The 288358-nt window shown below is 39.6% G+C and overlaps 2 protein-coding genes and 1 long non-coding RNA gene across 4 annotated transcripts; 1 reads left to right on the top strand and 2 right to left on the bottom strand.

The window, feature by feature from the left end:
• Positions 1-107996: 107996 nt before the first annotated feature.
• LOC116154411 (uncharacterized) lies at positions 107997-270657 on the bottom strand. 2 transcript variants are annotated; one of them, XR_010381243.1, is made up of 4 exons: positions 270399-270657; positions 253404-253522; positions 241257-241366; positions 107997-108972 (listed from the first exon to the last, which is right to left on the bottom strand). It is a non-coding gene; the product is annotated as an uncharacterized LOC116154411 (long non-coding RNA). The 2 variants fall into 2 exon arrangements; XR_004138315.2 differs by lacking the exon at positions 253404-253522.
• Positions 251155-253010, bottom strand: LOC135321566 (large ribosomal subunit protein uL1-like). The gene is made up of 2 exons (XM_064487104.1): positions 252950-253010; positions 251155-251894 (listed from the first exon to the last, which is right to left on the bottom strand). The coding sequence occupies exons 1-2, from the start codon at positions 253008-253010 to the stop codon at positions 251383-251385; spliced, it is 573 nt and encodes a 190-aa protein (XP_064343174.1). The 3' UTR covers positions 251155-251382.
• A 462-nt stretch (positions 270658-271119) lies between the features above and the next one.
• On the top strand, positions 271120-284348 carry HEY2 (hes related family bHLH transcription factor with YRPW motif 2). The gene is made up of 6 exons (XM_064486716.1): positions 271120-271351; positions 273304-273382; positions 273511-273594; positions 275922-276003; positions 279918-280758; positions 280866-284348. Exons 1-5 carry the CDS (start codon positions 271269-271271, stop codon positions 280601-280603), a joined length of 1014 nt encoding a protein of 337 aa, XP_064342786.1. The 5' UTR covers positions 271120-271268; the 3' UTR covers positions 280604-280758; positions 280866-284348.
• Positions 284349-288358: the final 4010 nt, after the last annotated feature.

The following is a 288358-nucleotide window of genomic DNA, read 5'->3' as shown; positions in this document are numbered from 1 at the left end:
CAAAACGTTATACTCCAGTGTGAACTCACCAGGTTTTATGAAGGTTTTGTGTGCGAGGGAGGTGATGTGTTTCTTTAACTCATTTATACCAAACAATGTTGTTTAGTCTTTTTCGGTCATGGCAGGGTGTTGGAGCAGTCTGCAATGATTGTGCCGGTTGCTAGCTTAGACTTTCTTTGGTAGCTCAAAGACAATAATCCTAAGTAACCTTTGGATTTTTTTCTCTGAAATGTATTACCTTACAATCGCTCAGACTGAAATTTATTTGCTATATTTCTACTAATTACATACGTCTGTGAAATTTTTCTTGTGATTTTTCTCCTCAAACATGGACATTCATTTCCAAGAAGAATTTAACTTACCAACATGTTCCACCTCAACTCTATAACATTTAATTAATAAAGGTCAAGAAAGTCTGAATACTGATTTCTAATAAATATACATTTTGCACATTTTGTCCAGAAAATGCAACCATTTATTCCTATACCTTTCTTCAGCCTATAATCCAATTCCTAGTTCAAAACAATTTTTTTCACCCACTTCCAGTGTGAAACATAAATAAGGGTCAAAATTTGAAGAGGTCAGTCCAGGCTGCCAGGGTGTTTGTAAGTTACTAGCAAGTGATACCAACAGGATGCCCCAAGCAAAGCCCTGCTGGAATGGAAGACATGTATCTAAGAGGCAAGAAAACTATTGTGTCAATCATTAGACAAAGGTGTTATGATTGAGGTGGGAGCCACGGGTATGGTTGGGGATGGACGGAGTGGCGAATAAGATTTGATGGCAAAAAAAAAAAAAAAAAAAAAAAAGGAAATGGGAACAGGTGACCAATTATAACAGAGAAATGAATAAGAAAATCATGAGAAGCTAAGATAAATCCAGGAACCAGCGAACAGATGAAAAAATATTGAAAACTTAGTTAATTTGTCTAATGAGATGTAGAGCCAGTTAGATACAGGACCCATGAAAAATTCTGGAGCTGCGTTTGTCAGAAGAATCAGAGAAATTGGAATCTCCCTCATGAATTGTGTCTGATGCCTGGTTCACAAGGCATCGGCCCTTTGGGTCATGTGCCTGTCCTACAATGTTGGTAAGTCTTCACATGGTTTACAAGACCATGGAACAATCCAGGGCTTTATGCATCCCACTGACTGGTCATGAATGTAAGTATAGTTGCTTTCCTGGTTCTAACAGTCACCTAAAGATTGCTCTGTGTCCAATGACTATGAAGTTTTTCTTTTATAAAATAAGCAGTTATTTTCACCTTTGAGATGGTCCTTTCCCCAATCACAAGGCACCCAGCTCAACACGTGCTGTAAGTTTTCATTTTCCCCTAAATTATTCCTTGAAATATGAGGAAAAAGTCCAGTAGGAAGTGAGAAAATTAAAGCTCTCCCCTATACTACCCATTCTTGGAATATATTATTTTTAAAAACAATGAAAGCAAATTTCCCACCCTAATTACAAGTATTTCAATAAGCAAACATTTTTTCCCTTTCATTTTTCAAAGTCTTCATGGTGCAGGCTGTGTTGTGTCATAGGCCAGAGGCATTCCTGTGCCAGACACAAGTTTGGCACACATGGTTTTCAGCTGTCAACTTGTCCATAAGGAGATCCGGACACTCCTTGCTCCCATTCTAGGCTCGGTGTTATGCCAGCTGCCTCCCCTTATTGGAGAGCAAGCTTGGATGAAGCTTGGGAGATGTGGGATGCGTGGCTGGGGTTGACTCTCATAATAGCTCTCTGTCACTCAGCACAAGACCTCAAGAATCCAGACAGATAATCCCACTACAACATGTGACAAGTTACACGTAAGTCCATACACACACACATTCTTAGGTATATGTGACATTTCACATTCCTTAATTTGATAAAATACTTACAAAATAATTGTAAAAGCTTGTTAAAAAACCAAACAAGTAATCAGACATCAGTCTTGCTAAAGCTGCTGGGATTTCAGGGAAATAAATCACTATTTTATCACTATTCCTAAAAAGAGTTAATATTTTAAAAAAACAACTTCCACTATAGTTTTACTATTTCACGCACAGCAGTGGGATGGTCTCATGGAAAAGAAATGTGACCTGGTATTGGTAGTAAAATTAATAGGTCATGTTTTCCAGGTAAACCATCATACATTTTGGAGACAATATAATATAAAAGAAGAGGAGCCTTGTATGATGCAACCGATTATTGTACAGTTCAGGTTACATTCCTAAAACAGAATATCCATGTTCAATAGAAATTTGGAATAACACAGTTTCCCTGGGAAGTGGCTGGATTTCTGGCCCCATCAATGGTGTGCTGAAGATCTTTCACTGCCCCAGATCTGGCCACAACAAGAGACTGAACAGATGGTTGTCTATGAAATTTGTCCCAATCATCTCTTCAGATTCCTACCTACTCTCAGACACCTCTCTACCATATACCAGACACTAGAAGTACTACAATTAGAATGTTTTGTTTGCACAAAGGCATTAGCTCCCGACTAACAAAATCACAGAATCATGATATCAGAAGATATTGTCAAGAACCGTGAAGGGTCTCAGATTTTATCCTACTTGCATGATAACAAGTTAGCCAGTCACAGTTTTTTGGATGCTGGCAGAAGACAGGAGACTCTGGGGTCATAGACAAAAGACAGTTTATTACAGATGTAGCAGTAGCCAAAGTATCAGCATTTGTTCTATTCCCTGAGCCCCGGTTCCCACAAGGTAATGCAAACAAGGCCAGATGATACCTGCACATGCAGTAGATGCATTAGAGGAAAGGAACCCCAAACTTAGGGAACACTAATATTTTAAAGTGGGCAGTAAGCTTGTCTGCCCTTTTCTTGCTTTGTTATTGACCATTAAGCAAGCTTACCCTCTTGCTCTGGAGGGAGACACTATAACTTCCAAGGCTGATTTCTGTATAAACAAACCTGAAAAGATAGTCCTACGTAAAAGCAGTCTGTATTTACTATGTTTTGTAGTGTATGTAATTTAAAATCTTCAAGATGGTTGGCAGTTCCCGTAAGTAAACAGTTAGGGACCTGAGTTCCCCACACTCTTCACCCAGGTGTGAATTTGCAGGGGCATCACTTTTAACCAATCCCAGAGCATCCTTCCTTGCCTCACCTCCTCCTTCTTCTGGAAACCACAATAAAGGTGCTTGCCTATGTTCCACTCTTGCCCCGTCTCTGCCTCATAACTGACCCTGATGTTTACCCATATGGCCATGCCTGGCCTGCTGAATTTTCCCCTGGGAAACTGTGAATATCATAAATTTTCATGACTTCAAGTCCCCTTTCTCTTGATCTGTGTGTGACTTCACCAAACCTTAATTAACATTAAATTATAATTAAAACATAGTCAGTAGTTCTGCTTGCAAAATATGCACACATATGAGAGATTCTTGGAGAATCGTCTCCCATGAGATACTATCTTAAAGGTCATTGATTAAAATACCACCAAAGCCCAAATCCTTTACAAGAAGAAAACATCTTCCTTCCACAAAGCAACTCAGTATATCTTGTAAATATTTTTCTTTAAAAATTCTTACATAATTTGTGATATTTATCTACTGGGCTTTCTTTAACACCTTGGATCAAAAGAGAAGATATATATTCAAAAGCCACTGTCCTGAACATGCTTCTACTCCTTTCTTCACTCCTGGAAACTTTCTTTTTATAATTTAATTATCTCCAGTTTCTTTGACCATCCTGGTGGCACTCTGCTCAGTGTAGATTGATTTATCTTCTTTTAAAATATACTACTGGCTAAGGAAGTTGTGGTATATTTATACAATGGAATACTACTCAGCCATAAAAAAGAATAAAATAATGCCATCTGCAGCAACATGAATGGATGTAGAGATTGTCATTTTAAGTGAAGTAAGCCAGAAAGAGAAAGAAAAATACCATATGATATTACTCATATGTGGAATCTGAAAAAAAGAAAAAAGAGAACACTAATGAACTTACCTACAAAACAGAAACAGACTCGCAGACATAGTAAACAATTTTATGGTTACCGGGGGAAAGGAGGTGGGAAGGGATAAATTTAGGAGTTTGAGATTTGCAAATGTTAGCTACTGTATATTAAAATAGATTTAAAAAATATAAAAATAAACATTAAAAAATAAAAGAAAATATATTGCTCTGAAAATCTTTTAGGTGCAGTCTGAATGAACAGCCCAGGGTAGAGCAGAGTATAATAGAACTTGTAACTCCTTTGTTTGCATACTACATAGACATGATAACTTATTTAAAAGCCACATTCCACCTCTGATGATTAAGAATCAACTGTCAACTAAAGTTTCCAATTTATTAACTCTGCCACATCATAACTTGTCCATCCCATGCTTTGGTTTTTGCTTTCAAATACAGGTCTTCATTTTCATCTCTGTGAAATCCAATCTTAGATTCATTTCTTCTTTCAAGTCTCTGAAAATCTTTCAGATTCTGCAAACAAAATAAGTTATTCTTCTTAACCTCAAAAGATCTGAAAATTTGATATGCAAATTTTATATAACTCAATTCAAGTCCTTGATTAAAATGCAGAGCAGGATGCAACTTGAAAATTGGGTCCCAGGCACTCAATTGGATCCTCCCATCAGGTTTATCTTGAGGAATGCTCGTTGAGCATAACTGTTGAACACAAGAATCTATTTAACTGAACTTTCTTCCAGATCTTACTTGTTAAAAAAATCCTGTATGGAGATCTTTGGATTACTGTATTTTGGTATTCTGTCCTTCATCAACTTCGCTAATAAGGAAAAGAGGATAGTATGCTATAACTTGTTCTCACTGAGTCTAAAATGTTAACCTAAAATGTTAGCCACTATATATAAAAATAGATTTAAAAAGCTCCTGTATAGTACAGGGAACTATATTCAATATCTTGTAATGACCTTTAATGAAAAAGATTATGAAAACGAATATATATACGTATATGCATGACTGGGACATGTGCTATATAGTAGAAATTGACACATTGTAACTGACTATGCTTCAATAAAAATAAAAAATAAAAATAAATAAAAAATAAAATGGCAATCTAAAATTAGAGGTCACTACCTTGTTTTCATCATCTAGAAGCTTATTATTTCATAATATATTAAATTTAGTATATCTTATTACATATAAAATATATATTATATTATAAAATATTATATATAACATACATGACATTTATGTATGTAGCTCTCTCTCTATTTAATAACACTTAGGACAGATTAGATTATTCCCCCAAGTTATTTAGCTGCTAAATAATGCTTGGGAACTGAGTTTTTATCATCATCATCATCAACAAACATTAGTAAATACATATTTTATGTTGCTCTGTTCTATAATTTGCCTTGAAGGAATGATATAAAGAAAAGAAAATTTTAATAGAAAAAGAAATTCCAGGAAGCATGCAAAAACTAGCGACGACTGGGCAAATTAGTGTCAGCAGAAGTAAAAGCATCAGTAAGGGAAATGTGCCAAAGCAGAGAGAAGAAATTAAATGAGGAAGAACACATTGCATTTGATACTTCAAATTCAAATCTAACCTATGCTTTAAGAATTACCTTCTTCTTATTTTTCTGGCCACATTACTCTCTCTGCAAAAAAACAAAAAAAAACAAAAAAAAAACAAAAAAAAAACAAACCCTCCCTACTGTCATTTGTGTCCTCAATCTGAATCATTATTTTAACGTTTCTCATGGGGATGTCCTGTCTGGTGCATAATCCTGGAAGGCAGGGACCATATCTAATTCTTCATTGTTTTGAGCCCCTACAGCTCCAGGATATATTTGGCCCATCCTGTGTACTCAGTGATAATTTTGGAATTGAAAACTCCAATTTGAGGGTATTACAAAACGGAGACTCTTAAAGCTAGAAGGGGTCTCAGACACCGAGACCTGGAAAGACTGAGTGATTTGCCTAGAATCACACAAGTCTCTAAGTATTGATTCACAAAAGGGCTTCTCTCTAACCTCACTTCTAGAATTGTCCTTCTTGGGCATCCCAAACTGCTCTACCGTCTCTGTATGGGCCTCTTACAAGGCAGCAAAGCCTTGTTGTATCGGCTTGGCAGAACGAGATTACATGCTCCTTAAGGTACACTTTGATCCCAGAGTCTGGATAATTCCTTCTAAGATTGTGTGTAGGCTTTTGCATAGACACAGACATAAACAAATTCATCCCAGAGAGTCACTGGGAGTGTTTCTCAGATACTGGTGTATATTTAGGAGATGATGGTATATATTTAGAAGGGTCTGTTTCCTAATTCTTTTTATTAACAATTGAGATAGTGCCAAGAATCACAAACTGAAAGTCAGCATTTCATTAAAATGACCCAAAGAGCAAATCAAATTTTTCTGTAGCCCCAGGAAGAACTAGCTGTGATATATTTATAAACAGAGTTAACCAGAAGGCACAGCTTCTTTGACGATTGCACTGGTCTAAGCACACTAATCTGACTCATGGAAACAACCAGCAGTTATGACCATGGATTCACCAGCTGGGCTTAGAGTCCCAAGGATCTTATATGTCAACAGACCACAATCCTTCCCTGTCTTTCCACTTAACGGTCCTCAAGACCCAGTGGCTTCTGCATGCACACCTCGACCTGATTTATTTTAGAAATCATTCTTTATATATCATTGGGATGCTTTTATTAGTTTGTATATTTTTAGAAATTTTTGAGGGAGAAGGAATACCATAAAATCCAACCTTTGCCCATATCCCATTGGAAATCCTGGAAGTGCACAATTGAGGACTGTAAAATATCTTCTTTCTTTATGTTTACTATCCCAGTTTTTAATTTGTAAGAAGTATGAGGACACAGAGACTACAATTTTCCAGGCATTTTGTAATGGGATATAATATAGAGAAAAACATTCAAGCATCTCAGTCCAGCTCTTTAACTTTTCTCTCACAAAAATCCCTGGAGAGTCTTTTTCTGGAACTTTTCCTATTTGTAAACTTAATATTTGCCATTTATCTTTCCAAAAGCTATACAAACAAGAAGGTTTTAAAAATATATTTTGAGCTCTTTGGAGAAAATGATGCTGGAAAAGTATGTCATTTTGGAATTGACTGTTTTTCCTCTCAGGAGGAAGGGAGAAACCAGGCAATTCCAAGTATCTGAAAAAAACAAGTGGGACATGGGGAGTGGCTGAAATAGAAAGGGGAAGGAGACAGAGTCCTTATTCCATAGACAGAAGCTCCCCTTCCCTTGGGCCACATAAACATTAGGATGCCTGGGCTTAAGGCAGGTTGCAAGTGGCGAAGGTGTCTCATTGAGCTAGTGCTGCTCACTGCCTTTTGCTTCCCCCAGACCAGCATCTCCACGCAGTGTCCAGAAGGCTGAGTTTGGCTTCTGCCTCTGGAATTCTAGCTGCCGCAGTGACCAGACCATTCTCTAGGGCAGCCCAGATGGAAAGGGGAAAATTGAACCCAATTTTATTTTTGTTATTACAGAACTTCTGTTTTCTCCTCAAGTTTTGATAAAGATAGAACTAGATTTTACTTAAAATATAGGAAAACACCCCATACTGTGTGGTGACCTTTTCTATTTCGAGACAGAGCCTGGAGCTCATCTTCCAAACCATATTGTAAAGCCCAGAAACTGTAAGTTCATAATGACAATGAAATTGTAGGGGAGCTGGTGGGGATCTTAAAAATAATACGATGTTTAATGTTCATTCATTTGATTTAATGGATTAAAACAGAAAAATACCAGTAAAACATATCAGCTGAACTTGGTTAAGTTTTTACAAATCTCAGAAAATTTTCTTCTGTCTACTTTTTTTTTTGGTATTTGTTATAATTTTTTAAAATATATTTTTATTGAAGTATAGTCAGTTTACAATGTTATGTCAATTCTTTCATCTACTTTTATGAGTTTTCTCAACTTTTATTTATGTAATTTACTAATCTTCTAAGTGTTGCACTGTAAGCAAAACCATGTAGCGTTTGATGACAATTTCCATAATTTGGCGTTTGATCACTGGGGTCATTTGTCCCATGTTGACATGAAATGTTATACTTGAGTGGCACATCATAGGACAAAGCATGAATGGTCCTCAATTCATCATTCCTGAAACTAGGCAGGTTCTTTGCACAACACACAGTCAGTATAACAATAGTAATGCAAAGAGGCAATCTCGACTGGCTAATAAATCCTTCTACACTCTTACACCAAGCCTGTCCTACTCTGTTAACATGCCCTTGGCAACTTTTAATTCAATTATTAAATTCCAGTAGAAATAATTACCAATTCTAATTATCATTAAGTATTACTCATAGTTAATTATTGTATGATTGTTTTGTTTATAAATTTCTTTCATTTGCAAATCTAATTTGAACCCCACAAAATCTCTCTGAAATGTATTACCTTAATTCATATATATTAGTTAGTGTGGGCTGCCATAACAAAACACTGGGTGGCTTAAACAACAGAAATTTATTTTGTCACAGTTCTGGAGACTAGACGTCAAGGGGCCAGCAGGGTTGGTTCCTTGGTTCTCTTCCTGCTTGCAGATGGCTGCCTTCTCACCTTGTCCTGACGTGGTCTTTGCTCAGTGCACACGTGGAAAGAGAGAGAGTGCTCTACTGTCTTTTCCTCTACTTAGAAGAACACCAGTCTGATCAGATTAGGGCTCCAACTTTATGACTTTATTTAGCCTTCATTGCCTTCTTAAAGACCCTATTTCCAAATACGGTCACACTGGAGATTAGGGCTTCAATATATGAATTTGGGGTGGGAGACAAAATTCAAGTCCATGGTATCATATTTCACAGATAAGACAACAGATTGAAGACTAGAGCTCGAAGAAAAATTGCAGTGTCAGAGCCAGTGTTTGCTTCCAAAGTTTTGACTCTCCAGCCTTTGTTCTTGCTACAATTCACTTGTGATGAAAAACAATAATTTTATGTATGTCTGTTAAAAGAGCCCGTGGCTTTCCAGATACTGCAAAGATTATCTGTAAAAAACTGTAACTGTAAAAGCACTAGATTTTTAAAAATAATTATTATGTTTAATATTATTTAATAATAATTATTTAATAATTATTAAATTATTATTTAATGATACATATTAAAGACTTATTTAATAATAACAATCATTACTTTTAATACTGTGTTGAAATGCAGTGGAAGTCATGTTGCCCTGCTCTGAGCCACGGTGCTTTCATCCGCAGCAGTTATGCCAGCTCACCACGGACACAGGGGTGAGCCTGTTGAGACCCGAGGAACCATCCAGCTGAATCCAGCCCAAGTAGCCAGCCTACAGAAGTGTGAGCTAAAAAGCGGTTGTTATTCAAGCCCCTACATTTTGAGGTTGTTTGCTATGCAATAATAAGTAACTGAGGCACTAATTAATAATAGAGAGTCAAAAACAAAAGTACAAGGAGTCAGTGCAATGACTGTCGTGATACTTTGAATCTCATTTTCTTTTCTAGGTTTAATAATCAGTTACTCGGTAAATATTTGTTTTAAAAGCAAATGAATACATGGGATGAAAGTCGGTACCTATTTTCTCAAAACATATGTCCCTAGGCATGTAAATAAGACACCACAACCATGTGAGCCAGAATGTTCTTTCACAGTCATACTGATAGCTATAGATACCTATAACAATTTCATTATTCTCAAAAGGAATTCTCCGAGAGTGAAAATGTAAATAGCTTAGTCAGTAACATTAATTCAAGAGCAGGAATAGTATAATAACCTAGGGGATAAGGAAAAAAAAATACTTTAGATAAAGGTTGACCTTAAAATTCTTAAGAGCCAGCAAGAGTACCTAAACCAACTCTGATGCATAAGAACATATACACCTATGTATAACAAAATCAGAGTTTATGGAGTGATGTGCATGAGAGCCATGGTGGGGAGAGGAAGTCTGGTTAGAGTCACTGTATAAACATATTTTCTGACCAAAGTGAAGTTCTGAATGGACCTTATGGTGTGCCCACATTTATTGATATTTCCCCTACCTCTTCACCCCACTGCAATTAGATTGACTTGCCCTTTCAGATTCCCATATTTGTTGATTGAAACAATGTGAATTTTTCTACATAGCAAACATAGAGAATTCTCCCACAGGCAAAAAGGTATTAGGGTGTGATTAATAACTTTTCAGGCTACTGTTTGCTTTTCATTGCGTCCTCTGCCTGATTGCCCTATTCCACCTCTAAACAATGGAGATTAGGTCTGAGTTTGTGTTCTTGGCTACCAATAAATCATTCTCCCTTGTGTCCTTTTTATGAACCATCACACTTCTCCATGTTGGTGAGCATTCTGGGCAAATACGGCATTCTGGAGAGGAGATTACTGTTGCTTGCAAGCACTGTATTGTGGCTTTGCCCTTCAGAAAAGAAATGTTAAGAAGAGTATTGATAATTAGGTCTAGGCTAGATCTTAAGGGTGTATACTGAAAGGTTTGATGGATGCCCTTCTGCAACGTGGTTGCTTTCTGGAGAAATTTTGTGAGATGTCAAGTGATGTTATTCAGCACTATTTCCCTCTCCAGGTCAGAGGGCTGAGGTTTCCGCCACTGGCATCTCAGATCCCTGAGCAAAAGCCATTGGGCAAATAGTGTGCTAGCTGAGAAAGGATCTTGTTGCAGAATGCAAGACTGGTGTGGAAATAAGTACGCTGGAGTAATGTACTGCAATATTTCCAAACTAATCTGGAGTCTGTGAACTTGCTTTGGGAAGAAGTTAAACTTCAGAACATATTACCATTTTTTATGGTCCTTTCTCCCACCCCCCAATTTCCCTGCATATTTAGAATTTAAAAAATATAAACACCTCGAGAAGTCAATCTTAACATCTTGCAATGTTGCAATTAAAACAATCGCTCTAAACTTTTTCTCTCTTTATTGAACTATAGTTGATTTACAATGTTGTCTTAGTTTCTGGTGTACAGCATAGTGATTCAGAATATACATATATATTCTTTTTCATTATAGGTTATTACAAGATACTGAAGGTAGGTAGTTCCCTGAGCTATACAGTAGGACCTTGTTGTTTATCTATTTTATACATAGTAGTTTGTATCTGCTAATCCCAAACTCCTAATTTATCCCTGCCCCAGTTTTCTCTTTGGTAACTATAAGTTTATTTCCTATGTCTGTGAATCTGTTTCTGTTTTGTAATTAAGTTCATTTGTATTATTTTTTTAGACTCCACATATAAGTGACATCCTACAATATCCCTTTCTCTGTCTGACTTATGTCACTTAGTATGATAATTTCTAGGTCCATTCATGTTGCTGTTAATGGCATGATTTTCATTCTGTTTTATGGCTGAGTAGTATTCCACTGTGTTAGTATACCACATCTTCTTTATCCAGTCATCTGTTGATGGACATTTAGGTTGTTTCCATGTCTTGGCTACTGTAAATAGTGTAAATAGATGTAGTGCTGGACCAAGATTCAGGAAATCTGGCTTTGAGACCCAGTACTACTGCCCAGGAGACCCTGGGGAATTACTCACCCACTCTGAAATTCAGTCTGTCGTTTTGTGAAATGGAGACTGTAACCTTGACCTGAGATTGTGGCAGAAATGACATAATAGAAATGTAAACAGCTGGCACGTAGTATTGGCTCATCCCACGATACTTGTATATTTTCTAAAGGCATTAGGCCAAATGTAGAAGTGTCAGAAGACATCATCCCCTTCCTCAAGCAGTCTGTAATCCAGTTGGAAAGATTGTATGTGAACTTTCAATGATGTCTTACAAGAATTTAGAAAGAGGATTATCAAGAACAAGACTAACTGGGGAAGAATTCATGCAAAATATGGAATGTGAGGTGGGCCTTGAAGTTGGGAGGGTTTGCATTGTTGGAGTAGAGGAGGGAGCGTCCTAGCCAAGCGAAATAAGTTGAAGGAAAGCAGAGGTACAGAGACTTTAACAGCATGGACTTCCAGCAGGAAAGTATGATCATTTTCCCATAATCTTTAGCAGATAACTAAATAAATAACAATAAAAATGATCTTGCACACATCATGGCTCAAGTCATAATTCAGGAGGAACAAACTCGTTTCCTTTAAAGCTATCCTTTTCTTCCAAGTTTCCACAAAGGCAGATAGTCCGAGATAGCACTCAGTACATTTCCTCATTAAGCACAATGTGGAGAAATTTAGCTTGATGTCCTGAGCTCACAGTCATAGAGAGAGATTTTATGAGAAATCTTCAAAACATGGAAATCATCTAGACAAAACTTGCTAGTTTACAGCTTGAGAAAATTGGTACCAAGATCCAGTGAGTGACTTTTCCAAAGCTTTAGATACTTAAAGACCTAAGTCATACACATAAAGACCTAAAGTGAAGACCCAGATCATCTTGGCTCCCAAAATTTCTGTTCAGGAAGATTAAACTATAATTCAGTTATGAACTGATGAATATTCTTTCATTCATTCAGTTAATCTTGAGTGCAGGCTATGTGCCAGACACTCTCCTGAGTCCAAGGGATATTATGGCGTGGAAATAAATAAAGAAAATCCAAATGAAAACAGAGACCATTTGTTTAGAGTTTTCTATATCAAGGGAGTCAGCTACCATCACATATGTTTATTAGATGCCAAGGTAGGCAGGGGAGTGGTAAAGCATTATAGTGAAAGAAGAGAAGGCTTTGGGTGTGCTCTGGGGGAAGCTGTCATGGGGGAAGCTGGAGGTGGGATGGCTGGGAATGGGCATCCCACGTGATAGGTTTGAGGAGCATATTTTACTTTCTCTAATTGGTCCTGATTTGGATATGGGGACAAAATTAGAGAGGCTGGCAGTTATCAGCCAAGCCCTGACCATTCTCCCGATCATTCTGGACCAAGAGGTTGTAGTATGACTTCCAGAACTGGTTGCTGCAGAGGTTGAGGGACAGAGTTCTAGTGTCATATGTGGTCTGGCCGTTGTCCACTTATACATTCATTCCCTTTGGTGGAGAACCAGAGAAGCTGTGCCTCCTCCGTGGAGCTTACAGGCTATTAAAGAGGGCAGATCATGAATAATGGTTTAATCAGGCCTCAGACAATGCTAGAAAAGAAACTTTCTGGGTACAGAAGGAGCTTCTTAAGAGTGGACATCACGTATCTGGGGAGTCAGGGAGTTTACCTGAGCAACTGATGTCCACCTGGACCCCAAATGTTAAATGGAAGAAGTAAATGTAGTTAAATGTAGATGTAAAACATCAAAATGTCGCTACTAAGAGTATTCGTGAGGTTTATCAAATATATCTGCCAATAGTAGAATATGTTCTCACAGAAAGGCACCCATTCCCTTCTCCATCTCCAAGATGGAATCAAAGACCCAAGGCTGTATGCTGTTTTTGTTTCTCACACCATAGCAACAAAATCAGAAAGGCTCTCATCATCGCAAAGGCCTATTGTGACTTAAAACAAAACAACACAGAACTCAATGGAGCAGCATTTAACATGAAAATAGGATCCTTGCCCTCCTTGGTCTAAATGTTGTTAATCAAGTTTAAATTTAGCTCCCACACGGTCTCAAAAGAAAAGGAGACGGCCAGGCTCAGAGAGGAAAAACTTCAGAGGCCTCCCAGGCAAGGAAAACAAGGGTCGGGTCTACACCAGCAGCCTGTGAAAACAAACGGTGCTGATGAGAAGGCATGGCCACCAGACGGCTCATCAGCAATCAGACACAGCCCCGGGGCTGTCTCCCGGGTCGGGTCGGGAGCCAGCGCCACCACCACCACCACCTCCACCACCACCCAGCCTGTGACTCAGTGGCCCACCTGCTGCCGCCCTCTTGAGATGTGCCCTAGAGGGGCTTAGACAGGAAGGGGGGCTGGGCAGGAAGCCAAAAAACACCACAGGCAAAGTGAAGAAAGGCCAAGCTATCAGCTCTATCTACCCACTGCTAACCCCCAGTAATGAGGGATGCGGAGAGGAAGTCAACAGGATTTAATGTGAGGACTAGAGCTGGGGGCTTCCCTTTCGTTCCATCCCAAAGCTGTTCCCACTGTTTCGAAGTCGAAGGATCTCTTAACACCAACCTATTTTGTGGCCTTTTACATGAGTGGAGGTGTATTTTATTTTTAAAATAAATTTAAAAAATTTTTTTAAAGTGACCGTGAGTTCGGTAAACACTTTAAAAGAATTTGTATTTTCATTGCTCAACAGCAGCTGCACACATGGGAGAACAGCGGTGTAGTTTACAGAGAGTGGCACCATCCTTCCCATCTTCCCCACCCCTGCAGGCTCCCAGAAGGGAAACCTGATTTGAATCTATTTTGGCTCAAATAAAGTCTTAAAAAGTTTAATATGCTTCAGTTTATCTTTTAACATACTTAAATCAGCCCAACCTCACTGGGGGCATGTCAGGGGCCAGTTGTCTCTTTCAGGCACATTTATGAAGGATCTTGCACCTGGTGGGACTTCCTGTCCTGGGTGGGATACGGCAGTGATGAGTGACTGGAAGGAGATGGGGTTTCCTGGAGACAGAGGGTTCAGGATAGCCATGTGAACTGTAGATTGTAGGAACTTTGACTAAAAAGGCCCAGTAAGTGTTAAAACTATAAAGAGTTTGGTATATAATTCATAACCTCCCCAAAACATCTTAAATAGAGAAAAAGAATGAGTAATTATCATTTGGGCCACCATCTCCAAGAGTTTTTTATTTTCCCAATCTATTTTCTATTAGTCCCTGAAGATTAAAGAATCTTTTCAACCAGGGCAGTAGTATTCGGATGTGCTCAATTTCCTCCAAACCCTCAGGGCTCCCCTTGGAAAGCAGTGGCCATTGCTTGTTGGGAGTCCCGTCTCAGGCCAGAGACCCCAGCCCTGCCTTCACCAAAGGTGCTTCGTGTTGGTCTGTTTCACGCATTGGATTGACTTCACAGATTTTTTTTTTGAAGGAAATTATCTCTGCCTTAAAAAAAAAATAGTTTAAAACCAATGTACTAAATAAATTTAATGCCTGGCTGGTGAAAAGCCCTCAAAAAATGTTTGTTGGCCAAAGGTAGACTACTTGAACCACAACTGATTCTCCTGAAACAGTCATACTTAATTCTTATTTAAAATAACAACATGAGATAGTATTAGAAACATTCACATATTTTCACAGAAAATGAACCGTGACATTATTAATTTGGTTCAGGCTAGAAGATTAGGAAAACTGCTGCTGCTGCCTGACCCATAGTGGGGTTAAGGAGATCTCCTGGGGACCAGGGGAAACGTATGAGCTGTCGCCCTACTGAAGACACTTACTTAACTTACATTTTCAACTTTGGAGTTACTACTAAACCCATAGATTTTGTTTTTTCAATTAAAGACCTTGTGGTCACTTTCACTCTGAGAGAACAGGGATGTTGTGAGGCCTGTGGGAAGCCACCTTTACATTCGTCCTCCAAGAGCTTCCCATGCTATGCTGTGCTGCAGAAGTAGCTCTCTCAGACTTGTTGGTTGACTGTGATACAATGAGATACAGGACAGGTAAGATGCTCTGTGGGGCGAATATGGTGATGATGAGCAAAGAATGATGAGGTGGGCAGCACCTTTTCTCTCCCAGGAGAGAAAAGCACTAGCTACCATTTATTGGACCCTTACGAAGAACCAAGCATTCTATGACTCACTCCTAGGAAGTAGTTACCCTTAGCACTTTACTATGAGAGACTGTGGCCTGCTTAAAATGCTTGAATAGCTCTCCAATCTAATTACAAAAGGGGTGGGAGAGTATAGCTCAGGGGTAGAGTGTATGCTTAGCATGCCTGAGGTCCTGAGTTCAATCCCCAGTATTGCCACTTTGAAAAATAAGTAAATAAATCTCACTATCTCCCTGCCCCACAACAAAAAATAAAGCACGCATAATTAGAAAAGAATCTAAACTCTTTTTTACCGTGGTTCCAAAGCTCTGGGTAATCTATTTCATCCTTGTCTCTGACCTTATCTTTTTCTTTCCACTTTCCCTTTTGGTACCCTGCTTCTGTCTTACTGGTCTCCTTCCTGTCTCTTGGCTGTCCAAACTTATTTGGGGGCTTGCTGTCCTGCAGCCCTTCCCCTGCATCCTTGCATGGCTGGCTCCTTCACATCACTTGGGTCTCTGATCAACTGTCCATCCCTTCCTACAAGGTCTCACAAAAACCTGCCCCTCCTCTCCCCCCGCCCCCTCCGCCCCCTCCGCCCCCAGTCATTCTCCATCTCATTGTCCTGTTTTATTAATTTTTTTAGGTCTTGCTCACCAATCTCTGAAGTTTACTTATTGTTTCTTGGTCTTTATGTTTGTTTGACTCCTTCATTTAAAGTCAACTGCATAAGGGTTTGTTCAAGATTTTATGCCCAGGGCATAAATTATTGTTAAACAAATAAGTTAACAATTGAATGTTAAGTAGTTTATACTAGATCACACAGCTGGTGCACGGTTGAGCCAGGCCATAAACCTAGGTTTGTCTGTCTCTATTCTTAGGAAACCAAACTTACAAAAAAGGAGTGCTAAGGCTGTTGGAATTCAAGATAGGATGACGCCAAAAGGCAGAGCATTTCTTATTTTATAATTTAGCTGAAACTGGAGCTGCCTACTGTCTAAAGCAGTGTTTCTCAAAGACAGAGATCCAGCTCCCTGGTATGAGAATCTCCTGAGAAGATATTACTGAATATGTAGAGTATTGGACCCACCCTAGACCTACTGAATCAGACTCTGGAGGTATTATCACAGGTGCCAGCATTTTTAACAAAGTCTTCAGAGGTTTCTCGTTGCCTATAAGTTAAATAAGAATTAAATATGACTGTTTCAGAAGAATCATCTGTGGTTCAAGTAGTCTACCCTTGGCCAACAAATATTTTTAGATTTAACTAGCAGTTTGCTGACATGCTGGAGAGAATGGAATGTGTTAAATGACACAACTGGGGCACAATTCTACAAGGTGTTTTCCTAATAAAACACTTTGAATAACTAAAGAAAAGAGGAGAGGTAATCTACAGACTAAGAGAAACTTATAAAGCCTATCAACCAAATGAGTGTGTGGACCTGGCTTGATCCTGACTCGAACAAACCAACTGTGCAAAATTTTATGAAACAATCAGGCAAATTCGAATATTTTTGATGATGTTCAAGAGTTATTCCTTTGATCAGGGTATTTGTTTATGTTTTAAAAAGTGAAGGAGTAGATATGAAACAAGGTCGAACATGTGCTGATAATTGTTGATAGTGAAAGATGGATTCAGGGGGTGTCACTCTCTACACTTTGCAATCTCCCTATTTTTATATGTTTGGATTTTTCACCATGAAATATTAAGAAAATTTAAAATCCATGTACCTTTTCTGCTAAGAATTATACTTCTAAGAATTTTGTTTTAGAGATATACTTGCATGTGTGCTGAACAATATAAATACAGAAAGATTCATTGCAATAGTGCTGCAATACCAAAAGCCTAGAAGAGTGTCTAAATGTCCACCATGAAGGTACTGCTTACATAAATTAAGGTGTGTCTATACATTGGAGTACCATGCAGTCTTTAAAAAAGATGACTAGATATAAAATTAGGAATGCTCTCCAAGACATTATGTTAGGTGAAAAAAGTACGGGGAAAACATTTATATATCCATATATCATTGACTCTGGACATAAATCAGGGAGGACACATTGGAAGACATTTTGTCATCATGAGTAAAGCTGGTGTGATCACTAAACTGATGCCAGGGCAGAACTGACAGGATATTAAAGGCATGTGACTATTTTAAGTCAACTTGGTTTGGGTTTTCTGCACTTGCAATCCAACATAGCCTAATAAATGTATCATTTAAAGGGGTCGTCCTACATCACCAGGAGAAGATCACAGGAAGGACTGGGGCTGAGTGGTGGCAAAGACGTAAATCACCTTTTCCAAAAAGTGACAAGTCAAAGAGAGATATCAAAATTATAAAACTGATAGCTTAAACACACTTTAGAGCATTTTTTAAAACTCCTTTCAAAGGCCATAGCCCCTGAAACAAATCTATTATAGGTTATATTCAGATGAGATATCCAAAATCTGTATCTGATTTTCTGCCCTTAGATAGTCCTACTCACTCGAATGTCCAGGAGTGCATCCTGATGTCTGTCACACGTCGCATGCTGGGCAGGACTGTCAAAACTTTTTTTGAAACTTGAAATAAGCAAAAGTTTCCTGTCTGATTTTTGTCCTAAACACTAACCCGACCTGAGTGTGTGTGCATGATTTATAAACCACAAAGAATTCTGGGCCAAGTTTCAGGTGAAACTTCTCCCCCTCCACCCCCTGGTTTCAAGTTAGGCAAAAATCAATGTTTCAAGTCCATTAAAAGTGAAAGTTATTGAGGTCAACTGACAGGAATTCAGATATAATATTTCCCAACTCTGTGCTCTAAGCAGCGAGCTGCTTAGAAAAAAGCTCTTTTATTCAGGCCATTCCATTTGGTAGCCATGATTCTCCGCAGACAAAAGAGCTTTGCTTAGTTTTTGTTTGTATACTAAATGTTAAAGTAACAAATTAGGTCAGGTAACTCATCCAAAGCTAAGAAAGTTTAAGGCAAAAGGATCTCAGGATTAAATGATCAAAGCGAGCCTTTAGGGTGCTCATTTTAGGTAGTTTAAATGCAGTTATTATTTACAGAGTTCGCAGACTTCTGATTTGGTCTACTAAGGAATAAAAATGGCTCAAGTCTTTTATTTGGCTTATTAGGTCTCAACATCCACTCGAGGGTAATAAAGGACTCTCAAATAACATTTTTTCCAAAAGTTCATCCAGGCCTTTAAAGTCTCTGAATTGAAATTACTCTTTTATTAACCAGATTCACAGTCCCAAGAGGATGAGTTTCCATGCTGATCAGCAGAAGAGAGAGGTAAACACATTTATCGCTGATTGTAAAAGGCAAGGAGTAGAGGTTACAAAGGAGGAGACTGCATCACAGATGAAGGGCTCTGATTCCCAACCCAGGAGAGAGTCATCTTGTCTCTGCTCCAAAAGACTGAGTGGCACTGAGAAATAGGTGACTTCCAAGTCAGATAACTAACATATACGTATATGATCTACATACACATCATTTTATGTCTAAAGAAATAAGGTAGAGCAAATAAGCCAGGAGTAAATTTATTTTAAGCTCATGTTCTCCCAACATCGTGTATTGGAGATCGCTCTTAATTTTGTATCTCATGCAACCTCATTCTTTTTTGAAGACTGCATGGTACTCCAATGTATAGACACACCTTAATTTATGCAAGCAGTACCTTCATGGTGGACATTTAGACACTCTCTAGACTTTTGATATTGCAGCACTTCTGCAGTGAATATCCCTGTATACATGTTGTTCAGCACGAATGGAAGTATATCACCAAGACAAAATTCCTAGAGGTACAATTCTTAAAAGAAAAGGTACGTGGATTTTAAATTTTCTTAATATTTCATAATGAAAAAATTCAAACATATAAAAATAGGGAGATTACAAAGTGTAGAGAGTGACACCTGTGAACCCTTCCTCCACCACCAGCAATTACCAGGATGCGTTCAACCTTGTTTCATATCTACTCCTTCGATTTTTAAAATACCGAATATCCTGATCAAAGGAATAATTCTTGAACATCATCAAAAACATTCACATTTCCCTGATTGTTTCATAACATTTTGCACAGTTGGTTTGTTCAAATCAGGATCAAGCCAAGTCCATACACTCATTTGGCTGATAAGTTTTATAAGTTTCTCTTAGTCTGTAAATTACCTCCCTTCTTTTCTTTAGTTCTTTAAAGTGTTTCATTAGGAAAACACCCTGTAGAATTGTGCCCTAGTTGTGTCATTTACCGTGTGCCACTTTCTTCAGCATGTCAGCAAACTGGTAGTTAGATCTAGAGCTTGATTTGGTTCCAGTTCTATTTTTTTGGCAAAGACATTCTATAGATGATGCTCTATACTTCCTGTTACGTCCTATCAAGAGGTACATACTTCATGATTATCTCTCCTTTTGTTCTGTCATTATAATTGATCAGTTGATCAAGGATTGATATTGTCAGCCTGATCTATCTATTATAAATTGTTCATCAACTTTTATGAAAAGCAATATAGCTTTGATTTTTTTTCCATTCTTTTCCAGTTATTAAAATAATGGGCTGCTTCCCTAATATTGCTAATGTTATTCTGAATTCTTGGCATATAGACTATGTGATTTAAATACTATTTTCTTCCGAAAAAAGCCAGAGCTTGAAGAATGGGTGATTCCAGGTCTGGGGAAGGATGTACAAGATGAACCTGGAACTTGCCATAACAAAAAGCATAAACACTTTCTAAGACTGCTGGGACTGTATCTAAGGGACTCAGGAGCCAATTTGAAAAAAATGTTATTGGCCAAAGATGGAAAATTTTGAACATAAAAAAAGGAGAAAAACAGCAGTGGATGGATATACAAAATATGTTAAAAAATCAATGAGTTTACATATGTGGAATCTAAAAAAAGAAAAAAGAAGACACTAATGAGTTCATCTGCAAAACAGAAACAGACTTGCAGACACAGTAAACAATCTTATGGTTATTGGGGAAAGGGAGTGGGAAGGGCTAAATTTGAGAGTTTGAGATTTGCAAATGTTAGCCACTGTATGTAAAAATATATTTAAAAATTCTTCTGTATAGCAAAGGGAACTATATTTAATATCTTCTAATAACCTTTAATGAAAAAGAATATGAAAACAAATATATGTATGTATGGGACATTGTGCTGTACACCAGAAACTGACACATTATAACTGACTATACTTCAGTTAAAAAAAATTGCCAAACGGAACCCATTCAAAACATGCAAAATACTGCAGCAATACTGGAAAATGGTATGGAGATTTCTTAAAAAAAAAACTAAAAATAAACTTACAATATGATCCCTCAATCCCACTCCTGGGCATATATCTGGAGGGAACTCAAATTCAAAATGATACAGGCACCCCAATGTTCATAGCAGCACTATATACAATAGCCAAGACATGGAAACAACCTAAATGTCCATTGACAGATGACTGAATGAAGTTGTTATGGAATATATATGAATACCACTCAGCCATAAAAAAGAATAAAATAGTGCCATTTGCTGCAACATGGATGGACCTGGAAATCATCAGTCTAAGTGAAGTAAGCCAGAAAGAGAAAGAAAAATACCATATGATGTCACTCATATGTGGAATCTAAAAAATAAGACAAAAATGAACTTATTTACAAAACAGAAACAGACTCACAGACATAGAAAACAAACATGGTTACCAGCAGGGAAGGGGGTGAGAAGGGATAAATTGGGAGTTTGAGATTTGCATATACTATCTACTGCATATAAAATAGATAAACAGAAACTATATAGGTGTATAGCATAAGAAACTGTATTCAATATCTTGTAGTAACCTATAATGAAAAAGAATATGAAAAGGAATATGTATGTATATGCATGACTGGAACATTATGCTGTACACCAGAAATTGACACATTATAAACTTCAATTAAAAAAACATGCAAAATAATCAATGAGTTTATAAAGAATTATTGGTTAACTTTGAAGGATGCATTTTTTAATGTCCATAAATACAGTGTCCTAAATAAGATGACATTTATAACCATTGTCATTATAAAAATCTCAACAAAAGCAAGCAAATAAGTGGAGTTTTATAGAGGAGCCAAAGTATCATGAAGGTTAAATTAAACAGAATTGAAAGCTTTCTCAGCAGCCTATAAATTCCAAAATCCAAACTTCTCATCCTTCTATGATATGAATTCAGAATGTGGCAAATAATCTTGGAAGAGTTTCATTATAACAGATGGATTAATATATGTGATTGGTAGCTGATCACATGCTACTATATAAGAGAAATAGTAGATTTCTCTGTCATTAAAATTATTTTGTATTAGCAGTATTTTTTTTATTTTTTTAGGCTTAGGGGGAGTTATGATTAGCTTTGGAACTGTCCAACAATTTATAAGAATTCCCCATGAAGTACTGAAATAATTGAAAATATTTAAGCAGTCTTAATTTCTCTGAAGATTAATGTAGAAGGAAAGAAAAATTGGTGGGAAAATGTTCCACAATTTCTAAATTTCTTCCAAAATTTAAATCTATAATTCTTTAAGGATTAATATAATGACAGTAAGAATCTTTGTGTTTCTATCAATAGTTATAAAGTCTTTATTACGAATCATCTAGAAACAAGATGAATTTTTATCATTTTTGAATAGTTTAAATAAAATGTTATCTTCTAGGTACTTAAATATAAAGAACAAAATAATCTATTGAGATGCCTCTTGACTCTGAGAAGTATGACACATTAAGAAAAGAGTCATCCTCTTCTTTCTCCTAAATAAACCAGTTATTGATTTTGGAAGTGTTCTAATCTTCTGATGGAAAGAGGTTTCGTATTCATTTTATACAAATTAACTACAGAGAAATGTAATTAACACTTTCAATCACAGAAAAAGATGGAGAGTGAGGAGAGTAAAAAGTTGAAAATGGAAGAAAAGCGAAACAGACAGAGTTCTGGGTCCATAGAAGCCCATAAAAAGTGTGTTGTAAGGAAGGCGTGACCTCCAGTGAAGTGAAGGAGGGCTCAGAGAAGCAAAGGTAAAATATTTTCCTACAGATAGATCTTCATAAAATTTGTGGGGGAGGAATTATAAAAGATGTTTAAATGACTTAAAGAGATGACTGATTAGCCTTTCCGTGGACTGCTGGAGCGTATGGGGATCATCTAATTTTATAGAGTTGTGTGTCTTTGTCTCTCTTTGACTAAGCTTCTACAGTTCTGTAGAGAGCAGTTAGCTTGTGCAAAACTGCAGATGTTTCTGTCCAGATCTATGCAAATGATTCCTACACCAGGCAATGAGCATGGATTTCTCAGTGTGTTTTCTCAGTCAGGCCGCCAGTACAAAATAGTGTGTCCTGGGTAGCTTAAACAATATAAATTTATTTTCTCAAAGGCCCTGAGACTAGAAGTCTGAGATCAGAGTGCCAGCATGGTCCAGTTCTGGGCACAGCTCTCATCCTAACTTGCATATGGCTGCCTTCTTATTGTTTCCTCACACGGCAGGGAGACACCAGTCTCTGATATCTCGTGCTCTTTTATAAGGACACCAATTCTATCGAATCAAGGCTTTAGTCTTCTGTCCTCGTGAATACCTGAATCACTTCCTTAAAGGCCATATCTCCAAATAGTCAGGATTAGGGTTTTAACATATGAATTTGTGGGGGGAGGGACAGACAGAATTCAGTCCATAGCACTCAGGTAGATAATATAATATATTATCTCTGTATGTCGAACTATCATTTAAACCACTTGTAACACTGAGACAGGAGGGAAGGAACCAAGATGGTGGAAGATTTGACTTCCAGTAGACCCTGAGCGTCGTGACACACCCACAGGTGCCATGACAGTACCCAGGTTGACCATAAAAGGCCAAAAAGTGGGTGCGGGCCCAATTCCTGGAAATCCCTGCCCCCTCCCCAAAGTAGTTGGAATAACCCTCCTATTCACTAGCATATAAAATTACGGCGCCCGTAAAAACTAACAACTCTGCACCTGATTGTCACTTTCTCTCTTGCCTTTGGAGACAGCCCACACTCTGTGGAGTGCCTATCTACTTTTGCTTTAAGCTAAACCCCCCACACCTCTCAGCTTCTCTCCCTCTCGCCTTTTGATGTGGCCCACATTCTGCCTGTGGAGTGTATATCTCCTAAGCTGTTTTCCCTTCTGAGAGAGACAGACCCTACTCTGTCTATGGACTGTGTGTCTCTCTAAATAAACTTGCTTTCACCCTGCTATGCCGTGCTCTTGAATTCTTTTCTGCAAGAGGCAAGAACCTGTTCTCAGACAGCATCTTCCTGATTTCCTCATGAATGACTTAAGCAAAATCTTTGACATGTGTTTGTTTTATAGTTGTATGTGTCATAACTGTAACTCTCTTATAATTTATACTTTACCAAGAAAATCAGACTTCGCTCTTAGATGGCAGCTTCTAAATTTACTGAAAAGAGAGGAACATTTTAAGACCCTTTTATTCCCCAATTCATTAGAGTCACTTTTCTGGTTGAGAAAACTCACCCTGGCTTTCTTTATACAGCGTATGGATCAATTATTAACTAAAAAGCAGCTGGATAAAACAAGTAGACATTTTTCGGCCTAGACCCAGGTGGATTCTTACAAGTTACACAATTTGGTTAAAGTTACTTTAACTCTTGGCTTCAATTCCTCCATCAGTGTAATGAAGGGATGGGGAAAAATGTTCTCTGATGTCCCTTCCTGGTTTTAGAATGTATTGGGTTCCACGATTCATGCATATAAAGGGTGAGATAGAAGACACAAAACTTTCCCACTCATTTGGAAGAAAAATATTTTAATAAAATATCCACGTCTCAGTCATGCCTGCCTTCTCCACACCCTGACAGGTAAGACTGGGTTTCAGAAGATTGTCTTTCTCGTCTCCCCCCGAGTCCTCTATACAGCTGCTTCCTGTCCCCTCAAGAAGTCACTGACTCCCTTTGTGTTCAAGTTTCTCCATCTGTGAAATGCGAGGCTGAGTGCCCATCGCCTCCCAGGGGTATTCTGTGTCTGACTCCGTTACAGAGCATTCACTATGCTGGGCATTATCTACAGGCTAAGTCTGGCACTTCCTTCCTTTCCTTTCTTGATCATAATTTGATCCTAACTTCCTTGGGAGCCTCTTGTCTTTACAGTGTGTCAGTAGTTCTAATCCTGTTTCAGCATAATTTAGAGCTATGGTGATGCTAATGATGTCATTGATAATGCACTGGAGACTAGCAGGGAGCCTTTCAGAAAGCGTGTTCGAATGGTGAAAAAAAGAGTCCAAAAACAAACAAAAAAAGAAACAAACAACAACAACAACAAAACCCACGGTGGCAACATAGGAAAAAGCACCCATCTAAATAAAATAATTTACTCAAGATGGGGTTGCCAGATAAAATACAGGATACTCAGTTAAATCTGAATTTCAGAAAAACAGAGAATAAAAAAAAAAAAAACAGAATAAATTTTTAGTGTCCCATGCAACAGAAGTGTGCCTCATCTATACTAAAAATAGTTTTTGTTGTTTATCTGAAATTCAAATTTAACTGTCTGTCTTGTATTTTTACAGGCAATTTGAACAAGACATTAAAAACAGAGCTTCTGTCCAGCAACTTCTGTCTGAGATACACTGAGGTTCCAGTGTGGGGCTGGGCTTTTTTTAGTTTTTCAAATGTTAAACAGGGAAATACTCCAAAGTTGACGAGGGGAAGAGGTTGAAACTTCACCATAGTTTTACTGTTCAAAAGTATGTGGGAAAACTGTAGATGCCATCACTCTGAACTTTTAGTGTCCGTAGATACTTGCTTCTAGAAAGAACAACAACAACAACAAAATTGGTCATTCTATGAGAAGTTACTGTTCTCACACGTTTAGTAGAAACAATACAAGAATTTTCTAATGGCTATAAAAATCGTAGTGTTTAAGGGGTTCTGAAGGTAGTATTGATAAACAACTTGGGGAAGTCTTTGGTTTTAAAGAACTCGGTACCAAAGATAAGGCTGCACAGTAGTGGGTGCTGACTCAGTGATCACTCTATTGAGAGCCATGGAATCATGCAGCGAAAGGCTTGGGCAGTCTCTGTAGCACACGTGCTCACTCCCCACCTCACCTCAGAGCGCCAGCCGTGACATCTGTATCCTCTACAACCACTTCGAATATCAAGGATGCTCAACTCATTGACCAGAGTGGCAATTAGAAAATCAGATCCTTACTTGCTTTGCAAAAACAAAAAGGACTTTTCTCTAATGTTCTTTGGCAAAAAGCAAAATGATCAGGGAGAGATGCAAAATGATCAGGGAGAGATGCAAACTAATTGAGAGGTACGAACACCTCTGTCATCCGATCCAGCACTACTCAAAGTGTGGTCAGCTGGCTAGGGCTGGTTTGTGAGCTGTCACCATTCAATACCAGGAAAATTGCCGAAATTTAGATTAAGCATTTAGAAACCTTTACAGTTATCCCACAGAATAGCATCATATGTTAAATCGAATAATGAAAAATTGGGGCTTGCTTTTTGTATCTCTTCTTTTGTTAGTGCTGGCTTCATTCCTCTAGTAATTTGTTTATATAATATTTCACCAAAGTATCAGTCATTAAAGGACTATCATTGTAAAAAATGAAAGGTACACTAATTTTGATGCCCTTTAAAACAAATAACTCCTATCATGGCTTAAATGAAAATTATTAAATTTATCAATTCAGACTTTCAATAAATAGTAATTATAAACCAGGCACTTTGCTAGATTCTGTGGGTAAAGTGATGAGTAAGATCCATATAGTACTTGATGAACATATGGACAAGTACTGGATGATACCACAGGCAAATTAAAGCACTCACTAAGTGATGTGATATGGGACAACTTTTCTCTTGAATTTCAATTATGTTAGTTGGTTTGCATTAAGGTAACATTACAAATGTGGGATATTGAAATTTAAAAGTTCAGTTGGCAAGGCTAAAGATGTAACAGCTAGTACGGACTGGAGAAGTGAGGGGAAAGTAAAAGTCCCTGGAGGTGAGGCGATCAGAATACTAATCAGATACATTTGTGTGAGGCTTAATTCAAAACTGAGTTCAGAAGGTAGAGAAGGAGGACAGTAGGCATCCACTTTGCTGATGCACATTAAAGCAGGTAACATGGTTGTCCCAGCAACTTTTAGAATCTTGTGGCTTTTGTGCTTGAAGTAACTCCCTTGGCAGTTCAGTTCTGTTGTGACACTGAATTACTCCTGGGAGTTCAGCCTAGAATCTGATTCTTTAGCTGTTCCAAACATTCTGCAAACCATTTATACTTTGTTATGAAAAAAATCCCTTTTTTATTAAACTGGCCAGAGTGGGTTTTTTTTTTTTTTTTTTTTTTTTTGTAGCTGAATCCTGATAGATATTGCTACAGAATTATCTGGATTTTTTTCCCTAAAAAATATGTTAAATTAGTTCATCATAATCCATTGCCTTAGTTCAGACCCTTACCATTTCTTGTCTGGGCTATTGCAATGACCTTCTAATTGGAAAAAATTAATCGTATCTCCCTACATACTTAAACTTCTTCAAAGATACTTCATCCATTGGGGTTAAACCCCAAGGTCTTTATCATGGTGGGCAAATTCTTTATTTCCCAGCTGCTTTCCAACTATCCAGCCTCACTTCCCACCAAGCTTCCACACTCATTTCATGCCCTAACCATCAGGCTCCAAATACAACTCACTAGGCTGTGTCTCTGTAACACCTCCTCTGTGTTCCACCTTGTAGATACCTAAGTTGCCTTCAGGGTCCAACTCTAATGTCTCCTTTTCTGTTGAACCCTCCTTGACTCATCTTGACAGAGGCAGTCCTCCTCTTCTGTGTACTGCGCTGTTATTTATCTGCTTCCCTCTGTCTTCTTTAAGCCTCATTTAACTCAGGAGCCAGTATATTCATCTTCGTATTCCTGTGCCCATCCAGGATCTAGTCCACATGTAGATACGCCCTCAATAAATATCTGTGTAATGAAAATACCAGTCACAGAAAACAGAAGAAAGCAGGAGAGTAGAAGTTCAGTTGTTACTATCAACCAATATTTATCAAGTGCCTACTAAGTTAGATTCTAGGAATAAGATGGTGGCAAGGGCATTTTTTTTAGAGCTGCTAGTCTAGTTGGGGAGACAGGAAACAAATAAAAAAATATAAATAAAATAATGAGAATTGGAGGAATTATCATTGTTGACCCTGGAAGAAACAAACAAACTGAAAAAGAGCTGAAACCCTCGCATTACTAAAGAGAATTTCAGTTTAGGAGGGACAAAATTAAACTTGTATGTATCCCTTGGTCCAAAGAGAAAACTCACTAGAAATTAGATCCTTTATAAAGTTCCTTGCTGAATCCTTCAATCCTTGCCTTATTCCTCCACTCTTAGATTTGCTGTCCTCACAGAGGATGTATTTTCTCCAGTATTTTATCCCTTTTTGAATCAAGATCCTTCCCTGTTCCCCAAGCTTAACTACTCAGTCTAGAATAATGTCTTTCGGGGCTTCTGTAAGACAGACTAGCATGAGGGCGAGTTAGGTCCTGGCACTGCTGAGGTCTCCATATCCGTGTAGATCACACTTAACGCCCCTTGACTTTCTGGTTGCTAAGTTGACGTTTGTTACATCATTCTCCCATCTTCTCTCACACTTTATCTCACATAGACACACATACACACACATCTACCAAGGGTAAATGTTGATTCTTAGAGTTTAAACCATAATAAGGAAAATAATGCTTCTCAGTGTCCTACAGTTTGCAAGATTGTCTCTCGCACAGTAGAGCTAACACTTCCCATTGTTTCTGAGCATCTTCTATGTGCCAGGTATGTGCTTCAGGCTGGGGATACAGAAACAGATGTCAAATTGTCCCTACTTTCAAACACTGAGAGTCTCATCTGCCTCAGAAATCTCTCTTGCATCTCTAGCCTTCTGTCTCCATCTCCACTCCTTTGTCTGTCTTCATTGCTTACCTGGAACAGCTTCCTCTGGCTGCCCTAAGCTTGCAGCTCTGTCTCAACTTCTTTTCTAACACCTGCTACAATAGACCTTATTTTATTTTTAAAGTCTATTTCCCCATCTAGACTATAAGCTCTTTGAGGGAAAGGATCCAGTTTTGCTCACCTTTCCTGTACTTAACACAATGCTTAACAGATAATAGAGGCTTAATAAATGTTTTTGAATGAACATCTCTTCAGCTCAGAAAAGACTGTCCAAGTGACACTGAGTGACTTTAACAAATTCCTGTTAAATATATGAGACAGCTATGGACTATCCTTTTTACTGCAGGGGAAATTGAAGTTCTAACAAGGGAAGCATAGTAATCACTTACAATTGTATAGTCTTTTTCCTTTCAAAGCTCCTTCTGTGTAATTTCTTTGTTTACAAAAAAGAATTTTGCAAATAATCCAGTAAAGAATGATCTCTGTGTAAATAATTATCATGTTGTTATCCCTAAGATGTAGCTGCAGAGTAACTTGTGTTTTAAGTGTCCCCATTTCACAAATGCAGACGCTGAGATACACAAGGCAAGAGTGAATGACCTAGGGCCTAGCAGCCACTCAAGACCAGGGCTCAGTTCTTCAGCTGCAAACAAGCTTTCTAAGAACGTAGTACATTTCTTTTTAATTGCTAGTGATTTTCCTTAGGCTCCTTACCAATGGCCAACAGAGTGAAGAGGAAGAGCCAGATGACTTGGGGTTGAGACTTGACTCAAGTTCTGACTGGCTGGGTCAGCTCCCAAAAGCCATGACATTTGCTTTGGCAGCTTCTTGATCAAGTGAAATAATACACACCTAAATTCTACAGGCTATAAGAACTCTGTGTTTGGCATCATTTTTCGCCCTAGACTTGTGTGTCACTTGTGACAAGCACTGTGTCTTCTGGATTTACAACACCAAACTGAAATGATTAACTCAGTGCAAGGCATATATGAGGGCTAAATACATATTAAATTCACATATGTGTATCAATATATAAAATATACAAGACTAATAAAATAAAACGAAAAAGTATTTGAAAGTAGAATAAAAATACACAAAAGGGACAAGTGAGTCATCTATTCCAAGTGTCTTAACAGTAGAAAAAGAATCCAGCATTTTTAAAAAATTGAAGTATAGTTGATTTACAATGTTATGCTAGTTCCAGGTGTGCAGCATAGCAATTCAGTATTTCTGCTTATTAGACCCCTTTATAGGTTATTACAAGGTAATGGCTGTAATTCCCTGTGCTATAATATCCTTGTGGCTTATCTATTTTATACATAATGTCTGTATCTGTTAATCCCATACCCATAATTTGTCCCTCCCCCATCCTTCTCCCCTATGGTAACCACAGTGGGGTTTTGGTTTGGGTTTTTTTTTTTTTTTTTTGTACTTTCTGGCATTTTTGTAGCTTCCTTTCTTTTTATCACTCCAAACATAAAATAAATATAGAGCTCTAAATACATGGCTAAAGAAGGCCATTAAAACTTGACTCAAATGCATTTGTACCCAAAATAACCAAACCTTTTGGCTTTCTGTTATATAGATCTCGCTCTGTCAGTCCTTTCCTAAAACAAGAACTGTACATCAAATTGCTGACATTTGGGTGGTAGCTGGAGCCGATTTTGAATCTCATTTCATTTCCAGTTAAGATGCTTAATTATGTCTTAGTAAATTAATAACATCAAGTCAGTACTTTCTTGGAGATTTGAAATATCCCAGACACCACAGTCTTGAAGAAAAATCTCTTTACCCTAGTGCATCATTTCCCGTCCAGTCAGTGATGTTGACAGTCTTGCCCTTACTCAGAATCTCTTCTCCACAACTGTCCACAGAGGAGATTGCACTGAGGGTTAAGTTTTTAAGCCAAATGCAACAGAGTTTATTTGGGTAAAAGCCCAAGGAACTTTTCCCAAAGGGTAGTCACACATTCTGCTCTCCTCTTTGCCAGCACGATCACGCATAACCTGGTGAGTTCCCAAAGCATTCGGATCAGCCACAATTGCTCTGTGAGGCCAAGAGTCCCACTGCCCTGACGCACCACCAAACTCAAGGGCATGTCCCGAGGCAACGCCTGTGTCCTTCAGGCTGAAAGCTTTATTTGTCCTCAGTTCCACGGACACCCCAAAGACAGAGCCGCTTTGACCATCACCCGCTCTCCGAGGGGGTTGTCACCTGTTGCCTCGCCCAGGTCAAGGGAGGTCAGCTTCTCAACGGGAATTTTAAAAAAGGAGGCTGACACGGTCTGTCCATAAAAGGATCTCTTTGAGGTTGGTGAAAAAAAAAATGCATTTGTGTTCTCAGTTAGACCCTCTGGAACGAGGCCGCCTGAGAACAGGCCTGTGAACGGTTCTGGTTGGAGGACGGCCAGCAGAGGCGGCCCAGACGATTTTCACAGGACCTCTCGCTGCCACTGCTCACCCAGAGCAGCCTAAACTGGAGTCAGGGCGGCCACCTCCTGGCCCCACCGCCCACCCCCACCCCCAGCGGCTGCTGAGCAGCACCCCGCTTTACCCAAGCAGCTACCTCCAACAGGATCAAGTCATTCAGGGTCAAGGACAGGAAACCAGATGTGCACAGACAGGCCAGATGAAAAATTGACATTTGCTGATGATCATATGGAGCCTCAATCTTCTCTGTCTCTTTCCCTTGCAGTGAAAAATGCAAGAAATCCATCCCCCAGTCCATTTTCCACAGCAGGACCCTTGGACTCGTATACCTGTAAATGAGTATTCAGTCCCATGGTGACACAAGAGGTGGCCGACTGGCCCTGTGCAGCTCCTGAGGCTGTTTGTTACCCTCCTTGGCCTCCTTCCCTTCCCTCTGGGGACCTGGGGCGCGTTCAGAAGAATAGCCCAGTGTGCTGGGCTTGCACAGCATGGGAACTCAGGGCCAAGGGTCAGGCGTGGGCAGCACCCGGCAGCGGCCGGGGAAGGAGAAGGAGCCGCGTGGGCTGCAGCAGGCTCATTCCTACAGCGGACAGGCCGCCGGTCCCCCTCTCTCCCTCCCTCGGGGAGACACAACTCTCAACAGCCAGCTCCTGCCTTGCAGCCCCCTGGAAGCTGAGTGCCTCCTCTCACCTCTCTCCCACCTCCCCCCACCCAACTATGACAACTGTGTATTTTAAAAGAAGTAGAATTTGAGAGAACCTGAGAGTTCAGAAACCAATAAAAGTAAGAAATGTGAAATCAGAAAGAGCTTAGGGCCAGACTCTCGGGGCCATCTGCCCCTCTTGCTCCCAAAGAGCTAAACTTTTCCTCCTATCTCAATGTTGTCTGGAAAAGAATTTTCTTTACTGCACTGTCTGAAGTTTGTCATGAAGTCTTCATTTTTATTACAAAAAAATTTGCCGACATCTAGAGAACCTGCCTGTACCACAGGGCTCCATGGCTCGGGCTCTGTCTGCACAGGGCAGCAGTGTTGGCTTGCTTCTCCCCAGACCCAGCTCAGACGTCCCCTTCCCTGTGAAGCCTTCTGAATGCCTGAAGTCGTTGCCTCCTTCCCACACGCTGTAGGCACAACTGCTCCATCCTCTACACCACCGAGTATGACTGCACACAACTACAATGTAGTTTTAAGGAAGTTCTTCGGCTACTACCAGAGAAGCAGAGGCTTTAAGGCCCTTCTCTCGGCACTGCTTTATGGAAACCTTGTCAACACCCTTAACTCGATGCCCCTGTGGCCAAGCCCAGGCCTCTGTGGGGCAGCTGGAGGGACTAAACCCAGCGATTCTGTGGGCTGGAGCTTTGGCCCCATCGGAACAGAAACCTAAAGAGCCCCTGAGTTGCCCGGCCCCCAGCCCTTAGCTACCGGGAGGCGGCATGCTCAGAGGTGAATCAACTCATTGTCATGGGGAGTGTGGATTTGGGACCATGGTTTCCAGAGACAGAGACAAGAAAATCCCAGAGGAGATCAGCTCCAGCATCATCCACTCACACAGCCTTTTGTGGCACCAAGTCTTTATTAGATTTGGTGTGTGTTCTCTTGGAATCTGCACATATTCTTATTGTTGTTTGTTTAAGCCTGAAGCGGTCTTGTCTCTCCCAGCTCCCTCGCTCATCAGAGGCTGATGGATGCCAGTTACTGTTTAGTTGCTGGTAGGATGCTATTTGAGCGAACCACATCTGAGGACGCTGGTGCTGGAAAAGCATCTTTTTAGTTGAATAATGCGAGACAGTACATTTGGGGAGGTGGAAGGCATGCAGTGGTAGTTCAGAAGGAAGACAAAGGGGAAACAGACCGCTGACTCTGGTGGGAACCAGGGTGGTATGTGGCGTCCCTCACATGGAGACAAAGATCCCAGCAAATTACCACAATGCCAAACAGAGGGCTGTGGCAGACATAATGGAACCACATCCCTCCTTTGTGCGACAGTTAAGAGAAAAATCACAGTATATGCATTCATCGAGAACTAAAAGACTTCCTTGGTTTTCCTTTAAAATGCATTTCAAAATTCCTCAGGTGAAGAGATCAGGGGGATGCATATGTCCATAGAGCTGCGGCCACTATCTCAAGCTGCTGGGCTATTTCCTTTTGGGGCCTGATTACTTCCCACGCAACTCTTACTGGTTAATTCCCCCAGCATTTGAAAGGCAACCTGGAAATCTCCAAGTTGCTCATCTGGCTCTTCCTCCTTTAAATTCCAGTTTTTCCTCAGGAAGCCTGTGTGCAGCACAAGGGGCCTCCCGTGCAGATCTTTGGAGCTCGCCGACCCTGCTTCTGGGGGGTTGTTCAAGGGATGGATTATGGCCTCCCTCTCTGCTGATTCACTTGCTCGCATGAAGCTGCATGAAATCAGCAAAGGAAATGTGTGCTTTATGTGTATGGTTTTGTGCAGAGTCCTTCATTTTTGTTGCTTGTTGCTGTTGTCATGGAGAAATAGGGAAGGAAGGGAAAGATATACCTGGGTTTTTCTGTGCTGCAAAGCTGTCAGATAGTTTACAAAAATGCATTGTACATGCTGAGGACCTTTTAAGCTATTGAATACATTGTAAGAATATCCTGAGCTTATTCTAAATCTCCCCTTCTCTCTTCTTCTCCCTGAGATTTCTCAGTTCTGAACTTGAGATCAGGCTGAAGAAACATCAAGGAGCTTCAAAGTTCCTTAGACAAAACGCATACGAGGTTCTTAGGCTCTGCTGTAGGAAATGGTGTTCTTTTAACCTTATAAGTAAAAAGCTCATGAAAACGTTTTGGGAATAAAAGGATGTCTTTTATTATAACATCTTATAATAATGACACATCACCTTTGGAAAAAATTCAAGGCATGGCTTTGACAAAAAGCACAAAATATGTACTTTGGACCTATAATGCCTCACTGGTAAGCCACAGGAGGGGCTGGATACATGAAGATCCACATGGATGCGGGCCTCCTCTCAAATGCTGGAAATGGAAAACTGCATACGATTTCTCAAAACAAAGCCTTGTGTCGTAAAACTCTGGGGGTAAAACTCTGGGGTGGTCTTCCTCAAAACAGTCCCCAAAAGGCCCAAGATGACTCTGGGACATAGTAAAACCTAAAAGAAAGGAAACCAAATAAAATGTGCAGAATCATTACATGGTAGGGAAGCAATTTAAGGCTGAGAATTTAAGAGCTGTGACCTCTTGGCCATCCCTGATTCCATCCTCTGTCCTTGAGACCCTGAGCCTTGTTCTATGTAACATTCCATTTCTGAGGTGCCTGGGTGAGACTCATTCACTTATGTATTTAATTTATTCAAGAAATGCTGATGTGAGAAGCCACTATTTGAGTGCTCTGTGCTACGTGTTGTTGGATTTACAAAGGATAATAATCATTGCTAAGATTTGAGTTCCTACTAATCACTGTGGTGTTTACTTGCATCTCTCACTGATTCCTCACAATCTCACCCTAGAAAGTAGGTTTTATTATTGTTGTTGTTGCTATTATCATTATTTCAACTTACAGATGAAAAACTAGGACTCGGATTGGCTGACTTGCCTAAGGACACAAATCTATTCAGGGATTTGTATGGGATACAGATCCAGGTGATGTGACCCCAAGCCCATGTTTTAACCACCACATGACATTAAACAGGGACTTCTACTCTAGTGGAGGAGATGAAACACATGCACGTGTGGACACACTACAAGGCCTTGTGCTTGGAGGTTCACGCAGCTGGGCCATGAGGGTGACATCGCTAGTGGCGGAGGTACCTGTAGGGAGCCTGAGACGGAGGTGGGATTTGAGCTGAGCCTTGACAATAGGTAAGATTTTATAACTGTATCATTTTCTCAACTCAAACCTGAATAAAACAGAATAATTTGTGATTGTCCTGCTCGTCCTTATGCCCCAGTCAATGTCATTTCTCAGCTCATCACTGCCCTTCACCAAGTCCCTGGCCGAAACATTTGAAAAGACACCTGCATTTATCTCCTATTCTGTTCTTACAAGCGCCAGGTTGAGTCAGAGCCTGGTGAACGCCTACCTGAGAAGCATCTGCACTAGGATGCTGCCTCCTCCCTTCAACACTCCTCCCTGTTGGGCAGGACAGCAGGGACTATGCCTGCCTTCCTACCCACCACTGGGTTCCAAGGATTAGAAGCGTGCCTTGCCAGGCCAGTACTGAAGTTCACATGATGCACTGGGGCATTGACTCTCAAGCCAGGGTTTGGGGCCTCAGAAGTATTTGGAGCAGAAAAAGAGCCAGGTGACATCTTCACATGACTGCACTGTCGTTGAAGCCAAAGCACAGTCCATGATGAAACAAGGGCTTTTAGAAGCTGAATGAGTGGCACATGTTATAACTGGAAGAGTTGTTCTGAAGAGAGAGGTGCCACTCACAGCTCCAGTGGTCCATTCCCAGAAATTTGGGTTTTAGAAAGAACTTGAAAATGATCAAGATTTAAACAGGTGGACAGAAGTATAAAAGATATTTTAAGGAAGAGATTAACATTTATTCCAGCATTTCTCAAGATGGTGTCAATAACTATGACATTAAAAAAGAGGTAGAAGGAGTTTAAGTGTTCAAGGGATTAAACACGGAAGTGAATCAATATTTTTCCCACAGGATCTCTGAGAAATACTAAATTATAATATGTCTAGTAGGGAAGAAATAGTATGCAATACTTCTGTACCTTGGAAACTAATGTTACATTAAACATTAAATGTTCTGTTTCTATTATATATGAATATGATAAATAATAACAGTAACTAAAATGTATATCACATGTAACAAAGTCCAGAGGGAGAGATGGCACTTCAGCATTGGTTGATTCAGTAATTCAACCGTCCAGCTTTCCTTAAGATCATGAATTGGCCATCAGCACCAATAGGACCAAAGCTTCCCTGCTCATATTCAGCAGGATGGACATAAACTTGGTTCTCTTGCCCAGAAAGTTCAAGTAAGCCTCATCTGTGTCTCACTGGTCCAGACAGGCTTATATTGGCTTGTCTTCAAATTGATCACTGGCAAAGGGATGGATAATCATAATTAGCTCAACAATGTGAAATACTCACACTTTGGAAACAGAGAACTTCATTCATTCATTTTTTTCAACCTTTCATCTCTTCTTCCAAAGTGCACTTCCTGAGCACTGACTATGCTCCCAGTTTACTAGTCCCTTCCCTTGGGAAGCTCACGATCTGGCAAGGGGTGAAGATAACACAGCACTGCAATTAGCGTGTGAAGGGCACTGTGGAATCCAGGTTAGGGGGTCTAATGAGGACTTCACAGAAGGGGTAACTACTCTGCCTGGGAGAGAGGAGCAAACTGAAGAGTCTTCCGAGCAGAAGTTTTATTTAGGCAGTCTTGGGGAAAACATACAATTCCATGAAAGGAGATAAATAGAGGAGACACTGAGATAGAACACTGTAGGAGTAGGAGTGTAACAAAAATAACACAGTGTTTGTACTCTCGTTCTTGTGTGACTGAAGCATTACGCTGCACACCAGAAACTGACACAACATTGTAAACTGACTATACTTCAATAAAAATATGCATATAAAAAAATGCAGTGCTGAGGAGATTAAAAAAAAAATGTTTCAAGAAAGAAATGCCGTGCCTAACATAGCAGAAAGGTAAGCACAAAGAACAGCAGTAACAACTTATGAAATGTCTAGCACAACAAATGTTAAACCTCTAAGCAGATGAGGAGGCTGGGGCTCGAGGACCCTCCTCCAGAGCAGGGTGAGTGGGAAGGGACTGTTAAGGGCTGCATGCCTGTGTCTCCCTCAAAGTTCACACGTTGAAACCTAAAAACGCACATGTTGAGGTTACCAAGGGATGTGATAGTACTTGGAGATGGGGCCTTTGGGAGGTTAATTCATGAGGGTGGAGCCCTTGTGATGAGATTAATACCCTTAATAAGAAGAGGCACGATAGAATTCACTCTTTCTTCATCTCTGCTCTCTGGCAGGTGAGAACACGGCAGGAACGGCCATCTGCAAACCAGTGAAAGAGCCCTCCCCAGAACCCGACCTTGCTGGCTCCCTGATCTTGGACTTTCCAGCCTCCAGAACTGTGAGAAATTCATTTCTTTTGTCTAATCCACCCAGTCTATGGTATTTGTAATTGCAGCTCAAATTGACTAAGAAAGGGACTGAGTCCAGATTTGAAGCCAGGGAAGGCTACCTCCAAAACACACACTTCTAACATATTATTCTGTCTTCCAGTAAAAATGGTGAATGCATTTTGAAAATAAGAAATGCTATGTCAGTAAAGAAGGAGGTGAAAAAGAGAGTGAGTGAGGAGCAGACCCCTGGGCCGAGGAACCAGAAGCCTGAAGAAAGGAGTGACACACACGTGCCCCAATAGCACCAGCCCTACTGTTAGTCTGTCTTTCACCACTGTCTTTAAAATTTTGTTAGCAGCTGCTGCTGAGGGTCTTTTTTCTTTTCTGATGCAAGTTTCACTCCTTCCCTGCAACTCTTCAGCTAATCCTAGGCTTGACTGCTTGGTTATTGGTGCTTATTTCTTCTTTAGCTACATCCTCTTCAGACGGTCTCCCTTGCTCCTGTATCCTCACATTCACACACCTACGCATCATGCCCTTTGCTCCTTATTGTTTTATTCTGTGGACTTTCTGAAACAGAGTCAACAATCTAGCAGGAGACACTTAGTCACTGAGCTCAGAGTTTGTGGCTCCTAGCCCAGTGGGTTGTAACTTTGGCTGCATATTTGAATCAATGAGGAGGAATCTTTTAAAAAATTCACATTCCTGGTTCCCACTCCAGACCTCCTGAACAGGAGTCTCTGGAAATGGAGTCCAGATATTCCTGTTTTTCCAAAGTTGCTCAGGTAAACCCTTGCAGCCAGCCTGGCACTTGTCCAAGTTCAGCTGTTGAGTCATCCTTCAATTATTTAGTCTCTGCTGTTTTCTGGATTTGAAAGGAAAGCGTAATCACTCTTGACCATGGATATCTTATTACTGTTTCTCTCCTGAACCTCCCATAGCTTGGAGACATTGTGGAAAATTATCTTAGGTTGACCCTACAGCTACTGAAATTTTAAAATCATATCATAATTATATCCTATCTGTCTCCTATACTTCCCTTATCTGGAACCCAAATCTCTTTTCACTAAACTGCTCATATCTTGTCTTAATCCAGAAAGGAGTCATTTAAAACTTGTCATTTAAAACCAAAGTCATCTATCTTTATCTTTATTCATTTGATATTCACCATCTTTCTTGCATTCCAGATTCACACTCTTGACCTAACTGGTTGTCATGGCCCACTGTTTATCTCTAAATTTAAATCTTTCCCTCATCTGAGCTGTATACCACCTGCACTATCTTTACCAGGGATACAGGCTGGGGGCCTACAGGGTGCAGGTGTAAGACTGAACTTAGGGATGGTGGAAATCTGGTAGGTAAGAATGGCAATCAGAATCACCACATGATCCTGGGGAGCCTAGAACTTTTAATTACTTTCTAATGAGAGTTCTTATTTGATGTAAATGATACTTTGTGGGTGAGAGATTGGGTCTCTCCTTGCAGATCTCCGGGTAGGGAGCTAGAGGCTGGGGTAGCTTCCTAGGGGCTGAACTGGAGCTGTGGGAGCCTCACTGTGCCTGATGTTCCTAGGTAATGGAGCCTGGACTGAATTCTGTGACCTCTGGGCATCTGGGACAGATCAATAAAACAACTAGAACCGGGAGTGCTAAGGAAAGAGGGAACTGATATTGTAGGGAGGACTGTGATCTGATAGAAGACAGGGATCCAGGCAAAAGTTTAGAGGCCATTGGCACTTCTAGAACACCCAAATTTCAATTCCCAGTGAATGTGGTACTGGAGGAGTTTAGCATTTGTATAGCTCTTGTGTGTTGAGGGCTTATGATGATGGGGAGGGACCAAGCGAAGATAGTGAACATTCTAGGTAGGCGTCTGCAGAGTGTGGGCAGAGGAGCCAGGAGGACCTAAAGGATTTCGAGGGTCTTCAGTTCTTGAAGTTACCTTTGAACAGTTCTTAGCATTTATGAATACAATGGTTAATCAGCCCTTGTTCAGTTACCCTATTACTAATTCCCAATCATGAATTTCTGTTTCAATAGTTGTGATCTCTGTCTGCCTTTTTGAAGTTATAGAAGAATCGTGTATGAGTCCTTTTGGTTATGAGAACCATAGGACACTTGTTTTTTCCATGTTTGCATGTTATATATTATCCCTTTATGAAAACTCCTTTGGTGACCACACCATACACAACAGATGTCATTTTAGCTTCATTTTTACTTCTGGAATAGTTTTTTTTTTCACTCTCTTTGATTTAAATATAATACTAATTTTGATGTACAAGATATATAATGTCATACAACCAAAATAATATTAATAAAGAGTGATGGTATTTGCCTGATAATGCAAAAAGATTATCATGTGCTAGATCAGAATTTCTGCACAAATAAAATACCCTTAAAAATATATTTCCAAACTCCCACCTCCAAACTCATGAGACCAGATGCTAGAAATAATTCTTGGTTTTAGCACATCAGTGGTCTTAAGATCAAATAAAGTGTGGCTGAAAAATTGAAAAGTTAAATATCTAAAATGAAAATATTTCCCATTTCCCTTTTAAGAAAATGCTTTGTTTAATGCATTCAAATGGGACAGGGAATTCCTATACTCAACCACCACAATGCTTCTAATTTGTTAAAGATGTTTCATCTTATGATGGAGAATCATTAGGTCCAAGAAAGTCAAAACTAACCTAGGATTTAATATAAAAATAAGAATTGCCCAATGACTTCCCATTTCCTCTCCTTTTGGTTTCTTTATGAATGAACTCTTTGGGGAGGAATGTTACAATAATGCTTTCAGATCTCTTGATAATATGGAACCAAACCACAGAATTAAAGTGTTCTCTAGTTCATAGTCATTTTCCTCTTGGAATCTTAAAATTTTAGAACAAAACAATGGATCTTTTGCATTTATTTAATAAAAGACGAAAAAGTCTTAGTTTACAATTTATTAGGAGAATTTAATTTTTACAAAGATTTTTTTTTTTTTAGCAATGGCAACACTTAGGTCATTTTCAATTAAGGAGAAAAACAGATTCAACACAGCTTTACAGAGATGTAGCAATTTGTGCAACTCAGTTGTTCAAACGCAATGTAAATTCATGCAACCGAAGATAAATTTTCTGGGGTACTCAGTGATAAAAGTGAGGTTTCCATTATCACAGTCACAATTTCTGAAGAGAAGCATTTGTGGACATAAAGTGAATTTTATGACCTTCATCAAGCTCTTTCCCCTTTAGTTAGTCAACTTCTAGCAATCTTTCAAGTGGATTTTAGTAACCTTATATCAATAGCAAGGAACTCATAGTAGTGACTAATTACGGTATGTTTTCATCGACCACATATTCAGTAATTTGAAAATAGAAGGTTTAATCAAATGATTAAATCGTATAACTGACGGGCATGATCAGTAAATAGTACTAGCATAATCAGTGGATGGTTTAATTGCTATTGGTTCAACTACACTTAACATCTAAAAATACCAGATAAAATTATTCTGCTTTCGGCCTCATGTGAAAAATAGGACATGAGCAAAGGGTACAATACATCTACCTAGCCAGGAATATAAGCCTCAATATGGCAAACCTCCTGTTGTTGATTCTTCTGCGCCAACAGGAAGATTTATGGTGAAAGGATCGGCCCTCGCTAATTAGCATCTGCTTCCATATCCCGCAGAAGTTCTTCAGTGTTAACACAGGGTTACACCCACTTGTATCTGGGACTACACTAACTCGATGTTTAGGGACATATTTAACAGCACCTGACATCTGCATGGTGCTTCTCCCTTTTCCTGTAGCCTTCTTCAACACCCTTACTCTCTTCTCATTACATTTCTGTGAGGTAGACAGCTATGCATGTAACAGGATACTCTCCGCTGGCACGCTGGTAATTGTGAGCAACAAAAGATGTTACAAAGAATTTTTCTAAAAAGAAGCTAAAACGCGGTTCTATTAGGTTATTCCGAACAGACTACATGCCCAGCACTAATGGAAGCTAGGATGGATAAGACAGAGCTCCCATCCTCAAGTAGTTCACCACATGGAAGTGCAGGTCCTTGTGTAATGTGTGAGAAACATTAAAATAGTTTTAAGGTCCTGTCTTAGTTTTATGAGAAGATAATGGAAAAGACAGTTTACTCCATTTAGCAAGGGCAATAAGAGTATTTGGTTAAATTTCACGAAGGAGGGGATATCTCCTAGCTTTTCAGGATTGAAAGGAAGGTCATCTAGTACAGAGGTAACCGTGGAGCCAATCTCATAGAATCAGAGAGTTTTTTTTTAAAAAGCAGGAGACATTCATCAGCTTGTCCATATTTATTTTGCTAAGAGTGAATATTAAAAGAAATAATCAGGCAATTGGCTAGGATCTGTTGTCACTGTCTGCTTTCATTATCTACTTCTACGTAACAAACTACCCTAAAACTTAATGGCTCACAACAAGAGCAATTTATTATTTCTTACAATTTTGTAGCTTGTCTAAGAATGCATGCCTCACATGGTTTCACCTGGGATGGCTGGAAAAGCAGCCTCACTCACATGTCAGCTTGCCAATTAGCTGGCGCTGTCAGCCCAGGACATCGCTTCTCCTCCATGTGGACCTCTGCACCTGGCCTCGTGGGCTTCCTCACTAGCGGGCAGCTCAGTTCCGAGAGGAAGCATTCTGTGAAATGAGATCAGAAGCTGCCGAACTCTTGAATCCAAGTCTCAGAAGTCAAACAGCATCACTTCTGCTGTGTTTTATTTCTGAATATAGGTGATAGGGCCAGTCCAGATTCAAGGGGAGGGAAAATAGATTCTACACAAAGTCACACAGAAAAAGGTCATGTGGAGTGGGTATTATTGTTGTGGCCATGTTAGGAAATGCTATTTATCACTCCTCATTTCTGAAAAGGTAGGACATTTTAACAGTGATATAATTAAAAGGACATGATCTCAGACTTAAAGATGATCATTTAAATTGAAAAAATCTAGCTTAATGAAAAACCTACTGTATTGCTTATATTTTTCTCTATTCATTAAATACCAGAGATAACTTTATCAAGAACTAACACTGGTTCAAAGATCAGTCAAGGTTTGGAGACCAGTTATTTAGGCCAGCAACTTCCATACTTAATAACTCACAAGAAATACACTTTTCACAACCCAGGGAGCACATGCACATGTATCAGACAAATCCAAAGTTTCACACATGTTGTATTTAAATAATTTCTCTTCTACTTTTTCTATTTCATTTAAAAAATTATACTGTTAACATCCTACTGAATTAATTTCACCATCTAATAATTGGGAAATACCCATGGTTTGAAAAAACCCATTCCCTCCACATTCTCTTTTTTAACACCTTGAGTAATGACAATAAAACTGTCTTTCAAGGCAGTCCTTATTGGCATGAGCAGTTCTTTTTGTTGGAAAATCGTTCTTTTCATTTAGGGGAAACGTACTTCCTTAAGGTTTCACACATTCTTCTTTAGGCCCAAGTTCAGTCCTTCTTTCCACCTGGGAGAACTTCAGTATTTGGGGACAGTTGTCACATCCCTCAAGTCAGCTTGTCCGTGAGCCAGTTTACTCCTTGCTCATTCATCTTATCTTCAGAGACCAGCATCCTAAGTTCCACAGGGAAGTGGGTAAGAGAGTGAGCCCTACAGTCAGTCTGCTGAGATTTGAATCCTGGCTTCGTCTCTTATTAGTTGTGTGGCTTTGTGGAAGTTACTCAACTTTCCAAAGCCTTGAGCTCCTCATGGGTAAACTGGAGGCTGATTATAATGCCCTGATTATCGGTGACTAGGAGGGTTAAATTAAAAAATGTAAGTACTTGGCATGCATTAAACGCTCAAAGATGATTAGATGTAATTTTTTTACTTGTCACTCTTTAGTTTGTCTATATCCCATTTAAGATGAGACTTCAAAATAGAACACCATATACTATGCATTTACATTATATATCATATGTCTATATGAACTGAATAACGGATACATAGCATTCAGTGCTTTCAGCATCATCTGTTAAATGTAGTATGAAAAAAGCATAGCCCTTTCTCTAATAAGCATACTCTCCTTCTGTTAGAGCAGATATAAGTGGCCTAACTTTAACGTAGCCACTTTTTGTTTTCACTCAAATTGAACTAACTGGTGTCTATAATCCTTTAATTGTTTTTCACACATGTTTCTGCTAAGACAATCTCCACCCACCTGTACTTGAGCATTTGTCTTTTGAGGCCCTGTTGCATTTAGTCTTGTTAGATTCAGACTACTGCTAACATTTGTTAAATAATATTATATTCTAATCCTGCTGTGCAGTGAATTACAAAACATGTTGTCTCCCTGTCATCAGTGGAGACTGTGAGGTTATCCTCTGTATTTCCATCTAAGACATGGATAAATATGTTAAGAGGAACAGGATGCATGCAGATCCCTCACAACATGGCACCAGAAACACCCTCCAAGACACCATACGGTCAATCAGGATTCTTTATATCCAGGATTTTGACCAGTTGCTGACATCTAAACTTTGGGCAAAGTCCAATAGAGTTCCCTTTTTTCAGAGACTATTCTTTGATCATTTAACATGTGTCTAAATGCTAGCTAGACACTCCCACTTTTATGTCTAAGAAGCAGGCATCTCAATATTTATGTTTCTGTACTAGGTTAATTCTAGGTGGAGGAGAAAGAAGAGGAAGGGAAGAATAAGAAGAAACCCAAAACATCAGTGGCTTAACGCAACAGAATTTGATGGCTGGTTCAAGTAACTGTCTAATGCACGTGTTTCTGGGTTGCTGGGGAGTTTTATTCCACGTAGTAGTTCAAGGAACCAAGATCATTACTGCTTGTGGCTCATTATTCCCTAGGGCCTCAGTGTCCTCTGTATCCAGCTGAGGAAATGGAAAGAGAGCATGGAGAAGGCAGATCTATTTCTCAAAAGCCTTGACCAATAAGAGATACAATCATTTGTACTTACGGTGTGTTGGCGAGACTGGCCACGTGGCTATACTGAGGTGCTCAGGGGATTGTGAAAGGCGGGCGGCTGCTTTCCTAACACAGCTCTGTTCTACGGAAGGAGGACAGATCTTGTGGACAGTGAGCTGTCTCTGCCACAGCGTTAAAACAGACTCCTCTTTGGACCCTCAAACCTACTCTTTCTCCATTATTCCCACCTAAGTAAATGGTACTTTCATTTCCCCCAGTTGCTCTGGCAAAACCCCTTGGAAATATCCTTGACTCTGCTCTCCCTCTCACTCTGCAGATCAAATCTACCATCAAACCCTGCTGACCACAGTGTCATGTCATATCCAGAATCTGAGCATCTTTCACTCTTTCTGCTGTTAAACTCCCACCCTGAGCCAATATAGGTACATTATTACTAAGCTCCATGCTTTATTTACATTTTGTTAATTTTCCCCTAATGTCGTTTTTCTGTTCCAGGATCCCATTCAGGACACCACATTACCTTTGGTTATGTTTCTTTAAGTTGCCCTGGACTGACAATTTCTCAGACTTTCCTTGTTTATGATAGTCTGAGGACTGCTGGTCATGTTACTTTGTAGAATATCACTCAGTTGGGATGTGTTGAGTGTTTTTCTTATAATTAGACTGGGAGAAAGGCCAGAGAGGTAAGATGTTGTTCTCAACAAATCATACTACGGACATGTGTTATCAACATGACTTGTCACTGATGATATCAATCTTGATAACCTGGCTAAAGCGGTGTTTACTATTACTAGGTTCTCTTTACTTTAGTCTTTAGCAGCAAGTCACTAAGTATAGTCTACAATTAGGAGTGTTGGGGTTTTTTGTGGCGGTACTCGGGATTGAACCCAGGACCTCATGCATGCTAAGCATGTGCTCTACCACTGAGCTATACCCACCCCTCTGTAGTCCACATTTAAAGAGTGGGGTGTTAAGCTCCATGGCCTTGAGAGCGGAGTATCTGCAACAATTATTTGGAATTCTTCTGTACAGATTTGTCTCTCCCTGGACCCCACCCCAGTTTATTTATTCAATTATGTATTTAGACTCTGGGCTGGTGGATATTTAGTTTATATTTTGCCCTGTAGTCCAATGCTACTTTATTGATTTTGATCCATAAATTGTGCCATCTTTGGCCTTTGCATTCTCTTTCTGTGGACTCCCACGCCCCTTTAACATACTCACATCATTTTGTTTGAGCACTTCCTCATTTTCTGGTAACATAAGATGATCAAGTTTATCTTGTGTAGTCCCTAACCAAGCTTTAGGACCTGTCCTTTTCCCAAAGATCACTGATCCACTTTATTAGAGAAACGTATTAAAAACCAAGATCTGGGTCGGGGTTTACGCATTGATAGTGGCGTACAACTGCTTCTGGCTCCTCTTAGCAGACAGACCTGGGAAGTAAATGCATGTACACTTACCATTTATACACACATTTCTATAATAATTTCTCTGTGGATCCATCAGTGTCTATATTAAGCTAACCATAAGTTCATAATCGTGTCTCCAATTTTCATCCAGTTCCTCATTGTTGATTCTAGCCTGAAAGTGGTATTTTTTTTAACATTTTTTTATTGAGTTGTAGTCATTTTACAATGTTGTGTCAAAAGTGGTATTTTTTAAAGCTTAAACTGTTACAATTGTGTGAGACTGCTGATAAGAGAAAAACTGGAGGCTAGTTAGGGGCCTCCCTAGCCCAGATGAGAGACTTTGGGGTACTCTTTTGAGCAGTCTCTGGAGATGCCATGAGAGGAGCCGATGCCAAAGTGGGATGACTTACTGACTGCATCTAATGTGGCAGTGGCAGACATTAAATGCCCACTGTGTGCGCTGGCATGAAACAAAGAGCTAGGATAGATCCATCATTATCGACCTTCCCTTCCCTCCTGTTTACTTATTGAACAGATATCTGTTGACAGCCCGCTGCGGAGTAGTGCTCTGCGGAGCTCTGGGCCTGCAGTGGTGAACAGAGAAGCTGTGCGCCTTGCCCTTGAGCTGCTAGACCGTAAATGAGGACAGAGAGAGACAGTAACCAAATAAATACATGTGTAACTATGTGATTGCAAACCATGCTGTGGGCTATGAAGAAAGAGAATAATAAGAGTGAGATTAAAGGAGGAACCTAATTTGAACCTGCAATCTGGTTTCATGTTCTTTGTTTCCCCTGAGAACAGGGGAAAAGGCTTCAATTTTAACAAAAAGATTTGGATTGGGGCATTTCTAACGATAGAGGTTGCTAAGTGGTGGCATGCTTTACTGAGGAGAAGGAGGATACTTTCTACTCTGCCTTTTGGAGGAGGGCTAATTGGCAGAGACGTGTTCCTTCATTAATCCTTTTACTGCAAGTCGTTTTCAGTTCTGCTTTTCCAGGACAGGGAAGGGGCCCAGATGCCACTCTGGTGCCTGGGTTCTTCATGTGGTTTGTCTCAAGAGAACTAAAAAACAAGTTCTTTATCCCTAGCATTTCCAGGAATCTCAAACTGGGTTACATAAAAGGAACGATTTATTTGCATGCAGCAACGCAGGAATAGAAATGGCAGTCCTGTTTGCTGACAGGAAAACTGCCTAATGTCACTTATTACAAACAAAATGCCTTTTGTAAACTCCCCAGCACACTTATTAAATATATATCTCCGTGTTTTGAGAAAGCCTGGGAAGTGGTTTGATAATTACAGCCCAGAGTTAACTGAGTTTACCCCCACTTACTCAGTTCTAGTTTTCAGATTCCCACTGCTTTGCTGGGACCCCTGTGGACCATCCTGACCACATCTTTGCCTGCTTGATACTCATCTATGAAACCTAGCAATTATCAACCAAGTCTTCACTACCACCATAGTGGTCAGAACCTCCTGACCCTAAGGACTTGCCAGGACTCAGCTTTAAACAGCCTCTGCTTCTTCGTACTGTGTGGTTGACAGCTGTGTCCCCCGTGTTAGGATTATGCAAACCACATTCCAAAGAACGCTCTCTCTTGAGCTGAGTGCAGCATGTACTTATTCATGGTTTATTTACTGTATCCTGTCCTCTGTATTGCCCTTTTCTTCCTTGTCCTATATCAAATTCAGAATTTTTTACCCACCTTGTCTTTCCAAAGCGCCTTTTTCTGCACTCTGTTTCTAAGCATTCTGTTTACTTTTCCTGCGATCAGATTTGAGATGCCATTTTCTCCTTTGCCTACGCTGTATCTCAATCCCAGAGTTATTTCTGCTCTGATTTTGCTGGAAGGCAGTTTGGTGTAGTAACTAAGGGCATGAGTTTGGGGGACAGACGTCCTTCGATGGAATCCTGACGTGCACTTAGCAGTTATGAAACCTGAACAAGATTTGCCTTCTTTGAGCCTCAGTGTTCTCATCTGTACAGTGATGACAATCATAATGAGGATTGAATCAGTTACTATATGTAAAGTGCTTACAGTAGTAGGCATATAGGAAGCCCTACAGAGATGGTGGCTACCATAATTATCATAATTCTACACTTCCTAAGAGAAATGCAACTTAGTAGCTATGAAAACTCATTCAGAGTCAGACTTCCCGGACTTGAACTCCAGTAGCATCAACTCATTGATGGCATTTTCACCTTCTTCTAGCCTCTGTTTCCCTTCTCTGAAATATAGATACTAACAGCATCTTCCTCACAGGATATTCTTCACAGGGTATTCATGAGGGTTCAGATGAGATAATGAATATAAAGCACATGGCATGGAGCCTGCCACAAGGTTGAAAGAAAAAAAAGACCCAGATAGAAATCCTACAACTGAACAATAAAATTATAATAACTAAGCACTACTTAGATGGGCTTAATGGAAAATTAGATACAGCAGAAAAAAGATTTTTTTAAACTGGCGTATAAGTTATTAAAACATACCCAGATTGAAACACAAGAAGAAAGGATGGTGTATGCAGAAAAGAGAATTAAAGGCAGATGAGATATAGGGAAAAAGTCTAACAGACACTTTATTGGACTCTCTAATTTGAGGGGAAAGATGATAAGGCAGGTGTAATATTTGGATATTCATCAAATATTGCACATTTAAATATCCATCACTTTCCAAAACTGATGAAATGGATCCAATCACTTCAAGAAGCTCCAGAAATTCCAAGAAAGGTAAATATAAGAGACTCATACCTGAGCATCAGAGTAAAACCATGGAATATCAAAGACAGAGAGAAATTCCAGTGAGCAGCCAGAGAGCAGAGACATATTACCTCTAAAGGAACAACAATAAAATCTCCACCTGCCTTTTCAACAGAAATTATAGAAGTCAAGAGAATGTCATTGTATCTTTAAAATGCAGTGCCAACCTGAAATTCTATACTTGGAAAAATATTTATCAGGATTGAAGAGAAGATAGAGTTGTTTTCAGAGAATGTGTTACCAGCATATCCACACCAAACATATAGTAATGGGAATTCTTCAGACAGAAAGAAAGTTGTCTCACACATGAAATCTCAGGTAGAACGGGATATGAAGATTTACTTTAAAGTTACAGTAATTCAGACACTGTTGTTATGACATAAGAATAGACAAATAGTCCCATGGAAAAAAATTAGAAAGCCCAGGAAAAGAACAGAAAGTCCAAAACAGGCCCATACATGTACAATCACTTGATTTATGACAAAAAAATGCCTGCTATGGGCTGAATTGTGTCCCCCCCCCCAAAATATTTATTAAAGTCCTAACCCCTGGCTCATATTCTGCCTATGGAATGTGTATCTCTTAGGCCACTTAGCTGTTCTCTTGCCTTTTGAGACGGCCCGCACTCTGTCTAAGGAGTGTGTATCTCTCTGCATAAATCTACTTTTACTCAACCGTGGCTCACTCTTGAATTCTCTCCTGTGCGAAGCCAAGGACCCTGACTTGGCAGGGCACATCCCGGGGACTCAACTGGGACCTGGGACAAGGCCATTCTCTCACACCCTGTATTTTTTCTTGTATCATATTCATTAGAAGCAAGTCATTTGGTTCAGCTTACATACATGGGGAGGTAATTACTCAAAGGCATGAATACTAGAGCACTGAGAGCCATTTTAGAGGTCCGCCTGCCACAGCATGTTACTGGTTGTGGTGAAGAACAACAGCAAAATGTATACAAATATGTATGACCCTACACTTCCCTATGCACTTCCTAGTACACAGGATGAGGTCAACCAGACAGAACTCTGTGTTCACTGGAAAAAATTCTTTATTCCTGTTTCACTTCGGTTGTGTAGATGGAGTGATTGTGACTTTTAACTGACCACTGGTCTTCTCCCAAAAGAAATTAAATTAAATTTTACAGAGGAAAAAAATATCTGCACAAAAAGAATGAGCAGAATACTTCATTTTAATAAGTTTTGAAGAGACTCTGCCCCAGTAACAAATGTTCTTAGTTATCCCACCACCCACTTGAAAAGCAACTAGCTTTAGAGGGGAGAACAGAGTTGTCTGGCCCATTGCAGGAAGCCTCATTTAACTGGAATGCAAGAATGACTGCAGAACAAGGAAGAAGAGAAACAAAGTGGGGAAGTGGCCACCACAACTGCTTTTAATGGGAATGGCATGATGGCCCCTCACCCTCTTCTTCATGGTTTTAAGTCAGTGATCCACAGAGAACATATCTGAGGCTGCAAATGAAAAGATTTCATTTGAGAAAGACTGTCTGCAAGTTCTCTCTTCTTTGATGCCCAAGTGAGAGGGAATGTTTCCATTGTGTGTGGGTTTTTGATATGTAGCTTTGAAAAGAATACTAAATCCTTCCACGAAAACGTTGAATATTGTGCTCTTTGCTGAGTAAAGAGAGTTGTTGTTTTGGAGTAAGACCGAAATCCCACTCGAAGTTTCCATTGTACATGATCTGCTGTTTTCTCAGGGGGTGCATCAATGTTTCCTTTCTTTAATTTTTTAATTTATTTTTCTTTTCCGTGGAGGACACAGCCTTTCTAGTGTTTAATGGGAATGGAAATAGCAAATTGAAAGGGGAAAAGACAAGGAAATTCAGGTAACATTTTTTTAAGGTTGAGAAAAATATATGAGGTAGTGATGTGTCCCCTCTTAGACTAAAGACGTGATGCACTGAAGCTGCAGATGTTAGAGGCTGGAGTCTGCAAAGACTGCTCCATGCCAAAATCTCACACTCCATAGGAAATTAAAAAAAATATGCAGTGGAAAGTACAGAACTCTGTGAACCCACAGAAATCGAGTTAACTGGACCTTTCAAATAACTGGAAGTTTTGGGTGCTCAGTGTGGCTAGGAAAACAATAAGAAAGCAAATGAGAGCTGGAGTTTGTTTAAACAGCACACTGCACACCACACCCCAGGAAAAGGACACTGTGGTTTTGTGCCTCCCGAAGTTAGCCAAAAATCAAAATTTCCCTGCAAACAGTTTCCAGTGTAGATTTCTATGGCTTCATCCAAATCTACTGAATCAGAATCTCTAGGGGTAAGGTGTGAGCAGCTTGACTGTGAAGAAAGCCATTCCAGTGAGAGGAGTTTGGGTCAGTTTTTTTTTTTTTTTTCAGGGAATACAAACAGATTGTCATATGGTTATATTTACCCATACAAAGCAAACAGAGACTTCCAGATTAGGGTGATGATCTAGGTTCAGAGACCTTCCGTCTCAGAGCTCCAGTAATTGAGGTGAAGTAAAATTTTCAATTATGCAGCTAATTGCCTGAACCCCCCATTAATTTTCTGTGTGCAAGGTCCAGAGGAAATAGGGCCGGCCTTGCTACTAATCTTTTGCTGGTAATTTCTTACATAAATATTTCTATGCCACATATTCTGTTATGTTAAAAACTCCCTGTTTTCTACTTTTTATAAAATATCTTTTAGTATTTGAACTGTCTATTGTAGGGACCATTAAACTCTGCCTAATTGCACTCTCCACAGTGTTGTCATCTCTCAGTCTCCCGTTTTCCAAATGAGGTGGATCTGTCTCTCTCAGTCATCCTCATGTGCCAGGCAACTGGAAACAGGAAAATCTTAACTTTCCCAGAAACACTGACTTTTCAGCCTTTAGACTTCAATCGCCAGTCCTCAGAGTAATAATACTTTGCTGTATCCAGGCTTGTGTCTGCAGGGCAGGGCTGGAAGACACTCACTCCTCTCTTTTCTCAAGGGCTGGAGAGCTAAAAATACTCTGAGAAACCTGTCCTGGAAGTCCCTCCTTAAAGCTCATCAGAAAGATCTCCCTTCTGTCACAACTGCACTGAGGAAAGCCATCTCCTCTGGATCCGCCAAATGATGCCCTTTTTCAGGAAATGCACACAAATCGTTCAAACATAAGGCAGCAGTGTTGCATCTGCTTCCTCAGAGTCCTCATCCATGGTCATTCATCATCAGATTTCTTTCTACTAGCAGAATATATCCTCAATCAGTCTGAACAAAACTGTGTCCTGAATCCCTATTAATCCAAACACAGAGCCATTTCACACATCAGGCACTGACATAGATGGTGCTTCCACACCAAGCACACACTCCAAATTCCAGATCAGTATCTCAAATTCAGCAGCTGAACCAACCCAAAAGTTATTGGTTACTTTGGTGTAGCTGAGAAACAGAGAGCAGGTGTAGGTAACAAGCTCTATGCTCACAATGCATTTAGGTCCATGTGCCTGGTGTGATTGGAAAAGACCTAGAAGTTGGGAGTTTCTCAGATGCTTTTGAAGTCCTCGCTTCCACCTTTCTTGCCGTGTGACCAAGTGAAGTAACTTTATCTGGCTAAACTTCATTTTCATCATTTTTAAAATCAGGATAATACACCCAACAACTGATTTTCTGTGTTGTCGTGAGGATTTGGTTAGAAGATGAATGTGAAAGAGTCATATAGAGTGTCCGGGGTTAACAAAGTGTATTGAGGTATAATTGGCCACGTGTTTGGTTTCCAAACCATGTTATTCTATATCTAGTGCTGGTGAACACATTATTTCATCTGGTATACTTACTTTTCATGATTTCCTTAGCAAACTTTTCATGATTTCCTTAGCAAACTTTTCATGGATTGAGTGATAGGATGGGGACCCAGAGACATGGAAGTAAAAAAATCATCTACCACTTAATAGATATTTCTTTATTTTACAGTATGTCCTCATTGTGAATCTGCCCTTGATTGATTATATTCATTCAATGAATATTGAACTTGAACTATATGCCAGGCACTGTCCTAATTTATGGGAAGGGTCAACAATTTTAAATTTAAATGGTAAATGTTGATAAATGCAAAAAGATAGCATGTGTCCAATGTTATTTCACTCAGAGCAGCTATGGAAGTCCTCTCTGATAATGTGGTATTTGAGCAGATGACAGAAGAAAAGTTCCACAAAACTATCAGCTGGAAGAGTGTTTAAAGCAGAGGGAACAGCAAGTGCAAATGTCTGAGGCAGAGGTGTGGTTGGCATGTTTGAGGAATTGTGAGGATGCCTGAGGCTGGAGCTCAGTGAGGGGAGGAGAGCAGGAGGAGGGGAGGTTGGAGAAGTAGCAGAAGCCAAATTGTGTAGCACCAGAGAGAACTTTGTAAGGACTTTGTTTTTTTCTCTGATGAGATGAGAAACCACTAGAGGATTCTGAGCAGAAGAAGGGTATGCTCTGACTCAACTTGTAAAAACAACCTTGTTGCTGTGTGAAGGGTGTTTGGAGGCTAGAAGCTTAATCAGGAGCCATTGTAGTAATCTAGGCAAGAGATGATCGTGGCTTAGGGGTGGCAGTGGAGTTAATGGGTAGGTGTCAGATTCTGGATGTCTTTGGAAGAACTGACAGGATTTGCTGACAGTCAATATACAGGTGAGAGAAAGAGAGCAGTCAAGGACAACATCCGTGATCTTAGCCTGAGAACTGAAAGTTTGAATCTACAATTGTACTAAGATGGGAAGACCGCGAGCAGGTCTATGAGACTGAGGGAAGCCGAGAGTCCCAGTTTGGACATGTTTAGTGGGAGATGCCTATCTATACCCACATCATGCAGAGTAGGCAGTTGGATAGATAAACCTGGAGCTCAGAAGAGGGGTCTGGATTGAATACAGGAATGTGGGGTCTTCAGCATTTGGACACATTTAAAGCCACAGGAGTTAAAGACCTGGGGAGTGAGTCGAGAGGAGAGAAGTCATCCAAGCATTTTCTCATTTCTGTTTCTAGGAGTCCACTTAGTTTTTAATCGGAAAACTTCAGGGTACCTTTACCATGTATTTGGAGACTCGTCCATCCAGTATAAGACTTTCACCACATTGGCACAACCCAGGTTCCCAGCATTATGCCTCCTTCCTGGCTAGAGTATCCTCCAAACAGCTGGCTCGATGTTACTGCACTTTCCTGCCTCTGCACCTTCGCTTGTTTTATTTCTTCCTCTGTGACTGGCCACCCACATACCTGCCTACTGAGATGCTGCTGTTCTCTGAAGGCCCAGTTCAAATCTTATGTCCTTGGTTGATGGAGTGATTAGTGTTGTCCCACAGCCAAATCTGACCTCTTATTCTTTCTTAGCAACCATTGTATTCATTTGGACCTGCGGCTCACATGGCAGGTTAGATCACATCACACTCATCCTAGCCCTCTTCTGGACTGCCTTTTTATGCTGAAGAAGCTGGACAACTAAAATACCACTAACTCCAGACTCCTCCTCAGCAAGAGCTTCTGCCTATGATCTGGGTTACCAAGAGACTTGGAGGCCGGAAGTCATCACTGAGAGGCAGCTGCTACGCTCAGGGAGATATTTCCCTCTTCTGAGGCAGCTGTGTAGGGTCCCCCAGGGTGGGTCATATAGGTCCTGAGTAGAAGACAGCAAAGGCCACATCAATGAGATTTTCACTGAGCAGTTTTGCAGTAAGTTGGACAACTCTCTTGGCTGTGTAGCATCCAACTTTATCCCTTGACCTTTCTAGAAATTCTATGTGCAACCTAATACACTTTAATAAATCCTTTTTTGCTCAAAGTAGTCTGAGTGGATTCTGTTTTCTGCAATTAAACATCTTAACCAATAAAATACCTTTCTTATTATAGCATACCATCTTGCTTTGCTGTATAACATGCTTTACCGTACTTTAACGTTTTCTTTGCTAGATTATTTAGACAGGAGGTAACTATGTCAAACAACCCCTTGTGCGCAGTACAGAACCTAGCGGTGCTATGAGGGACCCAGGGTGCCAGGGCAAACTCACAGTGTTGCTGCAGGGTATTTTAACTCAGTGACATGTCCGTTTTGGTCACCGTTTTTATCTACTACTATTAAGTTGTTTGCATCTTTCTACTTAATAAATGGAATTATTTTTTTTCACACCATTAAAAAAGTTACCAAGACACTAAGGGGATCATGAACCAAGAAAGGTTGATAACCTCCACACTGGATGGTGAATGGAAGTAAATGCTGTGTCTCATCTGCACTTGGACAAGACGCAGGGAGTTCAGTCCTTCTCAGTTCAGGAATGAAGGGAAATATGGTCTATGTGGGAACCAGTCAAAGCAGGGAGGCTGGCAAATAGAAATTAACTTAAATGGGTAGCATCTCAAATATGGTTCTTTAATTCTGGTTGAAAATCGTGGGAAATGCTCCAATGCTGACAGCGGGCAGAGAACCCACTGCACACCTCTGCATCACTGAAGCTATTACGGAAGCTCTCCTGGAGTCCTCTTGTCAACTCACTCTTTACCTTTAATGCCGCTGCATCGCAGCAGTCTATTGGCTAAAATGAAGCCTATGAGCCGAGCAAGGAAGTCAAATATAAGCAGACAGCCTAGTGGAGGCTATGATGGAGATGAAAGGCTGTGTTTTAATTGTTGGCATGCCAGCTTATATCTTCTGCCAAGTGATATTTATACAGCTGAGAGGGGTGTGTTCGTTTCATGTTCCTTCTGCATGGGAGTCAGAGCCATTCTCAAGAGAAGGGTCTTAAATGGAATGCATATGTTTTACAATATCCAAATGAGCTTCCCATCCTCAGATCCTTGAGCCCCTAAATGCCGCTGCTTTGGCTAAGCTGGCAGGCTCCTTTCTGGCCAGAGCTCTGATTAGAATCTCAACTTTAGATGATTATACTCCTGAATCAGGATTGAACATTTTTGGGGTTTTGGAGTGTGTGAATTCAATTCACTATGGTTACTGAGGGTTAGGATTCATCTGAGGGAGCTAGAATTAGTGTGAGGAGGTATTTTATCAGACAGTCTTCAACCTAGCCAGATTTTCCTGAGAGCTTAGAAACTGCGGCCAAAGCCGGGATCTTAGCCACCCAAAGCAGCAATTAGGTGGCTGAAAGGCAACCCGCTAAGTCCACTTGGATTTACCTAATGGAAATGTGAGTCAGCCTTCTCTGGGAAGCAGTAGCCAGGCCTGTGGGCCAAGAGGATATAGACTGAGAATGTAAGGCATTGACAGGCAATTTCCATTTTATGCAAAGAAATAAGGTTACAAGCAAGTTGTTCTACCCTTCAGGGGTCCCCAAAGGTAAGAATGTGGCAACTCTTAAAACAATCATTTTAGAGCATGCGCTCTCTCTCTCTCTCTCTCTCTTTTTCTTCCTTTGTGTTTTTCAATACTTAATGTAAGCTCCATTTAAAACAGACTAGTGCCTGGGAATAGAGCTACAGAGAAGAGAGGAGGATAGGGAACACCACAAACAGATTTTTAGTTAGTTGGAAAGAAATATGTGTAACCTTATAGTTGCTCCCTGTCTTCAACTTTTGCAGAACAGTGTAGAGCAATGATGGCTAAAAACACTGTATTACACAGTAAAGAAAATATTGGCTTTTTTCCCCTTCCCCTTGAGAACCAAATTGGGCTTGCTGTCAGAGAGAGAAAATACCCTGCTTATATGTATGCCTATCTGTGGGAGAGGAAGAACATTGGTGACTCCTGATAATCTGTTTAGCAGCTTTTTTCCAGCTAAGAATGTGGCTAGGACAGAATCCCAATGAAAAGCAAAACCAAAACATGTAAATATTTGCTTGGCAATTTTTTCACTAAGACAGATTTAATACTTGTGTTGGTGATATTTGCTGTTTCACCCATGAAAGTGAAGTTTTACCTTAAAGCACTGAAAGTAGCCTGACCTAAAAATCATAAATTAAAAATTGGAACTACCCCCTAAGACCTTTGAAAGGTCAGTGCTGACTCTAACTTCAACGATTTTGCACTTATTTTAATTTCGGGTCTTTTGGGGATTTTCTCTTCTAGGGGATCACTCATTTGTTAAAGCAGGCTGTTTGGGGGTGGAGAGAATTCTAGATGTGGCATCACTACACAGGTGGCTTTGCTGCTTTTGTCACTCATCAGGGTGTGCCTGCGGGCAGCTCATTCAAATCTCTGGTGCACAGCTCACTCATCAGCAGTGGGACAGGACAGAATTAAAATGCTTTCTAAGATCTTTTCCAACTTGAGCAACTTCTTCTGGGAGGTGGTGAGAGGGGAGGAGGTAATTAGGTTTACTTATTTAGTATTACTATTATGTTTTTTATTTAGCAGAGGCACTGGGGATTGAACCCATGACCTCGTGCATGCTAAGCTACCACTGAGCTATACTCTGCCCACCCTGCCCCAACTTGAGCAACTTCTGATTTGAAGAATTTAAGAATTCACTCTGTCATCCTTTGGGCCACTGGACCAGCCTCTTTCCATCTATCCTCCCACATTTTAGTATTGTTCCCTCAACACAGAGCCACACAGTAGGTTCTGTATATTCTTGTTTAAGAGCCAAGTCAGTAAGTCCTGGGGATGTCATGTACGTCATGGTGACCACAGTTAACAATATTGTATTGTATACTGAAAGTTGGTACAAGAGTAGATCTTAGAAGTTCCCATCTCAAAAAAAAAAAAAGTGTGTAACAATGTGAGGTGGTATATGTTAACTAAATTTATTGTGGTAATCACTTTGCAACCTATACATACATCAAATTGTTATATTGTACATCTTAAACTAATATAATGTTACATGTCAATGGTATCTCAATTAAACTGGAAAAAATAAAGAAGAGCAAAAAAAAGCCAAATCAAACTCTCTGATGTAGTATCCATAAATAATTTATCTAATTGCTGTTTGAGTCTAAGAGATATCTTTGGGTTTTGGGGTTTTTTTACACCACCAAAAAAATAATTATCCAATTTTGCAAACTGAATCAAAGATGTCATTTGAAGGAACAAAGCAATCAAACCATTGAGGGAACTGGTTATTGGATTGATTTGATTAATCAATTTAGTGATAATGGTCAACTAGTCTCCCATGCAGATGCCTTGTGTCAGAGTGGAAGGGTTGGGAGAGGAGGCCATGTAGGGGTGGGCCCAGATGTGATCTGTACTGTACTGTTTAGCAGCTGTATGACCTTGTGGAAGTTTTACAGCACCTTGCTGCAGTGTCCTCATGTGTAAGACAAAGATGGTATTCCATAACTTACCGGGCTGCTTACATGAAATGATGAGTATCAAGTACCTGGCATGATGCCAACTCATTTCCTCTCTCCCTCTTACCTTTTGCAAGGCTAAGAGTTCCTTTTACAGCAACCCTGGCAAGTAGGCATGGAAATTCTGGGAAAAATTTTCCAGGGTAGGAGAACTCATTACTAGAGAGACAAGCAGATGAAGCTTAAACAGAAAAAAAAAAAAAAAAAAAAGTCATTTGGATTCAAAATAGCAATTGTAAAAATTTTAGGATAAAGAGATGTCCATTATCATAAACAAACAAACAAACTCCTTTAGTTGCTCTCATCTTGTTTCAACAATGGAATTTTAGAATTACATATATATGCTCTTCAACATCTATGAAATCTGTCAATCAACATGCTTCTGGAAACTGAGAACTCAGTACGTTCCAGTAAAGCTCATCCACATTCCTTATTCAACATTAGCACTACACTCTCCCTTACTCCCAATTTACCCCTGATGCCCTAACTCTTCCCTTTGGAGCAACTTAGAATATTTATCCCTTAGCCACATGCAGCTTATCACATGCTGGAAGAAGAATCTCAAAGCTTCCAAAATCTACGCTTTTCCGAATAAAACCTACCTTAATTTTTCCCTGTAAGACATTGCAATCTAGTACTCTTCCCTGGGAGAGTGGAGGGTCTCTGAGTAAATGTGAGGGATTTGTGTGAAGGAACAGTGGATGTTTGCTTAATTGTTTAAGCAGTGAGATCCTAGGATAAGTTTGACATATGTTACAGTTTTACTCCTTTACATTTAAAGGTATTCAGGTTGAAATAAACATAAATAAAATATTTTGATTCTTCCTTAATTAATTCATCCAAATCTGACTATGGATTTTCATACGTATCTTTCATTTCATGGTGCACACACACGCACATACACACAGAAACACACGTACATCAAATACTGAAAACTGACTTGGTGCCTTTTTGCTGGGGACAGAACTCTTGAGCTCTTTCAGACCAAAACAGTAACAGACAACCAAATGTCCACTGCAGTCACTTCTCTTGCAGCGCATTTTAAGTGGCTCTCAAAGATCAGTTACAGAGAAGAAAAACGACATCACTTAGCAAAGCGGTATCAAGTTAGAGGCTAAGAACAGATCCGAAGAATCTCACGAACCTGTAAGCACTGCACGTTTGCTGAGAGCCTTTCAGAAACATGCGGCCTAAGACCTGAAGTCCAGATGTGTTCGCCTGGCACATAATATGTGGCAGTGGCTGATCATGAGGAGAGACGGGACAGCACTTCTGAACGCCTCCCCAAGCAGCAAAGCCGGGCGGACACAGTCGCCCTGACAAGCGGCCTGCTCTCTGGCTGTAGACTTGCCTGCTGCCTGGCAATTTGTCTAGAGACAAAGCAGCAAACTTCCTCAGGCTGCAGATCCCCAGACGCCCGCGGTAAACACGCCGGATGGAACGAGGAGTGGCTATGCCCCTGGAACCCCTCAGTGTTCCCATCACCTCAGCACAGGGAGTCTGTTCACCCCCTCTCAGCCTGTCCTCTTCACCTTTGCAGAAACACCCCCCTTGCAGTTTTTATTCTGGGTTCATACCATTTTGTGGCTACATTCACTAATGTTCAATTTTTTACCTTTTTTAAAAAATACAGTTTTGAAAATAAACTAGACATTTCACTTCAAGGAAATCTGAAGGAAAAAAAAATGCAGTGGTAATTTGCATCTTGGAATATGCGGTTCCTGACGCTGACGCTGTTGTGCTGAAATCTCCTCCTCTTGCCCTCTGACCCGTCCAAGGACCTGACTAAAGGCTTTCTAGGAGAGCAAAAGCTAGTAACCACCTAGGACGAGATACCTAAGATTGTAAATTGTCATCAGGAAATACAATCAGTCTTTTCCCGTTTTCCTCCCACACACAGACCAGAATAAACCTCCCAAGTCTCCTGCTGAACACAATGTTCTGAATGTCAGCCGAAAGAAAAATCACACTTCTATTCCTGAAAGTAATGGTTTACAGGATCCAACATTAATTCCAAAAATGTTTATTGAGCACCTCTTAGGTACCAAGCATTGTTCTAAGTGCCGGAGACACAGCAGTGAACAGAACAGAGAAAAATATGAATGTTCGATCGTGAGGACTGAGGAGGAAAAAGCAGGGGGGTTTGAAGGGCTGGTGGAGAGTAAATTTACTCATGGAAAGGACATACTGAGAAGATGGCTTTGGAAGAAATATCTGAAGGGCATGAGGGCTCTATCTGAGCAGGGCAGGAAATCTGAAGCACAGGGAAGAGCAAATATAAAGGGTTTGAGGCAACAGTGTGCCGGGAGGTCAAGCAGCGGTGGGGGAGGGGGTCGGGGGGAGAAGGCTGGTGTGGCTGGTGCAGAGTGAGCCAGGGAGGTGGGAAGAAATGTGGTCGGAGAGGGCCACATGATGCGGGGCTTGTGGCTCATAGGAAAGACTTTGGCTTTTATTCTGAATGAGATGCAACACTTAGGCAGGTTTCAAGCAGAGGGGCAACAGGAACTGACATGTTTTAACAGGATCACTCTGGCTTCTGTGTCAGAAACACACTGAAGCTGGCAGTTACGGGAGCTCCAGGTAGAAGGCAACGGGAATGATCCAGGCAAGATATAGCGATGACTTAGAGCAAGGAAGACAGCTGGGGGGTTAGTGGGAAGGGGTTGAATCCTGAGTAGGAGGCTCAAAGATGACATCAAGGATTCCAGCCTGAGTAATTAGAAGAAAGGAGTTGCCACTAACTGAGGCAGGGAAAAGGGGCAGGAGGTTTGAAGCTAAAAGATGCTAGAAGTTTAGTTTTAGACATATTAAGGGTAAAAATCCCTTAAATCTATAACTATTTTTCCTGCTTTCTGACATAGAAGCCCCCTTTCTTTATACACACACACACACACACTCACGTATGTATGTGCTATTTTCTACCACCCAGATTCAAGTCTTGGGAGGCCCTTGATTCCTGAAGGAATTACTTTCTGGTTGAATGGGTCAGTTCCGGGAGGTCCATTTGTGGTGGTACCATTGTCCTTGAGGATGGAGATTTCTAAGTCTCAAGGCCAAATGAGAATGGACTGGAATTTCTTTAACACTCTGCAGAAACACTTCCTAGTTGCTCCCCCCCCCCCTTTTACTTACTAGCAGTCAAAGAACTACAGTGTCAAACCACAGAAGACCAAACGAGCCCTGGTGAAAATGATAAATTTCTAACCATAAACTTTGGATTGTTTGTGATTCCCTGAAAACTGCAGCAGTGTCACAGATGGAAGGGATGGAGACAGTAGGAAACGTGTATGGATAACAATTATTGGCAGGGAGTCATCAGCAATTATGGTAAGAGAATATCATTTTTAATTCAGTTTTTCTGTATTCACCTAATCAAGTATTCAGTCGACACATACTTTTGGAGAATTTTCCACGTGGCCGGTACTGGAACACAAAATGAATATTGTGGCCAGGTCTTTCCTTCAAGGAGCTCTAGCCAGTTGGGAAGATACGATGCACCCTAACCATATGATGTGTGGTTAGAGAAGGATGTGAAACAGTGATGGTGATAGGGAGGCAAGAAGGACAGTTCTGCCTGGGCTGAGAGAGGAAGGGTTGCTTGACCCAAGCTGTAAAGACAGAGTGGGTGGTCCCCCGGCAGGCTGAGGGGAAAGGAAGCAAGGGAGAGCGCGTTTCTCTCAGGTAGAATGACTTGAGCAAAGAGTGAAGCTGTGGGCACATTGCAAGCCTACAGACTTGTCCTCAGGAATGTGGCACAGCGGGCAACAGGGCAGACAGGGAGGGAGGAGGCGGCTCTCAAAGGGTCTGGTTTGCAGGTAGTTTGGATTTATTCTGTATGCCAAGGGGGATCATTAGTTGGGAAATTGCATGATTAGATTTGCCTTTTGAAAAAATCACTCTGGAGGAAGGACAAGGAAATGCACAGGAAACCTGACAGCGTATAAGACCTTCAGGACTTCTGGAAGAATTCCACGGATGTTAAAGTAAAAATTTCAAAAGGGTTTCTGTTTGTTTGCTTATCTGTTCTCAAACATACTGTAGGTTAATTACGATCGTTCTGCTTGCAAATTGACCCACAGGGACGCTTACAGAGTTGCCTTTGCCTAACAGTACTTGACTGTTGTCTCTTTTCACGGTCACTGAGCCAAACTTGAATGAAAAACTTTACATGTTTGTCTATTCCTCTAAATGAAGTGAATATGAAAGACAAAGACATATTTTGTAAGTTCAGTCTCTCAAAATGCTTCTTTGATTCTAGAAGCTATTCAATATAACTCATCTACTTCTACATTGCCTAAATGCCTTTCAGGGAATTTATACTTAGGAAAGGTTTATATTATTAATGAAAACAAAAATAAAGATTAATTCCAGTTCCCAATGAATGTCCTGTGCATATTTTTGAGGTATAGAAAGATGATTAAGAAGCCTGTGTCTTAGAATAACTCATTTGGAAACTACCAGGCGAATGTATAGTAAAGCATTTCAAAGAAATGAAAAAAAAAAAAAAAGAGTTCACTCATTCTAAAGGTCATGGGAAGATTTTAGATATGTCAGAAATTTTGCTAAAAATAGTAATAAATGTTCAGTGGTCGTTCTAGAATAGATGTAAATAAATAACTAACAAATAAGCAAGCAAAGCTGTTTCGATACAGAACTTCCACAGTCCCTAAATTAATGGTTTTCTCACAAACGAAGCACTGAGCCTGCAAAGGCATCATGGTGCTGGGTTCTGCCTTCCATGGGTCCTGTCAGCCGCCTGTGGTGGGATTCAGATAATTGTGAGCAAGTTTCTCACTGGAGAAACGAGAAACTAATCCAGCCATCAGGATCATCTCTTTTTCATTGGCCAGCACTGAATCTAACTTGCTCTCCCAACTAGAATATCCTACACCCTTTGAAACAAGCTCCCCAACCCCTCCTCACCGATGTGGAAATGCCAGTGAAAAGCTCAGGCATCTTACAGACCTTTCCCACAGCTCCCTATTAAAAAATGGAAAAAAAAAAAAAAAGCATACAAACCCCAAATGCTCATTTATGACAAAGATCCCGCAGCCTTGCACCACTGTTTCTGCTCTGATACACCGCTCATTTGCATTTCTACAACGTTGGCCCGAGGATGAATTCCAAGCCCCATCTCTTATCTCTATTCAGTGAGGTGCCTCTGTGGTGTCATCATTCCTGCTTTTACAAGAATTCTGAGACCATGTGTGGGTAAACTTGGACTAGAAAAGGAGAGAGGGACTCCAGGCAGGAGGGCGTCAATTCTGAGCGTCACTACTGACCAGGACGTACAAGGGAGAGAGGCCATCCAGCCTCCTCCGTCCTGCCTCTATTCTCTGCTCACAGAAGTCAGGTTTGAGGAGGTGCAGGGTCTGAAGAAGCAAAGAAATTGTTCTCTTATTCTCATTCTACCTGGCTCACGTGAACTGGAATCTCTTTAAAGAGAATGTACGGACCATTCAGACAAAGCACTAGGAAGAAAGAGTTTGCTGAGTAAATTATAAATATAATCAAGATTACAGGAAGAAAGAAATTAAGTGCTTTTGAAGCATCTTTTCAAAAAGCAAGCTCAAATATTAATATTAGCTATATATTTTTTGAATATTTATTATTTGCTCAACACATACACATTAAGGGCTTGGTTTACAGTATCTCACCGAATCCTCAGTACTGATTTGGGAGAGGACACGCACACTCTGAAGGGTGAAGGACTTGTCCAGGAACATACAGTTTTCACATGGCAAACTGGGACTTAAACGTAGGTCTTTCTGTGCTCCATCGAATATATGGCCTCCTGACTGTGACGGTAATATTGTAGGTCTCCTTGAACAAGTATTGTTAATACTTTGTAAATGGTTCATATCATTACACATTCTTGAAAGTGGCACAACTGTTTCCATTTTTAAATGGATGTAACCTGGCACTTTCACCACCTCAGACTATTCTATTTAATTATTTAGGATTTGTATGACTCTACCATAAAATTCACATGTGCTAGCCAAAACCCAGAAAGAAAAATAAATGAATACCACACAAGCAGTCCAAAAATTAGTATTATCTTGTTTTTCTTTAAATTGTATTCCATGGGTTCAAATAGTTGAATAGGATTCAGTTGCCCAGATACACACAGAGCAGCTCAACACATTTCAACAGGAAGTAAAGCAGACAGGGTTCCCGCTCCCTAGATGTTTGAAATCTAAAATTCATACAGGCACACAACAATGTGAGGGACCTAACCACCCGCCCCGCCATATAAGAAGAAAGGGCATGGGATCGTCAATACACCAGCAAGCACACAAGCGATCACTAAGTTTAACATCTTCTCTGAGGGTTTTATTGCCAGAAGCACTGTACAAAAAAAGAAATTATCACTCAGATCAGGGAGGAGGAACTGAGAATAAATGAACGTAAGGAAAGGACTTTTCCCAGTAGAGAGATTGCTGGCAGAAGCCTGGGAATAGCTTAGATGAAAAAGTGGGGTCTGTTCAGCCGAACAAGAAGAAGTGAATGCTGAGGAGATAGGTTTGGGCAAAGTGACAGGAGCGTGAAGGAAGGGAAGATTCGTTACAGACCCCAGGGATCAGATAAAGAGCCCGTGAAAGGTCCGGGGTGGCCTGGCCTACATAGAGGGAACAAAGGGAAGCACAGCAGATTTCAAAGGGTACGGTAACCTGGTGCAGGTGGAGAAGGCACTGGCCTCGCTCCACCCTGGATCGCCAGGAAGAAAGAGATCCAGTGAGAAGGAAGTGGCCACAGTCAAGTCTGGAAGCTTCTTATTTGGAAGATAAATCCCTTTATCCACACAATGCCATGTCTTCAGGTGAAAAGGACAGAATTCAAATCTACACGAAGACCCCATTCTCATTTCAGACAGTAATTCAGCACAAAGTAGGGCAAAAGTAGGGAGTGTGGTTAGGGAGGAAGGAAGACTAGATAATAAAGGGATGAGGTTTAGAGGTAGAAACTGTCATAAAATATACATCCCTAGTCCCTCAGTGCCTGCAGGGGATTGGTTCCAGGACGTGCAGGGGATACCCAAGTCCCCACAAGCTCAAATCCCATAGTCAGTCCTCTGCATCCATGGTTCTGCATCCATGGATTCAATCGACCGCCTATCTTGTGTTAAATTTGCAATCCCTGATTGGTTGAATTCTCAGATGTGGACCTGAGGATACAGAGCACCAAATGTGTTTTTTGAAAAAAAAAAAAGGAAAAATCCTCTTATGAGTGGACCCATGCAGTTTAAACCCATGTTGTTTAAGGTTCAACGGTACTCATTATATAGTCTCCTCACTGTGTTCCTTGGTAAAATCCTATGTCCACTCTAATCAATGAAAAATATTCAGACTTTATCTCCAAAGCATCATTATTAACAAACTCTATTTCTTTATTCTGTGTCTTCATAAAAGCTCACAGGGTCAGTCTGCACCATATGTGCACTTGTCTCTGTATTTCTTGGTAGAGAGTATTAAAGCCACTGGCAGTGGCTCGGAGGTAAGGATGCGGGGGCCAGACACACCTCAGTTCAAATTCCAGCTCAGCTGTTTACTAGCAATGGGATGTTGGGAAGGTACTTCATGTCGCTAAGTTTCAATGTCCTTAACTGTGATAATGATAATATCTACCTACGTGATTGTTTAAGGATTAAATAAAACAGTGCATGTAATGCAGTTAATATAATGCTGGCAAACAGCAAATGCTCAAAGAATATTAAACATTATAGTTATTTTTCTGTGTGCTTTCTCTCCAGATAAATTTCAAGCTTCTAAAAAGTTCAAAATTTATATGCTATATCACATACCCCAGCAAAATATGAAGCCCTGTCTTCCACAAACAGTGAGCAGTGGAGAAATAAAAAAACATCGTGCTGGTGACTACGACTGTACACTTAACAGTGTCCAGGCAGAAGGTGGGTAACTGCTCAGCATCCATACAGCAACAGCACCCAGCTGCACGTTTGACCGCATAGATTGTTGGCTTCTGAAAGAAGAGATTTAGAAACGACTATGGATTCATAAGTTTACAGGAATTGGGTCTCTTGGGAAACCGGCAGAGGTGTGGTGTTTGATGCTCAGTGATTCATCACTGATAGTTTTTTTTCTTCTTCTTATACTTCATGGTAGCAACGGTCTATTTTATCATCTGAGTGCATGACCTGCTATAATTTTGAGCATTTTCCTCTCAAGACACTCAATTTTTAATTATAGTGTCCTATTTTGAATATACATCATTGGAATCTCACTCCTGGCGCATAATGAATCCCTCTCTGTGTCCCGCTTAGGGCTCTATTAAATCTTTGTGAACCTCACCACAATGGTTCAGTTCAGTATCCCCCCACCATCGAATACATTAAAACCAAAACAAAACGCTGTCATACGTGGAAGAGTTCATAAAATCCAGCCTGTGAAAGACAGTCCGCAGTCTGTCCAAGTCACGTCCTAGACTTTTTGTTTTACAGACTTTCCCAGAATATGGGCTCAATGTTAATAGGGAAACTGTACATAAAACTCAGAAAGGAAGGGGTTGGTTAGTCTATGGGGGACCAGGCCCAGAATGCTGCCCACACCTCCACGAAACACCGAGTCTGCTAAATCTGCTACTGTCAGCTAGCAATGACTGGTAAAGATCACAGGACTCTAAAGCATGCATACTCAGCCCTCTGGGGGTTATATCTAAATAGGCCTATAAAGGTACTCTTTTGCTTTTTCCATGAACTGCAGATGCAAAGACAATAGAAAGCAGTTATTTGTGAACACATTTTATTTTTCTTTCAGGCCATGCATTTTTTTTTAAACTAAAATGACAGAATTTGAAGTTCTATGTAAGAATAGTCATCCTCATTTACCCTTCCTTTTTTTTTTTTTAAGATCTTTCATATTTAGTGTTATTAACTGTGTTTTTGAAGTAAAATGATACAGCTTCAGAACTAAAAAGTTCTTAATAAAGGAAATCGATGTTCGGAGAATTTTAAATATTCTGCTTCAAGTCCCACAGCCAATGAGGGGTAGATCTGGGCTTAGGGTCCTGTTCTCCTGTTTCCAAACACAGTGTTGATATCCTGCCAAGCGGCCCCACTTCAAACAGCAGAGGAATTTGTTTCCCACATGTTCTGAACTCTCAGACACCCCAAACCTGGAAAAACTCCCCCTTGCCCTTCTTTGAAGTGTTCCCCAGCTTTACTTAGACCACCTCATGTTCAAAGGTAATCAGATGGAATTCAAGCAGAATTTCATCAATACAGCTAAAAACAGGACTTCTTACACAACTGCAGTGTCTATGAGCCGTTGGCAAATTATACAATCCCCTGACCTTCAGTGTCCTTACCTGAAAATGAATCTATCAATGTTACTACCCCAAAAACTGTTGTGAGGTTTAAACTAACACAGATGTGTAACATTCTTATGAAAGCATCAGGCACCTAGTAGATATTCCATAAATTTCAGCTATGATGTTGTTGATAGCAATGGAACAGTATGTTCAGAGGTAAAAAGGTAAAAAGACTCAGAGGTAAAATTACATAGCGTATTCATAAATGTTCCAACTGGTAGGAACACAGAGGATACATGTAATTAAAATGAACTGTGCTCACCTCTCCCAGCTGTGGTGCAAGCCAGAAATTGTACATCACACTGACTGAGTAATAGAGCAGAAATACCCAGGAAAGCCTGTTTGCCCCTAGAAGAGCTGATGGTGGGTTTACAGCAGCATTGATTAGAAGGCATGTGTGAGTTTAGGGTAGCCAGCCTAGTGGAGTAAAAAGATTTAAGTGCTAAGAGAAAGATAAAGTGGAGCTCAGGGCATGGCAGGGATGGGTAGCCAGGGCTGGATTTGAGATAACTGGCCCCATACCTGGGGGTAGTCTTATAGTAGGTCTCTGGCCCCCAAAGTTCCAGGAGCACTGGCCCACAGAACTTCCTCCAGGAAACCATTTAAAGGATCTGAAGATGTAGGGCTCAGAAAACTAACTGTAGCTTTTGGCCTGAGGATGACCCCCCTGGATGGGCTGTCCACCAGGTGAATGAGACTTTTAGTCCTGCCTGTGTCAGGCCTGGGGGCCATCCCATGTGTTGGATCTTTGGTCCAGAGGGGCCTCTAGTCCTGGAATGCCAATGAAGGGGCTGTTAAATGGAACTGAGAATAATTAAGTGTGGCACAGGTGTGTCCATATATTAACAAGATCCAGTTTTGCTTCTAACACAGAGAAATAAATAGTTAATAAATAAAGGTGAAATGACTTTTTCCAGGTGTCAGGGCAAGCCTCAGGCAGAATTTGGCCTAGAAGGCAAACATTTTACCCTCAAAGATCTCAGAGCCTTGGGGCTTATCCTTTGGCAACAGAGAATGTCCAATCCAAATTACTTACATAAGCATCTTCTTTAAAATCAAGATTCCTAAGTGCTGAAAAAACTATTGGCTTTAGAGTGAATTTATGCCCCCCCAAGTTCTTATGCTAGAACTTAATCCTCAATGTGATGGTATTTGGAGGCTGGTCCTTTGGGAGGTAATTAGGTCATGAGGGTGGAGCCCTCATGAATGGGATTAGTGCCCTTATAAGAGACCCCGGAGTGTTCTCTTACCCTCTTTCTGCCGTGTGAGGACACAGTGAGGAGAGCCACCTATGAAGCAAGAAGTGGACACTCGTCAGACATCAGATCTGCTGCTTTCTTGATCTTGAACCTCTCAGCCTCCAGAAGTGTGAGAAATAAACATTTGTTGTTTAAGCTACCAAGTCTGTCACATTTTTGTTACAGTGGCCCAAACCCACTAACATACTCTGCATGTTAGAAACACCAAAGCAGAATGTGACTGGGGTGCTCTTATATCCTTTCTGAATGCACCGGAACCACTCAGGAATCTGTGGACCCCAGGCAGAGCACTTCCACTGCTGTCACTCCAGGCAGATGGGAATTTAGAAACACCCTCCCTTTTCTGCTTCCCTCTGTGCCTCATCTTTGCCACATCTCTTATAAGGTTGTCTGGACTTCCCAATCTTGCTTTATCTTAAGCTTAAAACAGACTCCCCACCTCTGCTTGCCCCTGTGGAAGAATTTCATGCTACCTGGCCTGCAGGTATCATGTTGAGTCATTTTCCCTTAACAGGCAGGATGTGCTCACACAGCAATCCAGCACATTATATAAAAGCCTTTATTAATCATTCCACGGTGCCATAAAATGACAGGCACTTGGTTCCCGAAAGTAAGCACTGCAAATCAAGAAACTTAATACAGAGGTGGATCTAAATTATAATAGCCAAGTGGCAAGTCCTTGGTGCATTTAGAAAATTGCACTAGGATAAAGAGAGCTTCTGGTGCCTCTCTAACTGTTTTTAAATTTTTATTTATGGTCATATTAAGCAATTCTCTGAGAGCTCAAGCCATTTAAATTATGGTGATTCCTTCTAAAGGCTTTTAACTGTAAGGAAATTGGGAATTATTCCCGTTCCTGAGGAGACACAGGTGCCTGAGTATTCCTTAACAGGCAGTGTTCGTTCAAACTTGCTGTGTGGATGAGTTATCAATGGTTGAAAACCTTCAGAATTTCCTGATGAACTTAATAAACTCAGATTGCTGGGCCCCAATCCTAGCACTCTTGATTCAGGAGATCCAAGGCGGGGCCTGAAAATCTACATCTCTAACAAGTTCCCAGACTGATGCTGAAGTCTTGGGGATCATACTTTGAGAGCCACTGGTATAGAATACATTTTGAGCTAAAGGCAGTAGGCCATCTGTCATTGTTAGATAGGGTGTAGAAGGATGTGGTCCTCCAAGAAGCACCCCAGTCCCTCCATTCTCTTTATCCCAGTAAGAAGGGGGCACTCTACCCTCACACGACACTCTTCTCATTGCCTGCAGATTAGGTACTGCTTACAGTAAAAAAATATATATATATATGTGTGTGTGTGTATATATATGTATGTATGTGTGTGTGTATATATATATGTATGTATGTATGTGTGTGTATATATATATATACACATATATATATATATATATATATATCTCAGATATCTGTTCCCAGTGGTTACCATGGAGAAACATCTAATACATATATGGGACTGAACCAAGTAACTGCATGATGGTGTGAATCCAGCAACATCTTTCCTGGGTCACACAAGAAAATTAGAAACTAATTGCACTTAATTTTTGAGCAAGTCCAGTGATTTTATTTTTGTCCAGTAAGTCCACACCTCAATATATCCCATCTTAGAATGAGTAAGGAATAACCATATATAATTTTACCAATGAAGTTGCAATAAATGAGATTTGCTTTATGCCTAAACTCCAACAAACTCTGACATCTCTTGATTTCATTTCAGCTTGTTTTTCTTTATCAATAGATTATGATTCTTCCCCAAAGAAATGTTATTAAATATGAGTATTTCTAATATATCACCTTAGGTTGTTCTCTTATGATGGTTTCTTTTACACTCGTTAATCTCAGTCTTAGGTCATTGATTTAGGTTAATATCCTATGCTGTTTGTACTGAAATTCATTAATTTTTTTTAACCTTTTATTTTGAAATAATTTCAAATATACAAAAATTTGCAGGAATGATGTGAAGAAGTCTCATGTAACTAACATGCAGATTGGCTAGCTGTTTACATTTTATCTCATTCTCTCTCTCTTGCTCGTACTCTCTATATATATGTATACATAAATATATATAGCATATGCCACATATGAGTAAAACTACATACGTATACATCTAATATCACATTAATTACTCTATATAAAATACATACTTTTTCTGAACCATTCAGGAGTAAGTAGCAGACATAACACCCCATTACCCCTCAAGATATCAGTGTTTATTTCCTAAAAATCAGGACATTCTCCTACCTAGGCATAAAACAGCCATCAGCATCAGAAAATCAACACGCTGGTAGATGACCACCATCCGATTCACAGACTCCATTCAAATGTTACTGATTATTACAATAATACACTTTATAAATTGAGGATCCAGTCTAGAATTGCTTGTGTTTAGTTGCCATGTCTCTTTAGTTCCTTTACCTTGGAAAACATTTTTTGGTCTTTCCTTGTGTTTTATGTACTTGATATTTTTTAAGAGTATAAGACTGTTTCAACTGGTCTTCAACCTGAGGATTTTTATTTTTCCTTATGCTTAGATTCAGGGTATGCTTTGTGACAGGAATACATAGCAGTGATGCTGTGTGTGTTCTTCTTGGAGGATCATGTGAGGAAGTACGTGATATCAATTAGTCCCATTATGGGTTCTGTTAACTTTTACCATTTGGTTACAATGATAACTGCCAGTTTTTTGTGCTATCTATAAATAAGTGATTAACAAGTATTCTGATAGGCTATATATCAACACTATATGCATCCTGATGCTCGTCAGAATATCATCAGCTAGTTTTGGCATCCATCAATGATTTTTCTGTGCCTAAATTGATTGTTATTAATTGTACTTGCCAAGTGTTAATTTCCCAATTCCACCATTCTTTGTACTTTAAGGCAGGGCTTTTCCTTTGGTCCTTTTATCTACCTAACATCTATATATTTATAGAGATATTAATAGATAGATAGTTTCCTATTTTATCCAATGAATTATAATCCATTACTTTTATCATTATTTTGACACTTAAATTATACCAGATTTGGCAAGTGGGACCTCATTAATGTTGGCTTTTGTGTCATCATTTGAACACTTTCTTACTATCTGGCTTAGTAAGGTATTCCAGCCTCATCTTGAATTTTATTTGTCTAAGCTCTGGAATCAGCCATTTCTCTAAAGAATCCTGGTTCTTTTTAGTTGAACCAAGATCTGGATTCTAGGCACGTATATTTATATAAATATATTGGTGTTATGGACCAAATCACCATGTGCTCCCAAATTCTTATGTTAAACCCTAATTTCCACTGTAGCATTATTTGGAGATGGGGCCTAGAAGGAGATAGTTAAAATTAAATGAGGTTTTAAGTGTGAGACCCTAATCCAGTAGGATTAGCGTCTTTATAAGAGGAGACAGAAAGGCCTCTCACTTTCTTCTGTGTATGCACTGAGGCCACCTGAGGACATATTGCAAAGGCAGTTGTCTGCAAGCCAGGAAAAGCGCTCCCGCCAGAATCTGACCATAATCACACTGATCTTGGGCCTCCAGCCTCCAGAACTGAGAGAAAATAAGTTTTTGTTGTTTAAATGACTCAGTCTGTGGCATTTTGTATGGTAACCCAAGCAGACTAATATAATTGGTATCTTACCTATGTCTATGTCTACATCTATATCTACTTCTATTTGTACCAAATAGAGCAACTCATGAGTTTCCATAAATATTGCAAATTCCAGTCCCGGATTTATTCTCACCTTATTTCTTTCCATATTTGTAGCTTTAATCTCCAGCAGTGAGAAGCCTGGCTCTCATTATCCTCCATGTTCTTAGTTACTTGCTCAGTCCGCTGTGTGCAACCAATCCCCCCAACCACACAGGCTAAGTCCTCAGTGCTGGCTCTTCCAACCACAGCTAGATGGGTTACCTCCTTGTCCCTGGGCTAACCAACAACGTCAACTGACTCCTCACTCCCAGACGGAGTCTTCATTAAAGATTTAAAAGTTAAAACTTGAATTGAAAGAATTTAAAGAATTTGGCTAGTTTTACAGTTTAAGTTCATTTCATTTTTTTTTCTAATCCTCTCAATTTAGTATAATATGTAAATTTCAGCAGTTATACTTTTTATCCAATATGAGATAATTCAGCATTATATTTTTCATTGTGAGGAATCATGCTAATAAGATCAGTTTGAGGAAATGGCAGTGATGATTGGAAATACATGGGAAATAGTTTTAATCTCCTGTAAAATATCTACATTTAATAATTTTAGTCTGACACTGAACACTGATTTTTACAAATTAAGTAAAAACTAAAAATAAATTTGAATACATGAAAATAGGAGAGTATCCACAGTCAGAAGAAATGGCAAATGGTGAAAGAAATAGTGGATCAAATGATGAAAGAGTAACAGTGCTTTCTTTCAAGGCAGCTACCAAAACTCTCTTCCCAGGCACAGAAAAATTACGCCTTCTTTTTAACAGTGGAGCCATTGTGAAATCGGATAATATCTCACTCTGAACAAGTGGCATATTTGGTCAACGGGGCTGTAAAAAACCCATTTTACACAACGGGTTTATGTTAATGATATAATTAGTTTATTCTATGTACCTGAGAGTATATGGTAATAAAATAGTGTGAATTTAAAACCCATGTGCTTGGGCACATTGGATTTGTTCTAATAGTCATTTTGTCCATCTCCAAAATTTTCTATGCCATATATGTAATGAAACACGTAAGTGTCATTATACATACTGCCCTTTTTAGACTTGGTCCCAAGACCTAAAATGCGTAATATAAATATGCATTTCACAATTCAGCTTGCCATTCTTACCAAACTTCAGTTTATTTTTAACATTTGCCTCTCCTGTAATTTTCACACATAATGTATAGATGTGTGTGTATGATGATTCAATTTATTCAATTAAAATTCATGGGTTTCATGGAAAATAAGAGCTAGAAAATGAATCTAAAACAATGATTAGCCCTTAAATTGACAGTCTAATTGGGAAAGTAATAAATAGATATGAAATAGAAAACGAACTATATGATGAAGTATCAGGCTGGTGGTGAACTGAAGTTCTTAGCTGTTAAAGAGAAGTGTTGCTTGGAAGGGTAGTTTGGATTTCAAACTGGATAGGACATGAAGAAGATTCAGGCTTGGAAGGGGAGACAGGGGCTGGGGCAAAAGGAAAGCACTGTTAGAGCAGAGGTTTTTGTTAGGGAGTCTGCGGAAATAAGAGTAAAAATTTATGAAACCGAAAACCCATTTCACAGATTTTCAGGAATCTGTGCTTTTGACATATGATTAAAATCAAATAGGAAAGCTTATTTGGAAATATTAAGTCCTATAGAAGTTTCCAATCTTTTAACAATCAAGAATCCATTCTATTATCTCTTTTGCAAATTTCTACAATGTTATGGTTGATTATAATTTCTCATCTGCATGAAAACTAATGTTATTGTTCAAAAATGACTTTTCTTAGTCCTGCAAAAGCAAAGCATTTTGACAGTTTAGTTAGTCTGAGCACCTTTATCATGGTACAAACTCCAATTTTACTGGGCTTTTTGAAATATTAAAAATGGTTTCAGAAGCCTCCTTGCTCATGGACTGTTAGATGTTGGAAACACCTGACGTGCTGTAATAATTGCATTTTATAGATAAGGAAACATGAGGCCGCAAGAGGTTAAGTAACTTGGGCAAGATCACACAGTCCATCCAGAACAAGATCACAGTCTTAACTTGAATCCAGAGCCCTCCTGTTATCTTTCTTCTTAACTGAGAGCTTTATTATATTCTAACTTGTATTATTTCTTTGGCATCAATCTTTCCCCCCAAAGGATTTTAAACTCTTTGAGAAAAGAGATGCCATTTATTTTTCTGAATAGTAATAATAATAACAGCAATATGTGTGAATAATTCCTAAACTACAGACTCAGTACTGAAAGCTTTGCAGACATTGCTCATTCAATCCTTCTCACAACTCTGTGAAGACAGATATTATCAGTCTCACTATATAGATATGGAATCTGGGCCTGATTAAATTTAAGTAATTTGCCTTAAAATCATTCAATTAGTAAAGAGCACAACAGAGATTCAACCCTAGGCCTGGCTTTCTCCAAAGCCTTTGTTCTGTCCATCTCGCTAGGCTGCCTCTGAAGGAAGTCACTGGACAAGTTCTACATTCCCTAACTTAGCCAGAGAGCCAAGTGTAATGGTTTTTTTAGGTCCCTGACTACGCTCAGCTTTTAGAGAGACATAATAGGTGAAAAAATCATGGGCATTTGTTTTTTGAAGTCAATAAGGTACTACAAAGTTTACAAAATTTATTACAGGGAATGTATGGAAGTCTATTTTATTTAGTTGCAAATTGGAGATTGCTCACATTTCATAAAATGTGCAGCATTCATTTTATTGTTCACGTCTTCTCAATGATTTTGTCCTTTATGGGCACTTTTTCCAGCAGCAGCCGTAATACCCTGATGCACCCAGGATGCTTCTGTTCATCTGCAAAGCCTGAGGGGTAATACTGGACATCTTTAAAGAACACATAACTTCTCTCGTGGTTTTGAATGGTCACCAGTCAGGAGCAAGGGTGGGGCCACAGGAAGGTAGAAGATCTTGCAGAGATGCCTCATCCTTACTGCTAGGCAGCTCTGTAATCTAAGTTGTCACCAGAATGTTGGCAAATGTTGGGCTTGACAGAAGAGGTGACACCAAAGCTGTGTGGGAAGGAGAGAAAGCCATTTGCAAATGCAGGGTTGTTTAGCCGGAGGAACACCAATTGAGAAATTAATGGTGCCCACACGTATTGAATTGAACACGGGGAATTTAATCCTGCGACATCTTGAGTTGGAGCTCACTCTCCTGTTTCCTGTCGGATTTGGCAGTGCCTTGTTCTGCTATTGAGACATGCCCTGGGAAGAGGGGTGCTTCAGGGTAGGGGGGCACCTCTGCCCTTACTTTTAGGAGTTGCCATTAGCAAGACAGAGGCCAGACTCCCAGTTCCAAAAGCCTTCCTCACAGTTACGATGCGTCTTCCCAGACAGGCTTTTTCCTGGTTTTCCTTTCCTTTCTATTTTTTCACTTTTGTTTTTAACATTTGCTTTAGATATGCTACACTGTGTAGTGGCTTTATCCCTAGTCATGCATTACAATCAGTCTTCAGCATTGTTGGACTGTATAACCACATGAATTTATTATTTTTAAAAAAATCACTCCAGGGCCCAGAAATTTTAATTTAATTGGTCTGGAATGGGGTCCGGGCACCAGTATTTTTTTTTTTAAGTTCCTCAGTTGGTCCTAATGTGCAGTGTAATGTGATTCTCAGCCTGGGACCTGCAGGCATCCACAGGAGCTACTTTGAATATTTCAAACAGCCTAAGGCCAGTCATATATCCACTCATGATAAACTTCCTCGGGGTTAACACTGAGTCTCTTTGCCCTTGGCTGCAACTGAACCAACACTTTGCGGTAACAGCTGATCATTTTTTGTTAAGAAACTCTAAGCAAAGTTTCTAAAATAAAATAAAAATGAAAAATGAATTATTAGTTTATAATTGTTTCAAAATAGATAAAAAATTTTCAAAACCTAGTCAATCATGGGAGAAAATAAATAAGAGGATACTTTCAGGGGAAATAGTTGCGAATGATCTGATGAGGCTATATTTAAAGCTGGTATTAAAATTAGCCTTTAAACACACAACAACAAATTAACGGCAGGGATGCCAGCTAGGGGATTTTATATCTGCCCTGGATAATGTGCACTCGGATATGCAAAGGATGACGGGGGTGATTTTGTCTCTGAAGTCACTTGAGTTCTCTGACTGTAGGCAATAAGTAGCCCAGCATTGCCCCATCACCCCATCTTGCTCCTATCAATCCCGTTAGGACCAGACCCTTCAAGACCTGTCTGAGAAAAATCACAGAGGGAAGTACTAGAGATTATTTCTATTGTCTGCCAAGTCGGTCTCTTGCTATCATCCGGAAATGTTTAACATAAGTGAATCTTTAATTAACTTCAAAAAGTGCCCGTGCTTGGTCTCAGGTATGTAAACATGGCAGGACAAAAGTCACTAATGTTTGGCAACGGGAGTTTTCAAAACATCAATTAGAAAGAGTTGGTATGCCCGATGAACACCCACCTCGACAGTAGAAAAGAAATTAGTGCTAATTATGAGTATCCTTCTCACTTCACCAGGCATTTGTTCATGATTATACACCAGGGAGGTGAAACCAAACACACTTTTTTTCTTCTGCTACATTTTATTTGTTTGTACATTCGATAACTATGTCATGGAAATATACTCTTTGCCAGACACTGCTCTAGGCACTAAAATTTCTTATCCTCACAAAGCTTAGGTCCTAAAGGAACTGTAATGCTTAAAAGTCGCTGCTAGACAGGAAAAGGGAATGGCAAAGTGCCTGTCACTTGAAGCCATATTAAAACATTTGTAATTCAGACTTCTAAACAAAATATGTCTCCTTTGGTTATAGAAAACTTAAGTATTCTTATTAACATTTCATAAGAATATTTTTAATTCACAGCTTCCCAGTCTCTGAATTGATTACATCGAAGCCTAACTAAAAGAGAGAAACATAACTTTATGTTCTGTGTTGTCCATCCTCAACAGCTTACCATTCTACATTTACCAGCCAGGTGCTTGGGTCATTCAAGAAGGGCATACTTCTTTAGAGATGATAAGCAAGACAATGCATGGTGTTTATGGACTTAGAGGTGAGAAGAGAAAGAAAAGCAATCTTGGGAAATTTGAAAAGGAGTTTGAAGACCAGTAGAGTACTTTTGAGAACCTTGACATTCAAATCAGATGCTCCCATGTAATAAATATTTGCTGAATATTTCGCTGGGCAGCTAGATTCCCTCGATAGGGTGACATTGTGTCAGTCAGACGTTAGTGCTTCGTCTGTACAATTGTGCTGTATAGGATACATTTCAGCTCTCATTTCCAGCTGGTAATCCCTTGGGAAAAAAAGCTCGAATAATGTGTCTATGGCTGAGTGTAAGATTATCTTGGGCAGAGCTTCTGTGAAAGTATTGAAGCAAATGCTAATTGTGCCACCTTCTTGGCTTGAGTGTTTTTTGAGAAACAGTTATAAAGCCTTTAAGGCAGAGAAAGTGGTTGAGAGTCACAAAGTATTCTAAGCAGCCGAAACCCTACTCTCAAGATAAGAGAAACCTTGCCTAAAATACAGTGAATGGCAGCCTTGGGACAAAGAATTAATGCGAAGAGGCGCAACGAACACGTCTTCTGAAAGCCCTACACCATTGCCACATTGTTCTCCGTATTTATAAAAAGTTTTCCAAGAGTACAGACTTTTCAGGGAAACTTAAATGTTCACTTTATAATGGGGACTCTGTGAAGAATTATTAAGGAATTGAGAATGCTTTTTCTTAAACAAGATTCCCTCCATTTAAAATTTTATGTTAAAGTAAATAAAAGTATATCAATTTTTATGCTTTAGGAACTAATGATTAAATCATAAAATTTTAGTCAAATAATAATGGAGGCTTAGCAAATTTGGTTAAGAAAAGAGAGAGAGAGATAGCTTTTAAGTGTCTACACACAGAAATGTCAAGCAAATGTAGCAATAAATTTTACCTGGATGCTTTAAAAATGCTTACTTTCATTGTTCGCATGTCAAATTCAGTAAACAAATAACTAAGCTAGGTGTCCTAAAGAAAAACAAATATATAGTCTAGGATCCCTTACCTAGATGAAAAAAAGTCACACTGATCATGTTAAATCATGAAAGAAAGGATTGCCAGAGAAAATACAGAACACCAAATATTGTGTGGGACCTCTGAAAGTTTTTTTGCTGTTTATCTGAAATTCAAATATAACTGGACATTCTGTATTTTTACTTGCTAAATGTGGCAACCCTAGAAGAGCACATTCAAATTTATAAGAAAATTAATAAAACCTTAAATGTTTTGAAACTTTGAAGAAGATATTCAACCAGACTCTCCTTAAATGCTCCCAAAGTGCTATGGGCTGAATTTTGTCCCCTGCCCCCAGATTTATATGTTGAAGCCTTAACTTCTGATGTGACTGTATTTGAATATAAGGCTTTTAGGAGGTAAGTTTAAATGAGGTCATATGGATGGGGTCCTAACCCTATAGAATTGGTGGCCTTATAATAGAAGGAAGAGAGGCGATCTCTTTCTTCAAGCACACATGCTGAGGAAAGGCTGTGTGAGCACTGACTAAGGGGCTGTCTACAAGCCAGAAGGAAATCACTCCCCAGAACCTGCCCACCCTGGCCCCCGATCTCAGGCTCCCAGCCTCCAGACTGTGAGAAAATACATTTCTGTTGTTTAAGCCACCGACTCTATGGTATTTTGTTATGACAACTGAGCTGACTAACACTTCCCCTCTGTAATAGTCATCACACTTGTAAATGTAATAATTTCAGGATTTTCTTTCCTAGCAGCTCAAAATCTCCACGATGGCAGAAAGGGCAGAGAGTGGCCTGGCTTGTCTTTGGCTGTGTGCTTAGCTGATTGCACAGTGCCTTTGGCTTGTAACAAGGACTAAGTCAGTATCTGTTGACTAAATGAATACTAAATGAATTAAGTGACTAGAAAGGTAGACCAAAAACTGTGTTTGCTGCCGTGTTGTTCACTACAGTGTTATTTATAGTAACAATAAAACATTAACAAAAATCTAAATGTCCAAAAATTGGGAAACTATTAAATCAATTAGTTAAACTAATAACAGTATAGTCATGTGACAATACATCATGTAGTCATTAAGAAGGGCCTTACACATATTATTTTTAATGGTATTATAAAATTGACCCAAAAAAATCACATTAAGTGAAAAATAGGATATATATGTATAGATGTACAAACACACACAAAGAGGGGAATGTTTGGAAGTGAGTGCCATTGTTAACAGTGGTTGTCTTCAGGTAGCAAGGTTTGATTATTTTTCCACTATATTTTTCTTTACTTTTCAAGTTTGCTACAAGAATCATGGATGCTTTTTAATCAGAAAGAAAATTAGCAGTCATTTGGCATAAGTCTGTATAGATTGAAAGGATAATCTTTGCAAAATTTCTATTGAAAGGAAAGCACAGCTAAGTTGGTCAAAGTCATTATCAGTGCAGGGTTCAGAAAAAACATACAGATTCCATCAGGAAAACACCTCAGTCTTGAGATGAAACTCATTAACACCAAGAAGAAAGCCTTGTGTGTACAGTAATTTCCTTTTCTGAAGTCCCAAGTCTCCCAAAGTCTTTTTGTCAGTATCACACATATGCATGACAGCCTACTCTGTCCTTCGGTTTGCCTGGGTGTCTTGATCACCACCCTGTCACTCTTCCACCAAGCAATTCTCTCCTACTTCATTTGACTCTCAAAAAATAATTTCTAGATTCTGTGGCTTGAGGGGCACTTGTCCAAGGATTAAATGGAGTACCCTAGACCTTAGGGAGTTTCCAATTTTACTTTTGGAATGTTAATACCTTTGAGAGACTTGGAGAGAATCAAAAGATATGAGGATTATTGATACATTTCTATCATATCAAAAATACTATACTATTTGGAGGGTATTGCTTGACAAGAGTCCTAGAGTTGTATTTGTATTTATTGGAATGAAAGGATTTATAAATATGAAACAAGTACATTCTGCAATGGAAATAACTTGCACCTTAGTTTTGTATGTAGTTTGTTTTATTCTTTGTTTTGGGATTTGTTACTGTTTTGAATGCACCTAACTGGCTTTCAGCCCCCAAAAGATAAAGTGCTGTATGCATCCATTATAGTCTTGCCTCATCCATTATTTTATTGCTTTATCATTATTGGTGACCGTTCAAATCTTTGTCTTCTGTTATAGCCTTTGTTTTAAAGTCTATTTTGTCTGATACGAATATTGCTCCATCTCCCAATCCCCACTTCCCTGTTGTTTCCCTTTGCATGAAATATCTTTTTCTATCCCCTCACTTTCAGTGTGTGTCTTTAGCCCTAAAGTGGGTCTCTTGTAGGCAGCATATTGAAGAGTCTTTTTTTATCCAACCAGCCACCCTATGTCTTTTGATCAGAATATTTAGTCCATTGACATTTGAAGTAATTATTGATAGGTATGTACTAATTGCCATTTTATTACTTGTTTTTCAGTTGTTTTTATAGTTCTTCTCTGTTCCTTTCTTCTTTTTGTTCCTTCCCTTGTGGTTTGATTATTATTTTTTTTTTAGTAGTATGCTTGTGTTCCTTTCTTTTCAGTTTTTGCATATCTACTGTAGGTTTTTGATTTGTAGTTACCATGGGATTCATATATATTGACCTGTAATTAAATCTACTTGTTTCAAACACATTCTAAAAGATCTACATTTTTTATTCCCCTCTCCTTTTGCCAAAATTTCTCTAAAATCCTCAAATTTAATCTCAGTGCCTCTCTACCTTCATCATTAGGGCATAAGTGAGACACCGAGCATTATACCTGATACATGTATATTTTCACTACCAACATCATATTTAAAACAGAGTTCAATCTAATTATTCAAAGAGCAGGTTTTTGGTCTAAATATGATTCAGGAAAAGGGAATATAGCCACACAGAAGTAAAAGAGACAAACTAGGCCAAGATAAATACTAATAGTATTATTTTGGAGTGCATGTAACCAAGTCATAATAAGAAAACTAACTATAGTTTTGAGAATCAAGAGTTGTTTTTGGTTTTTTTGTTTTTTCCAAAATGGGGCCAGAGTGTGGTATAAAGGGTTACACTAGGAGTTGTATGAAACCAGGTGGGACTTCTTTTTCTATTATTTAGTAGTCCCATTACCCTGGAAAAATGGCATAGCTCTCAGCTTCAACAAAATGGAAGTTGTCATAATACCTACCTTGTAAAGTCATTGTTAGGATAAGATGAGATAGCGCATGTAAAGTGCTTAGCATGATGTCTGCCGCAAACTTGGCACACCCTGCAGGTCGCCCTTCTTTCTTTCTCCCTCTAACGTGTGACACCATCACTTCTGTTGGGCCTTGTCCACCCATTCTGCTGTCCTTCATCCACGCTGCCATCCAGTTGTCTTCTTCTCTTCTTCTGGGCCCCCTAGTCTCTTGAATAAAACACCAATTACTGAAATCACCATATGTTTTGTAATTGGGCTTGTTCCTATTAAATAAAATAACGTATTTATATAAAATGCCTAGTGAAATAAAGGAACAGCTTCATCACTAGCTTTTCAACACTTGTACTTTCCTCACTTGTCCACTAGGATTGCCAGTGAACAGTTGATTCAAATTTACTTTATTGGACTCAGTGTCCATGTTTATTTTTCAGTGTTTATCTTTATTCCCAATTATTCTAACCCACAGAAAGAAAGCAATGCCCTCAATAAAATAGAGCATGAAGTTTCCATTTTCACATGAGTCACACTTGTGAATAGTGCGTTCTTTTGTCTTAGGCTCAGCACATGCTGCAAATCAAAAAAGGATGGAAGAGTTTTGTGCATGTAAACAGCTGGAGCACAGTGTTAAGTTGATAGTATGGAAGAATCTGAAGCTTTTTTTTTAGTCTGTGTAGGGAATAAAACTAGGAAGAATCATTTTACACCCAGGGAAGGATTTACTGGTTTATAAATATGATAAACCTTCTTAATACCAGTGCTTTGAACTTCCTGAGCGCCTTTCAGCAGTGGATTCCAAAGCACTTCACTGACAGTAAACCCCAGGACCCTCGGGATGGAGGCATTATTTCCATTTCACAGTCAGGGAAATGGATGCAAGGAGTGACTTGCTGGAGAACACAGAATAAGCCCCCGTTAGGCTTATATCTCAGGGACTCAGACCAAAGCTAACCTCTAGGCTGCTCTTGCCCCCACACATTTATTATGTAAAAGCAAAACAATGATTTCAAATGTATACCCAGTTAAGGATAAGGATACATCCCTTTCCACCTGTTTTAACACGTTTTTGAAGTTGTGCTTGTTTTTACATTGGCAGGATTTTCAGATGATTAGCTTTGAGTGTCTTTTGTTTAAAGTGTCTCGTGTAGGGGATGAGAGAGATCGGATGATCAAGAATCTTTCCACTGCTCAGTCACTAGTTCTTGTTCAGCCCAGTTGGGTGGTGATCTATAGGGCCTTTTTCAATCCTGAGAGAGGTAAATATACTGATCATCTTAATCTGATCATGGGGTGGGGAGAGTGGTTCCAAACTGAAAAATGAAAAAAAAAGAAAGAAAGAAAGAAAGAAGGAAAGAAAGAAGGAAGGAAGGAAGGAAGGAAAGAAAGAAAGAAAGAAAGAAAGAAAGAAAGAAAGAAAGAAAGAAAGAAAGAAAGAAAGAAAGAAAGAAAGAAAGAAAGAAAGAAAGAAAGAAAGAAAGAAAGAAAGAAAGAAAGATAGCAGAATTTAGGTCAGGTTGTATAGATTAAGGTTTGGATTCTAAGCAAAAGAATTTCACAAATACCTACAAACATTGGCAGAAAATTACAGGAGGGAAAAATTTTAGAAACAGAAAATAATCTTCCTTTCAGAAAACAAACAAAAATATAGGGCAAGTCCACTGGAAGAAGGGGCAATAGAGGAAGTAGAGATTGAGAAATAAAAAGTGGCATCAGCAAGGCTAATACTACCAGTGCTAATCTGCACACAGATTTTTAGGACAGGTATGTAACCTCTCTGGATCAGGAGGACCAAAGGGAGTAGCAAACCAGGTGACCGTAAGTTGCTGGGAAAGCAATTGTATCGCATCAATGTCCTAGAATATAAGATAAAATATATCTCTAGTTTCTAAATGGGAATTTGCCTTTGTTTAATTGTCTACTATAGGTGCAACAGATCAAAAGTAACTGTAAATCATCATTAATATAAAGGTTAACATTTAAACTATAAATAGACTGATAATTTAACATCATTACTCACACAGAGCACTGCATTAATAAAGGATTTTCTAACGCTCCCACCCAACGCCACCCACAAACGCACAAAAACTTTTTGAAACAACACATAGCCTCCGTCCAGTCTTCATCATCTAAGGGAAACATCAGCTTCAGACACTGGGGTCGCTCCCTCTTTCTCCTTTCCTTCCATTCAGTTTGTGGGATCTGGGAAAAGGAAGTGATATTTATGCCTTGGAGTTTAGAACAATGATAGACATGGAGGACGCGCTCGCTCTAAATGTTGACCGCAGCAAGGAGACATTCCCACAGGAACACTTACAAAACTGATGCTTTCAGTTTTGGACATCGAAGTGATTTTTCTCGTGATTTTTAAAGAATGTAGGATGAATTGGCATTTGGGTTAAAGGAGAAATAAGCCCCCAGAACTGGAAGACTCCACGTGACCCTTGTCCAGATACATACGTGGTTTTGAGCCTGGAGGAAGTGAGCATGGGGAAGACAATTCGATAATGCTTTTACATAAAGGACCTTGTGCATAAGATGAGTAAAACATGATCATCTCAAGAAGGCTGCAGTTCTACACAATATCCAATTGTGTCGTAGAACACTTGTGTTGGTGTTTTCATACAACCTACATGTTTGGGGTTTACCTTTCCATTTTATCCAGAAAAAGGAAAACAGGGCTGTCCTAAACAGACCTTCTATAACAGTTTGGCTGTTCTCTTGTCCATGATCTTCTTTTTGGAGAAAGTCATGCATAGAGCTATGGTTTCTACACTTGTTTAATAGGATTTGATGCCCCAGCATATAAACAGACAAAACATTATTTTATTAATGCACTTCTTTTATAGAATTAATTTATAATATTGAGTTACTAGTAAATCAATCATTGTGCGCAACCAGTATTTTGCTTTAAAAGAGTTTGATATCAGCCTCAGTATTTCACTTTTTTGCTGTATTTTGTTTTGGCTACATAGTACTGAGAAAAATCCTATTCCAACCACACAAGTCATTACAAATGATGAAACTTGAGCACAGCTTCCCTTATAGTGTTAATGTTCTCTTCAAAATAGTGAGGAGCATTTCCTTTTAAAAACTGAATCACCAACCATATGTAACAACTGCTCGTTCTTTCTCAGAAATACAGAAGTCAGATGAGAAGCACTCAAGATTTACAGTTAGGGGTCCCAAACTGTACTGAACAAAGTAGCTTGTTATTTATTTTTGCACAATTGTGCTATTATCCTGGAAACAGAGCATGTTCTGAGCCGATCCTCAGACCTGACTTGGAATTTGACATTGGTACACCCATTTAACATGGAACGCCCAACATTCACATAACGCTGTCAGGTACTCGCACAGCCTTCCGTGAGCACACTTGAGCAAGTCTGAATTTGTAAAGGAACATTGAGCACCATGACATTCCTCATCGAAGGCACATTTAGGAGAAGGAAAAATATTTTCAGAGAAGGCAGAAGAAGCTGTACTTTGAATTGACACAAAAATGAGTTAACCTGAGAATGCAAGTTAAAGCATCTGTGTTATTGAAAGAGTTAAAATTTAGTATCTAGCATATTGAACGTGCATGCCCTTTCTATTCCTTATTCAAATAGTTAAAATATATGTCTAAAATGCTGGAGAGGCTGTGGAGAAAAGGGTACCCTCCTACACTGCTGGTGGGAATGCAGTTTTGTACAGCCACTGTGGAAAACAGTATGGAGATTCCTCAAAAGACTAGGAATAGACATACCATATGACCCAGGAATCCCACTCCTGGGCATGTATCCAGAAGGAATCCTACTTCAAAAAGACACCTGCACCCCAATGTTCACAGCAGCAGTATTTACAATAGCCAAGACATGGAAACAGCCTAAATGTTCATCAACAGATGACTGGATAAAGAAGAGGTGGTATATTTATACAATGGAATACTATTCAGCCATAAAAACTGACAACATAATGCCATTTGTAGCAACATGGATGTCCCTGGAGAATGTCATTCTAAGTGAAGTAAGCCAAAAGGAGAAAGAAAAATACCATATGAGATCGCTCATATGTGGAATCTAAAAAAAAAAAAAAAAAAAAATTAAGAACATAAATACAAAACAGACTCATAGACATAGAATACAAACTTGTGGTTGCCAAGGGGGCAGGGGGTGGGAAGCGACTGACTGGGATTTCAGAATTTGTAGATACTGACAGGCATAGGCAGAATAAATAAACAAGATTATACTGTATAGCATAGGGAAATATATATAAGATCTTGTGGTAGCTCACAGCGAAAAAAATGTGACAAATGTATAACTGAAAAATTGTGCTCTATACTGGAATTTGACACAACATTGTAAAATGATTATAACTCAATAAAAAATGTTAAAAAATAAAATAAATAAAATATAGGTCTAGAATAAAATTCAAATCAAACATTTGTGGCTCCTTGAAGCACGTTGCAGAATCCTTCTGGTATCTGGCACTATGCCTGGGACAGAATGAGCAATAAATATCTGTTGACTGGTAATGGATTCTAGTTTGAAAATTCACTGGCATAATGTAGCAAAGACTTCTCAGAATTCCCTCGGCCTCTCACAGGGAGGTGGACTAGCAAACTAAGTCATTCCAAAGTTACCTACCTTTGGTACTTAACCACCTGGAAAGTTTATGCTTGATGACTATTTTACAATAGAAGTTTTTTACAAGTGCAATTGCAGATCCATAAGGGAGTTATTATTATCCCACTATTGCAGCTCAAAAATAAAAACAAAATAATACTTATTAGAGTCTATTAATGAGTAAAGTGTGGAATTAAGATTCTGAACCTGGGCCGTGGGGCCCCCAAACCCACGTCTCCCCTCGTCCACCTTTTTGTCTTTGGCGTTCTCCACCTCTCACTCCACCTCCCACCTCCACCACAAGCTGAAAGCATCATATACCATTTACCTATTTGGATTTGGGGATTAGAAAAAGTCATCATGTCTAGAACTTGTACTTGTCCACATATTAAAAAATTGAAATAATGTATATTATATATACCTATATATATATATATTATGTAATTGTACTAAAAAATACAAATATAGAACGTACTTTATCTACACAGCATGTGTACAGAATACATTTCTTAAAGCTTGGCATCAAGTATGATTCTCATCATATCAGAGCATTTCACACTGAGAGGCTTTTCCCATTCAGAAATGAGCATTATATTTTTCCCTCTGTAAGTTTTTGTTTGAAGAAATTTGCTTGAACGTTTTCTTCCCTTAGAAAATGGAGAATGTGCTAAGCAAATCAACGTAGAGTATTAAAATTGCCCTGCTGATAATTTTGCTAAGCCTCTGAAAAATCATCTCTGTTGCATAAATAGGATGGAGACAATAGTCAAGGATCAGGGTTTCTCTGCACACAAAGTAGGCTTTGTCCAGGGGATGTTTTCTTTGGCTTTTTTTTCTCCTCGATAGAGTGGTAACAAAAGTATAGCTTTCCCACTTTGTCCCGGAGATGGGGGTTTAAAGTCTATCGAGGGTACCTTTGTGCCTTATCTAAGCCTTTCATGATGGGTCACTGAGGAGGGAAAGCCCCGCTTCGTTGGTCTCTGGACAGGAAAGAGGGGCCACCGTGGGGACAAGGAGCAGTTCTCTGCTTAAAGGGGATCTGGCAGCTTTGCATAAAGGAAGATGTTTATCCCTGTTTATGGCATATCCCTTCTGCCTTATAATTCCCGTAGTTGATGTTACTTTTTATAGCAGGTCTGAGAAGGAGCCATGTTGCTCCACGTCTTAGAAAGCAAAAGGGAAAGGTGAGAAACCTCCAGTAGTGCCACCTGCAGAAGGGTTTCTGGCTCCTAGAGAGCACAAAGCAGATGAGCTTTGTGTGTGTGTGTGTGTGTGTGCACTCAAGCACATATATGGGGGATATGGGATGCAGATGTTTTTCAAATGGATAATTTAATCAAAGAATCAAAAAGTTTTTTCTTTATATACTCCTTAACTTCTTTGATCTATTGAATACATTGCCAAATGAGTGTTGATTATTAATCAGTTGATTCAAAATTATATTCTAATGTCATTTTTGTGGTATAATTAATGGGTCAGATCTCACTGTCTTTGAGTTTTAAAAATACCTATAGAAAACATCAAAATTCCTGTGATCCACTTTTAATTTTACCATTGAGACTATGATTTTAGTAAGAAAAGAAAGAAACTTTCATGCAGAGTTTAATTTTAAAGAGGATGCAGGGTATCTTTTAGAAAGATTTTCTTAATCATCTGGATTAATCCTGACTTTCAACTCCAGATAAGAAATAGGATATCCCATAAGGAGGATTTGCAGCATGCAGGGAAGTTTTTTGCCAACTAGGAAAGGCTCCCAGGGTCTAAGTTATTAAAGTTAAATTTATTGGTAATTATGTCTATTTCCTGTATAAAATGGAAACTTCAAAACAAACACTCGAAAAAGTCAAGAGAAGTCAACTAAATGGCATGGTCTTTATAAATGTAAAAGAAGTGGCCATTTTCAAAGGGCCTCTTAGCTTGGCAAACTGAATAAAATGAACGTGAGAGCTTAAGGTTAAACCCTAACAAATGCTGACACAGTTGTACACATACACACACACACACACACACACACACACACACACAGAGTTCTCAAGAAATAATAGACAAACTGCCTGGAGAGACACAGCTTTAATCCCATCAAGGGCTCTTGTGACATTGTAAACCAAGAAAATAGAGTTTGAGTAGTTGAGGCTGTCCCTGGACCTTCTGGATGGGATTAATTCCATGTAATTCTCAACAGCCTTTCTAATTGGTTAAAATGTGTGAGATGCCATGCATAACAGAATCACTTAGCCATCTGCATCTCACAAGCCACTTCAATGGAAAAAAAAAATTCTCTTAAGAGAAGCAGCCAGCAATTGGCTCTACCTTACAGGAATATATTACTTACCCTTCTTCTGGACACTATGACAAAACAAAGCAGCGAGCACCAATGCTGCTACATTAGCAATCCCACCTCTGGCCAAAAGGGCAATTATACTGTAAAGAAACCAGGATACAGCAGAGCCGGGCACCTCAGTCTGTACGTGGTGTTTTAAGTTTTCAGAAAAATAAACACCAAGCCTCGCACAAGTACACACACTGGTTTCTTTTATAAAATCAATCTTCATGAAGGTAAGCTGTAAGAAAAATAACATACACCAGATGGAATACTTAATCCAAATCTGCACCTGCTATCCAACAAAATACTCATTCGTTTTGTTGGCATTAGAAAATAAATCATTGGCTCAACAAGAACGTAGTCTGTTGAATTTTTCCACTTTTCAGTTTGTTTGTCACGGCACTGTATAAACACAACTTGAACCCACAAGTCATTACAATAGGAAAACTCAAACAAAAGGATGCCCCAATATTACATAATGCCCATGGTACACACGTAATGCTCATTCCTTATTCAAACCGAATAGACCTGAATGAGCACTGGTCACCAACAAGCAGCTGAGAGCAGGCACGTATCCGTGTGTCTCAAATCAGCGAGCCTGCACATGTTTGTAGCACTCAGGGACTCAGCATCCTCCTGGCAGCTTAGAGGACAAAGTCATGGAAGTCTATGTTTTTGAAGAAACTAAGTGAATTGAATTATCTGTGTGCTTGGGGTTGTTTGTTTGCTTATTTATGTAGCGATTAGAAAAGGTGTGGCGGAAAAGGGTGATTTTCTTAGTAAATAGGATTGGAGATTACAAAAAGAAAAGTATGTGCACATAATGAGACAGATGCAGGATGATAAAGCCTGTTTATTTTTTTAATAGTTAACTATAAGAGGGCCGCGTTACTCATAAAAATTAAGACTTCTGGAATGAATGTATTTAAGAGCAGTGTTATTTTCAAGTATGTCTTTATACCTTTATACCTTTATGTCTTTATACCCTTATGTCTTTATACCTCCATCTGAATCATCTAGTGTCCTTATTAAAAATGACCCCCACCCTCAAAGGCTTTTTCCTCCTCCATCCTTCTTGCCTGATTGACTCCAGGTAATCCTAGGAGCGATCCTTCTCTGTTATGTGTGGAGCTTTCCTCTAAACTCAGAACTGCTTTGGGATGGAGACTGTACTTCATTGTTATCTCCAGAACTTAGCAGAGTCTAGCAGATATTCATGTTGAATGAATTAATGCTGATTTTAAGACCATGGAATTTCATATGATTTCACAACTAATTCTGAAAGAGTCAATATTGTGTGTTCACATGTCAGGTGGGTCTGGGAACAGCGTGTTGCTCCACAGCCAGTACACCTGGGCCGGTGCTCATGCCTTGTCCGTAGATAAGGGAGAGGAAGCTGGCGTACATCAGGCACTAACTGTGTGCCAGGAATGATGGAGGGTGCCTCACTCAGTGTCTCATTTAAGCCTTGCAATACCACTAGGAGGAAGAAATTGCAAACCACTATACAGCCATAGTAGAAGCTCAAGGAGGTTAGGCTACTTACCCATCAATTTCTCATACCTAAGAAGCAGCTGAAGAAAGATGAACTATATCTAAGGGGTCTTCTGTCCCCTGTTGCAAGTTTGGATCAAATGGATTTTACCCATGCCGGAAATATCTGATTTATCCTGGACCTGCCCCAGAAATTAAGAAAAAGTCCTGATACAGGGAAGTTGGTTCAATAGCACATCCCATAGGTTTTCTGATTAGGTCAGGCAGGCTATTCAAAAGTAGCCATTTCCAGACCTAAACAAGCATTTCTCCAATGAAGACATACAAATGGCCAATAGACATATGAAAAAATGCTAAATATCACTAATCATCAGAGAAATACAAATCAAACTTACAATGAGGTATCATCTCACACCAGTCAGAATGGCCGTGATTCAAAAGTACATAAACAATAAATGCTGGAGAGAGTATGGAGTAAAGGGAACCCTCCTACACTGCCAGTGGAAATGCAGTTTGGTACATCCATTATGGAAAACAGTATGGAGATTCCTCAAAAAACTAAAAATAGATTTAGCATATGATCCAGCAATCCCACTCCTGGGCATATATCCGGAGGGAACTCTAATATGAAAAGATACCCCAATGTTCATAACAGCACTATTTACAATATCCAAGACATGGAAACAACCTAAATGTCCATTGACAGATGACCAGATAAAAAAAGTTGTGGTATATTTACACAACGAAATACTACTTTGCCATAAAAAAGAAAATAATGCCATTTGCAGCAATGTGGATGGACCTAGAGATCGTCATTCTAGTGAAGTAGGCCAGAAAGAGTAAGAAAAATACCATATGATATCACTCATATCTGGAATCTGAAAAAAACAAAACACAAGGACACTATGAACTCATCCGCAAAACAGAAACAGACTTGCAGACTTAACAAGCAATCTTATGGTTATTGGGGAAAGGGGGTGGGAAGGGATAAATTTGGGAGTTTGAGATTTACAAATGTTATCCACTATATATAAAAATAGATTTTAAGAAAGTTTATTTTGTATAGCACAGGGAACTATGTTTAATATCTTGTAATAACCTTTAATGGAAAAAATATGAAAATGAATATATGTATATGCATGACTGGGACGTTGTGCTGTACACCAGAGATGAACACACTATAATTGACTACACTTCAATTAAAAAAAAAAAGTAGCCATTTTCAAAGCAATACTCTTAGGGCAGATGGGACAAGTTCCCTCTTCCCCAGCCCTCATTAGCCCCACTGGCCAGCAGCTAGGATCCAGCCAAGACACCAAAGGGCCACAGGGTCCAGAGTTCCAGTATTCAGGTAGGTATCTCCTCAAGTCTAGGCAGAACCCAAATCCCTCACTCAGGCTAGAGTTCATGGTCTAAGTTCTGTTGCTCTGTAAAAGAACAAAGAGACCATTAAAGCAGCCCTAGGCCATTTCCCAAGAGATTTGGAGAAAAAAGAAAAAGATTAGTGGTCATGACTAGAGGAAAAATAAAAGCTATATTTTCTAGAGATTTATGTATGTATGCAAATTATGTGTGTATATATGTACATATGTGTACACATTTAATTCCAGGCACCTAGTACAGAACAAAATTAAGTCTCTTCAGAATAGGTCTCCTTCTCTAGTTTAAAACTCCTTCTTTGATGAGCACGTAGTTGAATAATCCATTATACTTGAACGTTCTGATATCCCCTTTAAATTAAATTTTCCTTTATTATTTCCTGAAACTGAAACAAAAATATTTTTAAATGGCTGATACCAGTTATAAGAGGAATCACTCTCAACCTTAATTAATATTGACTGTGGCTCTTGAATTATGTCTAAATTTTTCTTTAAAAATTAGAATTTTTTAAAAAAAAAATTTATCCCCCAGGAAATGATTACATCTATGGTTCAACTTTCTCAGTTTTAGGAGCACACTCTATACCAAAATATGAAACTCATTCCACTTACCAATTTTTCCATGCACATTCTTTTTTTTTATCACACATGCTATTTTGAACTTTTCCAACTATATTTACATAGGCTTGGGGAAGCAACAGGCAATTGCAGGGCAGGGAGAAATATACCAAATTTTGTTTCAACAGAGACTTCACCTGCCAAAGAAAACTCTGACATTCATGAGTTGTTTACTAGTAACTTGCTGGCTTTCAAGCAGGTAAGAAAGATGTGATCTTCCCTTATACCTCAAAGGAGAAACGTTTTTTGTATTAGTGAGGAACTGAGTTATAGGAAGGCCTTCCTCATCCATAACAATTCAACACCCTTTTAAACTTTCATGGTCTCCTTCCAAAACCACCTTCACTGTCACAGAAAAATTCTAAACCACAACATTTTCCTAATCCAGATTACTCACCAAAATCAGGGCCTACGAAGATATTTTGGGTAAATTTTTTTTGCCTTCATCCTAAGAAGGCTATACTGAGTGTTTTGTTTGGAGGAACAGCAAATTATGCTTAGAAACTGAGATGTCTTTGCCAATATTTTATTTAACACAGGTTCATTGGGGGAAATTACCGAAATTTCACAAGCCAATAGCATACAGGATAATGTCTCTTATTAAGCCAATAAAGAAATAACACACTCCAAACCCGTGACAGATTAATTACACTATTATTCTAGGCAAGAGGACATGAAGGAATAAAATCCAGATTGAGTTTGAGGTGTACCTTTAGATGAGTTGGGGAAAACGAACGTCCCTTTTTGCTAGAGCATGTTGTGAAGGAACGAGGATGTTAGTTGGCAAGATGACTTTCCTGGGGCCTCTGCATGGCTTTTGCCACTGAGGGTCAAAGAGCAGCCTTTACCAAGGCGGGAGCTAATGCCCCAGGGTCTTCCAAGAGCTATTTAGATCAGCCCAGAATGAACATCCTCAGATAGTCCTCACAAACTCTGGGTATTTATAGACCAATCCCCTGGCATAGTTGCTTCTCTATATGTTCCTGTTGCTAAGCCCCCAGCAGCACTCTGGACTGCTGAGCTACTGAGTGCTCATCAGCAACCACAGACGTGGATGATGACATCCTGACACACGATTTCACTTTTGTATCAGAAGAATAACTTCACCCTGGAAACAACTTTGCTCTTATAAACAACTTCATTTTGTCACAAACAAGTGGGTTTGAAGTCATATTAAACCACGACGTAACACTAAATAACACAGGACTGGCCACCAAGGGGCAAAGCTCCTAAAGACAGTCAACAGCCTTTTAAAATGTATATTTAAGAGGTCAGGCATATAACATGGCTTTCCCTTACCCGCCACTTCACCTCCAGAGGGGAGATGTTTGTATCCATCATTAGTGAGTTTGACAAGGTCTCTCCTCCTTGCAACCACTACAGAATGGACTAAATTCCTTTTGCCTGGAATGCTTTCCCCTCACTTCTGCCCTGTTGCTGCCCAAATATCTTTCAGTTACCAGAGACACCTCCCCCGACCACTTACAGAAACTAGCCCACCCACACCATCTCCCTAACATCTTACTCACCGTTTTCCCTCATAACCAGGACTTGCTGCTTCTGTTTGTTGGCTGCGCTTCTCTAATCAGAATGTCAGCTCCTTGGGGGCGGGATTTTGCATTTTTCGTTTAACATGGCATTACGAAATCAATCAGTGAATGGTAAGAAGTCTTTGCCTAGAACTTCAGAAAAAGCCTAGGCCATTTATGGAACTTTTTACGGTGTGTGGCTCTCAAATTTTGTGTGTGTCCCAGAGGTAAGGCGTTACACCTTAGGATCTGGGGGACTTCCTTTGGGCTGTGGGCAAGTCTAGGGTTGGGAAGTGTTGGATGACTATCCCTCTCTGCAGCCTGATCACAGGTTCAAAGCTCTTACTCTGCCTTTGAAACACTCTGGACAATGGCTCCACTTTGCTTTCCAGTGTTCTCTCTTGGGGCAAACATATGCATTCTCAGCCAAAGTGAGCTGTTTTCTACTAGTGTTCATCCCTGCCACTCTGCCCTATTTGCAATATTTCATTTGCCCCCAAAATGTCCTTTCTACCTGCCCATTCTTCCTGGCCCCCCTTGCCCATCCCCACCTCACCACCCTTCAAGGCCTCCTCCAGGAACCATCCTTCCACAAGGCTCTTCACACGCCCACTGACACAATCTTCACCACCACCCTGGCTGGAAGGGACCTCACCTCTTCCTGCTCACCAATCAAGATCTCCATCTCCTTATTGCAATAACTCTCTTCACTGTGTATTTGGAGGTTTGGCTTGTTTTGGTCATTATTGTTTGCTTATTTGTTTTTGTAGAAGGCTTAGCCTCTCTATTAGACCAAGCAGCAGTTTCCCTTGTTTTTATTAATCTGCCTCCATCCAGTTCACATGCCTAGAGTGTTCCTAATTCACGGTGATTCTCAGCTGCAGGGCACACATCCCAGGGTGGGGAGGGTGGCGAGTGTCTCAGTCCATGGTTGAGGGGAATACATAGAGGCCTCTCCCTAGCCTCCCCCACCCTCGGCAATTTCTGACATCCCAAATCAACTCCCATGCTCAAGATTTTCTATAGTAGACTAGAAATGGCTTGTGCATTATTCACTATGGCATCCCTGACAGTGTCTAGCACAGAGCCTTGAACTTACTGGGTACAGAACAAATGTTTGATGAATGAATGAATGCATCCATGGGAAACCTTTCTGTGCCCTTGTGCCTTGCACCTCCTTGATCCCAGATTTGAAACACACATCCTTAAGGCAGGCTATAAGCCACCTTCATCTTTAATCCTTATCCCCTTCCATAGCCACCCACACCCTCTGACCAGGCATTTATCTCAGGGCACAGAGTGCCATTTGCCCGCTGATCAAAGGCACTGGGAATGGGCGGCATGAGCAGAATGGCAGCTGCACTCAGATCCTGCCCACACCCTTCCTGTTTGCAGCAGCCCACCCCGGGAGCTATTATGTTTTCAGCAGGCTAAGCAGAGCCCCTCCTCCAACACCTCCTTCCCTGGTCCTTGCAGACACTCTGTGTGGGTCTGAAGTGGCAGCCCCTTGCCCTTGGAGCCTGCTTTCAGCGTTTCATTGTCCCCAGGCAAGGTGCAGATAGCAGGCCAGACGCTCCTTTCCCCTTTCCTGGGACGCTGATAAGGCAATGAAAATAGTTCTCTATTTCCCCGCACAAAAGCTGACTTAGAAGAATGGGGTGGCGCATGAGTGATAACCAGCCAGAATTTGTTGCTTTTTGAAAAGAAATGTGGTGGGGAGGGAATGAGGGAAGACTGAAAGCTTTGAGGTTTTGCTCTGGGTTGTAAAAGTCAGGCACCTTCCAGTGACAATGCCCCCCTTCCAGCCATGGAGCCTCATTTTACTTCTGTAATGGAAAACGCTGCCCTCAGGTCAGAGGGCCACAGTGTCTCCTGCTGAGGTTGGCAGGGCCACCCGGGAGCCTCTCAGGGTGACCCACTTAACCAGAGTGCAGCTACTGGTCAGAATTCAGAGAGAAAGCGAAAGACAAGAATGCCTTTCTTGCATTTAGCTCATTCTGATTGGATTTCTTACCCTTTTGAACCCCTCAAATGGTCAGTTTGTTCTCAAGATGCATGTGCGTTAACATGGGGGGCTTCATCAACTCCGTGTGATCTCCGCTTATCCCAAGTGTCCCTGCTCAGGAGCCCTTAAGTAAGCAAAACAGTCTGGGGTTTCCAAGTCATTTTACAAGAGGAATCCTTCAGAGATGTAGCTGGTCGTTGGTGACTGCAGAGGTAAAGAAATGGGGTGAAAAAATGGAGGATCGCCATTTCCACCTGGAACTAAAAAAAAGAGGTCGAAGAGAGAAGTAGGACTTTTAAAAAGTGTTTCCTGGTGGTGTTACTGGGAAAAGGGAAATAAGAATTACCTTGGTTCTCAGTCACCTGAAAAAAAAAAGAATTCTTGACGAGAGACAGAAAGCGTGATATAAGCAAGATTTTTATTAGTGAAGTAAAAAAATAGTGAAAGCTAGTACCCTCCAGAGAACTGGGAGCGGGCCACTCCAAGAGAGGAAAGATGGTGCCGTTCCTTTGTTTTTCCTTGTTTTATATCCTGGTTTAGGGGCGTTTTCGTGATTGATTGATTGATTGATTGATTTGCGGCTCAGGTTCCTTGTGCTCAGGCTGATTGACAGCTCAGGTTCCCAGTGCTCTGGCACGCCCATCCCCTTTCAGGCAGGTTCATCGGGTCAGGTTATACCAGGTCCCCCTCCCATGCACAGCTGCAGTGCTTTGATTTTAACCGGCTTCTTTTACTGGCCCTCATTCAGAGAAAGTAAAAATTTCTGGAGTCCCTTTTCCTGAATGCAGACACACTGCCATTTTCTGGGTTGCTCCTTTCCCCCTCCCCTCCCTCTGCCCAGTGCTCATTTCTATCTAAGCTGCCTAACAGTGGAAGTACTTTGCCCTGAGGCTAGCGGTGCGGGTCTCACGTTGGAACCTGGTGCAATTAACAGAACCTGCAGGTCTCACTTTTTTTTTTTTTAATCAGAAAAATAAAGGTGTTTCTGTGAAACCAATTCAAGGAAATCAATGTTTACCATTTTTAAAGCAATCAAAATAGTTCTAATGTATAGTCAAGGTGGAGAATCAATGAGCAAGATAATGTCTAAGGCATCTGCTGGTTCTAAAATGTTATGTTTTTGTAGTTTAGGGTCCAAGTTTCTCTACTTTTTTAATTTAGATATAATTGACATAACAGTAATTTCAGGTGTACAAAATGATGATCCAATAGCTGTATTTATTACAAAATGATCACTAGAATAAGTCTTGTTAACATCCATCCCCAACAAGTTTTTCTATTAATCCTTCTCCCATTTACCTACAGACTTGATTCACAGCTCCTTCCTGGCCCCCATGTCTTTCTGAAATGGTGGAAAAAGAAATTCAGCAACTGGCCACTGCTACTTCCTGTCCCATTCAGAGACATAAGAGCAGGTGGTTGAATGTTTACTCAGTCACCCGGGGACCCAGTTTCACAAGGCATGTAAGCGTGGAGGGCACTGGAAGAATTAAGTCAGGGCCATATACATGAGCTGAACTTATTCAAGAAAAATGTAGAACGTCACTGAAACAGCAGCAGTGAGGAGACGAGGACACAGCAGTAGAGCAACGCTACTAGGCAATTCAGACTCCAGTCCATTTTCCGTCATGAACAAGGCTGGACTGACAAGTACAACTTCACTACTCACCAGCTGGGTTGTGCCTCCTCTGCTTTCCTTGAGAAAACACTTGATCATCTTTACAAATATCACTATCTTAGCTTTTTGGCTTCTTAAATTGCAATCTAAATCATTCTTCTGATTTCTCTGTACCCTTTCTGCCTCCTTGCATCCAGGTCCCTGGACTGAGTTTCTAGAAGCCACAGTCCTGTTAGCACTCCGGACTTGCTCATCTTCCCCTCTGGAGGCTCTTCCACCTGTAAGGAGTCTTGGGAGGGGCTCTTTGTGACAACTGTCCAAGACATTGCCATTAATTCTCAAGTGGTTTCAAATCAAGTATGCAGTTGCAGAAATAGAAAAGGAACAAGCTGTATAAAATTAAGTAAAATGTCAAAATCTTATATAAATGGCATAGGTAGACAATAAAAGCCAAAAATAAATATGATCATGTGAACTTAGATCTGTAGAATAAAATCTCAGGAACTGGAGAGGATTCTATTCACCACATAGGCCAACTCCCAAAGGATGCCCCCTTCAGCAACCTCACCATACAGCCACCTGGGGTCTGACTAAACATCCAATGATGGAGATCACTCTCCCACAGTTCTGATATATTTTCATTAAAATCCAACTGAAGTCAAATACCAAATTAGAAGCACTGTGAGTCACAGCACAGCCCCAAAGAAAACAGCCGTGGCTCAAGAAGAGGAAAAGCACAAACTGGGGAGGAAGGTTATAGAATGGGTAACAGTGGTCTGAGATAATTATAATTTTCCCTTAGAATCGCTTTAAAACCTGCACAGTCACATGGCTTTTGCATGTGCCCACTTAAAGTGAATATTCCAGGGGGACGGTATATAGCTCAGTGACCGAGTGCATGTTTAGTATTCGTGAGGTCCTGGGTTCAATCCCTAGTACCTCCGCTTAAAAAAGAAAAAAAAAAAAAAAGAGTATTCCTATTGAGCAGCTTATGCTGTTAGATTAAAAAATTGATGCAAATCTCTTCCTAAAGTGAGATTTTCTTTTTTTGTTTTAACCTAAGTAATTTGTTCTTTGAAGCTTCAACTAATTGGTAAAAATTACCTCATTCTTGGGTTCCAGTTATTTAAATGCTCTGCATAAGTAGGGAGTATTATGATTATCCCTGCTTCCCCAAATTCTGGACTGTAAGCAAACTGATAGAAATAGGTGTAGCAATTACACCAAAACCACTGGAGTCATGAAATATCATTTTCGATCTAACCCTTCAAAACAAAGTTTCCACCCAAGATACTTTCGGTAAATAATGTAGACAAATCAAGATAAGAACTTATTGAAGGATGAAACACAAGCAGTTTGCTCTCTGGAATTTATTACAGTCCTTAATGCATGGATTTACCTCCTTCAACATGAAAATATTGCTCTTGAGCTTGTTGTATTAACCAAAATAAAGATATTCCAGGCATGTACTGAGTTTTCAATCTAAACCAAGACAGGTATATTTTCAAGTGTAATTGGTAGTGCTCTGACATGACTGTATTTTTCAGCATGGGAAAGAAAATAATAGTAATAATAGGGGATATGTACTGAGCATTCATGATAGGCCTGGGATGGTATTAAGAGCTTTACATCTATTATTTCATCTAAAGAAATGGTCTTGATTTGCTTTGAAAGCACTCCCCCCATAGTGCTACAAAACTGAATCATCACCCACCTAGATTTCCAGACGCATTACATTTACGTGGTACTTTAAACTTCTCTGCGTTCTTCCTTATCTGTAATCTCTTGAAGATACGTGGTAGATAGGCAAGAGACGGATGAAACTAAGAAGATGATTGGGTGGAATTGACTAAAGACAACCCAGCAAGGAGTAGCTGAGCCAAAATTAGAAGCCAAGTCCTACTCTGTCTTCTACTTTTATTTATAAAATGAGAAAAACTTGCAGGTTGTTTTGAAATTCTGTTCTAGTTTCAAAATCCCCACCCTGTAAGTCTTTGTCCAAGACTAAGAGGTAATCAGCTTTATAACTTGCAGACCATTTGGGAAACAGGGCTGTGTGTATCAGCTTACACTCAAATCTACCTTCACAGATGTGGAGATGGGTCCTAACTTTAGAAATGAACTTTAATTCAACCCAGCGAGCATGGTTTTACATGCTCTGGGAGTCTGAGAGGGAAGTGGGGTGAAGTTCCCACGAATCCTAACTATTCTTTGGAAAGATGAAGGAGCGAGGTAATTCCAACTAGGAGAAACAGGGAAGTTGTTGACAAACCCTGTAAATATGAGCCACACATGCAGGGGCTGCTTTCCAGTGGGATGACTGAAAGTGATTTTGGCGGGGCTGAATTCCATGGGCAAGCTCTATGAGTTGTGGAAACTGGGGCAGCTTCATTTCTTTGTCGGCTCTGCATTTATTCTTGGTGTCCTTCTAGTGCTCAGCTCAGAGAGGAGAGTCAATGTGTTTTTGTGTGGCTTCTTTTTGTTTTGGGTTTTTTTTTTTTTAATGATCAAATGAACAACTAAATAAGATAATATTAAATCAAGAGTGTAATAAATGTATTTACTCCCCTGCTCAACAAATATTTATTAAATATAACTCTGGACCCAGTCGTGGCCCATGTAGAGTATATAATTTAACGAGAGGAGTTTGTAATTTAATACAATTAAACAACTAATTACAATTAATGTGTGATTCCAATAGTGGCTTTTTCCATTCACTCTGGGGTAACTTCCCTCTCTCTCACACCTGCTCTTACATCACCCAGTGGACCACTTCTCCATGAGCCAAGGGTTCCTTCCTGCCCACTGTAGGCCACCAGGCTGCTACTTCCCTAGGACCCCTGTAAAAAATTCTGCTTCTTCCTCAAAGGCCCCCGGGGAGGGCTGCAGAGTCCGAGGCAGGCCTCACCTCCACTCGCTGGTCCATCTCTTCCTTTCCCCTTAACCTCACCACACACAGTTTATGGCACCCAGATGTCACTTGACTAGTTGTGCAAGATTAAGAGGAATCACAAAATATGAAGGAAGAAATGTCAACTCTATGCTCAGTATGACATCATAGCTCAAGGGGCGATTACCCCCAGAAGGAAACCCTCTGTAAGGGACTCTGTTTGTTCTGAATGACATCCTCTGGGCTCAGCTGATCCTCCGTTTTGCTCTGAGAGCACCTTCTTTCAGTCTCCAGCTACCTTTCAGAGAACTCCAGCTTAGACTGGTAAAATACTTTTATTAATATCACATTTAGAAAACAGCAACAGTCATACCAAAAAGTAGTGCATATGAAGAACGCATCGCCTTTGTTCATGGTGGCTTAGGCAAGAGGGCAGTGGGACAGTGGAGCAGGTCTAGCCATCACCACCCTCCAGGCCACCCTCGGAGCTGCCCCTGGCTGGGTCTTTTCCACTGGGGCTGTGGGGGAACCCTTACAAGACTAATATTAAAGATGGCAGGAATCTCTAGACAGTGGTCTTACTTTAAACATGCTAAACCCAAAATAGGGAGTGGGCAGAAGGGTTTCTTATGGCTCTGTCAGAATACTCCCTGGTCCCTTTCTGTAAGCAAGTTCTGAAAGAAAAATGAATATTGCAAATGGCCAAGAGAGGTCACCAGGGAGGGGTCGGCATCAGGAGCCCAAGGACAGGAAGGTTCTACCTGGGAACAAGAGCACAGGCAGGAAGTTCAATTAACTTCATGTCAACCAGCCTTTCCGGAGCACCTGCTCACGCAGGCCTGTGCTGAGGTCATGAACCACAGAGGTGGCCGAGCAACAGGCAATGATGAGAAAACATGCAGGCTCTGGAAGAGTTTATGGGAATGCAGATGCAGGAGCAATGGAGGCAGCGATCCATCCCGGAGAAAGCAGCTCCCGAACCAGGAAGTTTAGAGCAAGGATGTAGCATCGGTTAGAGGGGCTAGGAATTCCACTTTTGCAAGAAGAGACCTACTGAGCAGGTGATGCCAGAGATCAGTGCCAACACCGGGGAAGGAGCCGTACACTGGGCAGGGCTTGTTTCCTGCTGCTCTGTGGGGAGGCAGGAGGAGAGGCAGGAAGAGGGAGGCAGCTTGCCCCTGACTCCCACAGGGACTCCAAACCCTGGGGCTTAGTGTGTTCTTAGGTTTCCTTCTTGGCCTCTCTGCTGCTTCAGACTTCAGGAGCCCCTGAAGACTTGGTCACCGAGTGAAATGTGTCACCGGCGCCGAGGTCCCTGGCTGCACTGCTTGGGGGGGACCCGAGCCTGAACCGCATGCTCCCCAGTGGCTGCTCTGTCCAGCTCGACTTTGTTTTCCTAGTCTGTTTCTCCCCGGGCTTGTTTGTGTAAGAAAACGTCTCTCCCTGTTTCCTGTGTCTCTGTCATTTCCTCCCATTGCCATTCTGCACCGTGGCACTGAGAGCCATTGTTTTTCTTTCTAACCATATTCTAGTCTCTGGGAATTGGCCAGTAGGTGCACGACAATGTGGAGGAAGGCAGGTCTGCCGGTGCTATTTCAGAACCACTCTCAAGCACCAGAATATCACAGTAAATGGGCGGGGTGAGTGGTGTTTGCTTGTCAGCTAGGGAAGGAAGAAACTCAGTATCAGGAGACAGCTTCTTGCCAATTAATCCTCAGACGCTATCTAAAAGAAGGCGTGTTCCCAGGAGCGGAGACTGGAGATGCCTGATAGCACTGATAACCATCTTTGCAAAAGGAAGCTGAGACAGTCCCATTTGCTCTCTGGTTTTTGTTGTTGTTGTTGTTGTTATTGTTTTGACATGTTCTTACAGCTTTTTAATTAACTAAAAAATTGACTGAGCTGTATTTAAAGGGGAACTAAACAGAGACCTGAAACCATACACAGGACACAAGGATGCAGAGTGAAACCCACTTAGGAATGGATTTCCTTTTGGTTCTGTTCAGGGCTCCAGCCTGCTGTCCTTTTTGATCAGCCTGCTATTCACCCAACCTGTATTGTGGTGTAAGGTAAACTACTTCATGTTTTCCTGGCAGAGTGTAAATCAGACAGGTTCTCACAGGAGCTCAGATCCTGGGCTGTGCTCCTGAGCACAGGAAGAGGGAACTGAGAAAGTAGTTGGCCCGAGGACAGAGAAATGTGATACCTTTTTATTTACCATGGAAATGCTGATGCTGGGTTTATGTGCTGATTTCCAGCTATAAATCAGAGGAACACTGTGGTCCATGTGCCACTGAAGGACTAAGCAACACACGGGCTTAGTTTTGTAAACCTGGACAGTTTTTTTAGTGCAATTCCGATCATGTGAACTGAGCAAGATTTGACATAGGACTTTAGCTTGGTTTTCATAAGAGATGTTTCAAAAAAACACCTTTATTTTGTTGACTGTCACCAAACAGAAGTATGTGGTTCTATTTTGGTAGCATTTGTTCCATAGAACCTTCACAGGTTTTGCCAGTTCCTCTCATGACACTTTTCCCACCAATTATGATACTAAGGGTCACTCATCAAAGAGATTTTGTTTATTTCAGGTTTTAAAGGGCAACATGGTTGCCAAGAACATTTAAACTTCCAGGTTTATGTTAGAAGAGTAGAAAATTGTAAAGCACAAAGGTAACAGAAACATCAAATTCTCTTATTTCAAATAAAGTTGTGTTTTTCATTAAAGGATTAAGGCATGCCCTGTGCCGCCCCCAGGCTGCAAAGCATGATCTTGGGACACATTTTTAAATATCCAACTAGTCTCCATTTACAATTCAAGGAAACAATGGTCCCTCCTACTTAAGACTAGGAGCATATTTTATAAGTTGCAAAATTTTTTCAGGGACCCCTCCCCCAAAAAATCAGATTAATAAAAGTCATTTTAGAGGAGACATTCTACTAAAAATAGAGGGGCATTCTTTTTTAAAAAATGGAGAGAGATTTCTTTTTCAAAGTCAAGTATTTTTCAAAGATTCTTTTATTGTTGGGATTCAGTCACTGCTCTATATTTGGGTTTAAAAGAAAACTCTAGAACATACTAAAATATTTAAGGATTAAATAAAATGATTTTTGAGCTGTGCTTCGAAGTAAAAAGAGAGGTGAATTGGGGAGGTTTATATGAGACAAGACTGAAGAGGAGTTAATGATGTCTGGGGGTGATGGGTAAAGAAGGGTCCGTTATAGTAAACTGTCTACTTTTGCATGTTTCAATTAATCTATAATAATAACGTACAAAATAAGAAAGAATTAACAGAGGCAAAAATAAATGTATTTTCCAGTATAGAAAATTAACTGCTATTATTTCTTGATTTAGTTTCTCTAATTAAGTAACACTTTATAAGCATGCTACTCTGATGAGTCTTCTAGAAGAGGTCAGACATGTTGGGACCATTGGAAGTCCAGAGACCTGAGTAGGTACACCAGTTTTCAGATGTCCAATGAAAGAAATGCAAATCACGTTAAGTGCGTGCAATGGCTTGACAATAACCCAGCTAATAATAATTGTTCGGTCTAAACAATTCCCAATTCAGACCCTCTATTTGTTCCTCCTTAGGCTTGGGGTGGCCTTTTCCTTCAAAGGTATTCCTTAGAAGTCTCTGGTGAAATTTTTTGAGGAGTCAATTATTTTTATCGTTGGATATATTTCTGGATAGAGTGAGCTTTATAAGGAAAATCTGAGACATAGCAAGCAGTATTAGTAAATAAATCTGAGAAATGGGCTTTTCCATCTCTGGCTCTAGAACAAGTAAACACACAGGAGCTTAGCAAGAAGTGGTCCAGAATGTGCTTCAGCTAGAGGAGGTCCTTATATGAAAAGATAAAGCTTCCTCAGCATGTGAAAGAGAAAGGGCCATTTTACTTCCATCAATAACAATTCTCGATCCACTCAAATCCGTATTTTCTAGGACTGCATTTCAGGCTCATGCCAGTGTTCCTTCTCGGTATGTCTGAGGACAGTCTGGTGTATTAAGATTTTTCCATCACAGTTTTGCCCATCAGTTATTACGACACCTCCTCCTGGGATATTTCATTTTCCTCAGTTTACCTATTTTACCCAAATTACATTTAGAGACACATAGGTAACCAAAGCATTAAGTAATAAATCACTGAGATAATTTTTTTCATTGTCGAGGTGGCCTGTGATGAGTTCCTTTAAACTTCCACAACCAGCAAATAGGCTACACTTGAAAGTCGGTTAGGATCCTGGCCCAGAGGTGGTTAATCCATTTCATTATGTGGCCTGGATGAGGAGCAGATAACACAGCCCAATATTTTTGTAACCAAACATTTATGGTATTTAGAGTTTGCCCTCCCAGAGGAGATTCGACGACCAGCCTTGGGCACTGCATGGGGAAATACTTCCCTTTGGCGTGCACAGTATTTGTATTTCAGGCCATTCGAGAGACAGGCTGTCCACTAAACTGAGCTGAAATGGAAAAGAATTCCTACCTCTGCGCAGGTTAAATAAAGATCACAGGTTACAACCGTCGGCCTCAAAGGGCTGAATGGGCCTCTCCCCAGACACTCATTCTCCTTATCTGGGGTCTTAATCCCAGTCTGCACCTTTTGATCTGGCAGCCCCCAGACCATGGATGACTTATCAAAGGGGCTGGAATTTGCACTGTGCCCCATACACCCCATCTTGCTGGGCACTTGTAGGCTGGATTATGGGACTAACACTTCAACACTCACAAGTGGAGGCCTGGGGGCGGCTCATGGTGTCCTTCGCAGGCGAGGTGCCACGAGTCAAGTGGGAGGTCAAGCAGAACATGCCAGAAGGCCTCCTGCAGCCTCCGTGGCTCTTCCCCACGCTCCGCGTTAACAGGAACATCCTTCCTCACCTCACAGCAGCAGGGCTCACTTTTCTTTGGAATGTAAGCTCGAAAGTCAGGTTCTGAGTCTTCCTTCCCTTCCGCACATCCTTTCCTTGTCAGGGTGGTCTCTGATCTTGCCTTGCTGTCTCACTGGCTTCCCATTTCACCCCAGGAGGTGGCTCCCACCTGTGCGACCAGACGGCAGAGTCTTTCGAATCTTCCCATCTGGTCTGGTCTGCCTGATTTCTGTTATCAGCCTCCAGGCCTGCTGTCTCCCAGGGTCCACTTGTAGGGACAGTAATAGTCCCCAGGCTTCAACTCATTTCCACGGTAAGCTGGACCACTACTAAGATTAATTAGTACTCTGCTCCCGGTTGGATTTTCCCATCACACGTGCCCCAAACCCGAATTCAGAGTCAACCTTAGCTAAAAATTATTACAAAGAGATATGTAAACCTTGGTGGCCCTTCTCTCTGCCTTGAACTAACTCCTGGAATTGCATGCAGATCACTCACTACGAACCCCCACCTTGTCCTGCCATCCTTGCATAGTTTCTCCTCCAAAACTTCCTTCTCCACCTTCCAGAGTATTTAGAAATTAAAATTAGTTTCCTTGCATTGCATTTCTTCCTATCTCATCCCAATGACTTGTCCCCTGAAGAACAAGTTTTGAACAAGTTAATTGGTATTAATTAGCACAGAGATGTTAATAGATAAACGGGGCTGAATGTGTGATACTGAAAGTATCTTAATCGTGACTTAAACAAAAGCAATGTTTTTAATGCCAGAATTTTCAAGTACCCAGAGAGATGACTGGCCCAAGAAATATTCATTTAGGGGGAAAGGGTTCTTATCTCTTTTGTCTCTTCTCATATAACACACCCAGCCCTTACTCTATAGGATTGACTATGAGTCGATTCCCATTAACCCTTCCCAAGCTGGAACTCACATAGATGGCTGTCATTAATGCTGCTGCTGGTCACTCAGGGTGGCAGATGCAATGGAGAGAGCCCCAGCTTTGGAATCAGACAGACTTGGCTTCCAGGCCAAGTCCACTGTCTGTTAGGCTGGTGACCTTGACAAGTTATTAACTTCCTTGATCCCTCGGTTTCCTCATCTGTAAAATGGGAATTTGTCACCTACTTCCAAGTTGCTCAGCAAACTGAGTGAGATGAGCTGTGTAATTGTAATTTTTCAGTGCAGCAAGTTGCCTTTAAAGCTAGTGACCGGTAGTTCTTTGAATCATGTTTTTTTAATTTGACAGTTTATAATGTCACTTAACTTTTTTTTAACTTGTATTTTTCTCTCTTTTTTCTATATTTTTTTTTCTTTTTGAAGCCCAGTACTTTATCCTTGGTTTTTTCTGGGGGGGTGGGAGAGGAAGGTAATTAAGTTTTTATTATTATTATTATTATATTATTATTGTTGTTGTTGTTGTTGTTGTTATTATTATTATTATTTTAATGGAAGTACTGGGGATTGAACCCAGGGCCTCGTGCATGCTAAGCAACAGTCTACCACTGAGCCATAGTCTTCCCTCCTGAATCTTGGTTTTTGACCATAAATGTAGTCTGACAACTGCGGTAAATATGGGTTAATTTCTTCATCACTTAACTTTTTATTTTTCACTAATAACTGCTTCATTCTATACAGCAGAACTAGCTAAGTAGCCTACCTGTTGACTTTAAATGCTAGAAAACTCAGGAAGATATTAAGGTCATTTGAAATACAATTTTTGGCTTACGTCTGGACTACTTAGTGACATATCAGGGGAGTTTAAAAATAAATGTGAAAAAAATGTGGAAAGTGAAAAAACTGAATGTTTTAATCCTGCTGCAGACAGGAAATGCCTTCACATTCAAATTTTGAATATAAAGGCTAATACAGCTTCTAAGTAGTACAAAATTTGGACTTTCCAACCTGTCCCTTGAGAAGAGTCATTATAAAATGATAAGTCTTACAGGGAAGAAGTCTTCCCAAATAACAAACCTAAAATGTCCCTGCTTTTTGACAATTCCAGAGGATCTTAAAATATCCAGGAATGCTTCATCTGGTGAAATGGCTTATATCTATATAAAAACAGTTTTCTAAGCACACCTTAGAAACAGAAAACATTTCTTGTTTCTTTAAGCCTCTCAGGAAGGGAAATGCATTTTATCGCAGTTACCACTTCCTTTTACACCAGGGATGCTCTCCCTTCATGGAGCCAGTCTCTCACAGCTTAATAGATTCCTCTTTTAGTTGATTTGTACTATTCATGTAAAAAGCTGAAACTTCCCTACGTCCTGGGCTGGGAAAGGAGATGCCAATATTTTCTTTATTTCACCCTGAATCACTGTTGTAACAAGTTCATTTTCTTGGTTAGAAAGTTTAAAATAACAATCAAAAGGTGGCAAATATTTATTGCCCCGACTCAGAGTCAAGGCTTCAAGTCTCCAGGAGATGCTGGATGTGCCTAAGGTCACCTAGACATTGGTGGCAGAATTGAGACTCCAGCATCCAATACCACATCCAATACCATTAAGTTTGTCAGCACAGACTGGCCGAGGGGAGCCAGTCAGCTTTGTGTCGTTCGCGTCACCTCAGCCCCAGCCACGTGTCCTTCCAGAGGGGGACTGGTGCCACAAGTGGTGCCAACAGGTGAAAGGGCGAGAGACGGAGCAGCACACACAGCCCCTGCCACAGTCGGTGCGCCGGAGGGCGCTTGCTCCAGGGGTGAGCCAGCTTGTCTGACTCTGTTTCTCTGTCCTTTCAGAACCCTAGTCCTTCCCTCCGTGCTTCAGTTGGAATAACTAACACGTCTAATTCAGAGTTTACCTTTCCCATGTATAATCTAAATAGGCTCCCCTCCAGGCTTTCGTCACCTTTGGTAAACCCTTCACTCCTCTTTCCTGTCACTCAAGAAATCAAGCAACTCTTCCTTTCAAACATTTCCACGATCCATTCCTTCATTTCTACTCCTGCTGCCTTCACCCTGGTCCTGTGTTCTATAGTTTCAAACCTAGGTTCTTGCAACAAGCTCTGAACTGCTTCCCAAGGCTCCAGAATCCCCCTACAACCACTCTCAACACACAGAGATAAACTCACAAACGTACCTCTCAGTCTACTTTCTATGGTATGTCCAGATTTATCAGCCTAACGTCCCGTCGATGTGGTGGAAATCCCTGCTTTTAGTACTGGCTCTGCCGCTGACAGATCTTTGGTTGAGTTATAGAAAAGGTTGACTTGAAGGCTGAACTAGATTAAGTGGTAAATGAAGTGAAGCAGGGGTCTCAGTTTCATATCAGAGTGGCTCAATCTGCCACTTACTTTCCCTGTGCCCCACTGCCTAAATCCAGGAGGCTGACACCTGTGGATGGTATTGTTGGACTCCCCTTCGGCTGTCTTCCTTTTGGCCAAAATCAGCAATTTTTAAATTGTCCCAGATGTTTCCAATAGGCACCAAGGTTGAGAACCTCTGCAGAACAGTTTCCTTAGCTAGTTAATTGAACCAGTAAATGAGGCTGAAATATCACAACTGCCCTTGGAAGAATAAGAACTCCAAAAGTTTAGAGAGGTGGGAGTGTTGAAGTAGATCCATTATATGCAAAGTGCCCAACACTTCTCCACCCCTGTTCTGCCTCACCCCTACTTTAGAAAACCTGTATGATGCTCCTCCATCTCAGAAATGCCGTGGTAGGAGAAAACTCTACTATAGGAGGCTCTGCAGGGATGCAGGGCTGTCTATCTGCCAGAGATGGGGGCTAGGGGATGCTGCTATGGAGCTGGGTTCTGATTTCAATGGCAGTAATGGAATCCTGCTGTGGAGACTAGGAGGGAGGAAGTACCATAGTAGGCTGCAGAGACAGGGAGAGGTGACCAGAGTGCAGACCTGAAGGAATGTGATGGTGACTTACTGATCACAGCACCCTTAGGAATAGGAAAGATGAGCGGGTTACCAGGGTATTGGTTGATTCACATATCTGAAAACAAAACAAAACAAAACAAAACTCTGCGTTTAATCAGCAGGAACCAGACTAGTTTACCTGGAGAAAACTCTAAACGTACAGATGCCATCCCTCCACATGGTCCCCATCAGATGTACAGAGTCTGCAAAGGGAGAGAAGTGGACATTTTTTTGAAAAAGTATCCAAGTGACACTATTATGTCCTGACCAATCCCACCTCCTCTAAGGCTGAGAATGAGTGAATTAAATAATTTTTATTGGAGTCATTCCTGGGTCTAAGACTTCATAGCTCTGTGACAAGGCTAATCTTGTGTCAATCAGAATCCTTCAGCAGTTCTTCCCTGTCCTCCAGGAAACACCAAATTCTTTACCCCGGCACTCACTTCCTTGCAGTAGGGCGTCATGCTACATTTCCCGTCTCATCTTCCGCTAGTCTTGGAGCAGTGCTTCCCAACCTTTGTTATTCATGGCACATCTTGAAAATGATAATATTTGCCTGGCACTTTAGGGTAGATGGTCAGAGCTGGTCACAGCTGGAGGTGGCTGCTCTCAGAGCTCCAGTCCCCTCCAGGTCATCCCAAAGGCTGAGGACATCAGTCTCACACACCTATTCCCAGCCAAGCCACATCCTTGTGCTTCACCCAGGATTGTCTATTCTTAGTGCTCTTAAAAAGTCTTACTCATTATCACCTCAGCATCTTTACTTTCCCATTTCCTACACCCCCAATCTATCCCTCTCTGTCTCTCCAAGCCCCAGCACACCCTCTGATAAGCGGTGGGAGTCTAAGTCTTCCACGGCGTCTCCCCCACAGTGGAATTCCCAGGGCTTGATCTCAGGAGCTCGAATGGGAACTTGACACCGGATGGTAGTCAAACCGGAATCATCACCACACTTCACATGCGACCGCATGTTGCAGGGCCATGGCTCCAGAGCTCAACGGTTTTGAGAAGGCACCGCCAGCACCGCTGCCTTTCGGGGCAATGGCAGTGAAAGAATTCACACCGGAGTAGCTGGAACAGGAGAAAAGAACAGTGAACACCAAGGAGTGGCAAGGGGACTCCCGCAGACTACCTGTGAGGCTCTCTGAGGGACTGCCACACGATCTGCCAGTCATGGGCTTCCAGAGAGAAGTGCTGAGGTGGAGCGGTGGTGGAGACACTGTTTCCAGCCCCAGTCGGGATGGCCTGGGAAACATGGGGTAGACCGGGGCCTGAGCTTCTCAAAATCAGAAAGCACAGCTCATATCTCAGGGAGTGTGCATGCAGTGAATATACAAGGACTCACTCAATCAATATTACTTAAAATTCACTAAAATTGATCTGGGAGAGAGCCTTTATCAATTAATATTTTCAGTGGCAAGAAACAAAAGCTATGACTCAAGCAAAAGAAAGAAGTTTTCTGAAAAACTGTGGGGCAGTTCACAGATTGGAAGGAAAGGCTAAACATCCAAGCCTGAGAAAGGGCAGCAAGGATGTTCTACACAGGAGCTGGTGGGCTCCCTCAGACACTGCTGCCATGCCAGTGGCCTTCATTACCTGGGTGTCTGTCTGCACATGGTCCCAGTTCCCAGGAGACAGAAACTGTCTGGTCTAGCCACAGTCACATGTCCCCGTCTGAGATCAAGGCAGGGGCACAGCATAGTCACATGGAATGGAGAAAGGGTATTTCCCCGAGGAGATGATTAACAGGACAGAAAAAGAGTAATAATTGACTCCACAACGCCCAATAGCCTTTTGTATCTGATTGACTTCTTGATTCACTGTCAACATTTCATCTAGCTTTACAGTTAACAAGACGATTTTCACATTTATTATCTAATCTCATTTTAAAAGTCCTGAGTTAAATTTTCTTTATATGCTGCTTTTAGAGATGAGGAAACTGGGTCTAAGAAAAGATGTTCCTTACACACAACGAAATCCAGGTCTTCCAAGTACAAACTCCAAGCTCTTCCCATTATATAACACTATGCCCTTTAAATAATTTTCTTTTCCAAAATATGACATTTTGGAATCAGGTCTCCACTGATTTGGACTCAGTGCATGCAGTATTTTTTTCCAAAATACAAAAGTTCTGTAACAATATGAGCAAAAAATAATTCCTGGATCCTACGTCTATATCCATTATAAGCATTTTACTCAATTAAAATAAATTCAATAAATTTACTTAAGCATATAGAATGTGTCCCAGATGCCAGGGAATCAAATATATATGAGATCCAGTCTCTGTGCTCATATAGTTCAAATTAGGTCATCAAAATAAATAAGTACAACAGAGATGTTCTGGGAACAGTGTATTGTAATTAGTCCCTGAACACCAGGCTTCTCGGAATCAGGGGCCCTGTCTTTTTTTGCATTCCTAGCACTAATCACAGAGTCTGGGATGGAACAGATCCTTGATAAATACTTAGAAAATAAATAAATAAATGAAATCATAAAAAAAAAAGATAAATGTAATGGAAACCTTTGAAAGAGACTGTTTTAATTTCTGTATGGAAAAGCTACATTTTGACAAATGGTAGGATGAGTTTGTAAGAATCCATGAAAACAATTCATCAGCAGGCTGGAATTTGCTGTGTAGGTGAGCATTCTTATGCTCATGACTGGAACAGTTGGAGCATAATCAGAGCATAATCATAATCCTTTGTCCTGTGCATTGAGTTGCATTGTTAGGTTGAAACAAATAGATCCTTCTGTTCCTACCAACAGATACTCCAAAAGCAGACTCGGTTTAGTTCCTTTAAGACCTGCTTCTAATCTTCTCACACCTGCTGCATTTAAATCTAACCCCTCTCCAAACACTTCTACAGTCTCAATTTTCTCGAGCTATCCATTTGTATCATGGAAATTGCCCATCTAGGCATTATTTTTTCATTGTTTTTCTCATATCATGTACACATTCCTTTATTTATTCAATAATCTACTAAGCATAAAGCCATCTACTGTCCATTCTGTGATTCTGGGACCTACATCCTTCCAGCTCAAACATAAAAACCTCCATCATTTCTCTCTAAGCTCATTCCTGCCTTCTGGAACTAACATGTTTTTCATCAGATATTCAGCAAAATGCTTGCCATCTGACAAACTTCACTGAAAGCATCTCCCTCCCAGATATTAGAACAAGGACCACTGTTGTCTTGGTTCGAGTCTAGCATCGACCCCAAATGATACATCCACTCCATTGCAGTTCAAGGGTCAAAGGGACAAAACCCAGGAAACCTACAGGGTGAATGAGAGTCACTTGAAATAATCTGGCACCTCCTGTCAGTTCAACAGTTGGAAAAATGGATTCTTGAAATACTTGGATCTACAAAGTTTAGGGAGTCCTGCCTAAGGGGACCCAAAAAGGAATGGTACAAAATTTAGTTGCCATTTTTGACCCACTTTGAAGGAAAGCATTTTTGGTGGCTGATTTAAATGTTAGTCTTCAATTCAGAGCTCATATTTGATCCTAGACCAAAATCTGTATCCCAAATTGCAAATGAAACTGTTAAAATACCCAGAATGGCCATGGTGGGGTAGTCTTCAGAAACAGCGCCAAAGGCACATGTACAAGCAAAGCCCTGGGCCGCTTTGCAAAACCTTTAACATATCAGCATCAACTCAAAACATCTGGCAGCTCAAAGGAGCCTTTCACTTCCCGGAGAGACGCCAGTCTTCTGTTGGTAGCACTGGAAGGTTCTGTCACAGGAGAGGCTTGTGGGGAAGATACAGTGGCCTGTGTGAAATACATTGGTGGGGGTCTGTCTCCTTTTTCATTGCCCCATATGCTAATGTACATGGTGCAAATTATCCTTTAAGTTGGCATGAAATGGTATTTTATGTTGCCTAGAGAAACTTGGAAACACTTTATCATCATCATTCAGATGTAGACCTTCTCACATAGGGGACTATGTGGAACCAAGTAAGAGCCACTAATTAAATAATTATTAATAAAAACGTAATTCCTTAAGTGAATAAACTTGCAGCCACAGAGTTGTAAGCCCCAGATTGTCCATAAAAGCAGGAGAATACAGTGTTCTATTAATTGGATCTTCTACGTACAGAGTTGTGTAGGTCCCATACATACATAGACCACCAGTTTCAAAACATTAGAAGACAGCATGCTTACCTAGTATTAAAACCATACTGAGCAAAACCATGCCTGATTCAGCAGTGCCTCAGAATGTTATGTGCCTCAGGGTCATCATTAAACATGTGGTTTTTAAAAGTTGGGGAAGAATAAACTCATTCCCCACAGACCTATCCTGGGATGGGCAGTGTTAAGCAAATTCTTCACACTAACTTAGTTTCTTTTGATTTCTTTCTTTCTCATAAAGTGGAGCTCAGTGTATGAAAAAAAAAAAAAAGAAATTCCATTGATTTGGATGTGGGAATCTGGATATAGGAACTCAGATTCCCACGTTCAGATAGAACCAGCCTTTTTTCTGTGCATGGTTTTACATGGCTGAGGTTATACCACATAGAAAAATTAACCTCTTCATTTCTCATTTAACAGTACCTTTACATGTCATGGAAATCTTTTATTACATATCTTAATTGCAATGTAATATTACCTCAAATCAATCACTTGTAATATATCACTTTCCAGTACTGGACATTTATTTAAACTGTCTATGATTTAGCTATTATAAATACTGTGATCATCTTAATGTGTTCATCTGTATCTGATCATCTGCTTAAAATAATTCCCTGGAAGTGAAATTATAATCCAAGTGTTTGGTTCTTGGGTGTTAATTAAACTTACTGTGTAATCATTTCACAATATATACATAAATCAAGTCATTATGTTGGACACTGTAAACTTATTACATACGAATGTCAATTATATCTCAATAAAACTGGGGGGGAAATCAAAGTGTTTGTTTCTTGATGTATGTATCTATATCTGTATCTACCTACCTATCTATCTACATATCTTGACATACAGAGTCTCCCCAATTTATTCTCTCTATATGTTACATATATAAATAAATATGATATCATATAAATAAACATATGGTACATAAATAATTTATATATAAATACATGTATATTAAACATACACATAATTGTAACTGACTATAATCATAAAATAAAATAAAATCAGTTGTAAGATAAATAGGTACTAGGGATGTAATGTATAACATGGTAAGTATAAATTAACACCGCTGTTCATTATATGCGAAAGTTGTTAAGAGAGTAAGTCCTTAGTTCTCATCACAAGAAAAAATATTTTTTCCAATTCTTTGATTTTTTTATCTAAATGAGATGAATGTTCACTAAACTTACTGTGATGATCATTTCATGATGTATGTGAGTCAAATCATTGTGCTGCACACCTTGCTGTATGTCATTAAGTGAATGTACTCAATGCCACAGAGCGATACACTGGAACATGGTTAAAATGGTAAATTTCATGTTGCGTATATTTTACCCACCACTACACCTCCCCCCACCCCAAAAAAAGGAAAAGCGGTGGAGGCTTTTCTATTTTTTTCTTGGCCTCTCTGAGCCCGCTGCTGTCCATGAATCTGCCACGGCTCGCTAGCTGCTGCCAGGGGCTTCAGATCATCCAAGGAAGCTAATTAACTCAGAAACCCCACCCCAGCTGTTCTTCCAAATTAGCAGCAATGTAAGTAGAGCTGTAAACATAAGATATTGGAGACAAGAATCCTGGAAGAGGAGCAGCTGCTGCTTCACTATTGCTGGGTGACTGGAGACAAGGTTTAGGATTGCCACCAGAGGCCCTGACCACAGGCAGCCTCACCGTAAGTGTTCCTCACATTCCACGATGGGCACATTTCTGGAAACACAGTATATACGTTGAAATTAATGAAATGAATCATTTTACACAGAGAGGAAAGTGGTAGTTGTAGTTCAGTTATATAAATAAAGCAGATGGTGCGAAACACTCTAAAATACGACGTCAACTCTTTAGAAATATAATTTAAACATAAAATTTTGCTTTGTTTATACAATGCACGCCCCTAAGAAGCCCATAAAATTCAACTTATTTCTTGGCTGAAATTAAACAGAAAGACAAGCAAGTCTAAATAAATGTTATAATAGCTATAAGAATATATTAAAGAAGTAATCATTTTAAATATATGAAAAATTTAAATAGTAAAAAAAAATTGTTGTTGTTGTTGTTTAAGACTTAAGAGCAGCTAAAGTGTGCGGAGCACGTCCTCTGAGCCAGGCCCTGTTCCAAGTGCTTACTTGTACTCACCCTTCATTCCTCCCACGGCGCTACTAGCTAAGCTGCTACTACTGCCCCATCTTACAGATAAGGAAACTGAGAGCCAGAGAGTTTGGCAGCTTGCCCAAGGCTTGCAGTTAGCTGCAATGCTCTTCACCTACACACACTGCTCTTCCAGACTATATCTAGAATCTTACCCTGTGCATAAGATGGCTATGATCTGAAAGAAGAGAAAAGCTGAAAAAAAAAAGCATCTGCTGACTTTTACAAGCCCTCCAAGCACCTCTTTGAAAAAATAATCCTAATTCGTATCTAAAGAAAATTTAATAGACAACGAGTTATGTTCTCCTGACTCTCACATTTAGTTAATTAAACTATTGCTATGCCTTCAGATTTTCCTCATGATTCAGATTGCTTCCTAGAGACATCAGCTGGAGCCTGACTGAGGACTGGTGAGGGGGAGCCTTCTTGACAGTAGATCCAGAGCGGCATCTTTCCCTGCACGCTGGGATCTTGGCACGATTACTTTCCATCACAGGAGTCTGCTGCTGGGATGACAGTGAGAATGAGTGTTGTTCAAACTGAAATTCATCCTTTTTAGACCCTGCTCATTAGAAAGTCCAGAACGCTTTGCCAGCCCTACTTCCTGTCTTGAAAGCCTTTGTTACTTGCCTCTACCCAACTCAACTCCCACCACCAGCCCCAGGCTTCCTGCCCCTGGTTATAGACCCAGAGAGAAATCAGTAAATCTTAAACATCTACTTACTGAATTCAACAATGGCAAGCCCAGGACTCAGGGCAGGAGAATAACTTCAAACTGGACCCATCTGCAAATGTTTGGAGGTTCTGATCACATCTGACTGGGGTTGGGGAAATGAGGGTTGGGTGGCTGATAATCTATCAGCACTCTGTGCTACTCAGTTAAACCAATGAGCATTCTCTGGGGAAGTGGCCAACAGCTACTCACTCACCTGACCTTGGACAGAAAGGAACTGACAAGTCCATCTTCCACAAAGCTGGGGGCTCAAGGGTTGCCATTAGTGACCAACTTATTTACTTATTTCCTGAGTTTTCATCTTTAGGACTACTTATCTATTCATAAAACAAAGATTATGCTATATTTATTTCCAAGATAATGTTCCAGTGTCAATATGGAAATTAGGACTCCAGCAGAGGACAGAGCATGGCCTCTACTACGGATTCTGGTTCTTTCTAAGGAGAAGCATTAGCACCAGAAATAACATGAGAGACTTCCAGGCCTCTCCTTTACTGTGTGACCAGAAGCAAATCATTAAGTAACCAGAGCTACAGGCTCTTGTTAGAAAATAGAGATAACACTCCTAGGTCTGCTTTTCACACCTGAATGGCGAGACGATCAAATTAAGCAATGTAAATAATCATGTTCATAATAATGTAACAATAATAAAAATGTTTGAGTGCTAAACTATTACCACGTTACCAAGGTGCTAAATGAGATGTTCCACCTATGAGCAAACTAAACAGTCACTTCTTAAAGGTGTTTCTAGATCTCATCTTCTGTAGTTTAGCAGATGGAAGTAAACTTTACTATTTAATTCTGTCAGATAATCACCTTCAATGAGTCCACGGTTGTTCAGTCCAGCCCACTGAGTTCACAACCCCTTCCAAACACTTTGTACATATTGTTTATATGATTCACTTGGAAATTAATTACATGCTGCTTAAGGGTGCTCTGTATTGTTATTTGCCTCTTTTTTAATGTTATTTTATGCACTCAAATATATGTCTCATCTCTCCAACTAGGTAGTAAATTGTTTCAGGACTATTTAATGAGCTTGCATGCATGTTTAAAGAAATTATATATATATATATATATCAAGGACCTAGTATAGTATTTAGCACATGGTAAGAGCTCAATAAACAGCAGTTTTAATTTTTTTCAAAGTATTTTATACAGACTTAGGTCCAGAGTATGTGCAAGTTATCAGTTAAGCATTGCATGTAGGAAACACCACACTGTGGGATATTGTTTGAAGACTTCCTTGAGCAATAATTACACAGGACTTGAAAAGAATACTCCAGGCCTGTATCAAATGACATTCCCAATTGAGCAACAATATTTAAGGGTTAAGAGGGGGCAGTGATGATGAACGCAGGCTTTGGAGTCTGGCAGACCCTGGTTTGAATGTCTACTCCAGCCCTTATTAGATGGGTAGACTTAGCCAAATTACATCACTCTGTCACTGCCAGATGAGAATGGTGACACCTGCTCCAGCAATGTGGTAAGAATTAAAGGAATCAATGTACGTGAAGAACTGACACAGAACCAAACAATATTAGTTACTCCTCTTATTAAGCCTCCAAAAATTTTATGTTCTAGGATTGAGTATAGGATAAAAATTAACATGTTCATAAGAGAGAGAAATGAGAACTTGGTCTGACAATCTCCTCGTCCACCAACCCAACCTTCACACTTTGAGAATTAAGTGGAATAGATAACATATATATGAACACATTTAACGTATATATATTTTCTGGGAAAAAAAGTTTGAAATTCTAGAAAATGTATTCTGGTTGTTGAAAAGCATGCCTTTCTGGTTTAGACTAAAATTGGATTAGTGGCCATCAGGGAAATGTAAATCAAAACCAAAAGTAAGATACCACTTCATACCCACTAAGATGACTATAATTAAAAAGACAGACAATAACAAATGTTGTTGAGGATATAAAGGAAATTTTTGGAACCCTCATTCACCACTGGTGGGAATGGAAAATGGAGCAGCCACTTTGGAAAAATAGACTGACAGTTCCTCAAAATTGTAAGAATTACCATTAGAGTTGGCATTAAAGTTACCATATGACCCAGCAATCCCACTTTTAGGAATAAACCCAAAAGAAATAAAAGCATGTCGACACAACAAATACTCATCTTAGCTGTATTAACAATGGACAAAAAGTGGAAATAATCCAAATGTCCATCAACTGATGAACAGCTAAACAAAATGTGATATATCCATACAATAATTATTCCGCAGTGAAAGGAATGAAGTGTTGATGAATACTGCAGCATAGGTGAATCTTGGAAATCCTGTATCAAGTGAGAGAAACCAGTCACAAAAGGCCACATTGTATATGATTCCATTTATAAGAAAAGTTCAGAATGGGCAAATTCACAGAGACATAAAGCAAATCAGTGATTGTCTAGGGCTAGGAAGAATGGGGGAAAACAAGGAGAGATTGCAAATGGGTACAGTTTCCTTTTTGGAGTGATGAAAGTGTTTTACAATTGATTATGGTAATAGTTGCCCAAGTCAGTGAATATACTAAAACCACTGAATCGTACACTTTAAATGAATGAATTGTATGGCTTGTGAATTATTTCACAATAAAAATGTTAATTTAAAAAGATTCCATTAGTGCTATATTAATTAGAAAGAACTCATTATCTCACAGAAAGTGAAAAAGAGCAAACCCCAAAAAACCCACTAACAGTAAAGATTAAAGAGTTTTTAAAATATATAACTCTATCACTAAAATGTAACTATATTTGACAGTTGAATTTTTAAATGTGCTACAATACATGCAAAAATTAAGTTAGACAATAATTAATAAGACTCCATATCAGTGACATGTTTTCATAAGCTACATAGCTATTAAATTTATGGTTATAGATTATATAACTATTTTGAATGAAAAGTAATTAATTTCAAATTGCGTTTTGTTTCTAATCTTTAGTTTATGTCATCAAAATCTTGATAGATTTGTATTTATAGAATTTGTAGACCTTTTCTAGTCAATCAATAGAAATTGTATAAATATTATGGAGAGCAAGGTGTTACCAATACACATAGTTAAGAAACTGAAAAGATAAAGCATGTGTACCAACCATAATTTGCTACCTAATATGTTGTTCTAAGAATTGCAATTGGATATTTAGTAATATAGTGATTGGTGTGTCTTTTTACCTTTTTGCTGAAAATAATAGTAACTTCATGGAGTTTTCCTTTGGAGGCGGATTCTTACACATGCTTTCATGACTTTCTATGTTGGTAATTATATTCGGGCTTTATAGCATCAATATTTGACATTTTAATTTGAAAATGGTTTTCCTTCTTAAGCTACCTTGAAGAGTCCTGTATTTTATAGTTAAATTACTTATAAATAGATAAAATATTGTTGCTTAAAATACATTCACTCTGTAAATGTATCTAGTATGCAAATAAAATATTTTCTTATGACTTCTAGGAAAATAAAAGTGCCAAATTTTAGAAAATTCTTTTAGAAAAGAAATAGATGTTGTGTAATAGATAATGCTATTTAATTCTAATATAAAAAGAAGACAATCTGTGGTAATTTAAAACTTTCAGGAAAGTATATCTGTAAGTTTTGCAGAAGAGAAACATAAATTTTTATTAAAGTATAGTTGATATACAATATTATATGAGTTTGGGGTATACAGCATAGTGATTTGATAATCAAATGCATTATGAAATAATCACCTCAATAAGCCTAGCCCATTTGTCACTATGAAAAATTCTTATAGTATTATTGTGACTATATTCCTTAGGCTGTATATTGCATCCCGGTGACTGACTTATTTTATACCTGAAAGCGTGTACCTCTTATTAATCCCCTTCACCTGTTTCACTTAGCCACCAGCCCCAGCCTGCCTCTAGCAACTACCAGTTTGCTTTCAGTGTCTGAATCTGTTTTGTTTTGTTTGCTCATTTGTTTTATGTTTTAGATTGCACATATAAGTAAGATCATACAGTATTTGTCTTTTCCTGACTGACATTTCATTTAGCATAATGCCCTCTAGGTCCATCTAAGTTGTGGCCATTCACAAGATGCCATTATTTTTCATGGCTGAGTAAACCACTTCTTTATTCATCCATCAGTGGACATTTACATTGCTTCCGTACCTTGGCTCTTGTAAATAATGCTACAATGAACGTAGGATGCATGTATCTTTTTGAATTAGTGCTTTTGTTTTCTTCAGGTGAGTATCCAGAAGCAGGACTGCTTGGTTGTATGGTAGTTCCATTTCTAATTTTTTGAAGAACACTTCATACTGTTTTTCACAGTGGCTGCACCAATTTATATTTCCACCAATAGTGCACAAGGGTTTCCTTTCCTCCCCATCCTAACCAGTTATTATCTCTTGTCTTTTTGATGATGGCCATTCTAACAGGTATGAGGTCACATCTCATCGTGGTTTTGATTAGCATTTTCCGGATGATTAGTGATATTGAGCATTTTTTCATGCATCTATTGGCCATTTGTACTTCTTCCTTGAAATGTCTATTCAGATCCTCTGTCCATTTTTTAACTGGGTTGTTTGGTTTTTTTGATATTGAGCTGTGTGACTTATGTAATTTGGATATTAATCCCTTAGTGGATGTATCATTTGCAAATGTCTTCTTTCATTCAGTAGGTTGCTTTTTTTGTTTTGTGAATGGTTTCCTTCACTGTGCAAAAGCTTTTTAGTTTGACATATTCTCATTTGTTTATTTTTGCTTTTGTTGCCCTTGCCTGAGAAGACAGGTCCAAAAACATATTGCTAAGACTGATGTCAAAGAGTGTAGTGCCTTTGTATTCTTCCAGGAGTTTTAGGGTTTCAGGTGTTACATTTAAGTCTTTAATTCATTTTGAGTATTTTTTGTATATGGTACAAGAAAAATATTCCGGTTTTATTATTTTGCAAGTAACCCTCTAGTTTTCTCAATACTATTTATTGAGGAGGCTGTCTTTTCCCCATTGTATAGTTTTGCCTTCTTTGTTGTAGATTAATTGACAATATATGTGAGGAATCTTCCTAACACTCACTCTGATTAAGGATCATGGATCACAGGGAACGCTAACATGGAATTACATGCATTTACATGTTAGCTTTAGAAAATAGCTCAACTTTCAAAGAAGTGATAATTATTAGATGAATCATAAAGAAAGTCTTTAAAAGTCAGTAAAAAGATAGAAATTTCAAATTTATTCCTCCCAGTACCATAATTTGACATACTTAAAACTATTCTTGTAGCCAGAAGTATATAGAAATCTGGAAGTCATTCTGATTTTAAAAGACAACATTTTCAGCAGCTTACAGTTCCCTTTTAAGTGAAAATTAAAAGCCATGGTTAATGTTTCATTTTAGTTGGATTTGTTACCCTGAACATTAACAAGATAAAGCTAATGGAAGTAACAAAATATATACTAGATATAACTTAATTTCAGATTACTGAATATGCATTGTATATGGTGAAAATACATTGAATATATGTAACATATTTAAAATTACTAAATGCTATCCACACATTTTTCAAAGGCAGAAAACCAACTTTTCAAAGATCTAACCGAAACCTCCTTATGTACATGCTTTTGAGAGAAATCAAATTGGAGTTCTCAAATTATTTAAATAAACTGATTTGTAATTGCCCAATGGAAATAAGTAAGTTTAGATTAATTTTATTTTAAATGTATAAAAAAGAGCCCAACGTGTGTGTGTGTGTAAATTTTAGCAATAAATTTAGGGCCAAGCAATGTCATTGGAATGAATTCCTTTAACAGATGTAAAGGTCTTGATGACAGTTATTTTCCAGGTCTAGGATCCCATAATCTCATCTCTGAAAGATTTTCGACATGAAGTGTTTGAAGAAGTGGTGGACGTGTCACTGATCTCTGTGGTCCATTCTGGGTCTCCTTTAAGGTGGAGGTGGGGCAAATAGGACAGAATAAAAGGTAATGCTGATAAGGGAATGTGAACCAAATGTTGTCGCATGCTAGAAATGATTAGATGCCCTTGTCAAGGAGCTGTTATAGAGGTCCAGGGTGAAAGAGGGAAACAAGAGGTCAAGTGTGGGCACATGAGCAAAAAAAAGTTTGTGCTGTATAGTACGGGAGAAAATGAATCCTTAATCTACTCCTAAATCTTCTCTCCTTTTCCTCTTTAAATGTTCTTTGGTCCTGGGATGGGAAGAATGGAGGTGGGTCTTGTTGCTATGTATTAACACATATCAGGTTTAGCTACACAATATGTTTGTAATTAAAATGAAAGCTTTAGCAAGAACATTCTGTGCCTTTCCCTTGAGGTTCACAGCACATGGGCTTGGGGCACAGCTACTGAACTGACCTTCGTTACTCAATGCCTATTTTTAAATGTCTATGTCTTATCACCCTGGTTACTTTCTGGCAGGAGACAAGTCTTACACATTCATTCAATAACTATGCATTGAGGACCAGCTAGGGGCCAGATCTTCTAGACAATGATCAGACACACCTAAATCTTTGGTCTCATGGAGTTTACATAATAGCATTCATTTTTAAATGATGGTGAGACGTATTGTATTTTATTTGGTGTTTTTTTTCTTTATAGAGGGCCATAAAGTAATAATACAAACCTTCAGTGACAGCATTTAGGGTTCAACAAAATACAGTAGACTATCAGAGAGTAATAAATACTTAAGAGAAGAATAGAGAGTGGAATATTGTCATTTTTAATAGTGTAGTCAGGGACAGCCTCACTGAGAAAGTGCTTTTGGAGGCCAGACTTAAAAGATTAGGGAACAAGCCACACAGAGCATTCTAAGCAGAAGAAACTGCAAATGCCAATACCCTGAGACAGGAGAGTGCCCATTTACGCTCCAGGAATACAAGTCCAGTGTAGCTGGAACTGAATGGTGGTGAGGACAGCAGTAGTAAAAGGTGACTTCAGAGAAGTAACAAGGGAGCCAGACTGTATAGGGCCTGGCAGATCATTGTAAGGACTTTGGCTTTTACTCTGTGTGAGATGGGGACACATAGGAGAGTTGTACCTGATATGATATGAATTATACACAAAAGGTAAAAAGTACCGCTAGCTGCCATGTTGAGAATGGCCAGACCAAAAGGGAGCAAAGTGGACAGAGAGACCGATTAAGAATCAGTTGCATTATTCCAAATAAAAGATGGTGGTGATCACCAGGCTGTACGCAGTAGAAGTGATGAGAGGTGGTAGGTGGTCAGATTCTGAATAGATCTGGACAATAAAACCAACAAGATCTGTTAATTTGGGATGTGGCGTTTGAGAGAGAGGTAAGTCATGGATGACCTCAAGGTTTTTGGCTTGAAAAACTGGAACTGGGTGTTACCATTAATTAGTCTGATTGTAAACCAGAGGTTCCTCATACCAAATCAACAAGATTCTAACTGAATAGGGACATGTGTATTCAAAATGGAAAATTTCAAACAGTAATGACCATGAGAGTTCTGGACTACAGTACCTGAGAACTGCTCAACAAAGGAAGGGAAAGACAGAGGAAAGGCAGGAGTGAAGGGGACTCACTTCATTGTAACCAATGGTTCAAGTACAGTATCTCATTTAATCCCAGCAACAACCACACAGGGTCAGTGTTACTCTCCCCATTTTACAAGTAAGGGATTTGGCCCTTAGGTTGGTTAAGTAACTTACCAAGGTCATATAGCTATGATTGTCCTTCAGGGCCCTCCCCTTGGAACTGGTTGCAATTCTTTAACCAGGTTTCCAAATCAAGTGCCCCATTCTCAGTTTTCTTACCTTTTCCAGCTGTTTGACTTCCTTCTCCCAGAGGATAGGAAGGATATATTTTTTCCTTGCTGGTCAGTGGAAGAATATTTCAGTTGGTACTACATTGCATTGTTCCAAAATACATCTTTCAGCCAATGTGTGTCAATGTCTCTTACATTTCATCAACCAGGATACCAGTTTTTATCCAACATTCAGCCCCCCTTACACACCCATTTACTATTTTTCCCAAGACTCTTCATCCTGGAAGTCAAACCACAGAACATACAAGTTTTCTAAATGCCTTTGCCCACATCATCATGTGGTGCATGGCAACGTACCCTCAAGCAGTGGTTACACAAGAGCTCCTCATGCTGTGATGCTTGCTGTTAAGTGGTGAGCCTTCCCCAAACAGGTTTATCGAATCCAGGGCAGCAATGAAGAGTGAGGGCTTGGGTGCCTGCTTAACCTTGGTTCAGAAATCTGAGTTTCTGACACTTTCCGGCTCCATGACCAATGGCAAGGTACCCAACTTTTTGAACTTCAATTTCTTTGTCACTAAAAAGCAGAAATTTGAAACAGTGTTGTGAGAATGAAATGTGACGGTGTTTGGGGAGCTCCTAGGGTCTGATACTAGGAAGTGCTTCCTAATGTACGCTGTTACTACTTCCTGGCTCCTGTCCTAAGCAATGCCAATAACAGAGGATGTGTAGTCCCTGCCCTGTGAGCTCCTGGGTTGCAATGGGAGCTCTCCGTTCAGAACCCCACATTAATTTTTCTAATCTGCTTTTTCTCCTAAATAGTCAAGGCTGCATGGTGTTCCCTGTATCTCTGGCTGCTCAGCTCAGCTGGTGAACTGTAACTAAGTTGAGGCAGGGTCATGAATGAGCAAATCAGCAGGGAATGTTGGAAAAGCTACCACTGCTGGAAAATAGAAGAAAAGCCTCACGCAGGGGCTGGCCACACAACCTCTTTGGCATCAGCCGTCTTACTCATGGGCTGGAAAAAAACTTTGAGAAGTGAGCTAGCTTTCTTTATGCTCCTAAAACTACTGCCAGTTACATCAACAGCTATTTTGTAGTTAGACTTAAAAAAAAAAAAAAGATTCTCTAGTCTCTTTCAATGTTGTTTTTCACGTGGTTGATTCATTTTTGTTGTTTCATGAAGATGATATTTTTGGAGTCAGTTCTCATTCCCTGCCTCCTGGGTAATTGGTACTAAACTAAGGACATGTGGAGAAGTGGTCCAGTATGGAGGCCTCCTCTCTGCCATGTCTGCGCTGACTCCCTGGAATGAACATTAATTATCATCTCTCTCTGCCAGAGGTCTTAGTTAACAAGATGTCTTATGGGCACTTTAGTCTCAGTTTGTCTAAAACAAACATCCCTCTTACTCCAACCTGCTCCTACTCCTGTGTTCCCAGCACTGATTGGAGATATGCTCATCCCAAAATTCTAAGCTATCACCGCAACAGATCAGGCTCTGAATCTTGTGGATTCAGACAATTCTCTTTAAAATATCCCTCCTTTCAAACTACTCTTTGGTCTTTGTCCTCACTGCCTAACCACCTCTCATCTGGCACGGTGTAACTGCCTTGCCCAAGTCTCCCCATGTCCAGTCTCTTCCATGTCCAACCACCCCAGTAACACAGGACTTATGATTCTAGCCCTGATTTTAGCCTGAACTCTCAACATCCATCACTCAGTTAAGACCTATTATACTCCAGAAATGTGCTGTCCAATATAGTAGCCACTAGCTACGTGTGGCTATTGAGCACTTGCAACATGGCTAGTCCAAACCAAGATATGCTAGAAGTGTAAAAGACACATCAAATTTCAAAGACTTGGTATGAAAACAAGAATATAAAATATTTTATAATTTTTTATGCTGACCATATCCTAAAATGATAATATGAGGGGACATTTGAAGTTAAATAAAATGTATCATTAAGATTAACTTCATTTGCTCTCTTTTACTTTCCCATTATGACTACTAGAAAAACTTAATTTACATATACAGTATGTAGCTTGTATCATAGTTCTATTTAACAATTTGCCCTGGTGCGAAGTCCTTCCTAATTCATAACCTTTGTACCGACTATTCTTTCCTTTTCCCTAAAACATCCTTCATCAAGCCAACCCCTACTTACCCAATATTTAATTAAAATATTACTTCCTCTGTGAAAACTTCTCTACCTCCCCTTTGTAAGTCCCTTTGGTACCTTTACCTGATTTAAGTATTTAGACATTTATTTCTTTAATTTTTATCTCACTCACTAGACTGCAAGGTCCACAAAGGAAGAGATGCAGCTTTGTCTTGAGTCTTTACTAATCTTATGCATTTTTTTTAATGTCTGGGAAACATTGATGTTCAATAAATTCTACTTAAATATTTGAACGAATGGGACATCTGATGTCCTTGCCAGGAAGTGTTGGTCAGGCTGAGCAGTAAGCTAATATTCCATTCCCTACCTGGCATCAATGAGTCAGAATGAAAAAGGGCAAAGTAAGGCTGGTCCACTCTCTGGTTCCTCATTTATCCCTCCATCAGTGGGTTCAGTGAAGAGCTGAGCCTCCACTCCAAACCAGCACCAGTGAAGTGGTAAGAGTTGTCAGGAGGCACCAGAAAGAAGGATGCAGGGGTGACGGGAGGAATGCTGTCTCCTCCTCCCCACTTACCCTGCATTCTCTTCTCTGGGTCAACAGGGCCCAGGGGAGATGAGTTTACACCTAGACTTAGAAACAATAGGACAATGCCCCTCTTTCTTCTGGAAAGTGTCAGTGGAACAAAGGAAAACTAAAGGGCCAAGCCTCCTATCTGCAGCAAGGCAATATGAATGAGTGCTCCACTCTGCTGGAATGACGTCAGTGAATTCCAGCATGAAGTTCAACATATACACTCACCCAGCCCTCAAGCTCTACATCTCAACTGAGACTTCCTGCTAAATAAAGAAATTAAATAGAATAGCGAGCTTCATAATATAATATCAAAAATTCTGTGATACCAAAAAGAAAAAAAAAAAAAAACCCAAAACCCTAACCCACTGGTCATACCAGAATGAGGAGAATCACAACTTGAATGAGAAAAAACACTCAATAGATGGCAATACAGAAAGGAATCAGATGCTGAAATTTTTTGACAAGGATTTTAAAGGAGCCATCATAAAAATGCTTCAACAAACAATTATTAATTCTATTGAAACATGAAAAATACACAAAATCTCAGCAAATAAATAGAAACTATAAAGAGTAAAAAAACCTAAAAATAACAGAAATAAAAAGCTTACTAAGTTCCATAGTACAGTAGAGATGACAGAGGATAAAAGCAGTTAATTTGAGGACAGATCAATATTACTGATCCATTCTAAACAATAGAGAGAGAACTGGAATGGGGTAGGAAAGTGAACAGCGTCTCAGGAACCTGTAGAACAATGAAAAAAGAGCTGAGTTATATCATCGAGTCCCAGAGGGAGAGGAGAGAGAAGGGCAGAAAACATATTCCAAGAAATAATGACTGAAATCTTCCCAAATTTGCAGAAAGACATAAACTTATACAATCAAGAGACTAAACCCCAAATAGAATAAACCCAAAGAAATCTACACAAGACATAACATAATTAAACTTCTGAAAACTGAGAAGAAGCCTTAAAGGAACCAGAAAAATAATGACATGTTAGTACTGGGAAAAAAAGAAAAAACCTGTCAACTGCAGATTCTATGTCCAGGGAAAATACTCTTCAATAACAAAGGGGAAACAAACATATTTTGAAGTGAAGAAAAACTAAGAAAATTTATTGCTTGCAAACTTACCTTTAAAAAGAATGGCTAAAGAAAGTTCTCTGTACAGAAAGGAAATGATAACAGAAGACTTGTAATTTCAGAAGGAAAAATAGAACACAGAAATGGGTAAAAGGTAAAATGGGTAAACACAATAGACTACCCTTCTCATCAGTTTTTTTATATTATATTTGATGTTTGAAGCAAAAATCATAAAACCATCTGATGTGAGGATCAATGCATGAAAATGAAATAAAGACAATTATATTTAAAAAGTAGGGAGGTAAAGTGACTAAAATAAAAGTAAGCTTTCTATACTTCACTTGAAGTAATAACATGTCAAGTGAAAAATAAGCTGATATCAGTGGACTCTGGTCAATTGCACATGCACACTGTAATACAGAAAGCAGCCACTGAGAAAAGCACACAAAGCGCGACACTCCCAAAAACGATACGTCCATCAGGATGAAGTGAATGAATGAAGAATGAATGGATGGAAATTAGTTCTCAGGAACTTTGTTTTTTAAATCTTGCTTTCAAAAAAAATTATTGCATAGAATTTTTTTAAACCATCACAATTACCTGTGACCACGATCAAAAGATTTTTGTAAAGTATTGGATTAGGTGATTAAAATGTTGAATCATGAAAAACTACAAAATAAGTATAAATGAAAAATGCAATCACTCTGACAAAAGCAGAAAGTGTGATCATTTCATCCTCAGGATCGTGTCCTGATCCCCTCATTTCATTCATGTTACTTCTGTTTGTTAATTTACTGCCTCTAACTTGATCCAAAGCAGCTGTTTTCCCACAAAAGAATCTTATCTTTTTCAGCAAGGGGAGTAAACTAGGGTTAAAATTGCAGCCAGAGACAGTCCCATCTCCGTGAAGCTTCAGGCTGGAACAGGCTATGAGCAGAGCCAGAAGCTCATAAAGTTGGTTTGAAGGTGGGATTATCTTGTTCTCTCAAGACCAGAGTCATTAGAACAAGGTGGAGGGCGGCGGCTCCCAGACAGCTCCACAGCCAGCAAACGCCAGACCTCTTTCCTCGTCCTTGGCTGCGATGAACTCTTCAAAGGAGACATGTGGGCCCCGGCCGAGGTCAGCTCTGCTGCTCCTCACCCAGTGACCTCTGGCCCAAGTGCACAGAAAAAGGGACACAGCCATTTAGGAGATCAAAGCCCCAGCTTTCCTCACTGCTCCTCTTGACTCTGCTCTGAGGAGGCTGAAGGGGCGGTTAATGAGGGAGGAGGTGGGAGAAAAAGACAGGGCATTTTAGCACAATGTGAATCATTGTGAATCAAGCAACACCTTGCTGAGGCCTCACTGGCCAGGTCGCTAAAACGTAACCAGCCATCTGCTTCTGTCACACCTGCTTTCAGAGACACCAGCCCCTGAGGAGAAGGCAGGGTTGCTACAGGTAATGAGGTGAGCAGAAATGAAGTCTGGAGAGTGGCTCTGACAGACAGAACTGCTCTCTAAGGTCTCTCCTTCCAGCAGAAGCCTCTGACTCACTTCATCACGGCTGTCAAATCGGAGGTCAGAAGGAGAAGGGGCACCTCAGGGCCAATCCCCCTTCTCAGAGTTTTGCTTTCTCCTGCACTGATATCTCACAGCAGGAGCTTCCAAGCCTCCAGGGTGCTGATGTTGGTCACACAGTCTTCGTTTTGTTGTAGGGTCACCAGCCAACCCGGGTTACCTGGGTTGCTCCTTCCTCTTGTTCTAGCACTGAAAACTCCACTGCCAGGAATTTGCACGCAGGGAAAACCGGGACAGTGGGCCAGCCTAGCTGTGGAACAGCAAGTTTGCACAGTTTACTGTGCTGTCTGAGGAAAGGTAACTATAGTGGTGTCCTCCCAGAAAGATACAGCCACACCCTAATCCCTCAAACCTATGAATGTGACCTTATTTGGGGAAAAAAAGGTCTTTGCAGATGTAATTAAACATCTTGAGATCATCCTGCAGCATCAGCCATCTTTATAAGAAACAGAAGAGGAGAGGACACAGAGACAACTTGGAGAAGGTGATGTAAAAGCAGAGGCAGACATTGGAGTGAGCTAACACGCACCAGAAACTGAGCAACAAAAAGAACAGAATCTACCCAGGAGGCTTTGGAGGGAGCACTGCCCTGCCAACACTTTGACTTTTAGACTACCAGTTTCCAGAACTGTGAGAATAAATTGCTGTTGCCTTAAGCCACTCAGTTTGTAGTAATTTGTTATAGCAACCAAGGAAACTAATATAGAGAGCCGGGTATTTGAGTGTCCCCTGAGACCTCGACAAATTAAGATTTTTTCTTATGCGAGGACACTGGATGGCTATAGGTAGAACAAAGAAAAGTATGCAGTCCATTAGGCTGAAAAAGAGGTTTAAGATGAATCCTTAGTAATCACCAATGAGTTTAGCCTATTGACTTTTTTCATAAACATTTGTTGAATACAAATTTGCCTCAGGGAGAAAATTCTGACCTCCCTCAGGTATATATATATATATATATATATATATATATATATATATATATCCCCTCAGAACAACACATCCATAGGGTCTCATATTTTTGCCCAGTGTAGATATAGGTTGACCTTTCATTTTTTAAATTTCTCTCATGAATTAAACTTTCCAAGATAATTTCCCAAGATTAGAAATTCTTTCTGTCTGTCATAGAAGATTCAAGTCTTCTAATAATGTGGCACATATGAAAGGGGGATTGACTGTGACATCCGATTCCTAATTCTGGCTCTGGTATTAAACATCTGGTGATCTTGTGCAAGTCACTGCCTCTCTGGTCCTCATTTTTATCACCTATAAAATCAGGAGATTCCACTAAATGATTTCAAAAACGTATTTTAGCACTCAAGAAATACGGGTCTAAAGTCAGATTTCAAATGTTAGAAGTATCTTATTTCCACATCCAAAAAAAAATCATCTTTTTATAGCAAGAATTGCATACGAACTTTTCTGGGTGAAATTACTTTTGTTTCAAGGTGAAGTCATCCCCTATTTTTGCTTCCTTTTATATATAAATAAATTTCGTTATGTATTTTTTTTAACAGACTGAGGAGGGCCAGAACATTTTATTCAGCAAAACGTTATGCCGAAGACATTACAGTTTATTTTTATTGAAATTCTTTAAAGGCTAAAAATGAGAAGGCAGAATTTTTAAAAAATAAATAAATAAAAAGAAAAGGGAGAAGGCAGAAAGTAAACCCATGAAATAAGTATGAAAGCAACACTAAAAGAGATAATGCAATTAGCATCTTAGCTCACTTAAAATGAATGGACTCACTACAGAGCACACCTCCAAACAACGCAACAAGTAGGTAAAACATCTATCAATATCCCCAGAGATATGGGAAAGGAGACTTACGTGTTCTAACTCTCCTTAGACCATGCCCACAAGGATTCGTCTTTAAAAAATTAATCAATTAATTAATTTTAAATTTTTTTTATTGAGGTATGGTCAGTTTACAATGTTGTGTTAATTTCTGGTACACAGCATAGTGTTTCAGTTATACACACGTGTGTGTATATATGTATTCCTTTTCATAGTCTTTTTCATTATAGGTTATTCCAAGATATTGAATACAGTTCCCTGTGCTATACGGTAGAACTTTGTTGTTTATCTATTGTATAAATAGTAGTTAGTATCTGTAAATCCCGAACTCCCAATGTAGCCCCTCCCACTCCCTTCCCCCTCTGTTAACTGTAAGTTTGTTTTCTATGGCTGTGAGTCTGTTTCTGTTTTGTAAATAAGTTCATTTGTCTCATTTTTTTAGATTCCACATATGAGTGATATCTGATGGTATTTTTCCTCCCCTTTCTGTCTCATGTCACTTAGTGTGACAATCTCCAGGTCCATCAATGTTGCTTCAAATGGCATTATTTTATTCTTTTTTATGGTTGAGTAGTATTCCATTTATATATATATACACACTGCAATTTCTTTATCCAGTCATCCGTTGATAGACATTTAGTTTGCTTCCACGTCTTGGCTATTGTGGATACTACTGCTCTGAACACTGGGGTGCATGTATCTTTTCAAATTAGAGTTTCCTCCAGATACATCCCCAGGAGTGGGATTGCTGGTATGTCTATTTTTAATTTTTTAAGGAATCACCATATGTTTTCCATATGGCTGCACCAAAATACATTCCCCACCAACAGTATAGTAGGGTTCCCTTTTCTCTACACCCTCTCCAGCATTTATCGTTTGTAGACTTTTTAACGATGGCCATTCTGACTGGTGTGAGGTGATACTTCATTGTAGTTTTGATTTCATTTCTCTGATAATTAGTTATATTGAGCATTTTTTCATGTGCCTATTGGCCATTTGTATGTCTTCATTGGAGAAATGCTCCCTTAGGTCTTCCGCCCATTTTTGGATTGGGTTATTTGGTTTTTTGTTATTGAGTTGTATGAGCTGCCAAGCAGTATCTTATTGATCTCAGTGAGTATCTGCTACAACCCAGTAAGAGAAGCTAATTACAATTTGTCCATTTACTCATCTTTCTTTTCCGTCATGTTGCCCATCTAGCCCCTAAAGTGTAGAGCATGTGCCCCTCCCACGTGTGCCAACGCACTCTCACTTCCCTCATTATTGTTTCTTATGGAGCTACCTTTTTCTCTCCCATAGACTGCAAGGTCCTGGGTGTCAGTGGTACCTCGGTCTTCTTAATCACTGTGTGCCCAGCATTTTATAACCTTGGCTGAACCTATCACAGTGCTTTGCCCCACTACATGCCAGGCCACTGAATTAAAACAAACCACACCAAATACTTTCTCTGTGGACTCTCCTGGATGCATCTAGGTGAATGTGATCACTACACAAGCCGGCTTCACATGAAAAAGCTTGCCACCTTGTCATTCACAAGGTACCTCAAGCGCCCCTACTTTTCCAGCCCACCTAAATATATACATAAATAATTGTCCTCTTCTCCTGAGCACCCTGAGAGATGGATGATGGGTGTCTTCAGAAAAGCATTTTTCAACAAGTGTATCTATTACCTGGGAGGGGGATTAAGGACTCTCAATAGGTGCCTCTACCCAGAAATTCCTAACCTCAACACTATTGATACTTGGGGCTGGATAATTCTTTGTTGTGCAGGTCTGTCCTATGCACTGAAGAATGTTTAGCATCATCTCCAGTCTCTAACCACTCAGTGCCAGTAGTGAGCTCGGTTGTAACAACAAAAAATGTCCCTGAATATTGTCAAATGTCCCGGGAGGTGGGGTCAAAACTGTGCCAGTTTGAGAATGACTACTCTAATCTTTTCTCATGAGCACCTTGGGGGAGGAAAAAAATAGTTTATTAAATTATTGTCACCTTGAAAGCTACCAAGAGTCCTCTCTGAAGTGCATAGGTTTCAATAGGACCAAGGTGAATGAAAGGTGCACAGTAGAACAAAAACCCCAAACGTTTCTCCCATTCAGCGAGCTCCACCTTGAACCTGTCTTCCCTCCCCTCCATGCGGCCCCACCCAGCTCCCAGGGCGAAGTGGAGCGATGGCTGGCCCACCTTTGTGCTCTGAGCTTCCTTTGACTGGACAGACTTTTCTGCCTCCGCAAAGTGGTATAATACCTTCCTCCAAGAGAAACAGCATGTTTTATGACTGGCAAGTTTTATTTCCAGCTCAAGCTGGTTCATTTTCCTTTCTGGACACCCCACTACAGATTATCAGTAGTAGCAACTGCCTTATATAAAGGAAACAATCTTTGTCCCGAATTCAGTTATGAAGAATTCTCAATACGCCATTATAAACCACTGCTCCCAACCAACTGTATTTATTAGAAGTAACAGACAATAGATCACTGAATTCCACCGCTAAAAGTAAAACCCAACTCTCGTCCTAAATTTCAGCATACTCTCTCCCACCACCATTAACCACAGAAATGAACAAACAACATGTGATTCTTTTTCCTTGTATCATTTCTCTTTCCACATGCCTTATCCTGATGAGTGTCGGAGAGTTCATCTATGAAAGGGCAAAACACAAATAGATAAATAAAAAGTTGAAAGGAGATGGGAGGTGAGGAAGAAGAGACATAAAGTGTCTGGATAATTTGCAAAGTAATTAGTCAGTCCTTGAGTAATCAAGAGCTAGAGATGCAGGAAGTGCCACACCGATGATGGGGAGGGGGGGAAATGAGCCAGTCACGATGGTGCTAACTGCAGAGGACAACAGATCCTCTGCAGGGGACCTTCTCAGCACCGCAGAACAACTGCCTCCCGTGTGTCCTGGCGTCTGAGAAACAAAGTCCACGTGAAGAAAGCAAATAGAGGCACAAGAAAGAATCCTTTCCTCAGGTAACTGGCTGTCCACAATTACAGTCATCACTGAAGACAGGAAATAAAACTGGAAATGACCACAGAAGTTGCCAAAACCTCAGCCAGAATAAAACAAAGTCAGACGGCATGGAAGCCTTACATGCCTGAATGAAAAATGACTAAATAAAACCAAATAAAATGGGTTTTATCCCACAATAAAAATGGGTAAAACTTTTACCAAATTAGAGAAACTCCATCGTGATCAAATATGAGCCACATAATTATTACATGGAACAGTAAACATTTTAATTATATAATTAGATACAAATGTAAGGTTTTTGTTTTCTTCTTTTGTGTGCTTGTATTTTTCTGCTTTCATGGTCAGCAGCCTAATGTAGTGATTTAATTACCTCAGAGTCAGTCAGTTAAGCTCGCTGTCTGAAAACTGCCTTTTCATAATGCCCCGAACTGACCTGAAGTGAAACTCAAACTCACTCTTTGTGTCCAGGGCTTTCCTGACAACAAAAGAGGTATTGGTTCCCCTTTCCCCAGATACCAGCCCTGGGCTCACTTCCCAGTCCTTTCTCCTACTCCCCAGGTCTCCTTCTCCACCAGTTCCTTGCCCTCACCCCACCCTCCAGCTCATTCCCCAACCCCACCCCCCAGCAATGGAAAGGAAGGCCCGATCCACCATCTTATCACAGGGACTGTCCTGTATCTCTGGGCACACAAAATCCCTCAGTCTCTAACTGCTCCGACCTTGGCTGCTACATCATGCAAGTGCTCCAGGAGCAGATCCTAAGATCCCACTTTGGAGTCACATGTAAGAAAAGGAATCAGAAACATCTCCTGGTGAAATGAGCTGGGCAGTCCCATGGCTGTTAGAAGAACCAGAATTAGGCCAGGTGTCTTCAGCTTCTGCTTTTCTGACTCAGGTCCTACTACACTAAGGAGAAATACCTTCTCCAGGAAAGGGCTTAAATGGATAGAGGTGGATTCTCTATCTAGTGTGTCTTCATTGGTTTTTTTCTCTGCAAACCGCACTGCATATGACACACACCAAGATTAGAGCGCATTTGAGAGATCCCTGATACTTTGAGGGTAAGAACAAAGCTCAGAACCTCCTGTCTCCATTTTTCACACAGAACACACCGCCTTGCCCTCATCTAACTCAAAGTTATTACGCTGGTTCGTTCAGAGGGAGGTGATCAGAAGTGAACATCATAATAAAGCAATCATCCAGTATGGACGGGTGTTCTTAAGCACAGAGAGAAGGGTGGTAGGAACAGACAGACACGGTATTCTTGTTACAAACGATGCAGATCGATACACTCAGTCTCTGTTAAGATCTGATAAAAAGAGGTAAGGGGCCTAAGCTTTGGGGAGAGGGCATAGCTCCATGGTAGAATATGTGCTTAGCATGCCTGAGTCCCTAGGTTCAATCCCCAGGACCTCCATTTTAAAAAGTTCAAAAAAAAAAAAAGAAAAAGAAAAAAGAATCTAAGCTTTGGCATAGCATAATTGGATGAAGTGAAACAAAAGCCTGTGTTTCTGTGGAGATTATTAAAGTGATTCATAAAGATGACAGACTCGATTTCTCTGTATTTTTTAGTGGATTCTTACCCCATTAATGTGGTTGTTGACAAATAAGAGCAGAATGAATTCCTAGGGACTCTTCCAACATAATTATTTGATTTCAGAAAGATGTTTTAACTGTTAAAGGTAGTTCAAGACTATATATTAAGATAATTTCAAACAAATACGGCTGCTTCCAATTGCTTTGGAAATTGTTATTGCTCTACTGCAGAACATTTATTTTGTACTTAATTGGTTATAAACTGCTGTTAAACTGCTTTTATTGGCCATTCAAGGCCATGCAATATGGCTCTCTGATAAGAACTTACTTGTACACACTTAGCTCTGAATATCCAAATATACGGCAACCCCTTTCTACCAAATGCTACTCAGCTTTTATCTATTTTCTCTGCTGTTTCAGTTAGAGGAAGTGTTGTAAGGATGTCTATGTCAGGTACAAGATGTGCATACTTCGGTGTGAAATCAGCTGAGATCAGGCACTGAACTGACCTAAGGAAATAGGATGGTGAATTTTAACTTTTAGGTCTTTGGCTACCTTTACCTTATAAAATAATTCAGCTTAAAGGAAATAGGGATTTTTTACAATTAGCATGCACTACTTTTGTAAAAACCAAGGAGTAAGTAAATAAATATGCAAAAAATAAATTCAAAATAGTACTGAAATGATCAGCAGTTAGACTCTACCGGCTCATTTACCTTTTCAGTCTCCCCTCCTTCCCTTCCACCCACACATACCCTCCCAGCCATTCTGGTCTTGCTGGTCTTCCCAGATCACCAGACACCTCATACCTGCTTAGCATTGCTCACACTGGCTCCGCTCCCTCAAGGACTGTCCCGTCCCTTTCCTGATGAAATTGCATTCATCCTCCAACACCCAGTTTAGCATCACATCCTCTATAAATAAATGTGCCCTTGACCTCTCCTGCAGCCGGCCAACCTGATACCATTAGAGCATGTCACCTTTTGTCCTGTGCCCCAGTTTCTGAGATCTTATTTCTGTTGTAGTACTTTCACCACGCCAGACTCCTTAAAGCTAAGTCCATTCCTCATTCCCATTTGTTTCTCAGGAACTCCCTTAGGGGCTAGGATGTGGAAGATCTCAAAAATATGGTTGAGATGGCTATAGCTAACACTGCTACCTGATACGTAGGAAAGTTGTTAAGACAGTAAATCCTAAGACTTCTCCTCAGAAGGAGGGTCCCCCCCTTTTTCTTCTTTTCTTTTTATTATATCTATATGAAAAGATGTATAGCTAAACCTACCATAATGATTTCACAGTATATGTAAATCAGACCATCATGCTGCATGCTTCAAGTTATATATTGGTGCATGTCAATTACTCCTCAATAAAACTAGGGGGAAAAGTAAATATAAAAATGTACTTATACGTGGAATACATATATATATATATATATATATATATATATATATATATGTATGTATGATATGAAAAAAGCACCTAGCTTACCTCTTTTAGTCATTACCTAGAAAAATATTGCTTTTCACAGTGTTGCCGTAAGTACCAAATCATTACTGCTGTTACTAAAATTTTAATGCTGTCTAATAATTTGAAATACTATAAATACATAGTCAAGAGTAGTAAAAACAACTATTTGATAATACTGAAAATAAAAACAAACAGAATTTTGAAAAAAACAAAAATATGAATGAGTAGCTAACCTGGCCTATAAGAAGTAAGTAAAATTTTCACCCCTTAAGTCAGCATGGCTAGGCTATGGTGCCCTGATGTTTGATCAAACCCCAAGCTAGATGTCCCTGTGAAGGTTTTTTTAAGATGAAATTAACATTTAAATCAGTGGACTTTGAGTAAAGCAGATTGCCCGATCAAATGAAGGCCTTAAGAGATAAGCACTAACTCCCAAGGAAGAGGGATTTCTGCCTTCACGTGGCCCCCAGACTTGAGCTGCAGCATCAGCCCTTTCCTGAGTTTCCAGCCTGCAGACTTTGAACTTGCCAGCCCTTCCAACTATGTGAGCCAATTCATCAATAAAAACCAGTAAGTCAGTCAATCCCTCCCTCTATTTTCTCTTTTATACATATACATATGAGACAGAGATGATGATGTATGTATGTATGTGTGTGTGTATATACACATATACTGCTTCTGTTTGGCTAGAGACCTTGATCCTGACAAACACACACCCTTAAAAACTATAAATTTTTGTATTTTTGTATTATACTAGTCTAAACACCTGGCTTTATAATTATGGATGTTGCCATTAGTGCTTACATATAGTAGACTCAAAAATGCAAGTTAATTTGAATTCAGTAGAATTGAAAGAAATAAATCATGCAGATTTGGTTATTTGATAACCTGATATTTCTGCCTCCTTGTACCCTAAGGGGCACAAACACAGCAAAATAAGCTCAGCTTTCTGACTGACATTATGGAGATCACTAATATCTGTGGTCATCAAACACTTCTCTTTAAAATGAAGACACTGGAATAGATTGATGGGTCTCCAACCATGAGTTTCTAAAATGGCCCTTACTGGGGAAGGATAATTAGAGCCTGGCCCAGACTTTCCAGACCCCTTGCTGCAAGGCAACCTTTGGCTGCCACAGGTATCTTTATTTTAATGTTGTTCTTATATTATATCTTCTTACCTGCAATAAACCAAAGATTCATCAACATCGTTATTTTGATCCTATGAATCTTCCTTAGCAATTGTTACTGTCCCTGTGACTGTCACCATTATCACACCTGGGGACCAAATTTTAACAGGAATTGAATCTGAAGATGGAAAACAAAATGTAGGACAACCTGAAACCATGTCACATATTGAAGAACTGAAAGAAACAGAGAGGTATCATCTAGAAAAAAAGATCTGAAGAATTGTAATATGTAATAGGATTTTGTCTATACATTTTTTCAACTTTAAGACTGCATTAATTTTTCATGTATTTCTAGAAGACAAAACAAAGCAGTAGAACGGTATTACCTGGAGGCCTTTAAATACGAGAATGACTTATCCAACCAGGTTGGGGCTATTTTAACTGGAATGGGCTTCTTTGTAAGGCTGAAGACTCCTTGTCTCTAGATGTTTATAAGAGACTAGCCGACAACATTTCAAGTATGTATAGATGGTGTTTCGTTATGAGATTACACATGGTAATTTTGATTTTCCCTTTCAGTGCTAATCCCTTAAAACACTAAGATTTTTGTGAATATAGACAAGAAGATTCCCTAGGACAATGACATCAAGATTCACTAACTTCGTTCATGGTGTCTGTGAAAAGTCTTCCTAATTCATATGTCTGAATTCATTATACACTGTGTATACCACACACCCCTTCCCACTCCTCAGCAAAAGTGAGCATCTAAGTTTCAACTTAAAGTCTAAAAAAACCCAAAGCTTCTTTTCTCACAAATTTGCTTGTGACTAAAACAAGAAGGCCAAAAGGGAAACTGCAACTGAGAATTAGCACCACCTCTGGGCTGGCTGTCAAGAGCTGGAACGATGCATCCAGGAAACAAATATAACTGAGGCGTGTTGGGCACACGCCAGGGGCACTTAGGGGAGGAACTGAGGTGGCTGCCAGAAAAGCCTACCCTTGTACTTCAAGCATCTAGGGCCTCAGGATAGCAGCTTGGTTCTGTGAGGTGCACACCAGGGGTAGATCGCCCGCGGGGACCAAGCACAGAATGAGGCTCAAAAACAGACAATGGTGCCGCAGAGAGCGAGGCTAACCTCGCTGCTGGCGCTGTGGTCTGAGCCGATGCTGATGGGGCAGCGGGGGGTGGAAGACGAGTCTGGGATCAGCCCGCAGAGGGCGGATCCGGAGCTTTCCAGGGTGGTAGGTGGAGAAGCAAACAGCCACCAGAGTCTGAGTCATCAGGAACTGAGGACATTTTGAAATGCTGATTCCAAAGGAGAGGCCAGAGAGGATGATGGGACCTAACCTAAGGCCAGGTTGGAAAGGAGAAGGCGCCTTGGCTGCAGCCGTGGGAGGGAGGGAAGGAAGGAGGGACAGAGGGAGGGAGGGCTCAGGTGCCAAGCGGTTCCAAAGGCGAACGCCCACGCTCCCACTCCCAGAGCAGTCCAGGAAAAGTCTTGGGCTTTTCTCCTCAGAACGACTTGTGAATAAAATGCAGTCGGTCCAGGAGGTTTCCATTTCATCCCCAAAGGCAGCATCCTATCCAGGGGAGTATTTGAAAAGCCTCTCGGCCCAAGCCCCCAGTGCAGGTAAAATGTCCGCAAAGGAAGCCTGGAAAGAGGTGGGCATTCCCCCCAACCCCTGACTCGGGCATCACGATCCATTGTGGTCTAGCACCTCATAAATTACCAAAGAGGAAAACTTTCCTCATCTCATTTGAAACAGTGAGGTGTATATGGCTTTAGCAGACTCAGGACACTTATCTCAAGCTGAGAGTGTAATTTCATGGTACTAATGTGTCTAAAGTGTTGCTGATTGCTTCCTATTTCTCCCCGTTAATGACTTTTGCACCTTTCCTCTGTTCCTTTTATATGGGCTGCTATGGCAGTTGCCCTGCAGGAGGCTGTTTAGACAGCACAGAGCCTTTCAACAGGCTGCTGGGAACTCTACTGGACACTCCAAAGATCTGGGCACCTCTTTCATATAGAGTCTTCATTTTTTTGGAAAAAAAAATGTCTTTTACCCTCCGTCAGTACATCGCTCCCTCATGATAACTACTTCTCTGGTAGTGGATAGATATTCAGGAAGCAAGTGAGCAAAGCTCATTTGCTGTTCATAAATTTCCTGGTGACTGAAACCAGCCTGAGAAAGGTGGTGAGGAGTGGCTCGATTTGAACGCATCAAAGAACACATCTTGGTTAGGCTTCAAGGCCAACGTGGAATGTCTTGGAAAGTGTGTTAGCAGTTGGAGGGTCATTTGAGAGCCTTTTCATCTTTACATTTTTAAAGCACCCTGTGCTTGCAAATTTTGGCAAAGTATTTTCTTCCCCTGTTGGCAAAGGTTTCAAATTTGAATGATGAAGTAGCTTTTTCCTTATTTTGTGGAGAAAAATAAACAGTGTGTTCCTCATGTCATCAGGGAGCATAATGTCTGAAAATGCCAGGCAGTGCGGGGCACACACAGAAAATGAACAACGCTGCTCTCCTCCACCCTCCCCACCAGCCTGCCTTCTCCTCTCTCAGTGTCAGCACGTCTGTTCTTTCCATTTATTCACCTTCTTCCAGCCATTGCTGTTCTCTGTTCCCTGCCCTTCTCAACGCACTTTAATTCTGGCAGAGGCAGGGCAGTCCTGGGATCGGAGAAGAGGCCAGACAGCACAAAAGCCTGGCCACTCAGCTTTGGGTTCCACTGAGCAAGTTCACCATTTCAGCCAAAGGTGAGTGTGAATGAGGAACGGGACAGAGATCCAAGATAGCACAAATGTGTCCGCACCGCTGTGACAGCCCAGGCTCCAGTCACGAGGTGCTTTAATCCCTCAATGGCAGACCCACCTAAGGAAAGGGATACCTGAAACTGGACCAGGAAATATTTGTGCAGGAGGCAGGGAACTTGATCCACCCCGCTTTTCTCAGTCACTCAGATTCTAATTAAAAACAAGGACAAGTCCTAACTTCCAAAACAGAGTGTTCTCACCCCCCAAGTCAGTCCTCCTGAAGTGTAACACAGGAGGAGTTTACCAGGCCTATCATTTCAAGATTCCTTTTTTGGTTCGCCTTCAGGAAAGTCTTCTCCTCAGGGTCCATGCTTTCCTGCTGCCACATCCTTTTTGTTAGGGAAGTAACTTCTGCAGCCTCAGTCTCTGGAGAAGTTAATCACCCCAGTTCATTTCATATTCATCAGACAATCAACTTCATCATGTATAGGTTTCATTCATTCTTCCAGTAAACATATATAAAGTGCCTACTGTGTGCCACACATTGTTGTAGGTGCTTGAGGTACATCAATGGTTCCTGCCTTCATGGAGCTTATATTCCAGTGGTGAGTGGGAGGGACCAGAAACACAGTGAGTAAGTAAATTACCTCATATGTTAAAAGGCAGTAAGTGCTATCAAACAACTGAATAAGGAAGGTCGATGGGGAAGTGGCAATAAAAATAGGGTGGTCACAGTGGATCTTATTGAAGAGAAGACATTTGAGCAAGTCTTAAAGAAGTGAGGGAGTTATCCGAGCAGACATCAAGGAGAAAGCATTAAGAAGCAAACACCCTATGACAAGAGCATGCATAATGTGATCCAGGAGCAACAAGGAAGCCCCTGGGGCAGGAGCTGAGTAAGAGGGGGAAGGTAGAAGACAGTGAGGTCAGAAAGGGAACATGGGTGTTTCAGGTCCCCGTATGGACTTGGAATTTTATTCAGAGCTAAGTGAAGAATCATCTGAAAGTTTTTGAATAGAGAAATTGAACGACCTGGCTTTCATTTTTTAAAGAATCTCTCTGGCTGCCCTGTTGAGAAGAGAGAGAGTGTGTGTGTGTGTGTGTGTGTGTGTGTGTGTGTGTGTGTGTGTGTGTGTGTGTTTTGGAGAGTGGGTGGGAGGGTGAAGGAGAGGAGTCAGGAGGCCACTTAATCCAAGTAAGAGATGTTGGCAGCTCCACCAGCGTGGTAGGAGCAGAGGTGGTGCAAAGGAGTCATATTCTGGAAAAATTCTGAAAGTAGAGCTGGCAGGATTTCCTGATGGATTGGTTGTGAGATGAAAGTGAAAGAAGAGTCAAGGATGACAGAAATGTTTGACCTAAGCAGCTGCAGAGGTGGGAGCTATCATCAGCAGAAATGGGGAAAGACAGTAGGTAGCAGAAGCTGGATTGTGGAAATCAGAAGTTAAGTTTAAAATATATTGAGTTTAAAAATAAAATAAAATATATTGAGTTTAATAGATTTCTATCATATAATAATTACTACCAATATTATAATACTACTGTATGCTATCTTATTAGTTGACAGATCGTGATAATTGAGATTTGCGCTTTGTGCACATCTAGAAAAGATAAAAAGTCACAATTAAGAAGAATAAAGCTGAAAGCAGCCTAAGATCTACAGACAGTGATTCTATGCATTAATAGTACCAGTAAGTTTAAAAAGTACACTGTCTTTTCTGGAGGAGACCACTGGATGTTAGACAAACTCCTTACTTGAGGACAGTGACCAGCTTCATTCCCTCTGTTCCCCTGCCAGGCTCACACAGGATTTCCTGTGCACAGAGCATGGCTCACAGCCTACAGAAGGTGCCAGACCCAGAACACAGATCAGAGAAATGGGGGCTTTACCCCCAAACTGATAGTTTCCATACCAAAATGGTCCATGCTTATGCTGGAAGTAGTAGCAGCAAAAACTCTTCACGTTAGATGAAACACAGAGTTTCTCGTGGCAGTCATATAGGAAGTGTCTGAAAGCTCAAGGAAAAACCTCTCTAGGGTTTGGTAGTTTGGTAGTTTGGGTGCTACAAGCAGGATGGAACAAAGAATATGTCTGGCTGTTCTGCCTCTTCAGCACACTAACCCAATCTTAACCAAACTGGAAATCAGGTCTGGGCTGGTGTTGCCCAGGCACTGAATTCACTGAAGAATCTGATGGTCCCTAGTGTGTGTTATTCCTGGAGCAAAGGACCTGTAGAGTACATTTTTTTCTCTTTTCTCTTTGGAACATTGGCTTCAGCAAAATAGATACTTGATTCTTGTCAAATAACTATGGAAATTAAACATAATTCCAGAGCTGCATTAGATCAAATAAGTGAATAAGTAGCTTTAAGAAGAGACCTAACAATCATGTGGCTCAAAGAGCAAAGAAATGTATTCCTCTCTTATCTAACAACTCCAGGGTCAGCATTTCAGGCAACAGGCAGCTCTGATCATTGTGGCCATTCCAGAACCCAGACTGATGGCAGCTCTGCCATCTTCCAAATTAAGGTGTCCAAGGTCACAATTCCTGGAGGAGGGAGGAAAGAATAGAAGTCGTCCACTTCATTTCTGCTCACATTCATTGGTAAGGACCAAGATACATGAGCAATCTTTGCTGCAAGGGGTGCTGGGAAATGCAGTCCTGACCCAGTGGTCACATGCTAGGTGTAGCTCTACCATTACGGAAGAAGACAGGAACCCAGTTTGGGAGGACAATTAGCTGTTTCCACTCCAACTGCATTCTTTACTGTGAGATGGACTGGAATGTATGCACAGAGCTACAAGGAAGGGAAGACATCTGTCTGAAGAGAACTTTGCTCTGTAAAACTGGTCTTATGACATCATTACCACCTCAGCTCTTCCTAACCAAGGTAGAGTTATGCAAAGAGTTAATCTGCCCTGAAATTCTCTAAGGAGAGATTTCAGGTTATCAGGGAGTTTAAGAACTTGATCTGAAATCAAGTTCATCTAATTCAAACACGTCACTTAAGACCCTAGGATCCTAGGATTCCAATTTATTTGGACACTTGACCAATATCAATGTGTACAGCTTGGGTAGCCAAAATCAGTTAGATATATCTGGAGAAACTACACACACACACACACAAAATAACCACACCAGCAATATCAAACATGTACTGACAGCTGGCTGAAAAACTTCCTTTTGTTATATTACTCACTCACACCAAAAGTCACTTGCCTGTGCACTGTGGACTAGAGGAGGCCTTAGTTTAACCAACAGTCTGAGATTAACCTACGCAGGGTAGCAAAACACTTGTACCCTTTACCAGAGAAAAGATTAGCTTATAATAATTGCTAATCTTTATTGAACGCCTGCAACATGCTCATTCTCTCATCCCAACCCTCAGAACTGTCCTGCAAAATCTTTATGAAGATATGGAAACTGATGGTCAGAGAAGTTAAGTTCCTTAGGCTCTTAGAAGTAAGGAGTGACTGAGCCAGAATTTGATCAGACTTTCTGACTGTAAGATCTATGCTCTTTCCTCTACACTACACTGCCTCCAACTGTGCTGGGAATAATTTGTGTATAAGTCACACGGGGAGACCAAGGAATATGTGATAAATTGGGATTATCTTGCAGAGCAGAGGTTAGATTATTCTGTGTGGTACTAGCAGAGCCAGATAAAATGGAAGGAAGGCACTGTAAAGTAGATTTATGTTGAGAAGAAATTAGAGCTTTCCAACAGTCCCAGCCATCTGATAGGAGTGTCAGCTTCACACATGGAAGTGAGTTCCACGCTACTGGGGGTATCCAGGCAAAGGCTTGGCAAACAGTCTCCTGAGTTCCTTGTAATGGAAAGTAAGTTCAGCGACTTCGGAGGTCCCTTCCAATTCTGTGGTTCCTCTGCTCTAACTTGTATATGATGTCATTTTATCTTTTTTGAAAACTTTTTACATACTTAGGATAATCACAATTTTACTTATAGAGACTTAGATAACTGATTATCTGCTTTCTGAACCCGTTTTAATTCCTGTCAATGATTGTAGAATATAACTGAGAAACAGTGGAGCATATAGGTTGAGAGTTCATTTTTGGAGTCAGATAGTGGGCCCAGTGATACCAAAGCTTACTAGCTGTGTCATTTAAGCTCTTTAGGCTTTGGTCTCCTCAACTGTAAATGAGAGTAATCAAATCTCTTTTACAGTGTTATTATATTACATGCCATATTATTTATAAAATCCCTGGCATAGAACTTTGGGCATGATAAGGACTCAATAAGTGATGACTTTTAATAAATAACAATAATATACAATTCAGAGAGCAATGAATAATCTTAATCACACCTCTAGTCCCAGAATTCTTACCCTTCTCTTGGTAGACAACTATCCGTAAATGTAACAGCTACACACACAACATACTACCATCCTCCGAGGTGCTTGATTAGTTGGTTGGTTCAAACCCAAAGTTCACTTGGGTGGCTTTACTGCCCTCTCCCCATGGGAAGAAGTGTGGCAGTGAGGATGGAAAGGGAGGAGGGTCGCCATCCTCCCTGCCACCAGTGAATATGTGAGAAGATCTTTCTCATTTATCACTTCTCTCAGGGATCAGATGTACAAAACCACCTGGCCTAGAGTGAATAGGACCTACAGCTCACTCCCCAGGTATACCTGGAATACGCCACAACCTTCAGAGCTCCACGCAGCCTGCTCTAGCTTTTGAGACAAGTTGATATAAATGTCAAGTAGAAATGTTTAAATGCTGAGAAAGACTAGTGGAACACTGCAATTTTGCTGAAAGTTTAAGAATATGTGTTTATATCTAAGCCTGTTTGAAAATTGCCATATACTATATTTTTTATTTTGTTTTGTTTGCTTAAGGTGTAGAATTTTATATGCATTCTAAGATACATAATTTATATGCTAAAAGTATTTGTCCTTTTGGTGTAGACACATTTGAATTATTGGAAACCTCAGAGGTACCATAACTGATGTGTGATATGTCTCTAACGATTGGTATAGAATAACACTTAACACTTATGAAGGATGTGGTATGTGTTAGGAACTATTTCAGTACTTTGTATGCATTGATTCATTTATTCCTCAAATAATTTATGAAGAAGATGCTCTTATAATCCATTTGATAGATGAGGAAGAATGCACAGGGAGTTAAATAATTCGCCCTGAGTCACACAGCTACAGTCAGAGAGAGGATGTGAACCCAGGCAGTCTAGCTCCAGAGCCTACATAATGATCATTATTTCTGGTTATCTGACTCTGACCAAGACCCAGGCCAGATTTGCAAGGGGCAGCTAGACAGAGGTCCCAGAGGACCACAGCTGCAGCCCTGGCTTTGCAGTTGGTTGACTTACAACATGCACTCACCATGCCTCATAGCACCTCATGGATGACTCTTGATAAATTGACTCTAGTGTTTATATGTTTAGTCTCCCCAAATACACGTCACAGTTGCTCATCTGTCAGTTACATTATTAGTATGTTCATAAATGTCAGCCTCCATTCCTCTACTGAGCTCTCCGCAGGCCTCTCTCCCTCCTCAGTAATGGTGCATTATAGCAGTGGGGGCCCTGGGTCCAAATCCTGTTTCCACAACTCATCATCTGTGTGACGTTGGCCAAGTGACCTAACCTCCTAGAGCAGCCACATCTGTAGACTGAAAGTGATGCTTACTGATAGGGTTGTGGAAGTTTAAGGTAATGCATGTAAAGCATACTGCCAGTTCCCTTTCCCCCAGGGCCTAACATTTAGGCTCTGTAATTCCTGGTTTCTGAACTGGATTTGCTTCTTGCCACATACGCATGTTGGAAAAACACAGAAAATGGCCATTTAATTTTACTTTCAACATTATTTCTTAATGTGGAAACATTAATATTCTTTGAAAATCATCAAATTTCAGGAAGGACATTCCATGATGATGCTAGGGTCTCTCCATGAAGCTCTGTTAAAAATCTCTCTCATATAAACTGACTTTATTAAAAATTGTAGTAAAATACACATAACCTAAAATTCACCATCTTCGCCATTTTTAAGTGTCCAGTTCAGTAGTTTAATACACTCACATTGCTGTGTACCCATCTCCAGAACTCTTTGTGTCTTGCAAAACTGAAACTCTATACCCACAGAACAACTTCCATTCTCCTCTTCCCCAGCTTCTGACAATACCTTCCTACTTTCATCTCTGTGAACGAGAGTACTTCACGTGAGTAATCAGACAGTGTTTGTTCTTCTGTGACTGGCTTATTAACTTAGCATAATGTCTTCCATGTTGTAGCATATGTCAGGATCTCCTTCCTGTTTAAGGCTAAGTAATACCTCATCGTGTACATACACCACTTTTTGTGTTTATTCATTCATTTGTCAATGAATACTTGTGTTACTTCCATTTTCAGCTATCATGAATAATTTTGCTATGAACATAGGTATAAAAATATCTCTTTCAGACCCTGCTTTCAATTCTTTTGGGTATACAACTGGAAATAGAATCACTGGTCATATGGCAATTCTATTTTTAATTTTTTGAGTAACTCCCATACTGTTTTCCATAGCAACTGCGCCATTTTGCATTCTCACCAACAGTTCACAAGGGTTCCAGTTTCTCCTCATCCTCACCAACACTTGTTTTTATTTTCCAGTTTTGTTGATAGTAGCCATGCTAATGTGAGATGGTACCTCACTGTGGTTTTAATTTGCATTTCCCTAATAATTAATGATGTCTTGAGCACCTTTTCATGTGCTTCTTGGCCATTTGTATATCTTCTTTGGGGAAATGTCTATTCAAGGCCTTCCTTTGTCCATTTTTAAATTAGATTGTTTGGGTTTCTTTTGTTGTTGAGTTGTATGAGTTCTTTATATATTTCTGATATTAACTGCTTATCAGATATATGGTTTGCAGACATTTTCTCCCAATCTGCAGATTGCCTTTTCACTGTTAATCGTGTCCTTTGACCCACAGTGCTTTTAACTTTGATGTAATCCAGTTTATCCGTTTTTCCTTCTATTGCCTATGCTTTTGTATATATATATAAACAGTTTTGTATAGGTATACAAAATTTTCTGCAGAGGGGTAATAAGGCAAGAATCACTGCCTCTTTCCAGACGGTCTGGGAATCCAAAACCTTTGCTTCAAACATTCCCAAGGGAGCCTTGCAGGGCTGTGAGTAAATAAACAGAGCAAACCCTGTTGCGGGAACACTACCAAGGCTACTAGGCATAAAATTGGAATCTCTTGTTTGTTTATTTGGCAGCCTGTGCGTAAAGCCAGAGGGCACTGAGATGCCAGGCTCATGCTTGAGAAGCGCCTGCAGTTCAGCCCAGCCTGCCGTCACCCACAGGACGGGCAGCCCGTGTGGAGGGTCATGTGTCAGTGACTAATTACTAAGAAAAGCAGCTCTCTGAAGGGCTGATCAACACGTCAGGGTCAAGATGCGTCACATGGACATGGAGATGCCTCTGCGTGTGTGTGCACTCATTTTAAGTACCTATTAAAATCTGTCAAACATGATCACGTGTCTTTAATTAAGTGCTTGGGCCAGTCTGTATGCACACATGTGCAACTGTTCATTTCTACCCACTGTAACTTGATAAACATTTTCTAGGGAATTTCATCTTAACTTACTTACCTAAGCAAAGAAATCAAACACACGTTGAAAGAATTTTTTCCTTTGCCCACTCTTGGTATTCCAGTAAACATTTTTCTATTTCATACACATAAAATTCTCTCCAACTATTTATGCAGCCAAAATAGGATTTAGACTCTAGAGGTGGGTGAACTGTCACTTAACTGTCAAAAATCTCTAGTGAACTTTGTTTGTTCCAAATGCTCTGACTAGCATTTTGAAACAATGCACTGTGTCTAGCACTACTTCTCTTAATTTTTAATTTCAAGGGGAATTTAATCCATCTGGTTCTGATTCACTTACTCAGCTCATCAAAGTAGTACTTTGTAATTGATGTTGGTTGTCCAGGATGCCTTGTGGGTTTTCAGGTCCTTAAAAAGATTTACCCCTGCCTGCCCGTCTGCCCCTCCGCAGCACTGGCCATATCAAGAAGTTATATTTTATTTACCTGACATAGTTTCAAATGACCAGAAGTGAGTATTTGACCAAACCTCAGTGCCTGCAGCCCTCCATAGTCCGATTCTGGAGTGTGATAAAGAGCAGTGCCCAGGGTGGCACATCTCTGGGGCTGTGCGTGCTCAGAGGGGCCCGAGTGCTCAGGGGGCAAGACCACACACTCTGTGCTGTCCCCTGGCTCAGGGTCGGTGACCACAGTGGATATCCCTAGGTGCTGGGAGCAGAGTTCTGAAACCTCTTTCATCCAGCACTCACACACAGCACCACAACCACTGCCACGCCCATAGCACATGCAGACATGAACGGCCCCGGGACAGGCTTTCTCATCATGCATGCAGTCTCTTTATGATTACTTCAAAATGAGCAATAAAGCCTGGCTGTATCAGGAAACTGATATGCTCTGCTGCTCAGACCTTCCACATCCTACCAATAGGAAACTTTCTACCATCTTCTCAAAGCTCAGCCTTTCTCACAGTCTTTCAAAGAAGATCACAGAATGCTCACATCTCTCTCATGATGAGAGGAAATTCGTCTATCATTTCCAAAAAACGCTGCAGAATTTTAGCACCGGAAGTGGTCTTTAGGATCACAGGATCTCGACCATCCATGTATCTGCAAATCAGAAATTGTCTGTTTTATTTCTGTATTTGTTCTTTCTTTTAAATATTAGTGACATATAGTTATGGCCTTAGTTGGTTTCTGCACCCAGTAAACCTTTGCTGAGCACCTCCCTTGTGTTGGACACCTGGGCAGGCCCTGAGGCTTCCAGAAGCCAGGCCTGTCCTTGCAAGAGCACTCCCCGCCCAGCAAAAGCTATCAGCTCAGAGTCCTTTCTCCACTGATGCTGCGTCCTTGTGAACCCACAAGAGATGTCAACTGCACATAAGCAGAGTTCCAGGGGTTGCCAGATTGTTACAGACGACTTCTGAGAACTCGGTTTCATTCCCAAGGCTACCATCAATAACGCTTGCCTGACAGCCCTCTTGTTTTGATTTGTGAACTGTAGCTCTATTCGTTTTCCTACCCGACCAAGTCTCTTTGGATGGCATTTTGGAATTCATGGGAAATAAAGAAAACCTATATTGATCTATGTCTGTCGATGAACTCTATTCAGCTCAAAAATGAGCATTCTGCCAGCCAGCCCAGACCCCCACCCTACAGAGAGCTGCAGAGAAACTTCACGGAGAGTGGAGGCAATGGTGAAACACTTCTTAAAAAGAGGTCAACTAGCCAGAAAAATTCTTTCTTCCTTTTATTTTTTTTCTTAAAGGGCTCTATATTTAAGCTTCTGAAAACTTAAGAGTCTGAACAGAAATAAAGAGTCAGTGTTAACATGCCAAAAAAAAAACAAAAATAAACCACATGAGGGCAAAGTAGATAAGAGGTAAAGGGCCACCAGCACATTACACACAAATGCTTCTTGCTTTCTCTTAAAAACAGTCTCTTCAGCTTAAAATCATTCGTCTTTTGCAACATCAAAGACCAAATGTATGAACATTTAATGTCATCTCTAGGACTCTGAATATCATAGTGCCTCATTGCATCTCGACAATCTGCATGTTGAAGATTTTACTGGTGCTTTTAGGTTGTAACGTGAATATGGAATTCTTAGACGTGAGAAGGTAATAAGCCATTACTGGCAACTTTGTCTTTGTGTTATTTACTTCAATCCGTTTATAGAAATAGAAAGCTTCTTTTCAAACCGACCTTTGCTCACTTTTCCCTTTCCTTAACTACTGCGTTTTACTATCATACCACAGAGGAAACGTTTTCAGGCTACTGATTCACACTGTAGTGAGGTCATCTGAATTTTTAGGACCTTAAATAGGAATCAGATTGTGAAAAGAAAGAGCCTAGCTCATACCAGACAAGCCGAGAGCTTATCTTACCAGGACATAGGCTCCCCAGTGGGTGGAGGAGATGGCCACTGCCGCCTTTCTTTCCTTCTCCACCGGAGTTAAGTAGATGTGGTTAGTCACCGTGTAAGGGAGCGTGTGGAAATCTAAGCATTCGAGTTTATGTGTGGTTTCCAGGTCTAAATCAGCCAGGCAGTCATTTCTCTGGGAGCCCCTGTAGGCACTAAATTTTGCACTCACCCACCAAATGGGTACACTTGCCCCTTAATCTGTCTTCCTGCAGGAGGGCTCCCCTGGCACCATCCTCCCTGAACCTGGGGCCAGCCTTTCCCTGCAGCCCCGTCCCATGAATTATGGCCTGCAGTGCAGGGGGCTGAATAGAAAACAGCCTCCAGAAACCCAACTGGAAGGGCTGACCGGAATTCAGCCTAATGTGGAGAATGGCAGGAAAGCTTCTATTATTCTGCTTCATTCTATCTGCTGTGGGGCAGCACGGCGCCTGGAGTCTGACGGAGCTTAACTCATTTCCCTGGATTTCCGAGTCACAGCCACAGTGCCTACTAAAGCCAAATATCTCACTCCTGAGGCTCACTACACTTCCTGATATAGGATGCACTTGCCTGTCTCTTGGTGACCTTAAACACTAATAAAGGAGTCATAATATGACCTAGACAAGACTTGGAAGCCAACCAGAATGCAAATGATTGACAGCACTGCTTTCAGCTATCTACTGTTTGTCCTGACACTTTGGCGTGGTTCTCTTTATTATGACTGTGGGAGTAGGAAGCTTAACAATACATTACAGGCATTGCTTTCCACTTTGGTGGAGGTTAATCCTAAGGCGTGGAAAAAGAAACTCCATGTTACAGACTGGAAACCCACAGGCACCAGCAACAATTTTTGCTCTCTCTTCCCGTGGCTTACTAGAAGGATGACGTGGCACTTTGGAAACAATTCTTGAATGTGAATTGTCTCCAATTCTGGGTACAGGGTAGATCCACAATTAAAATATTTGCTCCAATTACAGTCAGGACTGGGGAGATTATTGGAGTCATCTCTTAGGTTTGCTGGTTGTCATGTTTCAGTGTCTCTAAGCTCAAATTCCTCTTTTTTTGAGAAATTTTTTTTAAATATATTTCCCTATTCCTATCCCTATCTACTTAATATATTTAGATTCAGATGGCCAACTTATATCCAGCTGGACGGAGAGGTAGGCTGCCAAAATGTTGGTTGCCCTTTTGTATTTGGAAAGTATCGACTGGATAGTCAACTTGCAAGGTGTTCTTGTGAAACCTGCCCTGGCAGTTTCAGTCTGCCATCCTCAAAGACCAGTGACCTAAGGTGATCATCACAGCCATGACTAGGAATGGTCATCCTTCCTACCTGAGCAGAAAGAAATGGGATCAGATTCCTCCACCCAGGGTACCAGGGTCAGAATGGACCAGCACATTATTCTCCATGATAACAGCCCCCAGCAGGCAAGGGTATGCTATGAATATCATTTCTAATGTATTGCCTTAAAACTTACATTTCTGTGTTGAAGAATCCCTCCCCTTCTTTTTAATCGCTTCTATTAGATTCAGATTTAACTAATACTTTTGAGTTCCCACTATGTGCTGGGCATTGTGTTAAATTCTTTCTTATATGATAATATTAATAATAAATAACTTATATTTATTGAGCTTTGTGCATGCCGGGCACTGTTGAAACACCTTACATGGATTAACTCATTTAATTCTTGCAACAATCCTATGAGACGTTTTATTTCATTTACCAAGAATAACATTATGGGGGATGGGGAGTGGGAAGGGACACACTGGGATTTCAAAATGTACAACAGATAAACAAGATTGTACTGTGTAGCTCAGGGAAGTATATACAGGATCTTATGGTGGCTCACAGCGAAGGAGAATGTGACAGTGAATGTATGTATGGTCATGTACAACTGAAAAATTGTGCTCTACACTGGAATTTGACACAATATTATAAAATGACTATAATTCAATAAAAAATAAGTTTAAAAAAATTTTTAAAAAAGAATAACATTATGGATTTATATGGTGATTCTTACTATACAGATGATAATTCTAAGGTTCAGAGAATTTTTAGGACCTTGCTCAAGGCCGAGGACAAAGAACCAAGATTCACACCTGAAACATTACCTATGTACAGCATCCTCCAGCCATCTTGGCCATGTTGCATAAATCCATAAGAAACCAACTTTAATTCTAGTGGATGGGTGCTACATCTAACTAATACTTAGAGCCGGGTTGTTTCTGACATGTAATACAGATTTTTTTAAAGTAAATCTCTGAATTATTCTTCCACTGGTCTGTTGTAGACTGATACTACTAATACACAAAGAAGTTAACCTGATACAGCATCTGAACACAATAGAATTGTAGAAGAGCAGACTCAGCCATCAAATAGAAACCATGGTATAAACATACTTTAATTCTCACCTCCTACAAGGTTGCAAATTCCATGTCCTACACAAACAATTCACGCAAAACCGTTGTTAGCACCTCTGGAACTTACTTCAATTCATTTGCTGTGTTTGGTTACTCACACTTTGGTTATGGAAATGTTATAATACATTAGTGATCTTCTATTGAATGGATATTCCCCAGGAAATAAACTGAAGCAAGAAGCTAAAATGAGGTCTCTAAAATTATTTAAATATGTTCATGTTCAAAGGGCTTTTCCTTTTACTGTCCTTTATATTCAAACCTTTTTCCATAATCCTTTCTGCCAAAGATTATTCTCCATCTTTTCGTTCACCTTTGAAGATTCTCCAAGTTCTCTGTTTCTTCTCAAGTTGTGAAGCTCAGAAATGGACATAACTTGCCAACACTGAGTAAGACATGGAGTCTATTGAGAGATCCTTTCCCGCCCTTCTTATGTTTTAAATTCTACTCTAACACATTGCCTCTTTAGCACAAAAAATAATCTCCAGGTTTTTATTTATGTATTTATTTTTTGCAACCCAGATTAAAATATACATATATGTGGCCTGATTTTCTTCTTAAATTAACCACTTTGCCTTTCTCCCTTAATCTCAGACCTGGGTGGGCTTTGTTTTGGCCTGTCCCTCACTGTGGAGGTGTCTGCATCCTTTGTGTTTGCTCTGTTACCCTGTCCAAGACTTTAATTTTAAATATGATTCCAGGATCATAACCTGTACAATAAACTACTTCTCCAGGATGCTACAGTGACCCGGTAATAATGCCCCTCTTTGAGTATGTTGTACCCCAGTCCCCAAATGTAGCTGGTGCAAAATTTCATATAAAAATAACATCATCTGCAAAGTGCTGCGTCAATTGCTTTTTAAATCAGCAAGCTCCTAACATAAATTTGATCTCATTTCCAGATGAGAAAAACTGGGCTGGATGAAATTGACTGCTTCAGTGACGTAACCAATCCTGCCTCAACTCCACTCTAACTAGAGAGGGAAGCAGAGGCTTCATAAACACATGGGATTCCTCGTAGCTCACCGAGCCTGGGGCTATTGGTTTTAAGCAGGGCTGCTCTCCACTGCAGTATCTTGAATCTCCCAGAGTTGGCTTTTTCCAAGAGGCTGATTCAGACACAGAATCTAGTCTTTTTCTTCTTTTTTTTAAAATATGCATCAGGAAGAAAGCCCTAAGTTCTCTTGCAGAAATGTCACCAAAATGTTTCCTAGTGATTTCTCAGCAGCTATTTGTCCCTGACACAGATTTTTTTCACTAGCATTTCATTAATGGAAATGCTAAGCTAAATTTTTAGCCATCCTTGCATGCTTTGATAATTAATCAACCTACTTCCACTATTTCTGGTCTTGGTTATATGAATTATAGTGAGGAGGGACGATTAAACCATTATAAAGTACAATAATTTTTTTCAGTTTTTGCATAAAGATTATTCCAAGGGTAAATAGAGATTTCTTATGGATTTTAAATTATTTATAAACAATGAAATAACAATATCCTTTTTGATTTTCAAATACATTACTTAAGCCAAAATGGGGTCCCATTTTTAGTTTTTGTGGATGCTTGACTTTTGTTCCATTTGTTTCAGACGGTGATTCATGAAAAGGGTAAGTTTTTTTCGAAGTAGGGAGGGGGTTTGATTGCATTTTATTTCCTCCAAAGCTTATTAGTCTTGGGAATAAAAATTCTATACTTTCCCAGAAAAATCTAAGATGTTTGGCCTAAAAGAAGCTTCAGAGATGATCAATATCAGTATTGCTCAGAGGAGCCCTCGGGGCTCCTCAAACACACCTGAAGACAGGGGCAAGGGAAAAAGTCAGTGCAGGCGGGGATGGGGAGTGTGGAGATGGCTAGTATGGTCCCCACTTTTGATCTGTGTCACACATCGGACTTCTGTGCAAGGTTTCATGTGAAGAAAGCTACATGTGCTACCTGGAGTATTAATAATATTGCTAACAATGAAAAAGACTTGAAACCCAATAGTCAAATGCCTAAATTTTATAAGTGAGGAAACTGAAGTTCAGAGAGAATAAATGATTTGCTCAAACCAACATAGTTTGGAAAAAGTTGGCAGACTTAATGATTCTTAAAAATTAAAAGGTTATGTTCAGTTCCAGCAAAATTTATCAAAGGCCTACCAAGTGTAAGGTACTATGCTAGGCCCCCAAGGAATAAAGAAAGTAGCACAGAGCCCTAGCATAGAAACCTAGGGTAAAATGCTAAGGAGTACTAGAGATCATCCCATCCAACCTCTTTGTTTTAGAGTCAGCAGCTTTCGCAAAGCCACACCTCAAGTTAATGGCAGAATCAGGACATGAATCTAACTTTTTTACGCCCATTATGATGCACTTTCCACCATACCATGATGTCCCCAAACTTGGTTCATGGACACCCAGTCTCTCAGGATGATCCTCCACTTGAAAAATCCAACTGAACGTCTGCATTTTAAAAGTTCTGAAAAGTCCTAGAGTAAAGAACTGTGCTTAAACTGCAGTTCCAAAACTATTGCCCTGGAATTCTATTCATGTCCTCGGTATTTACATCCCAAAGTACACAATTGAGAGACTGCACCATGCCTCTCCTCTCTTAGGTTTTACTAGATTCAAAACTGAACTGTGGTAGGACATTCTTTTAAAAACCACATTTCAATGTTTTACATATAAATGGGGCTTGAGAGATGTACTCTCAGTGATGTATTAGACCAGAAATACTCTTTACTTACATATATTGTATTTGAATGTTACAGAAAATATTATGTACATATGTCCAAATAAGCATAAATTAAGTGCAATATACAAAATGCTAACAATGTATTGTTTTAGCCTTGATATCAGTGCACACCTGTTCATATCCACTATGAGATGCTCAATGCTATTTATTTTCTTCTTAAGTATAATGTATGCATTATAACTCACCAGAAATGGTGAAATAATTTTAGTAAGGTAAGAATCGGCAAATAACTTCTTGTCCAGTTTTCAGAGATAAAATGATTTTTCTGCAAAATGAAAATCAATTTGTTTTTCCTATAAAATACATATAACTTTGTTTTGGTCAGAATGTTTTGGTCAAAAATAGAAAAGGAATAAATAGCAAACTTTCCCCCAAAACCACCACGTAAGCTACACTAAACCAAAATAATACTGTAAATCTTGGGAGGGAACCTGTTCTTGCAAGATTTGCAGACCGATTTTTCAAGATCAAAAGTGTTTATATAAGCTCACAAAATCTTGGATCTTTTCCCAGACTAAATCTCCAATACTTCTGAGGTTGGCCCATCACTAATATTTACAATATTTTGACATTTCATAGGATGGACTCCTAGGCCTTTATGATAGGCAGGTTTCCTACCACGATGGAGTGCTGGAACAGCGCACTGTGTGTCAAAGGCGATCAGAGAGCATTGGCATTTTGCAACAGGAAGGAAATGATTTGTAGGTACAAGGAGCCTGCTGTATCTTGTCAGCTTTGTTAGCTGATAAAATCATGAGGGGGACTCATTACATAGGGGGCCATGCTGCCCATCTGACAAGCACTCCTTGCCAAGCGACTTGAGACCTGTGTTTAAGTGATGTTCCTTCCTGTAGCATTATGTTTCCATAGAGAAAACTTTTACAAGCAGAGTCTCAAGTGTGCTGATTCTCTTCACCCTTTTAAATTAGACCTAGAGTAATGCCTTACACTTAGTAGGACTTTATCATAAGAATTTTCAACAAATTCATGCATTTACCAAGTTGAAACATGTAAGGTAAAGTAAACCCTGTGCTCTCTGGTAACATATACCTCTAATGATCCATTTATCCATTGTGGCTTGTTATTTTTTTCCAGTTTGGTCATTTCTAATAATGCTTCTTTAAAAATTCCATGATTATCGTACTTTCGTTGTCAGCAACAATAATAGAAAAAAAAAGCTACAGGTGCTCTCTTATGCACCAAATTAGAATTCTCCTCAAAAATCATCATTACCTGGCCCCTTTTAAGTGATCCATTTCCCTTAGATTATGCGGGTTCACACCTGCAATATTTATGCTCAGGTCTCTCTAATCGCAATAGTTTTCATGTGCAATCAGGTGTAAGAAACTGTTAGGAAAGACAGAAATGGATGGGATGTCAGTCCTGCTCTCAGAGAGCTTCAGTCTCATTGTGGAATCAAGACAAACACAAATACAGGCAGTAACACTTCTGGTCACTAATTAGTGCTACTGGAGGAGTAAGGATGTGGATGCTTCCGTTGACAAAGCGGAGGATTGATGATTGCATATTTCCACCTGCCCTTTGGAGAATAAGGGATATAAACAAGACTATCCTCATTCATCATATGATTTAAAGCCCCAAATCGAAACTCAGCACTTGCCCTCCAGCTTCTTCCATCGCCAGCATCACTGCCATTCTTCCTGAAGTACGTGTGCTTTCTCCTCCATCTTCCCCCGGAGTGCCCAAGACCTTGGTCCTTTTCTTTCCTACCCTGGCCCAACCTCACTCTTTATAGGAGTTTGATCTTTCACTTTCAGAGCTCTACAGCAGGATGAGAGGGGCCAATCTAACAACGGAAAAGAAGTGAGCTCACCCGTAATGGTAATCCCAACTGGGTTCTCTTCTTCTAACCGGTCACCATATCTATCGCTGTAATTGATAATTTACAACTTGCAGTCCTGTAACATGGGCCAGGCTATTTGCAAGGCAGCTCCAGCAGTGAAATGTTTACAGTGGCAAGCAAAAGTGCCTGTCTGGGAGTCCAGCCCTAGTAGACTATGTCCTGTGAGGCAAGGCTGCCAGTTAAAGGGAATAATGACAAGAAGCTGTGTAACTACCATGGCAGCAGAAACCTAACCCAAGGTTTTCAGGTAACTGCCAGCCCTCGGCCTGGCTCCCTTCCACGGGTCCCACAGCCCACGGCCCCATGTGAAGTGGGTATTTTACAGCAAGTTACAGCAATGCAGCTGTTTGCACTGGAACTTAACCCAGGTATGCCAGACAGCTGTGCCAAAGCACGTCTTACTGTTTCATTAATTCAAAAGCAACCCACATGAAAAAAACCCCAAAAATCTATTTGACCCTGACTGTTAGTTTCAGTTCCTTGTCAAGAACTGGTTATTTAATTCAACTTAATAAAACATTTTTGTGGACCAGATATGTGTTTGACCCCTGGAAATGAAGAAGGTACAGGCCCTGACCCAAATACAAAAGCATCACCCCAACTGATGAGTAACACGTTATAATTCAATGATAGGTGCAAAAGTAGAAACAAATGTGAACTAAATGGTGATAGAGAAAAAAGAATGGTCCCTTCCGACTACTCCTGGTAGTCAGGAATGACTTCCCAAAGGTGATGCTGTTTGAACTGGAATTTGTAGGATAAATAAAAATTCTCTAGGCCAATAAAAGAGGGACAAGGCCTAATAGACAGGGGGATATAATGCACCAAAGTATAAAATGCAAAATCCGGTGGGCGCGAAAATAAGCAGATTAGATTTATTGAGGTTAATTCTTGAACAAATGAGCCTGGGTGAGGAGCTCCTGCTTATAGAGCCCTGGGTGCCACGCTTGGAATAGGAACCTATACGGCATACATGGGGGGTGGGGGGGCTTTAAAGGGTGTTATACAGGGTGTAACATGACCAGGTTTGCTTTTCAATGCTCACTCTGGCGGCCCCTGCCGGAGGCTACATTGGAGGAGGACACTCAAGGCAGCTGAGAGACGATTGCAACAGTTCAGGCAACAAAAACTGAGGGACTGGAATGAGGTGTTCACTGTGGTGACACTGAGGAAAGGGTAATTCTGCTGGATGAGCTCAGAGAAACTGCAACCATTTCCCCATTCCTTCTATAGCTGGACTTTGGGTTTTGTTGTACATCAGTTTGTTGGTGAGAAAGAAAGACCATCACGGTCTCAGAACTACTAGTGGAAGAATCCTGAAATGACAGAATTATAGAAGATTAAAACTGAAACTATCCAAAAAGGTCTATTACAACTCCCTCATTTACCTACAAGTTAGCTGGCTAATTAATGGCAAATTTCAGCCTGGCAGCCAGGTCCACCAGCCAGTGAGAAACTGGGTTGTTTTGTGGGGTATTGTTATGGGTTGAACTGTGTACCCAAAAAACATAGATTGAAGAAGTCCTAACGCCCAGTATCTATGAATGTGAGCTTATTTGGAAATAGAGTCTTTGCAGATGCGATCAAGATGAGATCACAGAGTGGGCCCTAATCCAATATGGCTGATGTCCTTATAAGAAGCATATAGCCATGTGATGTCACAGAGACACAGGCAGGTGTGAAGGTGGAAGCAGAGATGGTAGTCACCTAGCTGCAAGCCAAGGACTGACAGCCACCACCAGAAGTTAGGAAGAGGCAAGAAGGATTCTACCCAGAGTCTCAGAGGGAGCACAGCCCTGCCAACACCTTGATTTCAGACTTTAAGCCTTGACAACTATGCGAGAAAAAATTCCTGTTGTTTTAAGCTTCCTGTCTGTAGTACTTCTTATAGCAGCCTTAGGAAATTAATACAGATATGTTAAAGTTTAAATGGTGTGAGAGTGTGTGTGTGTGTGTGTGTGTGTATGTGTGAGAGAGAGAGAGAGAGACAGGGCTTAAATAGCTTTGAAGGTAATGCCACATGCAGGGCTACATTTAAAAAAAAAAGCAAGACTATAAATTTTACACACTGTAAACCAATTTGGTTCGATAGTAAATCTCATTTTCACAGTTTTCACACAATGAAAAGATAGTAGCAACTAAAATTGAGTATACTTTATAAAGCATTTTCATCCATTATCTCATATAATCCTCACACCAGTTCTGGGAGGTGGGAATCCTGAGAAACCTGTTGATTGTCCCAAAGTTACCCAGGGATGGAGTGAAAGTCAAATTATGAGACTTCTAGCTGCAAATCTTCCGCTGTTGCCACATTTTGCCCCATTGACTCTGATAGCTCATGTCTGCTGAGACTCTTTCAGGGTAAACTGAGGTTGTGGACGAGGAAGCTCTCTGCCCTGGAATCACTTAAGTACTACTCAAGAAGAGTGGACTTAAGCTATCAGTGCACGTGAGACAGAGGGGAAGGGGGCAGGGGACAACCAGTAAACAAATGACACAGCAATTAGCACCAAGATGGCAGAAGATTCAACTCCCAGTAGACCTTGAGCTTCATTATACACAGCTCACTGTAAATAACATGCTAAATGGCACTCCCACAGGCACCATGACAGTTGTGAGGCTGACCATAAAAGGTCAAAAAGTGGGTGATGGCCCAGTTCCTGGGAATCCCCACCCCTTCCCCAAAGTAGTTGGAATAATCCTCCCACTTGTTAGCATATGAAGTTACCCAGCCCATAAAACCTAACAGCCCCACACCTTGTGGGGTTGCTGTCTCTTGCCTTCTGAGACTCTGCCTATGGAGTGTGTGTCTCTCTGAATAAATCTGCCTTCCCTCAACTATGGCTCACTCTTGAATTCTTTCCTGCTCAAAGCCAAGCACCCTCCCTCCCTTGGTGGGGGCGCATCCTAGGGACTCATCTGAGACCTGAGACATGACCATCCTCTCACGCCCCATTTTCCTGTATCACAAGTGCCAGCAAGCAGTCCTACTTCCAGGAAAGAAACGTTGGTGATATAATGGAATAATGTAAATAGTCTAATTCATTCCACCAAACATTTATATTCAGAGATTTGGGGAGTGGAAGAAGAGAGTCTCTAAGATGACATGTTGTTGCATCTCCTTCCGAGTCTGAAAAAATAAGCTTTCTTTATAAAAAGGGGTATTTATAGCTTTGGAAACCAGAACCAACTCAGCTTCTCTTAAACAAGCTGGGTCTCCTCTTGCCTCATGCATCTTCCTATAATTTACCATCTCAGTTCTCGTGGTGGGATTTTTACGGTTGGTAAGGAAAACTAATGCCTCAGGCAAGTGACACAAATCAGGTTTTGTTGGTTTTGACTTGGAGTTTTTGTTTGTTTATGTACTTTTTTTTTTTTGAGGCATTAAAAAGCTCATGTAGGTAGTTGCAGGGAGACAGAATTGGCCAATAATTAGACAGAAGAGAAGGAATCAACTTCTTGAAATGATATGATATATGGCCCAAAATGCCATCTATCAGAAATCAGGTAGCAGTGTTGTGTTAATTACAGCTGTGCCATGCATCTGACCTGTGGAGGAAGGAGAGGGAGGGAGGAAAGAGGAAGAGGAAGAGGAAGGAAGCCCCTCCACTTGCGCAGATCAATGAACGACAGTACTTTCCCACTAGCCATCTTACTGGTCTTTATTAAAGTAGCAGGAGAGTGATATCCAGCCTCAACCAGGAGTCGCCCTCAGCACAGCAACAGCGAAGCACTACATTCCTAAGAAATAACAAAGCTCAGGGTCCTTCTCTATTTGTTTCATCTCCTAAAAGTCAGGGATGGTAACTCAGAGGGGAACTTGAGCCTTTCATCTTTCCTACTGGGCTGAAGGCAAATTCATTACTAGTCCTCCATCCAGGCCATAAATGTTCGTCATGTTTGGTCTCAGGACAGACACCAGGAACACAGCAAATAACCACATGTGAAATGTCCCCACATCTGCAGTTAAGATCTCCACTAGAGCTGTGACTGAGTGTGTGGAAGAGTTCTCCAGACTCATGGTATTTGTGCAGTCAGTGAAGAGTTTGAGTTGCTGCTTTGAATGTCCTGACACACGCTCACATAGCCGTCTCCACCCTTCATCCACTCACACCTTTAAAGTCAGGTCAGTTACGTGACAATATAATCCTTCACTGGAATGTCATGTATCCTCCATTATTTTATATAAAGAAGTCAAGAATCACATGCTGAAAGTTTTTTGTTTCTTTTCTTTCTTTCTTTCTTTCTTTCTTTCTTTCTTTCTTTCTTTCTTTCTTTCTTTCTTTCTTTCTTTCTTTCTTTCTTTCTTTCTATCTCTTTTATTTTTGGAGAGAAGAGGTAGCAGATCTTTCATTTTAATATTTATTATAAAAGGATTTGGATTTGCCCTATAGCTTTTAAAGTAATAATTTCCATCCCTCATCCACCCAGCATCCTTATATTCTTGCAAATGTGTACAAAGATTTTATTCAAAAGTTCCAAAGAAGCTTGAGAAGCATTTCCTATGGATAATTGAGACTCAACAACTAAACCCAGCAGATTAATGCAGATAGATTTTTGTGGATTAGAATTGAAACACCAGGACCCCCCCCCACCTCTTTATATCTGCCCCTACATTGCATAAGAGAAGCTGAGCACCTAGCCAACCCAGAGGCTACGAAGAGCCATCCAGGAATAGAAGCCCACAGCTGACCCAGGGCAGTACACACAGCTTTTGACTTTTCCCCTGTTTGTTCGTTACTCTTCCCAGATTTCCAAGAGGAGGACAAGCCTGCCTGCTCCCCCACTGCCCCAGGGCTGTGAGTGACCTCCCAGAAGCACAAAGGAACTCCGAGAGCAGTAGCTGTGAGGTCCGGGACTCCCCCAGCACTGAAGCAGTTAACTTGAAGGAAGACCCGGGGAAAGAAAAACAGACTAAGAACTGCCTTGTGCTGGGAGGAGGGCTAGAAAACGAGGCTGTTGCTGTTGTTTTCATTGTGTGCACTCTAATCAGGGAGAGTAAGAACAATGATGCATGTAATGCTGATTTTGGAACGTGTCCATGCAGCTTTTCCCAGGCTAGACAGCCTTGGGAACCACTGATAGAGTGGCACACCAGGAGCACAGCCTCAATCACCAAGCCCAGGGCAGGGCAGCCTTTTCTGTGGATAAAATATGTGAGGGATGACAAGAATCTTCCCAGCATGGGAAGTGGCAGTAACAAAAAAACACACACCAGGGGAAAACTGTGACGGCTTTGCCTCTCCCAGCCTGGCCACGGGGACGTGTTATTGGAAAGACAGGCGACTTCTCCTTCTGCCCACCCATCCCATTTCTCCTCTCTGTTTGTTTGTTTCCCTCTTTGCATTCAACTTGCCCTCCCTTCTCCCCCTCCCTGCCCCCCTCCCCCAGACCCCCTCCCCCAGACCCCACCACCACACTTTGAAGCCGAGATGAAAGCCCTGTGTTGTGGCTGCTGGCACCGCACGAGCAGGGGGACCGACCGCTGACGTGTGCTTTAGTTTAAGATGCTGCACTTTTCTCCCAAGGAAAAGGGAGGAAAATCAGCTTGAAACAATACATGGAGAGCATACTTTATGTATCTAGGCCTCAAACATGGTCCTAATTTTTCAAAGCTTTTTGTCTCCAAGGATAAGAAAAGAGCCTAAAATGTGGTGTGCGCCCTCAAAGTGAATGCCTGTGAACTACGAAGGGTTTGGGGCTGCTCTTTTTTTCCCTATGGTGATTTTTTTTCAGTTGAAGTATAGTCAGTTACAATTAGTCAACTTCTGGTGTACAGCACAGTATCCCCATCATGCATATATATACATATATTTATTTTCATAATCTTTTGCATTGAAGGTTATTACAAGATACTGAATATAGTCCCCTGTGCTATAACAGAAGAAATTTTTTTATTTATGTTTATAGATAGTGGTTATCATTTGCAAATCTCAAACTCCCAAATTTATCCCTTCCCACCCCCTTTCCTTGGGGGTGCTCTTGTTTATAAAAATGAAACAGGAAAGAGGCAAAAATCCAGCACAGGAGCTTTTTGGTACTGACAGAACAGCAGATCACAACTTCCTCAAGTGTTGTTGACACAGCTTCTTTATTTTGAAATAGCATATTCAAGCGATGCTATACTAAATGATTCTGAAGGAATGAGTTCCAGACATTTGCTTAATTATTCGGTTACCAGGTTTAGCAGATAAAAATTCAGGACACCCAATTAAATCCAAATTCCAGCTAAACAATGATAAATCTTTAGTGTATGTGCCCATATCTGGGATAAGCTCATGCTAAAAATTTACTTGCTAGCTGTGTGAAATTCAAATTTAACTAAGTGTCCTATAATATACGTGGCAACTGCTCTAGTTATGACAGTTTTTAAATCAATTTATCTTTTAAAAATTTATATTAAAACATTTTAAAGCCTTGTTATAATATGAATTTAATTGCCATTCATCAAATTTGAACATAGGAATAATTAATCTATCATTCTTACTACAACACAGGCTGCCTGTAGTAAGGCCTTTCGGTGCCCCTGTCAACCCATCCCCTAAACATACACACATATATACAGCCCCCCACACTATCCTCTATGTGCCCCCAGCACACATATCCCATAGGGGTTTAAAAGGATTCTATGTATGTAATTTTTCCATCAAAGAAAGGATTGGCTAATGTGTTGCTTCAAGCAATAGGTCAGTATTTATAATCAACTCCTACCATGGAAAGTGCATATAGTTCCCACTTGGCCATTTCTTAAAACTGCAGCTGCTTTGTCAAATAGCAATAGCTCATGAGATCTAAATGAAGCATAATTATTTTTGGTTAAAAAATTTTCCCCAATTTATCTACTTAATGCCCTGAAACCTGATTTTATTATCTTTTGTTTACTTAAAAAAAAAAGGTGCTTATAGACACAAAATCAACCCAAAGGAACCATTTGGAAAGCTCAGCTGATTTGGTTCTGAACGCCGCGTCTGCAGACCTCTCATGTCCACTCTAGCTCATGTGATCTTGTGTTCACTTGGAACTTGGGCAAAGTTGAAGGCCTGGTATTTTTGCCCCTAACCACCACCAATCATGGAGACTGAAGAGGGGGCTAAAAGAAAAACTAGGAAGGGAGAAGATGTCCGAGTGGTTTGGAAATCTCAATGTACATGAAATGCAAATGGTGCTCAGATAAGTGGTGCAAGCTGCATTTAAACCTGTGGCTGGAAGATCGTTGAGCATTGGCTAGAGAGTCGTGTCTCCCTTGATCAGCCATCTTCCTCCCTACCAATACTATTGCTTTTGATTATGCAAAACATTTCTGTGTTAGAAAAGTGGTTCTTATTAATCAGATTTTCAGTGTTAAGTTCACTTCTGCTTCCTCTTTAATCAGCACCAGAAAAGGAATTATTAGAAAATTTCTTGAACATCAATATACTTTCCAGGAGAACTAACAGGGTTTCAACTTGAGACTGACTTGAAACTAGATGGCTTTGACACAAACCTAGATAATGTTACATGATCTTAACTCTTCCAGTTTTCCAAACGTAGGCAAGCCAACCTTCTTAAGTGAGTTTTAAAATCTACCTTATTTGTGAAAAATAGAATGGAAGGAATATAGTTATTCACCTCCTTGTCCCACTATTCAAACACTCATCTGCACTCACCCTGTCTCCACTTCTCTGCTTGTACAGAACGAGAGCTTGTTTACCTCACAGATCCACGTATGTGTTTAGCTGGTGAAGTAGTGATGACTGAGTCTGGAGAATTTGGTCTAATTTCAACTTTGATGCTAATAACTATATAAACTTGGACAAGTCTACTCCTCATTTCTAGCCCAAAGGCTGAGAAATAATAATATGCTTGATTTTTTTGAAAATTGGAATGTAAACCAGATGCTCAAAAATTCTTAATCTGAAATTCTGTTTCTACACCAATTTCCATCAATAGGTCTTCTTTCTACTCTCAGTATCAAAACACAACATTGTATCAATTAATTTCACTCAATTCAACATTTTTTTATGGTAATGGATCATCTTTGGGAAAACTTACCCCCAAACAGAATTACAAAGAATTACATGTAAAGGACTGAAATTGTCAACCATGAGATCTATGAATCCTTTCCTTTGGGAAATTAGAACTTGTGAATATTGTTTTGGCCATTGAATTTTCAAATAAGGACAGCACATGGATATAAATAAGTTTCTATTCATTCAGAGGTGTGGGCATCACATATGTGGGCATCACAAATTCGAGGATTTTAGCTGCACTGGAGTACAGACAGACACCCAAGGAAAACACACAGTTTTCTTTTAAGAGAACAAATGACACCATCATTGCTTTCAGCAGTATAATCAAATATAAGAGGACTTGGATCAATTATAGGGTTGATACGGCATATGGCAAATGCTGTTCTTTTAGGAAAAAATGCAAAATATGGAGACTGGGAACCAGGAACCAATCAAGGGAATATCTGAAAAATGAAACAAACATCTAGTTTGCTGATCAGAACCAGGACCCAAGGATTATTGTGGAGAAATCATTGAAATCATCAATCGGGCCCAGGGAGAGTAAAAATGACAACCTGGATAAAGGGATCGAGGGAGAAACTGCACAACAAAAGCATCATGAGGGAGCTGTTAGAGTCCAGAGGTCCTTTCTTCAGAACTCCAGGTCTCTGGGGTCAGCTTTCTTCTCTCTGCTGCTCCCCAGCAAATGGAACAAGCCAGGTTCCTGTGCATTCTTCCCAGATTCAGACTTCAGCAATCTGGAGGCAGTCTCCAAAGAGGGAATTCATTGCTCTCTCTGTCCTTGTAGGTCTCCTTTTTCCCTTAACATACCATTCCAAAAGCTCTTTAATAATGAGATCACTTAAAAATGAATTCAAGATCTTGTAGTAGCTCACGGTGAAAAAGAATGTGAAAATGAATATATGTATATTCATGTATGACTGAAAAAGTGCGCTGTACACCAGACGTTGACACAATATTGTAAACTGACTGTAACACTATAAAAAATTTTTTAAAAAAAAGGAAAGAAAGAAATCACATACCAAGTTAGAATATTTGACTTCACTGCTGCCAGAACTTCTCTGTGATTAAAAGCTTTTACCTACCTAGGTATTTTACTTAAATATGTGTTTGGGGGGAAAAAAGGGGCTTTTCTATAGCACACATGGTCTTTTGTATGTTTGTTTTATTATTTTGTTCATTATTTTAAGAATGAATCATGTCCTTTAAAAAATAAATGTAAGCCAACATAAAGAGTCTCTTCAATGCAAAGTTTTCTGCACAGACAGCTAACACTACTTTGCACACATCCTTCTTTAACTGGGCCAAGTTATTATTCAAGTTGTCTTCCTATTGTGACCAACTATCTCTCAAGATACAGAAAATGCGCTCAATATTTCACCAAAGATGGGGATAAGAAGTCCACGCATGGAGCCCACTTCTCTACTGATTTGCATGCTCAACTTAGAACTCTGTTTCCTGTTTTTTAAAGGACGTGAAGAGGAGATCTGCATCAGCTTGCCCAGCACCTACCTTAGCTAGAAAGGAGGACAGGAGAAGAGAGGTGGCCCCATGGGAGTCTATTCCAGAGGAGCCTCACAGCCCCTCTTCTGAAAAGGGTCCTGAATATCCTGGGCTTGGGACATTGACTCCAACTCAGATGAAAGAAATCCCCATTTTTTCTGAGAAACTGAAAGCCTCATTCCTCATTCTGACCATAGCATGGACATTCTAGATGTTTTACCTCACCCTCCTTCTTCTACTTGCCAGCAAGAATTGGAAGGATGTGGCGATCCTTGGGGCCACATAAGCCACACAGCACTGTCCCCGTCCCCCTCGTGAAGCTGAGAGGCATACAGGTATCATGTCTAGCTTGCCTCCTTCTCAAACTGTAGTCCCAGGAGAGGAAGAATTTGTTCACTCATTTAACAATTATTTAACGAGTAATGTACTAGGAGCCGACGGTATGTGTCAGAAACCAGATGGGGCAGATGCAATGGTAAGCAAGAGAGATGTGGTTCAGGCAACCAAGAAGCTTGCAGTCCAGTGAGAGAGCTGACCATTAGTTGACTGATCACTCAAACATAGGAATGATTTAAAACTGGTAAGTGCTGTGAAGAGGTGTTATAGAATGTCAGGAGGATATAGGGATTTCTAAATACATTTTCACAAGTGCTCCTATACAGTGCTGTAGAACTGATTTTTGAGGGGTTGTGGGGTGCGGGAATGTGGAAGAGGGCATAACTTGAATGCTTAAAGCCTATCCATTCATCAAAAAAAGGTTCCTCAATACTATGCTCTTCTTGAATTTGGTAAAGCTTACATATTCACTGTTTATAAACTTCTATCATAACCCAGTAACACAATATTAATTTCTGTTATTTCTATGTGTGAGAGGAATTGATAAATTTTGTATGGTATCAATTTCTATCTAACCTGACCTTGCCAGCTCCTTCAAACAATGATGTCTACATTATAACAGCTTTACCTGTTCTGGAGTTCTGAAATACACTCCACTGGAAGGTTATCTTCTGTTTGTAGCCATTTGTCCTCTTCATTTGTATCTGAATGGAACGACTGTAGATCTTCTCAGTGGCCATTTTCCAAGACTTACACATGAAATAATACATGCTTGTGAAATTTGTAAACTAGCAAATTTTTTAAACTAATGTAAAAAAATTAAAGAATATTTATTCTATCCAGAATACAACAGATCTAAAGTATGTATGTACTAGTGTACGCCCATGTATGTAAGTAAACAAACCTTCCTCTCTTTACCAGGTGGAAAAATGGGCAATAATAAATGTCAAATACTTGATTCTTCAAGAGGTTTGTTGAAGCTTCCAATAACCTTAAAGCCCTTAATCTCCATTTCATGTCTTTTAAACATGTAAATGAATTCAGTTACACTACCTTCTTATGTGTATCACAAAACTTTTTCAAAATGTATTAATAATGGCAGTGTTTCCATCATGGTTTTTTTTTTTTTTTCCCAAATTCTAGCACAAAGCTTTAACAGCTAGAAAAAACATTGCTGCTACTGGTAATAACAATAACAAACTCTGCCACTTGCTGTCTGTGTAATCTGGGTCAAGCAACTTATTTTCCTCATCTGTAAAAGGAGTGAATTAAGACCTAGCTTACAAAATTATTGTTACGATTAAAGATAACATGTGAAAAGTGTCTGGGACTTATAAACACTCCACAAATTGCCATGGATGGTGCTGAGTATTATAAGATTCTGGTGGTTTAATTTAGCCTCCAAAGAATAGAAAACAAACATAGAATCCCATATGCAAATTATATTATGAAAATAAGAAAGCTTCAATAAGATAGTTCCTTTTCATAATGGGCTGAGCATTCAAAGTTAGCAAAGTTAACAAAGCTAAGCAAAGTTAACAAGTTCCTACATGAAGCTACACTGTTGAGGTAGAATGAAACAGCTGGGCTCTGAGAATGAGGCAAAGAAAAAAAAAAGAAAGAAAAGAAAAAGACCTAAAATTGCAACCAGAAAGATCTCTAGTTGTGAGACATCAGTTGGGGGATAAAACAAAACTGGCATCTCCTTGGGTGGTTTAGTAAGTGGAAGATCTGGCTTTGGTTAGCCAACAGCCCACCAGCAAAGTAAGTAAGGGCTAGGAAATCCATCAAGGTGCCAATGACCAACTGGAAATCGTTCATTACGTCTAAAAATGAAATCAAACTCAAATTAAAAGGACTAGTATTGCATGCCACAAGGCTGCATGTGGTATCACTTGACCCAATGAAATAATCTTTTCTCACAGCTTCTGGGAATTGCTGCTACCAACTTGTACATGATTGAGTCAACCAGAGAAGAGGGCAGAGCCATTATGATTGGTTTAATATATTATTCTTATTCACTTTTCAAATGGCATTTATCCCAAAGAATATTATGCTCTGCAAGACAGCTCAATTTGGGTTGCCAATGGGTCTGAACTTCTTAGTTATTTTCAGAAACCATGATTCTACCCTTTGGCAATACAACTGACTAACACATTCTACATTTGGTGAACAGACACTAGTTCCTGCAGAATTGTTTATTTATTACTTTAAATTAACTACAAAGACAGTCCACTGGAAATACTAAACTGGTATTTCAGGAAGATTGCTAATAATTTAGAATTAAATGCCTCCTGACTTAACCATTTGGGAGAAACTACCAAATTTTCATTCTCTAAAAAACTTTAAAAGTACTTCTGTTGCAATTTGTATAACATATGCTCTGCATACAGAGCTTTTTAAATAGGATTAGGTTAATCCACAGTCTTAACATTAAAAACTATTTGACTGTGTGTAGCATGGTCTCCAAATGTGTGAGAGACATGTGGACTGGTCCTCACTACCATGAAATTCTTAGGAAGAATCCCTCAAGCACTTGAATCTCAGCTGGATGCCATGAATTTACATATTATAATGTGTGTTCTGTACTTAAGTAACTCTCTTGTTTGGAGGAATTTACAAGTCAGCAAGAAGACAGCAAAACACAAATGTATGTGTGTGTGTGTGTGTGTATCTATCTATCTATCTATCTATCTATTTATCTATCTATCTATAGAGAGAGAATATGTATATAGAAGGTATATGTGTATGTGCATATCTGTCTCAAAACTCAATACTAAGAAAACAAACAACCCAATTTAAAGAGTGAGCAAACAATTGGAACAGACACTTCACCAAAAAATTATGAATAGCAAATAAGCACATGAAAAGATGTTTAACATCAATAGTCACTAGAGAAATGCAAATTAAAACCACAGTGAGATATCACTACACACCTATGAGAAGAACTAAAAGTAGAAAAACTGGCCATACCAAGTACTAGTGAGAATGTGGAGGAACTGAAACTCTCATACACTTGAGTTGGTAAGAATGTAAAATGGTACAACCGCTTTGGGAAACAGTATCTCTTGATAAATCTATGAGGGCGAGTCTGGGAGGCATACTACAGGGCAAAGGTATACAGTAGTGCACAGCAAACTTCAGCACTATTCACTTCACTGTTGTCTGTGTGCATAGTTTGCCCCCCCAGAGACATAAAAAGCATAATCTGGGTGGCCTTCTGTGGCAAATCCTACTAAGGAAGTTGGTTTTGAGGTGATGAATAGGATGTGGCTGGGGGTGGGGGCTGGCGAGACAATACATGTGAAAGCTGAGCAAGGAAGGCCATTCTTGAGGGGCAAGAAACCAGTTTTGCCTGCTGACTGCTGTATGAAAGTACTTGAAATGAGAAGAAGGGCATGTGTGATTCTGTAGGCAGGTCCCAGTGGTATGTGCCCCCAAAGCTGGTGACAAAGAATGAAAAACTCACTCAATACAAACCAGTATTGGCCTTTAAATAGAGGAAAATGAGGTCAATGAAGTGAAATTGCTATACTGGACAGTGTTTTTCTATTAAGCAGCACTGACTTCCGGAAGAAACCGAGAGCCACGTAAGAAAATGGCAAATATTTTGTAGGGCTGGAGAGAGGGCTGGTGCACACGGAGAGATATTGTTTCAGGTTTCTTAAAGAGAACTCAGGCAGGGAGGAGGATGAGGAGAAACTAAGATACTGAGCATCTGTCAGCTATATGTTGACTAACTGTAGCAGGAAAGCTAAGAATGAGTAAGAGTAAAGGTAGCTGCTACTCATTGATACTTCATTAAGTGCAAGGCTCCTTACTCAGATTAAACAGTCTTCATACATAATCCAGTCTAATCTTCACAACAACCAAATGAGACCCATATTATTGTCCCCATTTTATAGACGAGGACATCAAAGAACAGAGACTTAAGGAAATTGCCCATTTTCCTTGGAAGAGGAAAAGTTGGGACTTTGACTCAGATCTTACTTACTCTTTCATTTACCCAAAACTGAGACCAAGAATATAAAATACCATTCTGCAAAAACAGTAAATAGTATGATTCCAGAAACTTCTACGTAGTAATTAATGTCACTAGCTGATGAAAGAGACAGAGTGTGAGAGCAACAGAGGGAAGAGAGGGGAGGGTAGCAAGTGGGGAACACTTTGTCAGCAGTCACCACTTCATGACCCTTGTCCCACCTCGAAGGGTCTCCAGGGTCAGTCTAAGACCGCAGGGTAAATTATCATCTGTTTTAATCTGCCCTCCAAGAGGATTTGCAGTTCTTTCTAAATATGAAAGCAGCTTGTTTTCTTTTTAAACAAATTGCACTTCTAAAATGAAGTTTGATTTTTCCTAGAAATCCTGGGAATTTTGTGTGAATGAGAAGGAACAACAAAAACATAAATTTTTACTTTACAAAAAAAAAGTTTACTTTCCAATGCATCTTGACTCCGTGTCACATTAGAATCAGCGGAGATGCTGGTGCCCAGGGCCTCCGCTCAGACCAGTGAAGTCAGAACCTCTGTGGGGGAGGCCTGGGCATCAGGATATTCTTTCACACGGCTCCTCCATCAGGTATTTCTAATGAATAGCCAAGTTTGAACACAGAGTTTGGAACCTTCTGGGTCACAGCTAATTCATTTAACTAGGATCCTGCAAGTCACATGACATTAAAAGCTATGTGAAGACCTCACCCTTGTCTTTGAAAACTATGAAGTGCTTCATCCTGTGTGCTTCAGTGGCTCACTCAAGAGGAGATGAACGTCTACAGGTCTTGCACACAGCCCACCGGAAGATGAGAAGAGGATTTGGATCTCAGTTCAAGTTTTCTGTCACGGGTATGGATGACAGGGGCTGAGGCAGGAGTGAGAGTGGGTAGGCTCTGCCAAGAGCAGGCCAAGTGACAATCTCTCAGCTGTTTGGTTTTTACATTAATGTCTTTCGTAAAAGCTTAGGAAGGAAACATACATGTGTAATATCTATACCAACATAAAGTTCAGAATTTTTCAAGTTTTCAGAGGTAAAGTCAAAGCACTGAATGATCCTTCTACTTAGAGTTTATCAGGAAAGGAAAAAATACATCAGGAAACACTTGACATCATTCAACTGTAGAAATGACTTGAAGGCTTGTTTTCTCCATCTCTCGCACCCCAAGCACCTGCGTAGCATGCACTTCACAGGCAGTATTTGGGTGCAGGATTAGGTAACAATCAGAAAACTCTGGTCCAAATCCAGGTTTACCCGCTAGTAACTCTGTTATCAGGCGACTGACCATAATGACCTGTAGAATGGGGGAGAGACACTGTAACTGCTGCCTACCTCTGGATACCAAGTCAGAGAGGAGATAACACACATGAAAACATTTTGTATGGAAGCCCTGTATATATAAATTGTTTTCATTATTTTTTCATTTGCATTACATGAGATTTAGCACCCTGCCTCTAGGCAGGAATGAGGCTTAAACCTCTTGCTAACCTCAGACTAATTGGAACCAACATTTGACAGCTTCCCATTGGCCTGCTTCCATGTGCTGTGGAGTCCTCAGACTTGTCAGCCCCCAGGCCAGTGGAATGGCTAAAATAAAGGGTAGGTGATCTCGTCTTCCACCTGGTATATTCGATTGATTCAACATTTGCAATTATTGGGAAGCATCATGTCCTTGTATATATCAAAATCATTGTATATATCAAAATCATAATCATAAATTATTTTTTAAAGAAATCCTGTATCTCCCTTGCATTCTGCAGGCAGATATTCACAAACTCTTGCACACCCTAAGCAATGTTTGCAGGCCTCTCCATTATTATTCATATTGTTAAGCCCTTGAGGAGCAGATTTCTACCTACTGGTCAAAAACTGGGGACCTGAGACAATAAAAGAGAGAAATCACACTTTCTCTTCAATAAGCCAGATCACAAGTTAAATGATCTGACAAAAGTAGGCCATCTTCTGTACTGTCCAATAGGGTAGCCACTACCCACATGCGGGTATGGAGCATTTGAAAAGTGGCAAAACCAAACTGAAATTCACTGCATACCAGATTTCTAAGAGCTAGTTCCAAAAAGAAGGAAAACAAAATAGTTCAATCATTTTATATCGATTACCTGAAATGGTAAGATTTTGGATTTTTGGATTAAATGAAATAATTATTAAAATGAATTTCACATTTTTTTTCATTTTTTTATTGATTTATAATCATTTTACAATGTTGTGTCAAATTCCAGTGTTCAGCACAATTTTTCAGTCATTCATGGACATATACACACTCATTGTCACATTTTTTTCTCTGTGAGTTATCATAACATTTTGTGTATATTTCCCTGTGCTATACAGTGTAATCTTGTTTATCTATTCTACAATTTTGAAATCCCAGTCTATCCCTTCCCACCCTCCACCCTCCTGGCAACCACAAGTCTGTATTCTCTGCCTGTGAGTCTATTTCTGTCCTGTGTTTACGCTTTGTTTTTGTTTGTTGGTTTGTTTTTGTTTTTGTTTTTTAGATTCCACATATGAGCGATCTCATATGGTATTTTTCTTTCTCCTTCTGGCTTACTTCACTTAGAATGACATTCCCCAGGAGCATCCATGTTGCTGCAAATGGCATTATGTTGTCGGTTTTTATGGCTGAGTAGTATTCCATTGTATAAATATACCACCTCTTCTTTATCCAGTCACCTGTTGATGGACATTTAGGCTGTTTCCATGTTTTGGCTATTGTAAATAGTGCTGCTATGAACATTGGGGTGCAGGTGTCATTCTGAAGTAGATTTCCTTCTGGATACAAGCCCAGGAGTGGGATTCCTGGGTCATATGGTAAGTCTATTCCTAGTCTTTTGAGGAATCTCCACACTGTTTTCCATAGTGGCTGCATCAAACTGCATTCCCACCAGCAGTGTAGGAGGGTTCCCCTTTCTCCACAGCCTCTCCAGCATTTGTCATTTGTGGATTTTTGAATGACGGCCATTCTGACTGGTGTGAGGTGATACCTCATTGTAGTTTTGATTTGCATTTCTCTGATAATTAGTGATATTGAGCATTTTTTCATGTGCTTTTTGATCATTTGTATGTCTTCCTTGGAGAATTGCTTGTTTAGGTCTTCTGCCCATTTTTGGATTGGGTTGTTTATTTTTTTCTTATTGAGTCGTATGAGCTGCTTATATATTCTGGAGATCAAGCCTTTGTCGGTTTCACTTGCAAAAATTTTCTCCCATTCCGTAGGTTTTCTTCTTGTTTTACTTCTGGTTTCCTTTGCTGTGCAGAAGCTTGTAAGTTTCATTAGGTCCCATTTGTTTATTCTTGCTTTTATTTCTTCTAGGAGAAAATATTTTTTTTGAGAGTGCCTCCTGGAAAATTTAAATTACATATGCGGTTTGCACTGTATTCCTATTGTACAGAGCTGATCTAGATTCTTGTTTCACCCTCAGGAAGACTATTCATAGTTTTCTGGTTGTCTCTACAATGTCCATCTGGATAGAGCTACCACTCTTAAGGACACAAGCATAAACAATAAACTGAACAGGGAAATTAAGTAGTCTCTGGATGTGTGTGTGTGTGTCTACAAGTAGGACTAAGAAGAAAAGTCTGGCTCAGTTGTCCTTTGTGGTTCAAAATAAAAGCTACTCAACCCCTAGAGCAGTGGTGTGGGGTCGCCAGCAGCAGCTTCACCACCTGGGAATGTGTGACCAATGCCAAGTCTCCAGCCCCATCCTCAGCCCTAATGAGTCAGAGACTGAACGGAGGTGGGAGCCCAAAGTCTGTGCTTTGACAAGGCCTCCAGTGATTCCAATGTGTCCTGGATTTGAGAACAATTGCCCTGGACAAATTGAGGCCTGAGACAGGGATTTTCCAGATCTGTATGCTTGATTTTACCAAATTTTTCTAACATTTAACTTTGTAAACAGAGCATACAGCCCAGACTGACCAAATGATGACTTAAATTGAGATCATTAACTTTTATCTGTTTGGCAAATGATGATCATGTTGCTATTAAGTAGAGAGGTCACTTTGGGGGTCCAATTAGAAATGGTATCTTACACTCAAGATATATTTGATCATTTATTGACTTTCAAAATTTTCAGAGACATTTTATAACGTCTTTCTGGTGAGCACGGAAAGAACTGTATTCAAGGCAGGAGATGCTGTTGGTGACTCTCCCAGGTCACCTTTACCAGCCAGTGTGCCCATTCCTCCAGCTTCTGCCAGTGGTGAGCTAAAGGCTTACACCTGTCACATTTTCCAGAGCTTTGCCCGGGGCTGATTGGAGCCACTTCACTGGGGAGCCTTGGGAGGTTACACCACAACCATCACCATAACACCCATACTTCCCCATCCCCAGCAGGTAGCCAATGACTGATAGGAAGATACAAAGGATACAAAGCCTGGCCCCTTGGCCTCCAGGTGGGGCAAGTGAGATTTAAACTTCCCACAATCAGATCAAGGACCACACCCTTGCCCAGCTCCTTCCCCTTCCTTATCTTGCTTCCCTCCCTCCCTTACAAGGGTTTCCCAAGAAATGTCTGTCAATAAGTCACATAAAACTGAATCCCTGTCTAAAGATCTGCCTTTAGGCAACCTCACTAAGACAACTGCATTAGAGTTACCTCCTTTATGTTTTATCTACCGAACATTTTTCAACAGAGCCTTCGCCTCATTACCCAGGCATCTGCAGGATGCTCCTCCCTGTCATCTAGCCACTGATTAGAAAGGAATGCAAAATAACTTAATAATATCCCAACCAAAACATGTATAACAGGGTAAATCTGCACATATTCAGCATTCCTAAAACAGATGTCAATGTTAGCTAAGTAGACAGAGGGAGGGGACTAACAACACATCTTCCAAAGAACCTGAGGAGAGGTATGTTCATCTACTGAGGTTAGAGCAATGGTTTTTAATCATTTGGAATCCTGGCAGCTTCTAGGAATTTGATGAACGTTAAGGATCCTTCCCCTCAAATAGGCACAAAACCCCATATACACAGTATTTTCATGAATTTTCAGAAATTTTGTTAGACTTCTGAAATAAATTCTGGATCCCAAGGAAAGAATTTCTGCCTTAATGACCTCCATCATTTGAAGGATTGAAATGCAAGTTAGTGTTAATAATATTTTTAATTCCTATTTCATCTTCCATATTTAAGGTATAGGGCTAAATCTATTACCCCTCTACCCAAACGCAGGCTCCTCAGCCTCTCCCCCAGGCACTGTGGGCCCACCTCTCCTGCGAGGCTGCCTGCAGACTGTCCTGAAGCTGCAAGTTCGACACCAGGAGGCCAAGACATCAGATTCACAGCCATCTCAGCCCAGCCCAGCCCTGAACCAGGCTGACTCGAAAGCAATTAGGCTTAGATTTAACACTATAGAAAATTGATACCATCCCCTCCCTGGCATGCCTTGTTACCACCCAGAACATAACACCCCCCAGAAGTCTCTTCTCTTTAAACTCTCCTCTCCACATTGTCCTCTGCTTCCTCTTCTCTCCTCCACCTTCTCTCTGGCCTTCCAAGCCTTTCCTCTCTTCCCTCCGGATCCTCCATGCTAAGCTAAACAAAACTCTCTATACTCTTGACCTCTGTATTGAATGTTGATTTCCTTCACTCCTTGTGCCTTAATTAACACTGGGCTTTTCCTCCAGATGCAGATGGAGCAGATGCTTCTATCCGGTCTTCCATGCTCCACGGCCCAGGAAGGAGGGTCAGTAAGAGAACTGGACTATTCTGTTTGCCTAGAGCAGCACCACCCTCCTCTGCTGGCATGTTTCTCCCCCTACCAGATCCCCAACCTTATTCAAAAACAGGCTGTATTTTCCCTCATCTATTTCAGGAAATTTCATCATGTACCAATTTTTCAAGAAGAAGATTCAATTTTAAAATTTGCAAAACAGGTAACTTGAACATAGATGTATTAAGTTAGGCTTCCTAGAAGCAGATCCTGAATGGGGACTCAGTTATACCTGATTTATTGTGGGGACAGTCTCAGGAAACTCTTGTAAGGGAGGAAATAAAGCTGGCCGGGGAAAGGGGTGGAGCTGAACACGGATGGGGTCCTTGACTGCTTGTGGACAGACAAGCTCTAAGATTTAAATCTCACTGCAGAAGGGGCCAGGCTCCATTCAAGGCGCTGAATATACAGTGCTACACCAAACAGACAAAATCTCTACTCCCATGGGGCTGCCGTTCTCTTGGTGGAGGCAAGATAAACAAATATACGTCAGGAAGCAGCAAGTGTCATGAAGAAACAGGCAGGGGAGGCTAGAGATTAGAGGGTTGGGGGCATTTTTTTGGACACAGTGGTCAGGGAAGACCTCTCTGGGAGGTGATATGTGAATGAAGTGAGGAACTGAATCACACAGCATCCGGAGGGAAAGCACTTCTGGGAGACAGCAGAGACAGAGATCCTGACTCAGAAGCACATTTGATGTATTCAAGGAAGGGCTGGGAGACCTGTGTGGCAGGAATGGGGACATAGTTGAAGAGCTGACAGGGAATCTGATGGGTTAGATTGCACACATGGTAAGACCTTGGGCTTAATTCCGAAAACAGTCTTACAGGTCCCACCTCCCTAGGCAAAGTGATTGGTCTATGGCTGGACTCTTGATCCTAATTGGATTAATCATAGCCTCCCCACATTACCGGCCACAGTATCAGACCCAACAATGGCACCTAACTGGGCCAGAGTTCTCCCCACCAAATGTTCTCATTGGAGCTAAGAGAAGAGGGAGGGTTCTTCTCATGTGGCAAAGCTGAAAAAATACAAGAATAGAAGCCAAAAGGTGGAAAGATGCAAAATGAGTGGTAGAGAAAGACAGTGCCTTTGTGGGGGCTGGGCAGCCTTGATTCTGATCACCCAGGAGCAACTCCATCTACTCACACCTTCTCCTCAGTTTGGCCACATTTACCAGTAAATGCTCCTTAACCTGCACTAATGCGACTTGGATTTTCATCACTTGGAAGTCAGCATTCTCCTAACTCCTAGTGCTTCTTCAGACTTAATTCTTTCGCTCATTGGGAGGAAAAAAAGCCACTTGCTTGTGCCATCTCTTTATGGCACATACCATCTTTTCTTGTAACTGTCATTTAGCAACTTCCCAGGCACTCCCTTTCATTCATAGAAAATTGGCATGCATTTCAAAGCGTTCCCTCCTACCCCAGCTCCAGCGTCATCCTGAACATGTACTTGTCAGGACTCTTGACCCTGGCCTCACACTTCCTTGGCTTCCTCAGTTCACACTACTTCCATCTCTGCCTTACTTTAATTAACTATTTGCATGGCCAGACTCTGCAATATGTTATCCCTGAGAAGTGTTCCATATCAGAAATCTTGAATAAACTCCAGCATCTCAAACTCAATCTTATCCTTCCAAATAGAATGAAAGTCTGGATCTCCTGCTACCATGGGGGACCACCTGCTTTAGAACTAGGGCAACTCAGACAGGAGCAGATCCTGAAAGTTCCTAAGGACACTGTTTGATGTCTAATCATGTAGGCTAACATATATTCTCTTTTTTCTTAAGACTTGGTTGACTTTTCATCACTTGCAGCAGAAAGAGTTGCTGCAAATGACTAATTCAAGTTCTGGGTTAGTTGCCTGTTATTTTCCTTAGCAAATATTACACGTATGTTTTGTCCCATATCAATATATATTCACTATTCACTAGTCTCCTCAACCTTTCTCATATTTTAAGCATGCTCATATTTATAATTGTTGACCAACCACACTGTTTATCACTTCTTGAGAAAACTAAAGCACACACACTCGTGCATAAAATGCATCCATTTTAAAACTCAACTTCCTTCCTCTCTCTCATCTTTCCTCTAGTCTCAGAGAACATGCTCTCTCTCCTACATGCCAAAACTCCACCTTGTCTAGACCCAGTTCTCCATCCTGTCCCTACCATTTTTTCCTGAGAAATCCCATCTCAACCCTGACTCTTCACTTTCTCCATTCTCTAAGCAGACTCCTTTCCTCAGCTTAAAACCATGCTTATATTTCCACCGCCTAGAAGACTCCCTTTCCTTTATGCCGTGTCCTCCTCCAGCTAGCCTCTGTCTCCACAATTACAAACTCGGTCTGCTAACCTTCACAGGTAAACTCACCCACCTCTCACCTATACCTACCCAGCTATGGGCTGGTAACTGACAAATTTTTATCCAGCCCAAATCTCCCCCCATAGCTTCAGAATCCCAAGTCTAATACCTCCTGACATTTCAGCATCTCAGGGTACATGTCTGTAATTGAGTTCACCATCTCTCTCTCATTCTAAGCCTACTCTTTTTCCAACGTTCCTTACCTCACTTACCATCACTGCCATCCACCTACTCATCCAAGCTAACCAACCATTCTCCAGTCTTGAGCATCAACTTTCTAAATATTCCTCAAATCTCTGCCTGCCTTTCCACCTCATCACCTAGACCACTGCAGCTAAATCAGGCATCCCCCAGACCCATCCTCCACTGCTGCAACAACTTCCTATCCAAAATGCAGACATGACCATGTCACTCTGACAAAAATCTGTCACATTTTACAGATCTATCTGAAACTAAACAAATGTTTCTGGGAATATCGAGACTCATCAGTTCATAGAGGCACTAGTCATTCTTAAACCAAACTGGAAATTTTTTCTCCTTTCAGCCAGTTTGAATGATCCATGGCAACTCTACTCCTCATTAAAATGCCATCAAAAACTATGTCCAGCTTTCATCCATCATGTCAATTGTTTGTCCCTCTCTCCATAAAATCTGATGAGTAACATCAATGTAGAAATGAAGAAATGTGTTGGCACAGTAATGGAGTTCATAAGAATATAAGGTATGGGATTTAGATCAATATGAAATATTTGAGGGGTAAGCGGGTTCAGTATCCAGTATGCTTGGTCTTAGCCAAACACGGCTTCCCAAAAAAACACCCAAAATGCTTAAAAAGTTTCCATCAGATGGATTGAAAAGGCTCTGCAGACTTCAAAGTCTGTTTTAAATGTTTTGATGAGTTACGTGTAAATGAACATGCAGATTAAATTTGCATCTAAGTCCACATGCTCTTAAAATATTGAGGGAAAGTTGCTTTGCCAAACATGCTCGGGGTTGTTCTGAACTCAAATCAGCTTGCAATGTTCAACAAACCTAAATGTGGCAGCGCTCACCCATCTCTTCATCAGTCTCTTTACTACTTCAAAGCATAGTCACTAACCAGTAAGTGTCAATGGGAAAGGGGAATGTACGCAGAGGATTAAACTGAAGGGAAACTGACTTTCAGCTCAGCTAAAGGAGCAGATGACGGCTGTTGAGCTATGAAAGTTAGTTTCTTTCTCCAGATTCTAGCTGTCCAAAATCTGACTTGCTCAACAGATGGTGTATTTTTTGAGCACCTACTACATGCCAGGCCCCATAAAGGAATCAAAGAGTTACATGGATCTTCCCTTGGCTTTCCTGGGAGATAGAAAAATTACTTCCTTTACAAGCCTAAATACATCACTACTATCTGGAAGACAGTACCCAAATGCAAAAAAAGCCATGGGAAAAATGGAGTAGAAGGTATAGGAAATGTTCACACACATACACTCACCAGCCTACACAGCAAGAGACAGGCACACTGTGGTTTATGCAGTCCTAGGGTACTTGAAGGGCTAGAAAGCACATCCTCAGCCTCTTGTCCTCCTCAGCACTGGCTGGTCCTGTGTGTCCTGGATCTCAGCATCCCATCTTCCTGCCTGGAGCATCCAGATTGTCACTGGAGTTACGGAAAGCCCAGGTTTGCTAAACACTGTTGACTGTCCCAAACGGAGAACTATCTAGCTCAGAAATCACTTTGCCAGCATACAGCTTGGTGACAAAACCAAGAGATGCTTAATTTGGGGGTTTCTAGCTTAAAAAAAAAGTTACCAGCTCCCCCTTGCTGACTATGCTGGTCAAAATTCCCTGCAACCCAAGCTCTCAGTCCACAGAGACTGATTCTCTCTTGAGATTCCACCTGATTCAAAGTGGCTGCTGCTAATTAACATTTTTAAATTTTGTAAGTTCTTCCACATTTTCCTGATGAGAAATAAAATATGATTATCTTACTCCCCCCAAAAAAAAACTCACAAAAGGGAGAAGAGTTGAGGGACTACCTTTAAAATTTCCAAAACAGAAAGGAAAAACCTTACAGGATAAGGAGCCCTTTGATTACAGGCATTCTGAGAGCAGGGGCCTCACTTTTTTTTTTTTTCATTCTTCCCAATAATGCTTAATTCAAAAATCACCATCCATTAATTAACAAAAACCCCCAACACTAAAATCAAGGCTAAAAGAGGGAAGGGCAGGGTAGGGTAGGAGGAAAGTGGAGGAGATTAAGGAGCAAGGATCCCAGAGAAGAAGACTCTCTGGTGACAAACTACATCCTTTTCACCTTCTCCTGGTTTGTACTTTGTCAGTCATTTTCAGCTAGGTAAGACATGGGAACATTCCCCGCCTAAATGATGAGGCTCAATTGACTCCACATCTCTAACATTCTCCGGACAGACTGGAAACAAACACGGCAAGGGAATGAATGAAAGGACCGGGACCATGCTCCAGAAGTAAAGGAGGGTTTTGGTGTGGGTCGCCGCTGTCAGTCTTTTCCTCAGTAATCGTCTCACGGCGATTGAGTTACATTAGATATTGTGGGAATGAATTCTTATGCTGGCAGTGGCCTCGTGTTAGAGCAACTCTCCCCTAGATCAAGGGTTGCAAAACTGAACAAGAAAAATGCACACCCACAAAAAGTCTCCTCCGGAATGTGGAGGCTTTATTATTTCCATTTTGAGTGGTGTTGCATCCTTGCCACAAATTCCAAGGTCATGTGGAGAATTCTCAATTTTTGACCTGCTTCCGAGCTTCCCAAGAACAAAGACTCACCAAATCAGATTTTCCCAGTACATAAATTACATCCAGGGAGTAAATCAGGCACCTCTGGAAGCAGCACTGACTTTTTTAGGCCACCGGGACAACTATAACTGAATTACTGCTTCTGTGAAATAACTAGACCCTTGTCTTGATCTGAAAGAGCTAATTCAGGCTCTTAAAGGGCCGAATCTAGTATTTTTTAAATATTCTGGAAGACTGTGGGTTCAACAGCATGGGTTGGGATTACGTAGGTTCATGTCAGATCAAAGACGGATAGTCTGGTGGTCAGAGGATGTGATAAAGACCTGTAGCAGAGAGCCAAAGTCTTCACTGATGGATATACTCCTGAAAGATTAGTCTTGACTCTCTCCTCATGTCCATTTACTTATCCGTTAACCACAGTGGTCCTGGACGGGACAAGAAGCGGATAAGCAAGCCAGAAGTTGCCCAAACCTCCAGTCATCAAGCAGTAAGGCTACTACCTGTGGTAAAAACAGCAGGAGGAGACTGCTGATGGATGAGTCCAGGGCTAGAAGCTGTCTCTCCCTACCTTAGCCCCCCCTTGATCACAGCACTGTTGTGTGGTTAATTCACTGGCTGAATAAAAATTGTTAAATACCACACATGTGCTCAGCTGAATACTAAACAAATCAAGAAAGAGTGATTTCTATAAGTACGCATGTACTTATTAAGTAATTAGAGTTTTGGAGAAATTTTTTAATTTTGCTAATACTTTCAAATGAATGAACATCTTCAAACATCATCATTATGGAAAAGAATGTAAGAAGCAAGCAAATACACTAAATGATACAATTAAATCTGGGGGTAAGATTTACATGATGCAAGTGCTTAAACTATTTCAGGAATTATTTTAAGCACTTTATATTTTAAATTTTTTCTTTGTTCCTCATGTGGAAATACATATTCTCAGGATAATAAAACTTGAAAGTATCTAGTGAATATTTAACCTGATCCCTTTGTTTTTACCGGTTCGCTTCATGCTTTACTATATTTGTTAATGTTTTTACTTGAAAGTATGAAAAACAAAAAAGAGACATTCATAAGTCCACAACTTAATCACTGCCATGAAGAAGTTTATAAAGTAAGATATTAAAGTACACCTCTCCGATCACACTATCCAGGAGCAGTTTGGGGCCTTCTCTTTCTTTTTCCTGTATTTATCAAGATATTTCTACATTAGGAAAGAGAGAGAGAAAGAGAGGGCAGGAGGCATTTTTAAAAATCTTGTTCTAGCTTTTGATTTAGAAAATGCTTTTTCAGTCTACAATATATCAGTGACATTACTCGGGGTAAGCAAACAGAGATTCTACTGTTTTTAATGGTTGCATGGTATTTAATCACATTATGAACCATAGTCTAGTCAATCCTTCCTGTACTGATGAACAGTTAAATTCTTTTCTATTTTTTTCTATTACAACCTTAACTAAAATAAAGAATCTTGCATAAATATATATATATATTTTAAATTTTTCTAGGCTCTGGTGAAGTGTTGAAAGGGAAGATGCTAGATCAAAGACTCCCCTTTTTGCTCGCAGAGGAACTGATGCCCCAGCACAGGTCTGTGGAGATTAGCTTGATGTAAGCAGGGGGCTCAGCACCCGCAGAAGTGGATAAAGCAAAGTGAACAGAGGAAGCGTCAAGAAGAGAATTAGACATCAAGGATTCCCGTTTCACTCTGAGAGTTAGGTACCTACTTGAACAGTCATGTGCTGCTATCAGGGCCTCACTACAAAAGGGACTTTGGACAGAGTCCCCTAACCCAATGGAAGATCAGCCATGGTGGAAGCCGGGAGCCTGGACCTGCTGTTTGGTGGCAGCCCCTGAGGATAGAGGAGTGAGAAGGGACTGCAATTCGGACCAGGAACTGTAAGAAGAGGAGAACATGACTAGAGATCGAGGCAGAAGAGGCCCAGCCCCACAGCCACCGGTGGAGACCACAGACAAGAACACTCCCTGGGGGCTTCCAAGACATTGCCTGTTCTGTGATCACTCTCCTTTGTCCCCAGACCGTCCGTGGAAGCTGCTATACCCCAAAGCCTTATAGTACTAACACAACAAGCAAGAGAAAGGCTGTCCCAAGTTCCAGGAGGGGCAAAGGCAGCAGAGGCCAGGTTACGTGGGGAGATGGAGGCAACAGCAGAGAAGCAAGCTGATGCCTGGCCCGACTCCGAGCAGAAGAGACCAGACTCTTATCCGAATGTACCAGGGGAAGGTGGCCTGGAAGAGAGAGGCAGAGTCCAGATCCTTCTGTTTTACCCAAAAAAGGGTCTGCAGCAGACACGTGGGCCACAAATGTACAGCACTGTAATCTGAAATCTTTTTCATTCTGGCAAATGTACCAGAAACACATTCACCTCAAAAATCCAATAGCGGCTTCAAGAGGATTTTTTAAGTCACTCATTCCTTACCACACAGATTTTAAACTTCAGTTACCAAATCTCTGTGCCAGATCCAGCGATTTGCTTCCACTACCTCCAGCCTCTGCCAGCCCCTCACCCATGCCGCCTGCCTCCCGCTGGCCCTGAGCCACAGCTCTCTTGTTGCCGTTGCCGACTGCGCCAGGCTGCCAAGTGCTCCCAGTGGCGCACAGACACATTTGGCATGGAGGGGAGAAGGCCAGGACTTATTTTTCCCCTCTGCTGGCTCTCTCTTTCTTTCCCCTCCCTTTCCCATCCTTTCCTTCTCCTCCACTGCTCTCTCTCTCTCTTTCTCTGTCCCTGTCTGTTTCCCTCTGCAGTTTCTCGCCTGCTGTAAGTCACAAACCAAACCACACATTTCTCTCTAGATCCTCTGTTACCTCTCTAGCTATTACATATTACTCTAGGCACCTATTACTCAGGGACACATTGCACCTCGGACTTTGATGTAGTGAAAAGACAGAGAAGAAAAAAACTGGTGAATTCTCTAGGGAAGACCATGTCTGAAACTAAGATTCCTGCAGTTAATCCTTCCACATGTCCTTGCTAACAAATGTTGCAGTAAGTAATTACACCATCATTCCCGTTCAGCCAAAGAACCCAAAGAGTATGAACTCCAACCCCACCACCATCCCCCCAACCACCGCCACCAAAAAAGTGTTTGACTTTCCGACACCATGACCGACTTTATTAGAGTCGGAGTTTGGGAGGAAGCGCTCTGTCTCTTGCTTATCCTTTACACCTTGAGAGTTCAGGTTTAGGGCGCAGTACAGCATACCTTCTTTTTAGGACCATTATGCACTGTGGCACAGGAAATCTGGACTGCTCCCTGCAAGTAGGGATTTACTGGACAGTGACTTGCTGCCAGGAGAATACAATTATTTGTGAAATGAGAGGGCTTTGAGGAAGCAATGTGGCATACTAGAAAGTGGACAGATTCCACATGGCAAGACCCATACCCACCTTAGAGGAATAAATAGGTGATATGTGCAACATGAGTGGTAAAATCCCTCACCCAGGAAGGGTGCTCAGGACTGCGGTTGTCCTTTGCTTTGGCCTGTGGGACTCTGGGATGTGCGACAGCTTACCCTAGGCTCATCCTTCTCTCTTACCAGGATCCGTTGTTATGACTATTGGATAAATGTGTATATGATTATAGACAAGGGCTGTGGTTGTAAGTAAAAAATAAATGACTGAGGTAAAGAGATGAGTCTGACACTGGCTGGATGTCTCCTATGGACCAGCGTGGTGTTGGACCTTTGTGTATTATCTTCACTTGGGTTTCCTGGAAACAGATTTTGAGATGCAGAGTTGCATGCAGGTTTGTTGGGGAGTGTTCTCGGGAGATACACGTGTAAGGAAGAAAGGAGGCAAGGATCATGCAGAGAGAGAAGCTGATCCATGACAGTAACAGCTGAGACTTCAGCTTATCCCATGGGAAGCTTTGGAGCTGAAATGCCTTCACTGATATGCCAAATTGAGGCAAGAGGCTGGATTTTGGATGTCCACATAAGCCAGTCATTGACCAGAGACGATTCCCTTGGGAGGGAGTATAACCTTGGGTGAGGCAGTTCCATGCTGCTAGGGCAACTCCTATAGGGGCACGGATGTGTGTGAGCCCTCAGGAGCCAATATTCCCAGCTTTGGGTCGGGGGTAGGGGCGGCGCATCAACCCTAAAGAGGGGATCCAGGCAGAATGCCACAGCTTCCACTGCAGTCCATGCCTTGCACCGTTCAGGTCCACTTGCTTCTCCTATCTGGGAACAGCATCTCCAGATTCTAGCTTATCTTGTTTCTTGGGATGAACCAAGTCACCATAGCTGGAGCTGACCTCAAAGCCATAACAGATAGTCATCACTTCTCCTCCACCTTCCATTCTAGATACCTCTCACTCTCAACTAGCATCTCTGCTGGTCAAGGCAGCTTGCCTGGTATGGTGACCCAGGCCCTTCTTCCTGGCCACCATGCGTTTCCTAGGCCATGGCTGATATACTTGTCCATGTACCGTTACAACTGGGTGTGGGAGCACCAATCATATTCTTCCCTCTGCTCACTGTCTGGCAGCAGCCCTACCTTCTCTTGATGGTCAGGTCAATTGCTCCTGCCCGTATGGTGACTCTTTTTCTGTTGGCCTCTTAGCAAAAAGAAAACTGAGGTGACCAGATGATAACCAAGTTTGCGGCACTCCTACTGTTCCCTAGTGGACACATTCTCCCTCTGGGAACTAAGACCTCTTGACCCACAGAGCCTAAAGCTAAGATTGCATGCTATGTTTTGGAGGATGGTGCCCCACCCTCAGATAGTATTATTGTCATACTGGCATCTCACTTGTGTATTTAAAAGGCCACGACACCATTCAGGTCAGCAGCTTCTGTGTGTGATGGGACCAAGAAATCCATAATCGTGGGCCCAATGATGCATATCCTTTGCTGTAAAGTGGACCCAGTGGCCCAAGGCAACGTTATGCAGTATTCCATGTTGATGAATCAAACTCTCTGTAAGTGCTCAGATAGTGGTGCTGGGCAGAGTTTCTATGGGCAGGAAAGGCAAACTCATATCCCAGAATATGTGATGATTCCGGTAAGGATGAATATTGCCTTTTCCAGAGTAAAAGAGATCCAGAGTAATCAACTAAACCTACATCAGCATATCATAATCACCAAAATCCATAGTTTAACTTAGGGTTTACTCTTGGTAGTGTACATTCTACAGTTTTGCACAAAAGTATGACTTGTATCCATCATTATAGTATCATATAGAGTATTTTTACTACCGTAAAAATCTTCTGTGCTCTGCCTATTCATTCCAACTACCCCCCCTCACCAACCCCTGACGCCTGGCAGACAATGATCTTTTATTGTCTCCACGGTTTTGCCTTTTCCAGAATGTCATATAGTTGGAATCATACAGGATGTAGCCTTTTCAGACTGGCTTCTTTCAATTACTAATATGCATTTAAGGTTTCTCCAGGTCTTTTCATGGCTTGATAGCTCTTTCTTTTTAGCACTGAATAATAGTCTATTGTCTGGACGTACCGCCATTTATGTATATCCACTCACCTACTACAGGACATCTTGGTTTCTTCCTAGTTTTGCAATTATGAACAAAATTTCTACAAACATCCACAGACAAGTTTTTGTGGGAGCATAAGTTTTCAATTTCTTTGGGTAATTACCAAAGAGCATGATCGCTGGATTGTGTGGTAAGAGATTGACTGTCGTCATTTGTTTGCAAGGAAGGAAAGGGAAGGTAGATGTTGGGGGACAGGGGGAGCATTTCCCTCATTGCTGAGTCTCCTGCATGACCTTCAAGCAAAGCACAGCCACTATCTTCTAGTAAGGGAAGATGAGTCACTTCTGCAAGCTCAGCAGACTTAAGGGAATGGGAGCTTTCAAAGTTCGCGCCTGCATCTACCTAGATATCCTCAGCCCAAGTCTCAGATTCCACTCCTCTCCTGCTTAGGCCCTGACATTGGCCCAGGAGAACTGCCAGGATGTGAGTTCAAACTTCTCCGAAGCTCCAGTACTTTTGTGATTAAGTCCTGAACTTGGTCCTCCTCTTTGCCCTCCAGCTGTGAGAGATTAGGATTTCCCTGAATACTGCCGAAGAGGCCGTCTAATTTTCACAGTCTGTCTTGAATTGGTAATTAATCACCCTAAGCCTGTCATTATCCCTCTTTGATGAGTCAGTGGTGCTAAGCAACAGCCATCAAATTCCAAAGTCCCTAATGTTACCATTTCTGTATACTTCTCAGTACCAGCCAGTATAATGTACCAGCCAGCATACCTCCTTCCACCAACATCCCAATCCAACTTCCTACCAGTGAGAGTTTAACAGTTACACCAGGACAACATGGCAGGGACTGTATATATTCTACTTGCAAGTAGTGATGGGGTCCCCCTTGCCATCCAGACAGCAAATAATTCTTCTCTCAGAGTCTATTTCCTATGACCATTCCTGGTACCAAGTGTCTTCAATTGGGTTCCCTGGAAACACTCTCAGAATGGAACATTGTGCACAGAATATTTTTTGAGGAATGTTCTCAGAAGAGACAACTGTCAGGAAGCAAAAAAAGGTAGAACCCCACAGAGGGAGAAAGTGATCCATGTGAGGTTACAGGTGAACTTGGGCAGATTCTATGGTCAGCCCTAGAGCTGGATGGCCCTTCAGAGTTGCTCCAGATTGAAGCAGGGGGACAGACCCATGAATCCCCACAGAGGCCAAGCTCCAGTTTCAGGTCACCTTTTGGGAGGAGATGTGATCTCGGGTGAGACAGTTCTCTGCTAAGGAGGGCAAGTCCCAATGAGGAGGACAGCTCTGAGCCATCACTAGCCGTTTCCCCCAGGACCTGGGGTGGCAAACATCAGCCCAGAGGAGAGGATCCTGGAAGAGCTTTATAGGACACATTATTCATATTTTATCTACACTACAACCGTGTGCAACCAAGAGCTTCAACCCTGATTTTTTCCCTGCCTCTAGAAGGACAGTATTTTTTTCATGAACTAAGAGAAATTAGCTTCCCTGCCTGAGACTGAAAGAGTTAGTGAGGGACAGAGACAGCAGGATCAGGCAGACAAGCTGGGTGGATCACTATGAGCATGAGGACAGGGGTGGAGTCACAGTCTTCAGCTGAAGGATCTGAGCTACATCCAGGAAGTCTCTAGAAGAGCTTCAGTATTTGGAGTCCAAAAGTCTTATGAAGCTCATTGTCATAGCACCAGTAGGTGGGGTATGGCACAGGGTTCTCAGACATTGGCAAGAGGGCTTCTGCTTGCTTTGAAGGGGAAACAACTTAGGCCAAAGTACCCTACCCACCCTTCCAGAACAGACTTATGTCATTAAAAGGCTCCTGCTGGTCTCTGACTAGAACTCTCTCCACTGCCCATCTCCAGACAGTATCATCTTGCCTTGTGGCCTGCAAGTATACCAAGAGAGAGTGCCAAGTATCCAGCGATCTTGTCTAAGACTCCGCCTTGCTTTGTCATTTTCTCATCACCAGGCAGAATCATGGTCACTCTCAAAGTCAGTGACACCAACCACAGTTGCTTCTCTAAGAAAATGTGTTTGCAACAGTACTTCATCCTCCACCACTGCCGAGTGAGATGTTCTTGAGAGAAGATACACAACCATTGCCACAAACACTACCAGATACCCTTTCAAAGCATATAAAAATATGAATTCATCCCAAAGTTTGCCAGAGATCAAGTTCAATGGCTTCACTTCCAAATCATTGTTGTCACTTTATATAGTTGTTACTAATGAGCCTGAGAACCACTGATTTTGTTGCAAAGTGAGCCCTGTTCTGTGACCATAAGCCACACCTCCAAACACAGGCAGCTTGGTCCCAGATGCAGACTGGGTTACAGGGGAACAGACTGGGCATACGAATGGACCACAAGGGAAGATCACAGCCCGAAGGTCACCCTCCTGATAGCAGGCCAACTATCTTACCCTCCGGAGGGAAATGAAATCCCTGGAAGGGACTGTGAGTGCTGAACAGTTGTCTGTGAAATCAATGGACAAACTCCTTAAAGGAAGTAACTGTTCTCTGCATTTCACATGTCTGCCCGTGTCTTGCCATTTCCGTGGTGGAACTAGAAACTGATGCTGAGCAGACCTTTCCCTCCACCTCATCCACTGGCAGAAAACATATCATGTCTCAGCACACCAGGGGATGCCCGGTGACCTGCTGGGGAGCGTGAGCTGGAGCCGTTCCTACGACAGCATGTGCCACTTTGCCTTAATAAAAATCACCAAACTGAAAACAGATGACAGGCGCAGATGCTGAGAAACTGAAATGTATAAACAGTCTCCTCTCCTTGTTATAGTTTTTTCTCATTTGGTCAGGGTTTTTTTGGCCAACTGGGGGGTGTGTGTGTTTGTGCGTGTGTATGTGTGTGTGCGTGTGTGTGTGTGTCGCCCGTGTGTTAATGAAGACTGTGGGAGGTTCCTGGCCCAGTGCTGTGCACCAGGCTGTAGCCTGAAGACAAGGCTCCCCGGGACACTGACCAGACTTGATGAAATGGCAGGGTGGTCTGCTCTAGAAGAATCCACTTCACACAGGGGGTTTCCTTTGATTATTTCTACTTTTGTCATCAGAAAGAAACATGGGAGTTTGGTCTATTTTCCAGAATTTTGCTGTGTTGGACCAGCTCCCCTCATTTCACACTCTCTTTCCCCTTAAGGTCATCCTATCAGTCAACAATATTTATTAAAACCCTGTTGTAGGTAGAACAGTTTTTCCATAAAAAAACAAAGAAATAAGCAAAATGATCCCTGCCACTGAGGAGTATCTAGCTCAGTATTGGAGAAACCACACACAAGCATGAGGCCACATGACATTTTGTGAAAACAGCACACCACAGTGCAAAATGTTGTTATAAACTGTAAAGCAAAAAAGCACAAGTGAAAACAGAGTTAAGCAACATGTAAACAGGGCTCCTAGAAGATGTGAGTTTTGAGAAATATCATTGATAACACCTCCATCTACTGTATCCCAAGTTGCCAATAATTCAAATTATCAAGTTCCTTTGATTCCACCTTCAAGTCTTCTTTTGTGTTATTTTTCAAAACTGCTTTTCTTACTACCACCATGACTACAAGTACTTTGCTCCAATAACTGTTTTAACTGGCCTTCCTGTGTCTAGTCTCTCTTCCATTCCATCTCTTTAATATACAATTTTCAGATTTTCTTTGTTAAATGTAACAATTTCTATTGAATAATTGGCCTGCTCAAAAACCAATAATGGCCCCACACTGCTTCTCCAGAGAGAGTAGAGGGGTTACACGTATAGAATTCCAGTATAATCTACATATAAGTCAGCATGTAACAGCTAAACACTATGCAATAGTATTATTAAATTATTGTTATTATTATATAGGTAAATGTTTAGTAAATGGTATATACATAGAGTTGGTTTCATCATTCATGGAGAATTGAGTCCTGAATTAAGAGATGGCCTTCAAGCCATAAAACTACATCAAGTAGAAGTAAAAACAAAATTTAGAATCATTAGCCTAACGTTCAGAGTGGGAAAAAAGAAAGATATATGTTCAAATCTAGATATACCATCCTTTACCGAGATACTCACCACCTAGATGGTAAGTTGATGGGGCAACAAACAGGAAAAGTCTCAGGTTAAAAAGTGCTAACATTTAAATTAATATTATATTTCATAATTTCTCCAGCAAAGCAAGTGACAGCATCTTCCTGGAACCCTGGACATTTTTTCTCACTTAATACTTTTCAGAGATAAAGGTGAAGCCTCCCAAGAACTCCTAGTGTCAAATGAGCTAATCAAGTCAAGAAGAGTGGACCAAATAAGAAAAGTTGAAAACTTTTTTGAAAATTATAATGCATAAGAAAACTAAAATAACTAAAACAATATGGTGTGGGTTCCTAAACAGGCAATCAGATTAATGAAACAAAATGCGTAAGGTCAAAAATAGCTCTTCATTACCTAGGAGAAATTAACATGTATAACATTTTTAAGCAATGATGGAAAGACAGTACTCAGATGAATAGGTAGCCACCTTGGGAAAAATTACTTATTTTTCTGCTTCAACTCTGATTTCAAAACAAAATTTAGGATAAATATAAGACTTAAATATATTTTAAAAAGAAGCAATGAAACTCTGAAAAGAAAATATGCCAAAAATATTTTATAAAACATAATAGAGGGGTAGCTGTTTGGGAAATCAGTTTGTTAGTTCCTCAAAAAGTTAAACACAGCTACTATATGACCCAGCAATTCCACTCCTAGGGGAATATCCAAGAGAATTAAAAATATGTGTTCATACGAAAACATTCATGTATGTGAATGTTTATTCATAATAGCCAAAGGATGAAAACAATCTTGATATCCTTCAGCTAGCAAATATATAAACAAAATGTGTTCTGCTTGATTCTGCTGTGAACCTGAAACTGCTCTAAAAGAATAAAATCTATTAAAAATGTGGTATATCCATACGTAGGAATATTATTCAGTCATAAAAAATAATTAACTACAGATACATGTTACCACATGGATAAACCTTGAAAACAATATGCTAAGTGAAAGAAACCAGACACAAAAGAACACGCACATGCTGAATGATTCTATTCAAATGAACTATCCAGAACAGGCAAATCCATAGAGACAGAAGGTAGATCAGTGGTTGCCAGGGACTGAAAGGAGGTGGGGATGAGGAAGGGTTTTTTTGTTTTTTGTTTTTTTTTTTTTTTGGATGATGAAAATGGTCTCAGGTTAGATAGTGATGAGGGTAGCATAAACTTGTGAATACACCAAAAACCAATGAACCATACATTCTTAAAAAATTGAATGGGGACAGACCAAAGAAGACACCTCAAGGGAAATTTTGTTAAAAATGCATTCAACTGAGTGAAAATAAAGATGGAACATATCAAAATTTGTGGGACACAGTTAAAACAATGCTGAGAAGGACATTTATAGCTCTAAATAGTTAGAAAAGAGCAAAAATCTCAAATCAATCATCCAGGCTCTGACCTAAAGAATCTAGACAAAGAGAGCAAAATAAACCCTAAGTAAGCAGAAGGAAAGAAATAATAAAGATAAGCACAGAAATCAAAGAAATTAAAAACAGAAAAATAATGGAGAAAAATCAATCAAACAAAAAGCCGGTTCTTGAAAATCAGTAATAAATTTGACAAAACACTAACAAGACTGACAATGAGAGAGAGAGAAGGCACAAACTACCAACGTCAGGAGGGAACCAGGACATGCTACTACAGAACTTGCAGACATCAAAAAGATAAGAGAGCACTCTGAGCAGCTCTACACACATAAATTTGGCAACTTAGATATCTGAACCAATTCCCTGGAAAGCACAAACTTCTATTACTCACTCAATATGAAATAGATCATTTAAATCGCTTATAACTCTTAAGGAAATTGAGTTTATAATTTTAAAACTTTCAGAAAAGAAATCTCCAAGCCCATATGGTTTCACTGAACATTCTACCAAAGGTTTAAAGAAGAATTAACACCAATTCTACACATTCTCTCCCAGAAAATAGGAGAGAGAACACTTTCCAATTCATTTTATGAAGCTAGTATTACCCTGATATCAAAACCAGACAAAGACTGTATAAAAAAAGAAAAGTATAAACCATTTTCTCTCAAGAATATAGACACAAAAATCTTTAACTAAATATCATCAAATAGGGTTCAGCAATATCTGAAAAGAACTGTACACCATGACTGAGTGGATTTATTCCAGAGATGTAAGGAAGGCTTGCCCAGTATCTGAAAATCAGTCAATGTAATTCACTACAGGCAAAGAGTTTTTTTAAAAAAATCACATGGTCATATCTACTGATGGCAGAAAAGGCATTTGATAAAATTCAACAACCATTCATGGTAAAAATTCCCAGAAAGCTAGAAATAGAACTTCCTAAACATGATAAAGAATACCTACAAAAACCTACAGCTAATATTATAAGACTGAATTCTTTCCTCTTAAGGTACAAAACAAGGCAAGGATATCTACCCTTATTCAACATGGTACTCGAAGTTCAAGCCACTGAGTAAGACAAGAAAAGAAAATGAAAGGCATACAGATTGGAACAGAAGCAATAATACCATTCCTATTTATAGAAGATATGATTTTCTATGTACAAAGTTCCAAGATTTTTTTTAAAAAGTACTAAAACTAATAGGGACATAAGATAAACATATAAAATTAATTGTATTGCTATATACTAGCAGTAAACTTGTGGACACTGAAATTAAAAATACAATATTACCTATAATCACTCAGAAAAAAAATGTGATATTTAAGTGAAAAATCTAAAAAAAAAAAAAGTATAGAACTTGAATGCTTAAAATTACACCAAACCAACAAAAGAAACCAAAGATCTAAATAAAAGGAAAGCTATACATGTCCCCGGATTGACTCAATATAATAAAGATGTCAATTCTCCCCAAATTAATCTAAAGATTTAAAACAGTTTTTATCAAAAGCTCAGCAAGATTTTTTTTTGTAAATATAGATAAGATTATTCTAAAATGTATATGGAAAGGCAAAGGAGCTAGAATAGCTAAAAACAATTATGAAAAAGAAAAATAAGTGTGAGGAATCAGTCTGCCTGATTTTAGGATGATTATACAGCTAATCAAGACAGTGAAAATGTGCTCATTTTCATGTTCACATTAAAGTGATTGAACGTTTCTAAAATCCTAGCCAATATCAGAATGTTCTATTTTTGAATTAACCAGAACAAAATAAACTTTTTAAATGGAAATATAGAAGAATAGATTAATAGATTTAAATCTGGAAAGAAGTTAGAAACAATCTATCATTTTAGAGAGAGAAATCTAGCTGATCAAGGTCACTCAGAAAGTTCACAGCAGGATCAAAAGAAAAATTTTTATGTGCACTATTTCCTGCTGCAAGCTACTAAACAGTTTATGTTCCAAATGTGTATATATATTTGGGGATCATAACAGAAATAGCAGGAAACGCTTCACAGGGCAATAGCAAATCTCTTTCACACATCAGTTGAGTCTTAAAGAACAACTTCTGGATTTTGAGAAATATACTAAATATATTTTTGATTTTTCAATTTGTTTTAATTAATGTCACAATGTTAACTTCCTCTTTTAATTGTATGACTTTACAAGTATGTTATTTTAAGTAATCTGAAGTTATTTTTTATTGTACAATGAAACCAAAGCTATTTATCTACTCAAATATATCCTCTATTGGTAGTATCTGTGGGTTCCTGGCATCTTTGGGATCTAGAATAATCCATAGGAAAATACAATTTACATTGAAAAATGCATTTTATAGTCAACTCTTCAAGAAGCTGAAAGTGGCAAAGGGGGAAATACCTATAAATAAAAGTAAATCTACACACTAAACTACTGATTTTTTTTTAAAATCTATATAAATTCTATATGAATCTGTGTAAAGGATTTAATGGGAGCTCAAAAAACTAGATACAAATATTACAGTCCATAGTTCCTTTGATGAAACCCATATGACTATGTGGATTTCAAACGTCAGAGCTGAGCGATTTTACGAAGGTTATTACTGCTATCTACAGTTACTATTACTATGCTATCTACTGCTACTAGTCTATCTACTGCATGTTACATAACAGGTCAGCCAAGTCTGGCATCGTTCCCTGTAATCCAACACATTAACATTTCTGCAGCAAAAAGCACAAATATTCACACTCAGTGAAGTAAATAAGACTATAAATAAACTCACATCAGTTCAAGTCAGGTTTTCTACCAAATTTGCTCAGGTCAGCTGAAGTTTTACCATCAAATAAAGGTGGAGGAAAAAAACTAATTTTCTAAGACTCCTGTGTTTCAGAATTGTGTCTAAGGGATTATGGAACTAACATATTGCCATTTTAAAATAATTTTGTCTCGAGACTCTCCATATAATTAATTTACTAAGTAATTCTATCTTTTAGCATTTCTGAGTTTGGAAGGGGTTCTTTTTGATGTCTGGATTTTTTTGTTTGCTCAATCCGGAGGCTCTTCAACAAAAGATTACTTTATACTTCACTTTACACAGTAAATATGTTTGACAATCAAATCATACTTTCTCTGTGTGGCTGTGTAAAGTAACCTAGTCAAAGAAGTGATCATTCCAGAATTGATGTGTTTTGCACGTAGGGATTTTCGCAGATCAGCATTTCTTAGAGTGAGCCTATCAGGATCATGAGAATCAGTAAAAGGCAGACCAAAGTTTGTAATCTGTAACACAGAGAAGTAACTAGGAAGTAGCAGGCATGGTTTGTCAACTCTCTGATTTTAGAGGGAGAAGTAATCACATACACCCCACCCCCTCCGCTCCCCCCGCCACACACACACCCTCCAGTCTCAAGTTCTCGGAACGTCACTACTGTAATTATTGTTACCTCTCATGGGAGCTTCTGGCTCCTCTGACTTACTTGAATTTTTAAATTCCCTTCCTTTCTCTAGGGTGGTAATAACACACACCTCATTTTATTTGTGTTAGCATTATATTAATAGCTTATTCAATCATTGTAGATATGCCTTATAAATATCTCATATTCTGGCATTTAAAAAAACAATGTTGTTTTCAAATAGAATGACTCAGGGCTTGAATGCCAGCATGAGCTAAAAATAAGAATCCAAAGAGTTTTTCGCCTTCCAGAATAAAGATTACCAAACATTTTAAAAGACTGAACTTCTTTAACTTTAAAAATCTCAGAAATAATTCTTTATATTATATAAGACTAGCAGATTTTGAAAATTATTTCACATATATAACAAATTTTTAATGTCATCCCTGCTTGGGAGACTGAATTTTATAATGTTATTATTGAAAGTACAGCTCAGAGTTAGAAGGGAGTGTGATCAACCCCTCATTGCACAAATAAGAGAATGCAGATCAGTGAGGGCGGTGAACTTTCCTGAGGCCACACAGTTAATCAGGGACCACGCTGAGATCGCCAACTGCAGGACTAGTATTCTTCAACCCACCAATTTGGTCTCTGTTGCCTTAGGTGTGTTCATCTTGTACCCCCATTCGAACCACCAGCAACCTGACAGAGGAATCAGGCATTAATTTTCCCTTTTACTTCTCCTAAAATATATTCCTTACAAGAGATTTTTATTTCACGTGTGCGGAGCTATCATTATTCCAATAAATGCTTGAAATTACCACTAATCAATCTTTCACTGTGATTTTAACTCACAGCACAGCCGAGACACTGCTCTAATTTTTCCAGCCATTTGCACATCTTTTCAAAGAATTCCAACCCTGATGTAGACTTCCAGCTGCCTGTCTCTACACACAATGATATTAAAATAAGAGCTCAATGCACAGCAGCAAGTAGCAATGCTTATGCCAGGTGAAAATTGTTGATTTTACACTCATAACCCATCTTCCCAAAGGTGAGAAGATTGGGTAACTCAACCATCTTGGGAAACCCTCTTATCTAAATCTTCAGATGTGGGTTGGAATTGACACTAGAAGTTTGCTGTTGGAAAAGGTGGTGGAGGGGTTGTGGAGGGAGTTTGCGCCCCTGCCCGGCACAAACAACATCATGAGCTCAAGTGAAGGATATGGCTTCTTGTTTTCAGAGCTGTTACCACAACATTGTGTCCTATGGGGGAAGGGACACTCAAATGACTCATTTAACCTTTTTAACTCTATTGTCTGTAAAATAAGGACAATCCTTGTAACTGGTTTATGATGATCATGATATCACCATTAATGGTTCACTGGGCCTTGAAATGCCAGAGACTTGACATATTCCCCATTTTTTTTCCATGTTCCATGCCCAATTTAAGCTTAATATTGAATGCCAGAGTGCACTCATGTTAATAGGCATATCCCCTTGCCTACAGGCAGAGAAGAGACCTTTACCAGTGACTAGGTGTCAGGGGGCAAGGGTGGGGAGGAATACCTTCTAGACTGAACATCACTTCTAAAAATATCTCACATTTCAAGTAAAAAATTCCATTGTTACTTTTTAGAACTTTTATTTTGATCTAATTTTAAATACACAGAAAAGCTGTAAGAATTAGTAGGACAAGGAACCGCCATATACCCTTTACCCAGATATACTAATTGTTTATATTCTTCCCTATTCTTTGTCTCTCTCTTTTGCAACTATCTGAGAGTAAATTGAAGACATCATGTCCTTTTTACCCCTAAACTCCTCAGTGTACATTTCCAAAGAGCAAGGACATGATTACCACTTATCAAAATCAGGAAATTTAGCACTGATACCATGTATTAACTAATTGTAGTTACTTTTTCCCTTTTGTAAAAATTAATGTACAATGTTATATGTTACAGATGTACAATACAGTAATTCACAATTTGTAAAGATTATACTCTATTTATAGTTATTATAAACATTGGCTATATCCCATGTTATAGAATATATCCTTGTAGCTTATTTTACACACGATAGTTTGTATCTCTTAATCCTCTATCCCTATATTGCCCCTCTCTCTTTCCCTCTCCCAAATGGTAACCACTGGTTTATATAGTTTCTCTATATCTGTAAGACTGTTTTATTTTTTGTTATATTCACTAATTTGTTATATTTTTTAGATTCTACATGTAAGTAATATCATACAGTATTTGTCTTTCTCTGTCTGACTTATTTCATTTAGCATAATACCCTTCAAGTCCATCTGTGCTGTTGAAAATGTCAAAATTTCATTCTTTTTTATGGCTGAGTAGTATTCTGTTGTGTGTGTGTGTATCCATCCATCTATTGATGAACACTTAGGTTGCTTCCTATATCGTGGCTATTGTAAATGATGCTGCTATGAACACTGGGGTGCATATATCCTACAGCTGATATTATAGACCTCATCTTAGTGGGAAGAGTTGTACAATAATATGTAGGGCAAATCTTGTTAACTCCTTGGAGATCTGTTGCTATAATGAAACAGTTGACTTTCCTGCTCACATTATAAAAAGTAGGCAAAATTAAATAAGAGGAATGAAAGATAAATAAAATGCTTTATATCAGGGAGAGCTGATACCAACTAGTAAATTTCAACTTAGAAACTCAGTAATTCTCTTTATCAAATTCCAGCATTCATTGACTCCAGATTTTGGTTCTCCCACTACTGTTTCTGCATTTTCAATTATGCTGTTACCTGGGGTGCTCCATTATCAAATACTTTACCCGTCAAAATATTACTTAAAATATGCCTAGAATTAGGCATAAACATAATCCCAGAAGCAATATTTTTATTTATGTCCTACTTTATTTCAAAAAGAATTTATGAATGCTTAGATAAATACATAAAATACAACAAGAAAAAGATAAACTTCAAAATTATTGGATTAAGGAAATGAATGAGACCAAGTTAAGAGAGAACCAGAAGTGAAGTTAGGACACCACTGCAAGCTCCCTTCCCAGCCTCGCATTTAGCTTATAGCAGGTACTCAATAATTACTAATTGATAATAAAAGCAAAATTTTACTAAGTGTTTTTTTATGTACTAGGTCTGTCTCTAGGGGCATTAAAGGCATTATTTCATTTAATCCTCACAGTCACCAAGGGGTTAAATTCTCTTACTATCCCCATTGTACAGATGCTCACACTGAGCTTCAAAGAAGCTAACTCGTCAGTATGTGGCAAAGCTGGGCTACAAGCCCAGATCGTCCAGTTCTTGGAATTTTAACCACAGCACCATGTAGCCTCCAAAATCAATTCTCTAGAATCCATCCTCATGAAAAACTTGGTAGAAAAACAAAGACCATCTCAGCATCACCTCAGCTCTGTCAAATGAATGAAAGTATAAGTGAATGTGGTAGAGCACACGCGTTGTCCTAAGCTTTCTAACATCCTAAACAAAAAGGAAAACAAATTTTGATTCACAGCGTCTTTCAGAAAAAAAGAAAACCAATTTCTTGGGAAAAGCATAAACAGAAACTTATGTTAACTGGTGTACACAAAATCAGAAGACAAAATGGAAAGTCTGACAGTGGGAACACCAAGTGTATACAGAAATATAACCAATCATATATATTTTTTAAAGTATGGAGCATTTCAAACAGATAACATAGTGAACCCCCCTATACCCATCACCCAATTCAACCATTATCAACTCACAGCAAATCTTGTTTTTTCTGTACTTATCCCATCCCCTCACTTTCCACACCCACTATATAATTTGAAGTAAAAGTCAGATGTATCATTTCATTCATTAATATTTCACCATGGACTTCTTAAAAATAAGCTCTCTATTTTTCTCAACATAACCACACTACCTTGACCACATCTAAAAACATAATCACTCCTTAATATCTGTTCAGTATTTAAATTCACAATTATCTCTTGAATTTCACCATTTTTAAAAAATAGTTTGTTTGTACAAGAAACCAGATAAAGTCCACATACTAAAATTTTTAACCACTTCTTAACACACAGAAATGAATCGATTTCCCTGCAATTTATAAAGCATGTTGGTCCAGGGGTAAGAAGTCCTGTGATTACAGAGATGTGCACTCAGGTCCGGTTTTATCTGCTTGGCCTTAAGCAAGTCATGTTCCCTCTGTCTGTATAATGAAGAGGGTGGCAAAGTAACTTCCAGAGTTTCCTTCAATACAATAGTGACTGGTCAGACCATCCTACTCTACAAATGAGGGACTCAGGTTCAGAGAGTTAAGTGGATTACAGACAAATTTACAATAGGAAAATTAATAATTTGATAACATTCATCAACTCATTCAGAAATGACATCTCAAAAATCTTCAAGCAACACCCCTTGAGTTCCTTGGAGCCCTCCGATTTGCTTCTCTTCAATGACTAGTTCACCCATAGGTGAAAGCTCATTTCATCCTGTATCACCCTGATTATGATCAGAACCAAATTTAAAGAACACAATACTTTGATTATTCAATATACAAATAGTGTTCAGCTTCAGCCTTACCATCAGCCTCTTTCCTTGAAGTTAACCTATCCGGATGGTAAGGATGGGAGGGGGAGGAAATAGTGAGAAAAATATTTCTTGAGCCCCTGTCATGTGCCAGGCACTTTTTGAAAGTTGTCTTGTTTAATCCCCAGGGAGGTGAGATGAGATGGCAGAACAGGTATCTGAACCCAACATCACTCCTCCAAAACCCAGGCTCTGTTCTTGTTTAGAAAGTAGAAATACTAGTCTTCAATTCAAAACTACATTGTGAAGATTAAATGGGAAAAAAAAAAAAAGAAAGATCTTCTTTAAAAAGAACCTTGTTAACCATAAAGCACTGAGCCCACCTAGAGCAAAGAACATGGTCTCCTAAAGAATATTTTACTTATAACTTTTAAGATGTCCAGACTCAACATTATCCTACAGAACATATCCGGTTGCTTCTGTGGGCTCCCAAATAGAGCCCTGAAAAATATCCTGGGGCATCCTTGAATTTTCCCTTCCACACACATCTCCATCCACAAACAACTGTCCTGAATAACATCTTTCTTCTCCCTGCTTTCCCCAGGACTGCCCAGTGCTGTGGAGACAGAGGAGCCACATCAACTGTCACGCGCAGCCAGCTGAGCACATAGCATGAGACAGCCTGGAAGTACTTTTCAAGACATTTGATTGCATTAAAATCATCACCCTTCTCTTTCCCTATAAATTGAATTTCCTACACAAACAGCAAGAAGGCTGACATAAATTTTTAGATTCCATCTGGCAACCCCAGTATTATGCATGGATTTCTATACCATAAGTGAAGGGTATTGTCAGATTTGAACCTTCCCCAGAGAAACTGGGACACCCAGCACAATTGGAGACAGGAGCTGTGCATGCTGACCTGTGGCGTTCGTTCTAAATGGATGACACATGAACTTCAAAGGGCATTTTACAATGCACTGCATAAAGGAATCCAAGTCAGGGGTGGCTGGAATTGAAAGACAAAACAAACATTTCCATTTGCTAGGTAGGGAGTGAACCAGTTGCAGTGAGCCCCCCTCATTAAAATCAGGGCCTGGAGTAAAAAGCGCAGCGCACATGCAGAGCTCATTACTGTGCTTCCTAGTAAAGTGGACAAAAAGCATATTTCTGAAATGATGTTTATTACCATATCGTGTATTCTCTTAAGAGGCTGAGCAGCTGCTGTCTAACCACTGTCTTAATGGAAAGCAAATTTAGGACTTTGGAAGCTTTTGGTGGTGTTGGGGATTGGGGGCTGACAGGGAGAAAGCGTTTCCTTTCTTTCTTTCTCTCTCTTTTTCTTCCTTTCTTTCTCTCTCTCTTTCTCTCTTTCTCTCTTTCTTTCTTTCTTCCTTCCTTCCTCCCTTCCTTCCTTCCTTCCTTTCCTTTCCTTTCTTTCTTTCCTTTCTTCCTTCCTCTTTCTATAATTTTGCAAAGACTTTAATACTGGATTACTGGTTGAATTATTCAACTACATCAGTGAAAAAGCTTCAGCTACAGCAAGAATTAAAACAAAAACAAAAACAAAAAAACTAGAGTTTATGCAAAGATGAGGAATTTTACTTTGCCCAAATAACTAAATTACTCATTGCTCCAGTGACTGTCCTCAAGAGGAATGGTGTTATCACCCTAACAGAAAGTCAGGGGAACAGTGAGCACTGAGTTTACAGACACATTTTGTAAACTCACTGAAACATAAAGTCATTGCAAAGTAAAACTTCACGGTTTTATTTTTCCATCCCGTTCAATACATAAAGCTGTTCCGGCATGCCAGCCTGCCAAATTTTCAACACTGTCCAAAAACAACCTGCTCAGAGGTTCAGCAACCCAAGCCAAAAAGACACACACACAAAGTCTAATAATGTCACAACATGCAACAGGAGAGTGGTCGGGAGCCCAGTTTTGTAGCCAGGTGATTCTGGGCTGCCTTGGAGAAACAGCACAAAGTCTCTGAAAGGTTAACTGGCACATGTGGGGTCAGTAAAGAGCCCCCAGCTCCCTTCTGTGACACTACGCCACAGGGTCAAAACAGGGGGAAGGGGCAGCCCAGGCATCCTAAAAATATTATTTAAAGTACAGAATTTCAATTACATCTCAATAAAGCTGGAGACAATTTTTTTTTTAATTTTAAAGAAATTCTAGTCTACCAACATACACAAAAAATTTTAATTAAAAAAAAAAAGGCAAGCACAGATTTTCAATTTCCACTTCCAGCATTAAATGTGCAGTTTTTAAGCATGGAAACTGTAAGCCAAAAGATGAAAAGGCAAAGAAATAGAGCAAGGAATACATGAACTCAGTATTACCAAAAGAAGGATCTCAGGAAAAATAAGCACTTTAACCCAGAATAATTCTTCTTATTACTACAGATGACTGTGGTGGCTACCATCAAAGTGAGAACGCGTTTGAGACTAATTGGGCATTATTGTATACTTGTGGGATTGAGCCTCCCCACACCATGGAACTTTCAGATTCATCCCATTTCCTGCTGATTTCTGATGATTGGTTCTCATCATCCAACTCTGAAGATTTTGGACCATCCTAATTATATTTTGTAGCTACATAGGGCTGAGCACATCTGCAGCACAGCAGTGAGCACTGTAGACCTCAAAGGAAAGTCATCCACATGAGATCCATGGTGTGTGTTTCCAATGTCAAATGCAATTAATTTTTAAATGGATACTTGGGTTTTAGGAGCATTCAGCCAAGGCTTTCACTGGCGACTGCCTGAGTGATGATTTCAGTTCTGTGCATCAAGGGCGGCTAGCTGTCCTTCCATCTACTGACTCCTGGAACAACCTGACACCCATAGCAATCTGCTCAGCCCAAACAGACAAGCATATCAAGTCTATGCTTGTTCATGATCATTTCCCAAAATACGGTGTCAATGGGAGGCAGAGACCATGCTTGTGAGAAACATTCTCCATTACTTTACACCATGATTAATTTTTTAAATTCCACTTTGAGATGTACAGATTTAATGTATAACAGACTTCAGAGCATAGAGTTTAGGCTTCTCTGTATCTTTTATAATTGTTCATCTACTGTAACAACATGTGGTGTTTAACTGAGGTTTTTATTAAGTAGAAATTTCATTTATATGGAATGCGGAATTGTCCATTTTCTACTAATTAGTTCATCATCTGAAATTCAAAGATGATGTTGTTTCTTTCATTTCTATGCCCTCAAAGGGGTATCATTTCATTCATATGTGAATATTTTTAGATCATTGATATTACAGTTAAGTAGTTTTCCTTAATAGTAGTTATAAAGTGTATGTCCACTTGGGACCATGTAGTTAAGATCAGAGCTTGAGTCTAAGTGACATTCAGATATATTTGTGTATGTATGGCCAAGTGGTGGGGAAAGACTCTGATGTTCTGTAGGGGGTCTGCATTTTACCTGGAATAATTAGAGATATGATCAGTGAAACAGGTAATAGGAAAAAAAAATATGCTACTTAAAGTCACCTGATTTTGAAGGTTAGAATTCAGGATTGAGATTCAAAACAACCACATCAGCAATGATCCCACTACATTTATCTGGAACTCAGTTTCATTACATGCTGAGTGGGTAGACTGGTTATAGGTTTTTAGGGTGCTCTGTAGAAAAGGCCAGATAGAGGAATATAAATGTGAATGAATGATTTATGAAGGCGGCCTGTGCTCCAGGTGATCTTATGGTAAGTTTCTAGTTCTTCAGGGTATTTTAAGTTCACCCTGCAACTTATCTGTTGGCTCTCAAACTCCCACCTTTAAGTGACCAGGACAAGCCTACACTTTCATGAGTTGCTTCCAGGATCTGCTGCCTCAAGGCACACAGAAAGTATAGGTCCAGACAAGAAGCAATTTTATCCAAAATCTCTGCCTGAAATTAAGCATCTTAGGTGTGTGACTGGTGCTAAATAGATAAATTTAAAATGGTAAAATAATAATAATTGCCAAAAGGAAAAGGCATGAGATTGAGAATTTATTTACCAAAAAAAAAGAAGAATTATCTGGATTAAAGTATTATATGTAAATGGTGATCTTATGAATAAAGGAGTAGATCAGCTGATATTTAATCCACTGCTTCTAGAGTGAGAAAATTCGGTTTAACACGTGCCGAGTGCCATGTAAGAGCCCATGTCAGCCTGTGACTGCTCAAGTTTATGTTAGATATTTATGCTGGACAAAAAGAAGGGATTCCTGTGCATGTGTTCTATTAGACAGTGAAACTGACCATGAGGGGGAAAAATGATTATGGAGTATCTTTGGTGATTTTAAGGATAAGTATCCACCTGTCTATGGAATGAATCTATTTGGAAAGAGGATAATGTGCCATAACACCTCTCCTCTAATCTGTTACCTTTTTTAATTAATGCTTTTTTTGTTTGGGCCTCTCTGAATATGTTATAATTACAGCAACCTAAAACTTTAGATTTGCATAACATGTATGGTGTTCTATGGCCACTTCTGTCCCTTCATCAAAGAAAGGAAAGCAGATTCTAGAATGAAAGAGCTCTCTGACTACAGACAGTAGCAGAAGTAGCACTGGGCTTGGTGGCAGAGGGCCTGAATTAGAGTCCTGGCTCTGCCACTTACCAGCCAGGTGACTATAGACAATATATGTGTGTGTGTGTGTGTGTGTGTGTGTATATATATGTAAACATGTATATGTATATACATATGTACATAATGTATGTACATGTATATAAATATATATATAGACAGAGAGGGAGATGTTGTATAAAATTATAAAATTCTCCAAGTCTCATTTCCTTCACATATAAAATGCAGATATTGAAAATAACCATCTCCCAAAAGATTATTCTGAAGGTTAAATAGGTCCTGGAATGTAAGCTTCCAGCACCTAGTCCATGCCTGGCATATAATATGTTTTTAATAAATATTACTGAAATAAATGATTATATATTATATATGGGCATAATCACTAGCAAAAAATGGAAGATGACATAACCTCCTTGGTCCCACTGCCCTTCTGTAAATATGACATTTTGCTCCAGGAGCTTATAAGACTGTCTAGCAGGCAAACTTCGTACCGTAGCTGTGATCATAATGGTTCTTGTTGTTCCCATTACAAGTAGCATTTGTCGAGATTTACTAAGCACCAGGCACTGTGCAAGTGTTTCACAGGCTTATCACATATGATGCTCACAATAATGCCAGAGGCAAGATTATTTCCCCCATCCTACAGACAGGGGAGACGAAGCTAAAAGAGGCTAAGTAACTTTTGTGAAGCCTCACAGCTGGTTAGGGTGAAGCTCAGAATGAGAATGCAGACGTCTGAGTCCAGAGCCCAGACTCATGTGAAAGGGCAAGAGTTTGGAGCAAAGAAGCCTGGATTTGAGGACCTGCATGGCCCCTTCCAAATGTGAAAATATCGACACAAACAACTTCTCCCAGCCTAAATAATCATATCTGAGAAAATAAATCCTACCTCACAGGGTTATTGTGAGGACCAAATAAACTACTCTGGCTTACTTCCCTATGAACATTGTGAAAGTTGGACCATGTTCGACTAATATTTAAATCCTGAGTACTCAGCATATAGTAGACCTTGGGAAATTCTGTTAGATGAACAGAATTTGAGTAATTTAATTTAATAGGAAATTCTGTTGTATAAACAGAATTCTGTTGGATAAACAAAATTTTTGTCAGATAAATTAATATCCGTGAGTTGCTTTGTAACTATAAATCAATGAAATCTCAATTATCCTCATTATCAACAACTTTACCATGTATTGACCAAGAGCCTCCAGGTTGTAGAAGCTAAATGATTCCCAAACTTTTCCAATGAGCCAATACTCCATTATAATACAAAGGTGACTGTGAACACCACTGCCCATGAAATGCTGATCTAAGACTTATAACAGAAGACGAGTAGCTGGCCACCCTAATTACCAACAGATGATTCCAGAAATGGACCCCTTTTTTCAAGGAAGTAGTTGAAAAATCATTAGAAAAACATTCAAAATGTGGTCAACAGCAGGGACCCAGCGTGAGGCTTGAAGCAAACAGTGGAATCTTTAGAAGTCCCCTTTGTGTTCCCGAGGTCAGAGGAGCAGACACAAAGCATTCTGCAGCACCAAGCAGCTGCGGGAGCCAGAAGCGCTCCTTCAGACACCTTGAATTTAGCAGGAAAAAAGGATTATAATACAAAAAATAAAGAAAGCGATATTGCTCATAATATAAATATCACAACCATGGGCCATATCAGATATGGCATCTCAGCTACTCAAAATAACTCATTTCCAAAACCTAATTTGTCAAATGTCTCCTATTCTGAGATGAGAAAATGAAACTATGGTAAACTATAGCCTGGGGCAGGGGCCAGAAAAAGTGCAGGTCACCTACCCTGATGCTGTCATAAGTGCATCACGGAGTTTCGGTCTCCAGGAGCACGGAGACAATATTCTGGAGGCCTGGCAAAATCTGGAAAAGACCCAGCCCCTGACCATTCTGCTTATGTGAATAAATATACCAAACAAGATGAAGGCTGAAAAAACATCAGAAGGAGTTCAAATCTTAGCTCATGAGGTGAAATCTGACATATGGTTTCACTTGTAAATCCATCAGTATCAGTCAATTCTTTCACTTAAAAATCTTTTATGATATAACTCTGGACACAAAATAGGATAGACTGAGCTTGATCTGGGTCAGAAAGTTCCTTTTTACCTGAACCTGAAATATTACTTAAAGAAAAAGAAACAGGAAAAAAAAATAGATATTGAATTTACTTATAAATTCTCTCTTTCATGGAAATAATTTCAGTATTTGTCAGAGAATGTGTGTGCCTATGGTGGTAAAACGAACACCAACCTAGGAATCAGGGCTCTGAAGTTCTGTTCCAGGCTCGAAGTCAGCCTCTTTTGGTTTCTTCATCCAAGATCACCAACACACTATTCCACATTGGACATGTATTATGTTCCGTGCACTTTCGAACCAGCTACCTCATTTAATCCCCTCATTACTATTCCCACACTAGAGACAAATATATATATATATTCACAAGAAGCCAGCTGCCAGACGCAGAGAAAAGAGCATGGGATATGAAGTGAGAAGATGGGTTGGAGTCACTGTCCCACATCCCCCAGCTGTTTGGTCTCTAGTTTAACTTTTACCTAAGGTGTGTCCTGGCATACACCTATCCATACAGACTCTGCATCCTTCTTTCCCCATGCTCAAGAATGTGACTTTCCAGTGTCAAGGCTAGAATTCAAATTCAGATCTACTAATTTAAAAATCAATAAATAACCTCTCTTTATTCTGCAGAGGGGGTGGCAGAGTCTGCCTTGTGCAGAAGGTGACTCAGAGTGTTTCAAGAAAGAGAGCAGAGAGAGCTCAGAGGCCGGGGAGCCAGCAAGACCAAGGCCATGTAGGCCCCCCCTCCGATGAGTCGGGGAATAACAGCCTGCAAGACATGACTGATAAAGCACATCATCTGTCACCTCTCCTTTTTGCTGATTATAAAAAAGTACGTCTAGATGCTGAATATAAAGCAGCAGGGCTTAGGCTAAGGAGATTTCTCACTCTGAAATATATAAATCTTGAAGACATAAATTATATATATATAATATGGTTTCACAGAGACCATACCTCCCCAGACAATGAAACATTCCATCTCTGGAAATAGCAAAATAAAAATAATACCCACTAATAATAGAAAAAAATATCAGCTACAGTTATACCACCCTTAATGAGCTACTGTTAACATTTTGGTGCATTTACGTCCAGTCTTTTTTATGCATATATGTTGTGTATTTGCATAGAGTATAAAGGTATATAGATTAGATAGGTAGATAGATAGACATAAAAAAAATGAGATCATATGTTTGTACAGCTCTGTACTCTGCTCTTCTGGATTAACCTAAATTGTTAATGAAATTTTCCAGACTTCAGTCTTTCATTGTGGGTATGGTGGCTATTTCCAATTTTTTTAACCATTATAAACAATGCTACAAGCGCATCCTTATATAATTTGGCATATAATTTGGCAAAGCCTTTTTCAACTTTCAGAAACCTGCTCTAGGTAAATATAGAGCATGTTACGAGTGTTTACTATGTGCCAAACACTGTGCTTTGGTTTGCGAGCATTACCTCAGCCCCTGCCAAAATCTTATGAGATAATCTATAATTAATAGTTCCTTTTACAGCTAAGAAAACTGACTTTAAAGAGAGATTAAATATCTCACCCCAGTTCACAGAGAAGTAACAGAGCCAGGATTCAAATACATCCAGTTTGCCTCCAGAGCCTAGACTTTAAATAAGAGTGGTGCCAGACTTGCAAAGTCTTCTAGCATTCTCCCTCCCTGAAAGGGGATTTCCGTCCACATCAGATAAGTGTTCGGAACCTGTCCAATTAGACAGTCCACCTGAGATGGCCTGGGAAGACTCAGGAATCTGGAGTTGCCTTGGGGCTTCTGGGATCAAGGTGTCATTTACATGTAACCACCTGGTCTGTGAGGTGGTTGCACCAAATAGCCCCTGAGACTATGCTGCTAACAGCAAAAAGGACATTTACTTCAACGTCTCTGAAAACACACAACCTAATTAAGCCACACTGCAGATGATTCCGCAGGCTCTTTCCCTCAAGTTGACTTTTCATCTTGTTGCTTCAGAACACATCTTTCTTTTCTAAGTGTGTCTTCTCCCCATTTCGGCAGACACAAATTTGTCGTCATCCAGTACATAACAAACCTGACCTGTGAAGATTAAGCCTATTGAGGAAACACACAAGAGCTTTATAATTAGTTTTAGGGGGGAAATAAATTAGAATTACTAAAGTTACAAAAACAAGTTTTGAATAACACCCTACTTTTTCATGAAAATTAGACATCTGTTCCCGGCTCACCTATGAGGAAAGATACAAACAAGACACGGTAAAAGGAGTCCCAAAAGGCGACCTTGCCTTCCCGAACTGAGGGCAGCATATGTAAAGGAGAGTGCAGGACGTGAAAGGAAAGGGTTTTAATCGGTGCTGGCGCAAAGGTGGGAGACAGCGTGCAGCCACCGATAGGGAGGCTTGGTACGAAGGCAGCGCCTGGCGGTAATGCGACCCAGCTGAAGAAGGGAAAACTCGAGATGGGTATCAGAGAAGACTTCCTGGAGGGGAGAACTGCTGGATTAGAGAAAGACCCCCCCGGGGAAGGGCGGGGAGCTCCCTCACGCGGGACACTGGAAACCAGACGGCACTACAGTCCAGCCGCGCTGAAGGAGGAAAGCCTGTACGATCCGAGGATGAACCGGATAACCCGCGAGGCCTTCCGTTCCTGGAGTTCCTTTGATTACAGTCACACAGTCCTTCCGGGACGCAGGAGAGATGGGAGGGGCGGGGTGCTTTACATTTTCAAGTGAACTTAACTCTGATGGAAGGTGCTGGACTGACATCCTAAGAGACAAAAGCTCCCTATTCATCCGTACAACATTGGCAGAGATCCGTTTCCCCCCTGGGCTTTACCAAACGCGTCCCCAGCCCCAGCATTCAAGGAGAAGGAAAGCTATGTCCTTTCTCCCCTTGACTCCTGGCTTCTCCTCATCGCTTCACAACAAAAGCGTCGTTAGTTTGAAACACTGGCCCTTTAACACTGGATCTTCCCTTCCCCCCATCCCACTCCAACAGCTGAAATGCTACATTTTGAAGGCACCACGTAGAATCTTTTAAAGCTTCCATTTAAGAAGCATTAAAATAAGGAAACCACTGTCCTTTCAAGGGATGGTGTGTGACAGCAAGCCTTGGTCTCTGCTATTCTCCTTCCTACGTGGACAGATGTAAAGAAGGAAGGATGGGCAGATGGACTGGGACTTAATTCCTCTGCTTCTCAGTCTCCAACAGGAGCTTTCAATGCCGCTTCCTGCTCCCTTTCCATTCTTCTTCATCTTCCATCTCCTTCCACACCTCTCCCCCCAAAGAATAATTTTTGTCCTTCCTTAAATTCGTTTGGAACATGCCAGAATGACAGATCTCAGTTACACGGATTTGGAGTTGAGATCTCCACCCACCAGACACTGCGCCAATTAATTTATTTCAGATCTCTTGTCTCTTGTGCAGCTCTCCTGAGTTGCTCAATCCCTTACTTGAATTTTTGCAGAAGTAACCTCAAAGTGCTGGCAAAGATCTGCATGTAAACCAAACAGTAACATTTATCTGAGACCCGGCACTTCGATCTTCTTTGCAAAGTGCCTGTACATTTGGGTGTTGAGTTTTCCATATGTCTCTCTTCTGCCTGAGCCAGACATCACTGGCATGTCCACATAACTTGCCCACCTTCTTATTATATGAAGCCTTGGTCTCTCTATGTCCCAATGCAGATTTTTTTGTCTGCTTCTCTAGAAGGTGTGTGAGCAGAATGCATGCTGCCTTTATATTGTACATTGGGCTGTGTAGACCTGACCAGCCATGCCTCCTGTCCATGGGGATTCAAACCTCAGAGAGGCAAAAGCTTCAATTCAAGCAATGGTGCAGGAGGTGTGACAGCACTTGCCTTGGGTCCCAGTACTGATCTTAGGGATATTAGGCATAAAGAGAAAAATCCCATTTTGACTGCCCCTGTTTTGTGCAGTGATTATTAACAAAATTCCCTGCATGTTCTAACAATGAGCATATTCAATTACTAATTTCCTGTAGAAAGTTTCTCTTACACTTCAATGGACTTGGGTGAAAACAAGGCCTGACACGTGACCCCACAAGGGTGCGGATGATGTCCTGGCCGATGCTTGCCCGAAGGGGTTGGAACTTGTTCTTCCCCCTCGATGTTTAAGTAATCAAACGAACATCTACTCCATGACACAGACTGCTGAACTGGTCAGGAAGTAGCTGTTACCTTTGGTTTCCTGCTCCTTCATTGCAGACAAAAGCCTGCTCTATAGTTACCTCCAATTGGCGTATGGTGTACATTGCAGATCACAATGCAGGTGAGAAATGAATCCTGTGAGAATCCGAGTGACCTGACCCAAGACCCCACTCACAAGTGGGCAGACAACCTGGAGCCTGTAAACACCCTGCTTTTAAGTAACTGAAAAGCAATTTTAAAAAATTAAAAATAACAGAGCAATAGAACACAATGACTCTCCAATGAAGAGTGGTTATTTCCATGGCAAATAAGAGAGTGATTTCACACGTACAACACCCAAGGGTAAAGCATGATCAAGCATAAGAAATGCACCTCAGTGCATAATCACCTCCTTGTATACACTTACTGCCCCAAAGTCTCCTGCTTCAGGACTTGTGTCTCTCCACACCAAAACCAGCTAGCAAGGGAAAGTTTCCCTGAAAAAGTATCTAACATAAACTTGTAATACAGAAGGGCTGTGATAACCTCTCCGTAACGCCTGGAATAAACGAATCGCTCTATCTGCAGACACTCAGCCCACTGACTCCCTCAGACTTCTAACATTGCAGCTGAATTATCACTTAGTCCTTCAATCTCCAAACAGAAGTGCCACTGGCCAAGCATGCCTCTCCTGAGCTACAGGCCCACAGCCTTCCCAGGATGTAGCACCACTGGCTGTCAGTCAAAGAGACTAACCCACCTAGCAGGGGGGCCGTGGCCTTGCAGGCCGCTATCTAGTACACAGGCCACCCAGCACGGCTGAGGTTGTGCTGGGTCTTTTACACAAGGACCAAGTTCTTGACCAAAAGGATCTGATGCCTTTCTTTAGACTCAACCCTTTCCACATGGTTTTTACTTTCATTTTAACTCTCTTATAAGGAGACCTACCATTCAGCTGGGTCTCCTCTATAATAAAGAAGCTCTTATTCTGAACACATAAAGTAAGTCATAGGCTTACAAAGAGTTTGCCTCTTGCCCCAGAGCCCCTTTGCATCCATATACTCAACCCACATCAGTACAACCCCACTGGAATGCCAGGGCCAATTCTGGACATGCAGGAGCTAGGTTCTCTCAAAGCTTTCTTGATTTGAATTGACTAAGGGGATCCATGAAAGTTTATCTATAACTGTCCCAAGACACCACCTGCCTCATTTCTTATTTGAAATTTCTTCCTAGGGAAGCTCACGCATAACCAGAAGCTCATGGTTAAAATTGTAAAAGGAAACTAAGACCTATGTTAAGTTGGATTATGAAGTCCCACTCATGGATGATAAACCTGAGGCTCAGAAAAGTTTAGAGATCTGCCCAAGTTCACATAACCAGTATGTAATGGAGTTGAAACTTGAGCCCAGGTCTTCTGAAGCTTCGAGTTCTTTCAGTTCTACCAAAGTTTATCAGAATGCATTTACTCCTTGAATTCAAAGGTATAAAATAAAGAACAGATACTTCAATGGAAAGGAATACAGCATTAAGAAAAATGAGGTGCCAGGGTAGTGGAAACAGACATTAAAATAGAAATAGTTTACTGTAAAAATCACACCACCCACTCATGAGTTTTGCCTACAGCCAACAACCTTATTATATTTCCCAGAAATAGTAATCCAGAGGCTTTATCCCTGCAAATATATACAAAGGGTACTTTTCTTGTTTCCAGGGGAAAATATCAGTGATTCTAGCAGATAATTTCTAGCCTTGTGCTGCCCACTTCAACCCCCTTTTAATCCCTCACATCCTGCTTGCAGTTAATGGAATGCAGAATTCTATCTAGCTCTGTTCTGCAGATCTCCCAGCAGGACGTCATTGCTGTGTATCAGTTACTAGGTGTGGGTTTCCTTCTGCACCAGCTTGTCTGCCTTCCCAGGGATGAAATGAAGATTTCCCCACGGAGAGAACCCAACATCGTTGCCTCTTGCCTGGTCAGCTTCCCTGGACCGCCAGTGGCAGACTTCGCTTCCAACAACAGCAGGCTGTGTATCCATAACAAAGGCAGCAGGAGGCTGTGACCTGGCCGTCTTCAACTCTGTCATTTAGCCAAGATGGTTTCCTGAGCCTTACCCCAGAGCCCTACGCTTCTGGTCTTTGGTGGCCCTACCACCTGGCCTACACTAATGGGTCAGCAGACAAGATGAGTCTAGGTCCACCCCTCCTTGACTCACCAGAGCCCGGTGACTATGCTGAATAAAGGTTACTTCCTTTACTCAAATAGCCAGAGAACATCTGCCAAGAAAGCAAGTGACCTGATGCCATAACCATATATATCACTTGGAAAGGCAAAATACATAAATACTGGCCAGAATTACCACATTGTAATGCTATCCTGAAGCAAGAAATAAACAAGTGCTTTAAATTCTGTGATGACTTTATTTCAAATTATAAACTAAAATATGGTGTGTTCATTAAAGTACACTGCATTTATTAAAATATATATGCTGAAATTCTGGAGAGAAGTATGAGAATTTTGTCCTTGAATTAATTTAACTGTTCCTTCCTAGGGAAATATGCCTAGTAGGATCTGGTATAATAATAAAAGTAGCTCCAACTCTGCAAAGTATTTCACATTACTGTCACCAAAGCAGGGAGAGGCGAAAGGAGCACACACACAATGCTCACCTGTTTAAAATAATAAGAGTTTTAAAACATCAGTTGCATCCAATCCATTTTATTAACTTTGAAAAATATACAAGCTAAATGTAGTCATTATAAACATTAAGGAAAATAATCAAAAAAAGAGAAAAATAAAAATCAACTATAGTCATACAACCTTGACATAACTACTCTAAATGCCTTGGGATTTGTATCCCTCTAGACCTTTCCTGTGTGTGTGATCCTTGCAGTTTGTAATTTTCTAACTATAATTAATAGAGCATAAAGCTTATTCCATATCAGTAAACATACACCTGCACTTCAAAATTTCAGCCTACATTTTATTGAAAATGTGCCCTTTAATAAAGGCACTTACCAGTTAAGCCTGGCTTTGCCAATAATGCGGTTGTCTCATACCATGTGCCTCCTGATGCAATGCAGTAGGAGGTGCACACATCACCTATACAGTGTTCTTGCCTGGTGTGTTTAAGCTGAATTTAATCAAGAAGAAACAGATTAATCCTGAACATGGGGCATTCTGTCAGAAAGCTGGTCTGGACTTTTCAAAGGATTTGATGTCATTGAAAGACAGGGGAACAGCGTTCTAGACAGAGGGGTACTGAAGATACACAGTTGCCAATGCCATCAATGAAACTTCATTGGAATTTGGATCAGAAGAAAAGAATCTAGGGGAGGGTATAGCTCAGTGGAAGAGTGTGTGCTTGGCATGCACGAGGTCCTGTGTTCAATCCCTAGTACCTCCATTAATAAATAAATAAATCTAAGTAACTCCCTGATCACCACCCCCCCAAAAAAAAAAATGGACTTTGATCCATAAACCACATCAAAAAAAAATAATAATAAAGAATTTTTGGGTCAATTTAAATATGTTTGTGAATGATATTATTGAATTAATGATGATCTTCTCAGGTGTGGTAATGATGTGGTGAGAGAGGGTACTTTTACTCTTGGGAGAGGCCTAATGAATGAAGTACTAAGAGGCACAGTGTCATGATACTGATAGCCTGCTTTCAGTAGGGTTAGCAAAAGGAAAAGTGCATAAAGATATATATATATATAGAGAGAGAGAGGGAGAGAGAAAGAGAAGGTATGGCAAGTTGTTAACAGATACTCAGTGCACCATTCTTTCAACTTTGTGTGTTCGAAATGTTTCAAAGTAATATATATTTATACTTATATGTAAATATAAGATATATTTACATGTAAAATATATAATACACGTATTTCTAACCCATCACATTTAATGACTAAATATGATTCTATTATATGGATTTACAATAATCTATTTAACAATTTCCTAGTTTCAATAATTCATTTATTCCCATTTTTAATTAATAAGAAGTTTCAAGGGAAATTCTTAATTGTTTGCACAAATTTTTAGCAATTTATTTTGGAAAAACTCCTAGAAACAGTTGCTCAATCAAGTTCATGGACATTTTTTAAGTTTTTGGTACTACAACCTGTAACACAACTATTTGATTCAGCCCTGAAAATTTTCTGTGGCCCTCAATCCCCAGGACCTAATAATTCCCTTTAAAATGATTAGATTTGTCAAAGCTTCTAGTGCCAATATTCTATTTCCTGGGCTATTCATTAAAATCGTGCTCTTAGTTCTTGACAACACCTCATAACTTTATCTGCATAACCATGGACATGTCCATCTCTACCAAAAACTACTTTCACTGTAAACTGAAGTCCCCTTATGGAATTTAGGAATTTTCAGTTGCCTTTCCTGTCCTGTCCATCTGCTCTAAAAATATCTGTCTTAACTACTGGCAGCAAAGTATCTTTGGTCATTGTCCTCAATATATGTGGCACTACCCTGGCCCTACCAGAGGTTAAACCGAGCTGTGTGCCACAGCCAGCAACACTGTGTGAGACAACCTTTCTGCTGAAGACAGTCTGAATCCTGCCGTAGGGTATCACAGCCTGGACCACTGCTTCCAAGGATTCATCACCCAACATTCACTGTGTGATACACACATCATTAAAATGGACACTTATCAGGTAGCCCTTGCCAAACCTTAGCCAGTCTCAGAGCAGTTCTTCACAAGTCTGGTCTATTGAACAAGCCATGCTTATGGTTATAACACGGTCAGGTGCTGCTAATTCACTTGTGTTCTCTCTCTCTCTCTCTCTTTCCCTCTTAAACGCGCATGCACACACACACACACACACACACACACATTTTCCCCACACTTGAGCATGTGCAGAATATTTTCCAGGACCTGGAAAGTGACTAAGTGACCAAAAAGGAAAGGAAAGTTTAAAAAAGAAAAAAAAGACATAATCCTCTTATATAGCATATTTTCTGTCACTAGAAGTGAGATAGTTGACCCAAGAATCCAAGCAAACGTCATTTTAGCTGGATCCCTTTCAAATAATTACAATCAAGAAACCTTCAAGTAACTAGAATCAAGGTCACCACTTAAGGAATCATTGAGATAAATCCACGCCTGCTTCATGCTGCTCACAAGTTGCAGGATCGACAGTTTCTGTTATGGGTTCTAATGTGGTACGCAAGCCCAGATTACATTGACTAATAACAGAGTTCATCCAAAGAAAACAGATAATGAGTTCTATTGAAACTCTTAATGCCTTTCCAGAGAAATTATTTTTTTAGGAGCTCATGGGAGATCAGGGTTCCAATGATTTTCGCAGTGGTTTTTGGCTATACCTCTCGCATTGAAAACACATTGGCCCTGGTTCTTCCATTGACTCATATGGTAGAACACGTTACTTCCGAGATACCATGTAGCCATGGTAGAATGTTCCTTAGGGTGAGGCAGAATATAAGAAGCACATAGGATATGCATATCCCAGGAAGGTGTGCAGAAGGCCTGGACCACGTGCACGAACTGTGTAACCTCAGGCAAATCTCATAACCCTCCGGAACCAGAGATTCCACATTTATGTTCTGGCCACAATTTCTCAAACCCACAAAGCTTCTGCATAGAATGGGTGGAAAATTCTAAACGGCAAAAGTTCCACATTTATTATATTTATTATTTATTATGATATACATTCATTCAAGGGAAAGTACTTGGTACAAATACTGAGATGGTTTTCTGGTCTATTTTTAAGGAAAATATCAGCTAACATGAGACCTTAAAAGAAGAGTCTTATTTGAAGTTATCATTAAACCATAAGTAAAAAAGGAAAATTTTAGTGGCAAAGAAAATTGTTTGAAAATTTTATCAATAAACATAACTTTTAATAAAGTACATGTTCTTATCTTTATTATACAAATCAAAAGATACACATCAGATAACTTCAAAGAAACTCAGAGGCACATTTATTTTACTTCTTAGGTCAGTGTTCAATGGGAGACCATATTCTGCCCTTCTCTGCCAGGGATGATGTATTATCTGGCTGTGACCGTAGGTCTGGAGTCTGGTGGCCACAGGAACAGCTCCCAGCTATTCCACTTAGAAGCTATGTAACTTGGGCACTTACTTTACCACTCTGAGTCTTTTTCTTTATCTGCCCAATAGGGATAAAAATCCTTTCTCTGTACATCCTGTGACTGATTTTTATTCAGAACTGACATCCTCGCCCCAATCTGGGATAACTCTGAAAGACTACTCCAGCTCCAGAACTCCCAGTAGGAGTAGCCAAGGCTTTGATTGCAAAAGCATTATGATTCAGCTTCTTCTCTGTCTAATCCTGTTTTCCTTGCCCCTCAGTGGTGTTGTTGCCAAGAGCACTTCCCAACATATTTACTGTACATAAATCTCAGAGGCTGTATTTAGAGAATCCAAACTATGACACACCTCTTCCATAAACATGGAGGAAGTATCTGTGTCATAGAGGTTTGCAATGCTAAGTATACCTTCCAGAATACATCAAAACCAGGATAAACAACAAGGAAACCTTGGTGATCTGGTTTCTAGCTCCTTCAGCCCTTTCTGCTATGGAATCTTAATTAGAAACGACATAAGGAGCAACGACAGTGTCTATTATCAATTGGTGGTCCTCACTCCCAGAAGCAATTCCAGTGTTTACTTGTTTCTGTAAATTCACCTCCCATTCCCTCAGCATTTATTCTTGCTCTATCTTCCAAATATGCAAACCATGCATCTGATGGGATCTTGGTATAGCCTCAAAACTGACTCACTTTTGATCTGCAATTACACACCTGGCTCTGGCCACACTTGTTCTGATTTTATTTCTCACTCAAAGCTCTGTATGCCATAATCATTCCAATTTCATCTCCGCCTCTATCCTCAACTAAAGATCAGAGAACCACCAAACACAGAGAATGGGAAGACTTCAAGGCTGATATCAATTGGCTCAAGAGGCAAATGCCTCGAAACACTGAGAATGAGTTCCTTCTTCAAAAGAATGCCAAAGAACTCCCAAGTGGCATATAAAACCCTCTATCTAGAAATGAAGCCTTTAGGACTATATTTAGCTCAGGACATTATCTCTTCCCATTTTACTGCTAGTTTATGTCTATTCTCTCTGGAATCTGGTTCTATGAGCTATCCAAGAAAATTATGGAAACATCTCAGAGGTATTGCTAACATCCACCTTCACCGTTGCTTCTATATTCCTGAAGATTCCAAGTGCTTCAGTCAATTAGGTGACAGCAGATGGTGATCCTCTACCTTCAGCCCCAGCTACTGACTGGGGGTGGCCTAGCCATGGTTTTCCAGATGAAAGTGAAAATCAAGGCTAAAGCTAAAGACACCCCCTTGTCAGTGCCCACCTTGACAGAATAGAGCCTCAGAAACCCCAGTGTAGTCAACTAAACTCTCAGATTGTGAGGTTCCATAACAGCACAGACAAAACACCAGTAGAGTCAACTCGCTTCTAAAAGCGCTTAGAATATATAAACTTTTCAACATGTCTCTATGATATGAGCTTCACTTTTGAAGTGCCTCTGCGAATGCTGGTTTGTTTCCCCTTCTGTTGTTGCCACACCAAAAGGGAGTTGTCGGGTTGAACTCACTTCATGAGTGAGTCAGATCCATCCAAGAAGCAATGTTTTGAACAACGTAGTGGTAGTTATAAATGCATTATTGTGTGTTTTCCTTCACAAGTTTAAACAAAGAAATTCCAGTGTTTCCAGTATGGTTTTCTTCCTTTTTTAGAACATGGATTAGTGTCTCTTTCTCAACAAAATTTTTAGGAGGCCAACTTTTCTTTTTATGATTTCTAGTTAGTAACAACAAAAACTGTATTGAAATGAGTAAGACACACATTTTTATGTTGTGCACAGGTCATGGTACCTCTTCAATTAAATACTTTCTGCCTCTTTATGTGGCTATTTTCTTAATTTTCCAATGCTACATGATACTAAGTCATCAAGCAAAAAAATTACTTGAGTGTAGTTTGAATACGACTAAGGAGCCGTTATTACTGTTTAAAATCACCTCATGATCAAGAATCAAAGCTGACATATGATTCATTGCACTAAAAAGGTTTAACAAGATGAATTTTTATCACTGATGGGTGCAAACTGTATCTGGCTCTCCTAAATTTAGATGGAACCTAACTGAAAATGAACATTCCTGGAGGCTTCAAATAGATTTTGCTTCTAGTTTGGCCAGAAATGAGTATAAAACTTCCTTGAAAATCCTTTGTATGTAATTCATAAAGTATTAAAAATTAAACAAATGTTATACACTCCTGACTCTGATAAATGTGAGTTGATTACACTTATAAGATTTACATTTCCTATTCCTGCTAATATTTTTTAATGTTACATCTATATTTTGAAATAATAAACATTGTATTGTTGAATGGGATTTTGTCCCCTTAGGAAGAAATGAGAGGGAAAAAGTTTGAAATAATCTTTATCCTCCCAACCACTCCTATAATTGCATGTTTATAATTATGGGAAAATATTTTTAGAAACCAACTTGAGTAATCTTGGGGAGTTCTATAAACCTTTCACAACTTTTTGAAATGGAAACAATAATTAATTTACAGTAAATGTTTGTTTCTTCATGCCTGTGTTTGAAGTATTTCTCTGAGGGTAGAGCTTTAGGGAAAAAAAAAAAAAAACAGGTTAAGAAAGTTTAAAATAGCTATGGAGGTAATTTAGAAACCTTCTTTAAAAATGTTACCTGTAGCTAGAACTCAGTATAGTTTAATTCTGCATCTAGGATATAAGCTACCATGGTGGTGCCTAAGAGATGCAATGTGTTATATCAGAAAGCACAATAGAACAAGAGTTAGGGACAGGGGGCCATGACAAGGGACCCTGTCAGGAACAAGTTATGAAAGCCAGTTAAGTCCACTGGTCCTTGGTTTCCCATCATTACCAAGGGCTCCTCCTGCTCCAACATTCTACAATTCCTTATTCACCTGACAAACTTTACCGAGAGCCTATTAAATGCAAATTTGCTTTGAAAAGATAATTTGTTACATCACCCTCATTTAACACGATGCCAATGCCAAATATGGCATTCACTCTTCACATCATCTCTTTTAATCCTCAAAATAATCCTATTCAGATAGATAGATCACGCATCACCAAGCTCATTTTTGAACGAGTAAACTGAGCCATGGAACAACTAAGTGACTCGTCTAGCACCAGCACAGCTAGTAACAGAATTAGTTCAAGAATTCAGGTCTCCAGAGTCCAACAGAATAACCTCTCCACTTGAGCACTTCTTGCACAAATGAAAATACCTGGCTGTATTACTGCCTTCTTATTTCTTTCCCACAAGAATATCTTGCATTAGCTGTCCACATGTTTTACAGTTATTTGTACAGAATTTGAGATCAGGGCTGTGGCCTGGTTCCAACCTCTCCTCCAACATCTTAGGTGACCTTGGGCTAGTGATCCACCCACAGAATAAAGATCTACCCCCCTGGGGATACTCTTGGCACTAGGCTACGTTACTGCCTGGGTACAGTGTGAGAGAAAGTATCTGTTGAGTCCTTGAACTCAATAGGGAAGGGGAGATAAGAGCAATAAACTTTATAAATAGTTCCTACCAAAGTTTTTTCCAAAAGAAAAAAGTGAAGTTTCCAATCCTTGCTTTCTCAAAACCATTTTTGACTAACATCTCTTGGTTGTCAAGGATCCAATAAGGTCATAAAGACTGTTATCATGCTTGTTTCCATGTTATATTCTCCAAATGGCAGAGCTGGTGTCAGATTCCTGGAGATGTTGTGCGGAGGGGAATAATAGGGGACTTGCAAATGCTTATGGAGGTACTAAAATATGCTGTGCACTTTTCATTTATTGAAAACTTCAAAAAGTCAAACATTTTCTGCAGCGAAAGATTTCAACAGGGACTCTAAATTCAAGCTAAGATTTAATCCCCGGAACTCAACTTGTACTTTCAGCCTACTTCGATCATATTCTTTTTATGCCCCCTTCTTCAGCCCCTAGTGGGGAAACTGATCAAACACATTCTGCACATACCTCTGAGCCCACAGATTCAGCTTCCCAGCTGCAGCACCAGCCTCGCAAATTCAGAGACCATCTCCAGTTCCCAAAAGTGCAGTGGCTTTCTTAACAAGAGGAACACCTCAGACACACCCACTATTCTCAGCTTGCCTAAATTTTGCATCTCTGTCTTATCATTGGCACCATTTTTTGGTACAATCAGACTATTGGATAGAAAGGATTTCACCTTAATATTAATAGAAAGAACTTTCCTTCAATATCTTCTATCTCCCTCCCCACATCCCAATTTCATCTTCATGTTCAATACTGCATTACAACAGCTGCCTGATTTCTCTGTCAAGGTCCTGACAGTGATGAGGTAGGTGCCAGGGTTTCAGCTGGGAAAAAATGTGGCTTCATGTAGTCTGAATGTAAAGAGTCTGGCAGATGAAAATTCAGAAATGCTGCCAATGAGGAAAATGTGTAATCTCAGAGAAAGCCCTTCACACAAATGCAGTTGACGTAGAGGAAAGGAAATCACAAAACAACAGGGCAATAACGCTAAAGACTGGTTTTCACACACCAAAAGAAAAGGAAATTCAGAGCTGACTTCCATATCCCTTCTTATAATTCATCACAACAGGATGAAATATGCAGATGGTGTTTCCTCTAAGAGACTGGAAAAAGAGCACAAATTTCAAAATTAGATGAACACAAATGTAGCAAAATGTCTGGCTATTCTTTGCACTTTGATAGTTATCTTCCCTTTAATGTTCTTACAAAACTTTGCAACAATTAGTCTCCACACACTGTGGCTGAGAAAAGTGAGATCCAAGCCAAGAAAGTAATTCCTTCAAACACACAGAAAATCAGAGCCACAAATTGAGTTAACAACTTTCTTTTTTCATACCTGTTGTAAAGCTCACTTTCTTGGTAGCATGCTTTTCTCAAAAAGAAATTGACTTTTATTTTAAAAATTTATCAATCAAATAAATCTACTATAAGATAGATCATTGTAACAGTACTCTGAACGACACATGTTCTAGACCAAATTTTACTTCATTTGTAATAATTTGAAATTATTTGATGATACGTCTTTCCCCTTACCAACTCACCTTCCAGTTCCAATGAGTCAATAAATTCAAAAGGCATACTCATGTCTAATTTATTCTAAGAAAAAACTTTTACTTCTATATAGTGAGACTTAAAAATCATAAAACATTGTCCTCAACCTCTAATACAGGAAAATAGCTTAAATATTTCAGATAAAATTTATACTTATATAAACAAGGTTTTGTATGCATATGTTGGGAGTTTGACTTGATTTGTTCTAAGTAATGTTTAAATTTATACCTTGATAAATTGTGAGGGAGCTTCCCCCATTCACCCCAAGATCCTTTCTGTCCCTTTTTAAATTAAATGTGTCATCATCTGGAATCTGAATTTTTTAACCAACCCAAAGTTATACCCATAGAAACTGCACTGAAGTCACAGCTTCCAGGATCCAAGCCTGACTTGGAGAGAGATTTATCCACAGTGGCTAGATACAGCAGAGCTGGAAGAGAATTTGGCTAACAGTCAAAGAAGGAGTCAGGAGCCTTAGCCAAGAAACTGTGTCAAGCCTAGTCTGAAGGAGCAGAATAAGATCACCAGAAAGGAGAATGAGAAGTGAGGTCAAAAGGCATAAGGAAGAGAAGGACAAGAAAATGTAGAAGATCAGGAGGTAGACCCTCCACATGGAACAGGGCACGCTAGTGAAGAAGAGAGAATGAGAGTGGGAATGATGAAAAGATGCCGAAATTCCCATTTCAGTGGAGCCAGATGGCTGAATGTGACACAAAAGAGCCAGTCATGTGGGACCAAATAGGTCCAAACAAATGACATTGAAAAAACGAAAGTCAGGTGAAGGTCAATAAATGTCCACACGAAATTTTAAAAAAAATACTACTGATTCTCAATGCAGAATAAAGATAAAATAAAGACATTTTTAAACAGGAAGGAAAACCCCAAAAGAGCTACTAGCAGACATGCATCAAAGGAATTCTGAAGGGTGTTCTTTAGGCAAGAGGAAAATGGTCCCAGATGGAAAAATTAAGATATAAGAAAGAATAAAGAGCATCAAAAAATGGCATGTTGGTTAACCTAAATGATTATAAAAGAATGTAACAATAGTAGAGTTAAGCTCAAATCTCATAAAACACAGGATGCAGGGAATGGGATAAAATTGAAGGAATCTCAAGAAGGTTAGTGAAGGAAGATCCCAGGATGACAGCTATACTGGAAGGAGAGAGCAATTAGTTAAGATTGGAACAGTGTGACTCAAGATACAGACCCATGTTGAGGACTTGGCAATCACACCTCCTTTCATCGTGAGTTGAGAGTGCCTGGGTGAGCCACACCAAACTTTTATCTATACTTGGCTTCTCCTGACTACACTCTGAGTAGGTTACTGCTCTCCACTCCATGCCCTGCAGCCTGGATCAGCTGAAGATATTCCGTTCACTCTGCGTAAGTGTTCTGCTTGGATGCTCCTGAAAGCTGGAAGTAAGCTTAGAAGCTTAGAGCAGTGGTTAGCTGAGAAGCAAAAAATAAAGAACAACTCATTTCCCTACTATTTTCCTGCTAGACTTCTAGAACCTAGACCCCAAAACAATCCTGCTTACTGGCCCAACTCCAATATGCCAGCCCAACGTTTCCCAAGATTCACTCAAGATCTTAGCCAAAGACTTCTCCAGGTAAGGGGTCCTGTAAACATTCAGAAAAACTGAAGCCAGACTGTGACCATATAGTTCTGTTCACTCATCTTCTCCCAGAAGCCTTTCACAGTGGCAGTTTTATGCTTTCCCTACACAGATGGCTTTGTGCTTGCTACAAAGTTTTCCAAAACAAAGCAATATATTGTGTAGTTACACATATATTACTAGTAAATCTATAATGAAGCAAAAGATAATGACCAAAACAAGGTAGAACAATGGCTAACTCTGGGAAGCAGGAAAAAGATATAATTGGGAAGAGAATCACAAAGGCTTTTAAGGTACTGACATTATTTTTATTTCTCAGTCTAGGTGGTGAAGAGTCAGGTGTTCATTTTAGCATAAATCTTTACATTGTTCCTGTTAACTCTATAAACAATCAAAACTAACAGAAGTAAGAAAAGTCACTTAGCTGCTGTCCTCTTCCATTTCAAAAATGGATAGAGCAGCTAAAAAGAAGATTAGCAAGGAAACAGAAGGCTTGAATAACACTGTAGACCAACTCGACCCACCATATCTATAGAACATTTCATCCAACAATAGCAGAATGTCCATTCCTCTCAAATGCAAAAGGAACATTCCCCAGGATAGACCATGTATTAGGCCATAAAACAAGTTTTAATAAATGTAAAATGATTGAATCAACACAAAATATGTATTCCATTATGTATGACCACAATGGAAATAAATTAGAAATCAATTTCCTTTTGTCACACCCCAAATAACCAGTGAGTCAAAGAAGAAACCACAAAGGAAATTAGAGAATATTTTGAGATGAAACACACACACAAAGAAGCACAACATACAAAATGGGATGCAATGAAAGCAGTGCTCAGAATAAAATTTATAACTGTAAATGCTTACATTAAAAAAGAAGAAAAATGTCAAATCAGTAACCTACACTTTCACCTTAAGAAACTAGAAAAGAAAGAGTAAATTAAACCCAGAGTAAGAAAAATAAAAGAAATAATAAATATTTGATTGGAAGTAAATAAAATAGAAAATTTTAAAATAGAGAAAATCAACAGAACAAAAAGATGGTTCTTGGAAAAAGATCAATAAAATTGACAAGTCTTTAGGTAAGGTGACCAAGGGGAAAAAAAAGAAAAGACTCAAATCACTGAATCAGGAATGAAAGAGGTAATATTATTATTAGTCTTACAGAAATAAAAAGGATTATAAGGAAATACTATGAGAAATTACATACAGACAAATTAATAACCTAGATGAAATGGACAAACTCCTAAAAAGATGCAGTCTAACTAAACTGAGTCAAGAAGAAATAGAAACTCTGAACAGAAAAAACAAATCAACAAATTGAATGAATAATCAAAAAAGTTCCCACAAGGAAAAGCTCAGAACCAAGTGACTTCACAGGTGAATTCTACTGAAGGTTTAAAGAAGAGAATTAACATGAATCCTTCACAAACTCTTTCAAAATATATATAGAAGGGAACACTTCTGAAATTAGTCTATGAAACCAATATTAACCTGATACCAAAACCAGACAAAGATATCACATGAAAAGAAAACTATAGACCAGTATCTCATTCATAAATATAGATGCAAAAATTCTCAACAATCATTAACAAACTGAATTCAACATATAAAAATGATCATATATCATGACCAAGTGGGATTTATGTGAGGAATGTAAGATCAATTCAATGTATCAAAACAAACCAATGTAATACACTGTATTAATAGAATAAGGGACAAAAAAAATTTTTAAGTGATCACTCAAAAGACACAGAAAAGCATTTGACAAAATCCAACACCTTTTTTGAGATTAAAAAAAAAAAAAAAAAAAAAAAAAAGACACCCAGTAAGCTAGTACAAAGAAATTTCCTCAACCTGATAAAGGGCATCAATAAAAAATCCAGTTAATCTCATACGTAATTGTATAAGACTGAAAGCTTTTCCCCTTAAGTCAAGGTGTCCACTTTTGCCACTTGTATTTAACATTGTATTGGAGATTCTAACCAGGGCAATCAGACAAGAAAAAGAAATATGATGCACTGAGATTGAAAAGGAAGAAGTAAAACTATATGTATTTGCAGATTACATGCTCTTGTATATAGAAAATCCTAAGAAATCCACACACAAAAAAACTTATCAGAGCTAATAAATGAGTTCGGCAAGGTTGCAGGATATGAGATCAATACGCAAAAAGCAATTGTATTTCTATACATTTGCAATAAACAATCTGAAAATAAAATTAAGAAATCTTTCATTATAATGGTATCAGAAAGAATAAAATACTTAGGAATAAACATAACAAAAGAAGTGTAAGACATACACATTGAAAAATTTTAAAAAATCATTGAAAAAAATTAAAGAATACCTAAATAAATGGAAAGACATTCCATGTTTATGCACTGGAAGACTTAATGCTATTAAGATAGCAATACTCCCCAAATCAATTCAACACAATCCTTTCCAAAAATCTCAGCTACATTTTTTGCAGAAACTAACAAGCTGTTCCCAAGTTCATATGGAAATACAAAAGACTCATATTAACCAAAAAATCTGGAAAAAGTATAGCAAAGCTGGAGGACTCAAACTTCCCAATTTCAAAGCTACATTATTTGCCAGAAAGCTACAGTAATGAAGACTGTGTGTACTGGCATACGGATAAACAGATAGATCAATGCAATAGAGTAGAGAGCCCAGAAATAAACCTAAATACTTATGATCAATCAATTGATTTTTACAAGGGTGCCAATCATTCTTGGGGGAAAGAATAGACTTTTCAATAAATGATGTTTGGACAACTGGATATCCACATTCAAAAGAATGAAGTTGGACCCTATCTCATACCACATACAAATATTAACTCAAAATGAATCAAAGACCTAAATGTAAGAGCTAGACTATCAAAGTCTTAGAAGAAAGCATGGGACTAAATCTTAATGACTGTGGATTGATTAAGCAATGGTTTCCTAGATATGATACCAAAAGCACAAGCAACCCAAGAAAAAAATAGATAAACTGGACTTCATCAAAATTAAAATATTTTTACATCAAAGAACACAATCAAAAAGTGAAAAGGTAAACCACAAGATGGGAGACTATATTTACCAATCATATATCTGAAAAGGATTTAGTTTCCAAAATGTATAAAGAACTCTTATAATTCAATAATAAAAGATGATCCAATTAATAAATGAGCAAAGAATTTGAATAGACATTTCTCCAAAGAATATATACAAACAACCAATAAGCACATGAAAAAAATTTCAATATCTTTAGTGATTAGGGAGATGCAAATTAAAACCACAAAACCACTTCATAACCACTAGATGGTTATAATAAAAAAGCCAGACAATAACAAGCATTGCTGAGGATGTGGAGAAATTGGAACATTCATACACTGCTGATGGGAGTATAAAATGGTATGGCTACTTTAGAAAATAATTTGACAGTTCCTCAAAAAGTTAAACAAAGTTACCATATGACCCTGCAATTCTACTCCTAAGCAAGAAAACTGTAAACATATGTTCACACAAAAATCTGTACATGAATGTTCATAACAGCATTATTTACAATAGTCAAGAGGTGGAAACAACACAAATGTCCATCAAATGATGAAAGGTTAAACAACATCCATACAACGAATTATTATTCAGTCATAAAACGGAATAAAGTAACTGATATATTTCATGACACAAATTAACCTTGAAAGAAGCCAGTCACGAAAGGCCACAGATCATTTAATAATTCCATTTATATGAAATGTCCAGAACAGGCAAATCCACAGTGACAGATTAGTGGCTGTTTAGAGAGGGGAGGGGAAGTAGGGAGTAACTGCTAATGGGATGGTTTCTGGGCTCCTTTTTGGAGTAATGAAAATGTCCTGGAATTCAATAGTAATGATGGTTGGACAACCTTCTGAATATATTTAAAAACTACTGAATTGTACACCTTAAAAAGCTGAATTTCATGATATGTGAATTAAACCTCAAATTAAAGAAATCCGATTCTAGGGAGCAACAAGTTGTGTAAAATGGACTATATATTTTGGGGTTTACTTTGCTGTGTTATATGCACACAGTGAGGGTAAAGTGGAAGAAAACAGGGAGAGGTCTATTCCTTGAAAAATGAACAAAATCAATAATTTTTTCCTTCGGGCAGAAAAATTCTAATGCACCCATGACAAGGAGGTTAGTGACTACTTTTAGAACTGATGTAGGCTGTGAAAAACGAAGTGCCTAGTGCTTAGATATGCCATTTGTGGTTTTAAGACCAAGAAATGCAAGGTGTTTCTATTCCTAGATCACACTTTTTTATTAAGCAAACAAAAGTCAGAGCATAGTATGTTTAATTTTAAATCTGTACCCCTCCCTAATCAGGCCCTCTAGCCAAAGATGTGCTGTGATATTTTCCCCTGTCCTAGACAGTATGGTCTTTTGAGTTGAGAGAAAAAAGCATGTCACCCAAAAAAGAGAACATTAAAAAAAGACTTTGTATTTGAAAAGACTCTACTTTGATTTAAAAAAAAAAAAAAACTGTGACTAGTTGTGCACTTTTACTATGGTGAAAAGATATACCATTTCAGGATAGTAGTTACCTCCAGAGAGGTAGGGAGGAAGAAGCAATAAGGGGTGAGGAGAAATGGGGGGAGGTCACTGTCTTTAACATTACATTTTTATAAAGCTACACAGAGAGCTAAAGCATTTACTTTTGTTTAATTTTAGTGATAGATATATGGGCATCTGTTATTTTAGTTTCTGAACTTTTCAATATGTTTGAAATATTTCAAAATTTAAAAACTATTTTTAAATTATCTGGTATTAAAAATACTATGTATATGTCACTGTAATAATATTTTCTCAACATGAACACATTTTATGCTTTATTTTATTTTTAAAAAATTTTCTGGTTGTAGTTAATAATAACTAAGCACTGCTGTCAGCTGGGAGAAAGTCCTTAAAAACACATTCAGTCAGTCATGAAACATTTATTTAGGACCTACCATATCACCACATGCCAAGTGCTATAAAAGTTGCTCATGAGACAAAGATAATAAGACACAGTCTCTGTCCTCAGAAAGCTCTCATCCTGGTGGATAATTCAGATGGATGACGGTATAATCCCAACACAATTTAGTACGTGCTACAAGAGATATATGCACAGAAGGTATGGACTCAGAGAAGGGAGTGAAAAAACAAAATCAGTCATACATACTCCTGATTCTCCCTAATGCGTTAACAAACACCAGATACATCAACCCTGGGTGGGGGGTGAAGGGGGGCAGTGTGGGGAGACAACAGAAAAGTATTTATTTTATCTAGCATAATGACACAACCCACTGAATGTAGGCCACAAAACTGTAATTTTTCCCCCTATAATTTTTTAAAGCTTTAATTTTATATGTTTATTTTAATCAAATGCATTTAGCCAGCTACGAAATTTTGGCATACTTATACTAAGGAAACTTTTGTGGCTAACATGTATTTTTATACTACATGGAAGTCACCATGCATGGATTATTTCATTAAATCTTCATAACGTCTCTGGGAGATAGGCACTGTCAGTATCCGCATTTTACAGATAGGAAGACTGAGCCTCAGAGTACCTAGAAAACGTGTCCAAGTTTACAGTTCCAGTTAAACAGAGCCCATAACTATCTGTTCATGCTACATCAATGTCAGTTATATAAGGGAAAAATAAAAGATCTGTAGAACTTTCTATTCACATAGAGAATATACTCATCATGATGTCTGGAACTCCATCTAATTTTTAAAATGGTAAAAAGCCCTTGAATTTATTTGGCTTATTACATATTATTAACAGAATGCCTGTATCTTTAATCTTTAACTCTGTGGAGTGTGCAAAGGGAAATCAACCTAAAAGCATCCTTTTTTCTGGGATCAACAACTGGATTTGGTTCTGATCAATTAAAATCGTCTGTCCAGGACTCTCAACAGGATGGTGGTTGATGTTAAAAAAGAGTCCTTACTGAGACCTACAGACTACTCTACAATGAAAACCCACAAGGATACCATTGCTCTGTGGTGTTTAGAATAGGTGTTTAGAAATGGTGCCTAACATTGACAACAAGCAGAGTGTTTGAAACAGACAAAAGAAAAGGCATGTATTGTTTAATAGAGATCTGCTGATGAAGAGCATCTTATCAGAACCTCTTTGTTCCCAGGGCTGGGAAGATTTGCCAAGCTCACCAGACAAGAGCTCAAGCACATCACACTGAAGAAAAACACATCAGAAACTACCCAGGAGCCCGGGAGGCCAGGGAGATAGCCACCTCTGAGAGAGTGTGCAGAGGATGATTGTCCAAACAGCTCCCTAACTTCGTGAGATGCCAGGCTCCTGGGACAATAGGGGCCAAAGCTTCAGGGCTGCCAAGAGACACAGAGCTGTTGACATTTAGATGCAGCCTTAGAGAAAGGACCGAGCTGCTCTATTTGTATTGTTTTAATGAGTTTTAGTTCAGGTCTGGGCTAACTGAACTCCCTGTGTTTCTCAGTGACCAGCCACCTGACAGATGGCACACCCACAGGAACCCTTCCTATCCCATCATGTGTGAGAACAAATGTGGTTGATTCTCCTCCAGAGAGATCTTGGCCATCACGCAGCAGGTTGTGCCTCTCACGCAAAGGCATTTCCTTGTGTTCCAGTGACCTTTGCTTCCCACCTCTGCGTGCCTTCCTCCGGCACTGCGCTCCATATGACATTGCTTTGTGGGCTCTCACGACTTCTTCCGTTCTTTATTATTTGACTGAGGCTATGAGTCACAATTATGACAGCGACAGTCCTCAAAGAGGCCAGGCCAAGGCTGAGGGAACATCCAACTCCCTGACAGTTGGAAACAATGCATAAAACAGGAATTCTAACTGAATGTCCTGGATGTGAAGCTTACGTAGCTTCCCTCTTTTTAAGAACACAAGTTATTAAAATTCAGAAAGCCACACTCAAATGATGAATTACCTAAACAAAGTGAGATATTTATTCATAGGAACAGCTATGAAACTATGAAAAATGTAAAAGCATTCTATATGAAAATGCATACAGCATTGTGAGTTAAAAATTGAACTAAATATTTAGTTTACACTATCTATTTAAAATTCTGAAACTTACCAGAGATAACTAAGGTCAGAATCTGATGGTTCTTAGTTTGTCTGATAAGGACACAATTCAGAAAATGATGTTTTGTGTGCTCAGCAATCTCAGAGAAAACAGGGCCCCAAGTTTGGAGTTTCTTAAAAAGAGCGGTCTTCTGTAATGGCTTAGGGTTCCATGTGGTTGTGATCTTTCCAGAATGAAGGACTAAATAAATCCTGATGAAACTCTGAAAGATGCCACCAAGTCTAAATGTTTCAAAGCCAACACTTCAACTGCTAAATCATTCCCTCTGTTTTAAAGGAGTGATCATTTGATTGGCAATGGGGGTGGAGAGAAATCCTTCCCCAGTAATGCATATGGACACATCATCTCCATGATTAAATATGAAAGAGGATGGGATCTGGGGGAGACCTCCTGATTCATTCAGACACACGAATCATCCAGAGGAGGGGGGTACTCCATTTTCCCTTGAACTCTAGTAGGAAATTTCCCGTGCCATAATTGTATTTGTTATAGTGCAGTGATCAAAGTCTACAGATTCCTCCATCCATCCCCATTCAGAAAAGCCATATGGTATTACTAGCAGAGTCACATGTAAGGCTGGTTTGTCATATTCATGATTAAATGCCCACGGGGGAAGGGAACACAAAGGAGAGCCAAAGCATTTAAAGCAAGAGACTAAAAGCATGAACTCCAAGAGGCACTTGGATATATTTCCTACGCCTATAAGATCTAAAGTGGTGGGTCTATACAGAAAACATGCTGCAGTAGGATATGAAGGGAAAAGAGGAGAGATTCTTTAAAACAACAGGTGATTTCTCTCAGTAACTGTGCACATAGAGCTATTTAGGGCTTAATCAAAAATTCTAGGGGGTGGGAAGGGATAAATTTGGGAGTTTGAGATTTACAAACGCTAGCCACTATATATAAAAATAGATTTTTTAAAAAGTTTCTTCTGTATAGAACTATGTTCAATATCTTGTAATAACTCTTAATGAAAAAGAATATGAAAACGAATATGAAACATATATATATACATATATGCATGACTGGGACAATGTGTTGTATACCAGAAATTGACACATTGTAACTGACTGTACTTCAATTTTTAAAAAACTATAAAAAAAATTTAAAACAGAGAGATGACCAAACAAAAGTGTGCTTAGAAAAGAAGTAAAAAAAATTCTAGAAGGTAGATATGGTTATTCTGAAGTCTACTGATTATTAGACAGGCTTACGATCTTATGTTCTGGTTGCAAGGAAAATGATACTATTTAGTAAGAAACAAGCAGTAGCATTTTTCCCTTTGTAGATTGGTGAAGATTAAAAAAATCTGGTAATTCCCAGAATTTGTACAGATACCAGGAAATAAATATTCTTGGAGTGAGTGAGTAAGATTTTGGAAATGCTGGTCAAACATAACCATATTTATCAAATTTTTTATTTGCATAAACAATGGCCCCACAATTATATGGCTAGGCACAAGATACAAAAACATATACACACCTATGAGTATCCATTGTCGTATTTTTATTCTTGCATAACATGGAAGAAATCTGAATATCTAATAGTAGAAGAACAACTAAATGAATTAGAAAAATTCATTCAATAGAAGCATATGCAGCCAGTAAGAAGAAGGAATAAGGTAAATCTACCTATTTCTCTGTGCAAAAATTTTTATCATAAAATATGAGTCTGCTTGTGAAAAGAAAGAGAAAAGGAGAGACAGAAGAGAAAGAAAAAAAGAAAAAAGAAAAGAAAAAGAAAAATTTTAAAGTATAGGCACATCTGATAAATGTCTGTTTATAACAAACAGTAGAAATAACATAGAAAATTTCTGAAAATTGCCATAAGAAATTGTTTTTAGTAAAATGCCCCCAAGAGGTGGAAATTTGAAAAGGATTTTTACTCTTCATTTTATAGCATTTTGTTCTGTTTTATTTTTTCTTTTAAAAGAGCATGTAAACATAATTTTTAAAAGCTAACTTGTAAAACATCATCTATAGATCAGTGTTTCTGTTTCCTATACAACTTTTATTGAAGCACAACTTGTATACAATAAAATTCACTGATTTTGAATTATGAGTTATAACAAATGCATACAGTCACATACCACCATCATAATCACAATATAGAATATCTCCATCACCCCTAACATTTGCTCCTACAATTTTGTTACCAATCCCATAACCCTATCCCTATCCCTGGGTCCTAGAAACCACTGATCTGTTTTCTTTCACTAGTTTTGCTTTTTCTAGAATTTCATATACTGTAATCATATGAAATAAAATTTTGCTTCTGGCTTTTTTCAACTAGCATAATACTTTTAAGATTCATCTACATTGTTATATGTATCAGTAGTTTAATACTTCTACTGCTCAGTAATATCCATTGTGTGGATATACCATAATTAACCCATTCACCAAGTGATAGATATTTGAGTTCATTCCAACAGTTAACTATTATAAATAATCCTGCTGCTTTAAGTATTCACGTACAAGTTTTCTGTGGACATGTTTTTCTTTTTCCTCAATAAGTACTTAAGAGTGGAATTATTATGTAACATGTTAAGTTTCATTTATTTTTCTCTATTATCTTTCATTGATTTCTGCTTTAATCTTTATTATTTCCCTTCCTGTACTTTGCGTTTAATTTTCTCTTTTTTTCTAGTTTCTTAAAGTAGAAGCTTAACTCATGGATTTGAGAACTTTCTTATGTATCTAATAGAAATTAATGCTTCAAATTTTCATCTAAACATGCTTTCACTGCATCCCATATATTTTGATATATTGTTTTCAATCTTATTCAGTTCAAAATAATTTCTAATTTTATTTATGATTTCTTTCCTTGGCCCATGGTTTTTTAAAAACTGAGTTATCTCATTCTCAAATATTTGAAGATTCCTCAACTTTCTGTTCTTGATGTCTCATTTAAAGTCATTGTGATTAGAGAACATACTGCATATAATTTCAAATGTTTTAATTTTATTGAGGTTTGGTTTATGACCCAGAATATAATGGTCTACCTTGGTTTTTCTAGCTTTATAGTTAGACTTGAGGTTTGGTGGCATCAGTTCTCCAACTTTGTTCTTCTCTTTCAATGTGATATTGGCTATTTTGAGTATTTTGCCTCTCCATATAAATGTTAGACTCTGTTTGTAGTTATCCATAAAATAACCTGTTGGTATTTTGATTGGAATTGCTTTGAATCTATAGATCAAATTAAGAACTAACAACAGATTGACAACATTGAGTTTTCCTTTCCATGAACATAGAATATCTCTCCATTTACTTAGTTCTTCTTTGATTTGGCTCATTAGAATTTGTAGTTTTCCTCATACAGATCTTGTACATATTTTGTTAGTTTTATACCTAAATATTTATACCTGAGCATTGCATTTTGGGGGGTGCTAATATAAATGGTACTGTGTTTTTAAATTCCATTTGTTCATTGCTGGTATATAAGAAAGCAATTGACTTTTGTATCCTGCAACCTTTGATAATCAATTATTAGTTTCAGTTTTTTGTCCATTCTTTTGGGTTGTCTACACAGGCAATATGCCATCTGTAAACAAAGACAGTTTTATTTCTTTCTTCACATGCTGTATACATTTTCTTTTCTTTCCTATTGCATTAGCAAGGATCTCCAGTACCATGTTGAAAGTAAGTGGTGAGAGGAGACATCCTTGTCTTGTACCTGATCTTATTGAGGAAGCTTCTAGTTTCCCCCTATTAAGTATAATATTAGCTATAGGTTTTTTGGAGATAACCTTTATTAAGTTAAGAAAGTTTCCCTCTAGTTCTAGCTTACTGAGAGTTTTTATCATGAGTGGATTACTAAATCATGTTTACTTTCTTTTTGTCTCATCAGTTTTTTATTCTTTTCTTTGTCTTTTACTACATCCCTTTGAATTCACTGAAGATTATTTTATTTAATTTATCTTCATTATTGGTTATTAACTATACCTCTTTCTTTTATTTTTTTAGAACTCCTCTAGAGTTTGAAATATACATCTTTAATTTGCCACAATTTACCTTCAAATAATATTAATCCCTTAATGTATGCTGCAAGAAACTTACATCAGTATACTTCTATTTACCCCCTTCTTGACCATTGTATTATTGTTATACTTTTTACTTCTATATGTTAAAAATTCCACAATACATTATTATTTTGCTTTAAATAGCTTATTATCTTTTTTTAACAGTCTAATGTTTTAATATTCTTTTTTCAATATAATTCTACTTCTAGAAATCTCTCCTAAAGATTTCATTAAACAAGCATTCAAAACATATTCAATGAAACACCCTATTTATCAGAGTGAAAATATGGCAACAATCTAAATCGAATATTAGGGAGCTCTGTGAGTATTTTCAATGACATTTAAGGACACAGAAAATGTTCCTGGTCTAATGTTAAGTGGAAAAAACAGAGACCTGAAGATTCTCTACAGGGTCATAGAAACTGTTTATACTTGAGAGAGACAGACAGACAGAAACAGAGATGTAAAGAGAGGAAGGGGATGGAGAAAGAGAGAGACTGATGCAAGGATACACAAAATGTTTCTCTATAGGGGTTTAGGTAATGTTCAATTTTTTCCTAATCCATTTGTTTACAAAATTTTCTAATTGTATTATTGAATTAAGAAATTTTCTATCTACTGGCAAAAAAAAAGAGAAATTTTCTAATGAACTGTTGAAATAAGAAAATATCTTTTTCATCAAGGGTGCAGATAATATACTATCCAAAAACACTACTGAATTTTAATTCCATTATGTATTTTTTTCTGTGCAAAGTTTACTTTCTACATTGTTGTGTTTGCAGTTTTTCTGAGTTCTTAGCTCTCAGATAGATATTTGCTTGTTTATCAACTAGTCAAAAAAGTTCATTATCTTTAAAAAGATTTAAATAAAATTAAAATTGCCTTTTTTTTTCTTTTACTGACAGAGTGATGATTTCCAAAGCTCTTTATTCCTTTGTGTAGATCTAGATTTCTATATGGTATCACTTTGCCTTTGCCTGAAGGAAAATTTTAATTTTCTTTAATATTTCTTGTAATGTAGATCTTCTGTTAATAACTTTTTCTACATCTGTATGCCTGAAAAGGGTTTTATTTGTCTTTTGTTTTCAAATGATCTTTTCCTTGGGCAAAGAATCCTAGATTGACAAGTTTTTTTTCTCGCAAACAAGTTAAAAATGTTGCTCCACTGACTCTTGACTTGCATTGCTTCCAGTGACAAATTGGCTGTCACCCTTATCTTTTTTCCTTTGTATTTAAGAGATCTTTTCCCACTAACTGTTTTTAATAATTTCTTTTATTACTGGTTTTGAGTAATTTTAATGTTATTGTAATCTGTCCTGGTGTTGGTTTTCTTAATATTTCTTCTACTTGAAATTCACTGAGCTTCTTGGATCTATGGAGATATATATATATATATATATATAAAATTTAGAAAAATTTTAGTGATTATTACTTTAAATTTTTTTTTCCATTTTTAGGGAGTCCAATTACACCTACATTAGATGGCTTGATACTGTCTCACATTATGTCCTACATGTGACTATGTTCACTTTTTCTTAGTTGTTTTTCTTTCTGTGTTTCAATTTGGTTAGAATCTATTGTTATGTCTTTGAGTTCATTAGTCTTTTCTTCTGCAGTGTCTAATGTGGTGTTAATTACTTCCATTGTATTTTTATCTCAGACTTGTATTTTCAACTCTAGAACATTCACTTTTGTCTTTTCTATATCTTCTGTTTCCTCTCATCATTGTGCTCATGTTGTCCTTTATCTTTTTCAATATATAAGAATATATTTATAATTGCTATTTTACCATTTTTATCTGCTAAGTCTAACTTCTAGGTCATTTCTGAGTTTGTTTTCAGTGATTGGCCTTATTTAGTGATAACCTTTTGGGTCATATTTTCCTATTTGAATGTCTGATAATCTTTTTCTTTGTGTGACAGATTTAGCAAATATTATGTTTTTAGCTGCTGGAATTTTTGTATTCTTTTAATATTATGAAGCTTTTTTCTGGGACACGGTTTAGTTGCTTGAAATCAGTTTGATTCTATCAATGTTTGCTTTTAAAATGTGTTAGGGTAAGTCCAAAGGAGTCTTTAGTCTATAGCTTGGTCCTTTTTAAGGACTGTAGCTAATGCCTCATGTATTAGAATGTCTTTCTACTCTGGCTGGTGGAAACCTGAACAGAGGTGTGAGCAGGTAAAAGAAACAAACAAACAAACCCAACAAGGGATGGTGATACATCAAGGAACTAGTAGTCTGTCTAAACTCCAGGGATTATTCTACCTACTCCCTTACAATGGTTCTTTTCCCAGCCTGAACAGTTTCCTCATACGCATGTTTGTAAAAGTATTCACTCAAAGGCTTGAGGGAACCCCTCTGTAAATCTCTTTTAATTCTTTTTCGCCTTGTAGTCCTCTTCTTTCTGGCATTTTTCTCTGCAAATCCTAGCCTTGTTGGCCTCCCTGAACTGCAAATTCTGTCTTCTTAATTCAGAAAATTATACAGGCTCTCTTTGGGTTCCTGTCCCTAGGTTGCAGCCTGGAATCTCTTCCAAGCAGTAAGCTGTGGAAATGATAGAGTTCTCTTCATTGCTCCATTTCTCCTATGGATCACCCTCCTGTGCTGCCTTTATCATGTCTGAAAATCGCTGCTACATGTATTTTCTCTGGTTTTCTAGTTGTTTAAGGTAGGATGTATATCCAGGCCCTTACTTTACAATAGTCTACACAAAGATTTATAATTTGTAAGTAATAGGAATACAAAATACAAATAGCACCAAAACTACTTGAATAAATTCTACTTTTTATGAGATTTCAAAATCTTAGATTGCCTTCTGATCATATTTCTAAGAATCAGTTATCATATATTATAGTTCTGCAGAATGACATTGAGTATATATAAACTTCTGGGAGAGAATATTACATCTTTTCCCCAGCCCCCCATCTCACTGTGATCCTGGGTAAAGCCAATATCTATAGACAATTGCTGCAACTCTCTATTTTCACAGTACCTTAAAGTGTTGATTATCTTCATGCCTGTCAGATCCATCTTCTGAGCTTCTCTGCTTCTTTCTGCCTCCTGTTTAAATTTAACCACCAGGAGGCCCTGGCAGAAGATCCAAGGGTAGAAGGAGACAGTGATCCTATCTTCATACATCCTTTTCTAGCCAAAGTTTTGCCAATAGGTGCATTCATCTAGCTATGGCCAGAGCTCCTAGGAACAGCACCTCTCCCATGGCTACAACACTAGCCAGAGTTCAATAACACCACTTCCTCTTCTTGGTTCCTCAGGCCTAGGTATGAAAATGGCTTGGCTTTCTGTCACTGCTGGTTCTTTGATGTATCACTGTCCCTTATTGGGTTTGTTTGTTTGTTTGTTTGTTTGTTTGTTTGTTTGTTTTACCTGCTCACACCTCTGTAAATATTCCCTTTATTAGACTCTCTCCAGTTCATCCTTACAGGGTTATTTGTTTCCTGCTGAAGCTTCCACAACCCCAGGCCACACTATTAAAGCTTCACCTTTGAAATCATAAACTCAATATCCCAGTCTTTGACCACAACTTCTTATCCTTTCAGTTCTCTTCACCACTCTTTTCCTTTTATAGTGAATAGTGATATTATTTGTTAAAATATAGTAAGAATGGCATTCAAATAAATTATTGCAATATATAGAAATCACTTTTATTGAAAAAAAATATACAATCATCTAGCCAAGTTGAAAAATTAAGGCTAAGGTAAAATATTTCCATGACTCTTAATCTGGCTGTTCTTTCTCCTTTCCTGTGCCTGATCCCTCCCTTTCCTGCTTTTCCCCATCTTTTAGCCTTTTTTTAGATTTATTTCCTTCCCAGTCCAGCCTAGATACAATAGTCCTTCATTTCACCTACCCTTATTTTCCCCCATTATTATAGTTCTCTCCATTTCCAAGACTTCTGTTTCCCCAGCTTGGTGTTCGAGTCTCTCTTTGTCTACAAAATGATGAGTTGGATAACATATCTCTAAGTAGGATAATCATTGCCCCCAACCAGTTTGCTTTTGAGGGTAAAAAGAGAGCTATTAATTGTTACACCAGGACAACAAGACAGTCCCAACGAAACTGGGCCTGTGACCATCTATCTTGATTGCCTCTTTCAGTACTAATTATATGATTATATTACACATATTAAAACCAGAAAATAGATCTCAGATTTTTTTTTCTGGAATTATGAGCTTGCAGCTTACAATATGGCCTGCTTAGTGAATACAACAAAACATTTGGAAAAAATAAAGATAAGAATAAGAAATCAAAGGCATAGAGATTAGGGTTGTGAAGTGTGAAGACAGTGCAAGAAGAAAACATCCACAAACACATGTTTCCTTCCAGATCTCAGGCTTATCAGACAGTTATCCTCAGGGAAAGGCCCTGCTTTTTCTAATAAGCAAGTGGCAGGGAACCCACAGAATAATCTACCCATCTGGGTGTAAATCTAATGTCCTCTTGCCTACTTGTCTCTTCCCTTCCATTTTCAGTTGTCAGTTTCAAACCACACAGAGGCTGATGCTCTGCCCTGTGTGCTGCTTCCTATGCCACAACAAAAAGGCTCTTCTGACTGAATAGACATGGTCGCCATGGTAGCTGGGGGTCATAAACTCCCGAGCTGTGGGTCTTGGCACAATTCCATGCATTATCTGCATCCTGGTGCAAATCAGTCCCTTTATCTAATTAGTAGCCTTACAAATAGCCACCTGCCCCAGAGCTTACCCATTAAAGATGCAATATTGCTGAATAGCTTGAGACAAGGAATGAGGATAACAGAAAACTGAAAGCTGATCTTAGCAAGGCCCTTCTCTTCTGGTTACAGACACCTGCAAGCCCCAGCCCACCCACATAGCAGGAGTTCAAAAGGAGACCGAGAACAAATCGCTTCTGTCTTTTCACTGCTCACCTTGAGTGTCTCCTGATCTACTAGTCTCCCAGAATCTGGGCATGCTGACTTCTGCCTATAGGACCTGGTTGACCATTCCTGCTCAAGTGCCCAGTTGTTCCCTGCCTCAGAGCTCCCTACCTGTCTCTGTTTCTAGAACTTGGCCAACTGACCTGGTCTTCTGTAGTCCACGCCCTGGTCTGGACACTGCAGAGCTATCTCTTGATTCACTGGAAAGACTGGATCCTTTCTAATTTGTTTAAAGTATAAAAAGTCCCTTATGCTAATGAAACATACTTCAGATACATATTGTCCAGATATTTGTCAGGTTCATCTTTTTTTCTTCCAGTAAAAATGAAATTATTTTTATTCAGCATTTACTATATAGAAGCAAATATCTTCCTATAGTCATTCTATAATTAATAATAAATCTAAACTGTTAAAAAGTTGAAACCATTGTATTCTGGAGGTGGACAATGAAGTAAATCTGACATTTGCACCCTGGACTGAATTTCAGAAATGATTCCAAGGGCTTGGGATGGATGGGGGTACAAGGATGGCAGACAAGTCCACCTACGATTTTACATTTGATGCTGTGGTGCCATATTTGAGTGTTTCTATCTATTATGAAAGCAAAAGAGGACCCTAATGCAGTATATCCACCATGAGCTTCTGGAATTAGAGCAAACTGAAAACTCACCCAATAGTCTCTTTTATTCTGGGGAATATTTATTCCGTGTGTGCAGAGCAAGTATATGCCTCACTGTAATTTTACTTTTATGTAATGACTTCAAAATTTCTTGCTTTTTATTATTATGCTATGTGTTTATGAGAATATATATCCAACAAAAACCTAATAAAGTAGGAAATGATTATCTTTTCTGTGCTGGTGATGGTCAAGTATGAAAACCATGGCAAAAAGTGTAGAAGGGGAAAATCTTTACTAAGTCTTTTTATCTATTCTTTTCTTGTTGCAAGCTATGATTTCTTCTGTTTTACTATCAGATTAGTCAGTCCAGTTTGAAATGATATCAAGCAACAGGGTTTCTCTTCCTGAGACATGCTATTCCAGAGGCTAGCAGATCTGACTGATATGGGCTTCTTGATATTCAGATATAGTCTCTTTCCTTGAAGTTTCCATTGTTCTTACTTATTAATTTATATTTTCAAATAAAATATCTTCAAGATCTCTGAAAAGAAGTCAGTGTTTTGAATCTGTGCAAGTAAAAATGAAGCCAGGCCAACATTCTCTCCCTGCCCACTGTGAACCTCCCCTCCCCCCAGGCCATTCCAGGAACAACCAGATTAAATAGTTATGCTCTGAACCAAATCCTAAAGGCCATTATTTAGGTTTCTTTTGAGAAAGGAAAAAACTGCAAATTTGAAAACAAGCGCTCTCTTTGTGAGAATTTTCACTTTTATTCTCCAACCGTCTTAAGCAAGGGTTGCCAAGCAATCACCACTATATCCAACACAGATTGAAGTATTCTTATGCACATTTGTCTCTTTGACTGCTTCTAACTATCCTTACCTGGTGTTCAATTGTAATGTTAGTAAACAACAGCATTCAGTACTTACAGAGGTGATGTCTTCCTGGTACATAATTGCTGGTTCAAAGTTTGATTTCCCTCTAGCCTTTAAACTCCATGAGCGCTGGGACAGATCATTCCTGAATCACCATGCCATCCCTGTGAAAGGGTAACAGGGAGAAAGCGTGCAATGATCTCTTTATTGTTTAGAAAGTGTGAAAGAGTAAGTTAAAATTCTATGGCTTTGGAGAACTACAAAGTAGTATTTATATTCTTAGTAACCGTTTAATAATATAAACCAATTTATTGGCAAATTAATGAGCAAAAGCAGTGTCTGGACTTCAAAAAACAATGAAAATGATAAGTTTGCTGAACCTATGAATCCAAGAACTAAAGAAAAAAAAAGTCCCAAACAACTATTAATTTGAAAGGATACCCCATTTGAAACCTGTTGAGTTATTCAGAGGAAGTTATGTAAGCCTAAACTGCATTATTCAGAAACACCTGGGATAATCTGTAATTTCTCACTTATATGGTCTTTAGGATCTATCTTTTGACTTAAAGATGAACTTCCCAACCTGGAAAATTTATCATTATGATTCATAAATATGAAATCTTTTTTTTTCTTCTGTCTCATCCTCCTCTACAAATCTCACAGAGGACACAGCAGAGAGGGCAGGAATGCAAAGGAGGTCTGTGGTTTGGAATTGGCCCAAGCCAAACTGAATTTTTCTGAATATACATTAAACTGTCAGCAAAGAGCACCACGACCCAGAACCTGAACAAAGGAAAAACCCCACAGCCCTCTGAAGTCACTGGTCCTGTTATAAGAAGACACACAACCAGGAATTATTCACGTGTTTAAAACATGTCCATCCCAGATCCAATCAAACCCCCTTGTGAGCCAAAAACTGGAATCATTTCCCTTTCTCTTTCCCAGGTTAAGGGGGGATTCTGCTGAGCAGCTGCTTTGAGAACACTTGCTGGACCTATGGATTATCATATCTGCTCTGAGGCTTGCAATATAGGGTCCTGTCCTCATTTTAAAAGAAGGTCTTAGGAAATTGACATCTAAGGTCTGTGACAGCATGGTGCTCAGAACCTGAAGGTAAGCGAAGAGCCTCAATCTTCCCAAAGCATCGCCTGACAGAGAGAGCCAGCTAGCGGTGCGGGGTCCCCGGCAGAGGTGTACAAAGAGGGAACAAAGGAGAATAAAGATGAAGACAGCTTCCTGATGGGATGTGTGTCAGTGAACATTTGCTGTTCTTTTCTAGTCATCCTAGAGAAAATTATGAAAATATAGGTTGTTTCAATATGTAAGAATGTCTCCTGAGCTAAAATGTGCAAGCTCCTAGACATGAGCTGTAGCTGAGGAGTTTAAGTTGTAAGCTTAAAGACAGCAAGGACATATTATGAGCAGGGCGTGTAAAATGAACAGAAGTCAACGCACAAGAATCAGAGAGGTAAAGAGCTTTGAAATAATAGGAAGTGAGGACCCAGACATATTTGAGAAGATAAGTCATCATCAAAATGAAGGATGGAAAAGATAACTCAAGCCCACCATGACGGATATACAGAGAGGGCTGATGGTGGTGGCCATGAATCCAGTGAGGATGAGGAGGGTAGTTAATAACAGCTGCCACTTGTTGAGCACTTATGAAGTATTAGAACTCTTTGCTGGGAAGTTTATAAATACCTTGTCTGATACTACAACTGTCTCTAAAGGATGCTATGATACGATACTCATCATAAATGAAGACTCAGGAAAAGCGACTTCCCCATAGGCGAACCCAGGTCTGTCTGAGCTGTTTTCAACACACAATCACTGTTTGCCCATGAGCAGTGAAGCCCCTCATCTAGCCCCTTGGGCAATCAAGAATTATTAAGAAAAAAATGTAGTCAGAGGTAACCATTGATAGATCAGATGGAACTACTTCTCCTTGAGCAAAGAGACTGTGTCTTCTTTATCTACTTGTTCCCTGCACTTAGCCAGGTCTGGCACCCCGAGATAGACACAGAGATGTTCCACCCAGATGCCCCTTCAAGGAAAGGCTTGCTGGGAGAGTGGTTAGCCTCCAGTTGTCAGCTCCACCAAGGTTGGCCTCAGCTGTAGATAAATAATGGTCTCACCTGAAATCATGCCCTTTTTCGAAAGCTGCATCCAGCAACCAAGCAGGTGGAGGAGAGGCGTGCTGGAGGATAACAGCCTGAGCTAGTTTGAGACAACAGTGAAGGGCAGTCTGACTCCAGAGCTCCCTGCCAAACTGGCTGAGATCTTGTCAGCTCTGCTTTGCAGTTTGACTTCTCCCTTGGCCCAGTTCTGCTTCTGCCCCCTTCTTTTCAAAGGTGTTGATCCCTAATAAATATCTTGGACTCCATATGCTTCCAGGGGACACAACTTGCAATGCACCTATTATGTACCCAATAAATATTTGAGAAATAAATGGATGGATAAAGCGGTATGAGTTAAGGAGAATTTTTTAAGATTCCTCCCCCCTCCCCCACAAAAAATGTTCCCATTAGTTGGTGACTTAGAGTCTACAATCAATGGTTTATTCCTTTGTCTTCTGCTCTTATAAATACCCGCGAGGTAATTAGCATGTTAAATGTATTGGACACATATACCTCTAATGTAAAGAAAGTCCTGAAAGCACATTCTGACAGGAAGAGAGGGAGACAAGCATGAAAGCACCGATCAAAGAGCACCAAGGACTTATCTTCTGCAGCTCAGTCATTCAGAAGCTGAGCAAAGTGAAACCAACACAGAAGGGTAAGGGAACCAAGGAGGTCGTATAAAGGGAAGTATTATTGCCTTATTTATGCTCCATTGGTGCCGCTTGCACATGAATTTTCACTCTCAGATTTTTTTTTCACCCCTGTGGTGACAGAAAGATTCCATCATATCAGCAAAAAAGAAGCTCAAGCTTTCCAGTGAGTCTTTGTATGATCACCACCACCATCATCATCATCATCGTTGCTATAACAGGCAACAATTATATACCCACTTTAAGTCACCACAGTGCCATAGTCACCAATGCCATTCTCCAGGCTCACTTCTCCTTTGTATGTCATTGTTTTGAATATTTCTTTAAGAAAAAATGAAAATATCATGTCCACTTTTATATACAATGATTTGCAAACTCAACCTCTCCTTGGTCAACTGAAGGAAGGTATCTCCTACAATTGAATAGCTAAATAACATTGAGTTGCTTCAATATACTTTCAATCTCTCCTTATAAATACCTTGATCTATAGAAGCTTCTCACCTCTCCCTTTATGGCTCTCCTCTAAGTATGGCCTTAAAATCTGAAAACAGTTTTCCAAAATGCAGTGAATTTGTTTCTGCTCAGAAAATTCGATAGGCTTTACATTAGATTGTTTATCCACAGTATTTTTTAAATATATGTAAGTACCAAGGAGATGGAATTAGAAGGAAAAATCACTCTAAAGAATTTTGCACCCCCATAACTGCTTTGTTCTCCCTGTTGGAAAAGTGGCTGATGATGCTCTTGTCATCTTACTAATCCTTAAAATCCTGTCAAGCTCCCTGAATCCATCCCCCACCACAACCACACTTTCACGGCCCCCTACCTTGCCATTCCCTATCCACTCATTCTTTTCCACCAATGGACAGCTTTTCTCCTCCTTCTGACACCAGGCTTTGAAAGAAGAAAAAATAAATTATTTTCTAACTCTGTACTCTCATTTAAACTCGCTCCCCTCTTCCCCTTTTTCTCACCCACTTAGCACATCTCCAGCTCACCTCTGACCCCTACACCTCCCCAGCCATTCCATCACTAGCTTGGCCTGAGTCAGAGGGATGATTCATGGAATCATAAAACTCAGGGTGGAAGAGCTTTTAAAGGTCAGCTAATTCAACCACCCAAATAAGTGGAAAAACCAGCTCTTACTTTCATTCTTTCTTCCCCGACTTCCCAAACTCAACTGCAAACATCACAACAGTGTCTCTCGCTATTACAGAACTTCCTGCTTTTGATATCCTTTCAACCAAGGGAGATTCCGTCTCTCTGAGACAGCTTAGGTAGCTTTGTCAATGGTAGACACTGGATTACAGATGAGGAAACCTATAGTCCTCTGAATATAGAGCTGGTCACTCTCTCAAAAAGTGTTTAAAAGTAACCATATTTATTCTACTTACTCCATTTATTCCATGGGACAACTAACTATGGTCCCTGGAAAATATAGACAATTCATCAAAAAGAGATATACAAATGGTCCATAAACATATTAAAATATAATCAACTTCATTCATAATAAGTTAAATGCAAATTAAAATTACAGTGAGATGATATTTCTCATCTATCATATGGCAAAAATTTTAAACAGGCACTCTCATACATTGCCAGTGGGTATGCACAAAACCTTTATGGACAAGGATTTGCAATAGCTAACAAATCTATATATGTGTCTATGTTTTGACCCAGTAATACCACTTTCAGGAATTTACCCTGCAAATACACCTCGAAAAATATATCTGTACAGTATGATTCAGATTATTCATAACAGTGTTGTTTATAATTTTCAAATATCGGGAACAGCCTCAATGCCCATTTGTAGGAGAGGAGTTGAATAAACTACGGTGCATCCACACAATGGAGCACTAGGCAGCTGTAAGAAAGAATGAGTAAGATCCCTCTGGAACTAATATGGAGCTCTCTCCAGGATACGCTGTTAAATGGAAAAAAAAAAAAAAAGCGTATCTACAGTACATCACTTTTGTGTAAGTAAGAAGAGATATTTAGAAAATGAGATATATCTACTCATCTGTACATAAAGATACACAGGATAAAATAGAAATGAATGAGATTGGTGAAAAGCATAAAAGGAATGGTGGGAAATTACACCACCTTTTATACAACCCTGACTTGTAGAACCATGTGAATGCCTCATATACTCAAGAAAACAAGGATGGGGGACAGGGATACAAACAGAAACAAACAAATCAACCAAATTGGGGGACAGGGGAGAAAACTTAACTCCAGTAAATTTTCAGTGGAACAGCTGGACTATATACCTTCAGGGTAAAGACAAGAAGTGTTAACAATTATTGAAATCCAATTAATAGGGGTTTTTTTTCTCATAGACATATAGGCCTGAAACTATTTTCTGTATATTGTAGGATTTGGCAAATAAGTAAATATACGGTAATCAGCGGGAGCCTGATTCCACAATGACAATGAAGAGTTACAAATGTGCAAAGGAGGAAGGTCTAAATGATCCCTGTGGCTTTTCCTAGCTCTGCCTACTGAGAAGGCCAAGAAGCAGTGACACCTGTTCTCCACTTACAAAACATAGTAAGTCTGGAGAAGGAAAAGGATAATTTGAGTCTGGAAAATCATTTTTTTGTGGAGGAAATAAGGAAGTGCTCAAAGACTGATGGAGACATATCAAAAGGTCAAAGAAATCAGCATGAAAGGCTTCCCACTAGTCTAACCATGGAAATTTGAGCATCAAAATAATAATGGTATTAACTTATTATAACCCATTGAATAAAATCAGAATCCACGTGTTATTCATACATACATATGAAGAGAAAGTTCTTCCTTACAGTACAAAACAAACCAATAAACACAGAAGAAATAATGGGCTTGGGAAATCACCATTAGCACCTATCACTGAAATAACTGATTCAGGCAAGAAATCTCCTTTTTTTTTTTTTTTTTTTGAATGGAGGTACTGGGGATTGAACCCAGGACCTTATACTTACTGAATACAGGTTCTGCCGCTGAGCTATTAACTCCCACCCCTAGGCAAGAATCATTAATGGGTGCTAAACTTGTATGTGTGAATTTGATGAGTAACAGAAATGTCTACATAATCTTAAAGTTTCTCCCATAAGAAACTTATTAATTACAATGAAAAAAAGTAGTAACTTTTTGGTGGAGTAATCTGGCAGACATTTAACCAAATGATCAAATATTACCAGTAATGGTGCATATCAGCACTACATACCTCCTGGCATGATGCCCTGAGAAGGTCACAGCATGAATCCTGTGGAATTCCTGCCAAAAATGCATACCCCGAATCTAATCATGAAGAAATGTCTGACAAACTCAAACTGAGGAACAGTCTAAACTATAATTGACCACACTCTTCAAAAATGTCAGTATCATAAAATACGAAGCGAGATTGAATAATTGTTCCAGGTTAAAGGAGACTAAACTCAATGCAGTGTGAGATCTGGTAGGGGTTTTTGTTTGTTCAGAGTTTTTGTTGTTGTTGTTGTTGTTGCTGTTGTTGCTGTTGCGTTGTTTTATTTTTTTTTTTTTTTTGCTTGTTTGTTTTTCATAAACGTAATTACTTGGACAATTCAGAAAATCTGAATTTATATTATATATAAATATTATGCATCAACATTATGTACCAACATTACCTTCCTGATTTTGATGGTTACACTTGGTTATCTAAAATAATGTCGTTGATTTTGGGATATACACTTGAAATAATTAGGGGTAAGTGGCATCCTGTCTACAGGTTTCAGTTTTTATCTTTTTGAAACTCTAGGTGAAGGGTATAAGAGAATCCTTTGAAATTTTCTTGCAACTTTTCTGTCTGAAATTATGTCAAAATAAAAGCATGTAAGAAAAAAAGAACTATTTTCCTCATGTGGTTGATTCCTCAGTTATTTAATGAGCATTTACCACGTGTTGTCTACTCTACTTAGTTTTGTGTATTTGCATTCTATGGGGTCTTCCCCCCCACGCATCCTGGTAACAAAATGGAGAGTTTGGGTGGAGTGGGCAGCCCTTTGTTCTCCTAACTCTCAGATGTAAAAAGCAGACATATTTCCATTTTTGTTTAAAATGTACCCAATCCATCCTTCACACACAGTAGTGGTTGTTCTAGGTACATATGCTGCTCTCATTATGTCATCGACCGAAGGTGGCTGCAAGAATACGATGTGAGACATTTGGGTCAATTCCAATCCTTTTCTATAAATCTATTCTAAAGCAGGAACTGTTAGACACCTAGATAGTCAGTCTAAAGACGACTAAGGGAGACTAAAATAGGAACATGTGTACTTTTTTTAAAGTATCTTTATACTTGAAGAAGAGCTTATGTGCACTACATTTTAGTCATTGTGCAAATGTGTGTGACTCACTCATTCATTCACTCAGAAGGCCTTCATGGGAAAACTAGGACTCGCCAAGTTCTATAGGTAAGTTCTGCAGATTTTAAAGCTAAAATAAATGTTCCTCTTCTGGAACAGTATTTTCAGGAAAGAACAATGTGGTAAGGGCTATAATTGAATTATATGCTAAGCATTATGGAAACATGAAAGAAAGCATGATTAACCTCACCACAGCTGATATTCAGTCACAGAAGCCAGAGTCAAAAAAGCCGTAAGAGACACCTAAGCTACCTGTCTTTGCCAGACCAGCATCCTAAACCTTGTCAGTGGTAGTCCTGACCTGTGAGCACGGGAAGGGATGAGGTGTCATACCTACACCTTGCAACTGACTCCGAGGCAGGAGCGGGGAACAGGTGAGGTGCTGAGGTGCAGTTGATCAGAGCAGCAGATATCCTAGCCTCCTACCTCCACCCATGCAGCGGGCTTCCACTTCATAACTTTGAAATACAGACTCGCCACAAAATAATATTTCATTTGATAAAAAGATGTTGGTGCTAAAAAAAAAAAAACTAAGCATGAATTTTAGCACATGATTACTCATATTGATATGAGTGTGTGTGTGTGTGTACATGTGTGTGTGTGTTTCCAGCTGGAATGTAATTCTCTCAATACCTGGCATCTAGGTACACAAAAAAATTGTTCAAAAAGGCTGTGCTAACAATAATTTACACAAAAGGATAAATATTGTTGCAACATTCATAAGAGTGAAACACTGATACTACAACTTAACCATCCAGCAAATGGTTAGATAAACCATCCACTGAGCCATATTAGGAAGTCATTTTTTTAAGGAGGTTGATTAAGAAGATGCTCATTAAGAAGATTTTTCCAGATATAGTGTCAAGTATACATATAATTTTTATTAGCATTACAATGCTAAGGATGTATGAATCTCGATTTACAAACTCAGGTATGCAAGAAATGTAACTTTTTTTAAAAAATGAACTTATTTTCTGTTTTAACCTTATTTTTATGCTAATAGAAAATTAATTCCTGCTATTGCAGCTGAGTTCCAGGAAGGGTTATCTAGGGCCAAGATACAGGTAAGGAGACATCTGGTCCTTGATTTTTGTCCTCTATCACTACTGGCATCCTAGGATCCATTCTCGCCTCATCTGCTCACTCATCTTAGGATCATGCCAGTCATTTCTGCATCCTCCCCTTCACGGATCTGGATCTCTCTCAGCTACTTCCATGCCCTTCCCAAGAGTCATTCCATTCATGCTAGGCTGTAGGAAATTCTGAGAGACTGTCTAGAGTCCAATGGGTCTAAATACACCCTAGTGGCATTTCCCGGGGCCTTGCCAGCACCCCTGACTGAGGCTCTACCAGGACAACAGCAGGCACAACCTCTCTACCTTCAGATTTGCTAAACCTGCTTCTGTCCTGACTCTCCACTACCAAGTTAACCCGAGTTGGGGAGCCAGGGCAGAGAACTTTCCTTCCCAGGCACCCATAAGAAAGGATGTCATATGTGGTTGTGAGGTCTGAACACTGCACAAAGGTACTTGTCTGAGTACAGGTGGGGAGGAAATCTAGACAGTCAAGGCCCTAGGCATGGGACCAAGGCTGCTGGAAGAAAGAGGGGCTTTTGTGTTTGTTCAAAGGTGTTTTCAGCCACCTAAGCCACTGTCCCTGGGAAGGATTTGCTAAGCAAGTCACCTTATTGTAACTCATTCACCAAAATGTGGCCTTTTTCTTATTATCAGAACAAAGCAAGCTGCCAGATGTCTTTTCTTCCTCTCTAAATCTCTGTCTTCTCCCAAGAATTCATATCTTTTTTTATCTAGTCTTGAAAGCTCGAAGGCTTCTTCTGACTTACCATGTATTCTTCCAAATCTCTTTTTATTCCGTGTCATTTTCTATTCCCACAAAGGCTCAAAATGTTGAGACCCAAAAGTCATTGGCTTCCTTTTTTAAATGCATCCAGTTGGGTCATCTTTTCCCTGAGGCAGTGAATGCAGAAAGTGCTAGCTGATGGAACGGGTGAAAGGCCAGGACCACCAGGAAGTACAGTGGGAAAAAACCCTCTGTCAACATTTCAGTATGTCACCCTCCCATTGTGTGTGCATAGACTAGTTCTGGAAGGCTACACACTTGTCTAAGCAGTAATTCTGCTCAGGCAGGAGTAAAATTTGGAGACGAAACCTCCATTTTTTGCTATATAAAATTCTCCATTTGAATTGTTTTTATAAGGTGATTGTGTGACTTTTGCAAATTTTTTGGAAAAGAAAAACTTTTTTAAACTGAGGGGGAAAATGCTCCAGTGTACTTTTAGTGATGGTATCCAGAATGATAAAATGTTTATTCTCTCTTCTCACGAGTGTTTTCTGCTCCACCTACCTCTCTATGATAGAGTTAAACTATTTTTAAGTTCTTGCTCATTGTTTAAATGATGACATTAGTATGGAAATGGCAGTATTAACTGATGGAAACAATATGGATTAAAATGTACATAATTGGCATAATTTAATAGGATTTACCTTCCAGGGGGCCACAAAGGGTCCCAGAACCAAAATTCCAATTTCTCACTTCCCTTTGCAGATGAGGAAGGGCCACCACTTAACAGATAACGAGAGTAAATCCCAAAGGGGGACCCAAAGGGACAGAGCTGGGAGAGCTGGGACAAAGCTCGTGTCCTCCAGATTCCAGTCCAGTGTCCTTCCTGTCACAGAACATGCTTTCTCAGTTTGGGCTGCTTCCCTCCTTTAATGAATAGAGAGAGAATGATGAGCAGAGGTGGATTTAAGTGAATGAAGTTCAAGCTGTAAGCACCTAATTTGCATGTGCCCTTCCTAAGGTCCTGGGAGGGCCACAGTATTGGGTTCACATGGGCTCTTGATTTTGTAAAATGTGCACAATGATTTTTTTTTTAATAGCAATTGGATAAGGCCACTGTCACTTTCTGCTCCAGCTTCCCCTCCTACTAGGTGGCACTGGGTGGCCATATGCCTTTTTTTTTTTTTTTTTTTTTTTTTTTTTTTTTTTTTTTATGGTGGCAGTTGGTTTATTACGCTGTGCCTTAGTACAGGTGCTGGGGCTTGCCCATGGTGCTCTTAATGTACAAAGCCTGGACATTTTGCCAATTTTTCTTGAGCAACGACACCAGGAAATTGACAGCAAAGTGGATGTTGTACCCAAGCTCATCATCTCTCATCTTCACATGACCAACAGCCACTGCCAGACACAGCACCTTCTTCATCTGGAACTTGATCGTGGACTTCACTTCAGCTCTGGCCACCATATTCTCATTGTGGGTCAGCAAGGAAAGGAACTTACCAGCCTTATTCAGACCTGGGCCCAGGATTCTTGGGATCTGCTCTGAAGCCAAAAAGGCATCATACTCCTTGGCCAGCTTCTCAACCAGTTCTTTATTCTTGTTGAGTTTCTTCAGAGCCTCGACGTCCATGTAGGGGACATCCACAGCCTTGGCCTCATCACAATGCTGCTGGTTCCCCAGAAGACATGTGGAGAACTTGGGGCAGAGAGTGGACTTCAGCCCAGAGCATCCACATTCACCAACAGCTAGTCTGACTTCTCAAACTAGCCAGAGAGCTCAGCCAAGACCTCCCCACGCCTATCTTCTTGTTTTAAGACCCAGGGTAGGGGTCCCCATATGCCTTTTGAGGATATGATTAAGGGGTGGTTGATTCACTTGGGGATACATACAGTTTTAGGACACTGCCATGTATGTGTATGGTTCAGACACTCCTGTGAAAGTAATTGCCCACTATCCCCATGCAAATGGATTCTAAGAATTCCCTTACCGCCCACTGTGTCATCTCTCTCGGTCTCCTGACACAGACATTCATTCCTCCATAGCTCAGCCCTGACAGCGTGTGGTGCTAGAGGGATGAGGTTGAAATGTATGGAGCCAGAAGATAATCTGTAGAAAGTTCTCCCAATCATCAAGTGTGTAAAACTGTAACAGAGGATTTGGTTCTCATCAAGATCTCAAAACAGGTTTTCTCTTGTCAGGAATATGTTTTAAAAAGCAATATGTACAATTATAAAAGGTCCATATTTCTCACAGTTTATGATAATTGTGTAAGACATAAATTTATCAGAATTTCTAGATTTGAAGGGAACAAACCCTTAACTATATTAAAAATAAAGAGCAGGTCTATCACAGTTCAACAGCATGACAAGAGGTTTTCCCAATTTCTCAACAGTTGTAAAAACTTACATGACATTACTAACAATGATGGTGCTAAAATTTTGTAAACTAAGTAATATTTTTAAAAGATATTCAATAAAGACTAAATTATCTTTCTATTTTCTCTGCAGAACATAAAATTGATATTTGGTAAAGAAGCAAAGCCAAAACAGTATTTTTTTTTAAGTAGTATAGAGTTGGGGCATATAGTTAATTTTAAAATTGCTCTTTCTAGATTTTTTTTTGTATTTGTGGCTTTATGAGCTTTCATAAACTTGCAATTTGTTGTGTTTTTTGTATCTAATTTTGTGTGGTTTTTTTTAAAGAAAAAAAAAAAAGGAGGGCCCTCAAATTTTATATGCTATGGGAAGACATTAAGCCCAGATTCACCCCTGAGCAGGAGCACAGTTTTAGATTTTCTTCTGATGCTTGCCTGTAGAAGCTTCATTAATCCCTGCCTTTTCCCACTTCCCTCTACTTCTTCGATCCCTCATCCTTAAAGGTAACACATATGGAAGCCTTCCCTAGTCAGATACCTAGTCAGAATTAACGGTTGTTTTCTTCAGTCTACACAGTGGCCAATATTTGCCCCTGTCATTACGCTTATCAGAATGTGCCCGGGATTAATTATGCATCATATATATACTAAGGACCAGTTATATGTTGGGTTCTGTGCTGAGTCTCAGTACTTCTCTGAAACCAAGCCTTGCCCAGGCTTCTATATTTTAGAAGGTCCTCCACCACACCCCTCCAAATGGGCTGGAGTTCTGTGAGGCCAAAGGGGGCACATTCATCCAGAGCCCAGGTGTCCTTTCCTAGATCACTTGCCTGGGACTCCAGAATTCCCTACTTAAATCTACACTGAATCTGTTTCTTGGGCCTCTTACCATGGTCCATCTTCTAGAGAGCTGACTTGCCATTGGTATGCTCACTCCTAGGGCCAAAGAGAAGCTGTTGCCGCAGTGGGGAGGACGAGGTACTGAGCCTGGATAGAAAGCTGGAGCTCCTATGGTGTAATGGGAAAAGAGAGGAACAAGCTAGTAATTTCCTTTGTATCATGCCCCAGACCCTACATATGTCAGTTATGAGCCTGCTAAGACTGTAGCTGGATGTCTAGGTCTTTTTATCCCAGAGGTTCCTAAACTTTCTCTGCCTCTGTAATTTTTAAGTGTCTTTATAATTTTTTCATGGCATAACTAGGATCAGAGAAACACCTAACAGTTCCATTTATTAAGTCAGTCAGTCCAAACTACTTAATAGTAGTGATTCACATGGTGTCTGACAGATGTCACTGTCAGTGTTGCCCTCAAACATATAAAGTATCCCACAGCTACCTTGTGAATTTGCCACGGTGACCTGGGATGCCTCAATGCACAGCTTAAGAATAGTGGTTCTATCCACTAGAGTACAAGCCTTTTTGGAAAAGATGTTGTGTCTCATTCATCAAGGCAAATCATATTTTCAAAAAATGACCACATTTCCAGCTCCACATGCTTTGCTAGAAACTTACCACTCCCTCAGTGAGATATGAAGTCTCTTTGCCTTGAATTTGAAGAGACTGGTGACTCATTTGTAATCTAATGCAGCAGCAATGACACTGCATGACTTTCAAGACTAGGTCATAAAAGGTGTTACAGCTTCTACTTTGTTAGCTGGAACACTTGCTCTGAGCTGCCTTGTAAGCAATCCAACCGTCTTGAGGCCACCATGCTGTAAGGAAGCCCAAAGTAGCCTACTCAGAGGGTCCACATGGACAGGCCCTTGAAGGAAAAGAGAGTCCTCAGCTCCTCCTGCTCCCAGCTTTTCCAACTCCAATTACCATCTGAGTGCAACCATATGAGACACACAATACCATAAACACCCGTCTGAGTCCTTCCTGATTCCTGCCCCTAGAACCTGTGATCATAATAAAGTGAGTGCTGTTATTTTTAGCCATTAGTTTTGGAGAGATTTCATTGACAACAAAATAACTGGAAAACATTTTTTTATTGCCTTGGCAGCTAGCATGGTATTTTGAATATTTTGGAAGGTTAATAAATGCTCATCTAATTGAATGGAAAAATGGAAAATCTCAGAGTACTAGTAATTAATCTAACTTTAACGATGATTGAAAAGAACAAAATTACAAACATGTTGAAGATATGGAAACAGGTTAGGTGTATACTGATTTCATAGCAAACTTCGGACACTAGGGTCTGATTTTTTTTTAGAGTTTTAATAAATCCCTTAAACGAGTCAATTTCTTTGCCTTTACTTTTTGTTCTCATGACAAAAGGCAGGAAAATAATTCTAAATACTCATTAGCAAGCTCACGGTATCATGAGGTCACCATAGGGGTTGTGTATGCTGAATTATCTGAGTCCAGTTAATTGAGGATTGTAATTAGTCACTTCAGATTAAGCAAGGTACTACTATAATTGGTGGATTCCAAAGGCAGCCATCTGTTCCCTTTGTATTAATATTATGTCACGTAGAGTACAGCAAGAAGAAGAATTTGACAAGTAGAAATTTTCTTACCATTAGCAAAAGGTGAATGCTTATGAAACAAAAGGGAAGAGCTGGGGAGAAAATAGACTAAAGATAGGAAAAAAGAAAAGAAGAGAAAAAGCCTAAGAAGAAAGGAAACAGTCCAATTATTTGCTATGCTGAGAGAATCAAACTGAATTTAACCTTAGACATCTGTTTGTGCCTGGTGTTTTTTTTTTTCACTGGGGTGGATGGAGGTAATTAAAATGCCATGTAGCTGCTTGCCTTGTGTGCATTTCTAAGCATAATTCAAACTCTTATGAATCTGCCCTCTCAAAGAAATAGCTGATTATAGAAACAGAACAAAACCTCTTTGATCCCTCTTGTGATACAACTGGGTCATGAGAAGCAGAATTCCAAATATATTCTGTTTTGGATGATTCTTCATGGAATGTCTGACTTGGGGAGGTTTTGAAATGAACAATGATGGAAACCAAGGCAGAATATAAAGCAAAAGACTTGCTGGCATGAAAAACCACTACCTCTGCAAAGGTTGCCTAAATGGACTTTTTGTCGACATGACTGTTTTTTCCTAACTTCCTTTATAATAGGTTTTTTCCCCTAATGAACAGTGCCTAAAATGTACAATGATAAGTATCAGGTGTGTGTAATGACAGATGAATTGATTATGCCATGCAAAATTCCATAGCATCTTGGCCACTAATGGAAAAAGAATTATAGCATTTATGAGTCTCTCATAAACTCGGATCTGTTTTTCTAGGGGTTTTGTTATCTAACACTACATAAGTGTATCTTTGTGTTCTAGTCAGACAAAAACTACTGTGCTTTTGGAATTAATTGTGTTTCTCCACAAAAGCAAAAACTTAAAATATTTTGTGGAGAACCTAGCATTTTTTAACATTTACCTGTAAACTAATATAATTAAGATAAGGATGAATATCAGTGAAAGTTTTGGGGGTTTTTTTTTTCCCCCTTACAAAGAACAGGCAACCCCTTACAAACTAGTTTAAGAAGCATAAAGGACTCATATATCAGCAAAGTTCAGAGTTAGGACTGGCGTCAGGTGTAGCTCAGTCAGGAACATGGCTGTGATTTTCTGCAGTTTTCTTGGTTTTGACCTTCTCCACAACGTTATTTTCAGGCTTCCCTCATGATCCCCAAACAAGTCTCCCAGGAAGGTGGCTTTCCCGTGTTCTCCTTCACCTCTCTCGGTCTGCTCACTGATTGAACCCCACGTGACCAACCCCAGTGGCCTGGGGACTGCTGCGCTGCGCACATACGCCCACAGTAAGCAGCAGAGGCGGGTGTTCTGGTTGGTCTATACCAATTCAGGGCCCACCCCTGGACCGGGGGCCAGTCCCACCCAACTAATGGCTACTACACAGTCGGAAGGGGTGGCTCTTCAGAGGAAAATCTGAGTGTTGCAAGGAAGGAGGTAAAAGAAGTATTGGATACTGGGAAGATAACTGATGCTGACTACAGGTGGTTCATACAAACTGTCACAGCAGCTCTTATGTTTTCAGGGCAAGTGTAACTGTGGGAATGCATAAGATTTTCACTGGAAAAAAGAATTCTCTGTTCTAAATTATGTTTTTAAGAATGCAGAAATAATGAGTTTATCAGAAATAACTCAAAGAATCAAATTAGTAAGGATTTCAATTAAGGAAAGTGGTTTATGTCAATAGTTCTGATTCATTTAGCAAATACCGAGCACTTACATGTCCCAGGTGCTGTACTAGGTTCTAGACACCAAGGGTCTCTTTATTATTTCTACACTAATTCTACATTGCAACAACAATTACCTACCAAACTACAAAACCATTCATTGTTTCCCCATTTTAAGACAGTTAACATGTTTGTTAGTCTATTCAATATTATTGTGGTATAAATAAATAGGTAATATAATTTCTAGTAGCCTAAAAAGCATTAGTAAAGTTTAAATAAATAATATACACAATTTCTCTTAGGCTTTAGAAATAATGTCTTTTTCCTCCAAAAAATACTCATGACTACCATTGTGAGTCACTGGTGACATGAGGGCCCCAGATTAGGAGTAATAATCAACATGAAACAAAAAGTGTAGACATCTTATATGCATAAATCATGTAAATCCTAAACACTATTGTGTTAACTTCAAAGTTCCATCCTCCACTAAGTCATTCTCTAGCAGGAAGATATACTCTGATGAAGGGCTTCCAAATTTCTTATTCACTGTTTAATTCCCTACAGGAGTCAGACTGAGACACCTGGACTCAATCTGAGTTGTTTCTTTATCCCATGACACTGAGAAACTCAGTGCCACTACCTAGGGATACTACTGGGTATGCAGTATGCAGAATTAGCCTTAAAAATTAAAATCTTTAGTATTCAAGTAGCTCATACCACTTACAAATATCTCTCTAACAAAGAACAGCCCAAATGTTATATATTAGTCAAAAAACAGCCAAGCATGCCGCTGACTTTGTACCAGCAATGAATGCACCCACTTCCCATTTTCCAAATTTCTGTCCTGCCCCCACACAGCCAACCTCTGTTCAGATGATCATTTTTACTCAACACTTCACCTCCCACAAAGCAACAGTGTGCAAGATTTATATAATTAATGTTTGTAAGGGACTGCTAGAGCCTGGTCTGAAAGATGCCTTTGAAGAGGAAAAGATTGTTGATACTGTGATGTCCTGAATTTCTTATCCTTATCAAGATTGCTTCTAGGAGGAAAAGCTACAGAAATGATAGATGGGACCACTTTTATTCAGCACCGTTACAGGTGGCAAAACACTGCTGTAGGACTCAGGCAAGAATATATCCCTAGGCAACATTAATTGTATAAACATGTATCCTGTCAGTCACTAAGAATGCAGGCACGATACTTTATAGACCTGGGATAATGCTAATTCCATCCTGCTTAGTGTGCTTTGTACTGGAAAAGTTCAAGGCGCTTTGCAAGCACCATAATTTAGTAAAGCATGAAATGAAAGCTACACATAGGAAAGTTGAGGCATTTTGAAAATTTAAGACTTTATTTAGCCATTAACCAAGAAGGGTTGACATTCAGTACCATAAATGCTTTTCCCCCATACAGATTATTTTGTTATTTAGGGGAGGAAGGAAAAGGAAATTGATCTTCATGGAGTATATACAGTGGACTGCATATTGCTGGAAGGTTTCACAATATTTATCTTACTTGATCTTTAAAACAAAACAGTGAGGTATATTTTACAGTTGAGGAAACTAAGGCTTAGAGGGAAAATTAATTTGACTGAGATAACATAGGCCACCAAGTGACAGAGCCAAGAACTTAAGCCAGGTTTGCATGATTCCAAAGCTACTGCTTTTTCCACTACACGTATAACAGTGAACTAGTAAACACCACCAATCTAATAGTTTCTTTTTTCTAGGAACTTGTTCTAAATTTTGCAAAGAGCAGAAGAAACAACTTTTTCAAATAAATTATTCTTGAAATGCCCATGCAGCTGTCTTATACCATGCCAGCCCTCATTTCTCTTTTCCATCCCTGCACTCTGGACCAGAATATACAGTTTGGCATTTGATTATTTGCAGGAAGTCTCTATTTTAAAATAGTGCCTTATTTATACCTGCCCACTGCCAATCAGGCACACAAACTACCTCCAACACTTCTACCATCATTGGGGTCAAAAATGTCACACCTAAGAAAGGAATTCCAAAGGGAAGGAAAATTAATGGGTTCATTGCTGAAAATGTAAAAAAAATCTGACAATTAGGAATGCCTTAAGATACCATGGATGGGCAGACACACTCAGGATCCTGTCTCTCAACTCAAAAATAAGTTACCCTCCTATAGACTAAAGTTTTAAAAGATACTTTGTTATGTTATTGGGATTTGAAAAATAATAGCAAATCATTTAAGATCACAAACATCCTTTTCCAAAAATACGCATTCCACCCAGGGGGCTAAGAGGCATCTAGCTTTCACAACTTAGAGATAATTTAGATTGTTTTCTCAATACTTCTATGAGATTGATTGCACTGAGGAAATATCCATGTTTATTAGGAAAATGAAGGTGGAAGTAGCTAATTTTGAAGCATGGGGCAGCTTAAGTGAAGTTCGAGGATCATGGTACTAGGCTTGGGCCAGTGTGAAGGCATTCAGTACCAGTAACCCAGGGAGACAGGATTAATAGAATGAAAGGCAGATAGAAAGGAACATGGAGGATGTTAATAAGACATTAGAGGATGTGGGGGAGGTATTTGACAAAGTGATTCTAAAGTTTTTCCATAAGTGTAACTACAAGGAACATCACAAACAGCTGAATGGACACACAAAATGTGGTATTACTTACAATGGACCATAAAAAGGAGTAAGAAGGAAAGAAGTTCTTACATGCTGCAGCATGGATGAATCTTGAAAACATCATGCTAAATAAAATAAGCCAGGATAAAAGGACAACTACTGTATGATTCCACTTACATAAAATATCTAGAACAGGCACATTGATTATAAGAAAAAGTAAATTAGAGGTTACCAGGGGCTGGAGGAAGGAGGTTATAGGAAGTTATTACTTAATGGGCACAGAGTTTCTGTTTGAGTTGATAAAAATTTTAGAAAAATACAGTGGTAACGATTGCAAATATTGTAAATATAATTAATACCACTGAAGTATATACTTTAAAATGGTTACAATGGGAGATTTTATTTTATGTTATATATGTTATGCCACAATTTTAAAAATAGTAAAAAAAAAAAAAATAGAAGGGACAAGTCAAGAAAAAATTTAAGAAAAACGCAAGAGGAATGAAATTAGTTTTTGCCTTACTATTTATTAAAATGCATTGTTTTAAAATTACAATCATTAAAATAGTGAGATACTGGCCCAGAAACAAAGAAACAAATAAATGGTATCAAGTAGAAAGTCTATAGGCAGACCTGACTATACCCATGTATTTGGTATAAAATGAAGGAGGAATTTAAGTCAGTGAAAGGAAAGTAAGGTGTGAACATCAACTAATGAGCCACTTGAAGGAGGAGCTGCCTACTGAGGGCAGGAATTCTGCCTGCCTTATGCAGCAACTGTTCCCCATGCAAAATCACGATACCTGGTACCCTGTAGGCATGTAGTTAATGTTTGTTGAATGAACTAAAATTCATCCCTATATAATGAAATATACCAAAGTAAATTCTAAATTGAAAAATATCAAATACTGATAAACTCAACAAAGTAAAAACCTCTTTACATACGCATCAAAAGGTAAACAAGTAAGATTTAAAAGAAAATGAGAAGCTGAAAAAAAAGGTGTATTTGTAATATAACGAGATAAATGTTAATTTAAGTGCCTTGATTTTCAAGTAGCAATTTTTAACTCAATAATAAAGGGACAACCACCTCGAGAGAAAAATAAAGTTTATCAACAGTCATAAAAAACTACAAATAGCCAATAAGACCATGAAAAAAACTTGTACATCATTAATAATCCAAAAAAAAACTAAAATTTACATGATAGATACTATTTCACCTATCAGATTGGCAACTATCAAACTACCTACTGTTGGTGATGATTCAGAGAAATTAGCATTTTCCCACATTGCTGGAAGAGATATAAATTGGTCCAACTGTTATGAAAGGTATTTGGCAGGAAATATCAAAAAGTGTTTAAATGTGAATACCATTTCATCACCTGATTCTATTTCTAATAATTTAGACTAAAAATAATTTAAAACATGTACTTTTTTACCTACAACATAGTTTATTTCAGCATTGTTCATAATAGAAGAAAAGATTATAAACATTTAAATGCCAAATAATAAGAAATAGTTAAGTACATTTATGGTCCTTTCATACCAAAGAATACTACATTATCAGAAAAAAATTTTATAGACTATTTAATGAAATGGGAGAAATATTCATTATACATACTTAGATTTAAAAGCAGATCATTAAATATTATTAGGCAAAGTGATCCCATGTTTTATGAAAGGGAGAAAATAGAAAAACTGGAAGAATAATGATCAAAGTACTAATGGTGATTGTCTCTGTCAGGTTAAGTGGCAATTTAAGTGTTATTATCACTAACACAACATACTAATTTTTCTGCAGTGAACATGTATTGCTACTATCATATAAAAGCAATAAAAGATGGTTTCAATTTTAATAAAGAAAAAATTAATAAGGAACTTGGTCCTCTTTTCTCAGGACCCATGATTAATCAGCTGTAATGTCTGTCTCTTTCCATATGTCAAGCATATTACTAAGCAATTGACACTCATTATTTTATTTGATCCTTACCCCTTTTATTAGCTACCATTAACCCCATGGATAAGGTCCTGGGTTCAGGAAAAGGAGCCTGCTCAAGGTCATGAAGCCAGTGGCAGTTCTAGGAATGCCCCCCACCACCACCCTCAGTGTCTGATGCCAAAGTTTGTTTTTAACCATGAACTTTTCTGAGCCTGTTAAGAGTAGTTAGGCTCTTTGAGGCTAGAGCCAAAAAGGTACAACAGGTATCACCACCAGGTATCACAGTTTCTATGGAAAAATGTCTTTGGCTCTCCAAACAACACACTTATAAATGGTTTTTGGGGAACAGATTTTTCTTAAACTGTGTATCACTTCTTCTGGTTTGCACTGTCTGTCTGTGTCACATAAGCAGAGGCAACATCCCGGAATGAGTAAGAGCACTAGCCCAGAATTAGATTCCCTGGGTCAAACCTGACTTTACCTACTCCTTAACACCCATAAAACCTTGGGCAGTTATTTAAATTCATCCAGTCTGATTCCTTGCCAGTAAGGTAAAGATAAAACTTCCAGTTATATGATAAACACGTACTAGGGATGTAATGTACAACACAATAAATATAATAATTAGCACTACTGTACATTATACATGAAAGTGGTTAAGAGAATAAATACTAACAGTTCTTATCTAGGAAAAATTTTTTCCTATCTCTTGAATTTTGTATCTGTAGGAGATGATGGACATTCACTAAACTTATTGTGGTCCTTGTTCCATGATGTATGTAAGTTGAGTTGATGCTGTATATCTTAAACTTATCCAGTGCTGTCAATTATATCTCAATAAAACTGGAAGAAAAAAATTTAAATAATTTAAACTCATCCCATTTTATTTATATATATATGTATGTCAAGAAGTTCTAGTGAGGATTAAATAAACTAACCCATATAGTGCTTTGTTAGCTAAGTGTCTGACACATAGCAAACACCTGACAAACGGCAGTTATTCAAATCATCAGTGTATTCTCTGCATAATAAATTCCCCAAGGGCAAAAATCCCCTGTTGCATTGCTTTTGAATTTCCTAACGAGAACACTAGATGACGGATCAGTGGCTTGAAGTTGGACGTGAAGAAATATCTGCTGGGAAGTCTCAGCACTGCAAGCTCTCCGCTCCGATTCAACTTCAATGAGAGCCCTACTTTATTAACCTTTGTTCTCTAATAGGAGCCTTGTTATCTGCAACATGTTGACCAAAAGAAAATCATGATTATAAGGCTGTCTTGCATTTCCTTATTATTACTGGAGTTTACTGATTGAGTATCTAATAATTAAAATGCAAGTTTCTTTCACTTAACAGGGACTTTTTAGGGAAGGATGTAACTTTACTAAGTCTAAAAAAAGTTAAAGAACACCTGAATTGTAACATCCTTGAATGCTTGATGGCACCCTGTAGGAAAGTAACTGTAACCTTTTTCTTTCTTTCAGCAATAAAGTATCAGGAAAGAGTCGGGCTCAACCTTTCACTGAAAGCGTTCAACCTGGATAAATCTGAGAGAGCTAGCAGCATTCACGTACCATGTGTTACTTTGAAGTCAATGAAGCTGAAAACTTCACTTTAGAAAGTTCTCTTAATCCTTGAGAGCGTAACAGTGTGCTGATTTTAATTATGACATGACAGATTGTAAAACAAATCTATAAATATTGATGTGCAAGTCCTGGCATAATTCTGTGAATACTCTATGAAACAGGTAGTGAACATGTTCTTTCATCTAAATCGGGTCATAGTAAATAAACCCAAGGAACCCAATTAAAAACAATGAGTTTCCCAAGGGCTAAGTTAACATTCCTACCTGACAATGCTCTCCTAGTGGCTAAATGACTTGCACTGAGAAAGATTCAGAATTCCATTTATAAAGACAAATTGCCCTGGAATTTTTCTTCTACTATAATGTTTTTAATTCGAATTAGTGACAACAATTAAAATAAGGAAGGAACTTGACAGAATCAGTCTAATGAATTATAGCTATAAATGCATCACTTCTCTTAAAAACCTCCACTGACTCTCAAATGACTTTGAGACACCCTGCTTGGCATGCAAGTTCCACAACGATTTGGCTACAGCCTAATTCATTTCCCAAGACAACTCTTTCCCTTCCACCTTGCTTTCCTCCAAATCCTTCACTCCAGCAAAGGATCACCCGTCTTTCCCTAAGAATCACCTGCACTCTTCAGCCTTGATGTATCTCTGCAAATGCTGGTCCCTTTCCAAGAGAGTGTATTTAAGACTAGCTATTCTGGACATCTTTCAAGCTCTGCTCAAATGCCACTTTCCCCCTTAACCCCATTATTGCACCAAAGGATAGATAAGGAGTTAGAAAACTCCCCTTCATATAATATTTAATAGTAATAAGACATCTCAATAAGCATAATATCTAAATTAAAAAAAATAGTGTGATTGTCATATAAATGGAAATTGAGAACAAAAATCCTTGGGCCACCCCCACCCTTCCAACAGGATTGCTGCCTCTAATCTCATACAAAAATTTCAGAGCTGTCACTGATGAAATCTCCTTTTAAAAATGAATCATCTTTTACTTTGTGCCCATAGCCTACAGTTTTCCTTTTACTTTGGCCTTGAATACATCCCATCATGGTAACAGTTGTTTGCATTTAAGCTCCTCTGTTATTTCTCCTGGTATTTCCTGAGAGCATGAATTGAGGCTTATTCACCAGGTATCACCACCACTGCTTAACCAAGAGCTTTGCTCAAAGTATGTGTTCAATACTTAGTGGCATGGAAATAGGAATAGACAAATTAAGAGAGGGACAGTCTGAAAAATCAGGCCACAATTAATGAGTTAGGCTCCCCATTACTTTCAAGTATTAATAGTTCTGTCAGTGATCTCTGTCCATAATCTCTTTGGTTTTATTTTCAGATCATTTCCTCCCACAGTTCTGTTTATTTAGTCCTCACTGTGATGTTTCTAACATATTGGCTCTCAAACTACATTTTTGAATGGGAACAAAGTGTTTCATTGTTAAAATTAAAGTATGGACATTTTTTTTCCCCAATTCAAACACATATACACAAATAAATTTATGGTTACAATGTTTTCATTTTAAATTTTGCTCAAACCTTTGTTAACTCTACTAGAAGCTATGCACAGAAGTATATAGTTAACTTATCAATATTTCATAAGATTGTATAAAGAGAACATGGGTTTTTCAGGTTTTCACCTGAACACCAGTGAGAATCACTCTCCCAACCCTTTAACATAACAAAACCCTCTAACATCACATTGCACCAACAGGTTCAACCACAAAACTCCGTTTTTCTAAGGACCTATATTTTAAAAATCACATAAGGAAACTAGTTTAAAATGTAGACAATAGAATAGATAAAAGATAACATATTTCAGCATTGAAAAAGAACATAAACTGGAATACAGTGAATGCAACTTTTAAAAACAGAGAATATACACACAAAAATATATGATTTATAAATTTCATGTTACAAATGGTGGTTTAATTAAAAAATACATTGTCCTCTGTGATGTGAGCTACTGGTCTGTGCCAAATACAACTATAGACTTTTACATACTAACAATACTAACAATCAAATGGCATGTCAATTAGAAAACCTTTAATTACCTTGTGCCTTTTGTACCTATATAGGAATACATCTATTTATCCATTTGTATATAGATAGATTGATACATATATACCCACATAAATTGTTCTTATTGGTTTTCTGTTTTCTATACATAACTTGGTCTTCTGTTTCAGACACCATTAATGTTCCTGTTGAGACTGTTATTCTAGCAAAACCCTGATTGCCAGCCTTGACAAGTAAATCTTGCAGTGCTGAGAATTTTGATTCATGATTCAATAATACACTAGGATTCTCAGATTTAAAGTGCTATGGAAATGTATGAAAGAAATGCACCTTTCTTTCATATTCAAGGCACAGTACACAACCCTTTTCCATACTGCAGCTGAGCATGGTTGTTCTTCACTAAGCACTATGACATTTTGTTTCCAGATTTCATTGCCCCGATGAATACTGCAATTCCTCACAGAACTGTTATTTTCTTTATTCATTTCCTAGAAATTGAATAAGCTATTACTTAAGACCAAAATCTATCTCTAAAAAATTTTAGTCATATGTTCCCAAAACATTATTACACAATTAAATTATTTTGAAGGCTAAAGTTGGGAGGGGGGGGAACCTCCCGTGCTGTCTGTCCCTTCAACCAATAGATGCCAAACTTGTTATTTTTCTTTTCTTGTAAAGCATCACTTCAATAGGTTTATAAAGTGTGAAGGTCCAAAAATAGCACGTATTTTTTTCCACAATCAGTCTAAACTTAGCAACTTCTTATTTCCAATCTATGAGGGGTTTTTGCCCCCATAAAGTTTCTATCAACTTAAAAATAAGCAGATAAGAACATAAACGTGCACGTCTCTAGTGAAAGTATTTTAATAAAAGTGTTAGAAAGATATAGCTGTTCATTTGTATTCTAGTGGGAAATACTTTTAGCCTTAACATTTTTCCACAGCACTTGGTGCTTCAGAAACCTGTAGAGCCTCTCTCTTCTACTTTTATCAAAGTAATGCCAACCAACCAGATCCAGGAATCCTTGATTTAACTTTTTTCTAAAACTGAAAGCAGAAACTTTCCTGTGGAGGATCTACATTTTTGTAACTTAGGCACTGGTCCTATTAATGACAATTAAGTAAACTTGAGAACATAAAAAATGACTTACTCAGCTATCAGGAGATAAAGTATTATCTTCATTTATACATAATATGAATGTTACCGTTCATGTAGTAATTAGTGTAGATACATGGGGAAGAATTTTAGGCAAAAAAAAATTGTTTTAAATAAAATAAAAATTTTAAATCTGTGAACAAGGCAATCATATAATTCTTTCAGAAGTCAACAGCTAGATAAAGATTTTCTTTTTTTACAAACAATGAACTTCCTCTTTTCTGATTACTAGAATTAGAAAATTCACTGTTTCTCTTTCTGACTTGGCTGCCAGGAAGCTCAGTGCTGAACTAAGGGCCTATTTCAGTAAATACTTTCCTGTTCATATTGAAGTATTTTCTCTTCATTTTTTCCCATGATTTTTTTACTTCATGGTTGTTTATTTCTATTATATTATTCCAACATATCTAAATTCTACATATGCGGAAAGCAGGGAGTTCACTCATTTCAACAAGAAATTCATTCCAAACCATTCATTGTGCATAAATTATGTGTCAGGCATTATTCTGTACTAGATGGGGATGCAGTTAATTAAAAGATGATTTTCACGACAAAAGTGAATATATCTAACTGTATTCTTGAGAGGGGAAAAAAGCTGCAATCAAACCAACTTTAAGAAAATGAAAATTTAAAAGAATTTCCATAAAAGAAATGCCCTCCAACATCAATTTAACCCTCAGAAAGAAAAAGATAACATAGTATAGTTATCTTTTGACTGTCACTTTTATATGGAAAACTAGTTAATTATACAACCCTCTTCTCACGGGTCCTGTAATAAAACCAGCCTTCATCCTTGGGCATGTACCAAGTACGAATAACACTACTCATGAAATAAAAGCTTTTAAATAAATTGTCCTTAATAACAGAGATCAATTTAAACATTCTAACTTCCAAGAAAGGGGCCTTTGGGTCTTAGACTTCCTACATTGGAGCTTCTGATGTAACAAGTTTTTAGTACCTACTGGGGCAAGCCAAGAGATACGACACACTTGTGTGGCTGATCAGGCAAGGGTAACTGTTGACTGGTAAAGCAGGTCTCGTTTATAGATGATTTCAAGGTTGGTGGCCCTAAATTTGCCCTTGCTTTCAGCTTTGTTTTGCTTTACTGGCTTGCAAATATGTGTCACACAGTGACCCTAGGGTGGCCTGCCGGCTGCCAGCCTGATGTTGAGAAAGGTACTGAAATTTACAAGGATCTTGCCCTTGGCCTCCACGCTCAGGGGACAGCATTCTCACACACTTTAAAGTGTTGCCAGCTCACAATAGCCTTGTAGTCAGGGAAGCCAGCCCATCAAGGCTGCCCACAGATGCACGTGCATGTCACCTGCCCCGGCAATTGCAAACAGACTAACACAGCTCTGGGCAACCTGATTGTCTTCCCTTTATAAGAGAAAGCTGTGTAAATAATTATATTTCAGATAGGGCAAACTATTGGATTTCTTAATTTGAACTATGTGCACTTACCCTTCTCAGGCTAACATAAAGGTCTTTAACAGAGCTGCCTGTATTTCACTGAGAAGCTAAGTTAAAACATTTTTTAAAAGTGGTGTTATGCCTTGGTGACTTTCTAAGTGAACCCAAACACTGGAGTGGCCTACACTTTTAAAGTAATTGTGAGAGCATCTCAAAGGATTCAGAGAAGCAACAAATAACAAAGTGACCATTGACCTTGAAAAATTAGAGTGCTCTAATGAGAAAAAAGCAGACCAAGAATAAAAAAAGATACCAAGTTCCTTCCAAAAATGCTGCAAGGAGAATTTTAGACTGCTGCAAAGTAATCACTTATTAATTTACACAACAACACTCAAATTTTGTGGACAGGATACAACAGGGTCAAGATGGTCAGAAGTATAAAATACAGGTGAAAATCTTGTAACTTTATGTTAAATGGGTGAGAGAAGAGTCGAAAGAGGATCAGCACCACTGAGTTGGAGGTTTCCAGATCTTGGCATTTGACATCTCACTCTCACGTCATTATGTGAGTTAAATCACAGAAGGACAAAACAGGGACAAGGGGACCAATTTCGGGAAGGCTACTGAGGCTCCCCTCCTCAATTTCGTTTAGATCTGTCTTTCTGGGCTTTCTTTCCTAATGGCATTTCGTTTGTAGGAAAGCCCTTCGTATCTTTCGGCCTAATTATCTCATTGTACGAATCTTTGAAAAGGAAAGAACTGCAGTTTGCTCTGCTCACGGACATCTTTTCTTCTGCCCGGGATCTTACTAAGCCTTCAACTAACTCGCTTAAAAGGATGTCGCTGAGGGGCGATGATGCTTGAAATCCCGCGGTTTTCTCATTCTCTTTTCTTTCTCTCCGCAGATGCCACCCCTACACCTCGCTCCCCCACCCTCCACAATCCACTACCGTTTTTAAGCTTGCTGGGGCGTTTTAAACAGCTCCCTCTGTTTCTCCCTCTGACCCGAGAAGCACTTTCAAGTGGAAGACAGACAAGGCGCCTGACTAGGGGATAGGCAAATGCGATACTTGAGGGGAATAAAAGACCTAATGGAAAAATCCAGTGCTGCCTAATTGCGATTAAGTATTCTGCAGATAAGTGAGCATATTATTCTTTTGGTCCTGTTCAAAACGTCGAGGTCTTTTGCCTTATGCATTCTTGTGTATTTAACAGACTATATATAACGCTCCCCATGTACTAGGCACTATTCTAAACACTTTTAAAATATGACCCTCTTTGCTTAAAAAGATCTTTTTAAGCGACGTTAAATCGCCTGTGCTTTTCGAATGTCCCTGCCATATGTTTATAACATGGTACAGTGGTTAAGTCTTCAAAGACAAATATGGGAAAACTTCAACCAGTTGCTACTTTATTGCAAGCAAACCATTTCCTTCTTCGCAATTTTTCTCAATTATTGTAATTAAATACTCTAGTATAGTGAGAAAAAACTCAATTTTTTTTTCCAGTGACGATCTCAGGCTTTGTCCCCGGCGTTTGGCAGCGCCCGCTAATTTGATTCTGTGGGCAAGGTTAATTGCACCTGTAGGCATTCGCGTTCAGAAAAATGTGCAGCCTTCTCTGAAAGTTGTGAAGGCTGAGTTCGCGCCAGGCCGGAGGCGGCATGTTCCCCCTACCCCGGGGGGGCCTGCGCGGACTGGTCGCGGGAGCATCCGCCGGGGAGGTGGGGCGGGCGACGGGCGCGCGTCAGGCTCATCCCTCCCGGGGTTACGAGAATCGAGAGCCGAGTGGCGTCGGGGGAGGTTCGAACCATTGGGATGCGAGCTCTCTCGGCTCCGCGCAGCGCGCTCTGGCGCCGGCAACGCAGCGAAGCAAAGGCCCCGAGAGCCGCGCGGGCGGGACACCCTCCCTGAGGCCCACAGCCGAGCTGGGGGGTCATCGCCCCCCGCGGCCCCAAACTGACCAGGTCCAGCTCCGCCAGGCCCCGCCCGGCCCCCGCCGACTGTACTGAGCCTGGTGTTAAGTTTCAGAAGTCAGGATGGAAAGTTTCGGGTTTCTGTTCACACGGTTATTGCAGGCGCCGCGGAGGGGACAGCACAAAAGAGACGAGGGCGTGTGGGGAAGGGGTTTTGTGGTTTAACGAGGGCTTAGCACGCGGGCTGCAGGTCCTTCCCGATCTCCCCTGGCCTAACCCCCGCCCGGGCCCGGTCTCTTCAAGTCGCATCCCTTCGTCTTCTCTCCGCCCCGTGCCGGTCTTGTGCGGGGAGAGAACGCAGTGTCAAAGGCACGTGTTAAGCAGATCCCCAGAAAAATAAGAACCGTCTGTGAGGTACGGTTGTAGTGATTATTGATAGACGCCTCTCTCTCAGAGGCTTTTCTGCACTAAGCTCGGAGCTGCCCGGGCACGAGTGGAATCTCGGGCTCCATCCCGACCAACCCGCCGCCCGCCTCCCGGTACTGCGGCGCACGGGCGGGCAAACCTACCCCGACTGCCCTCGCGAAGACATATCGGCATAGCCGGTTCAAAAAAAAAAAAAAAAAAAAAAACCTCGGAGTATGGAGAGAAAGAGCAGTTTGAAAACATGTTTTGAAAGTACACTTAGAGTTTTATACACGCTGTCCAATGCACTAAAAAGTGGACACGAATTCGACTTTTAGAAAACAAACAAATTTCCAAGCGCGATTTTTTCCACGTCCTGGATTCTAATGAACTCTACCGCTGCGACTACACAAACCAGGGTGTGTGGAGAACTGCAATTATCTGGATAATCCCAGCCTGAGAAAGTCGAATTTGAAAGGTTACTAAAATTGTGTCCTGAAATACCCGCATCACTGTCCTAGTCCTTCCTACCACCAGAGTAGACACAACTCCAGCCCACGGTTACTCAGCGGGATCTATTATCCATAGCCCCAGTGGCCGAAAGGAGAGAAGTGATTTAGAGCAAATCGAAAATCGTCTGGCAGCCGGTCTCTCAGACCCTCCGACCGCCAGCGGGTAAGTACCTGGTCGGGGAAACTCACGTCCTTATCTGTTCACAGCCCAGAGGCCGCGGAAGTAGCCTTGGGAGTTGCCAGGGAGAAAAGTAACTTTGATTTAAGGTTTTCAAAAACCCCAGAGGGCAACTGTGACCGCCAGGGTCAGTCAGTCAGCAGTTTTGGTCCAGACAAGGGACAGCCGAGTGGGGCGGTTCGGTTAAGCCACGGCGCCTCCCGACGTCACACACGCTCTCTCACACTCAGCCACGCTCTTGGGGTTATTCTTTAAACACAGGACTGAAAGTTCACTGGCAGACGGCTGGATGCGCGGGAGCGCCAAAAACCGACGTCCAGGGCCCGCCCCTCGCCGGCCCGCCCCCGCCCCCGCCGCACCCGCGCCCGCGCCCGCGCCAGTGCCCACGTCCGCACGCTTCCCTGTCTAGAGTTAGCAACTTTGCGCTCACGCTCGCCGCGGCCTCTCCCCGCCCGCGCTCGGATCCCGGGCCCCAGACGCGCGGCCGCGTTCCCACGCCTCTGCCCGAGCTCCGCGGCAGGCATTGGCGAGCGCGGCCCCGCCCCTCCGTCCCAGCCAATCGCGGGGCACGCTGACCCCCGAGGAGGCGGTGCCCGGCGGGGTGGCGGGGACTTGCGCGCGGGTGGCGAGCGAGGGGGCCCCGCCCACGCGGGGAGGCGTGGCCGGCGCCGGCTCTTGCGGCCGAGCTGGGTTGCGGCGTGGGAAAGAGCCGCGAGGAGCCGACCGCGCCGCCGCCGGAGCCGCGCCTGCCCCGGCCGAGGGAGGGAGGAGGCAGAGAGGGAGGAGGCAGGCAGGGAGGGCGCTGCGTCCTGCTTAGCGTCCGTGGCTCGGGACTGGCTGTGCCCCGCGCGGTCTTCGCCGCGATGAAGCGCCCTTGCGAGGAGACGACCTCTGAGAGCGACATGGACGAGACCATCGACGTGGGGAGCGAGAACAATTACTCGGGGTGAGCGCGGGCTCGGCGGGAGCTGTCCGGAGCCAGAGGCGTCGGGGAGCTTTGTGTACTAGCGGCTCCTTGGAAATCCCGAGGTTTCTCTCCGCGGCGTTCTAACTGAACGGGAAAGTTTAGCCCAAAAAACTTTTGAGTGGTGGGCGCTCACGAAGCGTGCATTGGGGTGGGGCGAGGCATGTGGGTTTTCACTCTAGGGGTGGGGCGGAGAGGACGGCGGACGCGACTGAAAGAGTGCAGGAGTTGGCGAAGGAGGGTCCCGGGCTGTCAGCGTTGGGCGCGCGGACTGGCACGTCCGGGCGACCGGCGACGCTCCCGCCACCGAAACTGTATTTGGGAGCACTTTCAGAATGGGCCAAGCTAAGAGAAAAAAATTTGATTGAAAAACAGTTTTAAGAGACTGAAAGATGACTTGCTTTTTGGAGAAATTAAATCAATTAGCGATGTCAAGGCTAAATAGGTTGAAATCTCTGGGTTGATCGTGTGTGACTTGGTTGACGGGAGAGTGAGTGACAGCTGTAAGGGCATCACCTCTTTGACTGCTTGTTCTTAAGTCTGGAAAAGATCGGGGTCGTGATCACGGAAGCCAGACCTTCACTCCAGTGACAGAGGGAAGTTACCGAGGCGTTTTAGTGCCAAGGCGGGTCAAATGATAATTGCTTCTAATTGGCATCCCCAGAAGCGCCTTAATTATTTATCTGCAACTGTCATTCAAAGAGCAGAATTCTTTCTACCTTTGAAAAACTGGTTTTCTTTCAATATTATTATTCTAATATATGCAGACCAAAGCCTGGAACCGGCAGAAGAAAAGATACCTCACATGAAACGTTGTTTGCAAAGTATCTTCTAATTATTAAAGCGTGGTTGTGTCATCTTAAAAAATAAGATCTGAAAAACAAAAGATGTCATGTGAAAGGTAAAACCAGTTGAGAAGGGGTGGGAATGAGGGGAGCAGTTAATTCAGAAATAAGATCCAGAAGTGAGAAAGTGAGGTAATAAGAACCTGGTGTGTGCAACATTTCTAAAATGAGAAAGAACAAATAACAGGAACCTGGAGAATTTGAGAACATGAAGAAGGAGAGTATCCGTGAATTATGAAGAGAAACAGATACATCCTAAAAAGGGTCGTAAAAGTTACAAGTGACAGAGTAGCGATGTGATTGAACTTTCAATATAAAATATTTTTTCATTAGCAAACTAAAGATGGATTACAACTCTGAGAGGTTTAACCTTAGATTGAAGGCTGAGAGATACCTAGGGTTTTATTTTCAAGTAAAACATTTACCTAGTAGTTGATCTAATTTTGATTTTTCTATCAGTGGCATATGTAATTTGCGGGCATTGTTTTGGTAGATTAGTATAGAAAACATTGAATTTGTCATTTTTTTTTTCCTGTGTGACTAATTGAAGTTTTGAAATAATAAAGTAACCTGTTTATTTTGAAGATTGCATCTAGGAACAACATGTGATGACGGTGTATCTGTTGCATAGTAGTGCTAAACATGGCCCTTACTTTAAAATAGCTTTGCTTTGTTCAGTGGGTCTGACCAGAGGGAGGAGGAGGGATGCTATTAGAGATTAGCTGACTTTTAAGAAACATTTATGAGTGGAACCAGGAAGTACTAATATCTAACTTCTCACCTGACTCCCCATAATTATTTCACTGGGAGACCTAATAAAAGTTCAGGGATGTTTTTGCCAGTGAATTTGGCATCTGGATGACTCATTAAGATTAAAAGGGGGAAAAAAAAAAAGGCATGATTCCTACCTGAAAAGAGATATAAGGGCTGAAAGCACGTTAAATATGTTAAGAGCAAGAATTAAGAATAAAATAACATGGACCTGACCTGTGCCATCACTCTGAATATTTATTAATATGTACCATCAAGCACCCAGAAGAAACATTGTTATGTTAATACAGCACCTGACAAACTCTTCTTACTTCTTAGGCAAAGTACTAGCTCTGTGATTAGATCGAATTCTCCAACGACAACATCTCAGATTATGGCAAGAAAGAAAAGGAGAGGGGTATGTGGTTTTTTTTCTTTTTATTTCATGTAATCCAGCCTAATGTATAGCAGTTATATTTTTCCATGATGAGCAGTTTTATTATTTGTGTATTCATAGACTTTTGTTGTTTTGCTTTTTGGGGATAGATAATAGAGAAAAGGCGTCGAGATCGGATAAATAACAGTTTATCAGAGTTGAGACGACTGGTGCCAACCGCTTTTGAAAAACAAGTAAGCCGCCCCCACCCCTGACCACCCCACCAAAGAGCTCAAAAAATCTGATTCTCTCATCTGGGAATGTGGGTTCTTGTTAAAGCTCATTAAAATAATGGTGTATGTGCCCTGATCTGGCACAGAGCAGCTATTTCAATAAAATGCTTTGTTGTGGCAAAACTATTAAAAACATAATCCATCATGAAGCTGAAAAACATTTCCATTCTCTAGCTTATTTTCCCCTTAAGGGTAACATGTTCATGCTTTCTCTGTTCTTTCTATGAATACCAGTAGTGGTTTTGTTTAAAAACCAAGCTGTGTGTAGTACTCTTTTAAAAACAGTTTTTAAAAAGACGTATCATATGTGAAATTTCATTCTTGTCCCAAACTATTGAAAAAAAGTAAGCTTTTTATTTTAAAAAATAACGAAAGCTGAGGAAGTAACATCTCTAGCTCCATTTCCTAAAAATAATACTAACAAAATTTATTTACCAAACCAGTTGGTTTCATTTTTAATCGCTGGGTTAATAGAATGATGTCAGATTTGAGACATCTTTGTGGAAGTTTGGTAAAACTCAAACTAGCCATAAACTCCCCTTTTGAGAATTCAAGTATTCCTTCACCAAAAAAATAAAAGGTTTTGCACACTTAGTAAAGTAGGAAGCCAAACGTTTGAATCTTCCTTTGTTGTTTTGGAAAAGTTATGTTTTTCCTCCCGCCGTGATGGCGAATGGTCAGATTTCTAAGAGAATCTTGTGAAGAATATGGCATCTCATAACTTGTTGAAATACTTTCAATTAAATTCAAATAGGGCATAGCACAGCAGTTGTTTGTTTATTTCATTTTGTTGTTCGCTTCATGAACCACAAACATTATAAAGCAAGCTCTACAAAGCCCTTGGAAATTATCCAGAAACTGCAGTTTTGTTATTAGTCACTTTCACTGAAACTACTGTTCATCTTCAAGGAAAAATTGAACATTGACAGAAGTACAAGATGTCATATGTTATTGGTTATACATTTTTAAGAGAAAAAAAGGCACGCATTCTATGGGCTGAAACTGTCTTTGATAAGTTAAATGTGACATGCAAATGGTAGTTTTAATTAGTAGCGTTTCTCATGAAAATAGGCTGAAAGTGAAAATATCAGTAATCAGTGAGGTTTTTACTTTGCGTACTGAAATGTCTACAGTTATGAGGAAGAGTTTGGTAATTTTTTTTCTTGGTTTGTTAGATTTTTTTTTTTTCCCTTAAATGTCAACTTAAACCTTAAAAGCCAACCTCAGTTGTCTGGCAGTTAGTTACCATAAACACAGGCTTTCCCATTTGCTGAGCTTGGCGACCAACCCTAGTGAGCTGGCCCCATCACAGGATGATTAGAAGAGTGTTCTTTCTAGCAGTTGAAATAACTCTGGCACTCTCACCATGTACTGGGTGCTGACAATTGTCACAAAACAAGTAAAGCATAGGAACCTGAAATAAACTTCAGTTTCCTTTTCAAAATAAAAAACATACTGATTTAATTATTTAGCTCTTCCAAGAAATTAGAAGCCATCCACAGCCCTCTGAGACAGTTTGAGGTGGCATATTTATATTTAAATTGGTTTGGTTTCCAGGGGTTGCCTTGTTTTTAAATGGGGGAAGGCACATAAAATACATTTCCAAGATAATTTTATTAAGAACTATTTTAAATGGTTCAAATATCCTTAAGCATTTCTGATGCTTGTTAGAGAAGAGGTAGATTATGCTTTCTTGTTTCTTGTTTATGGTCTTGGAATTTACAGTGACACCTACTGGTAATTATTGGGGAGAAAAAAAAAACCTTGAAAGTCTTCCCTTTGCACTTTTGGTTTTACTTACCAGTGGTGTCGTATGAATTACCTTAAAGGCAAATTAGAATTTTCTGTTTTTGAAAAATACACTTTTAACAATAATTTGCTCAGATCCTATCTGCTTTTACTCCAGAGTTGGATTCAACTGATCTAGACTTGTGTTATGTAAGAGTATAGTATATCCCCTAATAAAATAAAGTATATTATTAACCACGACAGAATTGGATGCAAAACTTGAGATTTTTGCGGTTGGAATAGTTGTGGTGGAATGATCTTAGTAAAATTATTTTTGTGATTTAAAATTGTTTATTATGCCTCTTAGTCTTTGAAAGTTAAAATGGCATTGGGTGTGACATAATTAGTGTTTGTATGTAAAGGCAGGAAAAAATTCACGTTTTTCTGTGAAAAAATTAAATTCAGAATTTTCTAGTGAGGTGGAAAATTGAAAATTCAGAGTAAATTTTTCCAAATTCATTTCTGCAGGACTTCTAAGACTTTATTATTTGTTTGTGCAGGGCTCTGCAAAGTTAGAAAAAGCCGAAATATTGCAGATGACAGTGGATCATTTAAAGATGCTCCAGGCAACCGGGGGTAAAGGTAAGTGGATGACTTCATTTTTCCCCCTTTCTACCTTTCTCTTTTCACTTTTTCTCCCTAAGACTGGAAGGAAGTCATAGTGGAACAGTTCTTTAACAAGCTGAGATAGGAGGTCCCAGATTAAAGCCGTGGAAATCAATGCTAATGGCAGGATTGAACTCGTGGGAAAGAACTTCTGGAACAAAAGAAGCACTTGACCCTGGGCTTGTGTTTGCTTTCATAATACTGTGGGAGTAAAGCTGTATTCACAGCAGCCTGGTCAGAGATTTGTCTGGGACTTTCAGAAGCACATGCTGGAATTTGTACAGAAAGACAGAACAAACACACAAACATCCAAACATAAACAGGAGGTTAGAAGCAATCCTCTTTTCTCTTCTTTCCCTTCACCCACTCCCTCCATTACATCAGGGATGGGAGTCAATATAATACAGCTATTCCGAAAGAAGTGAGTCTAGAATTATGTACTTTGTTGCTCTCAGAGTTTGGTTGGTCTTGGATTTAGACCACACAGAGCATTTGAAGTGCAGGTAGTGAGCCTCTGTCCTGGAAACCATTGCTGGAGCTGCATCATGCCTGTGGAGAGCCAACAGGAGCAGGTGCCCTGGGCCCAGTGCCCTGGAGAGATGTCTTCTGTCCTGGATAATGATTCTGGGAGGAATCATCCAGGGGGGTCAGGGATGGACCCTTATTCCATGCTAAAAATGGACCTGAGATCCCAAAAGCTGTCCTATTCACTCCGATTTCATTATCCCACTTCTCACACACCTTTCAGAGTTGATTTTTCCCTTCTGTATTCTTTTCACCCTTCAAGCAGGCCTTGGTATTCATCTTAGCCAAGGGTGCTGTTCCATATATTTGATAACTGGATAAGGAGAGGGTACCACAGGAGGCTAACTGCGTCAGCTGCACCCTGGAGGCTTCTCTCTGCTCAGCATCAGCCTTTGACTACATGGTGTCATAGTTTGCCCTAGATCAGAGCAGGGGCAGGGCATTGAAGGGGAGTAGCTCTTTACTAATTGGTATACGAACGTTTCTGTATTTAACTCCAGAATGGCCATACTGCTGAGGACCTGTAGAACATCAGCCCTGACCATCACCATCTTCTTCCTGTGTTGGGTGGGGGGTGATCATTGTAAAGGAAAGCCCTCCCACATGGGGTGTGACTTACCCTCTGTTGTACTTTCTCAAGGAACCATCCTGCATGAATAACCACCCTGAATGGGTATGGAATTGTGGTTTCTACTCATTAATAAAATGTTACCCTCAGCGTAAGATGCAAATATTCTTGCATAATAGAGAAGAGCCCAGCTTGGCCACTGCCTCGCCTTTAAGCCTGGACAGAAGTGCTGGGCTGCACTGTGAGGTCTACACTCGCACTCGGAGCTCTCAAGGCCCCTCCAGCCCTGTGATTCTATCTCTACAGTTGTGACCTCAGGCTGTGAGGAGGCTGATCAAGTCAGCGATGGTGCAGGAAGTTGTTTGATTTTTTTACTCCCCTTGGCATTGTTAGCTACAAGACTAAGAATTTTTATCAGCATTTCAAATATTTGGCATTAGCAATGCTTTTAAAGAGTAATTTTTGTTCTTACGCCTTATTATAAAAGCTAAGTTCTATCTTGGTTGCTATTCTTGGCTACCTGAACAGTCCTAAAATTCATCCCAAAATAGTTTGTGAACAGACATTTCCTAGCAAGCTTCATACACGTCACCTGATTGCCAGGTCATTAGAGAGGTCATCTGGCAGGAGAGCATGTGGGCCCCAAAGAAGAGGGGCTGGCAGTGTGGGCTCAAATTGTTAAAGACTCACAACTGCTATGGGGGCCTCAAAATATACCGGTGAAGGTCAGAGACTCTGCAGTTGGGTTGCCTGGTTTCAAATTCTTCCTCTGCCACTTTTTTAGCTCTGTGACCCTGGGTAAATGACTAACCCTCTCTGAGCCCCAGTTTCCTCACTGTAAAATGAGGACAGTGAGAGTGTTCACTTCACCAGGTTGTTGTGAGTTTATTCACTTAAAGCCCGTAGAGCAGTGATGGAAGTGGTGGGGACCTGTGTGCTATTATTGTTGGCCCAAGATCCATTTACAGGAAACAGCTGCTTATGGTCATTTCCTTCCGCATTCAGCAATAGAATAGGAATTACATAATTTATATTCCTTAAGATGCACCAGAGAACTCAGCCATATACAACAACATACAGCCAGCAAATCACAAATTTCAATTACCTTGTGCCTACTCATGAAAATTCTTGGAGGCCCCTGAGGTTCAGTTCTGTTGGTCTATTCTTTATCTTGGTATTGCAGCCGTTTCTAGAGAGGATTTAGTAGAGTAACCTAAATTTCTACATCCCTCTGGGTTTCTAGACTCTGCTTATTCTGATCACTACCTCCCTTCTTCTTCTTGAAGTCAGAAGCCTGCAAAGCCTTACAGAGAATCCTGAGGACTGTTCTGTGACATCTTTCTTTGTAGGCATCTTCTTCAGGAAGAGCTTTCCCTCCAAAGGCGAGGAGCTTTATTGCTAACAATGCTGAAGTCCTGGGATGATAACCATTTTTGTTGCTGATCTTCCACATTTCGTGGTACCCTCTTATATCAGCTTTGTGCTATTTTTTTTATTATCTTAATGGTATACATTTTGCTCATAATTTCTTTTGGGGAGTTACAAATTTCTATTGGAATTCAAGCTCTAGGACTTTAAATATTGTGACTACTATTTTCCAAAGCATTTTGATTACATAATTAGTAAGTTTAATTGTTAATAGATGATACAGATAATACTTTGATCTGCAAAAATATAAAAAAGATCACGTAAATGCCTTAGAGGAAAATAACCTTTTTTTGAATATGATATTTGTCATTTATGTATATATACCTCAAAAGTGAGTAGACTAATTTTTAATTTGAAAATTGCTCCAAAGGAATAGTTACAAATGAGAAAAAAAATCTGAAAAGGATATGCTTATATATATCAGAGGTTACTAATTCAAAGTGGTGACATTATTCTTTTCTATTCTAATGTATTATTGTTGGATAAAAAGAGCTTCTTATAAACATGATCAACTCTGGCTATTTTTATGGTAGTAACCTTAGCTGTGGGAGTATCAGCATACACACTGACAAAATTAATATACATTTTTCCTTGGGTGGAAGCCAGGAAAAAGTAAGCTAACCAATGAAAGAAATACATATTTGAACTTCGGGAAAACTAGGAGTTATAGTAATTTCATATCAGTAAAGGAGCTTTTTATTGCCTGATAGAAAAATAAGATCTTCAAATTCATAACCAAAATTTTTTAATCATTCTGCTTTCTTCAGATTTTTTTTCATAGAAAGTAATGTTTTCATTTTGTTGCCAAAAAAAATCGTGAGTCAAGAAGCATTTGTGAATTTATTAAGAGGTTCTAGCACATTTCTAAAAAAGTTCTCAAACTGCTCATATGCATTTCACATCTCTGTTATAAATGCCAGGAGAGCGAGAATGTTACAGATAAACCCTTTAATCTCCAAGTCATGCGACAGAGAGAGAGGGACTGCTACTCTGCATTACCATGATAAAGTTTTCTAGAGAATTTCAGTGTCCCACAATACAAAAGAAGAGACACCACATTTTTTTTTTCCTGGAAGTGTTTGAAACACAGATGTTCTTAATTTTTCCCCCACTGTGATATTTGGGTGTAAGAACAATTGTAGTATATAGCATTGCCAGAGTTGTCGCACATGTGAATTGCAAAGTACACTTAATTAACTTTTGCCAAAATTACAACCATATATAGCTGGCAATGTTTTCAGAAAGGATCGGCCTTCTACTTAAATCTGTGGAGAACAGAGTGGAACGTAAGTGGTGGTTACTCCTTGTAACTGTATCATTCTCTTTCTCACTCTCTCCTGGCCCCCACTTTGCGCACACCTCCTTTTAGGTTACTTTGACGCACATGCTCTTGCTATGGACTTCATGAGCATTGGATTCCGAGAGTGCTTAACAGAAGTGGCAAGGTACCTGAGCTCCGTGGAAGGCCTGGACTCCTCCGATCCGCTGCGGGCGCGCCTGGTCTCTCATCTCAGCACGTGCGCCTCGCAGCGGGAGGCGGTGGCGATGACCTCCTCTCTGGCCCACCACCACCACCCGCTGCATCCGCACCACTGGGCGGCGGCCTTCCACCATCTCCCCGCAGCCCTGCTCCAACCCAACGGACTCCACGCGTCGGAGTCCACGCCTTGTCGCCTCTCCAACACGACAGAAGTGCCTCCTGCCCACGGCTCCGCCCTCCTCACGGCCACGTTTGCCCACGCAGATTCCGCCCTTCGGATGCCGTCGACGGGCAGTGTCGCCCCCTGCGTGCCACCTCTCTCCACTTCTCTCTTGTCCCTCTCAGCCACTGTCCACGCGGCCGCCGCAGCAGCCACGGCCGCTGCGCACAGCTTCCCGCTGTCCTTCGCTGGGGCCTTCCCCATGCTCCCCCCAAACGCGGCTGCGGCAGTGGCAGCGGCCACGGCCATCAGTCCGCCCTTGTCGGTATCAGCCACGTCCAGCCCTCAGCAGACAAGCAGCGGAACAAACAGTAAACCTTACCGACCCTGGGGGACAGAAGTGGGAGCTTTTTAAGTTTTCACTGAACTTCTTGCAGTAGTCACTGAATGTCCTTCATTTCAGAGTCAGCTTAAAATCTCTGCACCCTGAAAGCAGCCATACAGATGTCTGCAGATCCACAAAGGAACGAGAACGCTATTTGAGACACAAACCTCACACGTAGAAATGTGGTATTATTATCTTTTTTCTCTTTTTTTTTTTTTTTTTTTTTTGGTTTAAGACAGTTTGGTAACTGACATCAGCAACTTTTGAAAACTTCACACTTGTTTCCCTTTAGAAGTTTCCTGGAAAATATATGGACCGTACCATCCCGCCAAGCATCAGGATGTTTGAATTGGGGAAGAAAAAGCCGTGACTGAATTCTCTTGAAACTAGATGGAAAAAAATATTCGTGTGTCATAAGTGCCTGAGCTAATCAAGTTTTCTTTTGAGCGTACAACATTGCACAAGTAAAGAAGAGCAAAGAGGTCAGGTTAAGAAAGGAGAAGCATGGAAGTCTTGCATTAGGCTGCAGACATTTTCACACAGTACCAGAGAAGAGCGCTCTTTTGAAACCAACAGGTTTTTATTGGCCAAAAGGATAAATAATTTTCAAGTTCAAGTTTTATCTTAGTTTGCTTTCTTTGTACAGACTTGCCAAGTGGTGACGTTCAGCAGTGCATTAGTATAAGCAATTATTACATCAGTGCTCAGATTAACAAGCATTTCTGCCCTGCCTGCAAACCCCTAGGGCTCAAAATATTTTTTTTTCATGGCTCAAAATATGGTGCTTCTTTATATAAACCGTAGCTACGTTTTATAAAGTGCACCTAGGAGCAGTTGCCTGCTGTGTGCCCACCAGAGGCTATTTGATTCATACCAACTTGAAAACTCTCCAGTTTGTAAAAGTGTAGATTAATTTATTCAGCTTCATTTGGATAATTTTGACGTATTTATCCTCTTCACTTCATCCCGGTAACATGTCAGATCTATTTTTGTCACCTTGTGGGGAGAAGCTGCATTTCTGGAGGTGATGAGAGAAGGAAGGAGAGAGCATTGGGAAGAGAAAAGCCACAATTTTTAAGTGTTCTTTGTCAAGCCTGTGATTGTGTTTGATCCCAAATCAAGATGAATGTATGCAATGGGATGTACATGAATTATTTTGGTCCATGCCTAGACTAGTGCTACGTAATGGTGTTTTGGTTTTATTGTTTTTATTTTGTTTAATGACAAAATAATCTCTTAATACTTTGAAATTGAGCACGTGAGATTTTACGTTTGAAAGATAAAGACACAGCATGTATTATTATGCACTTCATTTCTCTGCTGTGTGGAGAAAGCAATAAACATTATGAGAATGTTAAACATTATGCAAAATTATACTTTTAAATATTTGTTTTAAAATTACTGTACCTAGTCTTTTTTTTTTTTTTTGCATTACTTTGTAACCTTTTTCTATGCAAAAGTCTATATATCACTAATTAAATGAAGTCCTTTTTGACTATTTTTATGTGGATGAGTTGCTTTGCAGAATGGAAAGTTGACATGAACTTTAAGCAAGGCCTTCCTTCAGTAACAAACTAAGCCATGGCTTTTCTTTTTCAAAGTCATTCAATATAGTTCACAGCTTACCTGAAAATAGCATTTATCATTTATCTGAGCTTGTAAATCAATTAAGCATAGGTGAGTATGACATTATTTGGAGGCAGGAAGTGGTCAGTTTCCTCTGCCTTTTATTCTTAACCATGGTTCTTGGAAAAATGCAAATACCAGAACTCCAAATAACAGTGTACCGAACACAGGGTATTAAGCTAAAATGCATCCTACATTTTATAACTCAGAAATATTTGTAGAGGGTTTTAAAACATAACATGCATACCTGCTAGGTAAATATATGCCTCCTGATGAGGAATCCTCTGTACCTACTTCAAGATTTCTTTTGATACAGTAGAAATTATGCAGATAATCCCTCTTTCTTCAATGAAGCCTAAAATAGAGTATTTCAGAATTCCTGAAGCTATTGGGTCAAACATATAAGAAAAATAAAGCAATGTTTTTATTATGCTTATCAGAGTTAAAGGAAAAAGTGAGAGGCCTTTCATATTATTTTAGTTTTGAAAAATCAAGCATATAGTTTAGCTGATTTTTTCTTTCTGTATAAGTGGGTTAAAAAATGGGCAAAAGCAGATCCTTTTCCCTCCTGTCTGTAAGCTCTGTGGTTATTGTATCTTCAGTTAGCTGTGATGGGATTAGGTAACAAATAAGGAAACGGATTTAGTGGTATCTGGAGTATGCTCCTTAATCATAGTTTGCGGACAGCAGGCATAGAAATAATTTTTATTTAGGATCTAATAGGTGATTCTGTGCCTATTGTCAGCATTCAAAGAACTTTTTTTTAGAATGTAACTGTTTGGCAGTCAGGATTTTCTTTTAAGTTTGGATTAAATAATTTAAGATAAAAATCCCCTTTCCTTTCCCCCCTTTCTCTTCCTTTTTTATACTCTTACATTTTTTTTTCTTTCTAATTACATATGGGTTATTGTTTTTCAATTTAATTGATTAAAATATTTGCCAACCAACTTGCTACATTGTTGCTAAGGGTTGTCAGTGTGCTTAAGGATAATCATTGTCAGTAGTTTCGTTTGTTTAAAGTCAATTGGTTCTAGATCAGTGTTTCACATCATCAGTTTTTAACATCATATTTCATTGGATTAACTTTACCATTGAGTTTTCCGTCTTTGATCCAATGTTTTGCGAAAGTGGTATTCTACCTTCAGGTGTGGGAATTTTCATGTTTGCTACCAAAACAGAAAAAAAAAAGTGTTTTTATTGCTCAAGGGGAAAATAACTTTTAGGGTTTGATTTATTTATGGCTTTTGCTTGTATAAAAGTTAATCCCAAAATTAACTCAAAGGATTTTGAGTGGGAGAAAAGGGGGAAAAGAAAGGAAAAGGGATATTTTTAGAAATCTGGTTTTCCCTAAATGATAAAGGCTGTATGTATTCTTAATCAGAACACAGTTTGTGTTTCATATCAGTGAGCCAGAAGTAGTATTGAATACCTATCATGTGCTGTGTATATCAGCTTTCTGCTGTTGTGTAGGACCATCTGAATGTGTGGTCCTGCGCCCGGGCACTGATGGGCATGGCTGCCACCCAGGGACCCTCAAAAGAAAGAGGTGCCCTGAGACTATGAGGAAAGGCGTTTCACAGAACTCCTTAGGGAGGCTTTTTCTCTCCTTGAGATCTTTTGCAATTACAAATATAATGTTTCCTATCATATTTGGAGAACTCTGAGGGACTTTTAAAGTAAAGCTGAAACATAAAAAGTCCAAATATCAGTTAGAATGATGGCTCTAAGATCCACATGTACATGTGTATCATTAATCTTAATAAAGCCTTTTAAATTATTTTCATCATGTATTCAACTTGTCCCTTTCGCCAATAATTAAGTTAACACAAAATGACAGTAATCACCTTAGGTAACATCATCACAAAGCAAGATAATTTTAGAATTTCATATTTACTTAAGTCTAAGACCCCATCAGTTGCAAGATATATTATTGGTTTAAGTTCAGTTTTTAAGGAAAAGTACCACCACAACATAACTTTACACATCCCAATTTCCTAAGTGTAAAAAAAAATTTAATGGCATCTTGGAGTTGAGGCAATATTGTAATGTTGCACTTGAATGTAATTTTATAAATCCTTGGCTAGAGATGTTCAAAGATTAAAATATGGGTGATTTAGCTTAATTTAAAAAATATCCCATCAGCATAGGGTCTTAGTCAAAGGATCTGGATTGACTTTGTAATGGTCTCACGATAGATGTATTTTTTTAAGCTTTTCATGTTTTTATTGCCCAATGGGACTACTCCTAGTTCTGCATTTTACTGAAGAATGGGGTTTAACTTCCCCTTGTAATTCTCTTAAGATCTAAGCAATAACTGAGGTTGTGAATATTTCAGCAACTACAAAAAAGCGTAGCAAATATGACATCATAAACTGTGACTATAGCTCATATTCTTTGGAAGGAAGGGTAAGTCTTTGAACTTGGTTGAGAGATCTTAGAAAGAAAAAAATCCCCTTGGCTTCCATAGACAATCCTGTACATGTTGCCAGAGGCAGATGAGAAATGGTTCCTTAGGTACCATGTGGCACTTTCTAACTTCACTTCTCACTTCAGAGGATCAGACAGGAATGGGGTTGGTCAGGGAATTGGGTCCTAAATCACAGGTCTAAAAACGAATACAACATGTAATACTAAACCACTAATACTGTTCAGTTCTCTGCTAAACTCTGTCAATTAGAATGAGTAAGTGTTTGAATCTGTTGCCTCATTTAAGCCTCATTAACTGTCCTAAAGAGTAGACAGTCTTTTTTAAAATTTTTTTAAATTCTTATTTTTTATTGAAGTGTAGTCACTTCAATTTACAATGTTAGTCTCAAGTATATATAGTCTTATTATCTTTACATGTTAGGAACTGAAGAAAAAAAGGTTGATTATCCAAGGTCATACCTAGCCAGCTGAGCTGTGACTCAGCCCAGGCCTGTCTGACCCATAAGCCCATACCTTTGCCTGGGAGGCTGTGGCCTTTGGCAGTGCTTTTGGACTCATTCACTCAGACTAACCAAGAATTTCAACCTGCCTGAGGTCACTTTGCCTAAAGAGAAGAGTAAATTTGTATAATATTAGCATAAAAATCTCCACCATCTGACCCTTTTGATATATTTTATGAAAAGAACAACCCCACTTTATTCTAAATACAACATAAAAGAAAATTATCTTGGCAGTTCCCTAGTTTTAACTTTCAACTGTCAAGCATCTGAGATCTCAGGAAGTTTTAAACTACCTATCTTCATGGGTGGAGTCACCCTTGGTAAACCTACCAAAGGCTATTCTATGATCTCAGTCAAAGTGGTTGACAAAAGCTTGTTAAAAATCATGCCATATTAAGACTAGAAAGCTGAGTAAATTGAACTTGAAAAAAAATCCTTGGTCTTCCCATTAGATTTGAAAGAGAAGAGTTTTTTTTTTTTTAAGGGGAAAATGCTGGATTATTCTGAATGTTTATACATTCCAGGTCCATCATGTCATAAAACAACATTCTTCATTTGGCCTAAGAAGACCTGCTCAGTAATCCATTCACTTTAACAAGTCTTGTTATCAGGAAGGGCTTTTTAACAAACCTAGACTCTTTGGCCTGCAGTTAAACATGCTTTCTAAAGCAGTTAACAGTTTATATGTGTATAATTTTTCAAAAATCTTACTTCCAGAGACGTTTTTATATGCCTCTAAATTCTTAGCCTTCTGAGAACCGAATATTCTGTTTTCTTGACCTCTGTTGTCATTCTATTAGTCTATGGGAATGAAGAGATTTATATATGAAATGGAATATGCATGTAAAAGAATGCCTTATGAGCTTTTTTTTTTTAAGAGATAGAAAGAGGCACATTAACTCTAAAGTTTTCATGCATTAAGTTTTCATTGTAACAGTTTTGTGTTTTCATTGCAGTGAAAACAAAGACACATATTCTCATGCAGAAGAAAAACTATTTGCAAAGAATGACTATTCATAATATTTCACTCATGGAAGAGGGGTGATGTATTTTATATTGCTCATAAACTCCTAAAACAACTGAGGATCTTGAGTTAACCTTTCCTTTCCTGAGTATAAGCTGTCAAGTTGAACATTATTTACTGTACTATAAAACTCTGCTTCCTAGCTCTTTCATTTTTAAAAAAATCTTTTTCCTTAATTGCAGAGAATCTAAAGACTTTTTTTTCCCACTGAAACAACATGACCAGAGCTTTGTGTAGCTGTGTTTGTGTAAGCTTTCTCCTGGGCCAGCAGTGGCTGGCCCCTTCCCATATCCTGGCCAGTCTGTCCCAGCACAGCTGCCTTAAATAGGCTTCCCTTGGGGTCTGGCAAGACGACGGAGACGTGTTCACAGTCGGGAGAGCAAAACACAGAGGTACACAGACCATATTTTATTGTCATAACACATTTCTCTGTCACAGTCACCAGCCGCCTCTTAAACTGGAACTAAGCCAGTCACTTTTTATGTCTCACAAGTTGCCACTGTTAAATTTATTTTGTTATTCTGACATATTTCTGACAGCACAAAGATAAGCATAGCACAGTACAAATGGTCAAGTGTGGTCATATCAAAACCCACACACAGCCTGGTGACCGTAGATGAGGGTACATCCAAGCTCAGTGGGCAAGTGTTGCCTATGGTCACAAACATCTTTTATGCCATAATAAGGAGGCTTGATGGGCCATTGTGTCCCCTTTCCAAGTTCAAAAAGCCCCGCCAAAAGATATTCATGAGTCCCTGACTGCTGAGTCATTAAGCAGGCTTAAGGCATGTATGTTACACCAAGAGAACCGACTTAAACACCAAGTACCACCTAACTATGACCATCACGGAAACAGGTCTCAGCCATGAATTATCTGGCCCACGTTGACCAGTTCTCACAACACAGCTACTCCTTTGCTGTGATTGTCCAACCCCTAGCCCGCCCAACAGCAGGAGCCACAGACAAAACAACACAGGAGCAATAACTACATGTAAATGCATTTAACTGCTTCTCCAAACACCAAGGTCCAGCAGACAGCTGACTTGCTTTGGGTATCAGGAACTTGAGACAAAAGGAGAAACAACGTTCACCACTGTATGGTTTCAGGAGTGAGAGAAACGTAAAAGTTATTTATTTAATTGTTCCTTTTAAATGTACAGCTTGGGAGTCAAATTCTGCAGGTGTATCCCATCAATACAGGAAAGGCATATTAACCAGGGGGTGGTTTGCTAAATGATAATGCCACTTCACAGCCTCATCCAGGGCAATCCATGCTTAACCAGTTCAGTCAAGACTTTTAAGCAGTTATGTTCAAGATGTGGAAGCTTATTAAAATTTTTGGTACTTAGAGCACTTGGAATCTATAAAATTCTAGTGAATATCTCTCTTCAACAGTTGTGAGTCCTTTTTAACATCTCAGCTTTTCAGTGAGTATAGTTACTAGTACAGTGACTAAAAGGACAAGCTCTGAAATCAGACAGGTCTGGACGCATCTTGAGATGTGTTAAGTGTGTGACTTTGGACAAATGACTGACTGTGTAAGCTTTGTTTTTCTAGTCAGTGATTAAAAACCAACACTTATATCACAAGGATTTTCTGAGAATTAAATGAGATGATGTTCATAAGCTCTCGCACATGGTATATCAATAAATGCTAATGTAGCTGATTCAAATTTAGCTTGTTAAAGATGTCTTTTAAGATCCAAAATAAGTCTCATTTGGTCCAATTCACACACCTCTATTCAAAGATACGCCAAAGTAGTCCCACAACACCAGTTCTCTTCACATTTGATTAGTAGCATGTACACATTTCTTTTTGAATATATTTACAGAATTTCAGAGTTAGAAATACATAACCTAGACTTCATTTGGTTGATGAAAAAAATGGAGGCTCAGCCAAGTTAGCTAACCTTTCCTACAGTCACGTAACCCCAGTCTCCGGGTTCCCGCTATATGGTTCTTTCCGAGACAACATGACCATAAACTAAATGTTTTCTTTTATGCGTTTTTACTTAATTGTAGTCGGTTTACAATTCTTTCAGAACTTTTATATTTTGGGTGCCAAAGGTTTTACTTTTGTTGTGGATAAGCTAACTAAATCTATTTGTTTGTTAAGATAGCATGCTTTATGTTTCCTGCCTTCAAAAGCAATGGTCTTTGGTTTGAGTCAAAATAAATACAATGGAGTCATATTTCTTTAAAAGAAAAA

Source organism: Camelus dromedarius, chromosome 6, assembly GCF_036321535.1.
Source record: "Camelus dromedarius isolate mCamDro1 chromosome 6, mCamDro1.pat, whole genome shotgun sequence".
NCBI classification, from domain to species: Eukaryota; Metazoa; Chordata; class Mammalia; order Artiodactyla; family Camelidae; genus Camelus; species Camelus dromedarius.
Note: the sequence above shows the minus strand (reverse complement) of the source record. Positions and strands in the feature narration are given on the sequence as shown.

Bases quoted from the DNA above. Each gene is read 5' to 3' on its own strand.
- LOC135321566 (XM_064487104.1), bottom strand. From the start codon at position 253,010: ATGAGGGATCGAAGAAGTAGAGGGAAGTGGGAAAAGGCAGGGATTAAT. The intron at 251,895-252,949 runs GCAAGCATCAGA...TAGTTTGAGAAG, and splicing joins GATTAATGAAGCTTCTACAG to TCAGACTAGCTGTTGGTGAA.
- HEY2 (XM_064486716.1), top strand. From the start codon at position 271,269: ATGAAGCGCCCTTGCGAGGAGACGACCTCTGAGAGCGACATGGACGAG. The intron at 273,383-273,510 runs GTATGTGGTTTT...TTTTGGGGATAG, and splicing joins CAAGAAAGAAAAGGAGAGGG to ATAATAGAGAAAAGGCGTCG. The intron at 273,595-275,921 runs GTAAGCCGCCCC...TTGTTTGTGCAG, and splicing joins CAACCGCTTTTGAAAAACAA to GGCTCTGCAAAGTTAGAAAA.